Here is a 288,358-nt window from a genome sequence, read left to right as displayed (position 1 = left end):
CTTTCATGTATGGCCTTTATTATGTCAAGATATGATCCTTCTATTCCCAGATTGCTGAGCGTTTTTATCAGAAATGGGTGCTGAATTTTGTCAAATGTTTTTTCAGCTTCTATTGCTATAATCATTTGATTTTTATCTTTCATTTTGTTTATGTGGTGTATCACATTTATTTATTTTAAAATGTTGTACCAGCCTTGCATCCCTGGGATGAATCCCACTTGGGCATGGTGAATAATTTTTTGATATATTGCTGGATCTGATTTGCTACTGTTTTGTTCCAGATTTTGGCGTCTATGTTCAGCAGGGATATTGGCCTGTAGTTTTCTTTCTTTGTAATGTCTTTTTCTGGTTTTGAATTAGAATTATGCTGGCCTCATAAAACAAGTTTGAAAGTTTTTCTTCTTCTTGAATTTTTTGAAATAGTGTGAGGAGAATGGGTATTAGTTCTTCTTTGAACATTTGGTAAAATTCCCCTGTGAAGCCATCCTGGCCTGGGCTTTTGTTTGCTGGGAGAGTCTCGATTACATCTTCAATTTATTCTGTTGTTGTTGGTCTGTTCAAGTTTTCTATCTCTTCCTAGTTCAGTTTGGGGAGATTATTTGTTTCTAGAAATTGTCCATTTCGCTTAGATCATTAAGTTTGTTGCCATATAATTGTTCATATAATTTGTTAACAATCCTTTGTATTTTTGTAGTGTCAGTTATTATTTCTTCTCTTTCATTCTGATTTGGTGTATTTGGGTTCCCTTTCTTTGTTTCTTGGTGAGTCTAGCTAAGGGTCTATCAATCTTGTTTATCTTTTCAAAGAACCTTTTATCTTTTCTTTGTTTCATTGATACTTTGAATTGTTTTTTTGGTCTCCATGTCATTTATTTCAGCTCTGATCTTTACTATTTTTTCCCTTCTACTTGCTCTAGGGTTTTCTCTTTGTTTGCTTTCTACTTATTTAAGTTGTGAGGGTAGATAGTCTATTAGAAATTTTTGTTGCTTCTTCAGGTAGGCCTGTAGTGCTATGAACTTCCCTCTCAGAACTGCTTTCACTGCATCCCATAGATTTTGTGTTGTGTGTTCATTTTCATTGGTTTCCAGAAAGTTTGTCATTTCTTTCTTGATCTTCATGGTAACTCATTCATTGTTGAATAACATGCTAGTTAGCCTTCATGTTTTTTAATGTCTTTGCATGTTCTTGTTGCAGTTGATTTCTAGTTGCATGCCATTGTGAGCTGAGAAGATACTTGATATGATTTCAATCTTCTTCAACGTGTAGAGACTTCGTTTGTGCCTAACATGTGGTCTATCTTTGAGAATGTCTCATGTGCTCTTGAGAAGAATGTGAATTCTGAAGTTTTGGGGTGTAATTCTCTGTAGATATGTAGTAAGTCCATTTGATCTAGCACTTCATTTAGAGTCTGTGTTCCCTTGTTTTGTTTTTTGTCTAGAAGATCCATCTAGTGATGTCAGCAGGGTGTTGACGTCCCTGCTATGATTGTATTGCTGTCAATTTCTCCTTTGAAGTCCTCCAAAAGATTGTTAATATAGGTTGGTGCTCCTATATTGGGTGCATATATGGTTACCAAAGTTATATCTTCCTGTTGGATATATCCTTTCAATATTATGTGGTGGCCTTCTTTGTCTCTAGTTATGGTCTTCATTTTAAAATCTACTTTATCAGATATGAGAATTGCTACCCCAGCTTTTTTTTGCTTTCCGTTTGCTTGAAAGATTTTTTTCCACCCCTTCGCTTTCAACCTATGTGAGTCTTTTGTTGTGAGGTGGGTCTCTTGTGAACAACATATATGTGAGTCATCTTTCTTATCCAGTCAGCTACCCTGTGTCTTTTTACCGGAGCATTCAAACCATTCACATTGAAGGTGATAACTAATATGTACTTATTTATTGCCATTTTTGTTTAGTGTGGTTCTATTCTTTTTCCTATTTCTTCTACTAATTCTAGCAGTACTTTTAGCATATCTTGCAGTGCTGGTTTGATGCTAATGTATTCCCTTAGTTTTTTTTTGTCTGGGAAGCCCTTTATTTGACCTTCTATTTTGAATGATAGCCTTGCTGGATAGAGTAGTCTTGGATTCAGATCCTTGTCTTTCATGACCTTGATTACTTTGTGCCACTCCCTTCTGGCCTGTAGAGTTTCTGTTGAGAAGTCAACTGAGAGCTTTATGGGGTTTCCTTTGTAGGTAACCTGTTGATTATCTCTTGTTCCCTTTAGGATTCTCTCTTTGTCTTTAATTTTTGGCATTTTAATCACTATGTGTCTTGGTGTAGGCCTGTTTGGGTTCCTACTTGGGGCTCTCTGTGCTTCTTGGTCTTGAATGCCTCCTTTCTTCACCAATTTTGGAAAGTTTCTGTCACGATTTCTTCAAATATTCTCTAACCATTGCCCAATTTCTTCATCTTCGGGGATTCCTATGATGTGAATGTTATTATGTTTCCAGTTGTCCCACAGTTCTCTTAAGCTGCCTTCCTGTTTTTTAATTGTTTTTTGCTTTTGGTTTTCTGATTGAGTGATTTTTTTCTACCCTGTCTTCTAATTCACTAATTCGGTTCTCAGCTTCCTCTACTCTGCTCGTTAGTCCTTCCAATGTGTTCTTAATTTCTCCTATGTCATTCTTCATTTCCACTTGGTTGGTTTTCAATATTTCTATATCTTTACTCATGGTTCTGATGTCCTTACTCATGCTGTTGAGCTTCCTCAAGATCATGGCCCTGAACTCTATCTCTGAAATTTTGCTTAATTGCATTTCATTGATCTCATCTTCGATAGAGTTCTCATGTTCTTTCATTTGGGATTTGTTTCTTTGTTTCACCATTTTGGCTCTCTCAGTGGGTACTGGGGCCTGCCAAATGTTTTCTCTTTGTGTTGGTGTTTTGCTATTTGTGGTTCCCTCTACTGGTTTTGGATGAGCCTGGGTGGGGCCACCTTAAACACCACTGTCATGTCTTACTTTCCTGGGTAGATTTGCAAGCCCAGGAAGGTTTCAGTTATCCTCTAGCTTCTTCCTGGTGGCTAGTAGTCTCAGTTACTGCCCTGGAATGTAGCTCTGTTGTTCTGCTGAAGAGGAATCCAGAAGGTGGGATAGATGCTGGTTGTTAATGAGCCTCAATTTGCATTTATTTGCCTCACCTGGGAAAGGCTGAATCTATGAGGAGGGCTGGAGGGCTGCTGCTTTTTCCCACAGCTCTGGAAAGGAGCACATTGGGCACCATCCTTTGTGGCCACAACTCAGCAAAAACTCTGAGTGCCCTCCAAATACCTGGTGTCCCCACAGAGTTCCAGCCCAGTCTGCCCTCCCTCTGCCATAGCCCCCAGGTGAGTGGCTGTGGCTACTTTAGTGCTCTGTCCTGGCTCTCTGCACTGTGGAGGGAGCTTGGTCTTTATTCCCCAAGGGCACTGCTCACAGCTAAGACTGCTGCTGTTTGTGGGCTCCTAGCCCGCCACCCTCTCGCAACTCCTCAGATCCTACCAGTGTCCCTGGTTATATGGTCCTGTCCTGCTGCTTTTCTGTTGCTTTTTTCTGAAGATTTGTCTTTATTTTAGTTGTAATTCCCATTTGGTCCTAGGATATCATCTCTGTAGCTTCTATTCACTCCGCCTCTATGCCTATCTTGTGCGCAGCTGGGCCGCACAGGCCTCTCTGGTGCTTCAGCACCCCACAGGTCCTGTGGGTAATTGGATGGCACAGTCCCTGCTGGGTCGCATGGGTCGCACAGGCTTCACTGGTGCTCCTGCACCCCGCAGTTCCTGGAGGAAACTGGATCGCACAGTCCCTTTGGGGACCTGGCTCTATGTCTATGTTATGGGCTGCTGGGTTGCACAGGCCCCTCTGGTGCTTCAGCATCCCGCAGGTCCCTCGGGATACTTGATGGCACAGTCCCTGCTAGGTAGTGCACACCTCTCTGGTGCTTCAGCACCCCACAGGCCTCATGGGTAACTAAATCATGCAGTCCCTGCTGGGTTACACAGTCCGATCTGGTGCTTCAGCACCCCACAAGTACTGTGGGTAATTGGATGGCACAGTCCCTTCTGGGTCGCATAAGCTTCTCTGGTGCCTCCACACCCTGTAGTTCCCACGGGCAGGCAGCTGGATCATACCAGTCTCTCTAGGGTTCTGGCTTCCCACTGCTCTTATGAGCTGCTATACCACACAGGCCTCTGTAGAGCCCCAGGTCCCACTGCTGGCAGCTGGGGAGTGCTGCTGCTCCATGGGGCTCAACTCCTGCTCAGCCTTTGCTGTAGTTTTTGGGGATGGGTCTCAGCTGCTGGTCTGTGCTTCTGTTGCCTGGGGATGGATGTCTGCTCCCCAGCCTCTGTTGCTGGGCGTATATCTCGACTTGATCAGGCTGCTACTATGGGGGATGGTGCTGGGCTCCTGGCTGTCTGTGGCTTCCAAGACAGGCACCTTGGGAGCTCCACTACTGTGCACTGGTCTGTGTTGACACACAGTGGCTACTGGTCCGATGGTGCCAGGTGCGCTGGTGGGCTCAGGTTATTGGGCCTTAGCCACTCCCACTGCCTCCTCCCAGGGCAAACCCAGGATTGTCCAAAGTGGTGGGACCTCCCAGCGGCACAGGGAGAAGCGCACTGAAGGGCTGCTCACCACGGAAGCCGGCTGCTCCCGTCCACAGCACAGGGACCTTCTGCTCCACAGCTCTGCACTGCTTGGGTTTGGTCATCCACCTTCACGTCCACTCACACTCTCTCACACACTCACTCACTCTCTCACTCACCCTCCCTCAGGTCCTCCCCACTGCCATCTTCCAATTTCCTACATCATTAACACTTTAAATAAATTAATTCCAAAAAGAACGTTTCAATTAAAATTAAAACAATCCAATACATATATTTATATTTACAAAAATAACTGTAAAAATATTTATATAAATTAAACCTTGTGCTTAGGCACAAACCTCATTTATATAAAATAAAGTGTTAAGGCCTGGCCGGTTTGCTCAGTGGTTAGAACATTGGCCTGCTGTCCAGAGAGACCTGGGTTCGGTTCCCACTAAGGGCATGTACCTCAGTTGCAGTTTGTCCCCGACCCCAGTTGGGGCTGTGTGGGTAGCAGCCACTCGATGTGTCTCTCTCACATCGATGTTTCTCTCTCTCTTTCTCTCTCTTCCTCTGTCTCCCTTCCACTCTAACTGAACAAAAAATGGAAAAATGTCCTCAGGTAAGGATTAAAAAAATAATAAAATAAAATGAAATAAAGTGTTAAATATTATATCATTGGGCAATCTGTCCTTTGAAAGAAATCGATGTTATATGTGCACATGCCCATAAAGTAAATTATTTGTATATAAACACTTATATATGTGTTCATATATTTTTCATGAATGATTAAAAATAGTATCCAAATTAACTAGGATATATACAATCTATACATAATCTTACACTGAATAATAAAGTACAGTATTTATGTATTTATGTATACATCCTAGGAACTGTATAGAAGTGACTCTTTTAGGGTCATTTGTATGCCTACTTTAATTTATGTCAAATTTGCTCATAGAAAATGAACATTCTGTATAAAAATATTGTCATTATTGTCCTGGCCAGTTTGGCTTAGCAGTTAGAGTAACGGCCCACAGACGAAGGAGTCTCAGGCTTGATTCTGGTCAAGGACACATACCTCGGTTTCAGTTTGGTCCCCAGCATGCCGGAGGCAACCAATCAATGTTTCTCACATCAATGTTTCTCTCTCTCTCCCTTTCTTTGTCTCCCCCCCGCCCCCAACACACACACACACACACACACGCACACACACTCTATCTGAAGATAAATGAAAAAATATCCTCAGGTGAGAATTAAAAATACACACACACACACACACACACACATACATACATATATAGTCATTATCTTCTGACTTAAACAAATCCTTTGTTTCATTTATTCCAAATTTCTCTGAGGTGTGCAATTTTTACATCCTACAAAATGGTAAGTTTTGTGAGATTAATTTATAGGCAATTTAATCTCCAACTTATGAACACATTATTAAACAAATAAATCTATTTTCCAGACCCAACTGAAAATGATATATTGATGCAAATGTAATGTAAGGTCGGTGGGCTCCAAGGTCCCATGACTGGCAAAATGGATGGCCCGAGAAAAATCGAAACCACCAATCAAGTACCTCCCCTCTTTGCTCCTCAACCCCCGTATAAAACTTTCCTGGGGGCCATAACAGTGCAACTTCCCTGGCCCCCTCCACGTGGACCAGCGAACCTCGCCAGGGAGTGCGTCAGTAAAACTTTTGCCCGCTTTTGCGGCTCCGTTTCTCTTTCTTCCTCAGCGAGACACCTTACAGCACACACATTAGAATATCTGTGTACCTGAAAAAGTCTTGTTTTGGGTTCGTGTCAGCCTTTTACCACATGGGGACCTAAGTGATAGTGTGTTCATGCACAAATATTCACAGTACTTGCCACAGATATGCATAGTTTTTAAATGTGCAATAAGTTTAAATCACAAAAAAAGTAGTTGCTCTTTGAATCAGTTATTCATTTACCTGAGAAGGGGGCCCAGTTTCTCAGCAGACGTACTACACACATCTTACAATTTGCTGCTCAACAGTTCACACAGATTTCCCAGAGCTGCGCTACTCACTGAAACTGTGAACTAAGTCTCATTTGGAGTGTTTCATGCTGGAGTGATTATTTTGTAACTTGATTTATCAGGAAAGATTGCGTCAACTTAAGATAAGCATGCACAATTTAGTAGACAATCTCAAAAGATTTCCAAAACACTTTGGCTGTTGGTGCAGAGATTCACAAGTACGACGTGTGCTCTGTCCCAGCAGCCTTACTGGGTGAAGACCACATCCCCACAGCTTCTGCAGCCCCTGGGGTCAGGCCTGTCCCTCTCACACAGCAACGCCCAGCGAGGCCGAGAGCAAAAGTCTGAACAATTGCTAGGAAATAGCTCCCGAGGTCTGACAGTGTGGACCAGCATTTGACTTCGAAACTAGAGAACAAGAACAAGAATGATGAGCAGCACAGAGAAAGTGCTCTGGCCACTCGTGATGGGCTCACCAGCAGCGGTGTGAAGGAGAGTCACTAGTAAACCCCCTCCCCGTTCTCAGTCATACCATCAGCATGAAGGATCGGGAAGGCACGGGTTCATACGCCAGCTTGGCCAGCAACTGGCTCTGCCTGACATGACAAATTATTTATATGCCTCAGTTTGCTTGTATGTGAAATAGAAAAATATCTAATCACAGGGCTATTTTGAAGGATGAAAAATTTTAAATAATTTTTTTAAAGAGATCACAACACACTTAGGTGTTAAGGTTATATAACACACTTCTCTGATTAATATATTACACATATTACACATAATATACTCATATATAACACACTTCTCTTACTCAGTTTTCTACAAATGTTTATATACTTATGCTACCATTTAGTGACCATAATAGCTCATTCTTATAGGTTTATTGTAACAACTATGTACTCTGGTAAACTACTGAGATCAGAAATCTTTGTGAGTCTTGACAGCATTAACAATGCCTAGGATGGCATCCAGATAAAAATATTCAAAATACATTCAGTGTATCACAAACTTTAAAAATATATTGTCTTGCTGACTTTAAAATTCTTTCCCTTTATAGGCAGTTACCAACAGATGGAATCTCCTCCTGAACATACAGATTTTTCCTAAATAAAATAGAGAAAGAGAACAAAATGTTTAGCTTCCCAAGAATTTTAACCATGGGGCATGTTGAGCATTCGTTTTACTGGATTTTGAAGTGCCCTGGCATGTACCATCTGTTCAAATCGACTCTATAACAAACCCACCCGTGCTCTAAGGTCTCTGAGTTTATTTGATCAAGGTTTTGCTCAATAACACAGTGAGAGAATCTTACTCACATCATTTCTGTTTAAATGTCTATTCTCACGAGAGTAACAACTGAATGACTGATCACGTCTCTGGACTGTGTCCCAGTTGCCAAGCTAAGTGTTGTCTATGTGTTATCTCTTACTTATTTCATTCTTTGCAAAAGTCTGTGAGGCAGAAACTGGTAGTATCCCATTTTACAAATCTGGAAACAGAGTATTAGTGATAATCAATTATTTCCCATGTCTTACAGTCATTGAAATGCACGTCCAGGATTCAAATTCTGGCTGACTCTTCAGCCTGTTGGTTCCGCATCCACTCAAGCAAAGGAAAACATTCCACAGTCGTTTTCTCAGACTTTTTAAATGTCGATGGCTGTTGTAGAAGGAAATCCCTCTCAGTTTAATCAAGCGAATGTTCTTAGCAGAGATGTGGACACCCCACCGTCCTTGCTTGCTGTGAATACTGGCTGGCACACGTGTTTTTAGATATACAATCTATTTTTTCTTTTCTCTGGATGCCTTACTTTTAATTCATCACATTTCACTCTGCAGATGCTCAAAATTCATTTAAATTTAAAAAGAAAATATCCACTTTAAATCCAGGAGGATATGAACCATGTCTTTCTGACCTAAAAGAAAAAAAAAATGGTCCCAGTATTGCATTTTTTGTTGTGATTTAGTCTCAAAGATTCACCTGGCTGTGCTCACAATGCCTAAAGAAGCAGCTAGAGGGGTCACCCAGATGCACATGGCACATGGACCTTGTCCAGTCCTGTCCTGGACACACCCTTACTTTCCAGCTGGTAGGATTATGTGGCTGAGGAGTCAACACAGACCCGGCGGCGTTCTCAGAGCCTGTGACTGGCACGAGGCATTTCCTCCTTCTTGGGGTGCACCTAGTAAGCGCCTTCTGTTTCCTGAACACAGGAGTCTCCTTTCTATCTGTGCAGCAGACAGAACTGGACCTATACTTCGTCCGGTCCAAGTTCACCTTTCTGAAGGTCATATCAGGAATTGAGAACAGTCACTATTGAAGCCCAGGTGACAAATTCTCAGCCCAGCCAAGTTCTGCCTCCCAGTAGGCATCCCTTCCCTCACAGGGTGATGGAGTGGCTGTTATTTCCCTCTTTACCCCATAACTGGCACGGCTCCCCGGGTTCCCCACCGTGATGTTCGTGGAGATACATTCACAACGTCCAATGAGCCACTTGCCGTCTGGTGCATTTTTCCCTAATGGGATCTCACCACTGAGGTGGGACATCTGACTTGAACTTGAATGCAATGTGCTGAGCTGTGCTTTTCCACAAGATGTGAGCAAGAACATTCCTCTCCCTTCCTTATAGCCCGTCTCCCTGCACACGCCCACAAATCACTGCAGTCCGCACCGCCCAGCACACCATAGGCACCATTATCAATCACGGTGTTGTTCTGACATAAAATATGACGCACGTCAAATATCCATTGTGGTGCACTTTCTTCCCGAGAGAACTATTAGTCACATGTTAGCGTTCAGAAAGAAAGCCCGTTCGGCCGTATTGCTCCAGGCTCTTTGTCATTGGGTGGCTGTGGTTCACAACTACACTCGCGAGCTCACCAGTCGCTGTGTCTTTGAAAAACATGCATGTGTGTCCGTACATTGGTACATGGTAGGTCACATACAGGAGAGCTGATGTCCACCTGAGTATTTCCATTAAACGTTATTTTGTTGCATGGTGTTTGCAGTAAACAGAGAACAGATTTATAGGCAACATCCTGGCACAGTGGAAACAAATCCCTAACTTTATTAGGTCCGAGTACAAGACAGGAACGACGGCCCAGCAAACCCGGCTAAAACACAGCTTCGGACCCACCCATCCTGATGCGTTCTCTGCTTTCTGTGACACATCAAATGGTGCATCATTCGCTTTTTTGGATGGGTTAGATATAAAGTGTATATGTGTATCTCCTCACTGCTTTTCAGAGCGTGAACTGCTCCCCATCGTCTGCGTCAGCCAGGGTTTGATTAGAGGAGCAGAACCTCGAGGTGACACGTGGAACACAGGATTGATTATGGGGATTTGAGCTCACATGGAGACACAGTACAAATCTGCCTCATCAGCTCATTGCTCATCGTTTAACTGACCTGGTTTCCATTTTGTCTCTAAACAGCCTCCTAAAAATATTCAGAGAAACTACCGTGTCACTGTGCAAGACACGTTCAAGAGAACAGGGCAGCCCTGACTGGTTTGGCTCAGCGGTTAGAGAGTCATGGGTTCGGTTCCCACTCAGGGCACGTACCTCAGTTGCAGTTTGTCCCCGGCCCTGGTTGGGTCATGTGGGTGGCAACTAGTCGATGTGTCTCTCTCACATGGATGTTTCTCTATCTTCCTTCCTCTCTCCCTCCAGCTCTATCTGAAGATAAATGCAAAAAAAAAAAAAAATGTCCTTGGGTGAGGATAAAAAAAAAGAGAGAGAACAGGGCAACCATATGGTTCAAAATGGTATCCAAACACCAACTCCAGGGTACTTCTTCCAAGCTTTCCGTCAACTAGTCATAAAAATGCCGTCAAAGGCAACAATGTATAATTGCAAACATGAAAAGTGATACACAACATACTAGAATCTGAAAAAAGTCCATACAGTTTTGTATGGAGTGGAATGGATGAGGATCTACCCCTGATGGGTTGGACTGTGCCCCCTCCAAAAAGGATCAGTTTCAGTCTGTGAAAATCATCAGAGAACAACTGAGTTGATCTATGCGGATGAGGTCAGACTTCATGGAGTGGGCAGTCTCCTCTTTGCAGAGTCCCCAGAACCACCGGACAGGGCACGGGGCTGACTGTCCAGAGAAGAAGGCCCTCGGCAACAGGGAAGGGCACCGGGCTCCAGCTGATCGCTGGGGTTGCATATGGGACTTACCTGGAGGAGGAAACCATTGCAGACCTGGCAGTTGGGACTGCCTGGCTGTACCATCTGCGGTCCTGGTCAAGTGCAGCATTTACAGGAACAGAAAGTCATCTCAGTCTCCATTTGCTGAGTGGCATCTTGGCCTAGAAATGTATTGCAGCAAGCCCTAACCCCCAGTACCTCTAAATGGGGCCTTCTCTGTGAGTAGAGTCTTCACAGAGAAAATCAAGTTAAAATGAGGTCATCAGACGGGGCCCTGGTCAATATGACTGGCGCCTTTGTACAAAGGGACATTGGCGGAGGGAAGCTGGTGGCCCTGTGGCTGCAGGGGCCCGCCCACGGGCATGGAACCGCAGGGTGGCGGAAACACGACGCGGGGAGAGGCAAGGAAGCACCCCCACAGCGTCGGAGCCCAGCCCTGCCCACGCCTGATCCGACTTCTGGCCTCCACCGCCAGACCATGGATTTCTGCTGTTTTAGCAGCCTGGTTTGGGGCCCTGGCGTGACTCGGAGTGCGGTCTCCAGCGGCCCTCCGGTGTTCCTCCTCCTGCGCCGCCTCCGCGGGTGGGGTGTGAAGGCGCCGCACTGCCCGTGGGCACCCAGCCGCTGCCTCGCAGACCCCTCGGGCTTGGCCCCCCGGGTGCCCTCACGCACCCCTGCTCAGCGGTTCCACCCGCGCTCTCTTTGTCACACCCAAAATGATCCCCAGCCTCAGTGTGGCCCCTAGTAAGTACCTGGGTTCGGGACTCTCGCCGCGCTCGGCCCTTACGCTTGGGACAAGCACGTGGTATGGCCCGCAGACCGTGCGCAGCCCGGGGGCCCGCGCCCCGCACACCAGGCCCGGACAGCCCCGCAGCGCAGCGGAGCCCTCGGATGGTGTCAGACGAACTTACACTGCTGAGCACCCAACGCGTCTTTCAGATGGTGGTCTTTCTGAAATACGCATTAACTCGTGACAATTACAGCAGGCGCTGCTGAGGAGCTGGTTTAGGTGACGTGAAGAGCACGGGTTATTACCTGCAGCCAGAGACTGGCTTCGGGAGCTTTGAGGTGTGCGATACCGGCCCCACCGAGCGGACTCGCTCCTCCACCTGGGAGAGCACCTTCCCACGGCAACACCTTCACTCTCTGCACTGATCTCTGGCGGCTGCTCCCCCTTCTCATTGGTTCTCCAAAGCAGCACTGACCACGCCAGCAGCCGGGCTGGCCTCGGGGAACTGTATTATGAAGAGGAGATGGAGGCCAGAAACCCTCCAAGGCAGGGCCCGTTGCCTCGGCAACAGGTTTACTCGCAGCCGCAGAGAAAGCTGCCTCTCCCAGGGGAGCTCATGTCCAGTGACTGATACATGCATATGGAGAGAGGTGTATGGACTGTGCACATTGAGAGTGATATCTATATATATGCATGTGTGTGTGTGTGTGTGTGCGAGAGAGAGAGCGAGCGAGAGAGAGATGGTATGTCTCATCATTCCCGGTGGTTGGTTGGTTATTTGAGAAGTGCTTGCTTAAATAGCCTAAGATCTCACTGCAATTCTTGCTGTATTTTATTATAGTTGATGAAACCTATCTTTGCAAAACTTTGTTGTTGTGTGTCTAACCACTTACTAACCACATTGTTTTTCTAAAAATCGCAAAGCCTTGTCTTATAGATTTTGTGCTTTGTTTTTAATTGTTAATAATTTTTATTGTAATTATATAAATGTGTTATTTCTTGATTAAGTAAGAATTAATCTCACTTTTGATTTAACTGACAATTTAATGAAAAGGACCTTCATCACAACAGGACTTTTGTGTCAGGTGCTTCTTGGCAAATTCAGCTGATGTAGATCATTCTTTGTATATCTTACCACTGGTGACTAGGGTTACAGAATGCACCTGTAAGCATGAGAGTGCTTCTTTCTTGGACAGTTAAAGTGAAGTGGATACCAAGAGCCGCTGCCCTCGGCTTAGTGTGTGGTGGCTTCACAGTGGGATGGGGGGGCCATCCCCATCACTGCTCTGTGTTGCAATGCAGACGTTTTGAAATAACCTGCACCATAATTTTTCCTTAGATTGTCAACTGCTCAAAAAAAGAAATCACCTGCTTTTAAAAGTTCTACATAAAATTGAATGTAATTAGGTCTCAAAGTTTCTTCAGCATGATGCTGCTGCTGCTGCTGCTGATGATGATGATGATTGTAAATATTTTGAGAGAGAGACAGGGTTGGGGGAAATGAGTGGGCTGTGTTAGCATCAGTCATCACTAAGAATGGATTAGCAGTACATGAATCATTTAAAAGTCATAAAAAGATCCTTAATGTTATACTATTTTATATTAAATGATATGTATTGAACTGAAATCAAGTCTAAGACATGTTTTGAACCCCTAATTTAGAATGCAACATCTATTTTTAAGTCTTAAAAGCAGGTGCTCTGGGGAAAATATCATAAAGATTCTTGGCTGAACATTGAAAAAGACTGTCAAGCTGAACAGCTGACTGATGATGACCCGGCTGAGATGTCTGTTCTTAGCTGTATTTCCAGAAGCATCAAAGTCACCTGCAGTCTCCTGGCAAACGGGCAGATCTGTCTGGACAGCTCTCGGGTTCTGGTCATATCTGTCTCTTCACAAAAAGTTAAAAAAAAAACTAGCAATAAACTTTGGCCTTTGAGTTTGAGTTCTCATCAAAGAGACGCGGTTGTGCATTTTTCTTTCTAAGAGCATTTGCCCTTTTCATGAGTTGCTTGAATTACACTCTCTACAAAAAAATCAAATTTCAGAATGGGCTGAAAACATGATAGCAGGTATTTGAAACAACGAAGAATTCAGCCAATATACAATTTTAAGTTAAAAGAGATCATTCCCTAAGAATTACAATTTTGAAAGGACTAATTATGGACCAATGGACTTAAGAGGCATTATGGTATGATTGGGCACTAAAATACCTTGAGAATAAAGATGTACCTAAGACATACCTAAGCAAGGATTGATACCGTATGGTGGGGGGAGGATTCCTAGCCCTGATAAGTCATTTTCTTTCCCTCCGTTCAATTCAGGGAGCATTACAGCAGGTGAGTCCCGGAGTGAGGAGCAGGATAGTTATTCAAATCCCTCCCCAGTGAGTGAGGCCGAGGAGCCCAGGAACCTGCAAGACAGGTAGGCCACAGAAGAATGGGGACCCAGACAAGAGAGTCGCCAAGACTCAAGTAAGTCCAAGAGAATTGTTAACCAGGACAAGGCACCAACAGCAAGAAGGGAACCCAGACGAGGAAGGACCTGACTGTGCTGGTCTGTGTGCCTGAACTCCAGCCTGTCGGGACCCGCCCAGACGCTGCATGCTTGCTGGTCCTGTGTCCATGCAACACCGGAAAACACTGATTTCAGGATACCATCGGTGGCTACTGTTGGAATGAAGGAAACGATCTGAGAGTGATAGTTCTGATCACCTCCGAGCGTGAGCTAGAGCCCCGCTAGCCAAGAGGGCCTCTCCTTCGGTGGCATCTCTCCCGGTGTCTGCAACATGCACTCCCGGCCCTGGGAGACAGAGAACCTTCCTCCAGTTCCACGTGGCTTCTTCACTTCGGAGTAAAGGGTGCATTTAAGATGAAGAAGCTATTATTCATTGCTGTTTAGATATGTTCCCAAAGAATCATATAAGGGAAGTATTTCCTAAGCCAAATACTGTATGATTTTTTTCATAGGTGGATACAAACTATATAAACATGAATAAGAGAAAACCACCTGAGTTTTCAGGATAATGTAATTGAATAAAGGAGAAATAGCATCACTCTTTCCATCAATAATCTTGCATCCTACTCATATGTACACCTTTTGAAATCATTGCCACACAACTTCTGTACAGCCAAATGGGGACGCTCAAGGTAGATCCAGTGCTCATGGGTGCTCATCACTGCGTCCTCCGAAGCCCGGTGTATGGCGTCCCCTCCGTTACAGCGGTTCTGTAGGTGATCTGATGCATGAGGTAAAAAATGAGTGGCTGAAATAAGTACAGTCGTCCCTCGCCACTTCACACTTCGACTTTTGTGGCTTCACTCTATTGCAGTTTTTTCAAATATATTCATTGAAAAGTTGATCAAGACTGTGAAAATGACACAGCATGCGCTCGGTTGTCTGAGTCAATTATACACCCCTGTATTGGAATTACAATTAAAATTACTGTATGTATGGACTGTAGGCCTATGTGGTCGAGCACCCCAGGAATCCTTCAATGCCGTGTGCAACCGCTTGACCACTCCTTGTGTGCAGGCAATAACTTTTCCCCAAAAAATCAGGTGTGGTGAAACCAAGCCAATCAGAGCATGCTGTTCACTGATTGGCTATCCTAGCCTCTTCCTATCCTGGCCACTGATTGGCTCAGCCTCATGCAAATTCGTTTCTCTCATACACTCTTCTACATCGCTACGCATTGGAAGCATCTTTGCTCTTGTCAGTGTTTGTGATTTCTGAGAACTTTTATCTAAGCCCCACGATGGCTCCTAAATGTGCTGCTTCTTCTAAGCCTCCTGACGATGAAACTAAGGGCCGGAGGAAGATGCTTACCATCCAGGAGAAGGCGAAACTCTTGGATATGATCAAAGATGGCAAGAAAATAGTGGAGGTTGCACACCACTACAACTTGAATGAGTCTACCATTCACTCCATCCATAAAGATGAAAAGAACATCCGTGCAACGGCTACTGTCTCTTTCAACAAGGAGGCAAAGCGCGGCGTGACAAGTCGTAATAAGTTCATAGTGAAAACAGAGTCTGCCCTAGCCGTGTGGATCAGCGACAGCCGCAAGGATAACATCCCGCTGGATCCGCTGGTCATCCGGGAGAAGGCGAGGCAGCTCTATCAGTGCTTTACAGCGGACGAACCTCAACCAGGACCCTCTTCTGCAATGTTCATGGATTTCATGGCGAGCAAGGGTTGGTCCGAGGAGTTCCAGAAGGGGTGTCATCTGAAGAGTGTCGTTCTCCACGGAGAAGCTGCATCTGCGGACCAGCCTGCAGCAGAGGACTATGTGAACAACACGTTCCAGAAGATCCTTGAGGAGGGTGAGTATTGTCCAGAACAGGTGACCAATATGGATGAAACAGGCCTGTTCTGGAAGAGAATGCCTTCCCAGACATTCATTTTCAAGGATGAGGTCAAGGTCCGTGGCTTCAAGGCATGTAAGGATCGCGTGACTATCGTTATGTGTGGAAATGCTGAGGGATTTCTGCTCAAGCTGCCCTTATCTACAGGGCCAAGAACCCCAGGGCCCTGAAGAGTAAAACAAGAACCTGCTGCCAGGGCACTGGATGCGCGACAAGGGCTGGATCACGAAGCAGCTGTCGTCGGACTGGTTCCACAAGTGCTTCCTCCCCCAAGTCAGCTGTATCTCACGGAGAAGGGACTCGAGTTAATGTCCTTCTCCTCATGGACAGTGCTGGAGGTCATGCGCAAGACCTGTCCTATGACAGTGTGCGGATCGAGCTTCCTCCCAACACCACTTCGCCGATCGTGGATCAAGGTGTTATTCGCGCATTCAAGGCCCTCTACACGCGAAACACCCCGCAGCACCTCGTCAAAGGCAGGACCTTGAGGAGAACTTCTTGCTGAAGGAGTACTGGCGGCAGTATACCATCACGACCTGTCTGAGAACATCTAGGCCGCACTGAAGGACATAAAGACGGAGACCGTGAAGGGCAGCTGGAAGGTGTTGTGGCCTGAAATTGTCCACGACTACAGAGGATTCACCCCAGAGGATATAAGCCACTCGGCAGTGGATAAGGCAGGTAGGCTAGCCCGGATGCTGGGAGGAGAAGGTTTCACGGATATGACCCGTGATGACATGGATGAGCTGCTGGAGACACATTCGGATCCCTTAACTGACAGGTCTGGTGGAGATGACTAAGTCTGCGAGTGAGGAGGAGGAAGAGCAGCCAGAGGTTCCTGGGGGTCAGGAGGAGGAAGTTGGCCTTACACTTGAGCATCTCGCAAGTCGTGAGAACCATGAAGATAGTACAGGACATGACTGGTCGATGGGACCCACAAGTGATGCGTGCATTGTGGCTCCGGAGTGCACTTGATGGAGTGATAGAACCCTGCAAAAGCCTCCTCACACATGAAAAGACAGCGCCAGCAACTGCCTATCACGATGTTCCCCAGCCGCGCACCCAGACACCCACTGCCTGCTCCTAGTGCTCCTTCAGGGAAGAAGACGACGACGCACCTGCTGAAGATACTGCACCACCTGCAGACTCTCCTGCCGAGGTCGTGCCTTCAGAGGAGCAGTAACCTTGCTCCTCTTTGCTGTGCAGGACATCTCTCCATCTTCATCACTTCATCATCAAACAAGCTGCACTATTTTCATAGGTTAGTGGCTGTGTGTAAGAACTATGTGTGTGTAATTAAATGTACAATAATAATAATATGATATTTGTAACATCTAATATGTCTTATTTTCTCTTATTTTGTTTAATATATTGGGTAATACGAGTGTAATGGTGACTAAAGGGTGTTATTTCATGTCTAGAAGATTCTAATAATGTTAAAAAACGTATTTAGAAGGTCATAAACAGGTTTTCCATGCTCTAACTTCAAAAATATCCTATTTATAAATAAAGAATCCTACTTTGCGGAAATTCATTTATCACAGTAGAGTCTGGAACTGATTAACCGTGATAAACAAGGGCCGACTGTATACCTACGGAAGAAGTGTCAGTGAATTTACAACCTCTCGTTACTTTAAAATTAGGAACAAGGCTAGGTCCTTGGGATTGCTGGGTGGGGCGTAGTTGTGAAATTCAGTTGCAGCATAAGTCAGAATAAATGTTCTGACTTATGAGCATTTCTCTTTGACTTGCTTGAATCCTTGGTGCACTTATGAACTTGAGAAAAGCAAGTTCTTCACGAACATGGGCCACGTCTTCAGCCCCACATCAAACACAATGCAGACCACTCGTGAGACTGGCTCAGTCAGAGGAAGCAGAAGGGAATGAGTACAGGCATTTGCCAAAAGGAATTCCAGAGAAATGCACTTGACAGAGGAAGATTTAAGATTTTTAAAAAGTTGTAAATAGCCCTGACCAGGTGGCTCAGTTCACCTGGTTGGAGTGTCATCTGGAACACCAAGAGGCTGCAGGTTCAGTTACTGGTCAGGGCACATACCTAGGGTGCATACAGGAGGCAACTGGTCAATGTTTCTCTCTCACATCTATATGTTCACCTGTCTCTCTCCCTCATTCTCTCTCTAAAAATCAATAAAAACATTTTCTCAGGTGAAGATTGGGGGTAAAAAAAATGTAACTAGGTTATATATTTTATATAATCTGATTTCATTATAAAATGAGAAATAAGAAAACAAGAAGTCATTTATTTGCTAACCCAAGATACAGAAATCCTACCTGTGCAAACTGTTCGGGTCCATGTTCTACTCTTCATCACATGACACAGCCTGAGGAGCACCAAACATGTTTTTAAAGAACTGAGTTGCAGGTAAAATTTTAAAGGCTATTTTGACCAGAAATAAAAAATAGAAAGTTTTATATTAAGTGCTTTCTTCCAGATTCAGAGTTCAAACAGAAGACACTAGCGGAGTGCGGTATGAAGGCAATTGTCTAACGTCCACGACAAATTGGAAGTGTTCACAGAGAAGTATCTGAACAATCTAGCTGAGAGTTGCTTTTCTCTGTCAAACTCTGTGTGTTTCATGCCTCCCGGGGGAAATAAGTAGAAAGGTATCTATACTTCAAAATGGGGAGTTTTCATACCTCCCTTACTCACCAAACGTTTTGGTCAAGGCCAGAGCACACAACTCCTGACATCTCCGCTCTGTTCCTGGCTGGGGTAGGCGCATCCGTCTACACACAGATCCGGGGGCTCCCCCAGCTCTGTTCTCAGTGGCTGGACATTTGTAACTCAGTGACCGTATTTTAGGGAGGACAGCAACACTCTAAGAGCAGCAGTAACAGCCGTCATCCCAACAATAACCACAGTGCTCAGAGGGTTTATACCAGCGTCTCCCATCATTAAGAACATAGCTCTCCGCCATGTCTGATGTGGCTCAGTTGGTTGGAGAGTCATCCTGTGTACCAAAAGGATGAGGGTTCGTCCCCGGTCGGGGCACATACAGGAGGCAAACAATCAGTGTTTCTCTCTCACATAGACGTGTTGTTGTTCTCTCTCTCTCTCAAATCAATAGAAACATATCCTCAGGTGAGGATTTTTTTAAAAAGAACATAGCTTTCCTGTATTCCTAGAGTGAAATACAAAAAATCTGAGACATTTTGGCTGCCTTGTCCCTATGAGCACGGCCCCTTTTACTTCCTTCTTTCCAAATGTGAGCGGGCATATTTAATTACAGTAATGAAAATTAAGCCTTCAACTCTTAGTTACGATATTCTTCTAATCTTTTCATATATCTTGTATACATTTTGTGCACCTGTTCAAATGTACTGCTGAAGCAGTAAGTGATTTGGGCCAAACACGCCTTCATCAGAGATACAATACAGGATGGAGCACAGAAGAAGACAGTGTCGTCCTGGCTGGTGTGGCTCAGTGCAGAGGGCATCAGCCTGAGGTCTCGGGTTCAATTCCCTGGCCAAGGGCATGTACCTGGGTTGCAGGTTTGATCCTGGACCCCGGCTGGGGCATGTGTGAGAGGCAACCAATAGATGTGTCTCTCTCGCATTGGTGTTTCTCTCTTTCTCTCTCTCTCTCTTTCTCTCCCTTCCACTCTCTAAAATCATCAGTGGAAAAAATATCCTCGGGTGAGGATCAACAACAACAACACAAAAAAGTGCAAGGTGTACATACTTATAAAGAGTACCATTAGAGTCCTTGTTTAACCCAAATTGAATAAGGGGGAAGATGGACACTTTCTGACTGCCCGTGAGTGTGCAGGGTGGGGTCATTAGCAAGCATCATGACAATGGCATAGCAATGCGTCAGTCAGTACTTCCTAGTCCCTGCCCCACACCCCAATATCACATGCATTCAGGGCTGAGTCCACAGAATTAACCACACTTCATTTTAAACTTCACCTCCACAGTTCAAGTACGCTAGGCACAAATGCAAAAAGCATGTAACATTGATCATTTAGCTCACTTGATGTCTGAAAGTATGGGACATGTGCCTTCCCAGATTCAAAAAGAAAGAAAAAGAGTATGATATAGTTATGGTTCAAATTCCATCTTGGTCAGAGCGGGTAGTTCCATTTTCTGATTAAGTAAAATTCTGAGTTTCTGCTGGAAACCTGCAGGAATACGAGGGCTTGTTGTGACCTGTTTGCAGAACGCTTGTGGAATGGGGCCAGGGAAATCCCTCAGCTTAAATCCACAGCTCAGCTGTGTGGACTAATAAAAGGGAGAATGAGAATCCTTAACACCACACTTAACTCGAAACGTCAGTATAATCTGTAATTATTCATCAGCCCACTCATCAATTTAGCAACACTCACTGTGTCAGTGACATGCCCACTGTCTGTGATACACCCCTTATGACTAATCAGCTTCGTCCCCTGACCCCTTGCCCTTCCACCTGTACAAATCTATTCCCTCTCTCAACATTGAACACAAGTATCCCCCAGACACTCGGTGCTCAAAACCCCAACAACAAAATGAAGAGCCCGTGCTGTGTCCTTTGAGATACTTCCCTCACTGCACACCGAGCGCTCCTTGGAACAGGGCCCTTGCCGTCCTCATCTGTTATGACTTCACCTTGGATCTGCAAGGCAAAGTCTAGTGCCAGGACGTATTAAACACTCGATAAATGTGCACTGAATGATCCCCTGGCTGGCTGATCAATGGCATGTTAGGAAGTGGGAGTGTAGTCGGTCACTGAGCTGTTTTAAATCATATTTAATCTTTCCCTTGTCCATGTCCAACTCACTGAGATAAATAGCAGGAAAAAATCACTCTTCAACATATCTGAGTAGCAGAATGTTCCTCTAAAGTCTTTCTGTAGGGTTGCTTTACAGGTAAATTAGGTATTTTTGAAGGCTTATTAAATGAGTATTTTCTTCACTTTCATAGAATCTGATTTACTTATTTATTCGCGACTCATGACTATGAATCAATGAGTACAAATACCCTAGCAGGAGGGTTCCAGTCACAGCAACAGAAATGAATTCCCATTTAAACAAGGCAGTCGCTGGGAAGCACGCCAGGAGGAGGCTCGCAGGGTGGCTGCAGACTGAGGACCCGGGGGGTGGCAGGAGCCCGGGCGCCACCGAGGACCCGGCAGCAGGATCCCAACGGCCCCGAGCACCCACACTCGGGGATGGCTCCCGGGCCACTGCCCCTCCTCCCGCTGCAGCATGACTTGCCATGCCTGCATTCTCCAGCGCTCAGCGGACCCAGCGGAGGGTCGGCACCTCCCAGGAGGGGAGGCCCCCCACTTCTGCTTTCACAGGGGACACTGCTGCCAGCACCGCCTCCCACCAAGAGTCCACACGGAGAGGCGAGTCCCCCGCACAGGCAGGGCGACTTAAGAAAGAAAATGGATGTCAGCCAGCCAGAAAAATCACAAACATTTCCCCCTAAATCTGTGCTGGATTTATGCACAAGGCTATCTTTAAAAAACTGGAGGGACGGCAGAGGGGAACAGGTGTGAATCCTGCCAGTTAAGAAACGGTCGCAGAGGAACTAGCTGCTTTGGAATCACACCATCACACTACCCTGGCAAAATGAGGACAGTATATGAGGTTCAACTACACGCAATTGCTAATAGTCAGTCATTTGTTGCTTAGAAAAATGATAATTTCATTCACTCATCTACTGGTATATTTACACAATGGAACACTATGCAGCTGTAAGAAAGAAAGATCTCTTATCCTTTGAGGCGACATGGAGGGACCTGGAGAGTATTATGCTGAGCAAAATAAGCCAGTCAGAGAAAGACAAATACCACATGATCTCACGTATTTTTAGAACATAATAAACAAAATAAACTGTTGACCAAAAGAGTCATGGAAGTAGGGATCAGATTGACAAACCTCAGAGGGATGGGGGTGGGAGGAAGGGAAGACATAAATCAAAGAACTTATACGCATATATGCACATCCATGACACAGGGACACTAGTCTAGGTAAGGCGGGAGGGGGAGGGGAGCAGGAAGAAGGGGGTCAATGGGGAAAAAGGGGGACATCTATAATACTTTCAATAATAAAAAGAAAAGAAAAGAAAAATTGCAATTTTATGTGGTTCCACCTAACACTTAGACTAAGCGGATAATAAACCATTATATTGTCAAGTTCTGAGAGTCACCATGCAGTTTATGTGTACCTCCTCCCCACCCTGCCGGCACCTGGAGTAGTGACGTAAGCCAGGAGGGCTGCGAGTGTGTCAGTGCTGACCTCTGTTCACGCGCGTGCTCACCTTCCTTCTCTGACCCAGGTAACAGGACCTCGGTGGTGTCTGCAGGTCACAGAGCAAAATGAGTCACGGCCTGGTTTGTGTCTGACATTGCTAAGGTGAGTACACTCTAATGGGTGAAAATAAATGAAGAATAGAAAGCAGACCATGTGGTCAGTGGGATTCCGTCCAAGAGAAAAGTCTTCTATGACTACGGTATAAGTAAACTGAATGGCTTCTAAGGCAGTTATAATGCAACATGACTGCTTGATGTTCATGTTAGGGTAAGCTATCCAGATGAGTAAGCGGGAAATAGTTTTCCAGAAAAGTATAGAACTATAAATAGGAAGGGAAAAATAAGACTCCAAATCCAAAGTACTGCCAAAATCTCAAGTACTTGTCTTTGGTTCTTCAGGATCATGGAGAAGGTGGTTACCATGCCAACTTGCTGAAACAATGTTTCCATGCCAACTCAAATGATGAGCGCTAAAAGGGTGTCATTTTCCCAGTTCTCTCCTTGAGGTAGCTCTGGCGACAGTGGGAAGGGAACCTCGTCAAGTGTGGCAAAGTGCTGCTTGGCAATGCCCCCCGCCAATCTCGGCCTCGAGCCCTGAACACAGTGACTCAGAGTGAGTGGGGCGGTGTGGGGGGGGCACGGCTCTCCAGCCGGCCCTGCACTCGGCGGGCTAGGGCCTGCCTGCGGCTTGAAGGAGCTCATGCAGCTCCTCACATACCCAGCTTCTCTGAGACTTGAGGAAGGGGGCAAGGAGGACCCCTGTTTGAGACTTTTATTCATTCATGCATTTGGTTGTGAGTACTTTAGAGCACTCAATTTCTCCTTCTTCAATATTTTAAGGATGGCATTTGGGTCTGTGTCAGCGATCTCCAAGACCAGAGTTAGAATAAAAAATTTACCAGAAAGATCACCACACTCAGAAAAACTGTTAAACTCACACTTCTGGTTTGTTATAGCAAAAAGATTCCAATTGAAACCAGCAACTGAGAGGGCTCGTGAGGCAAACTCCAGGAGGGACCAGACGGGAGTGTCCAGGGGTCTTCTCAGTGGAGCCTGTGGAGGCATGAGTGCTCCCGGCAACCACATGCGACAGCTGCCAACGGCTGCCCGCTGGGGCTCACCTGAGCCTTGAACCCAGAGTGGTTATGGAGGGCACACAGGCTTCCGTGCTTGCTTGCACGGCCGACCTCGGCTACTCGGACTCCAGTCCCTCCCAGAGCAGAAGGTGCTCAGCGTAAAGCGCACTGTCTCCGGGAATCACCTGATCAGACCGGAGCCTCGTGCCTGGGCCTCATGTACAAACACTCTCACTGGGCAGACCCTCCCAAGGGCTCAGAGCTCGGCCCCCAAGAGCTGGCCAAGGGTCCGTCCTGAAGACAAGCCGTTCTTGGGAAGGTGCAGGATTTGACACCCTGGACTGCATGGCAAACTGCTCATTGTTATATAAAATCCATCTTTTTCTTATATGGTAATAATTTTATGTGGGCACATGGCAAAACAATTAGAAATTACACTTCCCAAGAGAAAAAACTCGTGGACACGGACAACAGTGTGGTGGCTGCTGGGGGGAGGGAGTAGCGGAGGAACGGGGCGGGGTGAATGGTGATGGACGGAGACGGACTCAGGGAGGTGGACACAGTACGGTGTACAGATGACGTGCGGTGAGACTGTGCACCTGAGACCTGTGTAATTTTGTTAATCAGTGTCATTCCAATAAATTCAATAAAAAGGAAAAAAGTTACATTTCCCATCCTCCTTTGCAGCAGATCATGACCCTGTGACCAAGCTCTCTCCAACAGATGGTATGAAAATCCCACCACACTGCTTTAGAGAACACTGCTCTCGCTGAGCTGTCTCTGTTTGCTCATTCCTGTGGAAGGATGACGGGTCAGCAGCCCAGCTTCAACCCATGCCCGGAAACCCTGCACCTGATAATATGACCCAAGAACTCACAACGCCCGGACCCACGGGGACACAGGCAGCATCGTCTGGGGCAGTGGTGAGCTGGAGGCAATGCAGCTGCCTGTCGCCAGAAGAGCACACCCACCAGAGGGATGCTGCAAGTACGGAACGTGTCGCATGGCATCAGCCCGTCAGTCCGGATGACCCCAGCCTTGGCGCTGGAGTAGGTTCTTAGAGACCCCCCATTTTCCTCCCCCCAAGAGCTTGGTGTCAACCCTTAGATGCTGGACTGTGGAGAACCAGAGATCTAGTGGAGGAGTCCTCAGGAGACCTGAGCACAGACTATTCACCAACCCTGTGGGGACTTTTCTACATTTTCATGACTCGATGACCACACACGGGCATACCAACTGGAAAACAGCCGGGTACACAGTGTCAGGCATTGGTTAGAATACGTGGACTACATGATCACAGAGCGACATGGATGAAAATGTAAGAAATAAAATGAGATGCACAGCAGGAAACCACTTAAATGAAATATGTTTGTACACCAGCCCCAGCACACACCTGAAAAGAACACAGGAACAACGGGTATACTTTATTTGTACTTACTACACGAACAGAGGGAAATGGCGAAAGGGAACAGGGACGAAGGGAAATAAATAAACAAGGGGTCCTGTGCAGATCGATGATGAGAATGCCCAAATAATCTGTGACAACTGGTTTCTCTGGGTCCAGCCAAATGCAGTCTGTCTGTCCCTGTCAAGTTTCTTGTGTTTATGAACTTATGTAGAAGGAAATAACTGGATCAAAAACAAACTTTTGGCCAGATAACTTGTTTCGACAAAAACAACAAAAGGTTTTCGAAACTCGGTCCACAGCAAGGAGACGACTTACCAAGGAATCTGAGAAAGAAATACAGGGGAGATGGGATTTTCTACGAGCCTTAAATGAGAGAAGATTTCAACCAAGAGTGTAGAGTGGACAGGACTTCTGATGAAAAAACACAGAAGCACAGGTTTGGGAAGCCAGAGGCGAGAGGAAGGGGGAATAAAATGAGAAAGCGGGATACAGCAAGAGAGAAGCAGCGAAAACTGTTGCATCTGAATTGGAAGGTTGTGGGTGCTGGGTAAAGACATTCAGGAGACAAGGAGAAGTAACTAAATGCTGTTGTTGTTGTTACTGCTATTGCTATTACCAGTAGCGTAAATATTAAGTATTCTAGTCTATGCTTTAGGAGGATTAGTCCCAAAGCTCTGCTTAGGGTGAATTAGAGGGGAGGGATTCTAAAGAAGGCGATTACCATAGTTCAGATAAGAGAAAATGAGTTTCCTCTCGGGCTCGAGCTTAAACGGGAGGACAGATACGAGAATATTATCCATAAAAATCTATGGCTGACTGGAAGAGAACTTTGAAGGTAAAGGAATAGAAATGACTCAGTTTTAATGTTGGAAAGACAGAAAACCATTGTTTCACCCAGAAATAAGAAGCCAGTAAAACAGTAATTGTTCCAGTCAGGAAAAAGAGACAAAGAAACAACATTAATGTTAGGTGTTAGAAGGAAAATTCTCAAGGGAAGGAATTTTTAGCTATGCGAAATGTGAGCCTATTTCTGCAGTAAGAGGGGATAATTAAAGATGGGAATTCAAGGCAGCAACATCTTAACATTAGGTCCCAATGAAAAAGCAAGAGCACACCATGTCCTTGGTAAGCAGTTAGGAGATAAATGTCTTCTAGCCTGGCGAGATGAGGACATTAATATGTTCATGCCTGGCCGGTGTGGCTCAGTGGTTGAGCGTCAACCCTGCATCAAGAGGTTACTGATTCGATTCCTGGTCAGGGCACATGCCCAGGTTGTGGGCCCAAACCCCAGTGGGAGGCATGCAGGAGGCAGCCAATCAATGTTCTCTCTCTCTCTCCCTCTTACTTCCTCTCTTTCTAAAACCAATACAGAAAAAAAGAAATATGTTCATTACTTAGTTATGGAAATGTCTATGGTATTTTCACATTTCTTTGTCTCTGTAACCCAGAAACAAAGTCCCCACCAAAACCCGCTATTATTTGCAAATAGCGAATTGTTAGAAGGTTGTGATTTCTGGGACAACCGAGATGGAGTGTTGCCTACTCTTGACGGCTCTGCTGTGCATTGTGCGCACACCCAAGGGTCTGCCGACACTCATTGTATGGAGATGCCCTTTGACTCACCAGGGACTCCTGTACCCCCTCCAGCAATGATTATTTGCTAGCATAATTTCAATCCAGGTAACAGGGACCAAATTCATCACCTCTGAACTGTTAGTTCCTAAGAACCCTGAAATCGTTTTCCACAATACAGTAACGGTTTTGCTGATGAACAACAGTGCAACAATGTCTGTGCAGGGAGGCGTACTCGCTGCTGGCGCCAAGTCTCTATTGATTCCTGAGAATCCAGCACATTTTGCGAGCGTTCAACACCTATAGATAGGCGTCGGAAAAGAGCCTTTGCCATCACTGCAATTCAGGGTGTGGGGCAAAGCTACGCTCCTGTGGTGCTGAGGGAAGAGACATCGACCTCACCAGGAGGGCAGGAGAGCTCACAGAGGATGAGGGGGACGTGTGATCACCATCATGCAGAACCCACGCCAGTACAAGATTCCAGATTGGTTCTTGAACAGACAGAAGGATGTGAAGGATTGAAAATACAGCCAGGTCCTGGCCAATGGTCTAGACAACAAGCTTTGGGAGGACCTGGAGCGGCTAAAGAAAATAAGGGTCCACAGGGGGCTGCGCCACTTCTGGGGTCTTCGTGTTCGAGGCCAGCACACCAAGACCACCAGCCGCCGCAGTCGCACTGTGGGTATGTCCAAGAAGAAATAAATCTGTATGCTTCATCTGTTAATAAATAGTTTACACATCTCTGGGGAAAAAAAATGTGTCTATGCAGACATTATAAGTGAGAAATGAAATGAGCTTGCCATCCTATTCCAGGGCATTTTTCACTTACAAAACAAACAAACACTGTGACCTACCTGGGGGATACGTTCCAGAGAGCTTACCTGGGACCACAGGAAGATTTGCAACTACGACTCTAAGACACACTAAATCTTTTCCTTTCTCCCACGTCCAAAAGCGACTTATCCCAAAGTGATTAGATATTTTAAAAAGTAACTTGCTCAAGCCCTGGCCAGTTTGGCTCAACGGTTAGAGCGTCAGCCCGTGGACCAGAGAGACCCGGGTTTGGTTCCCGCTGGGGGCACGTACCTCGGTTGCAGTTTGTCCCTGGTCCTGGTTGGGGTCATGTGGGTGGCAGCCACTCTATGTGTCTCTCTCACATCAATGTTTCTCTCTCTCTTCCTCCCTCTCTCCCTCATGCTCTATCTGAAGATAAATGGAAAAAAAAAATGTCCTCGGGTGAGGATAAAAAAATAATTTTAAAAAAGTAACTTACTAAAAAATGATTTTAAAGAGAAATTTTGCAAGCAAAATCACAAACTGATTATTTCAGGTCCCTCTCCCTTCCTTCCTTTGGGCACATACAGTGACATTTGAAACACCAATGCTATATACTTGGGATTTCTCTCAGCTTCACCTTGACAGTGTGCTACTCAGGAATAGCTGATGAAACTGTGCAGAATAATGTGTTAGGGTCCTCATGACTCCCGAAAACTATTTCAACATTCATTCTACTTAACAACTATCCCTTTCCTTTGAATTGCCCCAATGCCATAATTTTGAGCCAAATGCGTATTCAGCACGTATTGTTTGTCAGACACATTGTGCTGCAGTAATTAAATAGAAGCCTGTATGGAAGGAATTATAATGATCATCTGATCCAGGGGAGAGTGTTATACCTCATAGGTATGTCTTTCGTCTTCTACTCTAGGCTGTTTCCACACCCCTTCCCCACAATTCAAATGTATCCTTCATGTATCAGTGGAATTCCCAGGACATAAATTCGGTATTTTTTTCATCGCTTAAAACTCATCAGTGACTATCATACAGATTAAATTCAAAACCCATGAGTTGCTTTCCATGTTTATCTACCCCTCTATTTTTTTAAACCTTTTAAAACAATCAGTTCTGAAAGTGGACAGGGCCTTTTGACACCGCCATGCCCTTCCTAACAGTTCCTCCACCCAGGACCTTCCCTCAGCCCTCTCTGTGTCCCTGACCAGCACTTCCTAATGGCCTTATTCTCCCTCCCCCTACTTGGCCTTTGAAGACTCACATCAGGTGTGTCTCATGAACACTTTCTTCTCAGGAAACTCCAACCCCAACCCAACCACTGCCACTCGGATTCTGATATATAACCTCTCTTCACCATTGGTCTCTATATCTCCTGTGTGTATAATGGGATCTCTGACATTCAATCATACTTATTTGTTTTTACATCTATCATTTCTTTAGGAAGAGGAACAATATCTTATGCAGAGGGTTTGGCTTATTGTAAATGTTCAATAAATGTTAAATAAATAAATACTCACTACTAGACCAATCTTACACGCAGTCGTCTGCTCTTTGCAGGGACTACATGTTTAGCTTTGAAAGTAGAATGAATTCCCTTTGATTCCCCTCCCCCACTTCAAGAGCCGTGACATCTTTATCACATAACATGCTATGAACAGAGCCGTAACAATCAGTGATTTAGAGCTGGAGTTCTGCAGTCTGATGAAAATGGATTTGAATCCCAGCTCGGTCATTTTCTGCCTGTAGATTCAACTGGGTATATTTTTAAATGCTTGAAGATTCTGTTTCCCTGTCTCTTAAACAGGATAATGAAAGCATCATCTTCGTGAGGTCACTCTAAAGGTTGAATGAGATGATGCCCCTGAGGCTGGCCACAGAAACCTGAAGAGAGAAACTACTGGTCAGTCTTAGCTATAGTCACACATTAGCGCTACTACCAGAGCGAGGCGAGGGAACCTGACTCGAGCATCCAGCGCTCTCCTGTTCTCCTGGCTGGTTGACTTATGATGAGCACGGAGACTCCTCCTTTTCTTTAACCTCAGTCACTTTCAAACAGGTGCTCTCCACACCCAGAACACTTCCCTCTGAGACCAGTACACGGCGGCACAGCCACCGGACTGCGCACAAGGCCCAGAGTCCCTTCAGCCAACTTGCTCAAGAAACTGGGAATCCTGGGGCCACAGTCATCACGCTGGTAGGGGGCTAGGGGATCCTAGGACACTTCTCCAGCATGGAGGAGAAATGACTGAAATTTTCTAGTTGGGTGGCGTAAAAGGCTTTAGAATCTTCATTTAAAAAATGCTTCTGTGTTAAAAATGGGATGTGATTCAGGAGTCACACTTGTCACGTGTTTCCATTTCCTCTCCTTCCTCTGCTGTGCATGGACTCTGTCCAGCTGCACAACTGGCCGCAGCTGACCCACTGCAAACACCCCTCACTCCTCCGGGGAAGGAGGAGAAAGTGATTTTGTTTTCCTTCACCCACTTCAAAATGCCCTTATATTGGAATTGATCATAGAATTGGTGATAATTATTTTTTAATCAAAAGAGATTCAATTTCAAAATGGATTTTCCTATGAAAATTGAAGGAAGCCAAAGGGTGATTAGAGTTTCTTATTGCATTTCTGTTACAGACTATTTCTGCCTTATGTACCTGGACATAACGCTCTTTAAGAAATGTTCATGTTTATAGGGATATAGTCAAAGTCATAAATGAAAGTAGCCAAGTAATAAATATAATGGTAGGAACCTTATATATGCCAACTGAACATCTAAATTATGACTTAGTGAGGTTCAAGTTTCTCAAAACCATTTCACATTTAGTAGCTCTATAAAGAGAAGTACAGTTCAAAGATGACAAGTGTTCCGTCAACACTTTTCTTTCCACTCAGGGATTCTATACACGGGCAGGGTGCTTTAAGAGGTTAATCATTTCTATTTAATTTTATGTATGTAATTTCTCTCTTTATATGACTGTGTTCAATTATTCCGTGGCAGCATGTAAATATACTTTGGTTCAAGAGACCATCCAAAGGATGACAACATGAGATGGTTTTAATATGAACATTGTATTTTCCCACCCCCTTCCTAGATTCTACACTATAAAAGTTGAAAACTTGATTGTGGAATATAAAAGCATTTTTCCAACTTCAGTGATGGAGAGAACAGCACAAGGTCACAACAGAAATTTAACAAGGGTGTGAACAGTGGATCTACATTTTGAGTGAAAATAACTAAATCCTATGAGTTAACTGCTTGTGACAAATTCTAAAACCACAATTTCAGACAACTTATTCAGCTTGAAAATTCTCCACCGTGAGTCCTACTCTCATCTGCGCGCTGGAGGCAAAACCAGCAGACATGTTCGAGTTCTTTCTGTTTCCTGATGAAAAGGCATGAAAGGACTCTGACTTCAATGATGTGCCAGAGAATTCTACTTCTCTCGGGAACTGTGCAGGGAATAAAGAACACATATAATTTAGCAGCAAATCAGAAGAGAATGGACGAAGGCTGCGGTGAACCGTCATGGCTGCCAAGTTATTTCAAGTCCAATTTTCTGCATTCCCAGGATCCCTTGCACCTAACACACAAACATGTGGACTCAATTTTTCCAACGGAATGCACTGTATGGAGTTGAGTTTTCAATTTAACAGTGTACAACAGAGACTGCACTGGAGAGCTCATCTTTGGGCAAGTGAGGTACAAAGGTATTTGGTAAACTTGAGTAAAGGATGACATGTGTGTACTGTTCACTTGGTCACCTCTGGTAGCAGGTTGTAACACAGCGTCCATAACAGAGCCTCTGGTGTCCAGCCCATTGTCACCTGCAGCGGGCAGCAGCGTCAACCGTGTCTTTGTGCCAGGGCCTGCAGGTGTGGCTGGGCAATCAGGACTACCAGGCTTTCCTCTGTGACTTTCCTAGAGATTCTGTGAGCTCCATGAGCTCCATTAACAAATTCCTGTCCTACCTAATCTGGCCAGAATGCAGGCCACCACTCACAATCATTAGTGCAACTGTGAGATTCTAAATATCAAAAAGCTGTGTATTGTTCTGGCCCTGACACTCACCAGCTGCGTGACTGAAGGAAGTCAGTTACCCTCTGTGGGTGATGTTTCCCTCATCAATGAATTAGTAGTAGGAAGGAAATTCTAGATGTTCAAAGACTTAAACATAAAAAAAATTAAAATTAAAATTAAAAAAAGTCGCTCAAGTTCTACAAAAAATGTAAGTGCCTGTATTTACAACTTTGATAAGAAGATAAGACAAAACCCAAGCACTAAAATATATAAGATTAATCACTTCAAGTAGTGCAAAGTTTTATGACATAAAGTTAGTTTTTAACATTCAAAAGTCTAATATTAATAAGGAGAAAAGATAATATGAACAAATAACTGTGTTCTCTCACCAACAAACACAAATTTTAAAAGGTCAATAAGCTCGGCCGGTGTGGCTCACCACACCATCGGTCATTGACCCTGCACCAAGAGGTCGCTGGTTCAATTCCCAGTCAGGGCACATGCCTAGGTTGTGGGCCTGATCCCTGGTGAGGGGCATGCAGGAAGCGGCCAATCGATGTTCTCTCTCATCGATGTTTCTATCTCTCTATCCCTCTCACTTCCTCTCTCTCTAAAATCAATTAAAAAAAATTTTTTTTAAATAAAAGGCCACTAAGCTCGGGGAAGAATGCTCAGCCTCACTCATACATAAAGAAATTGAAAGCAAAATAACTAGATACTGTTTTTCACCTGTCTGATTGGTAAAAATGTTAGAGTTGATGATACCAAGTACGGACCAGGATGTGGGAACAGGCACTTGCTTTCACTATTGATAAGAGTGTAAATTACCATGGCCTTGAAGATCATGAGCTAAAAAGCACATGTGTTTTGACTGTCCAATTCCATTTCAAAGACTTCACCCCAAGGATAATCTTGCAAAAGTCCATGAACATATCTAAAAGGAGATTCATCACAACATGGTTTTCTACTAGCAAATAAATGGGAATAACCTATAATTCCATGAGTATGACAGTAATTTCAGAAATAACAGTTGATCCATGTAACAGAGTGCCCTGAAACCTTAGAAGGAATGGGTGCAAGCTAGGGTTAACATGGGAGAGACTTCCAAGATTAAATATTGAAGGAAAAGAAGCATAATATACAGCATTATCCCTTTGGTAAGCTATTTAAAGGATGACATGTGAGTGGAACATTGCTTGTCTCTGATGGCAGATTATATTTCAAGTTTTCAGCAATACCTTCCATCCCAATTATTCCTCTGACATGGGGCCCCCTTAGTGACTCGCTGATGATCAGCAGCATGCGATGAACTGACTGTGACTTCAGAGGCTGTCAGGAAAGATCCGGAAGCTTCCACCTGGTCCCTTGGCATCCTTGCTCTCCGGTGATCCCACTCATGATGTTTTCTCTCCGTCTATATCTATAGATATCTATATCTATCTCTATATCTTTCTCTCTATCTCTGTATCTATCACCTGTTTATCTCTCTATTTCTCCATCTTTATAGCTCTATCATCTCTATTTCCATCATCTATGTAGATCTTTTCATATCTCTATATAATCTATCTACCTCTATCTTCTTTTCTCTCTCTCTCTCATATCTGTTTATCTATCTTTCTATCTCTACCTGTATCTGCACCATCTGCCTATTTTCCTGCCTCTATCTCTGTTTCTCTCATCTGTCTCTCTACGAAGATGTGCTCCTATCAGCGGTAGGAAGCAAACGTGGCCCAGACCGCAGCCCGAGCCCTGAAGGTGAGAGGTGAGACCCCCGTGCGGGGCCCACGGCTGCGCAGGGTTTCCGGTCCTGGCACGAGCAGCAGACTGGGGCTGGTTTGGCTCCAAGGACACCGCTGGAATAGAAGACGGCCATGCACTGTGGCGCAGAGGCGACACCGGCAGGTCCCCCGGGAGGCAGACCCCCGAGGACCTGAGTTCTGCACCCACAGGGCGGCCTGGGCCCTGTACAGCTCATCGCCTGCCCGCGCCCTCTGAAGGCCATGCGGATGGAGTGCGGGTCCCCACCTGCGCCGCGGCACCCACGCCCCGGACTCGCCTTCCCCAGCTGAGGGCCCGCCTGAGTGACAGCGCGCCCGCCCCACGGGGCAGGTCTCGCCAGCTCCACGCTCTCCCGACAGGACGGGCTGCAGGGCGCAGGCCCGAGGCCTGAGGACACCCGCCAGCTGTGCCCTGGCCGCAGGCCCCGACCGCAGGGCACCTGCTGAGGAGCCAGTGTGAGGCCCGGGAGGCCGCAGGCGACTTCCGGAAGGTTCATTCTCTTCTTGCTGCCTTGAAACCAGGCGGAGGCTGCTTTCCTTGGTGTGTTCAGGACACAGGCACTGGATTCGTGACGTTTGTGCTGAGGGTGCGTCAACATGGTCACCTGCAGGAGGCACCTCCAGCTTCCAGGTCACAGGAACCCCTCCCGTCCCCGTCACACCTGTTCCACAACTCACACCTGCTCCCCGGGTCACATCTATCACCTGGATAACACCTGCCGCAACCCTGGGTCGCACCTGTCCCGTAGGTCACACCTGTCCCTGGATCACATCTGTCACCCGGGTCACACCTGCCACAACCCTGGGTCATATCTGTCTCCGGTCATGGCTGTCCCCTGGGTCATACCTGTGCCCCTCTCTCTGGTCACACCTGTCCCCCAGATCATACTTGTACACCCCAAGTCACACCTGTTTTTCCAGATCATACCTGTACCCCTAAGCCACACCTGTCCCTTAGGTCACACCTGTCCCACCCTACTCCTCCCCTCAGGGAAATATGCCTCAACTGGTCTTTCCGAGCCTGTCCAACACCTGAGAAAAATTCAGCAAACTGTATTTGTAAGCAGTTCTTACTCTTTTTTACCTCTTCCAAATCAGGACCTTTTTGTTCATTCCTTTCTTCCATTCCCAACAGCCTTTATCTTTTTATTGCGGTATGATTGACATATAAAATGGCATTACTCTCAGGTGCACAACATAATGAACCAGCATTTTTACATATTGCAGGATGATCACAACAGCCCAGTTAACACCCGTCTAGTTACAAGTTTGTTTGTCTTGTGATGAGCCGTTTCGCAATCCACGCTCCGATGTCAACGCAAAGGAGACCTCAAGCTTGTAAAGTTAGGAAAGGGGATTTGATTTGACCACTGTACCCAGATCACACCTGACTCCCTGGGTCACACCTGTCCCCCGGGTCATACCAGTACCCTTGATAATGATGTAAAATGGACAACAGGTACATATAAAGTCACCTTTACACACAGACACACATGCAAACCATTTCTTCTCCATTGTCTTTATTTTTTTATTAATTTATTTATTTTTGTTATAGATGTTTCTCCTTTTTCTCCCATTGATTCCCCCTCACTCCCCACCCTGTCCCCTGCTTTGTTGTCCATGTCCATTACTCATGCACACATGCATATAAGTTCTGTGGTTTATCTCTCCCCCACCACCCCCTCTCCTGGGGATTGTCAGTCTGTACCCCACTTCCACATCTCTGGGACTACCCCATGCCTCAGACTGTTATGTTCATTGTATTCCAAAAATAAGTGAGATCATATGATACTTGTCTTTCTCTGTTTGGCTTCTTTTGCTTAGGATAATACTTTCCAGGTCCCTCCATGTAGTCTCAAAGGATAAGAGATCTTTCTTTCTTACAGCTGCATAGTATTCCATTGTGTACATGTACCACTGCTTTTTTATCCATTCGTCTACTGATGGACATTTGGGCTGTTTCGACATCTTAGCTATTATAAATAGTGCTGCTATGAACATGGGGGTACATATATTCTTTCTGGTTGGTAGTTCAGGCTCTTAGGGTATATTCCTAGAAATAGGATCACTGGATCAAATGGCAGTTCAATTTTTAATTTTTTGAGGTAACACCATATTGTTTTCCATAGTGACTGCAGCAGTCTGCATTCCCACCAGCAGTGTACTAGAGTCCCCTTTTCTCCACACCCTCGCCAACACTTATTGTTTGATGATTTGTTGATGGAGGCCATTCTGACAGGTGTGAGGTGATACCTCATTGTTGTTTTAATTTGCATTTCTCTGATGATTAGTGATGTTGAGCATTTCTTCATATGTCTCTTAGCCATTTGTATTTCCTGTTTGGAGAGGTTTCTATTTAGTTCCTCTACCCATTTTTAATTGGGTTCTTTGTCTTCCTTTTGTTGAGTTGTATGAGCACTCTATATATATTGGAAATTAACCCCTTATCTGATATATCATTGGCAATTATGCTCTCCCATACAGTGGGTGGCAATTCCATTTTGATGATTGTATCTTTTGCTGTGCAGAAGCTTTTGAGTTTGATGTAGTCCCATGTGTTCATTTTCTCCTTTGTTTCTGTAGCCTTAAGTGATGTATCAGTGAAAATTCTGCGTATGAGGTCTAAAATTTTGTTGCCTACATATTCTTCTAGGATTTTTATGGATTCATGAGTCACATTTAAGTCTTTTATCCATTTTGAGTTTATTCTTGTGTATGGTGTAAGTTGATGGTCTAGTTTCATTTTTTTGCATGTAGATGTCCAGCTTTCCCAACACCATTTATTAAAGAGTCTGTCTTTACTCCACTGTATGCTCTAGCCACCTTTGTTAAATATTAATTGAGCACATTGCCTTGGGTTCATTTCTGAATTCTCTGTTCTGTTCCACTGGTCTATATGCCTGTTCTTGTACCAGTACCAGGCTGTTTTGATTGCAGTCACTTTGTAGTATAACCTGATATCTGATAATGTGATCCCTCCTACTTTGTTCTTCTTTTTCAAGATTGCTGTGGCTATTCGAGGTCTATTTTGATTTCATCTGAAATTTTGAAGTATTTGTTCTCGTTCTGTGAAGTATGTCATTGGTATTTTGATGGAGATTGCATTGAATCTATAGATTGCTTTGGGTAGTATGGACATTTTAATGATGTTTGTTCTTCCAATTCATGAACAAGGTATGTGCTTCCACTTTTTTATGTCTTCCTCTATTGCTTTTTCTTTTTTGTTTTTTCTTTTTTTTTTAATCCTCACCCGAGGACATTTTTCCATTTTTTGTTCAGGTAGAGTGGGAGGGAGAGAGAGGAACACAGAGAGAGAGAGAAACATCGATGCGAAAGGAACACATCGAGTGGCTGCCACCCACACAACCGACCAGGGCCGGGGACAAACTGCAACCGAGGTACATGCCCTTAGCGGGAACCGAACCCGGGTCTCTCAGGACCACAGGCCGACGCTCTAACCGCTGAGCCAAACCGGCCAGGGCTCTATTGCTTTTTCAATGACCTGTAGTTTTCTGCGAATAGGTCCTTTATTTCTTTGGTTAAGTTTATTCCTAGGTATCTTAATTATTTGCCAGAATGGTAAATGGGATTGATTTTTAGTTTCTCTTTCTGTGAGTTCATCATTAGTGTATATGAATGTCATCAATTTCTTGACGTTAATAATTTATCCTGCCAAATTCATTTCTAAGTCTAGAACATTTTTGATGGAGTCTTTGGGGTTTTCTACGTATAGTATCATGTCATCTGCGAATGATGACAGTTTCACTTCCTCCTTTCCAATTTGGATCCCCTTTATATTTGCTTCCTGTCTGATTGCTGTGGCTAAGACTTCCAGTACTATGTTAAATAAGAGTGGCGAAAGTGGGCATTCTTGTCTTGTTCCTGTTTTTAAGCGAAATGCTTTTAATTTTTGCCCATTGAGTATGATATTGGCTCTATGTCTTTCATATATGGCCTTTATTATGTCAAGATATGATCCCTCTATTTCTACATTGCTGAGCGTTTTTACCAGAAATGGCTGCTGAATTTTGTCGAAGGCTTTTTCAGCATCTATTGATATGATCATGTGGTTTTTATTCTTGATTTTGTTTATGTAGTGTATCATATTTATTGATTTGTGAATACTGTATGAGCCTTGCATCCCTGGGATGAATCCCACTTGGTCATGGTGAATAATTTTTTTGATGTGTTGCTCGATCTGATTTGCTACTATTTTGTTCCAGATTTTGGCGTCTATGTTCATCAGGGATATTGGACTGTAGTTTTTTTTCTTTGTAATGTCTTTTTCTGGTTTTGGAATTAGAATTATGCTGGCCTTATAAAACAAGTTTGGAAGTCTTCCTTCTTCTTGAATTTTTTGAAATTGTTTGAGGAGAATGGGCGTTAGTTCTTATTTGAATGTTCAGTAAAACTCCCCCATGAAGCCATCAAGGCCTGGGCTTTTGTTTGCTGGGAGAGTCTTGATTACATCTTCAGTTTATTCTGTTGTTATTTGTCTGTTCAAGTTTTCTATCTCTTCCCAGTCCAGTTTTGGGAGACTATGTGTTTCTAGAAATTTGTCCATTTTGCTTAGATTGTCGAATTTGTTTCCATATAATTGTTCATACTAGTTATTAGCGATGTTTTGTATATCTGTGGTGTCATTTGTTACTTCTCCTCTTTCATTTCTGATTTTGTGTATTTGGGTTCTCTCTCTTTGTTTCTTGGTGAGTCTAGCTAATGGTCCATCAATCTTGTTTATTTTTTCAGAGAATCAGCTCTTTGTTTCATTGATCCTTTGAATTGTTCTTTGGGACTCTATGTCATTTATTTCTGCTCTGATCTTTACTATTTCCTTTCTTCTACATGCTCTGGTGTTTTCTTTTGGTTTGCTTTCTAGTTCTTTAAGTTGTGAGGTTATATAGTCTATTAGAAAATTTTCTTGTTTTTTGAGGTAGGCCTGTAGTGCTATGAACTTCCCTCTGAGAACTGCTTTCACTGCATCCCATAGATTTTGTGTTGTTGTGTGTTCATTTTCATTGGTTTCCAGGAAGTTTTAATTTCTTCCTTTATCTCCTTGGTAACCCATTCATTGTATAATAACATGCTATTTAGCCTTCATGTGTTCAAATGTCTTTGCATGTTCTTGTTGCAATTGATATCCAGTTTCATGCCATTGTGATCTGAGAAGATACTTGATATGATTTTAATCTTCTTGAACATATAGAGACTTAGTTTGTGTCCTAACATGTGGTCTATCTTTGAGAATGTCCCATGTGCACTTGAGAAAAATGTAAATTCTCTAGTTTTGCAGTGTAATTCTCTATAGATATCTATTAAATCCATTTGGTCTAGTACTTCATTTAGAGTCTCTGTTTCCTTGCTAATTTTTTGTCCAGAAGCTCTATCCAGTGATGTCAGCAGGGTGTTGAAGTCCCCTGCTATGATTGTATTGCTATCGATTTCTCCTTTGAGGTCCTCCAGAAGATTTTTAATATATTTTGGTGCTCCTATATTGGGTACATATATGCTTGCCAAGGTTAGATCTTCATGTTGAATAGATCCTTTCACTATTATGTAGTGGCCTTCTTTGTCTCTAGTTATGGACTTCATTTTGAAATCTATTTTATCAGATATGAGTATTGCTACCCCAGCTTTTTTTTGCTTTCTGTTTGCTTGGAAGATTTTTTTCTATCCCTTCACTTTTAACCTATGTGAGTCTTTTGCTGTGAGGTGGGTCTCTTGTAAATAACATATATATGAGTCATGCTTTCTTATCCAATCAGCTACTCTGTGTCTTTTTATGGGAGCATTCAATCCATTTACATTTAAGGTGATTGTTGATATGTATTTATTTATTGACATTTTTGTTTAGTGTGGTTCTATTGTTCTTCCTATTTCTCCCTGCTAATTACAGCAGTCCTTTTAACATTTCTTGCAGTGCTGGTTTGATGCTAATGTATTCCCTTAGCCTTTTTTTTGTCTGGGAAGCTCTTTATTTGACCTTCTATTTTGAATGATAGCCTTGCTGGGTAGAGTAGTCTTGGAATCAGATCCTTGTTTTTCATGACCTTGATTACTTCATGCCACTCCCTTCTGGCCTGTAGTGTTTCTGTTGAGAAGTCAACTGAGAGCCATATGGGGTTTACTTTGTAAGTGACCTGTTGCTTATCTCTTACTGCTTTTAGGATTCTCTCTTTTTCTTTAATTTTGGCGTTTTTATTATTATGTTTCTTGGTGTGGGCCTGTTTGGGTTCTTCTTACTTGGGGTTCTCCATGCTTCTTGAACTTGAATGCCTTCTTCCTTCACCAAATTAGGGAAATTTTCTGTCACTATTGCTCATTTTCTGCTTCTTTGGGGACTCCTGTGATGCGAATATTATTATGTTTCTAGTTGTCCCACAGTTCTCTTAAGCTGTCTTCCTGGTTTTTTTTTTTTTTTTTTATGAATTTTTATTTATTTTTTTGTTACAGATATTTTACCTTTTTACCCCATTGGCACCCCCCACCCCACCCCCTCCACCCTGTCCCCGGCTTAGTTGTCCATGTCCATTGGTCATGCATACATGCATATAAGTTCTGTGGTTTATCTCTTCCCACCCCCCCACCCCCCATCCCCTCTTCTGAGGGATGTCAGTCTGTGCCCTACTTCCATGTGTCTGGGTCTACTGTATTCCTCAGACTGTTATGTTCATTATATTCCGTATATAAGTGAGATCATGTGGTATTTGTCTTTTTCTTCCTGGTTTTTAATTGGTTTTTTGTTTTTTTTTCCTTTTGGTTTTCTGATTGGTTGATTTTTTTCTACCCTGTCTTCTAATTCACTGATCCGGTCCTCAGCTTCCTCTACTCTGCTGTTTATACCTTCCAATGTGTTCTTCATTTCTGATATGTCATTCTTCATTTCGTCTTGGTGGTTTTTAATTTACAGCTGGTTGATTTTCAACATTTCTATGTCTTTACTCATGGTGCTCATGTCCTTATACATGCTGTTGAGCTTCCTCAAGATCATGGCTCTGAATTCTAGTTCTGTTAACTTGCTTAACTGCACCTCACTTATCTCATCTTCAGTAGAAGTCTCTTGTTCTTTCATTTGGCATTTGTTTCTTTGTTTTACATTTTGGCTACCTCGGTGGGCTTTGGGTCCTGCCAAATGTTTTCTGTGGGTGTTGGTGTTCTGCTGTTTGTGGCTTCCTCTCCTGGGTTTGGATGAGTGTGGGAGGACCCACATTAAACACCACTGTCAAGTCACCTTCCTGGGCAGAGTTGCAAACCCAGGAATGGTTTAATTATTTTCTATCCTGTTGCCTGGAGGCTATTAGTCGCAGTTACTTGAAGAGCCTTGGCTTCTAAGTTGAATGAAAAACTCCCTCAGGTGTTCAGCATAAGGGGATTTCCCGAGGGTGGGGCAGATGCTGGTTGTTAATGAGCTCAGTTTGCATTTCAATGGTCACCAGGTGGGGTTGAATCTCCATGGGAGGGGTTGCCACCTCTCCCCAGAGCCCTGGGAAGGGGTAAGATGACCATTGTCCCGCGTGGCTGCAACTCAGCAAAAGCTCTGAGCGCCCTCCAAATCCCAATTATCTCCACACAGTTCCAGTCCACTCTGCCCTTCCTCTTCCGGAGCCCAAGGTGAGTGGCTGTGTCTATTTTAGCGTCTGTCCTGGCTCTGCGCTGTGGAGCCGCTTGGGAGTGTATCCCCGAGGGTGCTGCTCACAGCTAAGGCCGCTGCTGTCTGTGGGCTCCCAGCCTCCCTCTCCGCAATCCTACCAGGATTGAATCAGGGTCCCTGGTTATATGGTCCTCCAAGCTGCTTTTCTGTTGCTTTTTCCTGACGATTTGTCCTTACTTTTGTTGTAATTCCAGTGTGGTCCTGGGAAATGGTCTGTGTAGTTCCATTCACTCTGCCGCCATTTTCCCATTCTTTCCATTGTCTCTAAATCCTATGAAATCAAACCTTTCTTAACCCTCCCTTTCTCTCATTTCCTCACCATCATGATCGTGCTCTCACTACTTATACTCTCTCACCCTTTTAAAACTAAAGCCTGCAAGGCTGTGGCTGAGTAGCTCAGTTGGTTAGAGCATCATCCTGATACACCAGGGTTTCAACTTCAGTCCCTGGTTGGGGCACATACAAGGATCAACCAATGAATGCATGAGTAAGTGTAATAACAAGTTGGTGTCACTCTCTCCCTCTCTCTCTCTCTAAAATCAACTTTAAAAATCTAAAGCTAACAGGGTGAGTGACTTTTTGAAGGACACAAAGATACCTATTAGTTAAATACTGCTTTCTTATAAATCAACATCAATATTTCTCACCAGGCACAGCCCACTCAGTTCTCCATGGTGATGTTTATGAGTATTGACATTCAGGTGGGTAGATGATAGACAGACAGACTGATCACCACTTCGATAGCCTACTCTCGTAATATTAGCAGTTTGGGGTGAGAATCCAACTATAGAGGATTGGGCTGGCTACTTCAGGCCAAAACTTAATAATTTGGAATGCTTAGCACAGTGTAATGGAATAAACAACAGTTGAGATCTTTCAGTGCCATGATAGACATTTCAAAGAAATAATGTACCTAAATCAGCCTGTATTTTGTTGAGTAAAACAATTCCTGGCTAAGTAACATATGCCCACTTTAGAATTAAGCATTTCTCTTCCAGGAAGAGCACATCACAAGAAGGTTGTATTGTGCATCTGTGTACAAGTGTTATCTGGGAAAACTGCACATTTACCACTAAAGAGGCAACAACAGAAGCTTATATCCAGTCTCTGGCTCCCAGCAGAAAGAACTGTGCATTGGGAAAAGAGTGATGATCACATAATGTCCACCATAGCTCCCACTTGCCCACATGATGTAGATAATAGAACACCATAGTATCCACTCTCCAACTTCCACTCTCCTCTCCTTATAATCCACCCACTTCCCATACCCCATTATATATACAGACACACATTATATGTGGTTTGGGGATTTTATCATTCATCCACCGTTGTCCATATAATCCTTACATGGAAGTCTTCCTGCTGCTCCTCACCTCAGTGGCAATGACTACGATTTGTGTTGTGTTCATTGGGTGTGATAGGAGAGGATTAACCAATGGAAGGATCAGGTAGCTCCACAAATTGTTTTCTTCTTTCTCTAGCCCTCCCTGTCTTTGCCTGTGGGATGGGATCACAGGACAACAGTATCTATGATGCCTTCTCTCAGATTGTCCTTCTTGCACAGGGTGAGTCCACATTTGCCTAGAAAGCCCGAGTCATTTCTCTTCCGTTGTTTTCCTTGATCATATTCCAGGCTCTACTGCCTAAAAAGAGATAAGTATTCTACTCCATTCCTTGATGCATTATTATACTGAAAAAAATACACTTAAAGTGGTTTATTAGCATGTGCCATAAGCAGTAATGTTTCTATCTAATTGATACTGCAGGGATTTTTCTTTTCCATTCATTTAAAATATAACTTCTTAAACAGAAATATTCTTACTTACTGTGACTCCAGGCAGAAAAACTGTGTTTCTTTATCTTCTGAAGATTATCCAGAGTGTACCTTATTCCCTACCCAAGTCCTTGAAGGAGTCATCTTATTGAGTATTTTTTGTCCCATACAAGTATTTTCCTGTGGTTGGTGATCATGAACTGCTTTCTCACCTGAAGCACCCAAGGCTTCCGCACAGTGCCCTGGAGTCATGCTCAGCTCTGCACAAGCCTAGACCACATGTGAAATGGCTTTAATATGCCGACTAATTAACTTACTCTCGTTCTGACTCCCCACATGTCACTGTTTGCGTCAGGACTCATAAATCCTGCTTTATTTTGGAAAACATGGTTCATATGCAAGTCTCAACTGAGTGAAGAAGAACCAAGTTTATGTGCCATATAGTAGAGAATGGAAAAAGCATGTGATTTGGGTGCATACATTTTTTGATAGTAATAAACTACTACAAATGGATTTTCAAGTTTCAGCGTAATTAACTCCAGTGGCTTATCACTGTGTAAATTAAGACAAGGCCACTGGGAAATAGCTGTTTCAACTGTGCTATGAAATAGCACTCCCTACATTTGAGACCCTGAACATTGTATGTATTAAGTTTTAACTCAGTAGCATTTGCCCATCTTTAACTTTGAAGCCCAGAAAAAACTTTATTTAGCTGAACTGTAGGAAATATGCCCAATCAATAACAAGAAAACCAAAATCACCTAATATATACAGAGCATGTACTACAAGAAAGACACCTTTGTAGAACATCTAATTATGGTCTAGCCAGATGATTAAGACTACCAGGTAATACTTCTCACACGAATAGTCATTATTTCACACTTTGGTTATGATTAGATGCCATCTGTTTGACCCTATTGTGTTTCTATTTCCACAATCCTCTCAATATCTAAAATACTTTTAATAACAGAATAGCTTGAATTAAATCTTTCAAGGTGAGGAGAACATTATCAGTGTCAAGTATAAAAAATTCCAGTGTTGCATTAAGAGAAATCTAAAACAAAGAATTGTAATCCTATGAAAGTGAGGCCACAAGACTAGAGAAAGGAATTTTCAGCACAGGTGTACACGTGTGATAAACTGGACAGGTGTTTAAATGTTACTCGCTTCCCTGAGCAGATGCATCCCTGGCTGTTCTTGTTCAGGAAGTAGGGAACATTATAATGAAATAAACACACATTTGGCAACAAGAGATCATCATTTTTATGAATTAATTTTTTGAAGATGGAAAGATGGAAATTTTAAAGGATTTTAGTACAGTGTATTATTGTACCTGGTATTATTTATAATGTGTCTTTTTTTTTTTCTTTTCAAAATAAACTAAGTAAAGTTTAAATGAGATTAAATGAACTGATAAAAATCTGTTTCTGAATCTTTGAAGTGCTTTGGGCTTTTTTTAATCAAGGCAAATCTGTCTTGTAGCATGTTAATGTAAATTATGGTAGTGAATGTCATCTCTCCATCTGCTCCAACAATCTACTACAGCATACAGTTCTTTTGTAGGGAAAAGAGTTTCTAATCTTTTAGAATATTATCAGTACCTCTTCTGAATAAACTGTGTCTTGGAAAAAAATCTATTCTCCCCCAGTGACCTAATTGCCTACCCTGGCAGAATTTCTTGGTGATATCCGCAGAAGCTTGTACATCCTTCTTCTCTGTTCCTAGAAAGGGTTTTATCAGCTGTCGATAACACCCTCTGTTCCGTGTGCCTTCATCCACATTCGTGGGGCAGGTATTACCCTTAGAAATCACCAAACAAGCTAGAAGTTCTTCACAAGAGAATGTTCATGTTGCAGAAAAAGGGAAGAAGTCAAAGGGGGAAACAGCTTTCAGTCACAGGACCAGTGGACTTGGAGTGTCCTTGGGTTTCAGTTGCCGGGAGCACCTCTCCCTAGAGTCAAATCAGAAGTCTCGGGGGCTCTGCTGCTTTTTCCCAGGGGAGCTGGTGCAAGTCACTTCATGTTGCAGGTCTCATTTTCTGCTTCTCTAGTAGCAACATATAAAGCGCTACATAGATACTACTTACAAAGCGCTACATGGGCATTAGTTAGTCAAGGTGAAACCACCACAGGTTCTCTTGTAAACATTAGAGAATACAAATCTGTGTGTTCATTTCACATGTTGCATTTTAAGCTCTTATTTAAATTTCACAAAATAAATAAAACATAGTTAGTAGCATCTTAGATTATTAAATTGAGGACAGCTTTAAAATCATTTTGTTCAGCTCCCTCGTTTTAAAGGACTTTTGAAATAAGATTATCAGGAAAGTTAAGTGGATTGACACTAATCTTAGTGGAGTCATTATATAAAATTTGGCTAAAAACTGGCTTGTTATAAAACCATATTAAGGTCAGAATGTTTTGCTTTTAGCAAAAGGACACTTCATTATGTATACATGATGTATTTATTGAGACAATGTGTTCGGGGCTGTTCAGGGTAGGAATGACATAGACGACTTTAGGACTGGTATTGCGAAAAATGAACAGTTTCTGTCTTCAAGGTGCTATAATCTATAAGAGGAAGAAAACAAATAAACAAAAAAATTGCAGTTTCTTATTAAACTAAACATACTCTTACCATATGATCCAGCAGTCAAGTTCCTTGGTATTTATTCAAAGGAGGTAAGCTGAAAACTGATGTCCCCACAAAACCTGCACACGGATGTGTATAGTAGCTTCCTTCATAATTGGCAAGATGTGGAAGCCACCAAGATGCTCTTCAGTCGCTGAACAGATAAATGAACGATGGTATACCCAGACAATGGACTGTGATTCGGCATTAAAGAGAAATTAGCTAACAAGCCATGAAAACACATGGAGGACACTTAAAAGCTAATTACTAAGTGAAAGAAGTCAATATGGAGAGGCTACATGCCCTGGCCAGTGTGCTTAGCGGTTGAAGCATCAGCCTCTGGACCGAAGAGTCTCAGGTTCGATTCCGGTCAAGGGCACATGTACCTTGGTTGAGGTTCGGTCCCCATCCCTGGTCGGGGTCATGCAGAAAGCAAACAATCAATGTTTCCCTCTCACATCGATGTTTCTCTCTCTCTCCCCCCTTTCTTCCTCCCCACTCTATCTGAAGATAAATGGAAAAATATACTCAGGTGAGGATTAAAAAACAAATGAATTGTCCTGGCCAGTTTGGCTCAGCAGTTAGAGCACTGGCCCACGGTCCAGAGAGACCCAGGTTTGGTTCCTGCTAAGGGCATGTACCTCGGTTGCAGTTTGTCCCCAGCCCCACTCGGGGTTGTGTAGGAGGCAGCCACTCAATGTGTCCCTTTCACATTGATGTTTCTCTCTCTCTCACTTCCTCTCTCTTCCTCCCACTCTATCTTAACAAAAATGGAAAAATGTCCTCGGGTGAGGATAAAAAACAAAAACAAAAAAACACACGAATAAATGGCTACATACTGTATAATTTCAATTTTATGACCTTCTGTAAAGGGCAAAAATGCAGAGACAGGAAACAGATCAGTGGGTGCCAGGGGTTGGAGCTGCGTGAATAGGAAGAACACAGAGACTTCAGGACAATGAAACCACGATACAGTCCCGGCAGACACAGGCCATGATACATGTGTCCAAACACACGGAACATGCGACACCGAGAGTGAGTCTCAACGTAAACTGTGGACTCGGTGGACTCTGCGGGATAATGATGTCTATGTGGGTTCATCAGTTCTCACAAATGGACCACTGTGGTGGAGGAGGGTGATCACTGGGGAGGCTGTGCACACGGCAGGGGAAGGGGGACAGGGGATATAGTAGAAGTCTCTGTGCCTTCCCCTCAATTTTACTGTGACCTTAAACTGCTCTTAAAAAAATAGTTTTTAAAAAAATTATAAGCCGTGTACAAGCAAGGATCATAATAAATATGCATACTACCATAAAGTTTACAAGAAGAGAAATCAGTCATAGCCCAATCTATTATTTTACACTTAATTATTAATAACTGCTGCTAACCCATTCCTTGTATATTTATGTGGAAGATTCTGTATATTCTCTCTTGTGGACCTAGTTAGCCTTTGAGTCACTTTTTTTTTAAAATTTGTTATTCTTCAATTACAGTTGACATACAACATTATATTAGTTTCAGGTGTATGACATAGTGATTAGACATTTATATACCTTACGAAGTCGCACCCCAATAAGCCTAGTGCCCATCTCACGCCGTGCAGAGTTATTACGATATTATTGACTGTATTCCCGATGCTGTACTTCACATGCTCATGACTTTGCTAACTAGCAATTTGTACTTAATCCCTCCCCGTTTTTCATCTATCCCCCAAATCCTCTCCCATCTGGCAGCCATCAGAGTGTTCTGAGTCCGTGCGTATCTCAGGACCTCACCAGGGCAGGGCAGACGGTTGAGCCAGGCTGAGGAAGACTGAGACTGGGTGCCTCCTGCCAGCTCTCGGGGGAGCCTCATCAAACCGACAGTGGCCTCTGGGAGATCGCCTCACCTCCAGCTCTTGCCCTGAAGCTGGACAAGCCAGCTCCTCCCGTGTCCCTCTGGCCTTTGAGCGCTGTCCCAGCACTGGAGCTCTGAGCCAGGGAGTCCAAGCCTTTAAGAGCAACACATGAGACTCCAGGAGCCCACTCTCTCCCTCGGCCTCAGTCCCTGCTGCATCTTACAGCCACAAGTTATGGGGACTTCTCTTCCTGGGTCTAGAACCTTGGGCAAGGGGGCCTGGAGGAGGACCCCTCGCTCCTCAGGGAGGACCTCTGCAGCCAAGATCTCTCTCCTGAGTTTTATCGGGTACGCCTGGGTGTGGGCCCAGCCTGTTCCCTATCTCTGACCCCCCCACCAGTCTTGAGGTGGCTGCTGCTTTAAATCCCTACTTGTAGGACTTCCAATTCAGCCTGATTTCAGACAGTTCTGAATGATGGTTGCTCTGTAATTTTGTTGTAATTTTTTAAATATGTTTTGGGTTCTTTTTAGAAAGGGCAAAAGAGATCAAAACTGCCTCTTGCACACCCCCTCCTGGGGCTCGAGCCCACAACCCAGGCATGTGCCCTGACTGGAAATCGAACTGGGACCTCTCAGCCCACTGGACCACGCTCAGTCCACTGACCACACTGGCCAGGCAGTCGTAATTTTGATGTGGTTGTGGGAGGATTCGAGTACTGCATTTACCTACTCAGCCATCTCGACCAGAAACAACCTTTGATCCACTTTTAGATGATTATGAATATAAAACTTTTTCAGGACTGACATCCCCAGGTAGAGGTCACTGAGAGCATTCTGGGCATACTGTCTTTACTCTCAGTGTCCGGCGACGCCGGCCTGCCCACGTGTGTTCTGTGCAGGTCCCAGGCTGAGGCCGCCTCCTCCGCGGGGCTCCCTCTGCTGTGGCAGGAGCCCTGACACCGAGAGGCCGAAACGCTCGGGTCGGAGCAGGTGCTTTTGAGTGACAGTGCGGAGCGAAGATCGAAGCATCACCGTCCACAAAGAGGCAAAGCTAGGAACGAAAGGGTTGGAGGTGCCCTGTTGTGGGAAGACGGTTTCCATGGCGTTGGTCCCTGACTACCTCTCCCAGCTCCCAGAGCCCTCAGCATCACAGGCAAGGCCGTCAGCAGGGCACACGCTTGGCGAAGGTGGAACCAGGGAGCCCAGCTTCAAGTCGGAGGGCGGTGACGAGGGCCCACTCCCTGGGGGAGAACTGGACACCTGGGCTGTCTCCCTGGTGACTCAGTGTCAGCGGTGTAACCCCCCAGTAGGTGGCACACCTGCTCATTGATTGCTGCATGCCCACAGAAACTTTCCTTTATTTCTATACCTGTGCCCATTCAACAAGCATTTTTAAAGATCAAAAAATTTAAGAAAAAACTTAAAATACATTTTTTGCACATTTCTTTTAATCAACAATGTTAAAGACGATAATACAAAGCCTTGAAAATATGCATTTTGGGAATGTGTTTACTCTTCATTTTGGGGATATTTTAAAGTCTCTTTTCCTACACACATGCATTGTACTTCAAGAATTAGGGCAACCAGGGAACATCAATCTTGGAGATTTAAAAGAATATATTTTACAAGAAAAATTACAGTTGTTACACATAAGCCACCGGGAGCGGTCACGAGGCCATATAGATGGTTTCGGGTCCCTCCTGAGAGCACGGGTCACTCCAGACCACAGTGCGTCTCCCTGTGCTGCTGAGGACTGTGCGACCCTGAGCTCTGAGACGCCCCAGAGCTTCCTGCACAGCGAGCGCGCATTCCAGGGGGCTTTCTGCAGCGACCGGAAATCCCCTCCTGGAGTCCGGAGTCTGCCGCTGTCAGAAGGTCACTGCCCTTCATCTTCATGCCAAAGAAAGCACCTCTGAGCTCTGCGTCCCTGTACCCACCCAACTTACATATGAAACTCGACTCATTTATAAAAAGCAAAAGGAAACACATTCTTTGAGCTCAGAGAAGATATTACTTCCTTTTTCTAGTTATTTTATGTTGTATATTCTGATATAAACTCAGGAAAATAAATATTAAACTAGGTCATTTAAATATGGTATTTAGAATTTTTTTTAAACTATGTAGCAGGTTCACTGCTCACACTCGAATGCAAACTAAATTTTTTGAAATTCGTTGATGAAAGGCTCAGGAAAAAATTAAAAATAAATAGTAAAACCTGAATCCCAAATAAATAGCAGGATTTTAATCAACCCTGAGTAAATGTCAAAGTGGGAAGAAAAAAAAAGAGAGAGAGAATTTTTGTGTTTCCTCCAGCTCCACAAGCTCCTGAAGGAATATTTAGTGGCGGTCAGAGGACGTTTGCAGGCGCACCTGGCCAGGGACAGCCTGCCTTTCAGTGTCCTGAAATGGGCCTGCTACTGAGCAGGAAATGACCCTCCCTGTTTAGGTACAAATGGGGTGACAGACGAAATTCAGCATAACAAAGCATCCACACCTTGAGCAGACCACCATCAAAAAGTCGAAACACCAAATGAGGGTTAGTTTGACTAACAACAAGTGCTGTTGAAGTTGAGAAGGCCGTGGATCAAGAGCACTCAAAGCAGGTGTGAGTCCGTGGCAGAGTGTGGGGAAGACAGACGGACTCTGGGAAGACAGAGGGGAAGGTCAGCGCACGGATAAGGTGGTCTGAAAGTGGATCTGGATTATATTCCATGGAAATGTTTCTAAATAAGGCGTTGAGTCAAGTTGTACATCAGATGACTCTGATGAACTGAGTGAGTTATAACTGATCATCTACTAGGGGCGGACATTATACAAGACCCCTACTTTTTGCCAAGCACTGTGCTCACCACCCAGGACATAGCTGTGAGAAAAATAGCCAAGTGTCCACCCCTGGCATCATGAAGGCAACAGACTTGAATCAAAAATGCCCACAGATTCACAGGCGACTGAGAAAAATTAACAACCTGTCATACCACTTGTGAACAAATAGACCGCATATTAATTCAGGACGGGATGACCCAGACCTCATGTCTATGTCACAGACAGTGAGGTTTCCTGTGGCAGAGCAAGGAAACATTGGTTCCAAGGGTTTAAGTAGTAGGGACACAAATTTTAGTCCAATGGGTTTCTGTAACAATTACAGCCCAGCCAGTGTGGCTCAGTGGCTGAGCATCGACCCTGCACCAAGAGGTCGCCGGTTTGATTCCCGGTCAGGGCACGTGCCCAGGTTGTGGGCCGGATCCCCAGTGGGGGGCATGCAGGAGGTGGCCAGTCAGTGTTCTCTCTCATCAATGTTTCTCTCTTCCTCTCTCTCTAAAATCAATAAAGAAAAAAAAATGTTTAAAAAAAAAAAACAATTACAAATGCCACAAACTTAGACTGGCCTGCATTTCAGATAGGGTCTTTAATCAAAGACCAAAAGACTGTGTGCCTAGAAGATGGGGAGCAGGATTCCTTCACTCACGTACCCTGCAACTTGAAGAGTCGGTCAGACCAGGCATTCTTCTATGCATAAAAGAATTCCTGAACATGAATTATCCTCAGTAAGCACTGATGGTCCCTAGTCAGAGTTGTGCAATGAAGTTATTTCAAAATGTAAAGATATAACCCTGCTTGAAAATGATTGGGTGTTCACCTAATATCACTGGTCCTTCCATGGATCCTGTTATTTCTAAAGTGTCCGTCCAGTTCTCACCTGAGCTCCTTGGTTTGGTACCCCACGTCAGCCTTTTCAACTCGGGGGACAATCTGAAACATTTGGCTTTCTGCAGCATCCTTGAAGTGCTCCACCGTCTGTATCAAATTAGTATTCAGCATCATTTCTTTACAACTTTAAATTAAGACTTGATTTTAATTACCTCTCAATTACATCTTACACCACTTCTGTGAGTTAGATATTTTAAAGGAAGTAGAGCTGCTGGGAAGAATTCAATTTTAAAATGCAGTATGACAACTTTAGCCTCAACTTCTGTTGCAATTATGAAATGGTTCTTCAAAACAAGGCACCTTTATAAAAAAAATTTTTATTATGTACCTCTCACTTGTCACCTCCAATTTCCACATGTAGCTGTGCCTTTTTCAAAAGCAATAGATAGAAAACAGCAAGGAGTCCCCACAGACCTAGACAAAGTCCAAAGCACAAGTATTCTCTGCATTCTTGTTTGTGCATAGCTGTGAAGACCTTGGAATCATTTTTAAAAGATTCATAAATGTTAACAATTTCGGATTTTATGAATTTATAATTTGATCACCCCCACCCCCGTTAACTGGCTTCAGAAGTTGTTCTCGTGAACAAAGGCTCCTGTTGGTATTTAGACATTTTCTTAATGAAGTAAGTACACATAAACAATGTGAAGATGATGGTGATGACGATGATGGTGGTGATGTGGCGGTGGTGATAACAGTTACGTTTATCAGATACCTACTGTGTTCCAGGCATGGTTATAAGCACTTTATAGTACTCATTAATTTAGTCCCACAGCAACTCTTTGAGAAAGATTCTGGTTTTTTTCCACCATTTTACAGATGACGAAACTGAGGCACATACATTTCATGGCACGTGAGAAATAGGACCCCAATTCTAACCCTGGTAGGTAGTGGGGCCCCAAAACATATGTTTTAAGCCACTGTGTTATTAACAGTATTATTATTTGTCTCTGTCTTAGATATAAACAGAGGGCTCCCCACACCACTTTTACCACTTTGGAAAAAGGACTAACTTTACAGTGTACTGTGCGCCCATGTGGGCGGATGACAGCCATTGATGTCTGCAGAAGGTAAAACAAGACCCATAGAGAACGTGGCATTTCTGACTCTACACAGCGCATGACCGCTTCTCATCTCAGAAATTACCCAAAACAAGAAGGAAAAAAACCCTGAAACACCACCCCTGACATCTCACAGAAGGAGGTGACCAGGCGCTACCGAGGACAGAGCACCCAGGCCGGCTGTGGGCACCCAGAACGGCTGTCACTGAGGGGCAGCTGGGGGCAGACTGTGCTGTCGGGAAGCAGTCTGCAGGGTAGACAGTTGAAGGAGAAGGAAGACGCCATGAGTCACCTGGAGCTGCCAATCTCAGACGACTAGGAGGAGGTGAAGACTATGAAATGCCTTCCTCATGCACCCACTGATGTTATAACAAGAACTGCTACAGCCAAGAAGACTAGCTCCCGGGGTTGGCCCTTCTCTCATCTGAACTCCTGGAGAGACCATAACCAGGGAGCAGCCAGCTCTTTAAACACAGTAAGACGCACGCAGACGTTGTTCGAGGCCCGGCCTGGCGTGCCAGAAGGGAAGGGGGGGAGACAGAGGACAAGGGAAGTGAGTAGCCCAGAAAAAATCCTGATGAGGAGCAAACGAAAATAGGGACCATCCGTGTAACCATGAATTATCTTTAATGTAATGAAAAAATTGTTCCAAAAAAACTAAAACAAAGAGACATGAGCTCTGGAGAGAAATAGGGAAAACAGGCTAAGGTAGAACGTGCTGTGGCTGAATTCAGAAAAGAGGTGGGGGCGGGGTCCACATTGCTGCAGACAAGGTGCAGAGTGTGGAAGGCAGGATGGGGACAGAGAGGCAGAAGGAGATGGAAATAAGCACGTTGAAGGATTGGAGAGAAACTCACACCTATGGAGGAGAAATAAGATGTCAACATATACAAACTTGTTGATAAAAAAGACACTTAACATGATGGTAGGAAAAAAAAAAAAGGAAATGGTTTAAGAAAAATTTCCAGAAAGTTAAAAATATGTAAGTCTGGGTTCATAGGCCACTGGGTGTCTCGGGTAGAAATGCACAGGAAGCGCGCCAAGGCCTTGTCTCGGCTCCTGACTCCACGCCTGGTGCACTGGACGTAGGCACCGAGGAGTCGCTGAAAGCTAACAAACCCAGTACTTACTTGAGGTCTGAAATAAGGAAACGGATAACTATAAGAGCTAAGGAAAGGGGAGCGGGACAAAGGGGAGGGAAGTGGGGGATATCTGCAATAGTGTCAACAATAAAAAAAGTAAATAAAAAATTTAAGAAAAGCTTTACTATTAACTAAAATCTTGTATGGAAATGAAAGATCTAGGTGGGGAAACCTAGAAATATAATTATTTTATTAATGACAGTAACTAATCAATAGACCCTCCATTGAGAAATAATTAATTACATTATATAAATTTAAAGTTAGAAATGCAATCATTAGGGGAAAAAATCACAATAATTACATATACATTACACAAAAGATGAAAACAGCAGAAAAAACTCAAACCATATTGTAAGTTTCAAAAATACAAAAATAGAATCTCTTTTCTCCTTCTCTGAGTCATCCTCTCTCAAAGATAAAATCAAAATATACCACTCGTCATTGAATAGCCTTATCCAGGAATATTAAGTAAGGTTCACACTTTAAAACATATCCCTTAAAATGAACATTTCAAACAGAAATATTTAAAGGTTAGGGACCATTTCTTTGGCACAGAGGAAGAGCTGACATTTGGTTATAAAAGACCTTACAAACCCACACTCATTTCCCTTGCTAAAACTTGCCATCATTTCTGCACAGCACTTATATATTTTAAATTATTCTAAGCCTGTATTCCAAAATATCTTTTATCCTGGGCTAAAAGTATCTTATGTAAATCCACCTCCTCTGTTAGTGCATAGGAAGGAAAATCTGATTCTGTTTACACAAATTCTCTTAGAGTCTTCTCTTTCAAGAAGGGTAACCCTATTTGGAATATACATCTTTTGCCCGCATCCAATGTGAGGTGGGTATGCAAAGCAGTCTAATACTTCCTTGGATGTATTTGCAGTTTTTTTGTTTTGTTTTTTTATCCTCACCTGAGGACACTTTTCCATATTTTGTTCAGATAGAGTGGGAGGGAGAGAGAGAGAGAAACATCGATGTGAAAGGGACACATCAAGTGGTTGCCACCTGCACGACCTAACCAGGGCCGGGACAAACTGCAACTGAGGCACGTGCCCTTAGCGGGAACTGAACTTGGGTCTCTCTGCACCACAGGCCGATGCTCCAACGACTGAGCCAAACCGGCCAGGGCTTGGATGTATTTACATTTTAATTTAGGTTTTCAAATCAACCTCTGGCCCAGGGCGTTGTGCCATGTGTTACAGGTGATTTCTGCTTCCACGTGATTGTCTTAGCAGATGGAGCTGTGCTGGTGAGAACCACCTTTACCCAGGCTCCTTTGTCCAAGCTCCGGCCTAAAGAGTGACATCAAGGTCTTCCCACTATTTCTAAAAACTGCACAAAGGGACATCACTTGCCTTTTCATTTATGACTCTTCAATTATGGAATTGCTTCATCTTCACGAAGAGGCAGAACTCTCTTTTATGTAAAGATGTTCTTTGCTGATGGAAATCTCTAGAAAAGGGTAGCAATCCACTACTCTACCTCTTGGGACTCCTGACAATGACTAGAACTAGTATTTTTTTCCATCTATTCTCCACTTGTTGTACTTCAACCATGAGTGAATTCACTACCAAAACAGTATTTTTTTAATTTAGAATTTAGTTTGTGTCTTTACTTGTTTCTCTCTTTTCTATAGCTCTCTTTCCCCATCTCCTCACTGATGTCCTTTGCAATAGGACAAATTGGTGAGAAGCGATTAAGGCAAATTGCAAAAGGCCACAGACTTTGATTGGTTTCGAGAAAAGTCCGTCATCATCCTTTTTTTCTGTCTTCTTCTCTGAAGGGCACACAGAAATACGAACAATATACCAACGTCCTAGCAGGAGAGAGAGGGCAGGCTCAGAGGGGATCAACAGTCCTCAAGGGGACTCTCTGCAGGGGTGTGAGCGGGTTGCGGAGCCCGGGATCAGCGACAGAAGGAAGCCATTACCCGCCTGGAGGCCCGAGCAGGAGAGGAGTGTGTGTGATCCGTCACCAGAGGACACAGCTGTGGTCCTTGGAGAAGGAAGGGCTACAGAAGCAGAGTATCGGAAGAGGCTGGGGGTTGGGGTCAGCATTCCAGCCTCACTCCTCCTGCTCTTCCCTGCCCTGCGGCAGACCTCGGCCGGACCAAACGAGTTCTGGGGGAAGGAGCTCAGTTTCGTCCGCAGGGATCCCAGATTGGGCAGAAAAGAACGGAGAATCATAGGGAAAGAGGAGAGGGGCCAAATGGATAAATACTAACTTGCACAGATACACACACACCCACACTCCTTCCCAGTCACACCGTTTGTCCATTCAGTTCACAAGTGGCCACAGATCAGTGGATTCCCTGGACAGGCTGGGCATTTGAGGAGAAAGTAGACAGTTCCCGTCGTAGTTTCAAGAGCGTGCTCTCATCGCATTCCGTTGCAGTGGTCTTCGGACCCAGAGATGGAGCAGACCTTCCTTCCTGCACGGATGCTGACTGTGAAAGCTGTTTTTAAACCTCGATGCCACATTGAAGGTTCAGCACCCCAGCGCCCAGGAACCCGGCAGGGCCTCTGGGCTCTTCTTTACACCCTTGTTGTGGCTGCATTAGTAACAACCATTTGTGGATGTGTTCCTAAGGCAGCGTGCTTGCACACGCCGTGGGCTACCTGATACAGCCTCTGCAGCAGCTCTAGGAGGGAGAGACCGGCATTTTTAGGGGTATCTTTAGGAAAAGAGCAGTTAGGAAAGACTGGGCATTCTGAGGTTAACACCTCAAGGCCATTGTGCTGGTTAGTAACAGTGTGGCAGTGGGGTGCGAGTCCCCACCTTTCCGATCCCCAGCCAGCTTGTCTGTGCTGTACTTGCACCGTCTCTCTGCGGACAGCGCAGTGTCCTCTGGGTTTAGGTCTGGATCTAAGAAGTCTAGCACGCAAGCAAAATCCAAAGCTCTGGGGGCCTAGGGCGGGAGGGGCTTCTTCGTAACACTGAAGTTCTTATTCAGAGTGACATTCTTTATGCATTTTACACATACAGTCGTCCCTCGTGTATCGTGGTCAATCCGTCCAGCCATCCAGACTCAAGCGGTCGCACCTGGTGTTGAAGGATTCCTGGGGTGCTCGGATACATAGGCCTGCAGTCCATACATACAGTACTTTTAATTGTAATTGTAATACGGGTGTATAATTAACTCAGACAACCGAGAGCGCACTGTATCATTTTCACTGTCTCGATCAACTTTTTAATGAATATATTTGGAAAGAACGCGACAGAGTGAAGCCGCGAAAGTTGAAGCGTGAAGTGGCGAGGACGACTGTGCTTGTCCACTTACAGAGAAGCATGTCTTCTCAGCTCCCGTTAGCATATTAGCATAACAATCTTTAATTATTTTACTACAGCAGTCATTCACACAGTCACAGTTATTCTTGGCAACTCACATTATTAATGCTACTCATTTTATCTCATTACTGAAAGTCCCATTGGTAGTTATGATAAGTACCATGCACTGGTGTTGATGACAATGATGTACACGTGGAGGGAGGAGGCGCACAGCACGGCAGGGAGGCTGGTTGGAAGTACAGGGTCTGGGTGAGAGGTACTGGACAGAGCAACAGAAGGAGAGGGTGGGTGTGAGCAGGGCTGAGGGGGGTCCGATGAAAATGTGGGGCCACTTCTTCAAAAAGCAGGGGGTTAATCCACTCACGGTACTGGAACTTAAAGTTTTCCTTTCTTCCACGCTTCTCTCTGGGTCTTTCCTAGCGCGTTTTTATTTTCTTTGTGCCCTCATCATGCAAACATTTAACCCCCAAAGTAACTCCACAAGTTCAGTGAAATATTAGTACCGCAATGTTCTAGATTACGGAACAGGTTTTGACTTCTGCAAACGAAACGTCAGCAGCTGTGGTCTGATGCCGAAGCCCATGCTCTTGGCAACTACTGCTTCCAGTAGCCATTGAGAAACTCTGGCCTGTTTCAAGAAAAATTCTCTTTTAAAATATGTTTTCACTATACACTACCACTTACCGCTGTCATCTTTTGAAGGGTCATGGGTTATTTTATTCAAAGTGAAGGTGAGATAGCTTCAAAGTGATTCTAGACCTGCTCAGAGAAGATCAGACAAGTAGGGCAGGGGGTCACACGTATGTATTTTAAATATAAATTTGGATTACTTTGCTTTTCTTCTAATGTGCTTCTTAAACATAAGTGAGAATTCCACAAGTGTGTCTCTTGAGCAGAAATTGAACTAGAAACTCGCGCTTCACGTTGAAGAGCCCAGCTCATCTCGCGGCACATGCTGGAGAGGCCGGTCTGAGTGGAGAGGAACTGTGAAGCCTGTGGGGGCGCCCAGGACAGTCCGAGGGGGCCCCCAGGGCAGCCCCAGGGAGCGCTCAGGGCAGCGCGAGGGGGCGCCCAGGGCAGCCGGAGGGAGCGCTCAGGGCAGCCCCAGGGAGCGCTCAGGGCAGCCCGATGGGGCGCTCAGGGCAGCCCGATGGGGCGCTCAGGGAAGCCCGTGGGAGCGCTCAGGGCAGCCCGATGGGGCGCTCAGGGCAGCCCCAGGGAGCGCTCAGGGCAGCCCGAGGGGGTGCCCAGGGCAGCCCCAGGGAGCACTCAGGGCAGCGCGAGGGGGCGCCCAGGGCAGCCCCAGGGAGCGCTCAGGGCAGCCCCAGGGAGCACTCAGGGCAGCGCGTGGGGGCGCTCAGGGCAGCGCGAGGGGGCGCCCAGGGCAGCCCCAGGGAGCGCCCAGGGCAGCCCCAGGGAGCACTCAGGGCAGCGCGTGGGGGCGCTCCAGGCAGCGCGTGGGAGCGCTCCGGGCAGCCCGAGGGAGCGCTCACGCCGGGCATGAGAACTACCCTAAGTGCAGTCCCTGGGGTATAGACAATCGATTATCAATCACAGGGCACTATGAAGTTTTCTGTGCACATGGTTACAGATTTTGGGCTCCATTGCCAGACTACCGGGGAGAGCACGTTGTTCTTGGATGACTCGTGGATTGGACAGCAGTGATCTCTGAACCGTCTCTAATGAATCATATAGTAACATGCTTCAGCAGGGAGCGGCCCACAGAACAACTGTAATGTATCTCCAGATGTGCCCCAGTCCCGCAGCTGTAACTCAATTCCCACCTAACATCAAAGGCAACCTAAGCCATTCTAAACACCGGATAAAACCAGAAGGATGGGGGAATGGCGGCGGCGTGAATGGAAGCTACGCAGACCATCTCCGGCCTGTGGTGTGCTCCCGTGGTACCCAGTCCCCTTGCCTGTCGCACAGCCTATTTCCAGCCCGTGGTTCCATGGTGCTCTTCACTTGTCCGGTGTCTGCTTCTCCCTCCAATGAAAGCTCCATGAAGACTGGGACGTTCCCTCTTCACTGTATTTCTAGAACTGAGCATACTTCTATTTTAAATTTAATGATAGTTGAGAAACAATATTCTGTTAGTTTGAGGTGTTCGATGTAGTGAATCGATGTTTATGTACCTCACAAAGTGATCCCAAAGTAAGTCTGGTACCCACCCACCACCATGGTTAAGACGACGTTGCTGACTATTCTCTGTGCTGGACGTTACTCCTGTGTGACTGATTTTATACCTTAAAGCATGTCCTTCTTCACCCTCTTCCTGTGCATGCACCTTGATACGTCATAAATGCTTTGCAAATGTTTATTAAATAAATGAATGAACCTGACAGGAAAGTACCTAAGCACAGATGGCCCTTAAACCAAGACGGTGAGCACCCTGCCCATGGATCACCCATACACAAGGTCAAATGCACGAAGTGGACGGATGGCTGGCCAGAGGGGGTTTGAGCCACTTGACTGACTGGCTGAGTATTTATGGGAGAGGTGTCTCTGTAGGACTCTGGGCCACCTCTGCAGGGCCCCAGGGAGGCGTGCTCCTGCCCGGTCCAGTCTTTCCCAAAGCGCAGCGCCATGTCCTTCCCCTCTGCACACTCGTGCCCACAGCCAGTCTCCCTGTTAGGAGCCTCGTGTGCTCATGAGACCCAAACTTTGCAGCCATCACTCACGTGGCTCCATTCAGGAGCAGGATGTAAAGGACAGTCCAGCCCTGGCCACTTTGGCTCAGCGATCAGAGCATCAGCCTGCGGACCAACGAGTCACGGATTCGATTCCAATCAAAGGCATATACCTCAGTTATACTTGGGTCCCCAGCCCTGGTCAGGTCGTGTGGGAGGTAATCGGTCAATGTGTCTCCCTCCCTCCTTCCCTCCCTCCCACTCTATCTGAAAATCAATGGAAAAGTATCCTCAGGTGAGGATTTTAAAAGAAAAGGACAGTCCTAACAGGCTAATAGTATGATTATTGTTATTATTAACAATCAATAATGCATAATTTTGGGCTTTACTTGTGTCTCCAGTTTTTAAAAGAACACAGGTCACACCCCTCACTAATCCTTTGTCACCCCCCTCACACTCTGCAGAGACTGCTGTTTGCCAGACCCACCCCTCCCACACACGTCTGCTCTGTCTCCACCTAGACCACCTCCGTCATGTTCACGGACACCTCCCTATCCTGCCCCTGAAGGCGCGGGGTCAGCACAGGTAAACCCACGCAGTTCCCCTCTGCGAGCCGCCGTGGGAAGGTCCAGCTTCGTCGCCCCGTTTATAGACGGCCGTTTTCCACACGGCAGCCCACCGTCCTTGTGTGTGAGCATGTGCATGACTTCCTGAGTCTGTGAGGAAAGGATATCTTCTCTGGGAAACAAAACGTTTAACTTCTCTGTGTTGATACCTTTGAGATGCGTAAATTGTTCAATAGTGTTATTTCTACAAAAGGAACATTGATTTTCCCTCCAGGATCCGCAGTTGTTCATTTGCCCCATGAAGGTTTACGGTGTGTTGTTTTGGGAACCAGCTTAGGGACAAGCTGAGAAAAAGCATACTTCTGCCGGCGGTTTCAAGGTGCAATCCCAAAAGTATAGTTGCTCCCAAAGCCAATGGAGTCATTGAAAAAATTATTTGCATCTGGCCGGTGTGGCTCAGTGATTGAGCATCGACCCTGCACCAAGAGGTCTCTGGTTTGATTCCTGGTCAGGACACATGCCCAGGTTGTGGGCCTGATCCCCAGGGTGGGGCATGCAGGAGGCGGCCAATCCATGTTCTCTCTCATCGATGTTTCTGTCTCTCTCTCCCTCTCCCTTCCTCTCTCTCTCAAATCAATAAAGAAAAATATTTTAAATAAATATAAAAAATGATTTTCACTCATCATACTTTCCTTTCAAAAAACACTGTCAAGCAAAGGTGGGTTTTTATCAGAGCACAGCCACATCATTTCTTTATTTGCAACCTTGATTCAATGGCCCAAATACTGTGTTCTCCCTGACAGGATATTCTGATGAACAATTTCTCCAACTACTCTTTTTGGCAAAATGACAACTGTATTATGCATATATGAGTTACATCCTCAAATCACCAGATGAGTACATGAATAAACACCCAGGAGGATATTTTTAATTAACAGAATGTAACATAATTGGTCAAAGCAGGGGTAGCAGCAGCGATGGAGAGTTGGATGGGATTGTCTAGGATCCCAGAGCCATTTCCCATCCCCTGCTCCGTGCTCGCTGTGCTGAGGGGCTGGAAGCCTGGCAGCTGCATCCCTCAGTCCTGCCGGCAGACTCAGGTCACACTGCTGCAGCCACGCTGGCTTGAGGTCTGGGAGGCACAGGAGAAGCCAAGCATGCGGTTCTTTCTCTGTTGGAGGCAGACAGCGTGACAGGTTGATGGGCATCAGCGGATGGGGTGCTCTGCCTCTGGGTGTCTTCCTGGGAGTCGCCCAGCGTGGCTCTGGAGGCAGCTGGGGACATCAGAAGTCAGCTCCTATATGCCTGTACTGACCATGCTATTCCTGGAGAGGTCGGCTCACATCTGCCTGTATTGACCGTGCTATTCCTGGAGAAGTCGGCTCACATCTGCCTGTACTTACCGTGTTATTTGTGGAGAGGTCGGCTCACATCTGACTGTACTGACCGTGTTATTTGTGGAGAAGTCAGCTCACATCTGACTGTACTGACCATGTTATCCGTGGAGAAGTCGGTTCAGATCTGACTGTACTGACCATGCTATTCCTGGAGAAGTTGGCTCACATCTGACTGTACTGACCATGCTATTCCTGGAGAAGTCGGCTCACATCTGCCTGTACTGACCGTGCTATTCCTGGAGAAGTCGGCTCACATCTGACTGTACTGACCATGCTATTCCTGGAAAAGTCGGCTCACATCTGCCTGTACTGACCGTGTTATTTGTGGAGAAGTAGGCTCACATCTGACTGTACTGACCATGTTATCCGTGGAGAAGTCAGCTCACATCTGACTGTACTGACCGTGCTATTCCTGGAGAAGTCAGCTCACATCTGACTGTACTGACCGTGCTATTCCTGAAGAAGTCGGTTCACATCTGACTGTACTGACCATGCTATTCCTGGAGAAGTCGGCTCACATCTGACTGTACTGACCGTGTTATTTGTGGAGAAGTGGGCTCACATCTGCCTGTATTGACCATGTTATCTGTGGAGAAGTCAGCTCAGATCTGACTGTACTAACCGTGTTATCCGTGGAGAAGTCGGCTCACATCTGCCTGTACTGACCATGTTATCCGTGGAGAAGTTGTTCACATCTGACTGTACTGACCGTGTTATTTGTGGAGAAGTCAGCTCACATCTGACTGTACTGACCGTGCTATTCCTGGAGAAGTCGGCTCACATCTGCCTGTACTTACCGTGTTATTCATGGAGAAGTCGGCTCACATCCGACTGTACTGACCATGTTATTCATGGAGAAGTCGACTCACATCTGACTATACTGACCATGTTATTCATGGAGAAGTCGACTCACATCTGACTATACTGACCATGTTATTCATGGAGAAGTCAGCTCACATCTGCCTGTACTGACCATGTTATTCATGGAGAAGTCGGCTCACATCTGATTATACTGACCGTGCTATTCCTGGAGAGGTCGGCTCACATCTGACTGTACTGACCATGATATTCATGGAGAAGTCGGCTCACATCTGCCTGTACTGACCGTGTTATTCATGGAGAAGTCGGCTCACATCTGCCTGTACTGACCGTGTTATTCATGGAGAAGTTGGCTCACATCTGCCTGTACTGACCGTGATATTCATGGAGCTCTCTCTCTCTTTCCAGCTGAGCAGCGAAAGTAGGAAACCGTGTGGCCCTGGCCCTGCAGATGCTGGAACCTGGCAGGGAAGTCATGGTGCAATACTAACCAATGCTGACCAAGAGAGGGCGCTGCACCTCCTCTTCACCATCTGTCCCCCTCAGTCATGCTCTGCTGGGAAGGATCCCGGTGACTCTCTCCAGGTGGAGCCTGTCGTGGGGTGGGAGGTTCCTTCAAGGCAAAGTGGAACCAGGGACAGCGCGAGGACCTGAGGAAGGACGGGGACTGAAGAAGGTCAGGAGAGGGACCTGGGCAGAGATCCAGCTCACGGCTGATCTCACTGGCAGAAAAAACCAGATGTGGGGCTTGACATGCTCACCCCTGAAGTCTCAGAAAGTCCAGAGATGGCAAAGTAGCAGCACTGGCATTAAACTGGGGCTGGGGGAGCCGGGCTTCCTCTGTCGTATCTGCTACTGACTTGACTTCCCATCCCTTCACCTCGGAGCTTCATCTCATCATCGGCAAATGGCCGCGTGGGCCTGGGCTCCCTGGAGTCCCTCTCCACTCCCACGCGAGGCGTCAGGACAGAGGCTCACCCAGGCGAGGTCTTCCTGCCCCCTCCCCAGGCTCTGCAGGTGGTTCCGCGGTTCCCAGCACCGGGCAGTGTTCCAGCCTTCTCTCTGTGCGCACACTTCTTTAAAAATGTTTTTCTTCTTTATTGATTTTAGAAAAAGAAGGAGAGAGAGATAGAAACATCCATGAAGGAGAATATGGATTGGCTGCCTCCTACAGGCCCCCCGACTGGGGATCGGGCCCACAACCTGGGTATGTGCCCTGACCAGGAATCAAACCAGTGACCTCTTGGTGCAGGGTCGACGCTCAACCACTGAGCCACAGCAGCCAGACTGTGGGCACACTTTTAATGCCCAGATAGACATATAAATTTGCAGAATTCAGAAATTCAGTATTCAAAGAATCATGTCCAGCCCTGGCTGGTTTGGCTCAGCAGTTAGAGCATCGACCTGTGGTCCATTTGTCCCCGGTCCTGGTTGGGTTGTGTATGTGGCACATACACAATGTGTCCCTTTCACATCGATGTTTCTCTCTCTCTCTCTCTCTCTCTCTCTCTCTCTCTCTCTCTCTCCCCCCCCCCTCCCCTCCCTCCCTCCTTCCCACTCTATCTGAACAAAAAATGGAAAAATATCCTCTGGCAAAGATAAAAAAAAAGAATCATGTCCAATCCAAAGGAATAAAACAAAAATTATTTTCGTGTATCGGAGGCCACAGCATCCTGCTCCCTGCCGGTAACTGTAGGAGCCCCGCCGCAGGGCAGGACGAACCGGGTCTCTGGTGAGAAATGTATGCACACCGTCACCCGCAGCTTTAGATAGACAGCATCTACGCTGGGAGACGTTTCCTCATGAATATTTAAGTAATCAGTAAGTAGTAGTAATCATTCTCATTTGATAAAGCACACGGGTCTCATTTTTAATTGAGGGTGGGTGTTTTTCTCCTCTGTTAGGCAATCACGACGATCCCTGATGAACATGTGCTTTATATGGTGCGAAACCAAAATAAATCACTCTCCTTTGGGGAAAAAAAATAATGGACTAAATCATGCAAAATCTTTTGACTGGAATAACTGAAGTGTATAGTTTTTTTAAACATCCTTGCTATGGCCATGCAAGCCAAAATAGGTGATATTAGCATGCACGCCTGCATGAATTCAATTCAGCACCGAGTGGAAACACGGAATTCCCTTACACGCGTGAAGGAGCCTCCTTCTTGGATTCGAGTCCACCTTCACCTGGACAGCAGTTCCCACTGCCTCCATGGCCTATTTTTAGGCACTATACCTGCAAATTAACAGTCAGATGAATGGACATGCTTTTTATAGGCACCCAAGCTCCACATTGGAGCATTTTTTCATTTTTCACTATTCCAGTTCCACCTGGCACTTGCTGATGCAGTTTCTATAGTGTGAGTTTTAAATAGCTATAGCTGATAAAAGAGCAGGAGTCTCACTGGCCATGTAGAAGGAAGGAGTTTGGCAAAGCGCAGGCAGCATGAGGCTGTGCGGGGCACTTCTGTCTGACAGCGCGGCACATGGCTCCCCGGGAGCCACAGGTCACCACGGGAGAGCCCAGCAGCCGGCTCTCTGCCCAAGGGAAGCCCAGTCTTTTCTTTCTTTGATCTGCAGCAGCCTGGAGGTTACAGGACTTGGTCCACAAAATGCATGTGGATTTCCCTCCTGGTGATTGCTTACTCTAAATATAAAAATATCTGAAGGGAGGAATAAATGATAAAGTATTATACATTCAGTTTGAGGAAATTAAATGTAGTAAATATTACATGGGTTGCCTTTCTGCCTGAATATTGTCCTAAACCTTTTGAAAGACATACTTCCAGAAGGACACATTTCTCATCAATGCATGACCTACCGGTCAAAATTGCCGACATGTCCCAGAACTTCAGGGAGCAAGGCACTGGATAACACAGACGGGAAGAGCGGCTGTAAGAACATGAACCACGCGGCATTTACAGTCTGCACGCTTGCACGTGACCGAACTTGAATTGTCCTGTGCTCAGTGTTCTAAGCCTCTGACGCCTTGGACTCTACCGTAACCCAAACCATTTGAGAATTTACCGAGAAGGATCTGGAGCAAGCGATCCAACAATTCTGGACTCGACTGAATTCATGTCCCTATTTCTCCCCAGTCAAATTACCTTGACCAGGTGTTCAGCCTGGCTCAGACGCTGGGCCACACTGTGGGACTAGCACCTGGCAGCGCCTGGTGGCCGTGCAGACATCAAACGTGAGAAGCCCGGCCAGAGAGCCGCAGAGAAGCCGCGGAGAGAGACCGATGACCACACGGCAGGGACGGTCTTACTGCTGTGTTGAAGCTGAATTCCGAAAGAAGTATTTTCACAAAACGGGATTCCTGGCTCTGAAGACAGGTTTGGTCTGCCTTTCTGAAGCCACCTCCCCAGTTCTGAGCCCTGCTCCTCCCTGTGCAGAGTCCGAGAGCCCTCATCCCCTAAACAGAAGGCAACTTATATCAACTCCACTGCCAGGTTCCCTCTGGACAAAGAGTAGCAAAGCCCAGGACGGGAGAGAGCCTGGTGCTTAAAGTAATGCATGCCGTTAACCTAAAGCACGCTCGTGTTGTTCATATTGTAATATTGCTGAAATTCACACTCACTGCGGGCCAGGGATAGTGAACATACTGTGTGCGTGGTTCACTGAATTCTGTGCGGGGTTGGTCCTGGGAGTGTAATTGTCATTTTAAATGTCTTCAGAATTCGACCGTGGTTCATCATCGAATGAAGTCATTGTGTGTAGAAAGGCTTGAAACCGGCGTGGAGAAGTGACTGGGTCAATCGTCGTTACTGGAGCAATGACCACAAGGTGGAATTCTCACCCGGGAGCCACGGAGCACAGCACAGCAACATGGAGACTGACCTGCAGCAGGCCCAGCTGGGTGCTGGCCACCTTCTCTGATGTCTGCCAGGGAGCTCATTGAACATGGTCCCGAGTCAGGGAGCCTGGCGTGGGGCAGGGGCTCCGCCTTTCTGACGAGGTCCCAGGCCATGCTGTCCCAGGTGCTGAGGAGTCACCTCTCCACACAGGCGATGCACCTGAAGGGGTAAACCTCCAAACAAATGGGGAAATGCAAAGCCACGAGGGGCCGGTGTGACCGGCGCGTGTGCTAGGAACTCCTCCGACTGACCTCAGAGGCCCTGGCCTCCCAGCTGCCTGGGCTCCCTGGAGGAAAAAGCACAAGGATGAGCAGCTGGTCGGGAAGGACCAGCCTCAGACTTTCAAGATGGTGTCAGTAGTGGTTTGGGGGTTTTTGTTTTTTTTTAATGTTTTTTCTTTATTGATTTTATTTTATTTTATTTATTTTTTATCCTCACCCGAGGACATTTTTTCATTTTTTGTTCAGATAAAGTGAGAGGGAGAGAGAGGAAGAAAGAGAAAGAGAGAGAGAGAAACATCCACATGAAAGGGACACATCGAGTGGCTGCCACCCGCATGACCCAACCAGGGCTGGGGACAAACTGCAACCGCGGTACATGCCCTTAGCGGACACTGAACCTGGGTCTAACTGGACCACAGGCCGACGCTCTAACCGCTGAGCCAAACTGGCCAGGGCTTCGTTATTGATTTTAGAGAGAGAGCAAAGGAAAGGGACAGAGAGAGAAACATCGATGAGAGAGAACATCAATTGGCCGCCTCCTGCAAGCCTCGTACTGGGGTCAGGCCCACATCCTGGGCATGTGCCCTGACCAGGAATTGGACTGGTGACCTCTTGGTGCAGGGTGGACTCTCACCACTGAGCACCGCCGGTGGATTTGATGAACCTCCTGGTGACGCGTGTGGAAATCCCTCCTGCCAGTGCTTGGTGAGCATGGTTCAGAAGAAAAGGATGCCACATGTGAAGATATTTCAAAAGCATCTTCATTTTCTTTTTACGTATGGACAGAGATGACGTGGATCTACAAACTTCACGTTGAGGGAGTCTAGGCATGCTCTTTGTGCAAACGTAAAGCAAAGGGATTCCGTGTGGAAGCACTGGGTCCGGCGGCAGGAGTCTCCTTCCTGCTCCAGGACACTGTTTCTCATGACGGCGCCCTCAAGCGACAGAGCCACAGAATGCCACCACACCTCCCCCACTTTCCCCACCCCCACCAGCAGGTGCACACAGAGCATCCCAGTCACTCTTTGAAAATAACATGAGAGCCCAGCCAGTGTGTCTCAGTGGTTGAGCATCAACCCTGCACCAAGAGGTCGCCGGTTTGATTCCTGGTCAGGGCACATGCCCAGGTGGTGGGCCTGATCCCCAGTGGGGGGCATGCAGGAGGCAGCCAATTGATGTTCTCTCTCATCGATGTTTCTCTCTCTCTCTCCCTCTCCCTTTCTTTCTCTCTAAAAATCAATAAAGAGAAAGAAAAGAAAAAGAAAAAAAATAAAATACAGAAAAGCAATTGCAATAAATTATAACGGCTTTCAATAATAATAATAATAAGCCCTAGCCAGTTTGGTTCAGCGGTTAGAGAGTCGGCCTATGGTCCAGAGAGACCCGGGTTCGGTTCCCGCTAAGGGCATGTACCTCGGTTGCAGTTTGTCCCTGGCCCAGGTTGGGTTGTGCTGGTGGCAACCATTCGATGTGTCCCTTTCATGTCGATGTTTCTCTCTCTCCCCCTCCCACTCTATCTGAACAAAATATGGAAAAATGTCCTCGAGTGAGGATAAAAAATAATAATAATAATCACTCCCCCCAAAAAACTATAAACCAGTGACTGGGGAATTTGCTGAATTTCAGATTGTATTCAAGATTAGGATATAACCTCAACAGACACAGGGCTCGTGTTCCCTGTGCTCACAACTGTAAAACCCACCTGTGCCCCACCCTGCATCAGCAGCTAAATGGCGTTGCCTGCACTCGGAGAAAGGGGCAGGAGCAAGGACAGGCAAGGGTCACTAATGAGAAGCATTTTATATACTGATTTAGAAATGAACATCCTGCCCCTCTCACAAACACTCCGCAAGTGAGGACGGATGTAACAAATTTAATTGTCCAATTAATTCCCACTGGCCTGACTCGCTGTGCTCACCTTATAAACTGTCTTCTCTTGTAGTTTTGCTAAGAGGAAATAGAATTCTCTCATACCAGTACAAATAGTCTCCTTTACCTGGGAGTTAGATATTTACAATAACGAGTTAATAAGTCAGAACTCTGGGCAGCACACCGGTCTCTCAGATTCCGATTTGGTAAGAAAGCTCAGAGGACATCACCTAAGGGCAAGCTTGAGAAATTAATTTCTGGGCCTGCAGAGCTGAACCAGACCCAGCCACAGGATGACCTTATCAACTAATGATTCCGACCTCCTGTAAGTCTCCAGCTGGCTTCCCAATTGTGTACTTCCCTGACTGCAACAATCATGACAATTCACATAACAAACCAAAAACAGTCAGAAAAGTAACAGGCAGCTAGATTGCATGACTGCTCTAACGCCTCACTTATTCCCTGCAGGTATTTTCTTAATCAAAAGCTATTGTTTCTTTTGAGGTTTATTAACCAAAACACTGTGGGGCTATTGGTAGATGATAAATTATTCACAGTGTCCCCCAGTCTCAGTCCAGGGGAAGTGCAGCAGGAAGCCTTGCTGGGCGGTCTTCAGTGCCCCCGCCCATGTGCAATGGGAACTCACAAAGAGCGCGGCGGGGCCACAGGGCTGCTGCCCAGGTCCCTGGCATGGCTCTGGGCAGGAAGCCCCACTTTCTCCTCACCATCACGGGCCTTCTCGGAAAAAATGACCCAAGAGAGAGCAAGAGCAAGGTGCAGAGAGGAGCCAGCACCCAGTCTCAGAGGACCTAGGTCTCTCCTGCACACACCAACCCTGGGAAGTGGGGCAGGGTCATCAGGAGGCAGGGCCACAAGGAGCCATCTGGAGGGAGTCTGTCTCAGACATGAGACCATATATTCAAGATGCCCAGCAAATCCCCTGAAAAGAAACCAAGGGTCCCTCCAGCCACCTGGTGACGAAGCTGCAGAATCCCAGCAGGAGAGGTCTTTGAGGCAGACGACCGAGAAGGGGTTTCCACGGAGAAAGCTCCGGAGTGAGGGCAGGTTCTCAGCGCGGCTTTGGGACCAGGGAGAGCAGCCTGCTGAGAGCACACCCGGGAACAGCAGGCCCAGGAAGATTACGACATTTTCAAACAAAGGACAAAGGCCAGGTGGGGGAGAGAATTTGCCTCCAGCAAACTTTCACCAAAGAAACTTCAGTGAATGTACTTCAGGCAAACAAAACTCTGGTGAAAGGTCTAAGATGCAGGGAGAAATGAAGGGCCAAACACGATCAATTATGCATCAAATCAAAAAGAACTTTGACTCTATAAAATAATATGAATGCTGTGTCACGGGACTTTAGCCAGCGGATGAGAAATAAAGTAACAGTAACGCGTCCTGAAGAGAGTCATGGGGGTTAAATCTCTGAGGTCTTCGTCTCGTCTTGGAGAGAGAGGAGCGAAGCTATTGGGTACCCAAGACTGAGAGGCTGAAGGTCAGTGTAGGCCTTTGCAGGGTAACCACACCATTATGGGGGAGGGGTAGGACACAATGGAAAAGTACTGAAGACGTTAAGAAGGTGTACTGGTGCATCAAGGAGGAAGGGGTAATGAGGATAATCAGCCTCTTTAAGTATAAGAGAGGTGCGTCATCTTTACGTAATTAACAGGCAGATTAAAGTTTAGTCTGCTTTTTATTTTCACCATACATTTACAATGCTAAATAATAATCTGCAAATATATACATATACATTTTCCTCACCACAAGAGCAGACTATTCCCATCACTGTGCTTTTCCCTGGCAGAAAAAAAAAGGCAAGACAAACAGAAAGCATAATATAACATGGTACATTTAAACCTAGTCCACTGGTGATTTATATTAAATACAAATGCACTCAATGGTCCAGATAAAAATTTAGATTGGCTAAAATATAATATCCAACCACAGTATATGCTGTTTATAGGCAATACATCTAAAATAAATGATACAGATTCATTGGAAGTATAAGAAAAAAATATATATTATGCAAAATTTTAAAAAGAAAGAAAGCTAGTGTAGCAACATTAATATCAGTCAAAATGTACTTTAAGGCAAAAGATATCATTAGCAAAAGATAGAGAGTAACATAAAGATACTTAATTCACCAAGATATAGTTTTCATGTTTGTAATATTATTAGATCAATATATAAAATAAATTAACAAGCCTAGGATGACTAATAAGTAAATTAACATTCACAATGGGAGATTTTAAATCATTGTTTAAAAAATCAGTAAGGCTATAGACAATTGAACAGGATGATGAACAAATCTGAAATAGATTGTTATAGCCTAGTACACTCAATACTAATATATGGTTACAAGTATATGGTTACACAGAGCATTCCATTCCACTTATATAAAGTAAAAATAAGCAAAGTTGTTATTCAGAACTGCATACAAATGTGGTAAAACTATAAAGACAAGTCGGAAATTTTATGATAAAACTTGCTACAGAATTGGGTGGAAAAGGTGAAGGAATTAAGAAGTACAAATTGGTTGTTAGACGGAGAAACCTCAAAGGGAAGGGGGGAGTTGGGGCAGGAAGAGAGAAGCCAAAGAACTTCTATGCATATGTGCATGACCAGTGCACACAGACACTAGTTTGGGGAAGGCAGGAGGGGGGCAGGATTTGGGAGGAAGGGATCAAGGGGGGGAAAAGGTGGGACATCTATAATACATTCAACAATAAAGATACTTTTAAAAAGAAGAAGAAAAAAGTCATTACATTATTACTTCTGGTGGGCTGGTCTCTGGAATTGCATGTTCTGTTTATTGATCTCATTAGTGATTTTCATTGATGTTTCCTTTTAAATTATTTGTCAGATTAAAATTTTGTTCTACAGCCCAAGTGGCCATCAATAGATGAGTGCAGGCAAAAACTAGAAGCATTCCCGTTAAGAATGGGAACAAGACAGGGATGCACACTTTTGCCACTCTTATTTAACATAGTATTGGAAGTCTTAGCCACAGCAATTAGACATGAAGAAAAAATAAAGGGGATCCAAATTGGAAAGGAGGAAATGAAACTGTCATTATTTGCAGATGACATGATATTGTACATAGAAAACCCTAAAGATTCCATCAAAAATCTACTAGACTTAATAAATGAATTTGGCAAAGTAGCAGACTACAAAATTAATGTCAAGAAATTGACAGCATTCTTATACACCAATGATGAAATCACAGAAAGAGAAACTAAAAAGACAATCCCATTTACCATTACAGCAAAAAAATTAAGATACCAAGGAATAAACTTAACCAAAGAAGTAAAGGACCACTTCACATAAAACTACAGATCATTGAAAAAAGAAATAGAGGAAGATATAAAAAAAAGTGGAAGCATATAGCTTGTTCCTGGATTGGAAAAATTAACATCATTAAAATTTCCATATTACCCAAAGCAATTTATAGATTCAATGCAATCCCTCTCAAAATACCAATGACATACTTTACAGAACTAGAACAAATACATCAAAAGTTTATATGGAACCAAAAAAGACACTGAATAGCCACAGCAATCTTGAAAAAGAAGAACATACTAGGAGGGATTACATTACCAGATTTCAGGTTATACTACAAAGCCACTGTAATCAAAACAACCTGGTACTGGCACAAGAACAGGCAGATAGATCAATAGAACAGAATAGAGAACCCAGAAATGGACCCAAAACAATATGCTCAATTAATGTTTGACAAAGGTGGCAAGAGCATACAGTACAGTCAAGACAGTCTCTTCAATAAATGGTGTTGGGAAAATTGAACAGCTACATGCAAAAAAAATGAAACCAGAACACCAACTTATACCACACGTGAGAATAAACTCAAAATGGATAAAAGACTTAAATGTAACTTGTGAATCCATAAAAATTCTAGAAGAAAATGTAGGCAACAAAATCCCAGACATCATATGCAGCAGAATTTTTACTGATACATCACCTAAGGCAAGAGAAAGAAAGGAAAAAATGAATACATAGGACTACATCAAACTCAAAAGCTTCTGCACAGCAAAAGAAACAATCATCAAAACAGAAAGGGATCCCACTGTATGGGAGACCATAATCGCCAATGATACATCAGATAAGGGGTTAATTTCCAAAATATATAGAGTGCTCATACAACTCAACAAAAGGAAGACAAAGAACCCAATTAAAAAATGGGCAGAGGACCTAAACAAACACCTCTCCTAAAAGGACATACAAATGGCCAAGAGACACATGAAGAAATGCTCAACATCACTAATCATCAGAGAGATGCAAATTAAAACAACCATGAGGTATTACCTCACACCTGTCAGCATGGCCACCATCAACAAATCATCAAACAACAAGTGTTGGCGAGGGTGTGGAGAACAGGGGACTCTGGTACAATGCTGGTGGGAATGCAGACTGGTGCAGCCACTATGGAAAACACTATGGTGTTACCTCAAAAAGTTAAAAATTGAACTGCCATTTGACCCAGTGATCCCACTTCTAGGAATATATCCTAAGAAGCCTCAAACACCAATTAGAAAGAATATATGTATATCTATGTTCATAGAAGCACTATTTACAATAGCTAAGATCTGGAAACAGCCCAAGTGTCCATCAGTAGATGAGTGGATTAAAAAGCAGTGGTACATGTACACAATGGAATACTATGCAGCTGTAAGAAAGAAAGATCTCTTATCTTTTGAGATGGCATGGAAGAACCTGGAGAGTATTATGCTAAGCGAAACAAGCCAAGCAGAGAAAGACAACTATCACATGATCTCACTTATTTGTGGAATATAATGAACTAAACAAACTGGTGAACAAAATTAACCCAGAGACATAGAGGTGGGGTACAGACTGACAAGCCTCAGAGGAGGGGGTGTTTGTGGGGAAAGAGATAAACCACAGAACTTACATGCATGTATGCATGACCAATGAACATAGACAACAAAGCTGGGGATGAGGCAGGGGGGGAGGGGAGGAGGGTGTCAATGGGGGAAAAATGAGAAATGTGTAACAAAAACAAATTAATAAATAGAATATTTTTTAAAAAATAGATGAGTGGATAAAAAAGTTGTGGTACATATACACAATGGAGTATTATGCAGCTGTAAGAAAGAAAGATCTCTTATCCTTTGAGACAACATGAAGAGACCTAGAGAATACTATCCTAAGCTAAACAAGCCAATCAGAGAAAGACAAGTACCACATGATCTCATGTATTTGTGGAATATAATGAACAAAACAAACTGATGAACAAAATAGACCCAGAGACATAGAAGTAGAGTACAAATTGACAAACCTCAGAGGAGGAGGTAGGAGGAGAGATAAACCACAGAACATATGCATGTATGTGTAACCAATGGACTAGACAACAATGCTGGGGACAGGGCAGGGGGCAGGGATCAGGAGGAGGGTGTCAATGGGGTAAAAAGGAGAAACATCTGTAACAAAAATAAATTTAAAAATTATAAATAATAAAATAAAATAAAATATTGTTCTATGCAGTGTTCATATATTGTTAATAGCTGACAATTTAAAAAGATAAGGAAATATTGCCCTAAGAACATATAAGTAATTTGCTAAAGATCAATGCCATTGCCCTTTAAACTAGGGTTATAATCTAAACCAGTGATTTTCAACCTCTATCTCATGGCACTCATGAACTAATTTCTAATATTCTACAGCAATAGATAATTAACTCAGAGATTTGAGCTGTTTTCCTTAATTTGACCAAAAAGCAAAGAGCAAATTTAGTCCCCAAAGAAGCAAATTCTAGAGGATAGAGCAAGCTTCTTATAAATTTAGCGTGATTTCTTACAAGTCATCATCATCTGCCCCTTGCCTGGAACGCTGCCACTCAGCGCGGTGACACCCACTTGTGCTGGGCCCACCTGGCTGCACTTAGCTGGGAGCCACTGTGGGGAGCCTCCTGAAGCATCATGCAGTGAAATACAGACAACAGACTGGAAGGACAGAGCCGGGTGGGAGATGGGCGCAGGGGGGCAAAGTGGGGGAAATGGGGGACATCTGTAATACTCTCAATAATAAAATAAATTTTAAAAAATAAATAAATATTTTACCCTTTGTGTTATGCCTGTATGGTGTTCATATCTTTGCTATACTATTAATATAATTAATGATCCACACTGACTCTCACTCTCCACCTTCACGGAAATGTGACCCTCGCCAGCCCATGACCGTGCCTGATTAATTCAGACGTATGAGGCCCCACAGAAGAAAGCACTCAGGACAGAGACACTGATAGGAGACAGCAAGCCCAGAGCACCTTGCTACTGGATTATAATTCACATATAATAAAATGCATACATATGAAATGTAGACTTCACTAGCGCTGCCCAGTTTTGCTCAGTGGTTAGAGCGTCAGCCCTTGGACCAATGAGTCATGGGTTTGATTCCAGTCAAGGGCATGTACCTCGATTGCAGTTCTTCCCTGGCCCTGGTTGGGGTCGTGAGGGAGGTGGCCAGTTGATGCCTGCTACAAGGTGCTCAGTATGCGCTTATTTGTATGCTTAACCTAGTGTTTATAATTATAATGAAAAGTTCTGTTGTCGTGAATTTTCAAAGTTGTACATCACTCTGACAAACAGAGCATTTAATCAAATCTCAGAGCATTGCACTGTGGGAGGGTGTGATAAAGGAGGCCTCTTACCTTCTTTGAGGAGAGAGCTGTGGCTCCCTCAGTGGAGAGTTCCAGCATCCACACAGTAAGTGCTGGGGCTGGCTCTTCAGTCCATGTCCTCCAATTTCCAATGGCTTTCCTGCTGGGTCAAGTTGCCTCTTTCTAATGACGCACAGGTATGTTTCAACTTTGCTCAAACAAAAAATGCATTAAATACCAACAAGGTAAGATGAGAAAGTGAGCTCACTGCCACAGATTTCCATAATAATACAAACAAGTTTCCTTCGGGGACACCACCTAGGGACAAAGGAATGGACTGGTTGCATTCATAAACCTTATAGTTACAGTTATTCTATGAGATCAGAAATAGGGGTAACAGAAACGTTGCATAACCTGACATCACTGGAATTACATGGCTGGTAGTTCTTTACAGAAATAGAGTGAGGTGGAGAATTTGGGAAGTGTCTTATGAATTAAATGCAATAATTTAACTCAGGTAATATAGAACTCCATAAGAAAATGCACTTAATAATTTAGTAGATACATTTACTAATCATGATTAAAATCTGCTACATTTGTGTAGTTGTGTAGACAGTTTGCAACCACTCATAAAAGCATCAACTGTTTTAAAATTACGGTTTTTCATAAATATTTAATTTATTAATTTTTTTATTACAGATGTCCCTCCTTTTTCCCCTTTGACACCCTCTTCCCCACTACCACCTCCCTTCCCAGCCTTCACCGTACTGTTGTCTGTGTCCATCGATTATTCCTATATGCATGTAAATTCTTCAATTTATCTCTTCCCACCCCCCACATACATTCCCTCTGAGGTTTGTCAGACTGTTCCCTACTTCCATGTCCTGAATCTATTTTGTTCATTATATTCCACAACAAAGTGATATCATATGATGTTTGTTTTTCTCTGATTGACATTTCACTTACCATAATATTCTCCAAGTCTCTCCATGTCATCTCAAAGCATAAGAGATCTTTCTTTCTTACAGCTGCATAATGTTCCATTGTGTAAATATACCACAGCTTTTTTATCCATTCAACTACTGATGGACACTTGGGCTGTTTCCAGATCTTAGCTATTGTAAATAGTGCTGCTATGAACATGAGGGTACATATATTCGTTCTAATTGGTGTTTGAGGCTTCTTAGGGTATATTCCTGGAAGTGGGATCACTGGGTCAAATGGCAATTCACTTTTAATTTTTTGAGGAAACATCTTGTTGTTTTCCACAGTGGCTGCACCAGTCTGCATTCCCACCAGCAGTGTACTAGAGTCCCCTTTTCTCCACACCCTCACCAACACTCGTTGCTTGATGATTTGTTGATGGCGGCAATTCTGACAGGTGTGAGGTGATAACTCATAGTCATTTTAATTTGCATCTCTCTGATGATTAGTGACATTGAGCATTTTTTATGTTTCTTGCTCATTTGTTGTTTTTTTATTATTTTTTATTTTTTATCTTTATTGTTAAATGTATTTCAAATGTTCTTCATTTTTCCCCCCATTGACCCCCTCCTCCCCACTTCCTACCTCCCTCTGGCCTTTTCCCACACTGTTGTCTGTGTCCACTGGTTATGCATATAAGTTCTTTGATTTATTTATTCCCAACCCTCAACCCCCTTCCCTTTGAGGTTTGTCAGTTTAGCAACCAATTTGTTCTTCTTAATCCCTTCACCTTTTTCACCCATTCCCCCAAACCTCCTCCCATCTGGCAACCAACAAAATGTTCTCTGTATCTATGAGAATGTTTCTGTTTTGCCTGTTCATTTTGTTTATAGATTCCATTGTTGATAGATCTGTATTCATTGCCATTTTGTATGTTCATATATTTTATCTTTTTCTTCAAAAAGACCCTTCAACATTTCATATAACAGTTTGGTGGTGATGAGCTCTAACTTTTTCTTGTCTGGGAAACTCTTTATATGGCCATTGATTCTAAATGACAGCTTTTCAGGATAGAGTAATCTTGGTTGTAGGTTCTTGCTTGTCATCAATCTAAATATTTCTTGCCACTCCCTTCTGGCCTGCAAAGTTTCTTTTGAGAAATCAGCTGACAGTCTTATGGGAACTCCCTTGTAAGTGACTAACTGCTTTTCTCTTGCTGCTTTTAAGATTCTTTCTTTGTCTTGAACCTTTTGCATTTTGATGATGATGTGTCTTGGTGTGGGCCTCTTGGGGTTCATCTTGTTTAGGACTCTCTGTGCTTCCTGGACTTGTATGTCTGTTTCCTTCACCAAGTTAGGGAAGTTTTCTGCCATTATTGTTTCAAATAGGTTTTCGACTTTTTGTTCTTTCTCTACTCAGACTCACTCCCTCTAAACCTGGAGAGGAGGCAGCTTGAGGGACGCCAGAGACATACAGGGAAGAACTGAGCTGTTTGGCATTGGAGCGAGGGCTGGAGAGGGGGCTATCTCCAGGACAGACGTGTGTCGGAGGCCTTTGTTCCTTTGGTGAGCTCTTCCCTGGGGCGGCAGACAGCAGCCATATCTGGGACTCAAGCAACCTGGCTCACACTGGTTGCCCCACCCTGGTAATTCCCTGAGGCCCCGCCCCACCCAACTTTCAGGTTCACCCAAGCTGTTGCCAGTTGCTTAACCATAAGATTGGCCTGTCTTGGATCCTGCTTCAGGTTTTCCTAAATTCTTTCAAACAAGCAGCATCTGGTCTCAGCTAGCCCCATACCTCTCGTTAAGTAATGCACAGAAACAAACACACACAGAGAGGCAGCCAAAATGAGGAGACAAAGAAACAGGTCCCAATTGAAAGAACAGAACAAAAGTCCAGGAAAAGAACTAAGCGAAATGGAGATAAGCAACCTAACAGATGCTGAGTTCAAAATACTGCTTATAAGGATGCTCAATGAACTTTGTGAGAACCTCAGCGAACTTAGTGAGGGCCTCAAGAGCATTAAAAAAGACCAGTCAGAAATGAAGGAGGCACATTCAGAAATGAAGGAAGCACTAACTGAAATAAAGAATAATTTACACAGATTCACTATTAGAGGAGGTAAAGCCAAGAAGCAAACCATTGATTTGGAATACAAGGAAGCAAAAAGCACCCAATCAGAATAGCAAAAAAAAAAAAAAAAAAAAAACGGAATCCAAAAAAAATGAGGATAGTGTAAGGAGCCTCTGGGACAACTTCAAGCGTGTTAACATTCACATCCTGGGGGTGCCAGAAAGAGAAGAGCAAGAACAAGAAGTCGAAAACCTATTTCTTGCTCATTTGTATGTTCTGTTTGGAGAAGTGTCTATTCAGGCCTTCTGTCCATTTTAATTGGATTATTTATCTTCCTTTTTGTTGTGTTGTATGACTGCTCTATATTTTTTGGAAATTAGCCTATTATCCAATGTATCATTGGCAAACATGTTCTCCCATAGAGTGTGTTCCCGTTTCATTTTGATGCTGGTTTCTTTTGCCATGCGGAAGCTTTTTAGTTTGATGTAGTCCCATTTATTCTTTTTTTTTTTTTTCCCTTTGTTTCTCTTGCCCTAGGTGATGTATCATTGACATTTCTGCTTTGTGTGATGTCTGAGATTTTGTTGCCTACATTTTCTTCTAGGACTTTTATGGTTTCATGAGTCACATTTAAGTCTTTTATCCATTTTGAGTTTATTCTTGTGTATGGTGTAAGTTGGTGGTCTAGCCTCTTTTTTTTTTTTTTTTTTGCATGTAGCTGTCCGATTTTTCTAACACCATTTACTGAAGAGACTGTCTTTACTCCATTGTATGTTCTTGCCTTCTTTGTCAAATATTAATTGAGCATAATATCCTGGGTTGATTACTGGCTTCTCTGTTCTGTTCCATTGATGTATATGCCTATTCTTGTGCCAATAGCAGGCTGTTTTGATTACAAGGGCTTTGTAGTATAACCTGAAATCCAGGATTGTGATCCCTCCAACTTTGTTCTTTTTTTTCAAGATTGCTGTGGCTATTTGAGGTCTTTTTTGGTTTCATATGAACTTTTGAAGTATTTGTTCTAGTTCCGTGAAGTATGTCGTTGGTATTTTGATGGGGATTGCATTGAATCTATAGATTGCTTTGGGTAGTATGGGCATTTTAATGATGTTAATTCTTCTAATCCATGAACAAGGTATGTGCTTCCACTGTTTTATATCTTCCTCTATTTCTTTTTTCAATGATCTGTAGTTTTCTGCGAATAGGTCCTTTATTTCTTTGGTTAAGTTTATTCCTAGGTATCTTAATTTTTTTGCCAGAATGGTAAATGGGATTCTTTTTTTAGTTTCTCTTTCTATGAGTTCATCATTGGTGTATAAGAATGCCATCAATTTGGCCCTGGCCAGTTTGGCTCAGCGGTTAGAGCATTGGCCTGCAGTCCAGAGAGACCTGGGTTTGGTTCCCGCTAAGGGCACGTACCTCGGTTGCAGTTTGTCCCCGGCCCTGGTTGGGTCGTGTGGGTGGCAACCCCTTGATGTGTCCCTTTCACATCGATGTTTCTCTCTCTCTCCCTCCCACTCTATCTAAACAAAATATCGAAAATTGTCCTTGGGTGAGGATAAAAAAAAAAAAAGAATGCCATCAATTTCATGACATTAATATTGTATCCTGCTACTAAGCCAAATTCATTTATTTAGTCTAGTAGTTTTTTTGGTGGAGTCCTTAGGGTCTTCTATGTACAATATCATGTCATCTGTGAATAATGACAGTTTCACTTCCTTCTTTTTAATTTGGATGCCTTTTATTTTTTCTTTTGTCTGATAGCTGTGGCTAAGACTTCTAGTATTATGTTAAAAAAGAGTTTGGGGTTTTTTGTTTTGTTTTTATGTGATGCATCAGCTTTGCATCTCTGAGATAAATGCCACTTAGTCATGGTGTATAATTTTTTAATATATTGCTGGATCTGATTTGCAAAGATTTTGTTGAGGATTTTGGCATCTAGGTTCATCGGGGATATTGGTCTGTCATTTTCTTTCTTTGTAGTGATGCTACCTGGTTTTGGAATTAGGATTATGCTGGCTTCATAAAAAGAGTTTGGAAGTCTTCCTTCCTCTTGAATATTTTGAAATAGTTTGAGAATAGGTGTTACTTCTTTGAATGCTTAGTAAAACTCCCCTGTGAAGCTCTCTGGACAAGTACTTTTGTTTGCTGGGAATTTATTGATTACTGCTTCTGTTTCCTTAATTGTTATTGATCTGTTCAGGTTTTCTGAGTCTTCCAGTTGAGTTCTGGAAGACTGTATGATTCTAGAAATTTGTCCAGTTTACTTAGGTTGTCAAATTTGTTGGCACATAATTGTGCATAGTATTTTTTAACAATCCTTTGTATTTCTGTGGTGCTGTTGTTACATCACCTCTTTCATTTCTGATTTTATTAATTTGGACCTCTCTCTTTGTTTCTTTGTGAGTCTGGCTAAAGGTTGATCAATCTTGTTTATCTTTTCAAAGGATCAGCTCTTGGTCTCATTGAACTTTTGTATTGTTGTTTAGTCTCTACGTCATTTATTTCTGCTCTGATCTCTATTATTTCCTTCCTTCTACTAACTGTGGGATTTTCTTTATGCTCTCCTTCTAAATCTTAAGTTTCAAGGTTAGATAGTTTGTTAGAATTTTTTCTTGTTTCTTGAGGTAGGCCTGTAGTGCTACAAATTTCTCTCTCAGGACTGCTTTTGCTGTATCCCATAGATTTTGTGTTGTTGTGTGTTCATTTTCATTAGTTTCCAGGAAGTTTGATTTCTTTCTTGATCTCTTTGGTATCCCATTCATTGTTTAATAAGATGTTATTTAACCTCTATGTAGTTGAATTTTTTGAGAGTTTTTATTATAATTGCTTTCTAGTTTCATGCTATTGTGATTCAAGAAGTTGCTTGATATGATTTCAATCTTCTTGAACTTATAGAGACTTAGTTTGTATCCTAACATGTGGTCTATCTTTGAGAATGTCCCATATGCACTTCAGAAGAATGTATATTCTGCAGCTTTGGGGTGAAATGTTCTATAAATATCAATTAAATCCAGCTGATCTATTGCATCATTCAGGGTCTATGTTTCCTTATTGATTCTTTATCTAGAAGATTTATCCAGTGATGTCATTGGGGTGTTAAAATCCCCTACTATGATTTTATTGCTGTCAATCTCTTGAAGTTTTCTAGAAGTTTTTTAAATATATTTTGGTGCTCCTATATTCAGTGCATTTATGTTTACCAGTATTATATCCTCTTGTTGCATCAATCTTTTTAATATTATGTAGTGACCTTCTTTGTCTATTATTATGGCCTTCATTTTGAAGTCCATCATATCAGATATGAGTATTGATACACTAGCTTTTTTCTATTTCCATTTGCATAGAAATTTTCTTCATCCCTTCACTTTCATCCTGTGTGAGTCTTTTGTTCTGCGGGGAGTCTCTTGTAGACAGCATATGTATGGGTCATATTTTCTTATCCAATCTGCTACCCTATGTCTTTTGATTTGAACATTTAAGCCATTTACATTTAAAGTTATTATTGATAGGTGCATATTTGTTGCCATTTTTATTCTTTATGCCTGTGTTCCTCTCTCTCGCTGTTTCTTCTTCTTCTTGCAACAGTCTCTTTAGCATTTCTTGTAGTGCTGGTTTGGTGGTAGTTAATTTCTTTAGCCTTTTTTTTTATCTGCAAAGCTCTTTATTTCACCTTCAATTTTGAATGAAAGCCTTGCTGGATATCTAAATTTACTGTAAGCATAAGAAAACCAGTGTAAGATTTGGACTTGTGTTCTCTGAGAGATGTAATTAAACTTTTTCGGCATATTAAATTGACAAGGATGCATAAAATAGATGCTGTGATCCTATAGAAAGACAGATTTGTGCTTTTTCAAATTGTCAAGATTATGGAGGACAGGACTTATTTCAGAAGAAACTGAAGAGTTATGGCAAATCCATGGCCTAAAGTAAAAAAAGTCAGTCTCTGAGCTGGATGGCAGTGTTGCATCAGTGTTAAGTTCCTGACGTGGAGGTTTGAAGCACTGTGGAGTGATGGGACATCCTGTTCACAGCTTGCTCTCAGATGTTTCAGGAAAAAGATTAATGATGATTAGCATAGACACAGACCATGAGACAAAGAGGGGACAAATGTAGTGAACTGTACAATGTCAGCCAGCCGGGGACTCTTAATGAAGCGGACACTGATTTTCTTGTAGTGTTCTTCTAACTTTTCTGTAAGTTTTAGATTATTTCTTTTTTTTTAATCTTTATTGTTGAATTTATTATAGATGTTCCTCATTTTTTCCCCATTGACCCTCCTCCCCACTCTTGTCCCCCTTCGGCCCCCCTCCCACCTTTTTCCACACTGTTGTCTGTGTCCATTGGTTATGCATATAAGTTCTTTGGTTTATTTCTTCCCACCCCCAACCCCCTTCCCTTTGAGGTTTGTCAGTTTAGCAACCAATTTGTTCTTCTTAATCCCTTCACCTTTTTCACCCATTCCCCCAACCCCCCTCTCATCTGGCAACCAACAAAATGTTCTCTGTATCTATGAGAATGTTTCTGTTCTGCCTGTTTGTTTGTAGATACCATTGTCAATAGATATCTATTCATTGCCATTTTGTTTGTTCATATATTTTAACTTTTTTTTTTATCCTCACCCGAGGACATTTTTCCATTTTTTGTTCAGGTAGAGTGGGGGGGGGGGGGGAAGAGGAACAGAGAGAGAGAGAGAAACATCGATGTGAAAGGAACACATCAAGTGGCTGCTACCCACACAACCGACCAGGGCAGGGGACAAACTGCAACCGAGGTACATGCTCTTAGCGGGAACCGAACCCGGGTCTCTCAGGACCGCAGGCCGACACTCTAACCGCTGAGCCAAACCGGCCAGGGCTTAACTTTTTCTTCAAAAAAGACACTTCATCATTTCATATAATAATGGTTTGGTGGTGATGAACTGCTTTAACTTTTTCTTGTCTGGGAAAGTCTTTATATGGCCATCGATTCTAAATGACAGCTTTGCAGGATAGAGTAATCTTGGTTGTAGATTCTTGTCATCACTCTGAATATTTCACAGTTTTACATTATTTTGAAATAAGTTTTTTAAAATTTCTAACAAGTACATAGGGAAATTCAACATGAGAGAGATTTATAAATCAATTCATAATGTATGTTCAATGAAACGAGTGATTTCTTTGAAATTACAGAAAAATATGGACAACATTATTCATACCAGTGCTCGGGTGGGCTCCTCATTGGCTCCTGTGGGTGGGCTTCCACCTCCCCGCACACACTTGAGCCGGCCATCTGGACTCCGCGTGCATTGGTCACAGCCTGCTCTGGCCAGTCCCGAAGTTAGGGTGACAATAGAGCTCCTAGTGCCCCCCCCCCCACACAGTAGAGATGAGAATGAAGAAGGGAGGACAAGGAGCAGCAGCGGCACAGGGCAGATCAAAGGAACAGGGAACACGTTCATGTAGTACGCATGAGGGAGGAAGTTAAAGGAAGGGTAGTGCCTTAATAAAACAGGAAGTAGGAAGAAACTTCTAGATTGGTGATAAAAAAAAAAAAGAGAGAGAGACATTTATTTTTAAGTAGATTGATTGCAAAGGGATTATAAAACCTTCCGAACTAAACATTCAGCGGATTGTACAAACTGTGCGCTCAAACCCACCAATGAGATGGATCCTGGCTTCTAACTCAGAAACTGATAATCATTCTCAGCAGATTTTCAAATTGCTCGACAACACATGCATCCCTCAGGCCTAAGAGGCCAATAAAGCCTTCACCACTGGTCAGTGTGAGTGTTGAAAACTAACAACATCCTCACATTAGGTCAAGGATTAATCTACTTACTTCACACGCATTGGCTTTTTTATTGAGATAACCAACAACTATTATCATAAGCCAACAACCACTTTCATTAGCAGTTGGATGTATTTTTTGCCAGGACTAAGGACATCCTGGTATAGCTCAGAAATTCCTAAACATTAGGTCCAGATCACTGGTAAATTTAGAATACGGGGGGCGCGGGGAAGATCCGAGGACAATCAGCTTAGCTAGGGATCTGATTGTATATAGACAATTTTCTTTTTTTTTTTTTAATTCTCACCCAAGAATATTTTTTTACTTATCTTCAGATAGAGTGGGAGGGAGGGAGAGAGAGAGAGAGAGAGAGAGAAACATCGATATGAGAGAGACACATCGACTGGTCACCTCCTGCACAACCCAGAGCAGGGCGGGATCGAACTGCAACCATGGCACATGCCCTTGACCAGAATTGAACCCATGACTCTTTGGTCTGCAGGCCGACCCTCTGTCCACTGAGCTAAACCAGCCAGAGCTAGACAATCTTCTTTAAGAAGTGCACTGCTGCCCTGGCCGGTTTGGCTCAGCAGTTAGAGCGTCGGCCTGCAATCCTGAGAGACCCGGGTTCGGTTCCCGCTAAGGGCATGTACCTCGGTTGCAGTTTGTCCCCGGCCCTGGTCGGTCGTGCGGGTGGCAGCCACTCGATGTGTTCCTTTCACATCGATGTTTCTCTCTCTCTCTCCGTTCCTCTCTCTCCCTCCCACTCTATCTGAGCAAAGAATGGAAAAATGTCCTCAGGTGAGGATAAAAAAAAAAAAAAAAAGTGCACTGCTGATCTCCTTACATAACAGTAGATCACAGTGTTCAGTTCACGGAAGTGCTTTCCGTTAGCTCCCTGGATGATACAAGATCAATAAATAAGCAATGACAGTCCATAACTGAAACCAAATACTGAAGCAGGCCTACCAACTTTGTAAAAAAATATAAAAAAGTGAAGAAACTTCCGTCGTTATTACCCATCATATTCACGCAACAAATCCATCACAACCGGATTACTGTTTATAAAATACTAACATAAGGATTTTCTCAAAACATTTATTCTATTAGTCACAGTCTAAGCCAATAGAGCATTCATTAGTCACAGATGCCACTCGTCATTAACCAGCTCCTGAAGGCATTTTTACCCTCCGTATCTGTTACATTCACTGCTCATACATTTTAATTATAAATCAAAAGCAATGCAAACACTGTAATCAGAGAAAGAGAACATTTCTACTCGATGAAATACTATATTTAAAATCACTTTAGTTTCAGAAATTCTTCACGTCAGCTGAGTTGCATTACATCTAGTCACATTACACTCACAGGTGACTAAAAAAAATATCTAAATATTCTAAATTTGTCATCATGTAAAATCACACTGGCAAATATTTCTAAATAGTACAATACAGATTTTATGAAGGGAATGTCTCCTAAGTTGCTATAAATCCGTTTTGTAAGCTCATTAACTATTCAATGTCATCAACTCAAGAAAAATACATGTTTGGAAGTGTTCTTTGGATATTCTCTCTGAATTTAGTGTTTTGCTGGCCCTACACAACTGAAAAGAACATTGGATTTGTGTCTCTGTTTCCTTTTGGACATTATATGGACTATGGTTCATATTTAATGTACAGAATATTGTAGTTGTTTATACATCTTCTCTCTCCAGAATCTCAGTGAGTCACTGAGCATGTGATGGTCATCTGTCTATACCCCCGTAGCAGCTAGCCAAGCACCTAAAATACAGTTAAAACCTCAAATCTTTACTGCTCAGTGACATCATATACTTTCCTAAGCAGGGTATTTTACATTTTGGTGCTCTTTTGAAACACATATTGGTTGAGCAGATCCCTTTTATGTGCTATTGTATTCATCAGCTTGTGTGCCCTTTCCCAAATCCTGAGCAGCTGGTTAGGCTAGTTCTCCAACCGAGGGCCAAGACCTGTGCCCACAGGGCTGGCCCAGGGCTTTTGCCTCTGGTCGTACCTTGGACACTGCTCTTTGTTTATTTATTCAGCACAGCAAACTTTTCAGGACGCGGCCAATGTTCAGGCTAACTCTTAGTTTATCCTCTAAAAGTAGAACTGCCTCCCCTGCCCAGTTTGGCTCAGCAGTTGGAGCATCAGCTTGAGGACCAGAGAGTCCTGGGTTCAATTCCTGTTAGGGACACGTACCCCCCCCCCAAAAAAAAAAATAGAACTGCCCTCAAACCTGGGAGGAAAACAGCTTCTATTTTGATTGAAGCTATGATTTGAAGTTATCTACTGTAAATTCCCTTTATAACTCAGTGTTACGCTTTTCCTATTGAAATACTATTCGAACTGTTTTAATTTCATTCAAAAGGACCTCAAAGAATTATTTAAGTGTTGATTTCTTTAGTAGACATGGGGGGGGGGTATAAAACCTTAGTTGGTTTTATAGTTTGTTTCCAGTAGTCTGCTTGCAAAAAAAAAGAAAATAAAAAAGCTCCAACCCATTGACCTCACTGAGCAGAGGAAACCATGATTCAAGAACTACTAGAACATTCTCTGCATCCAGCATCTCCGTCCAGCGGGATCATGGGAAATCCCGTCACTAAGGATTCTCAGACGTGATTCCCACTAAGTGGAAACTTGACCACGGGCCTCCAGCACTGGCCTGGATAACTGTGTGGGAGCACCATGCGGGCCTGTCCAGCCTGGAACTAGGGTTCAAGCCCACTCATGTGTGTCTTTCTTGTACCTGTACCTGCTTGTGAACTTAAGACTCAACAATCGACGCGGTTGGAGGAAGCAGCCCTGATGTGCCGAACAAGGCTGTGCTGGAGCTCAGGCCGGTCACAGGCCACAGCAGACATGTCCCCCGGGGCGCGCTGGGGACTGTGACTCCTCCCTGTCCTGCTGCGAGAGGGAAGACGAGCTCGTCCTGCAGTGTCATGCACCTCACAGACTCGGGTGCCTTGGTCCTTTTACAGGCTTTGAGTTTTTCAGAAAGCACTGGGTTGACAGTCAGATTGTGGAAGAAATGGTAGGATTTCCTCCGTATCTGGTTGAAATGGCACAGATGCCGCGAGGCACTGCCCCGAGACGGCAGTTCCCCGGGGAGAAGTGGCCCAGCGAAGGGCTCCGAGGCCGAGGGCCTGCTCAGCCGTGTGGGGAGAGGGCCGATGGCGCAGCAGCATTCTGGGTGCCTGCGCTGGAGAAGCCCACACGTTTAAAAGTGCGTGCAATCGGTCCGTCTGAGCTAAAGCAGGTGTATGAGTGAGGACGCGGTTTGGCAGGTCTCTTAAAGGGCTTTCAGATGAATTCTGTTCAGGGGAGGCCTGAGACTCGAGTCTGTTTTATGGGGATGGAATTAGTGACAGGGTGTCCTCCTTCCAGGAGTTTCGCCTTATTGGCTACATGGTGAATCGGGTCAGGGGAAATCCATGCTGGGGGAACAATACATAGATTTTTTTTATATTTTATGAAATGAATAATCCAGTGGAATTATAATTATCTAGACTTCTAAAACTAGGCATCACATAGGTAGCATTTATTATACTTCAGAGATTGTTAAAAAAAATACTTTTCTTCCAACTAAAAGGTCTGACCGGCAGGGGTCACATCCACATGCACGGCCAGTGCAGAGCCAAGTGGCTTTATTGCACACGCTGGGTGCAGGTGGGCTGACTCTTTTACAAACAGCCCAGCATCAAAGTCTCTGTTCTCTGGGTTTTATAGTTACAAACTACAGAAACTAAAAAAACTATATTAAAAAAACCCACACTCCCTTGGCACCGCGTGATTGGTGTCGGGGCTGATACAAGCTGTCTCAGAGGTAAGGAATCTGCTCCAGCAGAGGTCTGGGCCACCATTAATCTCCTTCCTCTTTATGGTCCCGCCGAGTCTCCCAAGGCCACCATTAACCCCTTATCTCCACGGTTCCTCTGGGCGTCAGTCCCAGGGCTTTTAGAAAACTGCTCAGGTGTTTACCTGCAGGAATCTGGTCAGAATGGAGTTTAATTTTGTTAGAACATTATTAACCCTTTCAGCAACATCCTTTTCCTCTGTCCCAAATTTGTTCCCCCCAAATTCTAATCCCCAGGACCTCGGCGAGACCTTTTTAGCGGTAATGAAGTTAAATTGCGGTCACGGGGTGGAACCTAAACCAATACACCCGGTGCCCCACCAGGAGAGGGATGTGGACGCGAACCTGAACAGTGTGGAGACGGTGTGAGGACACGGACAAGAGGGCTCTCCCCACACCGAGGAGCGAGACCTGGAGCAGCCCTCTCCTCGTGGCCACCAGGAGAAGCCAACCCTGCTGACCCTTCACCTCGGCCCCTGCCCCGGGACTGTGAGAGAAGGCATCTCTGCTGTCTGGGTGTCTGGTCTGCTGTCTGGTTAAGCAGCCCCAGCAGCCTGACCCACTCCCTCCCTAATGTAGCCTCAACCTGCAGTGGCAGGTAGGCCACTGGGAACCGGAAGTGATGTCTCATCCCACCACATTTTATAAGAGGGCCATTCATCTAATCAAACAATAAAACACTGATGCCTGGTAAAAAGGAAAAGAACTACCCGGCCGGTGTGGCTCAGTGGTTGAGCGTCGACCCTGCACCAGGAGGTCACGGGTTCGATTCCCAGTCACGACACATGCCCAGGTGGTGGGCCCGATCCCCAGTGGGGGGCATGCAGGAGGCAGCCAATTGATGTTCTCTCTCATTGATGTTTCTATCTCTCTCTTGCTCTCCCTTCCCCTCTCTCTAAAATCAATAAAGAAAAAAAAATTTTTTTTTAAAGAAGAACTGCCAGAAAGGAAAAGGAAACACTAGTGCTTAATGGTGTCAGACTGGAGTCTGGGCCTTTGGGGAATGACCTGTTGCTTTATGATATAGGACTCTATGCACATTTCATGGTTTTAATCATTTGCATATGTCACTTTGATTAAAATGAGATAAATGGAGATGGGTAATTAGAAAGAAAAAATAAACCAATGGGCAATTCAATCACATTTAATTCAAATGAACGATAAAGCTTTGTTTAATCCTCTACTTAGGAACATTCTCGGGCAGGCCTGGTTCTGAAGGCAGTTCAGATAGCCCGAGCAGAGACTGCGGCTCTTAAGCCAAAGCCCTGCCGAGCTAGAGAGCTGCCCCGAGGAATTACCCAGAACGAAATCCTGATTAAGCCACTAATTGGCTTGTCTGCTAACGAAAAGCAAAACAGTACATTTCTCTACCTTGAGACACAGGGTTAGAAAAATAGAGGTATTCAGAACCACATCTGAGAAGATGTTCAAGTCGCTGGCAGTAAAGTTCAACAAGGTGCAGCCCAGAGGAGGGGACGAGGAGAAGAAACAAGGTCCCCGCAGCCAGCCCCGCGGCCAGCCCCAGCGGCCCCGGACACAGGTACGCCCCTTACACTCCTGGTCAGCCTGGTCCCCAGTGCTTCTCGTCAGGTGATGGATTCTGACTGTGACACACAGGACTGCTTCACCCTTCACCCACCACTATCCAGGTCACGTACTGTTTGTCTTTAGGATGTACTCCCATTATTCTGTGCTCAGTGTATCTATTTGCTTTACAACAGAATAGTCAATGTTTAGAAGACTCTATTGGGATTTGATTTTCAGGTCTGCCGCCATCCAAACTGAAAGCATTTCTTTCCTATTAAATTGGCTATATTCTTTAGTTCCGACAAAGAACATCAAGCACCTTGGTCCTACGAAACTACAAGTTCACAGTGATTTCTCCTTTGCCACTTGGAACAATGGGCAGTGTCTGAGGTGGTTGTCACAGCTTAGGTGGAGGTGTTGCTGGCATTCAGTGGGCCAAGGCTAGGGACGCTGCTGAACTTCTAGGATGCACAGGACGGCCCTTCACCACACGAAGTACTCAGTTCGAAAGGTCAGCACTGCCGGGGGGGGGGGGGGGCCTGCCCTAGACAAGCTGGTTGTAAATCCTAAGTCTGCTCATTTGTAAAATGAAGAGATGCAGCTCTGAAGCTTCGTTGTGCAAACTATAGGTGTGGACACAGAGTCGACCATAGGGACTTCCCGGTGGCGATTGTCACTATCACCATTACTATTGATCTATTGTGTTTATATGACAGAGTTAAGCCCAAAGTGATCATGAGATGATCAATATTTACTTACAACTGTCTATAAAACATTTTTACGATTACTCACTAGATTTACCTAAAAGAGCCACATAGGTTTCTGGAACGATCCTTATTTTTCCATCGGAGAGAAGTGGCTGAAAGAGTCAAGTACAAGCCCTGGCTGGTTTGGCTCAGCGGTTAGAGCGTCGGCCTGCGGTCCAGAGAGACCTGGGATCGGTTCCCACTAAGGGCATGTACCTCGGTTGCAGTTTGTCCCCGGCCCTGGTTGGGTCGTGCGGGTGGCAACCACTCAATGTGTCCCTTTCACGTTGATGTTTCTCTCTCTCTCTTCCTCTCTCTCCCTCCCACTCTGTCTGAACAAAAAATGGAAAAATGTCCTCAGGTGAGGATAAAAAAAAAATAACAATAACAACAATAATAATAATAAAAGAGTCGAGTACAAGCAGGGGCTGCAGCAGGACCGGCGTGTCCAGGTCGAATGGCTCGGGTTTAGGAGACTGCAGTGTGGACAACACCAAGCTGACTGGACACTGGCCTTTGGGCTTCCTGTAGTGAATGCCGACTGTGCTTTGGAAAGGACACGTAGAGTGTGTGTTTAGCCTGGCTTCTTGAGAGTGCTGGACTTCCTCCTAATCCCACGCTCTAAAAGTATGTATGTGTCTAAGAGCTCACAGGAAATCACAGGTGTGGAGCTGGGCACGTCCCTCCAGCTCTCCTGCGCGCTAGCCCCGGGATGCCGTACTGGCCTGTGCTGACTGCTTTCCCGCAGAGCAGCGGTAACAGCAGCGCCCTCTGTCGGGCGACGGAAGAGCAGACAGCAGCGGCTGTGCCAGCAGGCGCACTGTGGTATCGCATCCTCCCCATAACCGAGGGTCCTGTTGGGATGTGCTCCTCACACAGCAGCAGCAGCAGGTTGCAGAGCCTGGGCAGGACCTTTCTGTGGGAGGCAGCACCTGAGGTCGGAGCTCGGGGCTGTGCGGTTCCGAACACGAGGAGTTTGGCGAGGAACCAGCCTCTCCAAATGCTGTGCTCATGGGTGAAGCACGTTAGAGAGGAGGCAGAACGAGCATGAACTTTCTATAGAGTTGTCTGTCCTTAGGAACAGCAGTCCTAGGGCACACTTGGACCAGACACAAGGGGCCACTCCCAGGTGGGCCCCCTGCCATCGCGGCCACGGCAGACGGTGCCAGTCACGCTCACCTGGATTCCTGTTGGAGGGACCATGTGCCTCTATTCCTCTCGGCAACGTGTGGAAGAATGGTTTCTCCGCGGTCGCACATGTGTTCCATGTGAACAGAGACAGGCAGTGAAACCCTATTTTCCTCCACAGAAAGTGGCCTTTCAGGCATTGACAAGCACACTCCTGAAGTCCAGACAGATGGGTCGAGGCCTGTAAGAAAGTATCTAGGAATGAGTACATCAGTTTACATTGTACTTGTTTAAAATGTCGTTTAAATACTTACTTCTCAAACCAAAATGTCTTAGGAAATTTAAGTTTACCGACAACAGGTAAGTCAAGAACTGGGAACTCAGGCTAATGGAGACTCTGCCCCAGAACACACAGTGCTCCCACGACATTCACTTGTCCACTCCTGAAGACGTGAGAAATGCTTGTGAGTGAAGCCATAACGTGACCTCACTGAAGCCAGAGGTCTCTAGTCTGTAACATATCCAGGGATCTCCACCTCCCTAGCCACTTAATTTCCTACTCAGTAGCAGAAACAAGCAGAGCTGCCTTGCCTAGCACACATGCTTACGGAGAGGCTGCATGAAACCATGGGGCTGATTTGCTTTCCAGTTGGAAGTGTTTCTGACACCGCATCTGTACAGAGTCAGACCCCACGGCGAGGCTCACAGGACCTGGGTGCTGGACCTTGCCTGCTTCTCTGTTCTCCCCTCCCCACTCCTTCCTGTTCATCCTCCAGTGTGTATGATGACGCCTTGGGGCTCTGCTAACTAGGCCTCTGCCGCCTGGACGATTTTCTGTGCCTCGTCCCGCTGCCAAACAAAAATCGCACGTTCTTGGTAGAAGCAAGAATCACTCCCTTTTCAAGAGTGCGCATCACTTGCTTTCCTTCTCCTGCAGGAGAAGCCAGCGCTCCACGCTACCACCTCTGTCCTGCGCAAACCTGTCTCAGCGCCTGTCCCTTGTTGCAATTCCACGCTTGTGTGTGTTCCTTACCACACTGCGAGCTGCTCGGGAGCCACTTTCCACGTGCCACGGGAACATTCTCGGGTGCAAGCTGTGACACATTGCAGGGGGAGCTCAGACGGTGGGACAGACACGAGGGGGAGGCTCACAAGATCGAGCTGAGAAGAAAGAGCAGAGCATCCAGTAAAGGCACGAATCTGCTCTCTCCTCGCCATTATCTTAGGTTTACACCATAAAGGCCTGGCCCAGGACCCGCCTCGGGCTGTGAGATGTGAGGACCAGAATGGGGAGGAAGGTGTGCGCGGGACAGGTGGCAGCCACCTGAGAGGACAGAGCGAGCGGCGGCCAGCCCGTGGGGAAGCGAGGCTGATCACTGACTCAAGTGCAGATCCGTGCTTTCTGGTGTATCACACACAGAGGATCAACTCTGACGACTGGCTGGATACTGGGATGAAAAACAGCATTATATTTTATTTCTATGTGACTTAGTCATGTACAATCTCTACTTTGCTTCTTCAAGGGAGAAAACAGTGGAAGGACGTCTAGGAAAACCTGCATGACTCCAGGGCCCTGTGAAGAGGCGCATGCGCACCCCCAAGGTCAGAGCCCAGACCCTCAGGGAAGAGCTAGAAGGTGACAAGATATTTCCCCGAGCTGTGTTGCCTGATACAGGGTCACGCCTGAGCCTGTTTGAGGTCTGAATGTTCACAGAAACATTATTTCTTCATTCAGTCACTGATTCCATAGATGCGTTTTTTTTTGGTAATTTATTTATTTTTGTTACAGATGTTTCTCCTTTACCCCCACTGATTCTCCCCTCCCCAGCCCTCCTCACCCTGTCCTCAGCTTTGTTGTCCATGTGCATTGTTCATGCATACATGCATATCAGTTCTGTGGTTTATCTCTCCCCCACCACCCCCTCTTCTGGGGACTGTCAGACTGTACTCACTTCCACATCTCTGAGATTACCCCATTCCTCAGTCTGTTATGTTCATTATATTCCACAAATAATTGAGATCATATGAAACTTGTCTTTCTCTATTTGGCTTGTTTCGCTTAGGATGATACTTTTCAGGTACCTCCATACTGTATCAAAGGATAAAAGATCTTTTGTTCTGACAGCTGCATAGTATTTCACTGTGTATATGTACCACTGCTTTTTTATCCATTCGTTGCCTGATGGACACTGGGGCTGTTTCCAGATCTTAGCTATTGTAAATAGTGCTGCTACAAGCATGGGGGTACATATATTCTTTCTGATTGGTGTTTCAGGCTTCTTAGGGTATATTCCTAGAAGTGGAATCATTAGATCAAATGAAAGTTCAATTTTTAATTTTTTGAGGTAACACCATATTGTTTTCCATAGTGGCTGCACCATCTGCATTCCCACCAGCAGTGTACTAGAGTCCCCTTTTCTCCACACCCTCGCCAACACTTGTTGTTTGATGATTTGTTGATGGCGGCCATTCTGACAGGTGTGAGGTGATACCTCATTGTTGTTTTAATTTGCATCTCTCTGATGATTAGTGATGTTGAGCATTTCTTCATATGTCTCTTAGCCATTTGTATGTCCTGTTTGGAGAGGTGTCTATTTAGTTCCTCTGCACATTTTTAAACTAGGTTCTTTGTTTTTCTTTTGTTGAGTTGTATGAGCACTCTATATATATTGGAAATTAACCCCTTATCTGATGTATCATTGGCAATTATGCTCTCCCATACAGTGGGTTGCCTTTCCATTTTGATGCTTTTGAGTTTGATGTAGTCCCATGTGTTCATTTTCTACTTTGTTTCTGTTGCCTTAGGTGAATGTATCAGTGAAAATTTTGCTGCGTATGATGTCTGAAATTTTGTTGCCTACATTTTCTTCTAGGATTTTTATGGATTCATGACTCACATTTAAGTCTTTTATCCATTTTGAGTTTATTCTTGTGTAGGGTGTAAGTTGGTGGTCTAGTTTCATTTTTTTGCATGTAGCTGTCCAATTTTCCCAACACCATTTATTAAAGAGGCTGTCTTTACTCCACTGTATGCTCTTGCCCCCTTTGTCAAATATTAATTGAGCATATTGTCTTGGGTCCATTTCTGGGTCCTCTATTCTGTTCTATTGATCTATCTGCCTGTTCTTGTGCCAATATCAGGCTGTTTTGATTACAGTGGCTTTGTAGTAAAACCTGAAATCTAGTAATGTGATCCCTCCTACTTTGTTCTTCTTTTTTCAAGATTGCTGTGGCTATTCAAGGTCTTTTTTTGTTTCATCTGAACTTTTGAAATATTTGCTCTAGTTCTGTGAAGTATATTGTTGGTATTTTGATGGGGATTGCATTGAATCTATAGATTGCTTTGGGTAATATGGACATTTTAATGATGTTAATTCTTCCAATCCATGAATAAGGTATGTGCTTCCACTTTTTTATATCTTCCTCTATTTCTTTTTTTCAATGACCTGCAGTTATCTGCAAATAGGTCCTTTATTTCTTTGGTTAAGTTTATTCCTAGGTGTCTTAATATTATTGCTGTAATGGTTAATGGGATTGTTTCTTTAGTTTCACTTTCTGTGAGTTCATCATTGGTGTATAAGAATGCCATCGATTTCTTGACATTAATTTTGTATCCTGCTACTTTGCCCAATTCCTTTATTAAGTCTAGTAAATTTTTGATGGAGTCTTTGGGGTTTTCTATGTATAGTATTATGTCATCTGTGAATAATGACAGTTTCACTTTCTTCTTTTCCATTTGGATCCCTTTTATTTTTTCTTCCTGTCTGATTGCTGTGGCTAAGACTTCCAGTACTATGTTAAATAAGAGTGGCAAAAGTGGGCATCTATGTCTTGTTCCTGTTCTTAAGGGAAATGCTTTTAATGTTTGCCCATTGAGTATGATGTGGGCTGTAGGTCTTTCATATATGGCCTTTATTATGTTGATATATAATCCCTTTATTCCCAGATTATTGAGCATTTTTATCAGAAATGGGTGCTGGATTTTGTCAAATGCATTTTCAGCGTCTATAGATATGATCATATGATTTATATCTTTCATTTTGTTTATGTGGTGTATCACATTTATTGATTTGTGAATATTGTATGAGCCTTGCATCCCTGAGAGGAATCCCACTTGGTCATGGTGAATAATTTTTTGATGTATTGCTGGATTCGATTTGCTAGTATTTTGTTCAGGATTTATGTTCATCAGGGATGTTGGCCTGTAGTTTTCCTTCTTTGTAGTGTCTTTTTCTGGTTTTGGAATTAGAATTATGCTGGCCTCATAAAACAAGTTTGGAAATCTTCCTTCTTCTTGAATTTTTTGAAATAATTAGAGGAGAATGGGTATTAGTTCTTCTTTGAATGTTCAGTAAAATTCCTCCATGAAGCCGTCCAGGCCTGGGCTTTTGTTTGCTGGGAGAGTCTTGATTACGCCTTCAATTTCTTTTGTTGTTATTGATTTGTTCAAGTTTTCTATCTCTTCCCGGTCCAGTTTTGTGAGACTATGTGTTTTTAGAAATTTGTCCATTTTGCTTAGATTGTCGAATTTGTTGCCATATAATTGTTCATAATATTTGTTCGCAATGCTTTGTATTTCTATGGTGTCAGTTATTATTTCTCCTCTTTCATTTCTGATTTTTGTGTATTTGGGTTCTCTCTCTTTGTTTCTTGGTGAGTCTAGCTAACGGTCCATCAATCTTGTTTATCTTTTCAAAGAACCAGCTCTTTGTTTCATTGATCCTTTGAATTGTTTTTTTTTTTTTTTTTTTTTTTTGGTCTCCATGTCATTTATTTCTGCTCTGATCTTTACTATTTCCTTCCTTCATCTTGCTCTGGGTTTTTTTGTTTGTTTGCTTTCTAGTGCTTTAAGTTGTGAGGTTAGATAGCCTATTAGAAATTTTTGTTGCTTCTTGAGGTAGGCCTGTAGTGCTATGAACTTCCTTCTCAAAACTGCTTTGGCTGCATTCCATAGATTTTGTGCTATTGTGTGTACATTTTCATTGGTTTCCAGGAAGTTTTTAATTTCTTCCTTGATCTCCATGATAACCCATTCATTGTTCAGTAACATGCTATTTAGCCTCCATGTTTTCAAATGTCTTTGTATGTACTTGTTGCAATTGATTTCTAGTTGCATGCCATTGTGATCTGAGAAGATGCTTGATATGATTTCAGTCTTCTTGAACTTGTAGAGACTTAGTTTGTGCCCTAACATGTGATCTGTCTTTGAGAATGTCCCATCTGCACTTGAAAAGAATGTGACTTTTGCGGTTTTGATGTGTAATTCTCTGTAGATATCTATTAAATCCATTTGATCTAGCACTTCATTTAAAGTCTGTGTTTGCTTGTTAATTTTTTGTCTAGAAGATCTATCCAGTGATGTCAGCAAGGTGTTGAAGTCCCCTGCTATGATTATATTGCTGTTTATTTCTCCTTTGAAGTCCTCCAGAAAAAATTTTAATACATGTTGGTGCTCCTATATTAGGTGCATATATGTTTACCAAGATTATAGCTTCCTGTGTGATAGATCTTTTCAATACTATGTAGTGGTCTTCTTTGTCTCTAGTTATGGCCTTCATTTTGAAATCTACTTTATCAGATATTGCTACCCCAGCTTTTTTTTTCCTTTCCATTTGTTTGAAAGATTTTTTCCCCATCCCTTTTCTTTCAACCTATGTGAGTCTTTTGTTGTGAGGTGGGTCTCTTGTAAATAACATATAGATGAGTCATGTTTTCTTATCCAGTCAGCTACTCTGTGTCTTTTTATTGGAGCATTCAATCCATTTACATTTAAGGTGATAATTGATATGTACTTATTTATTGCCATTTTTGTTTAGTGTGGTCCTATTTTTCTTCCTGTTTCTTCTACTAATTACAGCAGTCCTTTTAGCATATCTTGCAGTCCTGGTTTAGTGGTAATATATTCTCTTAACCTTTTTTTGTCTGGGAAGCCCTTTATTTGACCTTCTATTTTGAATGATAGCCTTGCTCGGTAGAGTAGTCTTGGAATCAGATCCTCGTTTTTTATGACCTTGATTACTTCATGCCATTCCCTTCTGGCCTATAGTGTTTCTGTTGAGAAGTCAGCTGAGAGCCTTATGAGGTTTCCTTTGTAGGTAACTTGTTGCTTATCTCTTGTTGCCTTTAGGATTCTCTCTTTGTCTTTAATTTTTGGCATTTTAATTACTATGTGTCTTGGTGTGGGCCTGTTTGGGTTCTTCTTACTTGGGGCTCTCTGTGCTTCTTGAACTTGAATGCCTTCTTCCTTCACCAAGTTAGGAAAGTTTTCTGTCACTATTTCTTCAAATATATTCTCTAACCCTTGCCCATTTTCTTCTTCTTTGGGGACTCCTGTGATGCAAATGTTATCATGTTTCCAGCAAAACATGAGTGCCCTCCAAATCACAAGCGTCCCCACGGAGTTCCAGCCCAGTCTGCCCTCCCTCTGCTGTAGCCCCCAGATGAGTGGCTGTGGTTATTTTAGCACTCTCTCCTGGCTCTCTGGGCTGTGGAGCAGGCATGGTCTTTATTCCCCAAGGGCACTGCTCACAGCTAAGTCTGCTGCTGTTGTGGGCTCCCAGCCCACCACCCTCTTGCACCTCAGCAGATCCTACCAGCATCCCTGGTCATGTGGTCCTGTCCTGCTGCGTTACTCTTGTTTTTTCGGAGGATTTGTCTTTATTTTAGTTTTAATTCCCATTTGGTCCTGGGAGATCGTCTGTGTAGCTTCCATTCGCTCCGCCTCCATTTTCATATCCTCTAAGCCTATCTTGTGCACAGGCCTCTCTGGTGCCCCCACACCCTGCAGGTCCCATGGGTAACTGGATCGCACAGTCCTTTTGGGGACCAGGTACTCTGCCTATGTTATGGGCTGCTGGGTCGCACAGGCCTCTATGGTGCTTCAGCACCCCACAGACCCCATGGGTAACTGGATGAGACAGTCCCTGCTGGGTCGCACAGGCTGCACCCTGCAGTTCCCACGGGCTGGCAGCTGGATCACACCAGTCCCTCCTGGGCTCTGGCTTCTCACTGCTCTTGTGAGCTGCTCAACTGCACAAGCCTCTGTGGAGCCCCCAGTCCCGCCGCTGGCAGCTGGGAGTCCTGCTACCCTGTGGGGCTCAGTTCCTGCTCGGTTTTTCCTGTAGTTTTTGTGAGACGGGTCTCAGTTGCTGTCTGTGCTTCTGTTGCCTGGGGATGGATGTCTGCTCTGCAGCCTGTGTTGCTGGGGGTATATGTCGACTCTGATCGAGCTGCTAATATGGGGGATGGTGCTGGGCTCCTGGCTGTCTGCGGCTTCTGTGACTGGCACCTTGGGAGCTCCATTACTGTTCATTGGTCTGTGTTGACACAGAGTGTCCACTGGTCTGATGGTGCCAGGGGCACTGATGGGCTCAGGTTATTGGGCCCTGGCCACTCCCACTGCCTCCTCCCAGGGAAGACCCAGGATCTTCCAAAGTGGTGGGACCTCCCCACTGCGCAGGGAGAAGCACCCTGAAGGGCCGCTCACCGCAGTAGCCAGTTGCTCCGTCCACAGCACAGGGACCTTCTGCTCCGCGGCTCTGCACTGCTCGGGTTTGGTCGTCCACCTTCACGTCCACTCACACTCTCTCACACACTCACTCACTCTCTCACACACTCACCCTCCCTCAGGTCCTGCCCACCGTCATCTTCTGTCACAAGTACCATAGGTACTTTTTGAATTAAGTGGATTAAGGTAGCATTGGTTGATAGCATTATTTTCAGAGTGCACATGCTAAGCCCACATCTGGATGCCCTGCTGCACGCTGCCACCCAACGTCCAGCTCCCCAATGTCGGCGTCTGTGTGCCCACCCCGCTCACCCTCCCTTCTGGCGACTGCCAGGCTGTTGTCTGTGTCTATGGATTTGGTTTTGTTTGTTTATTTAGCTCATTTATTTGTTTGTTTTATATTATATACATAATATAATGTGAAATCATAGTTTTTGTCCTTTTCCATCTGACTTATTTCACTTAGCATAATACTTCAAGATCCATCCATGTTGGCAAAAATGGAAATATTTTATCTTTTTATGGTTGACCCCCTCTTCTTTATCTTTTTTATATGGACCCCCTCTTCTTTATCTAGTCATCTGTCAGTGGGCACTTAGGCTGCTTCCATATCTTGGATGTTGTAAATAATGCTGCAGTGAAAACAGGGTGGGGGGGACGGGGGGGTAGGTACAGCTTTATAAATTTGTGTTTACAGATTTTTACCCAGAAAAAGACTTGCTGGATTATATAATAGTTATAGTCTTTTTTTTTAAATCCTCACCCGAGGACATTTTTCCATTTTTTGTTCAGATAGAGTGGGAGGCGGGGAGAGAGAGAGCGAAACATCTATGTGAAAGAGACACATCAAGTGGCTGCCACCTGCATGACCCAACCAGGGCTGGAGACAAACTGCAACTGAGGTCCGTGCCCCTAGCGGGAACCAAACCCGGTCTCTCCAGACCGCAGGCTGACGCTCCAACCACTGAGCCAAACCGGCCAGGGCTAGTCTTAACTTTTTCAAGGAAACTCCGCACTGTTTTCCATCCTCTCCCCACCATTCGATGCTTTTTATCACCCACCACGTGCCAGGCATTGTCTCTGAGCTGGGGATGCAATGGTAAATAATAAGGGCCAATCTGTGCTAACACAAGCTTGTAACGCACGTATAATTTCAGATAAGGGCTAAGAAACAGTAAAATACATGTGGCCTGTGCCTGTGTGAAGGCTGTGTTCACACCTCTGCTTCTCCCCGCGAACGCTCTCATTAGAAGTCACATCGACCCCTAGGCCAGCCTCGCCCACTTCCAGGTGACCCTGGTCCACCACAGAACAGCTCCTTTCCCAGGCCCTGCGCGGCCTTTCCCAAGCACCGCTGACACACTTTGCTGTTGTGCTGCGTCTCACAGAGGGAGCCCCAAACGAGTCCTTCCCTTCCGCTCCAAATCATCCCCTCGCCTGATTCCTTTCCCTCCTGCTCCTGTCATTTCTTCCGCAGTCTGAGCCTGAAGCCTCATTCATGATTCACCCCCTGCTTAGGTTATCCTGCAAAGGAGATTGGTCACCAAATCTTCTTTCGCCATGACCTCAAACCCGCTTCTTCCCTGTCCAGCTCCGGCAGGCCCATCCTCTGGGGGCACTGGTGTCCACGTGCTCCTGGCTCCCGCGGAGTGGCCTCTCCAGCGGGGACCCGGTTCCACCGGTCTCTTCCCTTTGCAGCCGCCCAAATGCTATGAGCAGATGCTGTCCGCTCGCCACCCCTGTGACCTCGGCTCTGCTCAGAACCTCAGGCGCCCCATGCTGTGTGCGGACAGCTGACCGACGTCACCTGACTGTGGAGGACCCAGTGCAGTCTACCCGCCCGGGAGGAGCAGGGCACTGTGAACAAGACAGTTGCAGAGAGAGAGGGATCACGAGAACAGAATGTGCTGCTGTCAAATACAAAAACATGAGGTTGTTATAAAACCAGGGAAAAGGGTTTTGCTTCTCACCTGTTGGACAAAATCTGCACACGGTTATTTTCCAGGGCTTCTGCTTACTTCAGAAGAAACTTTCGAACTGAATTTTTACCAGGTGAAATTTCTGTCTCTAAGGGGGAAAAAAAATAAGAAATACCTGAGAAGTATAAGCAAGATTGTAAATAAAGAAGCAAACCACAAGAAAGGTTGTAAGTAAGCAAATTCCTGGCAGAAGTATCCCCACAATTAAAAACTGAAGAATGGCCCCATTCTCGTTACACATGACCTTTTATTTCAGAGAAAAGTGAAGGACGCGAGAAGAAAACACCTCCGTGTGACAGAAAGAGGGTCATTAAACCGGAACAGCTGCAGGAAACAATACGTTCCCAGTTGAGAGGATAACATTATAAAGATAGGCTACTTCTCCTAAATTAGTTTATATGTATATATTTTTATGATCTCTATACCTACTTTCAACAATATAGTTTTAGAAACAGAGGCGAGCCCTGGCCGTTGCGGCTCAGTGATCAGAGCGTTGGCCTGCACACTGAAGGGTCATGGGTTCAACTCCCAGTCAAGGGCACACACGTGTGTGGCAGGTTTAATCCCCAGCCCTGGTTGGGGTGCATGCAGGAGGCAACCAGTCGATGTGTCTCTCTCACATCGATGTTTCTCTCTCTTCTCCGCTCTCTCCCTCCTGCTCTATCTGACGATAAATGCAAAAACGTCCTTGGGGTGAGGATAAAAAATAATAATAAATGGAGGAGAATATTCAGTTTGATTAATGGATTTTATTTACCCACTTACTTCGAAGACCACCTGTAGGCTTTATTCAGATCGGAATGCACAGAACACACACTCCCCTGTGGGTCAGCTGCTCTCCCGCTGTCTTCCTCACGCTTCAGCCTAGCCCAGAGGGCCAGGCGGTGTCTCCCAACAGTCGGCCTCCACTGCCCGAGGAGAAGGGAAAAATAACTTTTCTGCAATAAGTTTGCATGAAAGCAATTCAGTATTCCATCCTAGCTGAGAGCAGAACCCAGCTGCTCGGGTCTAGATTCTCCGATGCACGACATTCAGAGCGATGTGCCGAGGAAAGAGGCACATTTGCGCCTCATAAGGCTGCTTCCTGACAGAGGCTCACTCGTGGGAAGCTTACCCAAACAGTGAGATTCAGACACCGAGCGGCTATTGTAAAATATGTGTTCCTGACATTTTTTATCAACGTTGAAAAGCATTATTTAATCACCAAATTTTTCACAACATGAAGAAGATTTTCCGTAGACCCTATGAGAATTTTCCTTTCAGCCCGGCCAGTGTGGCTCAGTGGTTGATCGTTGACCCTGCACCAAGAGGTCACTGGTTCGATTCCCGGTCAGGACACATGCCCAGGTTGTGGCCCCGATCCCCAGTGGGGGGGCGTGCAGGAAGCATCCAGTCGATGTTCTCTCTCATTGATGTTTCCATCTCTCTCTCCCTCTCCCTCTCTCTCTCTAAAAAATCAATAAAGAAAAAAATTTTTTTAAGAAAAGAATTTTCTTGCATACATTGAAATGTGATGGACAAAGGAGACACAGGAAAATGGAGTCCCCTGCAGTACAAGTCCCATCTCTGCAAGCCAAGGGAAGCAAGACAATAAACCAGAAACATGAACTCACAACTGCATTCTGTTTACTGTGAGCTACTTTATAATGCTGAGGGTTTCCACTCTACACTTCCTCTCCCGTCAAAATACAACGCTAAAGGCATGAAACCAAGGATCGCATCTTGGCTCTGACACATTTATTCTTCTCCTTGTTATGCTCTTTTCACAGTCTGTTTGTAAGCTTAGCTGTCCATCACTGGCCATAAAAACTCTCCTGTGTGAGGTTCATTTAGCACAGGAGCTATCTGAGTGACAGAGAAAAAATATTCCATTTTACATCTGCAGACTCAGCATGTCTTCAAAGACTTCCATAGGAATAACAATTTCACCATATTTTGTTTTGAAAAAGCAGAAGCAATCGCAAATACAACAACAGGCTCTGACTGAGAAAATCCCTCAGTTCCCACCTCTTTTGAAAACTTAAGAGAATCTAACGAATGTGGACAGCTGGGTTTCTTTTGTTTATTGTGTGGTTTTTTGTTTTTTTGTTTTGTTTTTATAAAATGCCCTATTTTTTGTAGCTCGCATGATTCAAATACATTTGCACAATTCAACTAGCTCAAACCCTATGCTGTTAGGATTCTTTCTGCCAAAGAACAAAGCTGATTTGCGGGAAATGGCTTTCTGCTTCCTGATCCCTGGGACCCTCTCTGTGAACAGAAGCTCCAGTGTGACCCACCGGGGTTACTGTTGTGCAGATCCAATACAGCGTAGCTTTCTTCACAAAGATAATTCACCCCAGTCTGCCAGCGGAACATTTCGTGTTTATATTGCATTTTTCTTGAGTGAAGTCTTTATCTAATCCTCCCAGAAAGCCCCATGACAAAAGCGTTTCTCATTTTATGGATGAAGAAGTTGTTATGGAAAGTGACTTAGCCAGACTCGCCCAGAGAATTAGTGATGTCAGGATGCTCTCTCTCTGCTCGGAACCAGCACTGGCGACTCACCTTAACACCTGTGCATAAAATGTGTTTTCTAGAGAGATTAACCCCAATAAAAGACTCCCTGAAACCAAGCAAGACATTGAGAGAGGATTATTTTGTTGTTGTTAATCCTCACTCGAGGATATATTTTCCATTGATTTTTAGAGAGTGGAAGGAAGGGAGGGAGGGAGGGAGAGCGAGAGACAGAGAGAGAAAGAAACATCCATGTGAGAGAGACACATTGGTTGGTTGCCTCCCACATGTGCCCAACCAGGACCAGGGAATGAACCCACAACACAACTACATGCCCTTGACTGGGAATCGAACCCAGGACTCTCCCAAAGCCACATGTTTTGCTATTAGACAAGTTTTGTTGTTAGAATAGTTGAGGTTTTGTTTGTTCATTTGTTTTGTGAATCCATTGTTGGATCTTTCTTCTGCCTTCTGGAACATATGGAGTAAATCTACTTCTTTTCTCTGTAATTTGAAATAACTGTCAGGTTACAGTTAGTCTTGTTCAGCTAGTGAACCTCAGTTTCTCACCACGCCCCCTACGGATGACTTCCAGAACTCAGCTGCCCTGTTCCTGTTCCCATGAGCACTTCCTAACACGAGAGTCCGCGTCCGTGCTGACGTCTTAGAGCCCCTCCCCTGGGTGAGGTCTGCTTCCTCCATGTCATCTGACAGTCTGCCAAGGTATCATAAACTTTCAAGTGTGACCATTAAAATCATTCTAAGAACATCATATATTCTGGCAACTATGAAGTTAATCACAAACAGTCGGAAACAAATCTCGGGTGCCAGCAAATACCCATTCCTCACACACTTCTGAAAATGGCGTTATTCGTTATTTTCACCCCAAATGTTCATTAATTAAGGCACAAAGAGTAGCATCATTTATGCACCTGGCCAAAGTGCTCAGATTTAGTCTCTACTAGCTCATAACCGCTAGTTACTCGGTATTGTTGGTGTCTGATACAAGGAGACTTGTTTTTGACACAAAGCCCACAGTACATTTGGTCTTCACGAATTAGAAAGTCAGCCCGGCCAGTGTGGCTCAGTGGTGGAGCACAGACCCATGCACCAGGAGGTCGCGATTCCCGGCCAGGGCAGTGCCCAGGTTGTGGACCCGATCCCCAGTGGGGGGTGTGCAGGAAGCAGCCAATCAATGTTCTCTTTCATTGATGTTTCTATCTCTCTCCCTCTCCCTTCCTCTCTCTCTAAAAATCAATTAAAAAAAAATCTTTTAAAAAAGAATTAGAAAGTCAGCCAGCTATAGCATTGCCCGCCCCAAACATTCCCCCCAGGGAAGCCTTTTCAAGTCTTCTCGTTTTTTAATCCATGTTCCCAAAACGCCAGTTGAAGCAGTGCCTCTCATTCACCACCTTGTCCCCGGATTAGGCTCTCTCTCTGAGTCCCTCCTTCTCCAGCGGTTGCTAGGGCCCCTGCCAGTGTGGCATCGCCGCGTCACTTCCTTCCTCCCTTGATGAGGGAAGCAGGTGTGTCACACCTTCGTGAGGCTCCACGACCCGCTGGGCGCGGGGGCCAGGCCGTTTGGAAGTGGCTCCCAGAGGCCAGGGCGAGAGGCCGGCAGGCCAGAGACGGCATCAGCCAGAAGTGTGCGGGCAGAGGCAGAGCTGGGCTCCCGCCTTCCACCAAAGCAGCGTCTCAGAGCCCTGTGACCCCGGTCCCGCTGGGTGCCATGGGCAAGGCCCCCGGGCACGCTCGCCCCGGGCGGGCGGAGGAGACCTGGCCGCCTACAGCGCGCAGAGAGCACGGTGGCGGGAAGACCCTGCTGGCTGCGGGAGCTGGGGAGGCCGCCAGGGGCCGGAGCCCCGCCCCGAGCAGAGCACGCGGGTCTCAGCTCCCCTCGCCGCGTGGCCCTCTCCCGGCTGCTCCCACAGACAAGGAGCATGCTGCGTGGACAGACACCCACACGGGGCAGCTGACGGAGATCCTGGCTTAAGTCCCCACGGGTATTTCTAAACTGTTTCTGCTGAGTCCAAAAATGGACAAGAACTGGTTTCTCCTCTTGGCAAGTCAGGCTTGAGGATTTGTTTTGTGGTTAAAATGCTCAGCCGCAGCCCTGGCCCGTTTGGCTCAGCGGTTAGAGCGTCGCCGCGGACCAGAGGCGCCCGGTTCGGTTCCGGTAAGGACATGTACCTCTCGGTTGCAATTTGTGTGGGTGGTGACCACTCCATGTGTCTCTCACATTGATGTCTGTCTCCCTCTTCTTCCCTCTCTTCCTCCTGCTCTATGTGAGGATAAATACAAAACATGTCGTTGGGTGAGGATAAAAAATAAAATAAAATAAAATGCTCATCCACAAAGCAGATTCGACTGCAATTAGTTTCTAAACAGTCGGGATGGAGGCAGTGGCGTCTTGGAAGACCTGGGCGCGTCTGGAGAGGACCTGGCAAGGCGCAAGCATCTGTTTAGAGTTATAAGGCCAAATAAAAAGTTCCTTATGAGAATGGAGGAAAGGACTTGCAGAACAGGCAGTCACCTAACTGGTACTAGGATCACTGCGACTAGTCCATGTGCTGTAGCTCACGCAGTTCTGCTTCTTCTGTGTTCACAGCTTTTTATCTGGTCCCTTTACTTATGTTTCCTTCTGTTTCAATCCTAATTTCCTTATGGGGGCAGATGTTCCCAGAAAAAGATATAAACCAGCCCTGGGCAGTGGCTCAGTTGGTTGGTGTGTTGTCCCGTACACCAAAACGTTGTGGGTTTGCGTCCCAGTCAGGGCATGTACCTAGGTTTTGGGTTCAATCCCCAGTTGGGGTGCATAGGGGAAGCATCAAATCCATGTTTCTCTCTCATATCAATGTTTTGCTCTCTTCTCTCTCTCCCCTTCCCTCTCTAAAATTATGAACATATCCTTAGGTGAGGATTTTAAAAAAAAGGAAAATATACAAAGCCAGTGGGCCATGACCCTGTTTTGGTGCAGACTCCTTTGAGGAGCTCATGGGAAGCGAGGGGCCCTGCCTGTGAGACGGGCAGCTCCAGCAGGCAGCCCTGGCAGTCCCGGCCGCCAGTGCCCCTACATCTGCCCAGTGTTAGGGGCTCTGCCCTGACACCTCTCAGTCACGGCCCAGCTTTGCAGATCTGAGAATCGGACTGGGCTGGTGCTTTATTCCGCAGCAGTATGAAGCACATGCCAGAGACCCGAGAATGAGCTTTTTGGTTGGTTAAAAGAAATAAGAAAATATGGCTTAGCTGAACTCAGATGCATATGGAAATGGATCCTTCTCTCTTATTTCTAGCCAGAGCCTCTTAGTACAAAACGACATGTCGCAAGTGCTAGTTTTTACTCTGAAATCCATCCAGTGCTGATACACTCCCTGGTGTACCACAGGTGCTTGTATAAAATGCTCCTAACCTACACCTCTGAGCAGGAGCTCATACAAATGGTGGTGTTTCACCTGCAGCAGGGTCCTCAGACCGGTTACAGTGAGGTGCCTCTGCATCCCTCCTGAATCTGGGTATTTGGGGGCTTTCCATCTATTTTTAATATGTCTTTATTGGTTTTTTAGAGAGAGAAGGGAGAGAGAAAGATCAATGTGAGAGAGAAACATCCATCGGCTGCCTCCTACACGCCCCCTACTGGGGATGAGCCCACACCCTAGGCATGTGCCTGGACTGGGAATCAAACCAGGACCTCTCAGTCCATGGGACGACACTCAATCCACTGAGCCACACTGGCCGGGCACAGGGGCTTTCCATTTAAACATGACCAAAAATACTTATTACTGTGTTTCCTATCTTTCATCAAAAGTTATCATAATTTCAAACTTAAGGTAGATAGGAGATGTTCAATAGAGAAAGCTGTCTTGGAAAATCCGGGCTCTAAGCTTTCTTAGTCATTAACTTTTAAAAACTGTGACTCAATTTTATCATTCCCTTTAATCCTGAAATGTGTTTCTGAAAAGTTTAGTACATTTATTATTTTTTAATTCTCACTCGAGGATATTTTTTCACTAACTTTTATAGAGGGTGGGAGGAAAGGAGAGAAGGAGGGGGGAGAGAGAAACAACAGTGGGAGAGAGACACATCAATTAGTTGCCTCCTTTCTGCATATGCCCCAGTAGGGCCAGGGATAGAACCTGCAACCCAAGTAGGACCCTTGACCGGGAATCAAACCCATGACTCTTTGGTCCAAGGGCTGACGCTCTAACCACTCTGAGCCACATCGGCCAAGGCAGTTTAATACATTTACAGATTTTAGAGGAATCATATAATTTTTCATACTATAGGATTTGTACAATGAAAACTCTTATAAAGGAAGTAATTGCCCCTATCTGTAATTTTTGCAAATCCAGATTTTCAATACTAGATTGGCTTAAATTTTTAAAATTATAATGTATTACCATAAAATAAGAGTTATAATTTAATTTTAATTTTCTAAGCATAGTGCATTCAATTAAAAAGAAATTAGAAACTGGGTAATGAATAACTGTTACATTGTGTTCATTATATTGTTTTGCTTCTCCTATATATTCTTTGTATCTGAAGTAATTTACTTTCATTAAAATTTTCTCTATAATCAAAATATTTACCAGTGTGTTGATTATCCTCTGAGTAAAATACAATTTAAACTATATTAATTGATAATTATATTCATAGGCTTCAAGGGAAAATTTAAATTTTTGGACTGAAATTGAAGCCAACACATATTCTTTTGTGTTGCTTCTTCGGAAAAGATGTCATAGCTGAAGATCAAAACAAAAGGAAAGATTTAGTTGCATTAAAATTTATAATCCAAACTTCTGAAACAGTAGCGGTATCATTTCTGCCTATTTTATTTTCCTGAATTTCATGATGCATCCATTTCAGGCATACATTCTGAGGACTTGAGCAGAACCAAGAATGCTTCTGCATGGTGACTCCTCCCCTTTACTCATTTCAAAAAGAAATCTACTTTGTGAACTTTTTATTGTACAGCACAGTAATTCCAGGTGTACTTTTCACCAGCCCAAGGTGTCCGTCTACCGGTTGACCCCTGAATAAGGTCCTTCGCTGAGCAGGAACCCTAGGGGAGGTGTCACTGAAAAGTCTCCCCTGGGAAACGAACGTGTCTCAGCAGCGAATGTTGTCGAACACAGCTGTGTCTAGAGTGGCAGGTATTCTGCATATATGTTGTTTCCTTCCTGTAGATAAAGTCTCACAGAAAAATATTCTCGGAGATCGGACCACAAACCCCGACTTTCCAAACTCAGCAGAATTGACCGGAACAGCAGCAGAGCAGAAGGACGTGGGGACGGAGAGTGAAGGCCTGGTCAGGTGAGAACTCATACTGCTCAGCCCAAAAACCCACATCCTCCCCCTGCGGTGAGCAAAGGGCAGGAGGAGGACAGTGGTCACGGACCTCAAGGGAACTGGCTGGAACCGAAAGGTGGTCTCTGCCCAGCTCACTGTCCCTGACCAGACACTCATGGCCTCTAGCCAGGGTCTAGGCGGCCAGTGGGCGGCGGACCACATCTCAGTCACAAAAGCAGGGCACTGCGGGTTTGGGTCGCAGGTGGCGGTGGAGGCGGCCCATGGGCTCACTAGGCATGAATTCTGAAAAGAGGGAGTTGGAGAACATGACGATTCTCCTCCCAGTTCACGAAGTAGCTGTTGGAATTCTGTAGATATTTGATTCTCCTTTCATCTGCTAAAAAAGTGTGGCGTCGTAGCCAAGTGTAATTCCGGAAGCGGGTGGTCTGCGCGGGAGGCACACAGTTGTGTGAGTCCCTCCCCAGGGGGACTGGCGAGCTCGCGACGAGAAGGCAGCACCGGGTGAGTCAGCGAACCCACAGGAACGTGCAGTGAGGAGCACCTGTGCGGCCGCTTCTTGGTGTGTCAGCATCGCCTGCTGTTCCCGCTTGAACTGCTGAACTACAGTTAGCATCATTCCATTAGACTCATGGAGCAATGGAAGTGGACTCTTCATACTTAACAGGCGAGAAGAGTTGCATTTTAAAAGAAGTTCCGCCCTGGCCGGTTTGGTTCAGTGGTGAGTGTCAGCTGGCAGAACAGAGAGACCTGGGTTCAGTTCCCTCTAAGGGCACGTACCTTGATTGCAGTTTGTCCCCGGCCCTGGTTGTGGTCCTGTGGGTAGCAACCACTTGATGTGTCTCTCTCACATCGGTGTTTCCCTCTCTCTCTCTTCCTCCCCCTCTCCTCCTGCTTTATCTGAAGATAAAAAAAAAAAAAAAAAAAAAAAGTCCTCAGATGAGGATAAAATAAATAAATAAAAATTTAAAAATAAAAAGAAATGGAAAATACCCATTCCTCCCCCGCCCGGCCCCCTGCCCCTCCACAGCCCTTGTGTTGAACTGTGACGCTGACAATAGGGTCATGGTGAGCACCTGGGACCCTGCAATGCAGACTGAACAGCAGGCATCAGAAAAAGAGCGTTTGGCTGTGTGTGAGGCTACACATGCTCACCCCACGACAGACAGATTCCGCTGAGCAACGGGAAACTTGGCAGAGAGGAGGAGAGCAGGCTCTGAGGTCAAGACTTGGGTCTGCAGCCTCGCGGGTACTTGCTCTGCTGTTCTGCAGCTTGTGGTAATTCGCAGTCCTGTTAGTGGGTCATTATTGCCTTCACAAGTCAGCAGCTGTGGCACAAAGAGGTCCTGGTTTGCCTGGAGTAACCGGGTCGCTAGCCAAGGTCAGACACAAAGGACCCAAATTCCGGAACGGGGCTTATTCCTCTCCCACCAACACACTCAGCAGCAACCCTTCTGAGCCAGCCTCTCCTCCCAGCATTTGTTTTACTGTCTTTGATTGTTTGTAATAACCACTATTGACAGGTGGATTTTAAAGGCCTAGAGGGGAAGCCCTAACTAACCACATAGCATGTTCACTTTTCTGAAATACGAAAGTGGAAACCTTCCCATGGCCCAGGAGGTAGGTGAGGCAGCACACCTGGGGACACAGACGCCCTGACGTGGCCCTCAGGCCCTGCCTGGTCTGTGCCCCCACCCCATTTGCACTTGGTCCTCTCCAGCACACAGCGTGTCCCCCACCTCACCATCTCTGCCCTCGCCCCACGAGCCCCTTTCAGTCTGCGGTACACATGAATTGATTATTCTTTGGAATAATGAATTATTTTTCTGCAATATAGGCAGCAAAGTGGCTTGAGGACTATTGACCAGCTGAGTAGATGCAAGTTAGCTTACAGCTCCCGCTCCCCTGCGAGGGGGCGGGGCTCGGGTCTCCTCATCACTGAGTGCAGACCAGCTGTGTTGAGGGGTCACTGGGCATTCCAGGTCACTTCTGACTCACATGACACTGGAGCCCTCCAGTGCCAGTACCATGTGGAACTTACCAAGCCTTCGTGGTTTCATTGCACGAACACAGTGGTGCCGTAGCTGGAGTCTAGAGGGCAGAGTTTGCATCGCTAGGAAACACCATGGCGAAGTGCTTCCTAGTAGAAGTGTTAGCCCCCAGGGCCCTCAGCGAGCAAAGGTCAGTCTGGCATTTGCAGTTATTAAACGTCAACACCTCCAACCTCGGGCAAGCTCAGGTTTTACAAAGCTCTTTCTCAGAGGAAAACAGTCGGGACATGATTGGTTGTAGGCACTCGGTATAGATGCTACATGAGTGACAGATGCTCACCTCAGTTTTTTTGAATTTTGAAGAAGTTAGATTATTGATAAGTAAAATTTTTAAGTATATTTCTCAGTTTAAATGCATTTACCTTGTCCTCTGGCCTAAGCCCTCTGCTGGGCAGGACTGCATGTCCAACGTATCAGTGTGGGGTCACATTGTGGGTTTTCTGTGTCAGTGTGTGACGTCCAGTGTGGTATTATTGATTACACTTTAGTGCCTGGTATACTCAGAGATGAGCCAAGGTGGACACCAGAAAAACAACAGGATGGTTGGATGAATGGATGGATGGATGGATAGAGAGATAGAGAGATAGAGAGATAGAGAGATAGAGAGATAGAGAGATAGATAGATAGATAGATAGATAGATAGATAGATAGATATGTGATAGATAGATGATAGATAGAGAGATAGATAGATAGATATGTGATAGATAGATGATAGATAGATAGATGATAGATAGATAGATAGAAAGGGATTTATTGCAAGGGCCTGGCTCACATGATTATGGGGCTGAGAAGTCCAAACATCTGCAGTCGGGAGCTCGAGACCCAGAGAGCCGATGACCCAGCTCCACTCCGAGTCTGAGCCTGGAGACCGAGAGGAGACTGCCGTGTGTAATTCCAGTTCAATGCTGGCAGGTTCAAGCCCTAAGCAGAGACGGGGTTTCAGCTCAAGTGAGAAGGCAGGAAGACCCAGTCCCAACTCAGACAGGCAGGCAGACAGAGGTGCCCCTTCCACGTGGGACTCCAGCCTTCCCGCTGCTAAACAAGGACCACCTCCATCAGGGAGGGCAATCTGCTTGATTCCCACGGGAAGCACCTCCACCAGCACCTCCCAGACACACCCAGAGCCCAGTCCAGCTGACACCTACGACGAACCATCACACCATCTGCGTAACTCACATGAGAGAACTGAAGTTGTACCAGCCGGTTTTTCTGACGCTGGAACAGTCTGTCTCACCAGCTCACCCCTCCTCACCTCACCTGCAGGGACACATGCTGGGCTCCCCCAGAAGGCCCTGTGCTGAAGCCCTAACCCTGATGCGATGCTACAGGAGGCAGGGACTCTGGAGGGCAATCCGTTCACGCAGGCGGACCCTTCATGAAAGGGATTAGTGCGCCTACACAAGGGACCCCAGAGAGCTCCCTTGCCCTCTTCCCACTCCATGAGGACACCCAGAAGAGGGCCCTCCCTGGAACCCAGGCACGTGCCTGATGGTTCTGGACGCCCAGCCTCCAGGACTGTGAACAATGATGTCTGTCGTTTGGATGCCTCAGGACTGGGGCATTTTGTCATAGCAGCCTGAACTGGCCGATCCCCTGAAACTCTGTAACTGGACGCTCTGAACTCTCGGGCATGCAGAACAGTGGCCTTGCCTCCCCCGCAGCCGAACGGAAAGTCCGACGTTACTGTTCAGAGCTGAGTGTCCCGTTTGCAGAATGCTCCCTGTGCCTGTCTCAAACACTGTTTTGTAAGGATAGATGAGCGGGGACATATATTTAAGCCAGATCCACATATTATGTCCATTTAGCTATTTATATAAACACAAAAAGGAAAAGTAATGTTTACATTATTCCTATAAAGATGTGATTTTTTTCACCTAACCCTCAGTAAGATTCTAAATGGAGTTGAGAATGAATTTTCTAGCCGCAGGATAATAGTTATCTCAAACACGCCAGCCCAGGAGATGTTCCCCGAGGTGTGCAGGGTTCCCCGTGCACGTTTCATCTGCTAGACCAGCTTTCTTTCTCTACTCTTTCTTTGCATGTCCTTTCAGTTTCTAAACCGGCAATCGAGGAAAGAGAAACTCCTTGCAAATCTTCCCCCCAAAAAGCAACAAATTCCTTATCTTGTCAGGTGAACCCCTCGGCTTCTGAAAGACATGGGTTCACCTGGGGGAGTCGGCTGCTGCCATTTGTCTCCCGCCAAGGAACACGGGTTCTTTCTGGTATTCCAGCAAATTGTTACTTTTTAATACATAGAAAAAGTGTATATCGGCCCTGGCTGGTTTGGCTCAGTGGTAGAGCATCAGCCTGCGGACCAATGAGTCGCGGGTTCAATTCCGGCCAAAGACACATACCTCGGTTGCGGTTCCTCTCCCGCCCTGGTCGGGGCTGTGCAGGAGACAATCAGTCGATGTGTCCCTCTCACATCGATGTTTCTCTCTCTCCCTTTCTCTTTCTCCCTCCCCTTCCCACTCTGTTGGAAGATAAATGGAAAAAATACTTGGGTAAGGATTAAAAAAACCAAAATTTTTAAAAAGGATATTTTGATGGACAATAATAAATAGCAAGCAAAAAGATGTGTTTTGCCTGCAGACGTCAAACAGCTGTGTGTGGAAAGGGAGACATTTCTGGTGGCTGGTGGGTTGAGTGGTTAAATGATGGGCAAGCAAGGGAGTGGCCGCCTGTGCCTCGGCTGGGGCACGGCAGGACCGGCTTCCACCGCGGTGTGCGGGACCTGCCATCACCTCTCCCGCACGTGAAGCCAAGAAGCAAGTGTATTTCTGTGAACCGTCTTCTCGGTCCATACCAGCGATCGGCCGTCATGTCACAGCGGAGCAACGAGCGCAGGAGGGAATCCTGCCCTTCCCGCACTGTAGACACGGCAGCTACTGTCTGGTCTCTAGAAAAAGCAAGAACCGCTGCTGCCCTGGCTGCCTGAGTCCACACAGGACTCGGGTTGAAAAAGAACCGGAATGTCAGCTATCACGTTTACGAATATAAAATACAATTCATACTTCTATAAATTACAAGCTTGTAAAAAGAAATCAGCTACACATTTGCGGATTTTATGGAACCCATAAGAAAAGCGGTGCACTATTACTTTTAGCCCCAAATTAACATTTCCCTCTGTGGTGAGCAATCCTTTTTGAAATAGGCATTGCAGACACTTTTAGCAAAGATTGATGATTTATTTTAAACAATAATTGCTGATTTCTTGTTCTAGCAATATGGCAGAATAAATGTTTATGGAAAACGTATTGGGGAGAATGTGATTTAAAATACTAGATAAAGTATGAAACCTGCACTGAAGGCACACCTACACGAGTGGAAATAAACGATGCTGCTAGAAAGTTCAGGAACTGGCGTTTGCTCTGAGGATGTGTTCCACCTCTTATGGCCTAGATCCAATTTGAAAGGTGTCATCAGCAAGACAAAACCTGACAGTGAGCTGCATGCAGGGACCGGTTAGAGACTCCTCCATAAAGCTAGGGTTCCCAGGGGGACCCACTGGAAGGGACACTACCCCAGATAGAAACAGTGGAACTAATGCTGGTCTTTGCTCTGAGGGGAAAATAAGGGAAGAAATTTGAAGCAGGGGAGAGGAAAGAAGAAAGGTGGGGAGAGGAAGGGAAGAAAAAGAACTAACTATAAACCAATATTCAAATACATATGGAATCAGAATTCCTATGACATCTGTATCCTGAAGAAAAAAATTAAGACTAAAAGAATTATTTTAAATGATTAAATTTGAGCCTTGACCTCTTCCAAAAAAACAACACAATTGGAGGGAAGCAAACTTTAAAACCAGGTCTCAAAGTGTTCCTATAGATAAAGTTTCAATAAACATGAATTTGCAATTAAAAAACTACTGAGCAGATCAGGAAAGAAGTCACTGTGAACAAGGCCACAGGAACCACGAACTGCAGAACCAGACTCTAATATCTGCCAGTGATTAAATGATCAAAAACAGAATCTAAAGTGTGTTAAGTATGTTCAAGGATACAAAGGGGAAGTTTGAAAATCAAACAAATGAACAAGAAATTGCAAAAATTAACAAGGCATTTTGCAAATGAACTAAGAATGTCTACAAATTAAAAATAAAATCTCTAAAATCAGAAAGCTAGACAGCAGATTTGACAGAGTCAAAGGACAGTAAAGTGGATGATGGATGGAGTAAACCACCAGGATCCCACCAGAGAGGAAACAGATGGGAACTGAGAGACGGACAGAGACAGAGAGAGATCACAAAGCGTTGAGGGAAAGTGTGAGAAGGTACAAGTCCGTGTGATCAGAATCCCAGAGATCAGAGATAAAACAGTGGGAGATCAGTATTCGAAGAGATCATACAATTGGATGAAAGACAGTCGTTCTGAGATTCAGTAACCAAATGAATGAAAACTAGCATAAATAACATGAATTGATCCTCAACACATTCTAGTGAAGTTTAAAAGTTCAAAAGACCAAAAAAAAAAAAAATGTCTAAATTCGCTGGAGAGAAAATACAGAGTACCTAAAATAGGGGGAAACTGCTGTTTAACTTCTCAGCCGTCACAGTGGAGACCAGTAAATAGCAGAATGGCATTAACCAAATTCTAAAGTAACAGTCAACCTAGAATTCTATACCTGGCAGAATTACTTTAAAATAGAGGTAAAATATAGACATTTTGGCCAAGCAGTAATGAAGGGAAAGAAAAGTGGGAAGACTAGAGTTGAATTAGGGTTCAATTTGGGGGGGGGGGGAAGTATTTGAATACTTCAAGAAGAAGAAATCCAGTTGTTTAAAAATTGGCATAAGGGTTGAGAGAGCAAAGTTTAAGGCTGGAGACTGCATCCCAGAAATTAGACAGGTGCACAAAGAATTGGCCAGAACACCCCTGCCCCGAGCTCCAGAGCTGGAGACCAGCAGGTGGGTGGAGGCTGAGGCCTCTCCCGATACTTCCCAGACGTATGACTGTCTACTGCCGGCTGGAGGACGAATATGCCTTCCTGTCGGCTTCCAATCTACAGGTGTCTGTCCGAGACAGGGTCTGAATCAGAACCCTTGTAGCACAGAATTCCTAAAAATAAGGTTCCCAGGCCTCCAGCCATCGCAGCAACACGGGAGGGTGCAGGAAGGAGAAGAAACACCGTAGTGCCGGCAAACAGACAGCCCAGCACAGAGGACCAGCACGTCAGCAAAGAAGCAAGCAAGCACGTGGATCAACCGAGGTAAACAGTGACACAGAAAACAATCACAGCGATGTGAAAGGCGAGCTACAACATGCGTGTATGTGTTAATACTTAAGATGATAGACGAGAGAAGAGTGGCGCGGCGTGTGTGCCCTGACCTGGAATCACAGCCACAGCCTTTTGGTTCACAGGATGCTGCTCCGACCAACTGACCCACCTGGCAGGGCGAGGAGGCAGAGTTAAATAAGGGGTGTTGGGTAATGGGAGAGCCACATGGAACCAAAACGAAAACCGGATCTGCCCGAATGCCGCCAAAGGAATCAACTCCCAATGACTCAGACTTCAGTGTAAAATAGTGAAACCACATAAGTACTAGGAAAACACACTAGTGTAACCTGCACACGCACATTAGATCCTAAGATGCAGTATTCAGAACCAATACCTAAAGAGCCTAATACACTTGACTACATTAAAAAAAAAAAACAAAAAGACTCACCCTCCCCTCCCCTCCCCTCCCCTCCCCTCCCCTCCCCTCCCCTCCCCTCCCCTCCCCTCCCCTCCCCTCCCCTCCCCTCCCCTCCCCTCCCCTCCCCTCCCCTCCCTTCCCCTCCCCTCCCCTCCCCTCCCCTGTCTCTCCTCCACTTGTCTTCACATTCTTTCTTTTTTCTTCACCCATAGTAGTTTGATTTAAAAAAAAAAAAAAAAGACTCTGCATGACAAAAAAAGAGTATAAGCAAAAAAAAAAAATCAGGAAAATTCTTATTGGGGATGGAACATTTTATTTTGGGATTGAAGACAGGCATTTAAATTTTGTTTTACTTTAAATACTTTAAGATTGTTAATGACTCCATCAGCTTGGTATCTTTGTAATGTTACTACCACTATTTTGTGTTCCTCTTCGATATGTAATATCAGAAGCACAGTGCTCTTAATTAACAGCATACAGTATCTGTGGCCCCAGGAGCAAAACAATGATCCTGATACTCAATGAGGTGTAATCTGAAGGCTGTCTTTATCTAAAAAAAATAAGTATTACAAGTGTATACAGGGAGGGGCAAAGTAGGTTTACAGTTGCGAGTATGTGAAACAGTTTATTCTTATATTATTATTTATTATCATATTATTTATTTGTATTACACCTGTAAACTTACTTTGGCTCACCTCTGTGTGTGTGTGTATGTTATATGTAATACAATATTTGTGTATTATGAATACATTATTCATATATGTGTATATTTGGTGGTCAATTTCCTGCTGGAGCCTCCACCTGTGCTTCTATTTGTCATGGCCAGTAACTGGATGTGGCATGCCAGGATGAACCAGGCGGGGGGGCCCAGCAGGAGCGCCTGCTGGGGGTGGTCAGACACCACGGTGTGAGTGGCTGAGGGAAGAACCAGCCCACAGGCACAGTTTGTGGTCTCCTTGTAGTCGCTTTGCTATTTATCACGGAGGGAAGACAGATCTGTTGCCTGTTGCCATAGAAAACCAGAGCGGACTGAATCTATTTCCTGTCTTTCGGCACAGAAAGAAGGAAATCAGACAATGTTGCATTGTTTTACTGCGTCTAATGGATGACTTTCAAACCTGGGTCTTCTTGGGTCGCCAGCAGAGCACTGGGACCATGGGCTGACTGGTGGACGACAAAAAGGGTCCCTGCTGTGGCCAGTCCAGCCCTGCTTCCTCCCTCCCATGGGCGTGATCACAGTTGCTCCCCCTCTCCCTCCTGGAAGCACTGTCCTCCCCTCGCTTCCCAGACACCTCTCCCAAAATCACGACAACCTCAGCAGCCACGCTTCCCCACTGTTCCTGATGGCGCCTCATCTCCCAGCCTCTGAGTCGGAGGCCCACGCACAACCTTCAGACCCCTGCTCTGCTCTGCCTACGTTCTCTCAGTGCGTGACTTCATCTCTGCTATGGCTTCCGGCAACACTGACACCGATGCCTCCCCGATGTGTCATTTCCAGTCCAGGTCTCTCTCCGGACCCCAGCTTCAGACACCAGTTGCTGACATAATATCTCCACTGTGAGACATCAACATGTACATGTGCGAAACCATCACTTCCTCCGAATCCACTCCCCCCACCATCTCCCCATACAAGGCCAGCGCCACCCTGTTCCCTCTGTCAGACAGCGCAGTCTGCCAGCAGTTCTGCTGGCCATTCCCTCGGAACAGAGTCACAGAATCATCACATCTCAGGTCTCCACGGCTGCTGCCCTGTCCCGTCTCTGACAGTCGCCAGGCTCCCAGTCTTTGCCCCACTGTGCTCTTTATGCAGGAGAGCAGCCCAGGTGGTCAGATCACCCTCTCTCCTCCCGATTCTCACTGCCTTCCATCCCATGCTGAGACAAACAGAAGTCTTCAGGGTGGCCCACGGGTCCTCCGCCACCTGCCCATGACCTCCCCACTGCTTCTCCAGCCGCAGCTCCACCACGCTCAGCCTCACACTCACCAACCCTCCCTCCCAGAAAGCCTCAGACGTCTACCTAACTTCCTCGTGTCTTCCAGAGTCTCTGCTCACAGGTCCCTTTATTGGAGGGGCCCTCCCTCCACTCTCCAGCTCTTACCCTGGTTCGTTTCTCTCTGTAGGTTCATCACCGCCTGACAGTCTCTCCCTCCTGGGTTCTTGAGGACAGGGCTTCACTGTTTGCTTCTAAACTTCTAAATAAATGCGGAGTGAACGAGCAGGGCCTCCAAGTTACATTATTTTAGAGGGAAGATATGTTTTTCCCATAAATTTGTGACTCCATTCTTAATTTTAATCTATCATCGACTTCATTTCTCTTCATTTTTTTATTTTATTTATTTTTGTAACAGATGTTTCTTCTTTTTCCCTCATTGATACCCCCCTCCTAATCCCCCCAAAGCATTGTTGTCTATGTCCATTGGTTATGCTTATATGCATATAAGTTCTGTGGTTTATCTCTTCCCTCCCCCAGTCCCCTTCTGAGGTTTGTCAGTCTGTAGCCTACCTCTGTGTCTCTGGGACTATTTTTGTTCATCAGCTTCTTTTGTTCATTATATTCCACAAATATGTGAGATCATGTGATATCTGTCTTTCTCTGATTGGCTTGTTTCACTTAGCATAATACTTTCCAGGTCCCTTCATGTTGTCTCAAAGGATAAGAGATCTCTCTTTCTTACAGCTGCATAGTACTCCATTGTGTATATGTACCACTGCTTTTTAATCCTCTCATCTACTGATGGACACTTGGGCTGTTTCCAGATCTTAGCGATTGTAAATAGTGCTGCTATGAACATGGGGGGTACATATATTCTTTCTGATTGGTGTTTCGAGTTTCTTAGGATATATTCCTAGAAGTGGAATCACTGGGTAAATTGGCAGATCAATTTTTAATTTTTTGAGGTAACACCATATTGTTTTCCATAGTGGCTGTACCAGTCTGCATTCCCACCAGCAGTGTACTAGAGTCCCCTTTTCTCCACACCCTCGCCAACACTTGTTGTTTGATGATTTGTTGATGGCAGCCATTCTGGTAGGTGTGAGATGATACCTCATAGTCATTTTAATTTGCATCTCTCTGATGATTAGTGATGTTGAGCATTTTTTCCTATGTCCATTAGCCATTTGTATGTCCTGTTTGGAAAGATGTCTATTTAGGTCCTGTGCCCATCTTTTAACTGGACTCTTTGTCTTCTTTTTGTTGAGTTGCTTGAGTACTCTATATATTTTGGAAATTAACCTATTATTCATTGTATCATTGGTAAATATGTTCTTCCATATAGTGGGTTCCCATTCCATTTTGATGCTTGTTTCTTTTGCTGTGCAGAGGCTTTTTAGTTTGATGAAGTCCTATTTATTCATTTCTTCCTTTGTTTCTTTTGCCTTAGACACTGTATTGGTGAAAATTTTGCTGCTTATCATGTCTGAAATTTTGTTGCCTACATTTTTTTCTAGGTTTTTAAGTATTCATGAGTCACATTTAAGTTTTTATCCATTTTGAGTGTATTCTTATGTATGGTGTAAGTTGGTGGTCTAGTTTCTTTTTTTTTCTTTTCTTTTTTTTTTTTTTTTGCATGTAGCTGTCTAATTTTCCCAACACCATTTATTAAAAAGTCTGTCTTTACTGCATTGTATGCGCTTTCCACCTTTGTCAAATATTAATTGAGCATATTGTCTTCCGTCCATTTCTGGGGTCTCTGTTCTGTTCCATTGATCTATATGCCTGTTCTTGCATCAGTAGCAGGATGTTCTGATTACAATGGCTTTGTAGTATAACCTAAAATCTGGTATTTTGATCCCTTCGACTTTGTTCTTTTTCAAGATTGTTGTGGCTATTCAGGGTCTTTTTTGGTTCCATATGAACTTTTGAAGTATTTGTTCTAGTTCTGTGAAATATGTCATTGGTATTTTAATGGAGATTGCATTGAATCTATAAATTGCTTTGGGTAATACGGACATTTTAATGATGTTAATTCTTTCAATCCATGTAAAAGGTATATGCTTCTACTTTTTTATATCTTCCTGTATTTCTTTTTTCAATGTCCTGTAGTTTCCTGAGAATAGGTCCTTTATTTTTTTGGTTAAGCTTATTCCTAGGTATCCCCATTTTTTTGCTGCGATGGTAAATGGAATTGTTTTATTAGTTTTTCTTTCTGTGAGTTAATTATTGGTGTGTAAGAATGCCGTCAATTTCTAGATGTTAATTTTGTATCCTGCTGCATTGCCAAATTTATTTATTAAATCCAATACATTTGTGATGGAGTATTTAGGATTTGCTGTGTACAATATTGCATCATCTGAAAACAATGACAGTTTCACTTTCTCCTCTCCAATTTGGATCCCCTTTATTTTTTCTTAATGTCTAATTGCTGTGGCTAAGACTTCCAGTACTATGTTAAATAAGAGTGGCAAAAAAGAGCATCCCTGTCTTTTTCCTGCCCATTGAGTATGATATTGGCTGTAGGTTTTTCATATATGGCCTTTATTTTGTCAAGATATGATCCCTGTATTTCCACATTGCTGAGTGATTTTATCAAAAATGGATGCTGGATTATGTAGAATGCTTTTTCAGCATCTATTGATAAGCTCATATGATTTTTATATTTCATTTTGTTTATGTGGTGTATCACACTTATTGATTTCTGAATATTATACCAGCCTTGCATCCCTGAGATGAGTCCCACTTAGTCATGGTGAATAATATTTTTAATGTATTGCCGGATCTGATTTGTTAATATTTTGTTAAAGATTTTGGCATCTATGTTCATAAGGGATATTGGACTGTAGTTTTCTTTCTTTGTAGTGTCTTTATCTGGTTTTGGAATTAGAATTATGCTGGCCTCATAAAACAAGTTTGGAAGTTTTCCTTCTTTTTGAATTTTTTGGAATAGTTTGAGGAGAATGGGTGTTAATTCCTCTTTGAATGTTTGGTAAAACTCCCCTGTGAAGCCTTCCTGGCCCAAGCTTTTGTTCACTGGGAGTTTCTTGAATACATCTTCAATTTCCTTAGTTGTTATTGATTTGTTCAAGTTTTCTGTCTCTTCTCAGTTTAGTTTTGGGAGACTGTGTGATTCTAGGAATTTGTCCATTTCACCTTGATTGTCCAATTTGTTGGTGTATAATTGTGCATAGTATTTTTTAATGATCCTTTGAATTTCTGTGGTGTCAGTTGTTATGTCTCCTCTTTTGTTTCTGATTTTGTTTATTTGGGTCCTCTCTCTTTCTTTCTTGGTGAGTCTGGCTGAGGGTCCATCAATCTTCTTTATCTTTTCAAAGAACCAGCTCTTTAATTCATTGATCTTTTCCATTTTTTTTTTTTTTTTTAAGTTTCTATGTTGTTTATTTCTGCTCTGACCTTTACTATTTGTTTCCTTCTACTTCCTCTGGGTTTTTCTTTTTGTTTACTTTCTAGTTCTTTAAGTTATAGGGCTTGAAAGTCAATTCAGAATTGTTTTTTTCTTGAAGTGGGCCTGTATTGCTATGAACTTCCCTCTCAGGACTGCTTTCACTGCATCCCATAGATTTTGTGTTGTTGTATGTTCATTTTATTGGTTTCCAGGAAGGTTTAATTTCTTCCTTGATCTTCTTGGTAACCCATTCATTGCTTAATAACATAGTATTTAGCCTCCATGTGTTCAAATGTCTTTGTGTGTTTTTTTGTTATAATTGACATGTGGTCTATCTTTGAGAATGTCACATGTGCCCTTGAGAAGAATGTGAAGGCTGCAGTTTTGAGGTGTAATTCCCTGTAGATATCTATTAACTCCATTTGATCTAGGGCACCATTTAGAGCAGCAGTTCTCAACCTGTGGGTCATGACTCCTTTGGGGGTTGACTGACCCTTTCACAGGGGGAGCCTAAGGCCATCAGAAAACACATATTTCCAATGGTCTTAGGAACCGAGACACCGCTCCTCTATCCATCTCCAGGCGGGTCTGCCCACATGCAGATACGCACACATACAACATAAGGAACTGTATAAAAGGGTCACGGCATTAGGAAGGTTGAAAATCACTGATTTAGAGTCTGTGCTTCCTTGTTCGTTTTTTGTCTAGAGGATCTATCTAGTGATGTCAGCGGGGTGTAGAAGTCCCCTACTATGATTGTATTGCTGTCGATTTCTCCTTTGAAGTCCTCCAGAAGTTTATTAATGGGTATATTGTATTTTGGTGCTCCTATATTGGGTGCATATATGTTTACCAAGGTTATATCTTCCTGCTGGATAGATCCTTTCAATATTATGTAGTGGCCTTCTTTGTCTCTAGTTATGGCTTTCATTTTGAAATCTATTTTATCAGCTTTTTTTTCCTTTCCATTTGCTTGGAAACATTTTTCCATCTCTCAACATATGTGAGTCTTTTGTTGTCAGGTGGGTCTCCTGTAAACAACATATATATTAGCCATGCTTTCTTATCCATTCAGCTACTCTGTATCTTTTGAGCAGAGTGTTTAATTCATTTATATTTAAGGTTATTATTGATATGTACTATTTATTGCCATTTTTGTTTATCATGGTTATGTTTCTCTTTCTGTTTCTTCTGCCTATTACAGCAGTCTTTTTAACAGTTCTTGCAGTGCTGGTTTGGCGCTAATATATTTCCTTAGCCTTTTCTGTCTGGGAAGCTCTTTATTTCACCTTCTATTTTGAATGATAGCCTTGCTGAATAGAGTAGTCTTGGATTCAGATCCTTGTTTTTTATAACCTTGCCTACTTCATGTCATTCCCTTCTGACCTGTAGTGTTTCTGTTAAGAAGTCAGCTGATGGCCTTATGGGATTTCCTTTGTAGGTAACCTGTTACTTATCTCTTCCTGGCTTTAGGATTCTCTCTTTGTCTTTAATTTTTGGCATTTCAATTATTACGTGTTTTGGTGTGGGCCTCTTTGGGTTCTTTGTACTTGGGGCTCTCTGTGCTTCTGGAGTGTGTATGCCTTTTTTCTTCACTAAGTTAGGAAAGTTTTCTGTCACTATTTCTTCAAATATATTCTCTAACCCTTGATCTTTGTCTTCTTCTGGAACACCTATGATGCAGATGTTGTTGCATTTCATATTGTCCCACAGTTCTCTTAAGCTCTCTTACTGTTTTTTAATTGTTTTGTTTTGTTTTTGTTTGTTTTTTTCTTTTTGGTTCTCTAATTGGGTAATGTTTTCTACCTTGTCTTCTCATTCACTGATCTTATCCTTGGCTTCTTCTACTCTGCTGGTTCGTCCTTCCAATGTGTTCTTTATTTCTGCTATGTCATTCTTCATTTCCACTTGGTGGTTTTCCATGTGTAATTGATTGATTTTCAATGTTTCTATATCTTTACTCATGCTGTTGATCTCTTTTGCTCATGTTATTGAGCTTCTTCATAATCATTACTCTGAACTCTACTCTGATAACCTGTTTAATTTCATTTTATTTACCTCTTCTTGTGTAGAATTCTCGTTTTTCATTTGGGATTTATTTCTTTGTTTTACCATTTTGGCTGTCTCACCTATCCTCTAGCTTTTGCCTGCAGGCTATTAGTCTTTGTTACTTGATGAGCCTTGAGTTGTAGCCTCCAGGTGAATGAAATATCCCTCAGGTGTACAGGGTAAGAGGTTTTCCAGGGGGTGGGGCAATGCCTTTTTCCCCCCTTTTTCCCTCCTTGCTTGTTGGGAGTCTCTAAGTGTTAATGAACCTCGATTTGCATTTCTCTGGCCTGGTGGTGGTAAATTTCTGAGGAGGCGGGGGGGGGGGGGTGTTGCTTCTCCCTGGGGTTCTAGGAAGGGGCTTTTTGAGTAATACTGCTACTGTCTTATGAGGGAGTGATTCAGCATAAAACTTCCAGTGTCCACGTTCCCAGCTCTCCCTGACTTTGTGCCATGAACCCCCGACTTTGTTCATACAGTTCCAGTCCAGTACCCCCTCCATCTGCCAGAGCCCAAGGTGAGTGGCTGTAGGTGATTTAGTGCTCTGGTCCTTTAGAGAGGTGCCATTTTTCCCTGCACCTCTCTTTATAGGACAAAGCCTCAGCTCTGGTGATCTCAGCCAGGTGATATGTGGGCACCTTTCCTATCCCACCACTACATGCTGGGGAGCTGCCACTCTGTGCTGGGGGTCACCACTCTGTACTGGGGAGCCGCCACTCTATGCTGTGGAGCTGACTTGGGGTTTTAAACCCTGACTTCTCAGAAGGAACTTCTCATAGCTAAAACAGCCCTCAGCTGCTGTCCGTGGACTTCCAATCTGCCCTCTTGAGCCTCCACATTTCCTGCCAGGTTCGATTTGGTGTCCTCTTTCTGTCCCTGGTTATAAGGATTCTTTCAAGCTGCTTTTCAGTTGATTTTTCCTACTGATTTGTCTTTATTTTAGTTGTAATTCCAGTTTCGTCCTGGGAGATGTTCTGTGTAGCTTCCATTCACTCTGCTGCCATTTTTTCCTCCTCTCATTTCTCTTCATTTAGTGCACATCTTCTTTCATGAATATATTTGACTGAGCTCCATGTCTAATTTACAGTATTTTTATCACAAATTACCACTGAGTCTTTTCCACTGGTTCATAGCAACTTCACAGTTTAATGTGGCTTTAAACTATTTGGGGTCAAGAACAAAATTGGACCCTCTGCTTTAAAGGATTTTGCAAGGGTGAGAAGTGTAAGCTCTGCATACTGCTTCCTCTCTACAACCGTTGGCTTCGACCAAAATCATCTCAGTAACACCTGTGATAAGCAGATCAGGAGAGAGCACTGTGATCAGGAGGCGACTGCTGAACTATCCCCTCCAGACTCTGGGAAGGGACATAAGTCTGAGCTGAGTAGGATCGGGCCTCGGAACAAGAGGACCAGGTGGTGGGACAGGGGAACCTCCTCTACAGAGCAGAGCTAACTGGAGAAAGGTCTCGCTCCCTGGGATGGAGATTCAGTGGTGGCCACGTGCAAGAGTGCTCCAGGCCCCTGCACTTTTACCCAGTTGGAGCTCAGTGCAGTGTTTTTTTTGCACTAATGAGCATTTACTCACATGCTTTTAACACAATCAGAGGGCAATTTCTAAAGTAATGAATGTTTTGCTTAAACCATACCAACGTGTGTTTTGAGAGGAGCTGAAAATGTAACATATGGTTCACCTGGACTTAAATAGACCTTGTTCAGACATTAATCAGAGGGGAAGAGGGGCCGTTTGCCTAGTCAGCCCCCTCAGGCCCAGGGATCCTGATTCAATCATCAATCTGTTCTCCTTAGACCAAATATTTAGTTTTAATAAGACCCGGAAAAGTACCTCATTCCCTGCTTTATAAAGACCATTCTAAAGTCATGCACTGAAGAACATAAACCACAGTATGAAAGGAACTTCATGTTCTGATTATTAGTGTCAGTGTGTATAAGCAGCTGCAAATGAGTTGCTCTCCTTAGCTTATTCTTTGCACAGGGCCTGGTTAGGAGCTCAAAGCTCCTCCTCATCAGTGACTGGGTGTAGCAGCACAAACAGCAATCTCCAGGCCGGGTTTCTGTCCCCCACTGTCTGGTTCCCACTCTGGGTCAAAGGCGAGCTTAGCAGGCCTCGCTGCCGGCCAGGCATGCCCACTGAGGACAAGCCTCGGCGCCGCCCCAGATGCTCAGGCCCCCATGCGTCGGAACCCTCCCACCTTCGTATCTGGCGGTTCCCCGATGTTCTGTCCTCCCTCTGCATCTGCAATGGGCACTTTTCCCTAGCTCCTCTCTGCTTGCACCCAGAGACAGATTGGCCCATCCGTATAGCCTCCCCAATCTAAAGTCTGCCCCCTGCCATGTGCCATCACATAGCAGGCTTCCAGGGTGAGAGAGGGGGTTGCAGGGCCCTCTTTTACTTGATTCACACGTGAGGTTCCTTCATTCTGGGATTTAAATGCTCACTGACCCGTTGCATACTGTTGACAGCTAAATTCATTTCAAAGACTGCACAGATCTGAAACAATGGCAGTGAAGCACCCTCAGACCTGAGTGCTCACTGGCCAAGGAGAAAGCAGTTTACTCACTGGTCCTCACACCTGTGAGGACCCTTGGCAAGGTAACACCTCGGCAAAGGACAGCAGAGAAACAGAACTCGGGGGCAGTCCGCTTCTTCCGTTGCTTTCTGAGAGGTGTGGAACGGGTTATCACCTGTGGATGGCTGCAAATGCTTGGACAGGGGCTAGTTTAAATTAGTCCTAGCTCTCATTTTTACTTTCACCTTCCCTTAAGGTACCTGCTAATGGCGCATGTCCAATTCCTGGGTCACTAGTGGCCCTGTCATTTACAGATGACCCTTCACATTCAAAAGAAATGGACAGTGTTTGGAAAGTCACTGGTTGTCTGAAACTCCTAGTGTATTTTTCCATCCTAACAATGTTAAAAAATAACAGCTACGTGCCAAGATAGACCTTCAAAATTCAACTTAGATTAAATGTACTCCAGACCTGTGCTGCTTGAAAGAACTGCAGGCCTAACCTGGGAGAACTCGTACCCGAGTTCCAGTGGGAACCCTCGGGCGGCAGTGCCCCGGCATGCAGCTCCCAGGCTCAGCTCCCAGGGCCCAGCGCCAGGGCCCTGCTGTGCTTCCCAGAGTCCTCAGGGCGGTGTCTGCCAGGAGGGGCACAGCCGCAGGCTTCCCGGGCAAGGCGCTCCGTGGGGCAGAAGTTCCCACCCAGGCAGCCTCAGTAAGCCTGGTTTACAGGCCGGGCATTTCTCTCTTCCTCTCCACCGGACTTCCCACCGGCTCCATCAGTGCTGGGCCCCAAGTGTTCAGCATCCCCAGCTAGCGACATAGGAAAATATGGGTGATGGATTTTCCCTGCCCATCTCTCCTGTGATGAGCACAGCTCCTTCAATTCTTTGAGGTAAGTTCTGACTGCGAGAAATAAGAAATTTTCATCTTAAAGCATTTACTTTTTCTCATGACATATTTTACATATGTCCACTAAAGGAAATTTGACCATTCCCACCAAATAGAAGTAAAAATCACTCATAACTTCAACACAGCTATAGTACCATAGCTACTCACTCTTTATTGAAAAGTATGAATGAATGAAAGGACAGGTTCGTGATGTGAACCCAAAATGAGGCTGTCCTTGGTGGTACAGTCCCCCTGCAGTAGGCAGTGGTCTGCCCGCCGCGCAGTGGCCGCTGAACCAGAGCTGGATGCAGCAGCACGCAGAGGCTCAGCCGCCCCCTCCCAGCAAAGCTCCTGGGGCGCCTGCATCTGCACCAAGAGCGTGCTGACACTGCCCTCTGGCGCCCCCGAGGAGTAACACAGCCGCCGACATTCTGGAATAAGGAAAAACTGAATTGAGATCAAAGCAAAACAATAGCTAAAGGAAGGAAAGGGTTAGAGAAGAAATTAAGTTGTGTGCACTCAGTGAATTCCTATTATGAAAAAATGCATTATCAAAACCCTTATTACTTCTCCTCCTCCCCATCCCATACCCCACACTTTTTTCATCCTGACCAGGTCGGTAAGTAGGAGAAGGCTCCCTGTAGTAAACCTGTGAATAAAGAAAATATATGCTATTATAATACTTGGATGTCTGTGACAGATTAATTAGCCCTGTTTGAAATAAGAGTTTGATTAATAGAGAAAGAATAATACACAAAAGGAAAATAAAGATCACATCAAAAATCACAAGATTATTCAAAGAACTGTTAGGTGCTGAGCATTTTGGAAGAACGGGGACTATATGCAGATCCTCCCTGAAGATCAAGGCACCAGATAAATCTCAGATGCATTAACTTTTTTTAAAAACCAACTTTCAAAAGTTAGGAGAAGATTGAAGTGAATCTTTATGAAATATATGGAGAACTTTCTAAAGCCAGAAGAAATGACCAAGAAAAATGGGGATAATTCCACTATATAAAAATAAAAACTTCTCTCTGTTAAAAAATAACATAGGCCTAGACACAGTAAACAGAGAAAATGTTTGCACATGTATGATGTATGAAGAGCTCATACAGAAAGATAAAAAGAAAATTACTTCAAAACTGGCGGTTAACAAGTAAAAAAAAAGGGGAGACTTTAAGTAAGTGTAAAAGTATTTACCTAGAGAGTAACCGAAAAGTGCTCATTAAAATCACATGCCATTTTGAGCCTATCAAATGAGTAGAGGTGTTTTTAAAAGAATATCCAATGTTGGAGAAGGGAATATGAAATAGACATTCTGAAATGTTATAAATGCCTATAAAAAAAAAACAGCCAGCGTGTATCAGGGTTCTTAGAGACAGTCATACTTGGAAGTACTCAGTGCTACCGTTCTTGAGAATTTATTCTGCAAAAAGTTTAGGGATAACAGAAGTAACACCCATAATCCCTGAGCAGTGGTTAGTGAGCTGACTGCGCACCCCCAACAATTTGTGAACGGGGAGCCCAGGTGTGTTATAAGCCGCTGACTCGGGGAAAACTGACTGTTGATGCTTCACACTGACGGCTGATACTATTTGGATGTTCTTCAACGATAGGAATTGGTCAGCGGTTCTCAGATCAACCTTGGGAAGCACTGAGGTTTTGCTTATGATTTGCAGAGGTGTAAGCAAGAAATGACCCAGGTCAGGCAAGTCTTGCAATATAAGCCAAATCAAGCTTTGCTTATATGGCTAAACTGGTTTTGTCTGCTCAGGGAGTTTTCAAGGTTGGTCTGTTTCTTCTCTTTCAACAAGTCTAAGGAAATATCCTTACCTGTGTGAAAAGTTTTATGGTCAAAGATGATATTGCGACAATATCTTGACTAATAAAAAATGTGTACACCTCTTCACTGTCCAATGACAGAACAATGCAGAAGAGCCTTCGGAAGAATCCCCTACAGTGGGCCCGCCCAGGGCAGCCAGACCGTGAAGGCCACAAGAGAGTCTGAGAGTTGCCTCTGGCCTCACACAGCTTCATCTGTCCACCAATAAGTGTCTTAAAAACAGTCATCTTGTGGATGTCATGATATAAAAAAAAGATTAGGGGAAGTATTTTATAGTGTATACATTAAAACGTTTAAAGGAGCCCAGCCGGTGTGGCTCAGCAGTTAGAGTGTCGGCTCTCGGACTGAAAGGTCTTGGGTTCGATTCTCTGTCAAGGGCACGTACCTGGGTTGCAGGTTTGATCCCCAGCTAGGGTCATGTGGGAATCAACCGATTGATGTGTCTCTCTCACACAGATTGTTTTCTCTCTCTCTCTTCCCCCCTCCCTCCCTTTCTTCCACTCTCTCTCTCTCAAAAAAAAAGACAATGGAAAAATATCCTTGGGTGAGGATTAACAACAACAAGAAAATGTTTAAAAGGAAATTCTACTAAAATGTGGGTTATTAACAGCAAAAAGGAGAATAGAGTTGCATATGTCATCTAATTTCAAATACATTTTCAAACCCATACGTAGAACAAAGACATGAAGAATACACACCTAATAAATGTCAATAATGATTTTATTTTGAGGCGTACACCTAGAACTCATTTTTTTTCCCCTTCCTTCGCTCTTATGTATTTTTCCAAGTCTTCAATAATGGCTACTCACTTCATTTTTTCTTCTCTTTTTTTTAAACGTATCTTTACTGTTGAATGTGTTAGATGTCCCTCCTTCTTCCCCCCCTGACTCCCTTCTCCCCACTCCCAGCACCCTCCTGCCTTTCCCACACTGTGGTCTGTGTCCATTGGTGATGCACATATGCAGAGAAGTTCTTTGGTTTATCTCCTCCTGCTCTCCCCCTCCTTCTCTTTGAGGTTCATCAGTCTAACAACCAATTTGTACTTCTTAATTCCTTCATGTTCTTCACCCAACTCCCCGCCCATCTGGCAACCACCAAAAAGTTCTCTGTATCTGTGAGTCTGTTTCTGTTCTGCTTGCTTGTTTTGTTTGTAGATCCAATTGTTGATAGATATGTATTTACTGCCATTTTATTGTTCATATTTCTGTTCTTCTCCTTCAAGAAGACCCTTCAACTTTTCATATAATACTGGTTTGATGGTGATGAACTCCTTTAGTTTTTTCTTGTCTGGGACTCTTTATATGGCCAAAAAATAATTTTAAAATCTTTAACTGCAAAATCTACCATGAGATGGCGTGACAGTGGTTGCCCAGGACCGAGCTGTGCTCTAGGACATACACTGTTTCACTGTGGCCTTCTGTCTGTCTAGGCGGAGGGGATGCGCAGGTGGTGTTGGGTAGAGGATTTCTGGGGTGTCCTTCAAAGCCTGCCACCCCCACCATTTCACCTCAGTTCTGACTGTTAAGGTTACAGAGCCGCAGGTGTTTCTGGAGCTACTTCAATACTGAATGCAATTTTGTCTCACTAACTCTGTAATGTGACCAATGTTGACCTATTTTGCAATGTTAGATTTAAAAATATAATGTTCTAGTCCAAACTCTCTTTCCTTCTGCCTGCCAAAGAGATTTTTCTACAGCGAGGCCTGTCAGGGTCTAAAAGCAGAGAGGGCCAGCTACTGCGTGCACGGACCTTGTCTGCGTGCACGGACCTTGTCTGGACAATTAGGGGCTCGTAGCTATTGAAACAGAAAAGGTTCATTTTCATAGATTATGAAAGTATATATATATATATATATATATATATATACACATATATATATATATATCATTCTTTCTGGGCTGAGGGGGCAGGGATTTTAAGGAACTAGGATTCAATATTTGCAGTATTGATTAGATTTTAAATTATATTGAACCTGATCATTTTTCAGAATCTAATAACCAGGACTTGGAAATATCCAGAAAGACTCCTTCCCTTTAGTCTGCTGGCCCACTCATGGTGAGGTGTTTGTTCGGACTTATACCATAACCTGAAGGCATTGGGGGGGGGGGGTAGAAATTAGATAATTTTATCTTTTTGCTGTAACTGAGAAACTTTTTGTAAATAGAAAAGAACATAAAAGAAATAAGTCCTACACTAAAAAACATCCAGAATTTTTTACCATCGCTACTATTTAAATGCAGTTAGCTAAAAATATTTACTCGCGGAAATTCTCTGGTGGTACATTTCCCTATGGTCACTTAATGGTGCTGAGGATACAGGGTTTGGAAACAGCAGGCGGCTACTTCACCACTTCCCAGGACAGTATACAGATGCCTTGGACTGAGCTGAGTTAGCAATGGCAGACTTTAACAATGGTTTCGGATATTTATATTAGTTAAGTGAAATAAATCTTTAAAATGCTGCTTCTCACAGGATATTTGGTAGCAACGAAGATGTCTTTCAGCAGGTGAATGGGTAGATACTGTGTACACAATGGATTATTATTCAGTAACAAAATGAGATTCCAGGCACGAGAATACGTGGAGGAAACTTTATGCACGTTGCTGAGTGAAAGAAGCCAGTTGAGGAGGCTGCACCCCGCAGCTTCCAGCAGGCAGTCTGGCCGAGCAGCGCTGCACAGCGAGAAGATCCGCGGTTGCGGGCGCTGGGGAGCGGGGTGAACAGGTGAGCACAGGATTTTTAGGACAGTGACTTCAGTCTGTGTGATGTTGTAATGCTGGATTCATATATTACACATCGGTCAAAACCCAGGGAACTGTAGTGACCACACAGCATATCCTAAAATAAAGCAGGGGTGTGAGTTAATGGTGACAAATCCACATTCGCGGGACCAGGCCGTCGCCAGTGTGTCTCAGAGGGGCGCCGGGGAGCAGAGGAGCTGGAGGGGGACGTGCACAAGGGAAGCCTCTGTGCTCTCTGCCCACTTTTCCTGGAAACCTAAACTGCCCTAAAAGATGCAGCCTTTCTGAACAATCATAATAAAGTCTATGCATTTCAAAAGCTCTTCCCAGTACTGACAGCTGTCCGTAGATGGAGTGGGCTGACCGTGTCTACCTGCCGAAGTTCGGAGAGAGGGAAAGACCACCGGTCCTGAATGAGGCAGAGACTCTCCGTGAGGGGGAGGCCGGGGCTCAGCCCGAGAGCCCTGTCATTCCCTTCAACCCCCTTGGCGACGGTCAAGACACAGCTCCAGCCAACCATGTCCTGCTTCTCACTGCTCCTGAAGCCACAGCAAGGGATTCCCTCAGGTCTCTCCCTAATAACCCCGCAGTGGGAGGGAGGAAAGCCTGTCCGTCACAGAGAAGCCCCTCCCCTTCCAGGCACTTGGCCAACTGCAGCATTTCAGAATGAGAACGGACTTCCTGCCCAGGTACCCAGACACCTGTTTCCACACCTCCTCCATAAACACTCGGTCACTTCTGCTTGGGCCTTAGCACTAGTAATGTAATGTAACATTGTAATATGACAACATTAGTAGCAGTTTGTCACTAACCAAGGAAATGAATGGATGGCAGATTTTTTTAATCAATTGAGTGAAATTCATAAAGCAACAAGTCAACCACTTCAAAGTGAGTGATTCAGTCGCATTCACGATGTTGTGCGCCCACCGCCTCTGTCTAGTTCCAGAACATTTCCATCACTTTAAAGTAAAATATTTACCCATTAAACAGTTTCTCCTCAGCTCTCTTTCTGTCGGTTTCTGGCATTCACCAATCTACGTTCTGTCTCTAAGTGCAGTCTTACAACGTGCCCTTTGGTGTCTGGCTTCTCTCACTTAGCATGTTGCCGAGGCTCATCTGTGGTGTGGCACCAGCACTTTATTCTTGCTGGGGCTGGGTAATAGCACGTTCTCTCCACTGTAATTCCTCCCTGTATCCATTGATGAAATTCGGCTGGCTCCGCCTTCTGCCTATTGTGAATAGGGCTGTTATACATACTGGTGCATGTGCCTAAGTGCCATTATTTGGGCGTATACCAAGAGCAGAACTGTGGGCTCATGATAATTGTATGGTTAACTTTTTAAGGAACTGCCACACTGGTTCCATAGCTGCTGAGCCATCATTGTGGGCCCCCAGTAATGTACAAGGTGCGTGGTTTCTTGTTTCTCTATAAACTCCCTATAAACTTCTATCATAATAACCATCCCACTGAGTGAGAAGCAGGCCCTCTGGATGGTGCATATGGGAACACTGGGCTGTTGTGCACACACCTGTAACACCTGCACAGGTGCATTTACTGTGATGCTAGTGAAGCTATGTTTCAGTGTCCTCAGTGAGGGCTGTGTGTTGAAATTAGAATTCATCATTTTCTATCCTTTTTCTTTAAAGGAATCCTATAAATCATATGTCTGCAGCCCCACAAGTGAGATTTCCCTGCACACAAGCAAATGAGAATGTCTACTGATCATGAGGATACCAGCAACACACCCATCTCCAGCCACAGTGGTTGTTCTTTTGCTTCCAACGGCAGTCACTAAACTTCCTCTTAAAGCCTTTGTGACAAACACGTCATCCCTTGAGTAAGAAATTTAGGGACCTAGTGCTCCCCATGGCCGGGACTGTGCTGGTCCTAGGCTGCTACCACTGTGACTCCCGGAGCTACTGCTCAACATAAATACACATTTCTGGAAGCCTGCAGACATAATTTGCTGACAATCACTTCTTCTCAAATGGGACACTGAAAGGCACAGAGCCACGGGGAGCCAGCAGCTGTTTAAAGCTGTGGCCTCTTTCACGGCACTTTTGCTGTTTGCTTGTGGCCACTAGGATGATGCTGTCGCACTCACGAAGGGAGGGAGCTTTTGTGTGACTGCTGAGCCTGTGTCCATGAAGACCTGTGATCGCTGCAGGGTGTGTTCCAGCTGCAGGCAGACCAGGCAGCAGCCCCACACCGGCCCAGGGCCTCGCCAGCAGGTCCTCCCATGCTGCTCTTCAGAAACCAGCTCATTTGGACGGAATATTCCGTGTCCTACAGCCGGTGCCAGACGACACACGTTATTTGCACATTGTGACCATAAAATTTGATGACTGTTCATCAGAAAAATAGCCTGCCTCTCTGAAAAGCCTTGGAAATTTATGTTCTCAGACCATATGGTGCTCTTGGCTTTCCACGTTTTCCTCTTGAAGATGAAAGTGTTTTCCCATTGTTTATCGTGTTATTCTCCTCTGCAAGATATTGGCTTACCTTACACATGAGAAAACCAAATTTCAGTGACTGTCATTCCATTGTAGCCCATTCACCCAGCAGCACGTGTTGCTCCAGTAGGACCCAAAGGACTGGGCTCTGAGTGCGCTGCACTTGTTAGGCGAAGTAATTCACCATCGGACTAGTCTGGCCTCTTACAATCAAAGTGCTCACCTTTTAAAGGTCAGCCAACATTGAGTTCCAAGTATTTGCATTTTCATCCTATAGCTCTTTTGACCATTGACACCTACTTTCCACGCTTGCCTCTCCCGTAGACAGGCAGGGCCTCGGGTGGTTCGTCTACAAAGGGTACCGTAAGTCCAGCTCCTCGAGTCGGTGAGAATCATGTTGGTATTGACACAGCTAGCTTTCAAGAAAAGTTAGGATTTTTTGCCCTTCTCTCAAGAAGAGAAAAAGGGTATGTGAGCCAGTAATTTTTTAAAAATAATTTTTATTGATTTTTTAGAGGAAGGAAGAGATGGAAACATCAATGTGAGAGAAACACATCAATCGGCCACCTCCTGTACGCCCCGCACTGGGGATAGAGCCCGAAACCTAGGCGTGTGCCCTGACCCAGAATGGAACTAGGACCTCTCACTCCATAGGACAACACTCAATTCACTGAGCCACACCGGCCAGGCCTTGAGTCAGCATTTTACAGATTTCCGCTCACAAGACTATTCCTACGGAACAACGTTGCCCACAGATTATCTGAGGAGCTTGTCAGTGTGCAGCTCTCCGGGGGCGCCAACCCCGCAGGCCACAGAGTAGCAAGGTTCGAGTAGTCATGTTTCTATGTAAAAATACTCAGCGTAACTACACAGGAAGCCTGCCGTCCGGTTAAGGGTGGTGTTTTCTTTTTTTTTTATCCTCATCCGAGGACACTTTTCCATTTTTTGTACAGAGTGGGAGGGAGAGAGAGGAAGAGAGAGAGAGGGCAACATCGATATGAAAGGGACACATCGAGTGGCTGCCACCCGCACGACCAACCAGGGCCGGGGACAAACTGCAACCGAGGTACGTGCCCTTAGCGGGAACCGAACCCGGGTCTCTCCGGACCGCAGGCGGACGCTCTAACCGCTGAGCCAAACCGGCCAGGGCAAGGGTGGTGTTTTCTTTAATTAACTTTTAATGTAGGATAATCATAGATTGACTTGCAGTTGTAGGAAATCACATAGGAAGCTCCCACACACCCTTTACCAGTGGTAACATCTTACGGAACGAGACCCCGATATCACAACCAGGAAGTCAGCGTGGCAGCACTGATCTTAAGACAGCTCAGTTTCCCTTGTGTGTGTGTACGAGGGAGTGCATTTCATTTCATGTCATTTCACTGCATGTGTAAGCTCAAGATACAAAACATTCTGTCAAGGATCTCCGGTCACCCTTTCTCAACCACACGCATCTCCCTCACCCACCCCTCGCCCCCTGACGACCACTTATGTGTTCCCCAGCTCTAGTTTTGTCATTTCAAGAATATTACATGATGAAATTAGTATTTAGCTTTTGGAGGTTGGCTTTCAATGAGCATAATCCCCTAGAGATGAAACTCGTGTGTGTACCAGTGACTTTTCTTTTCCTGGGTCATAGTCCATATACACTGCACCCCAGTTTAACCACTCAGTCATCAAAGTGGCTTCCGGTTTGGGGTCATAAACAAAGTTGCTATCGACGTCCATGCTCAGGTCTCGTGTGAGCAGATGTCTGTTTCTCTGGGATAAATGTCCAAGAGAACAATTCCCGGGTCCTGTGATCGTCGCACGTTTAGTTTTATACGAAACGCCCAAGCTGTTTCCCGGGCGGCTGTTCTGTTTCCACTCCAGCCACTTTCTGCACAGCCTGCCGGATGTGCTGTGTCCCTACTTTGCATGTGGGCCCTTCTGATGGTGCAGTGAGAGCTGGCTGGGGTTCAGGGCCCACTTTCCCCATTCTCCAGCGATGCTGTCTTTGTGGGTGTTCATCTGCGGTCTGTAATCCTCGCCCCCGAAGTGTGTGTTCGTGTCTCTTGCTCGGTTCACAATTGGCTTGTTTTGATTTTTTATGGTAAGTTTTGAGACCCCTTTGTATGTTCTAGACCTTTGTTGGGTGTGTAGCTTGCAAACATTTCCTCTGCTTTATCTTTTCATCTTAACAGGATCTTTCACAGAAAATGTTTATCATATGGGTTAGGTGCAGTTGGCAGTTTTTCCTTTTATGGACATGCCTTTGGTGTCAAATGTGAGAATTCTTCCAGCCCCAGATCCGGAAGATTTTGTGTGTGTATGTGTGTGTGTGTGGCTTCTGGTTTTATTTTTTACACTTACGTTGATGATCCATGCTGGGTTAACTTGGGATCAAGCGTGAGGTGTGGGCTGAAGTCCACTCTTCACCTTGAATGTCCTGCAGGCCGGTCCCCAGTGGCAGGAAACTGACAGCAATGAAGACAATGGCAGTGACCCAGTCGGCACACATTCCTCCGAGGTGATTACTCAGAGAGGGTTTGCTTGCATGTTCGGGATGTCTCACCACGGAGCCGGAACCACACAGTCCCTCATTGACTCTCAAGATTCGGCAGCAACGGGTCTAATTCAATCTCACCCCTTAGTAATCGACTTCTTGCGGCACCGCATTGTGTCCATGAGCAGTGCACGTGCCTGGTCACCTTGACCGCTCCTGCTGGGCTCCAGTGCTCAGCTCCCTCCAGACCTTCTCCGACTCAGGAGGAGGAGGAGAGAAACCATGAATTTAACACTCAGACTCTGTCTCCACCTGGTCCTTCACCTCAACGTCGCACTGGGGGTTCTTTCTCCGTTATTTCTATGTTGGGTGCTGGTGCCGCGCTAGTTGGAGGATCAGGGCTGTGGGTGCTGGTGCCGGTGCTAGTTGGAGGATCAGGGCTGTGCGTGCTTGTGCCGCGCAGGCTGGAGGATCAGGGCTGTAGGTGTTGGTGCCGCGCTGGCTGGAGATCAGGGCTGTGGGTGCTGGTGCCAAGCTAGTTGGAGGATCAGGGCTGTGGGTGCTGGTGCCGCGCTGGCTGGAGATCAGGGCTGTGGGTGCTGGTGCCGCACTAGTTGGGGGATCAGGGCTGTGGGTGCTGGTGCCGCGCTGGCTGGAGGATCAGGGCTGTGGGTGCTGGGGCCGCGCTGGCTGGAGGATCAGGGCTGTGGGTGCTGGGGCCGCGCTGGCTGGAGGATCCGCGCTGTGGGTGCTGGTGCCGCGCTGGCTGGAGATCAGGGCTGTGGGTGCTGGTGCCGCGCTGGCTGGAGGATCCGCGCTGTGGGTGCTGGGGCCGCGCTGGCTGGAGGATCCGCGCTGTGGGTGCTGGTGCCGCGCTGGCTGGAGATCAGGGCTGTGGGTGCTGGTGCCGCGCTGGCTGGAGGACCCGCTCTGTGGGTGCTGGGGCCGCGCTGGCTGGAGGACCCGCGCTGTGGGTGCTGGGGCCGCGCTGGCTGGAGGATCCGCGCTGTGGGTGCTGGGGCCGCGCTGGCTGGAGGATCCGCGCTGTGGGTGCTGGTGCCGCGCTGGCTGGAGATCAGGGCTGTGGGTGCTGGGGCCGCGCTGGCTGGAGATCAGGGCTGTGGGTGCTGGGGCCGCGCTGGCTGGAGATCAGGGCTGTGGGTGCTGGTGCCGCGCTGGCTGGAGGATCCGCGCTGTGGGTGCTTTCAGAGAGGCAGCCACGCACACAGGCTACTGTCAGTGACAAAGATCCCTGCTGAACACAGGCCACAGGCCCAGGCTACTGTGCTGACACTCACCAGGCCTGGGCCCCTGACACACCCTCCTCGTTCAAGTGGGCGGGGCCTGGGCTCCTGAGCTGGCTACAGGCGCACACCCCCCCCCACATGCACCCCACACACAGAGACACACCACAGACACACCCTACACACACTACACACACCCCCCACACACCCCACACGCACACCACACAATACTACACACCCACACACACCACACATACATGCACACGCACACCAAACACGCGCACACACCATGCACACACACACACCACATGCACACACCACACACTACTTACGCACACACCACACACACCATGCACACCACACACGCACACCTTGCACACACACACATGCACACACTACTTACGCACACACCACACATACATGGGCCACCAGAGTGCAGTGTGTTCTGCAGTCCTGGACCTGTGTGCAAAGCTGCAGCCTGACTGCATGTCTGGGGTCAGCAGCTGCCCTCCCCTGGTCTAATTTCTGGTTTCTCAGGGGCTCCCCTGTGATTTTACTTGGAATCAGACAGTCTTGAGTTCCCTCTCCACAAATCGCCTCTCTTCATGTTTAAATTATTGAATTCCTCCAAAGGGAGGCCCACCTCCACATCTGTCTGCACTGGCCTCCCGGCCAGAGCAGCTGACCCGGCATCCTCAGCCTCGCTTCACCTCCGTGCCACAGTCACGCACCTGCTGCCGAGGCACAACAGCTGGCTTCAGGGTCACCGACCTTTGTTTGCGAGAGGGAGAGAGCTGTGTTCCTCTTCTGACAGCTGCCTCTGTGCCCCTTCTCATCCATCCTGTTGCTGATAGTGGAGAAGCACCAGTGTGGTCATCACCACATCCTAGTCAGGGTGGGGCTGCCATGTCTCACAGGCAGGACACCAGGCCCCACCCCTCCTCCAGGGGTTCTCTGCCAGGCAGTCATCCGTCTGTGCATGATTACTTTCCATGGAAGAGTTCTTACCTGAGTGATTCAGGTACTGCTAATTCTGCACATTTGTCTGGTGACGTAGCTTGTGTGATCGCCTGGGGCTCCGCCCCCTTTCCTCCGACTCTGCCTCCGCCTGGGGCTCCGCCCCCTTTCCTCCCGACTCTGCCTCCGCCTGGGGCTCCGCCCCCTTTCCCCCGACTCTGCCTCCGCCTGGGGCTCCGCCCCCTTCCCCCCGCCCCCCCGACTCTGCCTCCGCCTGGGGCTCCGCCCCCTTTCCCCCGACTCTGCCTCCGCCTGGGGCTCCGCCCCCTTTCCCCCGACTCTGCCTCCGCCTGGGGCTCCGCCCCCTTCCCCCCCCCCCCCCCGACTTTGACTCCGCCTGGGGCTCAGCCCCCTTTCCTTCCGACTCTGCCTCCGCCTGGGGCTCCGCCCCCTTTCCTTCCGACTCTGCCTCCGCCTGGGGCTCCGCCCCCTTTCCTTCCGACTCTGCCTCCGCCTGGGGCTCAGCCCCCTTTCCTTCCGACTCTGACTCCGCCTGGGGCTCAGCTCTGCTTCTCTGGTCCTGTCGGTCCCAGGGCCTGTCCTGCAGGCAGGTCCTCCTCCGTCCATCTGAGCAGGTCTGGTGAGAAAGAAGGCAGCATCCCTCCCTACTCTGAATGTGATTCCCATGCCGTTGCCCTGATGGTTGAGGATGTTTTGTTGGCCCCTTGGGCCCCCATGCCTTCCAAGGGCAGACACTTCCAGGCCCCCGTCCCTTGGCAGCAAAGAGCTCCTGTGAGTGTCCGGGCCGAGGTTTTCTTCACTGAAAACAACAAGGGCAGCAATGTCCTAAGCACACCGTGATCCGTGAGCCTGCACGCATGAATGTGAACCCTGGCACTTTCTGTCTTTAAGAAACTTCTCCAATTTCCTGTTTCCCAGCCAGCAATTTCCTGTTTTCTGGCACTGTCAATTTTTTAAGTCAGCTCTTTGTCATTTTGAGAGATTTATGGTGTTCAGCTCATTTTCTTGATCCAGCTTTTCATCTGCTTCATCAAATAGTTTTACCCGTGTTTTCTAGACATGCGGACATGCTGTGACGGTCTTCTCAGGCTGGCCCCCCGAATCCCACAGACCTGGGGCTTCAACACTAGAAATTTACTTTTCACGGTTATGGGGGCCAGAAGTCCAGATCTGAGACCTCTGTTCCCAGCTCACAGGTGGCTGCTCCGGCTGTGGCCTTTCTCCTGTGTGTGCAGAAAGGGGGGCTTGCTGGTGACCCCTCTTCTTAGGACACCAGCCCTGTCAGATTAGGGCTTCACCCTTCAGACCCCATGTAACTGCCAGCCCTGTCTCCCAAGCTACCCACACTGGGGTTAGGGCATCAACCAGGGCTGGGGGTGGGGAGACAGGGCAGTCCTCAGCACACTCAGGTGCATAGGTTTTTAGATAAAGGAAACAGCAGTTCACTTGGGAGAGGCTAGTGAGCAGGAACAAACGCACGAGCACACGTCAGTGTGCTCTGTGTGTTGGGCCCCTGCACAGCTGATCTTACAAGGTAGTCAGAGGTCAGTGGTCAGTGGGCAATCCAGTCCTTGCAGCTGACCAGACTGAGTAAATCCCTCCCATTGACATGCCAAGAGCAATCAAGACTCAATTACAACAGAAAGGTGTACAGTCCACACTAGGGGTGCACCTCGAGGGCCCGGCTGGGTGATCAGGGAGGCTGTGCCACTAGACCCTACAGGACACCTACTACTACAGGCCACCCTAGGAAGCCTAGGAGACATAGCAACTCTACCTAATACATAGAAATAAACACAGGGAAGCAGCCAAAATGAGGAGACAAAGAAACATGTCACAAATGAAAGAACAGAACAAAACTCCAGAAAAAAAAAAAAAAACTAAATGAAATGAAGATAAGCAATCTAACAGATGCAGAATCCAAAACCTGGTTATAAGGACATTCAGTGAACTTAGTGAGAATGTCAAAAAACTTACTGAAGGCCTCAAAATCATATAAAAGGACCAATCAGAAATGAAAGATGCACTAACTGAAATAAAGAATAATTTGTAGGGAATCAATAGCAGAGTAGGTGAAGCAAAGAAGCAAACTATAGATTTGGAATATAAGGAAGCAAAAAACACCCAATCAAAACAGCAAAAAGAAAAAAGAATTAAAAAAAAATGAGAATAGAGTAAGGAGAATATTTGCAGCATGGGGAAACCAAAAGGAGAAGAGAGAGCAAAAAATTGAAAACCTATTTGAAAAAATAATGACAGAAAATTTCCCTAAGCTGATGAAGGAAACAAACATACAAGTCCAGGAAGCACAGAGAGTCCCAAAAAAGATGAACCAAAAGAGGTCCACACCAAGACACATCATCATCAAAATGCAAAAGGTTAGCCCTGGACAGTTTGACTCAGCAGTTAAAGCATCAGCCTGTGGACTGGAGAGTCCCGGGTTCGGTTCCTGCTAAGGGCACGGACCACGGTTGCAGTTTGTCCCTGGCCCTGGTTGGGGTCGTGTGAGTGGCGACCACTTAATGTGTCTCTCTCACATTGATGTTTCTCTCTCTCTCTCTTTCTCCCTCTCTCCCTTTTGCTCTATCTGAAGATGGATGCAAAAGTGTCCTCAGGTAAAGATAAAAAAAAGAATGCAAAAGGTTAAAGACAATGAGATAATCTTGAAAGCAGCAAGAGAAAAGCAGTTAGTTACCTACAGGGGAGTTCCCATAAGACAGCCTATTTATAAAAAAAAAACTTTGCAGAAGGGAGTGGCAAGAAATATGTAAAGTGATGAAAAGCAAGGACCTACAACCAAGATTACTCTATCCTGCAAAGCTATCATTTAGAATCAATGGACATATAAAGAGTTTCCCAGACAAGAAAAAGCTAAAGGAGTTCGTTACCACCAAACCAGCATTATATGAAATGTTGATGGGTCTTCTTAAAGAAGAAGAAGATAGAAAATATGAACAATAAAATGGCAATAAATACATATCTATCAACAATTGAATCTACAAACAAAATGAGCAAGCAGAACAGAAATAGACTCATAGATGCAGAGAACTTTTGGTTGCTTGCCCGATGGGTGGGAAGATGGAAGAAAAAGGTGAAAGAATTAAGAAGTACAAATTGGCCCTGGCCGGTTTGGCTCAGCGGTTAGAGTGTCGGCCTGCGGTCCTGAGAGACCCGGGTTTGGTTCCCGCTAAGGGCACGTACCTCGGTTGCAGTTTGTCCCCGGCCCTGGTTGGGTCATGTGGGTGGCAACCACTTGACGTGTCCCTTTCACGTCGATGTTTCTCTCTCTCTCTCTCTCTCTCTCTCTCTCTCCCCCCCTCCCACACTCTATCTGAACAAAAAATAGAAAAAATGTCCTTGGGTGAGGATAAAAAAAAAAAAAGAAGTACAAATTGGTTAGACTGATGACCTCAAAGGGAAGCGGGGAGGGAGGGCGGGAAGAGATAAACCAAAGAACTTACATGCATATGTACATAACCAATGGACACAGGCAATAGTGTGGGGAAGGCAGGATTGAGGAGGAGGAGGTCAACGGGGGAAAATGGAGGACAACTATAAAACATTCAACAATAAAAATTAGTTTCAAAAGAAATAAAATAAGATGCTCGTTGAAATGAAATGTATTAGTATGATGACTGTTTTGTGTATATATTGGTATTCCCATTCCTTCTCTTTACCATTGGGTTAATACTTGGGAAGGGCTGCTACTCTTATGTGTGTTGATATGTGTGCACCCCTGTGTACATCTGGGTCTCCCAGATTTAAATGTATAATCTATGTTGAGGTCTTTTTATAGCTTTTTTGTTACTTCACTCTAAAAATAGTTGGTAAACTTTTAACAAAGTTAGGCACCACTACATTATGGGGCGTTAGAATGTGACTCAGGAACAATAGAAATACAGTGGACACACCTCGGGCACTCACAGAGGAACAGAAGAAAGGACAGAGAGGAGACTGCTGGGAGGGGAGGACCCACACCTTGGGGCCATGAAAGCATTGCAGCCTGTCTAGACAGACCGAGAGCAGTGCAGGCTGGGAAAGCGAGCCTCTTAACATCCATAGGTACGTCACCGTTTGTACACACCCCTGCGTACAAACACAACCAACACCTCAAACTCTCTCCCTGCTTTTAGAGGCGACTATGAGGAGAGAACGAAGTGAGGGCTGTGGGGTCCTGCTTACGGCCCAGGTTGGCTTCAAATTTGTAGCTTGTGTGAGTTTCCTCTCTCGGAGCGACCTCTCCTCAGTCCTTTCCTTATGCCACTCCTTAAAGGTCAGCGCACCCCGAAGTTTGACCTCCCCGTCTTTTCTTGTTCCATGCAGGCTCCTCCCAGTACCTGACCCTTTGTGTGACCTCCCTCTCCTCAGGACGGCTCAACACCCCCAGCTCAGTCCCTCTCTCCACGTCCACACCCAGAGTTCAAAATGTCTGCTGCATGGATGGGCTGAAAGCACCCCGGTTCTTCCTTCACCCTCAAGTGGAACCTGCACTAAATCGAATACATTTGTACATAGCTAACAACGTACGCCTACCTCTGAGGTGCCCATGTGGTATCACAGTTGCCACCTTGCTCACTGGGTGGTTCGCCGGGGCTGCCATACAAATGACCACAAACTGAGTGGCTGAAGATGACAGAATGCATCCTCTCTCAGTTCTGGAGGCTGCAAGCCTGAGATCGGGTGTCGGCACGGTTGGGCCTTCTGACGGCCAAGGGGGAGTCTGTCCTGTCCTCTCTCCCAGCCGCTGCTGCTGGGCTCCAGCGGTCCTCGGTGCGTCCCGGCTCGTACCTGCGTCACTGCAGCCTCGGCCTCCACTGCTACCTGCCCTCTCTCTGGGTCGCTTCCAGGCCTTCACCAGGCCTTCTTGTAAGGACACCAGTCAACAGATTAAGGGCTGACCCTGCTCCAGTGTGAGCTCCCATAAATGAAACAGTTACATCAGTAAAACCCCTGTGGTCACCTCCTGAGAGTCCAGGTGGACACAAATTTTGACAGGACACGTTCAAGGTAGTACACCTGCCACGCTTGACATTTCCTGCTGTGCCATTACCCCCATATTTTAACTCGCCTGCCCTTTTCTGACATGCTGCCTCCTCACCACAACCAATTACCTTCTTTGTGTTTTCAGTTGATTTTCTGAAGCATAGCCCCTACCGCCGACCTCTGCTTGGACCCCTGCTGTGGGCCCTCTGGGTCTCGCTGACCTTTCAAGCCAAATTCTAGGTGATTTGGGTCCTGTGTCAAAATGTCTGTGCCTTCAGTGTGTCCTGGGCAGCAGCTAACACACCTGTGCTCAGCTGTGCCCTCTGCCTCGAGTGTTCTCTCCCCCAGACCAGAGGGCCATCCGCCCTCCAGCCTCAGCTCAGACAGCCTCAGCTCTGTGAACTCACCCTGACCACCGCTCCCCGTGGCTCCCCATTGGAATCCGTCACCCCTCTGCGCCTTTCTCACGGGCAGTCTGACGCCAAGGACACCGACGCGGGGATAGGAAGCTCCAAACAAACGCAGCGAGCGTCCAAAGAACTGCCTTCCAGGTGCATGCCTTCTGTGTGCTGCTGCTTGACACTGGCTTCCCGCATCACACCACAGACCTCGGTGCGTCCCGGCCACGCCAGTTACAACCATGCTCGGGCCACCCGCCTCCCGGAGGGCAGAGGCTTCCACACCCACCTCCGGGGCTGCGCCACAGGCCTGCGGCTCTGAGTGTCTGCGGTGCTGCTGCGACTCTGCTCTTCTCACCACTGTTCGAAGATGATGTGTCTCTGTACCTTATCGGGAAAACAAGAATAAGCATTATTCTAACAGCTATTAATTCTTTCTTTTTCCATAGGTACATAAACACATGTTTATTTATTTCTTGATTTTTATTTGTTTGTATTCGAGTATATTTACATTTGTGACTTTTGTTCTTATCGAAGAGATGATAAATAAGACTCCAATAGGTACTTTTAGGGTCTTTTGTCCTTTTTACTGAACTTACGGGGTGTCACTGGGTAATAGCGTTTTGAGCATTTTCATGCACAGTCCCACAGCTCACCAATAAACAATCAATGTTTAAATCCTCTTCGATCTCAGTAAGGGTACTCAGTGAGACTTTCCATCTATGTTCATTCATCAAAATGTGTTTATCGTTTACTAAATCCTCTCATCAAGAAATTATGAGGAATAATTCTTTTAAAATATATAATTAGTCATATGAATAAGAAACATCAAGCACAGCTCAAATGAAACGTAGTTCGATAAGGCATACACATCCATTGGCCTCCTCCTTCTACCCTCATTTGATTTTTTGTTTCTCTCATGAAATATGTTTCTTCAACTTTATTTGCCTTTTTCGTTCGACCACAAAATCACCTAAAGAAAAATGCATTCCGAGCTTCTGTATAGTTGTAGGTGGGGGAGAAGATGGGCAAAGATTTCTCCAGAAAAGAAGCTGGGCAAAGGAACAGAGGACACAGACTGACACACGAACGCTCAGCTAACACACACAGGGGACCTCCCAGTAGCGGAGACACAGCTGCATGGCCTCTCATATGATTTCCAGCATTTTAGCCACGAGGTGGGTTTGCACAATACAAAGTGGTGTGATTAAGTGGCAATTATATGCTCAATTGGGGCTTTTCAATAATTCAGCAAAAGAAAAACATTCTCTTTAGGTCTTTGGGCTTAAATTAGATATTTTGACAGTTTGAATATCTGGCTTTACTGTTAATGATCCACCAATCCTAGCGTCACTCTTCATAGATTTTCTCAGTGCACTGAGGCACATCAGATAAGGTCAAACCAAAGTGTAGCTGTAATGGTTTATTTTGTCAATAAACATTTTTCACAGCCTCACTGCCCTAGGTCTTGTGGTGGCTAAAGAAAAGGTACAGCTTGTGATGATGTCATCTACATAGTCCATGATGATGTCATTGACATACAGAGCGTCAAACATTGCAGTCACCGCTGACACCAAGAAGCTGTCCCAGAGCTGTGTTTCCTAAGGCTCTGTGGGTGTCATGGGCAGGGGCCCACACTCAGAATAACTCATTTTCCAGACACCTGTCATCCACCATAAACCAACATCTCCTTTCTGACTCCTATGTAGTCCCATCATCTTCGTGAACCTGGTCTCTTCAAATGGAAACCTAGGCGTTATTCTTGATTCCTTCTTTGGATTTATCCACAGATTCTGAAGTTTCAAATCTTTTGATTTCTGCCTATAGAGTTCTTTATTGCCCTAGCCAGTTTTCTCAGTGGTTAGAGCATCGGCCCAGGGACAATGAGTCTCAGGTTCTATTCCAGGCAAGCACAAACTATCACAAACTTAGTGACTTAAAACAGCCCCATTTAATAGCTCACAGTTCCATGGATCAGAAGGCTGGGCAGGCTTGGCTGGGTTCCCTGCTGAAGGTTGAGGTGTCAGCCAGGCCTGGCCGGGCTGCTCCCTAGAGGCACCGAGAACAATCTGTTCCAAGCTCATCCCACTTATCGGCAGAACGCAGTGGTTGGATTGCAGGACCGGGTCCTGATTCCTTGTCTTCAGCTGGCCGGGCCCCCTCTCAGCTCCTGGAGGCTTTGTGCAGTTTTTATCAGGGTCCCTTTCATCGTCAGAGCCAAAACACAGCCTCTCAGGTGAGATCCCCTTGTGCTCCCCACCTCTGACTGCCTGCTCCACCACATGTACTGGCCCCAGGGCCGTGCAGGACATGTACATGCTGGCCGTCTCAGAATTCTGCCAGCACGCGAGCTACAGCTTTCTGCTTCCAGGGCACAACCCAGTGGCAGCCTCCTGCCGTGGAGAGCCAGCGTGCTCAGGGGTGCCCATCTGCCGTTTCTGGTTTTCCACCAGAGCTGTTTCCACCGAGCTTCATGCTTGGATTTTCTTTTTAGATTGATCTTTATTGTTGACTGTATTACAGATGTGTTTCCTTTTTTCCCCCTAGACCCCCTTTTTCCCCCTTCTATCCCCCTCCTGCCGTCTCCACACTATTGTCTGTGTCCATTGGTTATGCACATATGCATAGAAGTTCTTTGGTTTCTCTCTCCCCACCCGCCCCCTTCCCTTTGAGGTTCATCAGTCTAACAACCACTTTGTACTTCCTAATCCCTTCATCTTTTTCACGCATCTCCCCTCCCATCTGGCAACCACCAAAAAGTTCTCTGTATTTATGAGTCTGTTTTTGTTCTGCTTACTCGTTTTGTTTGTAGATTCAATTGTTGACAGATATGTATTGATTGCCATTTTATTGTTCATATTTTTTATCTTCTTCCTGGAGAAGACCTTTCAACATTTCATATAATACTGGTTTGGTGGTGGTGAACTCCTTTAGCTTTTTCTTGTCTGGGAAACTCTTTATATGTCCATTGATTCTAAATGATAGCTTTGCAGGATAGAGTAATCTTGGTTATAGGTCCATGTTTTTCATCACTTTAAATATTTCTTGCCACTCCTTTCTGGCCTGCAAAGTTTCTTTTTAGAAATCAGCTGACAGTCTTATGGGAGCTCCACTGTAGGTAACTACCTGCTTTTCTCTGGCTGCTTTTATGATTCTCTCTTTGTCTTTAACCTTTGGCATTTTGATGATGATGTGTCTTGGTGTGGACCTCTTTGGGTTCATCTTGTTTGAGACTCTGTGCTTCCTGGACTTGTGTGTCTGTTTCCTTCACCAAGTTAAGAACGTTTTCTGTCATTATTTCTTCAAATAGGTTTTCAATTTCTTGCTCTATCTCTTCTCCTTCTGGCACCCCCATGAATGTTGGCACGCTTGAAGTTGTCCCAGAGGCTCCTTACACTATCCTCATATATTTGGATTCTTTTTTCTTTTTGCTGTTTTTTGCTTTCTTATATTCCAAATTGATGGTTTGCTTCTTGGCTTCACCTACTCTACTATTGATGCCCTGTAAATTATTCTTTATTTCAGTTAGTGCATCCTTCATTTCTGACTGGTACTTGTATATGTTCTTGAGGTCCTCACTAAGTTCCTTGATGTTCTCATGAAGTTTCGTGTCATTCTCAATAAGTTCATTAAGCATCCTTATAACCAGTTATTTGAACTCTGCATCTGTTAGATTGCTTATCTCCATTTTCTTTAGGGTTTTTTTTTTGTTGTTGTTGTTTGTTTGTTTTTTTTCTGGAGTTTTGTTCTGTTCTTTCATTTAGGACATGTTTCTTTGTCTCCTCATTTTGGCTGCCTCCCTGTGTTTGTTTCTAGGTATTAGGTAGAGTTGCTATGTCTCTTAGGCTTCCCAGAGTGGCCTGTTGTAGTAGGTGTCCTATAGGACCCAATGGCACAGACTCCCTGATCACCCCAGCTGGGCCCTCAAGGCGCACCCCTCATGTGGACTTACACCCTTCTGTCATAATTGAGTCTTGACATGCTGTTGGCATGTCAATGGGGATACAGTTACTCAGGCTGATCAGCTGCAAGAACTGACTGTGCCCACTGACCACTGACCTCTGACTGCCCACCACACAGAGCAAGACTTACTTCATCAGGGCTCTAGTACCCACTGATTCCACTCATTGAGTGTGTTGCTTGTGGAGGTGGTTGCGTGGTGGTCCTTCTATGTGGTCTGAAGCTGTCCACTGGGTGTGCTGGCTCTGGGGCAAGGTCAGCCTCTGCCTGTGTTCTACCCGGGACCACCTGGCATAAGCTACAAAGTGATCTGCTGGTGGATGCTTCTTGTGCTGGGCTTGGAAGTGCCCAGGCAAAGCCAAGTTGTGAACCAAGGTTGGCTTCTTCCAGTGCCTGGCCTGGGGCCACTTAGTGAGAGGTATGGGGCTTACTGAGGCCAGATGCTGCTTGTTTGAAAGAATTTAGAAAAATCTGAAGCACGATCCAATACTGGCCAATCCTATGGTAAAGCCACCGGAAACAGCTTGGGTGGGCCTGAAAGTTGGGTGGAGCGGGGCCTCAGGGAATCACGAGGGCGGGGCAAACAGTGTGAACCAGGTTGCTGGAGTCCCAGATATGGTAGCGTCTGCCAGCCCCATGGCCCAACAAAGGCCTCCGACAGCACGTCTGTCCAGGAGAAAGCCGTCTCTCCAGCCCTTATCTTGAAGCCAAACAACTCAGTTCTTCCCCATATGTCTCTGGTGCCCTTCAAGCTGCCTCCCCTATGCTGGAGCCTGGAGGGAGCTGGTCCAAGTAAGTCCGTGCGTGGGCCCTTTAAGAGGAGCTGCCTGGGGCTCCAGCAGCCTCAGCCTCCCTGAGCCTCAGTTCCCACTGGTTTTACAGCCAGAAGTGATGGGGATTTTCTTCCTGGCACTGGAACCTGGGGGCTTGATGTAGGACAGGAACCCCTCACTCCTCAGGGAGGACCTTCCCAGCCAAGGTGTCCTCCTGATTTTTATCTGCCACATGTGGGTGTGGGCCCAGCCCATCTGCCTCCACCCCCTACCAGTTTCCATGTGGTTCTTCTCTAATTTCGTAGTTGTAGGACTTCCATTCAGCTCGATGTCAGACGGTCAATGCTTGGATTTTCTAATTCTTTTATTCAGTTACAGATGGGAATACAGGAAGGAGAAAAGACATCACCTTGTCCCTGTATGTGTCTCCTCATGAATCTCTATTGCCTCTTTTTTCCTCATTTAGTCCGGAAAGCCAACCACTGGAAGCCCCTGTTGTAAACGAGCACACTGACGCCCAGCTTCACGACCTGGTGCAAAGACTGTGTCACAGGACAGCCCTCTTTAAGAGGCAGCTGGCGGAGGAAGACCTGTCCTCCCCTGAATCCAGCTCCCAGGCCGGTGAGCACTGTTCTCAAAGTGCTGGGAGGACATTATGAGGGGACATGCATTTTGCAAATGTCTTAACCTGGGTCCCTCCACACGCAGACCCCGAGACAATGACTTAGGTTCAAATAGTTGATATGCAGGGTGATCCAGGGAGGTGAGAGCAGGCAGGAGACAGGAGACAGGAGCTAAGACAGGAGAGTGTGTTAATGAAAGGGTTACTCTGGGTCACTGGGGAGCAGCCAGCTGAAAACCTGTGGATTGCACAGAAGCCTTACCCTGAGGACATGGAGCTGGGGGCTCAGCCCCAGACTCCTCTGCCCTTGGCTGACGCCAGCACTCCAGGCAGCCAGCTGGGAGGGAGAGACCAGGGTCCTCGCAGGAAGCCTCCGCCCGTGGATGTGCCGACCCACAGCAGCATGGCTGCGGCAAGTTTTACTGAGTGTCCACTAGGAAACCATCATACAGAGCTCTTATTGTAAAACACAGGCCACCACCTTAATACGCCACAGAGCAGGGGACAGTGACAAACTGATCCCCTGAGGGGCAGGACACTGCCAGCATCCCTCACGATTACACACTTGTGCTTATGGAAAGTCAGAGAAGCAATGAAAGGGAGCACCAATGTGACGTGCACCACGACCCGCCTTTGTGACGTCTGTGCACCTGCAGACAGAACCGGGAGGGTGGCTGAGTGGTAACAGTTAGATAAAAGTCAGATTGTTCCTTACAATTTCCTGCAAGGATGGTTGCATTCTATCCTAGTTTCTCCTTAAAGAGAAGAGAATAAAATGCAACGGTCATTATAGTTTGATACATGTACTGAAAAGAACATGTTGAGCTTTATTTATCCATCACTTGCAGGACAAGTGCAGACTAAAGAAGCTGAAACTAAAAGCTGAGGAGTGGTGTGCATTTGTGATGTTTCTTTTCTGCTCAAATCCAAAGCACTGACTTTATTTACGCTCCAAAATCGATGAGAACCAAGCTTGTATGGAGAGTGTCCTTTTGTCACTCCTCTGGGATCATGTATTAGTGGGCTTTAAACCTGCTGTTTATTTCTAAATCCCTGTGTTTTCAGTGCCTGGATATTTTCATGACTGTCACTATTCTAAATGTCATGAAATGCCTCATCTACCTGTATTGAGAGGGGGAGATTCTGGAATATCTTCACTTTAAGAAACCCAAACTTCCTGCTCATTAAGTTAACATAACCTCTTAGGATCATTCTCTCCTTTTTCCCTACAAAGCAAAGCCTATGGCTGTACCGCCAGCACAGGAGAGCACCGCTCAGCATCCGGGGCCCATGGTCTCCTGCACAGGTACCACCCAGTGGGAGGGCTGGCTGTGGCCAGGGGCCCTGACACCCAGGGGCACAGAAGGCTCTGCTTTTCCTACCCACCTGGTCCTGTCTGCCTTTAAAAGGCAGAGCCGGTCTGTCCTGCCCTATGAACTTTGAAAAGGAAGCCGCAGAGCTCTCAGCGGCAGGTGCACTGACACCCCTCCCCCTCCCCCTGAAGTGTCTGTCTGCGTCCCCAGCTTTGCACTGTTAGCTATGGTCCTTGGACAAGTCCCTCGGCTGCCCCACTGGGCAGAGAAAAGCGATGTGTGCAGGGCTTCGGCGGCCTTCTTCCTGGGCTGGCGCTGCCCTCCCCACATCAGCCTGCCCTCGGGGTGAGAGGTGGCCGCTCGCACCTGCCCTGGGGATGCCCTTTCCTGATTCACAGAGCCGTTCCTGTGGGCACGACTCAGTGCCAATTCTCCACCAGACGAGGATGCTCTCTGATATGGGAAGAGCTGAGGAGGTCACTGAACACCCCGCGAAAGCCGGGCCCACTCCCAAGGCAGCCCCGTGCTGACAGTGAACGGAGCCCCTTACAGCACGTGGCTGACCTCCCAGGACCCTGCCCCGCTCCCCTGGACTGATCGGAGGGTGAGTGGATGCCCAGACGCGCCCTGTGGTCACTCCCACTGCCGCTCTCGCAGACCAGGCCTACCTCCTGTGGCTCCTGCTCGTCACGGCCGCCTACAGCTGGAACTGCTGGCTGATCCCCGTGCGCCTCGCCTTTCCGCACCCGGCTCCGGACAACGCGCGCTACTGGCTGGCGGCGGACGTGGCGTGTGACATCATCTACCTGTGCGACGTGCTGTTAGTGCAGCCCAGGCGCCATTTCACACGAGGAGGAGACGTCATAGTGAGTGGGGCCGGGGGAGGGGCCCTGGCGCTTCGCCTAGGCGCCAGTTCGCGTGAGGAGCAGACGCTGTAGTGAGTGGGGCGGGGGGAGGGGCCCTGGCGCTCAGCTCAGTGCCAGTTCGCACGAGGAGCAGACGTTGTAGTGAGTGGGGCAGGGGAGAGGGGTAGTGAGTGGGGCAGGGGGGAGGGGTAGTGAGTGGGGCAGGAGGGAGGGGTAGTGAGTGGGGCAGGGGGGAGGGGAGCAGGCGTCAGGGGAGGCCAGTTCACACGAGGAGCAGACGCTGTAGTGAGTGGGGCGGGGGGAGGGGCTCAGTTCGCACGAGGAGCAGACGCTGTAGTGAGTGGGGCGGGGGGAGGGGCTCAGTTCGCACGAGGAGCAGACGTTGTAGTGAGTGGGGCGGGGGGAGGGGCTCAGTTCGCACGAGGAGCAGACGTTGTAGTGAGTGGGGCGGGGGAAGGGGCTCAGTTCGCACGAGGAGCAGACGTTGTAGTGAGTGGGGCGGGGGGAGGGGAGCAGACGTTGTAGTGCGTGGGGCGGGGGGAGGGGAGCAGACGTTGTAGTGCGTGGGGCGGGGGAAGGGGCTCAGTTCGCACGAGGAGCAGACATTGTAGTGAGTGGGGTGGGGGGGAGGGGTAGTGAGTGGGGTGGAGGGAGGCGCCCTGGCGCTTCGCCCAGGCGCCAGTTCGCTCGAGGAGCAGACGTTGTAGTGAGTGTGGGGGCGGGGCCCTGGCGCGTGCGTAGCATGCTGGACGGCAAGGAGTGATTCACAGCAGCGTTTCCTGTAAGTCTTACACGCCAGCTGCTCACGAGTGCACTTTTAACCACTGGAAACTCCCAGTAGAATAGTGATGGCAGTGAAAATATGAGAAGCCACCACCACCACAACACAGCCACTGAGAGCTCCCTGTGCCTCAGTTCCCTTGTCAGAGAGACGAGAATAGCAATAGCACCTCCATAATGTTGATGGGACACTGACAAATGGGTGCGTGTGAAGTGCCAGGCGCCGAGTGAGTGGGTGTAAGATGTCAGCTGTAACCATGGGCCCGGTTCATCCCTGTGCATGCCTCCCCATGGGGAAGGCGAGGGACCAGCCGCACTCACAGAGGAGGACACCGAGGTTTGCAGAGGGTGGGCCACTGCTCAGGGCTCAGAACGGCAAGGTCAGCTGGGCAGCTCCGCCGGGCTCATTCAGGTGGGCCCCCATTCCAGAATTTGGTAGGACTTAGGGTACAAAGATAGCGCTGGTCTTAAATGTCAAAACCATGTACACACTTTACCTAAATAATGTGAAACTGCAAATTATCCACGCAAAAAGCGGTGATTTAATCTGCGTTCCTCTGGCGCTCCGGCCTCCAGCAGGGAGGGAGGCAGCTGCCTCCGCCCCTTGCAGTCTGCCGTTAGCCTCAGCACTTTTCCTTCCTTCCTTCCTTCCTTCCTTCCTTCCTTCCTTCCTTCCTTCCTTCCTTCCTTCCTTCCTTCCTTCCTTCTTTATTTATTTGTTTTTTTTATTATTATTTATTTTTATTCCTCACCTGAGGATATTTTTCTACTTATTATCAGATAGAGTGGGAGGGGAGGAGAGACAGAGACAGAGAGAAACATTGATGTGACAGAGCCACATCGACTAATTGCTTCCCACACAACCTGACCAGGGCCAGGGCCAGGGCCAAACCATAATTGAGGTACGTGCCCTTGACCAGAATCGAACCCATGACTCATTGGTCTGCAGACCGACACTCTAACCGCTGAGCCAAACCAGCCACGGCTACTTGAGCACGTTTAAAATAAGGTAGGTGCTACTCCATCCGTGTGTCTGCTCCCCAACCAGGAGCCCACCCAGTGGAGCACCAGCACCGTGTGAGCTCTGTGGACAGGCTGTCACTGGACATCACTGTGTGGCCAGCACCCAGCACACGGCCTGCTCGCAGCTCGGAAATCAGGTCCCAGGTGTTAACCCGGACACTGGGGGAAAGCCTGGCTCAGAAAGGACAGGGCAGCTGCCCTGACCCTTCCATCCGTGCAGACCCACCATGCTGTCCAGTGCTTGTTCTAATGTGAATTCGAATTCACTAAGATTAAACAACATTAAAAATTCAGGTTTCTCAGCCATGTTATCCATTCTTCGGTACCCAAAATCCACCTGCAGCCAGGGGCTGCCATGTCACACAGTACAGAGATGCCCACCACTGTGAGACCTACCAGTGCCATCAGGACCAAGAGCAACAGCGTCGAGATCCGCACCAAGAGCCAGAGCTTGGGGAGGAGACCACCCGCCTGCTGATGGCGCATGTCAGTTGTATTTTAATTACTGTGGTATCTTCACGCTTCTCTGTCGGCATCCACCACATCCACTTCTCGTTGTAGCCTCAGGGCCCACTCAGAAACCAGCATGCTTACTCTTGGGAAGTGATCTCCAGACTCACCCCCTGCTGAGGGAATTTCAGAGCCAGTCCTGTTGAGCTGAGATGGAAACAGCAGTTTCCATGAGCACAGACTCATGTCAGCCGCGGACACTGAGGCCTCCCCAGCTTCCTCCCCCACCATCCCTGGTGCTGTCGTCGGCACAGCCCGCCTGGGTGGCCCAGAGCAGCCCCTCCAACATCACCGCAGGGAGAGCGGTGTGGCCAGGGGTGGTACCCTGAGTTCGTCTATATTTTGGGGAGAAGAGAGGTCATTTTCTTTTTTTTTCATCCTCCCCCGAGGATATTTTTTCATTTTTTGTTCAGATAGAGTTGGAGGGAGAGAGAGATAGAAACATCGACATGAAAGGGACACATCGAGTGGCTGCCACCCACACAACCCAACCAGGGTCGGGGACAAACTGCAGCCGAGGTACATGTCCCCAGCGGGAACCGTACCCGGGTGTCTCTGGACCGCAGGCCGACGCTCTAACCACTGAGCCAAACTGGCCAGGGCAAGCGAGAGAGGTCGTTTTCTTAATCTCCTCAGTGTTCTCTTTGGAGTTTCCAGGTGATTTTAAATGATCAAAAAGCTGAAAGGACTTGTCGTAATGATTTTTTTAAATGTTCTTTGCTGTGGAATGCCCCATATATTTGAAATCTTCCCCAGAAAGGAAGTCTAAAGGCCGGAACCAAGGCTGTAGCGAAATCTGTTCCCAGTGCTCCTCGGAAGGACGGCAGAGCCTTGGCTGGGTCGTGAGTGTGCAAGAGCCCAGTGGTAGTGATGGACGATGATGGTGGTGGACAAACACGGAGTGAGCATCACAGAGAAAGAGCTCATTTCAACCTCCATTAGATGCGCAAGGGGGAGAAAATCAATGCTTGACAAACGGAAAATGACAAGATCAGCAAGGGGAGACTTTTATTTTCAATTTCGTATGAGGCCTTTACACACAATAGAGTGTTAAAACCAAGAAAAATAACCAATGAAAACATACTGTGTGGGCTCTATTTAAAATGTGTTATCACCAGCTGCAGGTAGAGGCCAGGAATGAATTGCTTTGTTTGTTCAAAAGAAGTTTGACAGTGTCTTTAATTTATGTACTAGAAACAAACAGACCGGGGTCAAACTGCATCTCTAAATTCTCCTAACAGCATTACTTAAAGAAAATAAATGTAGCCTTTCATTGAACACCATGCGTTTCATCCATAAAATGGGAGTAGTAGGACCTCAGACAGACACACACACATACACACACACACACACACCCTCTTGTGGAGGTCAGGGAAGACAGTGTGCACACCTGTGCCAGGGTCTGGCATTAAATTGTGGAATGATCAGATGGACGAGTGTCCGCACACCTGCTTCTCCCTCTTGTCTCGTTTGTTGCTCTTGTCCTTACCTGATGGGAGTTTCTTGACAGCGGGGACAGTATTCAGTTCCCTCTCTCTTCTGGGAATGCAGAGTCTGCTTAAGAGATGTTGGAGGGGTCTGTAAATGGCCACCTTGGTTCAAGGACTTTCTTCCCTAGAATAATCGTGAGATCTATTCTGATGTTGTTTCCAATGATATTCTTACGATTTAAACACTCCTGTGTGTTCATTGTGAAATTATAGTGTTTTGATGGGTTGTTTAGGAGAAGAGGTAAATGATAATATAATAATACCTGGGTACAGCATCTTCAAAAACAACCTGCTGGGGAAGGATTCAGGCACAATTAGCATACCCTGCCCAAAGTGAGTCTCCCCTGAAGAAATGTTGCTTGTATACTGACGAAGCTTAACACAGAATTAAATAGGGTGACATTTTAAAAATAAGTGCCCCTTGTAACCAGTGAGCATGCTGATCCTCATAAAATGATGCCAGATTTATTTAGGGCTCCAAAGAAAGGGATTCAGAATCATGAGATGGCATTTTCATTCAGTCTAGCAAGTTGTAGCTTCATTGCATTTATCCAATCATAGGATCGTAGACCATCCTGAAAGGAAAGGCCCAGATGTGCTGACCATTCCAACAGGGTCGGGGGTGGGGGGGGGCGGGGCGTGGTAGTCTAACTAAACTTCTTAGCACTTGAAATAAGTCGGTCTGTCCCGTTCAAGCTTTGAAGGTGCTGACAGACTTTACTCAAACTTGGCATGTGATTCAACTTAGACTTCCTCGCATGTCCACCTGCAGCTCAGTCAGCCATTTGTTTCATCATGAAAATACCTAAATGAGCATGTCTCAAAAATTTAGCATGCATACAGGGGTAGAAGTTACAGCCAGAAAGGGAGAGGGCAGGAAACGAGGAGTTGGCTTTCACATCGCTTGGTGGTGCTCACAGCCTCTGAACGTGGACGACCTGGAGGATCACGGAGGCCAGAGACTGCTCATGCACTGGGGTCTGGTGCAGGTGAAATGTGGAATGAGTAGAACAGCTGTGTGTATAGTTGCTTGTACAAGTCAACAGCTTCGGCAAGTGGTATTAGGTGGAGGTAGAGAGCTCATTGCATCCACATACGTGGTGGTCTTTGAAACTCTGAGAGCGGATGAAACGTCCCGGGAAGCAAGGACAAGGAGAAAAGAGAAGATAGCTGAATCTTGGGGAATATCAACTTTTAAATGGCTGGCCCTAGAATTTCAGGACACTGAAAAGTTGGAACTGAAGTACAGTTAACCAAGAACAACATGACAGGTTCTTCAGAAAGAGACAGTTCACGGACATAATTGTCACCCCAGATTGTCAAATGCTTCAGAAAGTTTTAGTCGCCTCTTTATTCCCTCATCCATTCAGCAAATGTGTACTGGATCCTAGTAAATTCTAGCAACTAATTATGTACAGTTGCTAAATGAAATCAACACTGTTCTGAGATAGATGACCATTTAGTGGAATAAACTGATTTTAAATAAATGGGCCAAGAGATCTATGAGTGATTTTAAGACATGGTGGGTACCATAAAAGAATGCTATGTATGCCCTGGCTGGTTTGGCTCAGCGGTTAGAGTATCGGCCCGCAGACCAATGAGTCAAGGGTTCGACTCTGGTCAAGGGAATGTACCTCGGTGACAATCTGTCCTGGCGCTGGTTGGGTTGGGCGGAAGGCAGCCAGTTGATGTGGCTCTATCACATTGATGTTTCTGTCTGTCTGTCTGTCTGTCTGTCTCTCTCTCCTTCCCACTCTATCTGATGATAAATGGAAAAGTATCCTCAGGTGAAGAAAAAAACAAAAAAGAATGCCACAAATGGAAAGGGCTCCCCGGGTGTGATGGCTGGGGTCTCGCCGGCCTCTCACAGGCTGGTCTCAGGAAGGAGCGAGGCATGAGCCAGGTCATGCTGCGCAGCAGCAGTGGGGGAGGGTGAATATGGGGAAGGGTGTGGGTGCAGCCAGGAAGACAGATTTGAGTCTGAGTGTGGCCATGTGGCCGCAGGTCAAAGGCAAAGCAAAGGGCAAGGGTGGGTTGTTTTTGTTTTAAGATACAAGAGGACAGATGCTGTTCATAGGCTGAAGCTGGAAGGAACCAGTAGAAAACATTGCTCTCACTATTTTTAAAATGAGAAAATAATTGATGAAATCAGGTAAAATAAATATAAAACCTCTTTCAGGTGGATCCCGCTGAGCTAGCAAAGCACTATAGGAGTTCTACAAAATTCCAGGTAGGTGGCTTTCAGCCTCGAAACTGTTTAAACAATCCACTGCCCTTTTCATCTTCAGCCCCATCTACAAACTTCTGCAACATCTGCTTGCTTTCCAAACCGCCACCTCTGTAACCAAGTTTGCACAGGTGGCATTTCATTAGACGGGCCAGCCTGAGGGTTTGCTTCTCAGGAGTTATAGGCTGTGCTTCCTGGTGTCTGCACATGTCTCACTAAGCACACGGTCCTCACCAGGCCGAATAAGACGGCAGTACCCACATCGAAATGCCGATTTACGTCAGTAAAAGAGTATGGGTTGTATTTTGTCTTGTCCATACAGAATGCCAGCCTGCAGTTCATGCACCACAATGATGTAAAAGCCTATACTCCCATTTTGTTCTTGTTTATATAAAAAAACAAAAAGCGGAGAGAAACAAGTATTTAAATGACATGACATGGCATCTCCCTTTCCTTACATAGCAATATTATCTTATGTTTTTCATCTGCAATTATTTACAACCGAGTACTTGTTATCCGATTTGTTCTTCCTAACTCTGAGAAATAGGCAGAGATTTGCGGGCTCCCAAAGGCCACCCAGTCTGGAGGAGTGAAGTCCAACCTCCTGTTTCAAGGACATGTTAGTGGTCTCTTTTGTTAAAAAAAAAATACAAATCTGGGTTTTGGTGCCAAATTATCCCAATTGGTGGTCTATGCTGATTAAAATCCCTTTCAATTTGTTTTTTATCTTCAACTAATTTTCTTTGTAAGCCAAGTCCACATGCTCAGACATTGGCAAGAACCCGCACTACTCTGACAAACACGGCCCAAAGGACACTTTTCTTTCTAAGTGCCGTGAGCTTTTCTCAGACTCTTCATCACTTGCTTGAATTTGATGAGGGGAAATTAACTCGTGTTTAACTGGGGTTTACAAACGTACGTTTCTGCACGTATTTAATCGGGCAGTTCTGCTCTGGAATTCCCCGAGGACTTCTGCCTGCATTGCAGCCCTGTGTGGTCCTTGGTGTGCTCAGTTATCCCTGTTAGACTGTTAATTCCCAGGGACAGAAGCGGCATTGTTCTCCCGAGTCGACCCCCAGGCTTCGCAAAGTGCCGTGTACAGAGTACAGTCTGGTCAGGGCCATTTTCTCCAGCTCAACGAGAAGCAAGTCATCCGGACCCACCCAAACCCAGCAAGTGTTAGCATCAAACAAGACTGCCTAGAGACGTCAGCTGGGCAGTTGGAGAGACAGCAGGTGAAAGATTGTTATTCAGACAGATTAGTTCCAACACAGTTATTTTGCAGGTTGAAAAAAGAGTATTATGAGTTGAACCAGCAAACACAAGAGCTGGAGCAGCACTGGTCACGGCGGCTCCGCACATGCCTCTCCTGTGTGAGACGTGGCTTTAGTAACTATTCTGTACACCCCTCAACTGGCTATGAGGCTCTGTCTCTGCGGGGTAAAATGAATGGGGTTGGGTGATATGCTGCAATTTACAAACCAATACTTTTAGTAAGTAATTTTTTTTCTCATAACCAATCCGGTTCACTCAGACCAAAATTCCAGCTGGTTTTCAGTAGCACGAGGCTGATGGTAAATGCTGGTGCACAATTAGTTAATGCTCATTTTGGAATACGGCCTTACAGGAAACTTTGTACTGCCCTTAATTGTCTTCAATAAATGACTGTTTTTTAATGTAGCCTGTTTTTCAATACCATGTAAAAAATAATGCAAATGAATAATTATATTACATAAAGAATTTGTATTGTTATTAACACAATCGGGAAAGTACTTCAGAATGATGTACCAGGGACATAGAAGGCCGGAATAATTTAAATACATGACAGATTTAAATATATATATATTTTTAAGCTGTAATAGCATGTTTAATACTGTCTCCCGTCACAATGCTGATGAACTGTAAGCGGGACTGGATTTTTCCTCTCCTCTCTCAGCCTGGACATCACCGACCGTACTTTCTCAGCAGTTTACTGTTAGCTGTATGATCTGAAGTAGACACCAGCAGAAAGAATGGAGGCATCTAGATGAACCAACAATGTGACCAGTCGTGAACACTGAAGAATTGGCCAAAATATAAAAATGTGTCACAGCAGTGAATGCACAGCGGTTTACAATAAACTTAAGAACAGACTTGATTTTCAGTCCAAGAGCACCATGTTTAAAACACTGTTAAAACGTATTCTGACATTAGCAACAATACTATCTCTGAAATATATGCACCAGTGTGACAAGAATCCTGGAGATCCCAGAGGATGCAGGGCCCTTGGGGAGCTCAGAGGATGCAGGGCCCTTGGGGAGCTCAGAGGATGCAGGTGGAAATGAAACACACTGGAATGGCCTGTGGAATAGCCGTCTTGTTTCCATGTGCTGATATGCTTTCCAATGGCACCGTGCATGTTTAACTGAAGGCATTTTTGTGTTAAGCAATGAAGAATTGGTGGTGGTTACTAGTCAGCTTCTACATGTGTGGTATAAATAAACCTATGTCCAAAAAGCATGTAAATACAACGTAACTGTGCATCTGTTCACTCAACAGTTGGATGTTGCATCCATAATGCCACTGGATGTTTTCTGCCTCTTCTTTGGGTTTAATCCAATATTTAGGACAAACAGGATATTGAAGGTAAGATAACTATATTGTTATTCTTACTTGTGATTGTCTTACTATAATAATGAAAATCTTGAAGTGATTTAAAATATCCTATGAGTATAATGTTATTCATTTTCCCAAATTGCCTTGGGGTTTTTGCCCTTGTTGATGCTACCTGCGAATTTTAAAAACTGAGTGATGGAAAAACATCATCGTATCCACTGTTGGAAGTTGCTCTTGGCTGTTTTTAATTTGTATCTCATAGCAGGTGTTTATTTCATCTAAGACAGAAACGTTTTGGTGCTTCTAAAGAACAAAAATATGAATAATAAAATGGCAATTAATACATATCTATCAACAATTGAATCTACAAACAAAATGAGCAAGCAGAACAGAAACAGACTCACAGATACAGAGAACTTTTTGTTGCTTGCCAGATGGGAGACGGCTGGGGGGATGGGTGCAAAAGATGAAGGGATTAAGAAACACAAATTGGTTGTTAGATTGATGAACCTCAAAGGGAAGTGGGGAGGGAGGGCGGGAAGAGATAAACCAAAGAACTTCTGTGCATATGGGCATAACCAATGGACACAGACAATAGTGTGGGGAAGGCAGTAGGGGGACTGGATTAGGAAGGAGGGAATCAATATGGAAAAAAGCGAACATCTGTAATACATTCACCAATAAAGATAAGTTTTAAAAAATAAAAATACAACTATACTTACAAAAGAGTCTTATATTTTTATTCGTTTCCATTTGCCCTTTTTTACTAGACAGTCACAGAATGCCAGGCATACTGGCTGCAAAAGGAGAGTTAGATCCTACAACCTCTGAGTCATCTTACTCACCTAAAATTCTATGATCCTAGAAAAAATGCAAACAAGCTTCTGCACAACAGAAGGATTTACATACATGGATACAACTCAAATGTCTATTAACGGGGACTAGTTAAATAAATTGTGGTAAATCTATCTAATAAAATACATTTTGCAAAGAAATACATAAAGAGGAAGTTTTCTATGACCTGGAATGAAAAGACTGCCAAGATAAATTGCTAAGTTAAAAAACAAGCTAGTTACAGAATAGCTTATAGAACAATATTGACTTTTATAACAGAAAGAGGGAAATATTCCAATTCTCTCTATTATTTTATTTTTATTTTATTAATAATTTATTTATTTTTGTTACAGACATTTCTCCTTTTTCCCCAAAGACACCCCCCTCTTTATCCTACCCCCTGCAAAGCATTGTTGTTTATGTCCATTGGTTACACATACATGCATATAAGTTCTTTAATTTATCTCATCCCTTCCCCCGCCCCTCTGAGGTTTGTCAGCCTGAATCGTACTCCTTTCTATGTCTCTGGGTCTGTTTTTTCACCAGCTTATTTTGTTCAATATATTCCACAAATAAGTGAGGTCATGTGATATTTGTCTTTCTCTGATTGGCATATTTCACTTAGGATAATATTCTCCAGGTCCCTCCAGGTCATCTCAAAGGGTAAGAGATCTTTCTTTCTTAACAGCTGCATAGTGTTCCATTGTATATATGTACCACAGCTTTTATATCCACTAATCTATTGATGGACACTTGGGCTATTTCCAGATTTTAGCAATAGTAAGTAGTGCTGCTATGAACATAGGGGTGTATATATTCTTTCTGATGTGTGTTTCAGCCTTCTTAGGATATATTCCTAGAAGTGGGAACACTGAGACAAATGGCAGTCCAATTTTTAATTTTTTGAGGAAACACTTTATTGTTTTTCATAGTGGCTGCACAGTCTGCATTTCCACCAGCAGTGTACTAGAGTCCCCTTTTCTCCACACCCTCACCAACACTTGTTGTTTGATGATTTGTTGATGGGGGCCATTCTGACAGGTGTGAGGTGATACCTCATTGTTGTTTTAATTTGCATCTCTCTGATGATTAGTGATGTTGAGCATTTCTTCATATGTCTCTTAGCCATTTGTATGTCCTGTTTGGAGAGGTGTCTGTTTAGTTCCTCTGCCCATTTTTTAATTGGGTTCTTTGTCTTCCTTTTGTTGAGTTGTATGAGCACTCTATATATATTGGAAATGAACCCCTTATCTGATATATCATTGGCAATTATGCTCTCCCATACAGTGGGTAGCCTTTCCGTTTTGATGATTGTATCTTTCACTGTGCAGAAGCTTTTGAGTTTGATGTAGTCCCATGTGTTCATTTTCTTCTTTGTTTCTATTGCCTTAGGTGATGTATCAGTGAAAATTCTGGTGCGTATGATGTCTGAAATTTTGTTCCCTACAGTTTCTTCTAGGATTTTTATGGATTCATGAGTCACATTTAAATCTTTTATCCATTTTGAGTTTATTCTTGTGTAGGGTGTAAGTTGATGGTCTAGTTTCATTTTTCTGCATGTAGCTGTCCAATTTTCCCAGCACCATTTATTAAAGAGGCTGTCCTTACTCCACTGTATGCTCTTGCCACCTTTGTCAAATATTAATTGAGCATATTGCCTTGGGTCCATTTCTGGGTTCTCTGTTCTATTCCACTGGTCTATATGCCTGTTCTTGTGCCAGTACCAGGCTGTTTTGATTATGGTGGCTTTGTAGTATAACCTGAAATCTGGTAATGTGATCCCTCCAACTTTGTTCTTCCTTTTCAAGATTGCTGTGGCTATTTGAGGTCTTTTTTGCTTCCATATGAACTTTTGAAGTACTTGTTCTAATTCGGTGAAGTATGCCGTTGGTGTTTTGATGGGGATTGCGTTGAATATATAGATTGCTTTGGGTAATATGGATATTTTAATGATGTTAATTCTCCCAATCCATGAACAGGGTATGTGCTTCCACATTTTTATATCTTCCTCTATTTTTTTTTTTCAATGACCTGTAGTTTTCTGCGAATAGCTCCTTTATTTCTTTGGTTAAGTTTATTCCTAGGTATCTTAATTTTTTTGCCGCAATGGTAAATGGGATTGTTTTCTTAGTTTCTCTTTCTGTGAGTTCACCCTTGGTGTATAAGAATGCCATCGATTTCTTGACGTTAATTTTGTATCCTCCTACCTTGCCTAATTCATTTATTAAGTCTAGTAAATATTTGATGGACTTGTTGGGGTTTTCTACGTATAGTATCATGTCATCTGCAAATAATGACAGTTTCATTTCCTCCTTTCCAATTTGTATCCCTTTTACTTTTTCTTCCTGTCTGATTGCTATGGCTAAGACTTCCAGTACTATGTTAAATAGGAGTGGTGAAAGTGGGCATCCTTGCCTTGTTCTTGTTCTTAAGGGAAATGCTTTTAATTTTTGCCCATTGAGTATGATGTTGACTGTAGGTCTTTCATATATGGCCTTTATTATGTCTAGATATGATCCTTCTATTCCCACATTGCTGAGCGTTTTTATCAGAAATGGATGTTGGATTTTGTTGGAGGCTTTTTCGGCATCTATTGATATGATCATGTGGTTTTTAGTCTTCATTTTATTTATGTGGTGTATCACGTTTGTTGATTTGCGAATATTCTACCAACCTTGCATCCGTGGGATAATTATTTTGGTGTAATGCTGGAGCCGATTTGATAGTATTTTGTTCAGGATTTTGGCATCTATATTCATCAGGGATATTGGCCTGTAGTTTTCTTTCTTTGTACTGTCTTTTTCTGGTTTTGGAATTAGAATTATGCTGGCTTCATAAAACGAGTTTGGAAGTCTTCCTTCTTCTTGAATTTTTTCAAATAGTTTGAGGAGAATGGGTGTTAGTTCTGCTTTGAATGTTCGGTAAAACTCCCCCATGAAGCCATCCAGGCCTGGGCTTTTGTTTGCTGGGAGAGTCTTGATTACATCTTCAATTTCTTCTGTTGATATTGGTTTGTTCAAGTTTTCTATCTCTTCCTGGCCCAATTTTGGGAGACTGTGTTTCTAAAAATTTGTCCATTTTGCTTAGATTGTCAAATTTGTTGCCATATAATTGTTCATAGTAGTTTTTAACGATCTTTTGTATTTCTGTGGTGTCAGTTGTTACTTCTGCTCTTTCATTTCTGAGTTTGTGTATTTGGGTTCTCCCTCTTTCTTTCTTGGTGAGTCCAGCTAAGGGTCCATCAATCTTGTTTACCTTTTCGAAAAACCAGCTCTTTGTTTTATTGATCCTTTGAATTGTTTTTTTGGTGTCTATGTTGTTTATTTCTACCCTGATCTTTACTATTTCCTTGCTCTGGGGTTTTCTGCTTGCTCTGAGGTTTACTTTTTGTTTGCTCTCTAGTTCTTTAAGTTGTGAGGTTAGATAGTCTATTAGAAATTTTTCTGGTTTTTTGAGGTAGGCCTATAGTGCTATGAACTTCCCTCTCAGAACTGCTTTCGCTGCATCCCATAGATTTTGTGTTTTTGTGTCTTCATTTTCATTGGTTTCCATGAAGTTTTTGATTTCATCCTCGATCTCCTCGGTGACCCATTCATTGTTTAATAACATGCTATTTAGCTTCCATGTGTTCAAATATCTTTGTATGTTTTTCTTGCAATTGATTTTTAGTTTCATGCCACTGTGATCTGAGAAGACGCTTGATGTGATTTCAGTCATCTTGAAATTGTAGAGACTTAGTTTGTGCCCTAACATGTGGTCTATCTTTGAGAATGTCCCATGTGCACTTGAGAAGAATGTGAATTCTGTAGTTTTGGGGTGTAATTATCTCAGATATCTATTAAATCCATTTGGTCTAGTGCTTCATTTAGAGTCTCTGTTTCCTTGCTAATTTTTTGTCTAGAGGCTCTATCCAGTGATGTCAGCGGGGTGTTGAAGTTCCCTGCTATGATTGTATTGCTATCAATTTCTCCTTTGAAGTCCTCCAGATGTTTTTTAATATATTTTGGTGCTCCTATATTGGGTGCATATATGTTAATCAAGGTTATATCTGCCTGTTGGATAGATCCTTTCAATATTATGTAGTGGCCTTCTTTGTCTCTAGTTATGGCCTTCATTTTGAAGTCTATTTTATCAGATATGAGTATTGCTACCCCGGCTTTTTTTTTCTTTCTGTTTGCTTGGAAGATTTTTTTCCATACCTTCACTTTCAATCTATGTGAGTCTTTTGTTGTGAGGTGGGTCTCTTATAAACAACATATAGATGAGTCATGCTTTCTTATCCAATCAGCTACTCTGTGTCTTTTTATGGAAGCATTCAGTCCATTTACATTTAAGGTGATTATTGATATGTACTTATTTATTGCCATTTTTGTTTAGTGTGGTTCTATTTTTCCCATTTCTCCTGCTAATTACAGCAGTCTTTTTAACATTTCTTGCAGTGCTGGTTTGGTGCTAATGTATTCCCTTAGCCTTTTTTTGTCTGAGAAGCTCTTTATTTGACCTTCTATTTTGAATGATAGCCTTGCTGGGGAGAGTAGTCTTGGATTCAGATCCTTGTTTTTCATGACCTTGATGACTACATGCCACTCCCTTCTGTCACTGTTTCTTTGAATATATTCTCTAACCCTTGCTCATTTTCTTCCTCTTCAGGGACTCCTATGTTGCGAAAATTATTACGTTTCCTGTTGTCCCACAGTTCGCTTAAGCTGTCTTCCTGTTTTTTAATCGTTTTTTTCTTTTGGTTTTCTAATTGGTTGATTTTTTTCTACCCTGTCGTCTAATTCACTGATCTGGTCCTCAGCTTCCCCTACTCTGCTTTTTAGACTTTCCAATGTGTTTTTTATTTCTGATATGTAGTTTTTAATTTCCAACTGGTTGATTTTCAACGTTTCTATGTCTTTACTCATGGTGCTCATGTCCTTATACATGCTGTTGAGCTTCCTCAAGATCATGGCTCTGAATTCTAGTTCTGTTAACTTGCTTAACTGCACCTCATTTATCTCATCTTCAGTAGAGGTCTCCTGTTCTTTCATTTGGCTTTTGTTTCTGTTTTTCACCATTTTGGCTATCACAGTGGGCTTTGGAGTCTGCCAAATTTTCCCTGTGGGTGTTGGTGTTCTGCTGTTTGTGGCTCCCTGTCCTGGGTTTGGATGAGGCAGGGAGGACCCACTTTAACCACCACTGTCAAGTCTTAAGTTTCCTCTAGCTTTTATTTGCCAGGAGGCTATTAGTAGAGGTCACCTGAAGAACCTTAGTTTCTGAGTTGCCTGAAAAACTCCCTCAGGTGCTCAGTGTAAGAGGATTTTCCGAGGGTGGGGTAGATGCTGGTTGTTAATGGGCCTCAATTAGCATTTCAATGACCGCCAGGTGGGGTTGAATCTTCGAGGGATGGGCCGCTGCCTCTCCCCAGGGCCCTGGGAAGGAGTAATATGACCCTAGTACTGCGTGGCTGCACTCAGCAAAAGCTCTGAGCACCCTCAAAATCCCAAGTGTCCCCACACAGTTCCAGTCCCGTCTGCCTTCCCTCTGCCGGAGCCCAAGGTGAGTGGCTGCTGCCAATTTAGCTTGTCCAGACTCTGCGTCATGGAGCCGTCTGGGACTTTTAACCCAATGGTGCTGCTCCCAGCTAAGAGCGGCCGAGTCTGCGGCACTAGCCAAGGGTGTATCGCTCAGCCGAGTTCACAGGACTTAGCCGTGGTCGCAGCTGAGGCGGCAGCAGCTTCCCGCCAAATCCTCTGGTCCTAGCCGATTCTGTGCGGCACCAGCCGAGGGCTTAGCACGCAGCCGAGGTGGCAGCAGCTTCCACCTGAGTCCCCTGGTCCCAACTGAGTTCGCTGGTCCCAGCCCAAGCTGCTGTGGACCATGGGCTCCCAGTCCCCTCTCGCGTCCTAGCAAGCCTACCAGGATTGAGTCAGTGTCCCTGGTTATGTGGTCCTCCAGGCTGCCTTTCGGTTGCTCCTTCCTGATGATTTGTCTTTATTTTCGTTGTAAATCTAGTTTGGTCCTGGGAGATGGTCTATGTAGCTCCATTTACTCCGCCGCCTTTTTTCCCCCCAAGGCCCTCATTTTGAAGTCTATCTTTTCCAATACGAGTATTGCTATACCAGCTATTTTTTTATTTTCTATTTGCTTGAAAGATTTTTTCCATTTCTTCACTTTCAACCTATTTGAGTCTTTGGTGTGAGGTGGGTCTCTTGTAAACAACATATATATGAGTCATGCTTTCTTATCCAATCAGCTAGTCTGTGTCTTTTGATTAGAGCATTCAATCCATTTACATTTAAGGTTATTATTGATATGTACTTATTTATTTTCATTTTTGTTTATTGTGGTTATATTTTTCTTTCTATATCTTCTAATTATAGTAGTCCTTTTAACATTTCTTGCAGGGCTGGCTTGGTGCTAATATATTCCTTTAGTGTTTTTTTGTTTGTTTTTTGTCTAGGAAGCTTTTTATTTCACCTTCGATTTTGAATGATAGCGTTGCTGGATAGAGTAGTCTTGGATTCAGATCCTTGTTTTCATTATCTTGATTATATTATGCCATTTCCTTCTGGAATGTAGTGTTTCTATTGAGAAATCAGCTTATAGCCTTATGGGGGTTCCTTTGTAGGTAACCTGTTGCCTATTTCTTGCTGCATTTAGGCTTCTCTCTTTGTCTTTAATTTTTGGCATTTTAATTGTTATGGTGTGGGCCTGTTTGGGTTCTTCTTACTTGGGGCTCTCTGTGCTTCTTGAACTTGTATGCCTTTCTCCTTCACCAAGTTAGGGAAGTTTTTTGTCACTATTTCTTCAAATATATTCTCTAACCCATGCTCATTTTCTTCTTCTTCTAGAACTCCTATGATGCAGATGTTATCCGATCCTCTGCCTCCTCTACTCTGCTGGTTATTCCTTCCAATGTGTTCTTTATTTCTGCTATGTCATTCTTCATTTCCAATTGGTTGGTTTTCAATGATTCTATATCTTTACTCATGCTTTTGAGCTTCTTCATGACGATTACTCTGAACTATTCCTCTGCTATCTTGCTCAATTCCCTTTCATTTATTTCATCTTCTGTTGAATTATCTTGTTCTTTCATTTGAGATTTATTTCTTTGTTTCACCATTTGGCTATCTCAGTGGATTTGGATTTGGAGCCTGCCAAATTTTCCCTGTGGGTGTTGGTGTTATCCTGGTTGTGGAGCCCTCTACTGGGTTGGGATGAGTGTAAGAGACCCACATTAAATGCCACTGTCAAGTCTTACTTCCTGGGTAGATTTGCAAGCCCAAGAAAGGTTCATTTATTTTCTAGCTTGTTGCCTGGAGGCTATTAGTCTCAGTTATTTTATGAGCCTTTGGTTATAGCCCTCAACTGGATGAAAAACTTCCTCAGGTGTTCAGGGTAAAAGGATTTCCAGCAGGTGAGGCAGATGCTTGCTGGCTGTTAATGAACCTCAATTTGCATTTCTCTGGCCTGGCTGCATGGCATTAAATTTTTGAGGGAGGGGCTTTTGCTTTTCTCTGGGGCTCTGGGAAGGGGCTCTTTGCATAATATAGCTGTTGTCCTGTAAGGGAGTGATTCAGCACAGAACTCCCAGTGCCCTCCCAGCCCTCCAAATCCTGAGTCTCTCCACATAGTGTCAGTCCATTCTACCCTCTTTCTGCCAGAGCTCAAGGTGAGTGGCTGTAGTTAATTTAGTGTTCTGTCCTGGCCCTCTGTGCTGTTGAGCTTGCTTGGGATTTTAACCACAAGGGAGCTGATCACAGCTAAAACAGCTGCTGTGCATGGGCTTCCAGCCTGCCCTCTCATGCTTCTACAGTTCCTACCAGGCTTGTGGTTATGTGGGTCCTCTCCAGCTGCTTTTCTGTTGGTTTTTCCCAATGATTTATCCTTAACTTAGTTGTAATTTCTGTTTGGTCTTGGGAGATGGTCTGTATAGCTTCCATTTACTCTGCCGCCGTTTTGGAATCCCCAGTTCTCTGTATTTACATAAGCAGTGGAGGGCCACAGAAATCTGATGAAAGTGGTTAACTAAAGCTGGGAGGGAGGTGAGAGGGAGACTCAGGATGGACAGAGGCCAGAGTCCTGAAGAAATATACTTGTTACTATTTGAACTATATGAGTGTATTACCTGTTCCAGAAGATTCTAAGACATAAATATTTTTTAAGTGATAGCTTCATCAGGTAACTAAAACAAATCTGAAGAGTGTCAGGTTGTGAAATTTTGTATAAAACTTTAGCAATAGCAATGGTAGCTTGTATTTTCAAGGACAGCCTCTTAAAAGACAGGCCACAGGTGCAGTACATGCCGGCAGCCCTCTTGCATCTTTGGGAGGCAGATGGCAGATTCCGATGATAGCAGGACAGCGGCCACAGCAGCAGCTGCATTTGTGAAATTGGTGTTTGGACTATGCTTCGTTAATCTTTATATGCATTGCCTCCCTGGTTCTTCCAAATGATGTCATTTTAGGGACATGGAAAAGGAGAACTAGCAGGGTGAAAAAATCTGCCCAGACATGCTGCTGGTGAGCAGCAGGACCTGGATTCCACCACATTTTCTGACTCCAGACTGCACTGTGATCGGACTGGAGACAGGGCTTTCCTACTATGTCCATAAATTCTCCAGCTGAGAGGGAAAATATTCTCAAACATTAAGGACAACTCTGGATGCTGACTTCTGGTTTGACCATGATTGTAGGGCAGACGTAACATTTTAAGCACCTGATGGGCAAGCCATCAAATTTCTTTTCTCACATGAAAGTATCAGGAAGCTCCTGCTCAGAGATAACACCTTTCAAGCAGACTTTGGTTCCCCTGCATTTGGAGTTTTCCTGGCATTGTAAGAAAAGCTCATAAAATGCCAATGCTTCATGCCCCACCATCTGTCCCTGGGGGTCCAAACCCATCTATATCTAGAAGTCTTTCTCAACACAGGTCCTTCTGAGAAGTGAGCCTTGGTCTTTCTTTTGTAGCCCCATAGTCCAGTCATTTCACATATAAGATTGCTCTAACCTGCAAAGCTCTCATTTAGAATGGATGGACATATAGTTTCCCAGACTAGAAAAAGCTAAAGGAGTTCATCACCACCAAACCAGTATTATAGGAAATGTTAAAGAGTCTTCTTGAAGGAGAAGATTAAAAAAAATATGAACAATAAAATGACAATAAATGCATGTTTATCAACAATTGAATCTACAAACAAAATGAGCAAGCAGAACAGAATCAGACTCATTGATACAGAGAACTTTTTTCACTTGCCAGATGGGACAGGGTTTGGTGAATGGATTAAGAAGTGAATGGATTAAGGTGAATGGATTAAGAAGTACAAATTGGTTGTTAGGCTCTGGCCAGTTTGGTTTAGCAGTTAAAGTGCCTGTCCATGGACCAATGAGTTCCAGTCAAGGGCATATACCTCGGTTGTGATTTGTCCCCGGCCCTGGTTGAGTCATGCAGGAAGCAACCAGTCAGTGTGTTTCTCTCACATTATTTTTCTCTCTTCCTCTTTCTCCCTTCCTCTCACTCTCTCTGATGATAAATAGAAAAATATCCTCAGGTGCGGATTTAAAAAAATGGTTTGTTAGACTGAGGAACCTCAGGGAAGGGGGATGGGGTGCAGGAAGAGATAAACCCAAAAACTTCTATGCATATATGCATAGCCAATGGACACAGACTATTGTGTAGGGAAGGCAGGGAGGGGAAGTGGGGAGGAGAAGATCAATGGGGGAGGGGAAAGAGAGGACATCTGTACTACTTCCAACACTAAAGATAGTTTTTTAAAATATCAAAGTTAAAAAAAAAAAAAGGAAAAAAGTGCTTTTAAGCTTGATCCTCATGAATCGTTCTGACAAGCCTGACCAGAGGGCAAAGGTGACACAAAGCCAGGAGCTCCGCAGCTGGGGTCACGCTAGAAAGTACTGCCTAGGGGAGGGAACACTCAGCCCACCCTAGTTTTTCCTTTTTTCTTTCTATTTTGTTTTTTTTCCCCCATCACCATTTATCCTCTCTATGCTCTCCTGCCCTTCCCCACAGTGAAATAAGCAGTCAGAGAAAGACAAGCACACACGATGCCACTCATATGTGGAATTTCATGAACACACTGAACTACCAAGCAAAACAGAGACAGACTCGTAGACAGAGAGCAGGCTGACAGCTCAGAGGGAGCGGGGTGATGCGGTTGAGCAAAAAAGAGAGAGAACTCATGGACATGGATGACCTTATTTTTTTTAAAGACATGTAAATGGAATTATTTTAAGAAACAAATAAAATCTATCGTATTTCATTTAACTGGATATCTCTAAGACTAACATACTTTGGGATTTCTTCTACTGTTTTCTACATAGTACACATCATTCTTTGAGTTCAACCATCGCCTGGAGTCACTCATGGACAAGGCATATACGTACAGGTACGCTGGCGCCCCATGTACCCTGGGCGGGACAGGAAATGGGTATGTGTTTCAGGTGGAAGAGCGTGACCTCCCTGCCCAAGGGAAGGGATCATCTCAGATTTTTAGTTGTATAAAGTGTAAGGTTATGTTCTAAAACAGACTGGAATATGTTTTGAAGTGAGATGAAAGTGTGAAATCATACTAGGTTCTGGAAGAATACAGGACTAAAAAATAGGCAGAATCACCTCCTCTGGTCAGAACAGGTAGATAGACGTGCTCGGTCATGGGCTGACTCTCTGTCTCTCTCGTGACAATCCAGCCTCAGCCGAATTCCATCCATGAGTTTTCCTGAACCCCAGGCAGAGACCGCCCATCACAGGTCATCACAGCACACAGCCCGAGAGCTGTCCCCGGGCACCCAGCTCAGTCCGTGCAGCGTATTTTATGGGACTCAAGCACACGGGTGGCCCTGGGCACATTTTCTGGGGAGGTGATTTTTAGCATCTGCGACAAGGGAGGAGGGTTTTTCCCACTGCCAGTCCCAGTTGGGACGCTGCAGTCAGAAAACTGCCATGGCTCCATCTGGTCCTGCTGTCCTCATGGGGGTTAGGGCTCCCAGGTCTGTCATGAGGAGAGCTGTGGAGAGGCCACGGGAAGGGAAGGTCGCCGAGCACCCTCTCCTCACAGGGTCCTGCGGACCACAGGCTACCTGCTGTTCGCCCTGCACCTGAACGCCTGTCTCTACTACTGGGCTTCTGACCAGGAAGGCATCGGGACCACCAAGTGGGTGTACAATGGTGAAGGGAACATGTGAGTTTTCATCTGAACGCACATTTATTGAATCTTCTTGACTGTTCGTTTTAGTGGAAGGGTTTTCTGAAGCCACAGTTTCTGAAACTGAGTCACAGCTGGCCAGTGGCAGGGAAACACCGTTGCAGGGTGTTTTCAGAAAGACAGTGAGCAGAGGACAGAACAGGAGAGGTCGTGTCCTGGAGCGGATCCTCGGGAGGGAGCTCCGTCCTGTTTGCAGGGCAGGTCCCGGCTAACTAGTTTACCACTGGAGGGGGTTATGGGTTAGCAGTCAGCCATAGCCGCTCACCAGTGAAACACTTAGAGTAACAAGGATCATAAGTTAAACTTGACCTTTAGACTGTGAATCTCCCAGGAATAAAAGGATCCTGTGAAACTTTAGTGCACGAGATTGAGACTCAGTCATGGAAACGGGGTTATTTCATTGTGAGATTTCCTTCCGGTAGATTCAAGGGCCTGGACAGAGTGGATTCCACTCAAGTTCTGCTCCAGTGAAATGACACTAAGAGCTTAGGCAATGTCCCAGCATGGCTCTGGGGGGCAATCGGGGCACTCTTCGGGGGGAGCAGTGAGAGGAGACAGCAAAGCAAATGAAGACACCTCATAGGTCATACACCACCCCCATGAGCAGGGTGCATGCAAGGCGTTAGAGTGACACTTTTTTTTTTAACCTCGTCCAAGGACATTTTTCCATTTTTTGTTCAGATAGAGTGGGAGGCACAGAGAGCAAGTGAGAGAAACATTGACGTGAAAGGGACACATCAAGTGGTTGCCACCCGCATGATCAAACAAAGCCAGGAACAAACTGCAACCAAGGTACGTACCCTTAGCAGGAACTGAACCCAGGTCTCTTCAGACTACAGACCGACACTCTAACCGATGAGCCAAACTGGCCAGGGCTAGAGCGACACTTTTTAACTGTTAACAAGAACTGATTTAAAAAGTTTAAAGTCAGAGGCCCACTCACTGATGAGGAATACACACACTCACACACACACACACACACACACACACACATACAAACAAAATATTCCTTGAACGTTTACAACCAGATATATGAATAATTTTCTTTGGCACATAAGGAGATACACCATTCATTTTAAATAACTACCTGATATAGAAAACTGCGTTAGGTACCAGCTATGGTACACAAGCCTATAAGAAAATGTTTACTCTGACATCGGTACTGTGGGAGTATTATCACGGTGTTTCTCCATCAGCATACCAGCTGAGCTCCTGCACTAGTGTGATCGCTGTGTTTCTCCATCAGCACACTAGCTGAGTTCATTCAGGAGTGTGATCACTGTGTTTCTACATCTGCAAATTAGCTGATTTCCTGCAGGAGTGAGATCACTGTGTTTCCCGAACAGCCTATTAACTAAGTTCCGGCAGGAGTGTGATTGCTGTGTTTTTTCATCAGCTCAAGACCTGAGTCCTGCGGGAGTGTGATTGCTGTGTTTCTCTATCAGCACCCCAGCTGAGTTTTTGCAGGAATGTGATCTCAGTGTTTCTTCATCAGCACACTGGCTGAGTTTCTGCGGGAAAGTGATCACTGTGTTTCCCGATCAGCACCATAGGAGAGCTCTTGCAGGAATGTGATTCATGTGTCTCTCCATTAGCACGCTGGCTGAGTTATTGTGGTAGTGTGATCATTGTATATTCCCATCAGCACACTAGCTAAATTTTTTCAGGAGTGTGATTGCGGTGTTTACCAATCAGCACTTACCTGAGTTCCAGCTACAGTGTGTTTGCTGTGTTTTTCCATTAGCACACCAGGTAAGTTCCTGCAGCAGTGTGATCGCTGTGTTTCCCTATCAGCACCATAGCTGAGTTACTGCAGGAGTGAGATTGCTGTGTTTTCAATAAGCACATTAGCTGAGTTCCTGTGGGAGTATGATTGCTTTGTTTCTCCATCACCAAGCTAGGTGAGTTCCTGGAGGAGTGTGATCACTGTGTTTCTCAATCAGTGCACTAGCTGAGTTCCTACAGGAGTGTGATTGCTGTGTCTCACCATCAGAACAAGAGCTGAGTCCTGCGAAAGTGTGATCACTGTATTTCTCATCAGCACACAAGTTGAGTTACTGTGGAGTGTGATTGCTGTGTTTCTACATCAGCACAACAGCTGAGTTTTTGGAGGAGTGTCATCTCAGTGTTTCTCCATCACCACACAAGCTGACTTTCTACAGGAGTGTGATTGCTGTGTTTCCCCATCAGCACACCAGCTCAATTCCAGCTGGAGTGTGATTGCTGTTTCTCTGTCAGCACAATAGCTGATTTCTGTCAGAACTGTGATCGCTGTGTTTCAAACGAGCACAATACCTTTATTTCTTCAGGAGAGTTTTCACTGTGTTTCTCCAACAACACAGGAACTGAGCCCTGCGGGAGAGTGATTGCTCTTTCCTGATCATCACCATAGCTGAGTTCCTGCAGGAGTGTGATTGCTGTGTTTCTCTATCAGCACACTAGCTGAGTTCATGCAGGAGTGTGATTGCTGTGTTTCTGAGCAGCATATTAGCTGAGGTATTGCAGGAGTGTGATCAATGTGTTTCACTATTACAACAAGAGCTCAGTCCTGCAGGGGTGTGATTGCTGTGTTTCCCGATCAGCACCATACCTGATTTCCTGCAGGAGTGTGATCTCTATGTTTCTGATCAGCACACCAGCTGAGTTTCTACAGGAGTGTGACAGCAGTGTTTCTCTATCAGCACACCAGCTGAGTTTCTACAGGAGTGTGACAGCAGTGTTTCTCTATCAGCACACCAGCTGAGTTTCTGCGGGAACTTTTTCCTGGTGTTTCTCCATGAGCACACTAAATGAGTTTTTGTGGTGTGATCGTTGTGTTTTCTCATCAACACACTAGATAAGTTTCTGCAGGAGTGTGATCACTTGTTCCTCAATCAATACACCCGCTGAGTTCCTGCCGGAGGGTGATCGTTGTACTTCCCTATGAACACACCAGGTAAATTCCTGCACAAGTGTGGTTGATGTGTTTCTCCATCACCACACTAGGTGAATTCCTGCAGGAGTGTGATTGCTGTGTTTCTTTATCAGCAAACTACCTGAGTTTCATCAGGAGTGTGATCACATGTATCTCAATCACAACACCAGCTGAGTTCCTGCAGAATGATGGCTGTGTTTCCTAATCAGCACCATAGCTGTGTTCCTGCAGGAGTGTGTTGGCTGTGTTTCTTCATCAACATAAGACCTGAGTCCTGTTGGAGTGTGACCCTGAGTTTGTCCATTAGCACACCACCTCATTTTCTGGGAGAGTGTGATCGCTGTGGTTTTCCATCAGCAACCAAGCAGAGTTCCTGCAGGAGTGTGATCCAAGTGTTTCTACATCAGCAGAACATCTCACTTTCTGCAGGAGTGTGATAGCAGTATTTCTTTATCAGGACACCAGCTGTGTTACTGCAGGACTATAATCGCTGTGTTTCCCAATCATCACCATGGCTGAGTTCCTGCAGGAGTGTGATCGCTATGTTTCTCCATCAGCAAACTTCCTGAGTTTCTTCAAAATTGTGATGGCTATGTTTCCAACCACCATTCTACCTGAGTTTCTGCAGAATGTGATCGCCGTGTTTCCCCATCAGCACACCAGCTGCGTTCCTGCTGGAGTGTGATGGCAAGTTTGTCACAACACCATGTGAGTTCCTGCAAGGGTTTGATCGCTATGTATTCCGATCACGACCATAGATGAATTCTTGCAGGGATGCGATTGCTGTGTTTCTCAATCAGCACGCTAGCTGAGTTCCATCAGGAGTGTGATCGCATGTTTCTCAGTCTCAACACCACCTGAGTTCCTGCAAGAGAATGATGGCTGTGTTTCCTAATCAGCACCATAGCTGTGTTCCTGCAGGAGTGTGTTGGCTGTGTTTCTTCGACTAAGAGCTGAGTCCTTTTGGAGTGTGAGCGCTGTGTTTCTCCATTAGCACACCACCTCATTTTCTGGGAGAGTGTGTTCGCTGTGGTTTTCCATCAGCAACCAAGCAGAGTTCTTGCAGGAGTGTGATCCCAGTGTTTCCGCATCAGCAGAACATCTGAGTTTCTGCAGGAGTGTGGGAGCAGTGTTTCTTTATCAGCACACCAGCTGAGTTACTGCAGGACTGTAGTCGCTGTATTTCCCGATCATCACCATAGCTCAGTTCCTGCAGGAGTGTGATCGCTGTGTTTCTTGTTCACCACCATAGCTGACTTCCTGAAGGAGTATGATCGCTGTATTTCTCGATCAGTACCATAGCTGAGTTCCGGAAGGAGTGTGATCGCTGTGTTTCTCCATCAGCACACTTGATGAGTTTCTGCAAGATTGTGATGGCTGTCTTTCCAATCAGGACACTAGCTGAGTGTCTGCAGAATGTGATCGCCGTGTTTCCCCAGCAGCACACTAGCCGAGTTTCTGCTGGAGTGTGATCACATGTTTCTCAATCACAACACCACCTGAGTTCCTGCAGGAGTGTGATCGCTGTGTTTCAAACAAGCACTGCACCTGCATTGCTTCCAGAGTGTTTTCGCTGTGTTTCTGCCTCAGCACAAGAGCTGAGTATGGCGGGAGTGTGATCGCTGTGTTTCCCAATCAGCACCCTAGCGGAGTTCCTGCAGGAGTGTGAGCCCAGTGTTTCTGCGTCAGCATAACATCTGAGTTTCTCCAGGAGTGTGAGAGCAGTATTTCTGTATCAGCACCCCAGCTGAGCTATTGCAGCTATGTGATCGCCGTGTTTCTCGATCAGCACCACCGCGGAGTTCCTGCAGGACGGTAATCGCTGTGTTTCCTGATCAGCACCATGGCTGAGTTCCTGCAGGAGTGTGAACGCTATGTTTCTTCTTCAGCACACCAGTTGAGTTATTGCAGAAGTGTCATCTCAGTGTTTCTCAACCAGCACACCAGCTGAGTTTCTCCAGGTTTGAGAGAGCAGTGTTTTTCTGTCAACACAGCAGCTGAGTTACTGTGGGAATGTTTTCGTGGTATTGCTCCATCAGCACACTTGCTGAGATTTTGTGGTCGTGTGATCATTGTGTTTCCTCATCAACACACTAGGTAAGTTTTTGCAGGAGTGTGATCACTTGTTCCTCCATCAATACACCCGCTGAGTTCCTGCGGAAGGGTGATCGTTGTACCTCCCTACGGACACACTAGGTGAGTTTCTGCAGAAGTGTGGTCGCGGTGTTTCTCCATTTGCACCTTAGGTGAATATCCACTGGAGTGCGATTGCTGTGTTTTTTTATCAGGACACCAGCTGAGTTCCCGCTTGAGTGTGATCGATGTGTTTCACCCTCAGAACATGGGCTCAGTCCTGCGGGAGTGTGATGGCAGTGTTTCCCGATCAGCACCATAGCTGTGTTCCTGCAGGAGTGCGTTGGCTGTGATTCTTCATCAGCCTAAGAGCTGAGTCCTTTTGGAGTGTGAGCGCTGTGTTTCTCCAATAGCACACCACCTAATTGTCTGTGAGTGTGTGTTTGCTGTCGTTTCTCAGCAGCAACCAAGCAGAGTTCTTGCAGGCGTGTGATCCCAGTGTATCTGCGTCAGCATAACCTCAGAGTTTCTGCAGGCGTGTGATAGCAGTATGTCTTTATCAGCACCTCAGCTGAGTTACTGCAGGCCTGTCATCGTTGTGTTTCTCAATGGGCACCGTCGCTGAGTTCCTGAAGGAGTGTGATAGCTGTGTTTCTCCATCAGCAAACTTGCTGAGTTTCTTCAAGATTGTGATGGCTGTGTTTCCAACCACCACTCTAGCTGAGTTTCTGCAGAATGTGATCGCCGTGTTTCCCCATCAGCACACTAGCTGCGTTCTTGCTGGAGTGTGATCGCATGTTTCTCTGTCCCAACACCATGTGAGTTCCTGCAAGAGTTTGATCGCTATGTATTCCGATCACGACCATAGATGAATTCTTGCAGGGATGCGATTGCTGTGTTTCTCAATCAGCACGCTAGCTGAGTTCCATCAGGAGTGTGATCGCATGTTTCTCAGTCTCAACACCACCTGAGTTCCTGCAAGAGAATGATGGCTGTGTTTCCTAATCAGCACCATAGCTGTGTTCCTGCAGGAGTGTGTTGGCTGTGTTTCTTCATCGACTAAGAGCTGAGTCCTTTTGGAGTGTGAGCGCTGTGTTTCTCCATTAGCACACCACCTCATTTTCTGGGAGAGTGTGTTCGCTGTGGTTTTCCATCAGCAACCAAGCAGAGTTCTTGCAGGAGTGTGATCCCAGTGTTTCCGCATCAGCAGAACATCTGAGTTTCTGCAGGAGTGTGGGAGCAGTGTTTCTTTATCAGCACACCAGCGGAGTTACTGCAGGACTGTAGTCGCTGTATTTCCCGATCGTCACCATAGCTGAGTTCCTGCAGGAGTGTGATGGCTGTGTTTCTTGATCAGCACCATAGCTGACTTCCTGAAGGAGTATGATCGCTGTATTTCTCGATCAGTACCATAGCTGAGTTCCTGAAGGAGTGTGATCGCTGTGTTTCTCCATCAGCACACTTGATGAGTTTCTGCAAGATTGTGATGGCTGTCTTTCCAATCAGGACACTAGCTGAGTGTCTGCAGAATGTGATCGCCGTGTTTCCCCAGCAGCACACTAGCCGAGTTTCTGCTGGAGTGTGATCACATGTTTCTCAATCACAACACCCCCAGAGTTCCTGCAGGAGTGTGATCGCTGTGTTTCAAACAAGCACTGCACCTGCATTGCTTCCAGAGTGTTTTCGCTGTGTTTCTGCCTCAGCACAAGAGCTGAGTATGGCGGGAGTGTGATCGCTGTGTTTCCCAATCAGCACCCTAGCGGAGTTCCTGCAGGAGTGTGAGCCCAGTGTTTCTGCGTCAGCATAACATCTGAGTTTCTCCAGGAGTGTGAGAGCAGTATTTCTGTATCAGCACCCCAGCTGAGCTATTGCAGCTATGTGATCGCCGTGTTTCTCGATCAGCACCACCGCGGAGTTCCTGCAGGACGGTAATCGCTGTGTTTCCTGATCAGCACCATAGCTGAGTTCCTGAAGCAGGAGTGTGAACGCTGTGTTTCTTCTTCAGCACACCAGCTGAGTTATTGCAGAAGTGTCATCTCAGTGTTTCTCAACCAGCACACCAGCTGAGTTTCTCCAGGAGTGAGAGAGCAGTGTTTTTCTGTCAGCACAGCAGCTGAGTTACTGTGGGAATGTTTTCGTGGTATTGCTCCATCAGCACACTCGCTGAGATTTTGTGGTCGTGTGATCATTGTGTTTCCTCATCAACACACTAGGTAAGTTTTTGCAGGAGTGTGATCACTTGTTCCTCCATCAATACACCCGCTGAGTTCCTGCGGAAGGGTGATCGTTGTACCTCCCTACGGACACACTAGGTGAGTTTCTGCAGACGTGTGGTCGCGGTGTTTCTCCATTTGCACCTTAGGTGAATATCCACTGGAGTGCGATTGCTGTGTTTTTTTATCAGGACACCAGCTGAGTTCCCGCTTGAGTGTGATCGATGTGTTTCACCCTCAGAACATGGGCTCAGTCCTGCGGGAGTGTGATGGCAGTGTTTCCCGATCAGCACCATAGCTGTGTTCCTGCAGGAGTGCGTTGGCTGTGATTCTTCATCAGCCTAAGAGCTGAGTCCTTTTGGAGTGTGAGCTCTATGTTTCTCCAATAGCACACCACCTAATTGTCTGTGAGTGTGTGTTTGCTGTCGTTTCTCAGCAGCAACCAAGCAGAGTTCTTGCAGGCGTGTGATCCCAGTGTATCTGCGTCAGCATAACCTCAGAGTTTCTGCAGGCGTGTGATAGCAGTATGTCTTTATCAGCACCTCAGCTGAGTTACTGCAGGCCTGTCATCGTTGTGTTTCTCAGTGCGCACCGTCGCTGAGTTCCTGAAGGAGTGTGATAGCTGTGTTTCTCCATCAGCAAACTTGCTGAGTTTCTTCAAGATTGTGATGGCTGTGTTTCCAACCACCACTCTAGCTGAGTTTCTGCAGAATGTGATCGCCGTGTTTCCCCATCAGCACACTAGCTGCGTTCTTGCTGGAGTGTGATCGCATGTTTCTCTGTCCCAACACCATGTGAGTTCCTGCAAGAGTTTGATCGCTATGTATTCCGATCACGACCATAGATGAATTCTTGCAGGGATGCGATTGCTGTGTTTCTCAATCAGCACGCTAGCTGAGTTCCATCAGGAGTGTGATCGCATGTTTCTCAGTCTCAACACCACCTGAGTTCCTGCAAGAGAATGATGGCTGTGTTTCCTAATCAGCACCATAGCTGTGTTCCTGCAGGAGTGTGTTGGCTGTGTTTCTTCATCGACTAAGAGCTGAGTCCTTTTGGAGTGTGAGCGCTGTGTTTCTCCATTAGCACACCACCTCATTTTCTGGGAGAGTGTGTTTGCTGTGGTTTTCCATCAGCAACCAAGCAGAGTTCTTGCAGGAGTGTGATCCCAGTGTTTCCGCATCAGCAGAACATCTGAGTTTCTGCAGGAGTGTGGGAGCAGTGTTTCTTTATCAGCACACCAGCGGAGTTACTGCAGGACTGTAGTCGCTGTATTTCCCGATCGTCACCATAGCTGAGTTCCTGCAGGAGTGTGATGGCTGTGTTTCTTGATCAGCACCATAGCTGACTTCCTGAAGGAGTATGATCGCTGTATTTCTCGATCAGTACCATAGCTGAGTTCCTGAAGGAGTGTGATCGCTGTGTTTCTCCATCAGCACACTTGATGAGTTTCTGCAAGATTGTGATGGCTGTCTTTCCAATCAGGACACTAGCTGAGTGTCTGCAGAATGTGATCGCCGTGTTTCCCCAGCAGCACACTAGCCGAGTTTCTGCTGGAGTGTGATCACATGTTTCTCAATCACAACACCACCTGAGTTCCTGCAGGAGTGTGATCGCTGTGTTTCAAACAAGCACTGCACCTGCATTGCTTCCAGAGTGTTTTCGCTGTGTTTCTGCCTCAGCACAAGAGCTGAGTATGGCGGGAGTGTGATCGCTGTGTTTCCCAATCAGCACCCTAGCGGAGTTCCTGCAGGAGTGTGAGCCCAGTGTTTCTGCGTCAGCATAACATCTGAGTTTCTCCAGGAGTGTGAGAGCAGTATTTCTGTATCAGCACCCCAGCTGAGCTATTGCAGCTATGTGATCGCCGTGTTTCTCGATCAGCACCACCGCGGAGTTCCTGCAGGACGGTAATCGCTGTGTTTCCTGATCATCACCATAGCTGAGTTCCTGAAGCAGGAGTGTGAACGCTGTGTTTCTTCTTCAGCACACCAGCTGAGTTATTGCAGAAGTGTCATCTCAGTGTTTCTCAACCAGCACACCAGCTGAGTTTCTCCAGGAGTGAGAGAGCAGTGTTTTTCTGTCAGCACAGCAGCTGAGTTACTGTGGGAATGTTTTCGTGGTATTGCTCCATCAGCACACTCGCTGAGATTTTGTGGTCGTGTGATCATTGTGTTTCCTCATCAACACACTAGGTAAGTTTTTGCAGGAGTGTGATCACTTGTTCCTCCATCAATACACCCGCTGAGTTCCTGCGGAAGGGTGATCGTTGTACCTCCCTACGGACACACTAGGTGAGTTTCTGCAGAAGTGTGGTCGCGGTGTTTCTCCATTTGCACCTTAGGTGAATATCCACTGGAGTGCGATTGCTGTGTTTTTTATCAGGACACCAGCTGAGTTCCCACTTGAGTGTGATCGATGTGTTTCACCCTCAGAACATGGGCTCAGTCCTGCGGGAGTGTGATGGCAGTGTTTCCCGATCAGCACCATAGCTGTGTTCCTGCAGGAGTGCGTTGGCTGTGATTCTTCATCAGCCTAAGAGCTGAGTCCTTTTGGAGTGTGAGCTCTATGTTTCTCCAATAGCACACCACCTAATTGTCTGTGAGTGTGTGTTTGCTGTCGTTTCTCAGCAGCAACCAAGCAGAGTTCTTGCAGGCGTGTGATCCCAGTGTATCTGCGTCAGCATAACCTCAGAGTTTCTGCAGGCGTGTGATAGCAGTATGTCTTTATCAGCACCTCAGCTGAGTTACTGCAGGCCTGTCATCGTTGTGTTTCTCAATGGGCACCGTCGCTGAGTTCCTGAAGGAGTGTGATAGCTGTGTTTCTCCATCAGCAAACTTGCTGAGTTTCTTCAAGATTGTGATGGATGTGTTTCCAACCACCACTCTAGCTGAGTTTCTGCAGAATGTGATCGCCGTGTTTCCCCATCAGCACACTGGCTGCGTTCTTGCTGGAGTGTGATCGCATGTTTCTCTGTCCCAACACCATGTGAGTTCCTGCAAGAGTTTGATCGCTATGTATTCCGATCACGACCATAGATGAATTCTTGCAGGGATGCGATTGCTGTGTTTCTCAATCAGCACGCTAGCTGAGTTCCATCAGGAGTGTGATCGCATGTTTCTCAGTCTCAACACCACCTGAGTTCCTGCAAGAGAATGATGGCTGTGTTTCCTAATCAGCACCATAGCTGTGTTCCTGCAGGAGTGTGTTGGCTGTGTTTCTTCATCGACTAAGAGCTGAGTCCTTTTGGAGTGTGAGCGCTGTGTTTCTCCATTAGCACACCACCTCATTTTCTGGGAGAGTGTGTTTGCTGTGGTTTTCCATCAGCAACCAAGCAGAGTTCTTGCAGGAGTGTGATCCCAGTGTTTCCGCATCAGCAGAACATCTGAGTTTCTGCAGGAGTGTGGGAGCAGTGTTTCTTTATCAGCACACCAGCGGAGTTACTGCAGGACTGTAGTCGCTGTATTTCCCGATCGTCACCATAGCTGAGTTCCTGCAGGAGTGTGATGGCTGTGTTTCTTGATCAGCACCATAGCTGACTTCCTGAAGGAGTATGATCGCTGTATTTCTCGATCAGTACCATAGCTGAGTTCCTGAAGGAGTGTGATCGCTGTGTTTCTCCATCAGCACACTTGATGAGTTTCTGCAAGATTGTGATGGCTGTCTTTCCAATCAGGACACTAGCTGAGTGTCTGCAGAATGTGATCGCCGTGTTTCCCCAGCAGCACACTAGCCGAGTTTCTGCTGGAGTGTGATCACATGTTTCTCAATCACAACACCACCTGAGTTCCTGCAGGAGTGTGATCGCTGTGTTTCAAACAAGCACTGCACCTGCATTGCTTCCAGAGTGTTTTCGCTGTGTTTCTGCCTCAGCACAAGAGCTGAGTATGGCGGGAGTGTGATCGCTGTGTTTCCCAATCAGCACCCTAGCGGAGTTCCTGCAGGAGTGTGAGCCCAGTGTTTCTGCGTCAGCATAACATCTGAGTTTCTCCAGGAGTGTGAGAGCAGTATTTCTGTATCAGCACCCCAGCTGAGCTATTGCAGCTATGTGATCGCCGTGTTTCTCGATCAGCACCACCGCGGAGTTCCTGCAGGACGGTAATCGCTGTGTTTCCTGATCAGCACCATAGCTGAGTTCCTGAAGCAGGAGTGTGAACGCTGTGTTTCTTCTTCAGCACACCAGCTGAGTTATTGCAGAAGTGTCATCTCAGTGTTTCTCAACCAGCACACCAGCTGAGTTTCTCCAGGAGTGAGAGAGCAGTGTTTTTCTGTCAGCACAGCAGCTGAGTTACTGTGGGAATGTTTTCGTGGTATTGCTCCATCAGCACACTCGCTGAGATTTTGTGGTCGTGTGATCATTGTGTTTCCTCATCAACACACTAGGTAAGTTTTTGCAGGAGTGTGATCACTTGTTCCTCCATCAATACACCCGCTGAGTTCCTGCGGAAGGGTGATCGTTGTACCTCCCTACGGACACACTAGGTGAGTTTCTGCAGAAGTGTGGTCGCGGTGTTTCTCCATTTGCACCTTAGGTGAATATCCACTGGAGTGCGATTGCTGTGTTTTTTTATCAGGACACCAGCTGAGTTCCCGCTTGAGTGTGATCGATGTGTTTCACCCTCAGAACATGGGCTCAGTCCTGCGGGAGTGTGATGGCAGTGTTTCCCGATCAGCACCATAGCTGTGTTCCTGCAGGAGTGCGTTGGCTGTGATTCTTCATCAGCCTAAGAGCTGAGTCCTTTTGGAGTGTGAGCTCTATGTTTCTCCAATAGCACACCACCTAATTGTCTGTGAGTGTGTGTGTGCTGTCGTTTCTCAGCAGCAGCCAAGCAGAGTTCTTGCAGGCGTGTGATCCCAGTGTATCTGCGTCAGCATAACCTCAGAGTTTCTGCAGGCGTGTGATAGCAGTATGTCTTTATCAGCACCTCAGCTGAGTTACTGCAGGCCTGTCATCGTTGTGTTTCTCAATGGGCACCGTCGCTGAGTTCCTGAAGGAGTGTGATAGCTGTGTTTCTCCATCAGCAAACTTGCTGAGTTTCTTCAAGATTGTGATGGCTGTGTTTCCAACCACCACTCTAGCTGAGTTTCTGCAGAATGTGATCGCCGTGTTTCCCCATCAGCACACTAGCTGCGTTCTTGCTGGAGTGTGATCGCATGTTTCTCTGTCCCAACACCATGTGAGTTCCTGCAAGAGTTTGATCGCTATGTATTCCGATCACGACCATAGATGAATTCTTGCAGGGATGCGATTGCTGTGTTTCTCAATCAGCACGCTAGCTGAGTTCCATCAGGAGTGTGATCGCATGTTTCTCAGTCTCAACACCACCTGAGTTCCTGCAAGAGAATGATGGCTGTGTTTCCTAATCAGCACCATAGCTGTGTTCCTGCAGGAGTGTGTTGGCTGTGTTTCTTCATCGACTAAGAGCTGAGTCCTTTTGGAGTGTGAGCGCTGTGTTTCTCCATTAGCACACCACCTCATTTTCTGGGAGAGTGTGTTCGCTGTGGTTTTCCATCAGCAACCAAGCAGAGTTCTTGCAGGAGTGTGATCCCAGTGTTTCCGCATCAGCAGAACATCTGAGTTTCTGCAGGAGTGTGGGAGCAGTGTTTCTTTATCAGCACACCAGCGGAGTTACTGCAGGACTGTAGTCGCTGTATTTCCCGATCGTCACCATAGCTGAGTTCCTGCAGGAGTGTGATGGCTGTGTTTCTTGATCAGCACCATAGCTGACTTCCTGAAGGAGTATGATCGCTGTATTTCTCGATCAGTACCATAGCTGAGTTCCTGAAGGAGTGTGATCGCTGTGTTTCTCCATCAGCACACTTGATGAGTTTCTGCAAGATTGTGATGGCTGTCTTTCCAATCAGGACACTAGCTGAGTGTCTGCAGAATGTGATCGCCGTGTTTCCCCAGCAGCACACTAGCCGAGTTTCTGCTGGAGTGTGATCACATGTTTCTCAATCACAACACCACCTGAGTTCCTGCAGGAGTGTGATCGCTGTGTTTCAAACAAGCACTGCACCTGCATTGCTTCCAGAGTGTTTTCGCTGTGTTTCTGCCTCAGCACAAGAGCTGAGTATGGCGGGAGTGTGATCGCTGTGTTTCCCAATCAGCACCCTAGCGGAGTTCCTGCAGGAGTGTGAGCCCAGTGTTTCTGCGTCAGCATAACATCTGAGTTTCTCCAGGAGTGTGAGAGCAGTATTTCTGTATCAGCACCCCAGCTGAGCTATTGCAGCTATGTGATCGCCGTGTTTCTCGATCAGCACCACCGCGGAGTTCCTGCAGGACGGTAATCGCTGTGTTTCCTGATCAGCACCATAGCTGAGTTCCTGCAGGAGTGTGAACGCTGTGTTTCTTCTTCAGCACACCAGCTGAGTTATTGCAGAAGTGTCAGCTCAGTGTTTCTCAACCAGCACACCAGCTGAGTTTCTCCAGGAGTGAGAGAGCAGTGTTTTTCTGTCAGCACAGCAGCTGAGTTACTGTGGGAATGTTTTCGTGGTATTGCTCCATCAGCACACTCGCTGAGATTTTGTGGTCGTGTGATCATTGTGTTTCCTCATCCACACACTAGGTAAGTTTTTGCAGGAGTGTGATCACTTGTTCCTCCATCAATACACCCGCTGAGTTCCTGCGGAAGGGTGATCGTCGTACCTCCCTACGGACACACTAGGTGAGTTTCTGCAGAAGTGTGGTCGCGGTGTTTCTCCATTTGCACCTTAGGTGAATATCCACTGGAGTGCGATTGCTGTGTTTTTTTATCAGGACACCAGCTGAGTTCCCGCTTGAGTGTGATCGATGTGTTTCACCCTCAGAACATGGGCTCAGTCCTGCGGGAGTGTGATGGCAGTGTTTCCCGATCAGCACCATAGCTGTGTTCCTGCAGGAGTGCGTTGGCTGTGATTCTTCATCAGCCTAAGAGCTGAGTCCTTTTGGAGTGTGAGCTCTATGTTTCTCCAATAGCACACCACCTAATTGTCTGTGAGTGTGTGTTTGCTGTCGTTTCTCAGCAGCAACCAAGCAGAGTTCTTGCAGGCGTGTGATCCCAGTGTATCTGCGTCAGCATAACCTCAGAGTTTCTGCAGGCGTGTGATAGCAGTATGTCTTTATCAGCACCTCAGCTGAGTTACTGCAGGCCTGTCATCGTTGTGTTTCTCAATGGGCACCGTCGCTGAGTTCCTGAAGGAGTGTGATAGCTGTGTTTCTCCATCAGCAAACTTGCTGAGTTTCTTCAAGATTGTGATGGCTGTGTTTCCAACCACCACTCTAGCTGAGTTTCTGCAGAATGTGATCGCCGTGTTTCCCCATCAGCACACTAGCTGCGTTCTTGCTGGAGTGTGATCGCATGTTTCTCTGTCCCAACACCATGTGAGTTCCTGCAAGAGTTTGATCGCTATGTATTCCGATCACGACCATAGATGAATTCTTGCAGGGATGCGATTGCTGTGTTTCTCAATCAGCACGCTAGCTGAGTTCCATCAGGAGTGTGATCGCATGTTTCTCAGTCTCAACACCACCTGAGTTCCTGCAAGAGAATGATGGCTGTGTTTCCTAATCAGCACCATAGCTGTGTTCCTGCAGGAGTGTGTTGGCTGTGTTTCTTCATCGACTAAGAGCTGAGTCCTTTTGGAGTGTGAGCGCTGTGTTTCTCCATTAGCACACCACCTCATTTTCTGGGAGAGTGTGTTCGCTGTGGTTTTCCATCAGCAACCAAGCAGAGTTCTTGCAGGAGTGTGATCCCAGTGTTTCCGCATCAGCAGAACATCTGAGTTTCTGCAGGAGTGTGGGAGCAGTGTTTCTTTATCAGCACACCAGCGGAGTTACTGCAGGACTGTAGTCGCTGTATTTCCCGATCGTCACCATAGCTGAGTTCCTGCAGGAGTGTGATGGCTGTGTTTCTTGATCAGCACCATAGCTGACTTCCTGAAGGAGTATGATCGCTGTATTTCTCGATCAGTACCATAGCTGAGTTCCTGAAGGAGTGTGATCGCTGTGTTTCTCCATCAGCACACTTGATGAGTTTCTGCAAGATTGTGATGGCTGTCTTTCCAATCAGGACACTAGCTGAGTGTCTGCAGAATGTGATCGCCGTGTTTCCCCAGCAGCACACTAGCCGAGTTTCTGCTGGAGTGTGATCACATGTTTCTCAATCACAACACCACCTGAGTTCCTGCAGGAGTGTGATCGCTGTGTTTCAAACAAGCACTGCACCTGCATTGCTTCCAGAGTGTTTTCGCTGTGTTTCTGCCTCAGCACAAGAGCTGAGTATGGCGGGAGTGTGATCGCTGTGTTTCCCAATCAGCACCCTAGCGGAGTTCCTGCAGGAGTGTGAGCCCAGTGTTTCTGCGTCAGCATAACATCTGAGTTTCTCCAGGAGTGTGAGAGCAGTATTTCTGTATCAGCACCCCAGCTGAGCTATTGCAGCTATGTGATCGCCGTGTTTCTCGATCAGCACCACCGCGGAGTTCCTGCAGGACGGTAATCGCTGTGTTTCCTGATCAGCACCATAGCTGAGTTCCTGCAGGAGTGTGAACGCTGTGTTTCTTCTTCAGCACACCAGCTGAGTTATTGCAGAAGTGTCATCTCAGTGTTTCTCAACCAGCACACCAGCTGAGTTTCTCCAGGAGTGAGAGAGCAGTGTTTTTCTGTCAGCACAGCAGCTGAGTTACTGTGGGAATGTTTTCGTGGTATGGCTCCATCAGCACACTCGCTGAGATTTTGTGGTCGTGTGATCATTGTGTTTCCTCATCCACACACTAGGTAAGTTTTTGCAGGAGTGTGATCACTTGTTCCTCCATCAATACACCCGCTGAGTTCCTGCGGAAGGGTGATCGTCGTACCTCCCTACGGACACACTAGGTGAGTTTCTGCAGAAGTGTGGTCGCGGTGTTTCTCCATTTGCACCTTAGGTGAATATCCACTGGAGTGCGATTGCTGTGTTTTTTTATCAGGACACCAGCTGAGTTCCCGCTTGAGTGTGATCGATGTGTTTCACCCTCAGAACATGGGCTCAGTCCTGCGGGAGTGTGATGGCAGTGTTTCCCGATCAGCACCATAGCTGTGTTCCTGCAGGAGTGCGTTGGCTGTGATTCTTCATCAGCCTAAGAGCTGAGTCCTTTTGGAGTGTGAGCTCTATGTTTCTCCAATAGCACACCACCTAATTGTCTGTGAGTGTTTGTGTGCTGTCGTTTCTCAGCAGCAGCCAAGCAGAGTTCTTGCAGGCGTGTGATCCCAGTGTATCTGCGTCAGCATAACCTCAGAGTTTCTGCAGGCGTGTGATAGCAGTATGTCTTTATCAGCACCTCAGCTGAGTTACTGCAGGCCTGTCATCGTTGTGTTTCTCAATGGGCACCGTCGCTGAGTTCCTGAAGGAGTGTGATAGCTGTGTTTCTCCATCAGCAAACTTGCTGAGTTTCTTCAAGATTGTGATGGCTGTGTTTCCAACCACCACTCTAGCTGAGTTTCTGCAGAATGTGATCGCCGTGTTTCCCCATCAGCACACTAGCTGCGTTCTTGCTGGAGTGTGATCGCATGTTTCTCTGTCCCAACACCATGTGAGTTCCTGCAAGAGTTTGATCGCTATGTATTCCGATCACGACCATAGATGAATTCTTGCAGGGATGCGATTGCTGTGTTTCTCAATCAGCACGCTAGCTGAGTTCCATCAGGAGTGTGATCGCATGTTTCTCAGTCTCAACACCACCTGAGTTCCTGCAAGAGAATGATGGCTGTGTTTCCTAATCAGCACCCTAGCTGTGTTCCTGCAGGAGTGTGTTGGCTGTGTTTCTTCATCGACTAAGAGCTGAGTCCTTTTGGAGTGTGAGCGCTGTGTTTCTCCATTAGCACACCACCTCATTTTCTGGGAGAGTGTGTTCGCTGTGGTTTTCCATCAGCAACCAAGCAGAGTTCTTGCAGGAGTGTGATCCCAGTGTTTCCGCATCAGCAGAACATCTGAGTTTCTGTAGGAGTGTGGGAGCAGTGTTTCTTTATCAGCACACCAGCGGAGTTACTGCAGGACTGTAGTCGCTGTATTTCCCGATCGTCACCATAGCTGAGTTCCTGCAGGAGTGTGATGGCTGTGTTTCTTGATCAGCACCATAGCTGACTTCCTGAAGGAGTATGATCGCTGTATTTCTCGATCAGTACCATAGCTGAGTTCCTGAAGGAGTGTGATCGCTGTGTTTCTCCATCAGCACACTTGATGAGTTTCTGCAAGATTGTGATGGCTGTCTTTCCAATCAGGACACTAGCTGAGTGTCTGCAGAATGTGATCGCCGTGTTTCCCCAGCAGCACACTAGCCGAGTTTCTGCTGCAGTGTGATCACATGTTTCTCAATCACAACACCACCTGAGTTCCTGCAGGAGTGTGATCGCTGTGTTTCAAACAAGCACTGCACCTGCATTGCTTCCAGAGTGTTTTCGCTGTGTTTCTGCCTCAGCACAAGAGCTGAGTATGGCGGGAGTGTGATCGCTGTGTTTCCCAATCAGCACCCTAGCAGAGTTCCTGCAGGAGTGTGAGCCCAGTGTTTCTGTGTCAGCATAACATCTGAGTTTCTCCAGGAGTGTGAACGCTGTGTTTCTTCTTCTGCACACCAGGTGAGTTATTGCAGAAGTGTCATCTCAGTGTTTCTCCATCAGCACACCTGCTAGAAACTATATGAGTGTTATAGCAGTATTTCTCTATCAGCACACCAGCCGAGTTTCTCTGGGAATGTTTTTGCATTGTTTCTCCATCAGCACCAGAGCTGAGTTCCTGCGATTGTGTCATTTCTGTGTTTCTCAATCAGCACATTAGCTGAGTTCCATCAGGAGTGTGTGGCATGTTTCTCAGTGACAACATACCTGAGTTCTTGCAAGAGTATGTTGGCTGTGTTTTCTAATCAGCACCATAGCTGTGTTCCTGCAGGCAAGTTGGCTGTGTGTGTTCCTCTGCAAAAAGCTGAGTCCTGTTGGAGTGTGAGCGCTGTGTTTCTCCATTAGCACACCACCTCATTTTCTGCGAGAGTATGTTCGCTGTAGTTTTCCATCAGCAACCAAGCAGAATTCTTGCAGGAGTGTGATGCCAGTGTTTCTGCTCAGCATAACATCTGAGTTTCTGCAGGAGTGTGATAGCAGTATTTCTTTATCAGCACACCAGGTGAGTAACTGAAGGACTGTAATCACTGTGTTTCCTGATCGGCACCATAGCTGAGTTCCTGCAGGATTGTGATCAGTGTGTTTTTTGGAAGCACCATAGCTGAGTTCTTGCAGGAATGTGATTGCCGTGTTTCTCGATCAGTACCATAGCTGAGTTCCTGAAGGAGTGTTATCGCTTTGTTTCTCTATCAGCACTCTTGATGATTTTCTGCAAGATTTTGATTAATGTGTTTCCAATCAGCATACTAGCTGAGTTTTTACAAGAATATGATCATGGTGTTTCCCCATCAGCACACTAGCTGAGTTCTTTCTGAAGTGTGATCGCATATTTCTCAATCACAACACCACCTGAGTTCCTGCAAGAGTGTGATCGCTGTGTTTCAAACAAGCGCAGCAAATGCATTGCTTCCGGAGTGTTTTCGCTGTGTTTCTCTCTCAACACTGGAGCTGAGTCCTGCCAGAGTGTGGTCGCTGTGTTTCCCAATCAGTATCATAGCTGAGTTTTTGCAGGAGTGTGATCACTGTGTTTGTGATCAGCACCATAGCTTAGTTCCTGCTGCAGTGTGATTCCTCTGTTTCTCCATCACCACACTAGCTGAATTCCTGCAGTAGTGTGATTGCTGTGTTTCCAATAAGCACACTAGTAGATTCTTGAGGGAGTGTGATCGCTCTGTTTACCAATCAGCACTGTACCTGTGGTCCTGCAGGCGTGTGTTTTTACTGTTTCTCCATCAGCACACCATCTGAGATTTCACAGGAATGTGATCCAAGTGTTTCTCTATCAGCACACCAGCTAAGTTACTGCAGGAATGTGATCATTGCGTTTCTTTGTCAGCACACTTGCTGAGTTCCTGCATTGTGTCATCGTGTGTTTCACAATCAGCACACTAGCTGAATTCATGCAGGAGAATGATTGCTGTGTTTCCCAATCAGCTCCGTAGCTGTGTTTCTGCAAAAGTGTGTTGGCTGTGTTTCTTCATCAGCATAAGTGCTGAGTCCTGTGGGAGTTCATCACTGTGTTTCTTCCTTAGCACACCACCTAATTTTATGTGGGAGTGTGATGGCTATACTTTCCATCCGCAACCAAGCAGAGTTCTTGCAGGTGTGTGGTCCCAGTGTTTCTGCGTCAGCATAACATCTGAGTTCCTGCAGGAGTGTGATACAGTATTTCTTTATCAGCACACCAGCTGAGTTATTGCAGGTATGTGATCGCAGTGTTTCTCGATCAGCACCATAGAAGAGTTTCTGCAGGACTGTAAATGCTGTGTTTCCCAATCAGCACCATAGCTGATTTCCTGCAGGAGTGTGATCGCTTTGGTTTTTTTCAGTTACTGCAGGAATGTATTCATGGTGTTTCTCTATCAGCACACTAGCTGAGTTTTTGTGGTCGTGTGATCATTGTGTTTCCTCATCAACACACTAGGTAAGTTTTTGCAGGAGTGTGATCACTTGTTCCTCAATCAATACACATATTGTTTACTGCCGTAGGGTGTTTGTTGTATTTCCCTGTGAACACACTAGGTAAGTTCCTGCAGAAGTGTGGTTGCTGTGGTTTTTTTTTCAGCACACTAGGTGAATTTTTGCAGGAGTGTGATCGCTGTGTTTCTCAATCAGCACACTAGCTGAGTTCCATCAAGCGTGTGATCGCATGTTTCTCAATCACAACCCCTTCTGAGTTTCTGCAGGAGAATGATGGCTGTGTTTCCTAATCAGCATCATAGTTGTGTTCCTGCAGGTGTTTGTTGGTGTTTTTCTTCCTCAGCATTAAAGCTGGGACCTGTTGGACTGTGAGCACTGTGTTTCTCCATTAGCACACCATGTAATTTTCTGGGAGAGTGTGTTCGCTGTGGTTTTCTATCAGCAACCAAGCAGAGTTCTTGCAGGAGTGTGATCCCAGTGTTTCCGCATCAGCAGAACATCTGAGTTTCTGCAGGAGTGTGGGAGCAGTGTTTCTTTATCAGCACACCAGCTGAGTTACTGCAGGACTGTAATCGCTGTATTTCCCGATCGTCACCATAGCAGAGTTCCTGCAGGAGTGTGATCACTGTGGTTCCCATCAGCACCATAGCTGAGTTCCAGCAGGAGTGTGATTGCTGTGTTTATCCATCAGCTCTAGAGCTGAGACCTACAAGAGTGTGATTACTGTGTTTCTTCATCAGGACTCCAGCTGAGTTTCAGCGGGAGTGTGATCGCTGTGTTTCCCAATCAGCACCAAAGCTGAGTTCCTGCAGGAATGTAGTCTTTGTTTCCCAAACTGCACCATAGATGAATTCCTGCAGGAATATGATTGCTGTGTTTCTCCTTTAGCACACTTGCTGTGTTCCTGTGGGAGTGTGATCAATGTGTTTCTCCTGCAGCACACCAGTTGAATTTTTGCAGGAGTGTCATCTCAGTGTTTCTCAATCAACATACCAGCTGAGTTTCTACAGGAGTGTGATAGCAGTGTTTCTCTATCAGCACTCCAGCTGAGTTTCTGTGGGAATGTATTCAGGGTGTTTCTTTATCAGCACCAGAGCTGAGTTCCTGCGATAGTGTGATCACTGTGTTTCTCAATCAGCACAGCAGTTGACTTCCATCAGGAGTGTTATCCCAGTGTTTCTCCATCAGTACACTAGCTGACTTTCTGCTGGAATGTAATCATTGTGTTTGCCCATCAGTAAACTAGGTATGTTTCTGCATGAGTGTGTTTGCTGTGTTTTCTCATCAACACACTAGGTGTATTTTTTCAGGAGTGTGATTGGTGTGTTTCTTCATCACCACACCAGCTGAGTGTTTGCCGGAGTGTGATAGCACTGTTACTCTAACAGCACAGCTGCTGATTTACTGCCAGAGTGTCGTCACTGTGTTTATTCATCAGGACACTAGCTGAGTTTTTGTGGAGTGTGATCACTGTTTCTCCATCAGCTCACTAGCTGAGTTTCTTCAGGAGTGTCATTGCTGTGTTTATTCATCAGGACACTGGCTGAGTTCCTGTGGGAGTGTGACTGCTGTGTCTCCATTAGCACACCAGCTGAGTTTCTGCAAATGTGTGATTGATGTGTTTCCCAATCAGCTCTGTAGCTAGTTCCTGCAGGAGTGTGTCTGCTGTGTTTCCTCATCAGCACACCAGTTTAGTTCTGTCGGGAATGTGATCACAGTTTTTGTCCATCAGCACACCAGCTGAGTTCCTGCAGGCATTGGACCACTGTGTTTTCAATCAGCATGCTAGCTGAGTTTTGTGGTAGTGTAATCATTGTGTTTCTACATCAGCATACTAGCTGAGTTTTTGCAGGAGAGTGATCACTGAGCTGCTCCATCAGCATACTATCTGAGTTTCTGCAGGAGTCTGATTGTGTTGTTTGTTCATCAGCACACTAGTTGTGTTTGCGGTAGTGTGATTATTGTGTTTCCCTATCAACACACTAGGTAAGTTTTGCTGTAGTGTGATTGTTGTGTTTCTCCATCAAAACACTCGGTAAGTTTTGCGGTAGTGTGATTGCTGTGTTTCCCATCAGCTCACTAGCTGAGTCTCTTCAAACGTCTTCTGAGAGCTGAGGCTTGCTCACGTTTCAGACGTCTAACCCCTGCTGTACTGGGGACCATGTTCTGAGCCCTCAGATCCCGCTCTTAAAATTCAGCGAGGTCTATTCCTTGTAATGTTTGTTGTCTGTGATTACTTGTTGTAAGATACATTTCTAGTAAGTTACAACCATTTTTCATTATTGCGAGCTTGTAAAAAAGAATCTTCAACGTCTCAAAACCCAACGTGAACACTCAAGCTGGAGCGCTGAGACAGCACTGCGGGCGGGCATGGGACGCCCTCTCCATCCGTGGACAGGAAAAGGGAGGATGAGAAAACTAAGAAAGAAAATTGGTCCAGAAAGAATGGACCAATTTGTCAACCAAAAGAGATTGTCAATATTAGTTAAAAGAAGCAGTAAAACAAAAATAATTTTAGGGATAAAGAATGTCATACCCTGGATGGTTTGGCTCAGCAGTTAGAACATCAGCCCTGAGACAGAAGAGTTGTGGGTTTGATTCTAGTCAAGGGCACGTACCTCAGTTGCATTTTGGTCCCTGGCCCTGGTTGGGGTCGTGCAAAAGGCAACTAATTGATTTGTTTCTCTGACATCGATGTTTCTCTCTCTCTCTCTCCCCCTCTCACCTGAGGAAAATATCCTCAGGTGAGAATAAAAGTAAATAATAAAAAGAATGCCACTATATAATGTTGAAAGTTTCAATTCCTCATTAATATACCCCAATTCTAAAAACTTATAATAAATGAAAGAAATGCATAAAACAAAAATGAATGCAAGGAAGAGAAATTAACAAACACAGCATCAGAGTGTGAAACTACAACACATCACTATTGATTGATCATGCAACCAAAAACAGCTACCAAAGATAGAAAAGATTGGAGAACCCAATTGACGAGTAGTAATGGCTATAAATAGAACCTAGTACCAAAGAATTAGAAACCACCTGTTTTTTTTTTTATTAATACCCACTTGATATTTTTCCATTTTTTTTCTTTTTTATTAATTAATTTTTGTTACAGATGTTTCTCCTTTTCCCCCCACTGATTCCCCCCTCCCCAACCCTCCCTGCCTTGTCCCCAGTTTGTTGTCCATGTCCACTGTTCATGTATACATGCATATAAGTTCTTTGGTTTATCTCTCCCCCACCATCCCCTCTTCTGGGGATTGTCAGTCTGTACCCCACTTCCACATCTCTGGGACTACCCCATTCCTCAGACTGTTTTGTTCATTATATTCCACAAATAAGTGAGATCATGTGATACTTGTCTTTCTCTGTTTGGCTTGTTTCACTTAGGATGATACTTTCCAGGTCCCTCCATGTCGTCTCAAAGGATAAAAGGTCTTTCTTTCTTACAGCTGCGTAGTACTCCATTGGGTATATGTACCACTACTTTTTTATCCATTTGTCTACTGATGGACACTTGGGCTGTTTCCAGATCTTAGCTATTGTAAATAGTGCTGCTACAAACATGGGGGTCCCTATATTCTTTCTGGTTGGTGTTTCAGGCTTCTTAGGGTATATTCCTAGAAGTGGGATCACTGGGTCAAATGGAAGTTCAATTTTTAATTTTTTGAGGTAACACCATACTGTTTTCCATAGTTGCTGCACCAGTCTGCATTCCCACCAGCAGTGCACTAGAGTCCCCTTTTCTCCACACCCTCCCCAACACTTGTTGTTTGATGATTTATTGATGGTGGCCATTCTCCACCTGTTCTTATTTAAATTTTTTTTCTTTATTGATTTTAGAGAGAGAAGGGAGAGAGAGAGAGAGACAGAAACACTGATGAGAGAGAACATCAACTGGCCGCCTCCCCACTGGGGATTGGCCCACAACCTGGGCATGTGCCCTGACCAGGAATTGAACTAGCGACCTCTTGGGCATGGGTTGCCGCTCAACTACTGAGCCACAGCAGCTGGGCCACCTGTTCTTCCTAATGCCTCACAGAAAAATCACAAGTAATCATCTCCTAGGCCAGAGAAGGCTCAGTGTGTTTCTCCGCACTGGCATCTCCCACCCACATCCTGTGAAGGCAAGCCTTACCCCATGGCTCCGATCCTGCCCACTGACACAGGAGAACTCACTCCAAACCAAAGCTTCAGTGCCCGGCTACCAACCTGAGAGGCAGGCCTCCATTTGTACAAAGGTAATGCCATTAAAAACAGCATTTTTGCATATTTCAGGACAGTTTGCACAGGGCAGTTGTTAATATCACCTGCTCCATGTGTTCCTTCATGTTACACTTTGACCTTGTAAGCCAGTGATGGTTTCTGCCAACCTATGAATTGAAGGGTGCCCCTGGACTTGTCAACTTGGCCCCAGTGAGAATCAGGCCGAAACAGGGTGACCTTCATCAGGCATTGTGAACATTTAAAATAGAAGTGCAGTTCATTCCTGCCCGGGAATCTGCACCAGAACAGCATGTGTGCATTGCAGCAGGAGATGATAAGTCGGTTTTGTTTGTGCTGAGAAGCCAGCACCCTTCGTGAGAAGCTTGACAAGGAAGGAAAGGGCTTAGCTCAAAGGAAACATAAGTAGGTCAGTTATCTGGTACCCAGAAATATCCCCATCTACCTTTGTCCATACAGTTTTTAATTTTCTGGCATAAATTCCCCAGTGTGCCCAGACCTCTTGGCGAACCCCAGGCCCCGATCCCCAACACAGATCCTCATGGAAAGGGGGACGAGGAAGGCTGGGGAGGGACCAGGATTCAGGTAGCCCAGAAGGAGACAGAAGGGCTGGACCTGCATAGGGCAGCCTAGGGCACCTCACCCTTTGTCCACACATGAAGATGACGGTAGCCATTGAGGGTCCAAAAATATGCCAGTCTTTACACCAGACACTAGACAGCCTTCTGGTGTAATAAAACACCCAGCAGCACAGAGTTCAGGAGCAGAGAGAGACGAAAGGCGGTGGGTAATTAAGCTAATCCTAGGCAATCAATAAGATACCATCTAATTAAATTACAAATCTCACCTTTGGTGGTGCATTTTTGGGTACAAGACATGACTGAGAAAGAATCCCAAGATAAACCTCCAGGCATCAGGGCAGAAAACTTTCAATCAACACAACACACTATTCCATACACATAAAAATAGCGCAGGGCTGACCCTCAGACTTGGAAGATCCATGCCTAAGCTTCACCTCCAACTGTTATTTAACATCCGTAAACAAGAACACGAGAGAAGTGATTCCCCTGCCATCATCTCTACACTTGCACAGGGCTGGTGCATCGGGAGGGAAGCCAGCCCTTTTCTGCCGCTGGGTGGTGGTTGCCTCAATCAAGGTCCTTCACTTAAAAAGACCCACCTGTCCAGGATTCATGACCAAAGTAAATCAAGTAACAGAAAATTAAAATTTTAAAGTTAAAATGCAGTTCATAACATATATTTGTACTTCTTACAGGTGGTTCTCCTTGACACCAGGTTCACTGTGATATCACTGAATCCCAGGAACCCTGCTAGGAACCCCGGTAGAGTGCCGATTCCTGTGCTCTGTTGGCATTAGTGGTTTCATACTCCACCAGAGACTTTGTTATTTTCCTTTGTCTATATCCCCCAGGTTAAAAAAAAAGAAAAAAGATTCCTATCCTTCAAAAGGATTGAATTCCAAAATGAGTGGTTTCTTTCTAGATCTATTTTCATTTAACTATGGAATTCAACTGCAATTGGATTCTTTCTTTGTAAACTTCAACTTCTTACTACTTGAATATCTTAAAATTGCAAACTATTTTAATAAAAAGAGACCACCCTTGTTCAAAGACTCGTACAGTTAATTAAAGTGCTCGTGATATATGTGCCGCACTCAGAGCAGAAATGACAGCCTGAGAGGGTAGGGTTCCATTACAAGTGCTCCTTTGGCCCGGCCGGTGTGGCTCAGTGGTTGAGCGTCGACCCTGCACAGAGAGGTTGCCGGTTTGATTCCCGGTCAGGACACATGCCCAGGTTGTGGGTCCAATCCCCAGTGGGGGGCATGCAGGAGGCGGCCAATTGATGTCTCTCTCATCGATGTTTCTCTCTCTTCCCCTCTCTCAAATCAATAAAGAAAAATAATTTTTTTTAAAAGTGCTCCTCTTCGGTGTCCCTTCTGATCCTGAAATAGAGAGGCAGGGTGCCTGGGTCCAAGCGCCCCTCGCTGACGCCATCTGGAGGAGCTTCCATAGACGGACACTGTTCTTAGGGAGCCCAGGGGAGGGCCCGACGTAGGCCGCGCTCAGAGCTGTGGGTGCCCCTAGTCGTAAATGACATGCAGACACAGTGGGGTGAGGTAGTAGCTTCCGCTCTCACCCCACGTGGCTCCATGAGACCCTGAGCCGCTGTGGCTGAGGGAGTCTGCCCTGCTCTGCCCCCACCTTGCCTCATCCTCTCTGCTGCCCTCGAGCCCGGGCCTCTTCCTGTCTGGGCTGCAAGGTCCCAGTCACTTCATCTGCAGTAGCTCCTGTCAAGTCCACAACCTTTATCAAGTATGTTTCTGAGCACACCTGGTTGTCTTCAATACTACATTTCCAGGTAAATTACTTATTACACCTGAGAGTCATTTTCCTCTTGAGATGGAGCTTCGTCCCCTCTGTCTCCGCCATGGTTTACATATCAACAGTATACTAACTGTGGACAGGAAAGAGGGAAACTCTACTTTCCACCAGTGGAGACACTGGACTGGACTGTGGGGACTCCCCAGCCCCATCAATGTCCTGGAGCTCCCATCACCTGGGTTCACTCGCATGGTGGTTAACCGTGGTCTCCAGGCCTCTGCTGCTCCTCATGAGAGGAGGATCCAAATGCCCCGTCCTCGAATCTGGACTGGCCTTGGTGACTTGCTGGACAAGATCATGTGTCAGGAGACTGAGACATGGCGGGACTTCTGGACTATAAGGAGCCTCTCGCACCGCCGGGGAAGAGTGGCCCCTGCTAAGAACTCATCTTCCCTGAGACCACCCTGCTGGCAGGAAACCCAGCTGCTCATGTTGGGGCTGAGTGGAAACAGGTACTGAGCCAGCCCCCCGGTTTCCCAGCCATTCCATCCCAGGCTCAGCCATATGAGAGGAAGACACTGGGGGGCTGGAAAAAACAAGCAATTCTCTGCAATACCAGCCGGGTGTCCTGCAACTGAACTGAATTCTGACAGTCTGAGGACAGCCTCAGGTCACACAGATTAGAGGTTCAGTCTTACATGGCTGGCCCCCCTCTCTCTCTCACTCACACACACACACACACACACACACACACACACACACACACACCTCAAACCCAAGGAGCAAGTCCCAGCTGCCATCTATGCTTCTGACAACAGGCTGTCGATCAGAGCTCCCAGCCACCCCTCCTTGAATCCAGTTAATTTGCTAGAGTGACTCAGAACTCAGGGAAACATTCACCGGGCTACCTCAGGGGATCAAGGGTGCAGATGAACAGCAGACGGAGGAGATGCTCGGGGTGAGGTGTGTGGAAAGCACACCGGAGCTCCCAGGCCTCGCCCTGCCCCGTCCCAGCACCTTCACAGCCACCAGCCCAAAGCTCTCCAAACCCTGTACGTTGGGGTTTTATTTGTGTTCCATCACAGAGGCATGGTCCATCATTAACTCCCTTTTCAGCCCTTCTTCCTTTTCAAGAGAATGGGAGACAGGGATGAAAATTGCAAGCTTCACCCTGGCCGGGTAGCTCAGTTGGGTCAAGCATCATCCCAGTACACCAAGGTTGCGGGTTTAATTCCTGGTCAGGGCACATACAAGAATAAACTAATGAATGCGTGAATAAGTAGAACAACAAATCCATGTTTCTCTCTCTCCCTCCCTCGTCTCTCTAAAAATCAATTGATAAAAATAAAATTAAAAGCCTTCAAAAATTTTACAAAGAAAATTACAAGCGACTTACCATGGCTTGGTCCTTCCGGTGACCAGCCCTCCCCCAGGAGCCACCCAGAGTCACCCCATTAGAGCACAGAAACACCCCTACAGCCAGGAACGTGCAAGGCTGTCAGGAGCTCTGTGTCTCCTGTTCTCTCACTGTGTCCCAGCAAACCTTGGATCCCGGCCCCAGACGTCGGCCCGTCGAGTCTTCCCAGCTCTCTCCAGCCACCCCCAGCCGAGGGCCGCTCATCATGAGCACAGAGGATCCCTCTCTGCTTGCTTGTCCTTGGGTAACTTCCTGAGCCACAAAACTATGAGCCTAGCGAGATAGCTGTTGGGTTACAGCATTAAGTTTGGGGGAGATTTGTTCTGCAGCAGGAGAGAAGGGGGACAGCTGGAAGATGCTCTCCTTGGGTGTGTGGAGTCATTTCACAATGTTCATCCAGAAAGGTCCTGGCCGGTCTGGCTCAGCGGTTAGAGCGTCGGCCTGTGGACCAGAGAGTCCCGCGCTTCGGTTCCCGCTAAGGGCATGTACCTCGGTTGCAGTTTGTCCTCGGCCCTGGTTGGGGTTGTGTGAGTGGCAGCCAGTCGATATGTCTCTCTCACATAGATGTTTCTCTCTCCCTCCCTCCCTCTTTCCCTCCAGTTCTATCTGAAGATGAATGCAAAATTGTCCTCTGGTGAGGATAAAAAAAAAGAAGAAGAAGAAGCTGGCACTAGGTCCGGCTTATGGGGCTCAGTGGTTGAGCATTGACCCATGAACCGGGAGATTCTGGTTCGATTCCCGGTCAGGACACATGCCCAGGTTGTGAGCCCAAGTCGCAGTGGGGAACATGCAGGAGGTGGCCAAGTGATGTTCCCATTCATTGATGTTTCTCTCCCTCTCTCCCTCTCACTTCCTCTCTACCTAAAATCAATACAGAAAAACAGAAAGAGAAGCTGGCCCCAGAACACGTGGTGTGTCCCAGCGCTGCCTACGGAAGGCCTGGCCAGGGGGACATGTTCTTCTTGGAGGGAATCCCTGCTCCAAGCACAGTGTGATTTTAGTGTCACAGGAAAATACACAATGTCTGTCTTCTCTTTTCACAGGTACCTGCGATGTTATTACTTTGCTGTTCGCAGTTTGATTACCATCGGGGGCCTTCCAGAACCACAGACTTTGTTTGAAATTGTTTTTCAACTGCTGAACTTCTTCCTGGGCGTGTTTGTGTTCTCCAGCGCGATTGGCCAGGTAAACTGCGAGGTGATGAGCAGGTGCACAGCGCTGCCACGAGCAGGTCTGTCAGCATCGCAGAGGGGCCGCAAACCCTGCTGCACTTTCCTCAGAGTGACTGCGTCGTCGGAGGCCTGCGCACAGTGAGCGTCGGGCTAGACTCACGGCAAAGGCCCGTTTCTGAAGTAACTTCCTTCCTAGAGCTTCTAAAAACCTTTACAAGCTCCCAAATGTAATTAAACTTCAAATAGTGTCATAAAATCCCTGGGTTAGAACCCACTTCAGAGGGTCCTGCAGTGCAGAGGTGAGCAGATGCCCCTGAATTAACTGAATGAAGATACCATGGCTTCATAAATATTTGTTATGGAATCAGTGTCGAAGGAAAAGAAAGCAGGTGCATAAGTAACCACTGCAAGGTGGTTGGCATTTGCAAGAGACAGAGCCCAGTGCCTGTGAAATCCCGGATTCACAAGAACCAGACGCTGGGTGTCAGAACACCCTTGAAGTCCCACAGCACGAAGGTCCTCCACGTGCTGACGTCTGCGAGGGGAGAGGCCACGTTGAGACCCATGCATTAGAGTCAGACAAAACCGCAGAGAGGATCTCCCCACTAGATGAGCAGCGGGTCCGCTCACCAAGCCAGCGTGTGAATAAAAGCCATGCTTAATGAAGTTTAGCGATGCCCACCTGCTTGATAGCACCTGAGCAGGACCACACAGTCAAAACTCAACACCTACCGCTGTGAGTGGCAAGGATCCGTCCCACAGGAACCAGAGGAGAGAGAACTGTGTGAGCTCCCAGGAAGTTCCTTGGAAGAGCATGCATTTGAAACATCTTTTGAAAAGCAGATAAGGTTCGGTACTAATAGATGGGTGGCTCCCCCACCAGAGACGGCAGGGATGAGGAACAGACGTGTCGCAGGAAGTGGAATGAGCACCAGAAGACCGGGAGTGAAGGCGCTTGTAAGCCGGACAGGACGCTTAGGGGCTCGGTGGTAAAGATACTTACTTTACCCTAAAAGCCGTGAGAAGTCAGCCAGGGGAGGCTTTTGAACAAAGAAGAGATTCAAGAAAGATTAACCAAAATAGAATATAAACTGCAGGGGTGGTACTTTTTTAAAATGGAGGTTCTGTTATTGCTTAGGTGTGGCGAGGCCGACAGGCCAGGATGCAATTGGCATCAAAACCACAGATTGTTTTACGAATAGATCCAAGAAGGTGGGTCACATCACACCAAAGGGGCCACCGGAAGAAGCACCGGGAGCAATAGGTGAGCAGGGCAGGCGGGGTTAGGACCAGGAGTTCAGGTGGTGGTGCGGGCTCTGGGGTGTGGGAGCGATCTCTGGTGCTGTGGTGCTGGCCCTGCGTGGCCAGGGCCGGCTGAGCAGGACCAGGACCGACTGTGAGAGCCCAGGAAAGAAGGCTCCGTGTGGGTCATTTGCATATGAAAGGTGCAATCTCAGGAGTAAACTAGCGGAAGGGGAGGTCCCAGACAGCAAAACACAGAAAACAAAAATCGTGGTTAACTCAATTACACAGGGCTAAGGCAACTCCAGCCTGAGCATGGTGAGAGAGAGGAGAGGTTGTGAAAACAACTCAATCTAGAAAATACTCAGGTTTGAGAAGAGACACCAAGCAGTTAAAATCTGTAAGTATAAAATATAATCTTAATGGCTGGGGAGATGCATTCATGGTGATTGAAACTAGCTGGTCTAGAAAAATGCGGTTCGAGTTCACATGTGTCGTTACACTGCTATAAGCTAGAGCCACAGAATATAATGTTGGTACTAGTAGCAAAACCCAGAATGTATTTAGCACTTCCTGTGTCCAAGGCAATGTTTACAAGATCGAAAACTATATCTTGCTCCATTTCAATAGTCTTGCTCCTCAAAGTGTGGTCTTCAGACCTGCAGCAGTGTCTCTGGGGAAGTCAGAACCAGGACAGACCCAGTTCAAAGGAGCTGACATCTTCATTTCGCAAGCTCCTCAGGGGGCCCACGCACCCAGGGAGTCTGAGAAGCGATGTCTTACACACCACCCCGCACCTGCCTTTCTGTTGGATTTGAGATTCCAACAGGAATGGGAAGAAATACCAAGCTACTGAAAGGCAGAAGCATGGAGTCCAAGAGAAAGACTGTGGCAAGAGGTGAAGATCTGTGCCTTAAAATCTCACAGCAAGTCACGATGATGCAGAGAGCAATCAGGACCGTACGTAAGAGGGCTGTGCCTTAAAATCTCACAGCGAGTCAGATGATGCAGAGAGCAATCAGGAACGTACGTAAGAGGGCTGTGCCTTAAAATCTCACAGCGAGTCAGATGATGCAGAGGGCAATCAGGAACGTACGTAAGAGGGCTGTGCCTTAAAATCTCACAGCGAGTCAAGGTGATGCAGAGAGCAATCAGGAACGTACGTAAGAGGGCTGTGCCTTAAAATCTCACAGCGAGTCAAGGTGATGCAGCGAGCAATCAGGAACGTACGTAAGAGGGCTGTGCCTTAAAATCTCACAGCGAGTCAAGGTGATGCAGCGAGCAATCAGGAACGTACGTAAGAGGTCCTGGGACAAAAGCACAGCTCTTTCAAAATCCCCACCTGTATCCAACCAAGAACCACACCGGACCTGCTCATCACATTTTAACTGAGGCCCTCTGTTCTCCGATTCAATTCAGAGACGGACATTCTCTCCCTCTCAAACCCTCACATTCTCCCCTAACCCGGAGCACACGGATTCGCCTCAAGTCTGCACCTCCAAAGCCAGCACAGCCCACTCAGACTCCTGTCACTGCAAGCTCTGGGCCTCCAACACGGATCAGTCATGCTTTTAATGGTCCTTGGTGACCAATTTTAAACTCAATTAGATTTCACTGCCCAGCCCCTGAAGTCAGGTTCCCATGGCCTTAGATGACTGGGTCAGGTCCACCATTTGTCAAGAACAGCAAGGAGGAAGGGGACATAGGAGTCGAGGTCGCCAGAGAATAGTCCCCACGGAGTAAGTCAGAGGCTGACACCCAGGTGTCAGTGTGACTGCCCACAGAACTGCTCGCAGCACTCGGGCAAGCAGAGAGCCTGTGGCCCCGCGGTGGACACCGAGCAGGCGTCCTGGTGGGAGCCGTCTGAGCGGCGCCTTGGACGAGCTGCTTCTCCCCGCTGGCGAGGCTCAGCTGCGGGACGGACAAGCAGTCTGCCAGCGGGGAAGTGGGGCCCTGCTCTTCCTCCCCTTGATCAGCCCGCAGTCGAAGCACGTGCACAACCACTTGCTTCCCTGTGTCTGAGAGGAAGAGTCAAGCCGTCCATCTTTTCTGCGCTGAGACCTTAAAACTCAGCTTTTAACTGAGAGTGGGGTTTATGTCTGAGTCACAAATATACGGACCTGAACCCCGGCAGTGCCTCAGTATGGTCACAGGAGTAGATGAAGCTTCGGTGATCTCTACACGTCTCAGCTTCTACTGAATGCTGTGCCTGAAGCATGATGACGCTCGATGTGATCAGTCCACACAGCACAACGGAAGTACACAGGGAACAATTTGTGATGAATGGAGTCTACACACCAGCACACTAGATAATCTATGAAGGAGGCTTTCAGAGTGAGACCCACCCAAATAGACCAGCCACGGCCAGGGAATGGCTTGACTTTCTTTGCACATTCCTTACAAAAGCCTGTGCCAGGTAATTTTTTTAAATCTCAGCTAACATCTTTGCGGTAATGCAACATGTTCAGAGAATTGTGTGTAGTCATACGCGTTATGTGGCTGAATCCTCCCACAACCCTCACTGCTGTTTGCATTGGGTCAGAGTCAGCCCAGTATTTTATGTCAGTGGTGGAAATCAGGACCCAAGATCAGAGTGTTAAAAATCAAGCTGTCGGAGACAGAGTGGAATATATGCCCTGACCCTGTTCCTGGTTTCAGATGCTCGATGTCATCGGGGCAGCCACAGCCGCTCGGAACAGCTTCCGTGTCTGTGTGGATCGCACCGTCGCCTACATGAACACTTACTCCATTCCCAAGAGTGTGCAGAGCCGGGTCCGGACCTGGTATGAGTACACGTGGGATTCGCAGAGGATGCTGGGTAAGCAGGGCAAATCCCTACATCCCTGGGGCTACATCATGGGAGGGACATTCAGGAAGGCAGATGCCAGACCCATTGGATTTGAGCAGGAGGTTGAGAAACAGCTATATGAAATCCGAAGCATGAATGATCTACTATGGGCTTTTGTTTATTTTTCTTAAATACCCAGCATAGCATACTGGTTATGCAAACCCTGGAAGAGCAAACACTAAATTTTATTCAGTACCTGCCAGGGGGCAGGTATTATACACATTGCCTCACAGAACTGGGAAAACTGGGTGTCTTTAACCCCTTTTAGGAGGCCAGGGAATGGAGGCCCCTCACTGAAAACGCTGGCCAAGGGCTCAGAGCTGGCAGACACCTAAGTCTCAGACCCGCCTCTGCTCTCTGCGAAAGCCTGGCTCTCCCTGCAGCACCGCCGTCTTACACAGAGCACAGCACTCCCAGCAGGCTGCAGACCACCAGTCTCCCCCAGAGCCCTCCGTAGTCCACGGTGGCGACTCTCAGGGCCATGATGCTGCAGTTAAAGTCCTTTCCACTCTATGCTATAAAGCAAAAGATAATGCTGACAATGATAAGATCCAACCTTAGTTCGTCCTTTCCGTATAAAAAGAGGGATTTACTGCCACTCCGAAGCCAAAGGAGCATCCAGAGTGCAGACCACAAGGCGATTCTCAAATCACAAGGTGCTTGAGAGCCGATGAGAAGCCCTGGTTGGCGACGGGACCTTTCCTCCACCTTCCCGCCTCACCCAGGAGACTCAGCCGCAGGTAGAGCCTCTTCCTAAATCCGAAAGACTGAGACAACCGGCCTCGCTCCAGACCGGAGTGGAGAACCCCACGGCCAGCGCGTCTCCCCTCGAGGCAAGGCTCACCGCCCACGGGCGCAACAGACACAAACCACCCCACAGCACGGACCTGTGCTTTTATAGAAACGATCGTCCTATTTGGATCCACTGTTTGAATCAAAATTATGTTATAATATAGTAATTTGCCTATTCTTTTTTTTTTTTTTATCCTCACCCGAGGACATTTTTCCATTTTTTGTACAGATAGAGTGGGAGGGAGAGAGAGGAAGAGAGAGAGAGAGAAACATCGATGTGAAAGGGACACATCGAGTGGCTGCCACCCGCACGACCAACCAGGGCCGGGGACAAACTGCAACCGAAGTACGTGCCCTTAGCGAGAACCGAACCCAGGTCTCTCCTGACCGCAGGTGGACGCTCTAACCGCTGAGCCAAACCGGCCAGGGCTAATTTGCCTATTCTAAGTGAACATAAGAAAACATCAAAAATGATCAACTCTTAGAACTGGGATCATACTAGACACTGAGAATGGGCAGCTCTGTCTGCAGAACATTCACAGGTAGAAAAATCTGATCTCCACATTCTTCACCGAGTGGATAAGCAAGTAAATAATCATTTAAATTTGCTCAACACATTTCTTCTTTAGATGCCATCCCAGCGGGGCCGCCCACCGACAGTGCACAACTGGGCGGGCCTCCGAGCACTGGTGTTTAATGTTTCTTTTCTTCTTTCTTCTTTCTGCAAAGCAGGGACAAGAAACTTACCTTTAGGGTTGTTGCAGGGGTCACATAGACAGTGACAGAGCCTGGGGCTTTCTGATGCCGCCATCCCTAGGCTGCCAGGGCTGGAATCCACAGGTTCAGAAGTCAGGAACTGGGTCTTTTCCTGTCCCCATCTGTCACTAGCCTTTGTCCTGTGGCCATTAAACCATATCCAAGGTCTGCGCAAACACACGTTCTGGTGTGCTCAGGACTGTCACGCCGTCAGCAGCTGAGGGCCCCTCTTCTGGGATGGGCACCTGGGGCCACCAGGGGCCACCAGGGGCCGTGGGCCTAAAATTGGGTGCAGCTGGTTACTTATAAAAAGAGTGGACATTTTGTTCATTTTTTTGTTTTTTCTCCTACTTGGGTAATGTTTTTCATTAATTATTCCACCCGGTGGGTGGATGTGTTCCCCTTTATGAAGATGAGTCGGAGCTGCTCAAGACCCTGCCCCACGCGATGCGGTCAGCCCTCGCCTTGGACATGAACCTCAGCATCCTCAGCAACGTCGAGCTGTTCAAGGCAAGTGCTCGCGAGGGGCGGAGACCCCTCGGCCCTTTCTCTGTAAGGTCTGAGCGCTTGCTGCACACAGCATTTATGGTGTTTTCCTTCTGTTTTGACAAAATCAGAATGACCTGGAGAATTCACGTGGAACTAGAGTCAAACCATGGGTCTCCCTTCAGCAGATGACATGTTCTTTAGAAGTCTCTCTCTCCTGGTGGGTCAAAGAGAAAGACTTCTTCGGGCTTGTCCTACGTTGATTTAAATATCATTGGACTCTGCAGTCTGTCTCTGCTGCTGCGTCTTCCTTCCCATCCTTCAGTGTGTGCCTGTGCCTGTGCCTGTGCCTGTGCCTGTGCGGGACAGGCGGCCGGCTCCCTCTGGGTGGCTGACTATCAGGACTCCAGCTCCGCCTCCTGCTGCAGAGGTCAGGAGGCCACCTGTAGGTGTCCCAGTTCTAATCTAGAGGCTTTTTTTTAATGCATAGCAAAGGAAGTGTTAACTCTTTGAATCTTTTTAATTCTAGTACCCTCTTCTTGAACTTGGACATAAGTTTTCTTGCATGACAGTTGATTCTGTGTGGGACCCACCTGTTTCATTCATTCATTCACAGATATTTATTAAGTTCCTACTGTGTTTTAGGCATCATCTCCACCACTGAGACTGTACAAGATTTTAAAGCAAATACTGGCTTTATTCCAAAGGAGGAGAAAGAAAAATAAACATATGAGGTGTGGCGGGGATAATGCCATGAACAAAAGGAAACGGATTGAGGAGGAGGAGGAGGGTGGCGCTGGTCATGATGAAGCACACTGAGCACCTGAGCTGAGGCATTGCAGCCCAGGGAGCGGGAGGAGCCTGCAGACTCTGGAGAGAGGAGGGAGGGAAGGGCGGTGGTCCCAGGAGGAGGGGCGCCGGAAGCCCTGCCCTGGAGATGGAGCAAAGGCAGAGAAGAGGGGAGGCTGCCAAGGGCGGGTGGCCTGGGCCCTGGGGGCTGCGCCGCAGACTCTGAGTGGACTGGGCGAGGAGACCGCTGCAGCTCTCGAGTAGAAGGGGACCTACTTGAGATCAGTTTGCAAAAGGTCATTCTTCCTGTTAGGTGGGGAAAGACCAGAAGAAGGGCCAGTAGGAGTCACCGTAACCATCTGTGCAGGAGGTAACAGTGACCAGACCCAGGTAGTACGAGCCGAACTATTAAGAAAGGTCCAACCCTGGCCAGTTTGGCTCCGCTATTAGAGCGTCGGCCTGCAGTCCAGAGAGACCCGGGTTCGGTTCCCACTAAGGGCACGTACCTCGGTTGCAGTTTGTCCCCGGCCCTGGTCGGTCATAAGGGTGGTAGTCGCTCAATGTGTCCCTTTCACATCGATGTTTCTTTTCTATCTCTCTCTTTCTTCCTCTCCCTCCCTCCCAGTCTATCTGAACAAAAAATGGAAAAATGTCCTTGGGTGAGGATAAAGAAAAGAAAAGAAAAGAAATCTGCCCTGGCCGATTTGGCTCAGCAGTTGGAGCTTCGGCCTGCGGACCAGAGAGTCCCAGGTTTGGTTCCCGCTAGGGGCACATACCAAAAAAAGAAATGTCCAAATGCTGGATGGATCTGGAAGGGAGAGCCCAGGTGTTTGCTGCTGGATTGTATGAAGGGAGGGAGAGAGAAAGCAGTCCAGGGCGACACCAAGAATCTGAGCCTGAGGAGCAAGAGGGATAAGAACGTCATTTGCAGAACAGGACACTGTAGAGTGAGCAGGGTGAGCAGGGTGGAGACTCTGTGTGTGAGTGTTAGTCTGAGGCGAGAGTTAGCCTCCCGGATGGAATGTCCTGGCGGCAGTTTGATAAATAAATCTGGGTTCAGGACAGGGGTTCAAGCAGGAGCAATAAATTTGGGCATGTCGACATATTGATGTGTTGTAAGCTGTGAGACTGGATGTCATCCCCTCGGATAGAAGTGTGGACAGAAGAGAAGAAATAATCCAGACAGAAGGACACAGGACAAGCTGAAGAAGCAGCAGGTGGACGGCAGGTGTGAGGCAGAGTCTCCCATGTCGGGTCAAACTGAGATCCGCAGGACATGAGCGTGGGGTCAGTCTCCCAGGACCCTTTTCTCCATCTATCCTGATACTCATTTCCATCAGGATTTCGATGAAGATATAAACCATGTGATTTAAAATTAGCAAATCACCCAACACAAAAATGAATAGTTTAAAATATGTTAGATTACAAAACTTAAAATTAACTGAATATTTTGAACTTTGAGCAAAGCCAACATTAATTTCAGCAAGCACAAAAGTAAAGTTCTGGACTTAGTCCAAAATCAAAATATTGCAAATATCAAGAGAGCAACGATCTGTTTTATACCTGTGTGTTTAGACCTGGGAGTTTTCGTCGACCTCAGACTCCTTAGGAGTCAGCAGATAAGATATCACCTTAAATTTTAATATAGAACTGACTTTTCTTGATTGTTTCAACTACTTCTAGGTTAACAAATCACATTGCAGATAATAATTTTTAAAGACTTTGACAAATGGCAGAATCTTCCAGCCAAGGGGATCAGAGGTAGGGTTGAGCAGGGGACCAAGGTCGGAGATGGTCGAAGGATGGTCTTAGAAGTAAATAGGTCATTCTGTGATGATTCAGATAAGATCATGGTTTCTTCTGGTGGGGGTGGGGACGGAGATGCTGGCCAGGGAGAGAGCAGAGGACCTTTGCAGGTGATAGATTTCTTTTGTCTTACTAGGGAAGTTACACAGAATATGTATTTGTCAAAATTGGTCCAAATGTCCCTTAAAATTTACTTTGTAATTTTTTTCTTTATTGATTTTAAAGAAAGAGGAAGGGAGAGGGAGAGAGAAATAGAAACACCGATGAGAGAACATCAGTTGGCCGCCTCCTGCATGCCCCCCACTGGGGATCGGGCCCTCAACCTGGTCATGTGCCCTGACCGGGAATTGAACTGGTGACCTCTTGGTGCAGGATCAGTGCTCAACCATTGAGTCACACTGACTAGGCATGTCCCTTAAAATTTATATATTTCACTGAATATAAATTATTCTTCAATTGAAAAAAAAAAGAATGGTCTCAAAAGAGAATGTGGAGATGTTGTGGATGTTCAGGGGGACTCTAGTGAATGTGCAGTTTTCTGATCTGGGGGGGCAGCCTGCAGGGGGAGCATGAATTTAGTCAAGTAAGGGGGTCCTAACCAGCATATCAAATGGGAGAGAAAACCACAGGCTCCTCACACACGAGGAAGGCAGGCATCATCTTATAACATATTTGCTTCTGTTTGTTTTAAATGCACACATTTATGTGCTGGCACAGTGTAAATAGCTATTCCTGTAGGTTAGGGTGAAAAAGAAGGTATGAAAGACACGAGGCTAAGTCATGGTAACAGTATTTTTATTTTATTTGAATGTATTGGGGTGACATTGGTTAATAACATTATGTAGGTTTCAGGTGTACAGTTCTACAATGCGTCATCTGTACACTGTACTGTGTGTTCACCACCCCAAGTCAAGTCCCCTCCCATCACCATTTACCCCCCCTCACCCTCTGCTTTCTCCCCCACCCCTTCCCCTGGTAATCACCACACTTGAACAGTATTTTTTAAATGTTATAAAACTCTTTATACCTTAATGACTAGCTTAATTGAGAATAAGTGACTACAGTTGGCTCTTTTTTAAAGAAAAAAAAACTTTACATTTGAAACCAATGACTTATGGGACTATGTCTGATTTGGGAAGTTATCGATTTTCAGCCTCAGAGCCCCCTTGTTTTCACGTGTGTTTGGAACTCCATAAAATCAGCAACATCTGACTGAGAGAAAGGGTGAATCTTAACATCTCGCGAACATTGTACATAAAGTTAAATTCGTCCTTCCCTGACATTTCTGTGAAAGATGCAGTTCCTCCAGAAAGAACCCATTTCTAGTCATATGTTTGTTAATGGGAAAAGTGTTTTATTTGACATCCAAATGAAGCAGAAAATATGCAGGTATGACATCTTTCTAATCTTGTACAGTCTTAGTAGTTTATACACATTTGTTATTTTCTTAGGGAGGAAGTAGGCTGAGCAGTGATCCTACACCCTCATCTCATAAATTACACCCCGCTGACCATCGTGTTGCCTCTGAGTGAGTCTCGGTGTTCACAGCGAACCCCGTGTGCTCTGCCGAGTGCACAGAGCGGACAGTTCCAGAGCGGGCCAGACGGGGCTGGGGTCCGCAGGGGCTGGGATGCTCCGGGTGGCTCACAGCAGTTCTCTAAACCAGGGCGTGGCCATCACCAGCCGTGGGCGGGGCTGCCCCCCCCCCCAGCCGGCTGTGGGCGTGGCCGATGCTGTAGGCCCAGGCAGGGGTGAAAGGGGACAGACTGGCAGCACAGAATCCCACTCACAGCGACAGGAAATGGGCCAGATTATCCAGGGACCACAGAGGAGGGTGACTGTCCACAGGGGAAAACCTCCGCGTCTTGAATTCTCCCTGAAAATGAATCTTCGGTACCTTTACAGGGTGGGCAGGAGGCGAGAGAGGGAGCAGGACTGGAGTCTGGCACCCACGCTCCGTGTCTTTCCCCTCCTCGGGGTCAGACCAAACCGAGCTGTCTGACCACTGTCACGTAACTCACAAACACCTGTACCAGGATGCCCTGGGGGACACTGCAGGTTTACCCCTTGGGCCTTAGTCTGAGATCGCAGCAGGATTCGTCCACTTCATAAACTTGAGCAGGGGGCGCGGGGGCGGGGGCGGTGCTGTTTGCAGTGCAGCAGAAAGACTGAGTCTCCCCCAAACCCTCAGTTTCTCCAAAAGGCACATCAATGGCTTTAATTCTCTGTTCTATTCAAGTTCCTAAGGGCTCAGACGCAAGGACGCGCTTGCCTCCCTTCCCGGACGCCCGGTGGACTGTGTCCATGTCGCAGTGGGCACGAACAGCAAGGGGCACGATGCCTTGGCAAAGGTCATGTAAGGAAAGCAGAGTGCCACGCATTGTCCTGGGGACACTGCCACGTGAGGGCTGTCTATACTGTCCCCGACCCTCCGGTCCCAGCCACAGAGTCACCATAGGCCTGGGTGCCTAGTCCCAGGTGGCCCTGAGTGAGCGCATGCGCATGTAGGGAGAAGGTTGTCTATTCGCGATGCCCCCCCCCCCCCCCCGTCACGCTGGACCGCAGATGCGGGCAGAGAGGCTGCTGCAGCTTGCGTCCAGGGGCAGAACTCCTGTTCCTCACAGAGGTCCAGCTTTTATGTCTTAAGGCCTCTAACTGATTGAATGAGAGCCACCCACGTCATGGAGTGGACTCTGCTTTAAATCATCAGAGTAACGCATTAAATGCATCGAAGGATACGTCCGCAGTGGCGCTGAGAAGGGGGGTCACAGAGAGCGGAGTACCGGGGCCTCCCCAGGTTGACACAAAGCTACCACGGCAGCCTCCAAGCGCTCTCAGACCTGCGTGGGCTGTAACCCATCAGAGGTAGCGAGCCAAACTGATGCTGTCTCCAGGTTTCAAAATGGATCCATGTATCTCAAAACATACTCACAGCTGCTGTTTGTGGAGTTCCGACTATGTGCTACAATATAGCTGCTCTAATTGCTTCATTCCCTTCTCACGAGTAACTCTCACAAGCCTCTGATGGCTACATTGTCCCATGTCAGAGAATGCAGTCACTGGGCTGCGACTGCAGAGCTGGGGCGTGGGGGGGTGTGGGCACAGCCCACCCACTTGCCTCAGTGGTGCCCCTGCCAGCCTGCGCAACCAACAGGTAAGTATAAGGTGCTGAGCCCTGGCAGGTTTCCCTGGAGTCACGGCAGTGGACCTCCAGCCGTTCCTCTGATTCCACAGGCTAGACTCGGCCCATCCGTTCATTTCACACCCAGACACCTAACTCACATGTACTTCTCGACTTTCCCACTGGGAAAAACCCCTCAAGCTCATGTAGGTTTTTTTCCTTCTTAATCAAAGAAGGTAGAATTAGAGACAGATTTTTTTTCTAGAATTTTGCTTCAATCAATTTTGGCTAATTAGTAAAATTTGCTGCTTGTACATGGAGTTATCAGAGTTCCTAAAGAGCTTAGAGATGAATAGTCAAATCATAATATTTTTCAGGTTTGTTTTTTTTTCCATAAAAATGGCCCTCTTCCTTACAGATTGCACGTAATTCCAACCAAAAGCTCAAGTATTAAGCTAATAAGGTGTAATTAAGTTTTATGAGGCTGGCCAATTCCCCTCCTCTTTGATGATTTATTATTTGAATCTTGATTTTTAAATATATTCTATCAAATTAAGTGCTAGGGAAATCCCATTTTGCCTCTACCACAAAATTGCCAGAAGTGACAGAAAATGTAATGAACGGCCTGTTGCGCCACCTGGTGGTGGAATAAAGACCGCAGTCTTTAAACTGAAAAGGCTCAACAGGAGCCGGGTGACCAGAAGCCACTAGATCAGGAGTTTGCTACTGGACTCATCACAGAGAACTGGTGACTGTGAGGGGAATGGGAACCTATCACAAATGGGGGCAGGCCCTCTGCTTCTCCTTCCTCTGCTCCCGATCGTGATCAGCTTTCTGCAAAATAATAATTCCCTAAGGGATGGGCAGGACCAACCACAAGAAGAAAGCTGCTATGTGTAGGCAGCTCTGGGAGAAAAAATTAAAATATTTGGTATTGCCTGGTCGATGTGGCTCAGTGGTTGAGCGTCGACCCTGCACCAAGAGGTCGCCAGTTCAATTCCCGGTCAGGACACATGCCCAGGTTGTGGGCCCGATCCCCAGTGGGGGGCATGCAGGAGGCGGCCAGTTGATGTTCTCTCTCATCGATGTTTCTGTCTCTCTCTCCCTCTCCCTTCCTCTCTCTCTAAAATCAATAAAGAAAAAAAAATGTGTTTTGCCCTGGCCGGTTTGGCTCAGCGGTTAGAGCGTCGGCCTGCGGTCCGGAGAGACCTGGGTTCGGTTCCCGCTAAGGGCACGTACTTCGGTTGCAGTTTGTCCCCGACCCTGGTTGGTCGTGCGGTGGCAGCCACTCGATGTGTCCCTTTCGCATCGATGTTTCTCTCTCTCTCTATTTCTTCCTGTCTCTCCCTCCCACTCTATCTGTACAAAAAATGGAAAAATATCCTCGGGTGAGAATAAAAAAATAAATAAAATAAAATAAAATAAATGTGTTTTTAATTTGGTGAAAGCAAAAGATTTGAAACTACTACATAAATGAATATTTGGAAGCATCTAGATTTTTATTTAGCCATTCATATGCATTATAATTAGGTGGACAGAACACAATTATAAACACATGTTCTAACAAATCAAATCTGTGTCTTACATTATTTATTTATTTATTTTTTTAATCCTCACCCTAGGACATTTTTCCATTTTTTGTTCAGGTAGAGTGGGAGGGAGAGAGAGGAACAGAGAGAGAGAGAGAAACATCGATGTGAAAGGAACACATCGAGTGGCTGCCACTGGCACGACCCAACCAGAGCCGGGTACAAACTGCAACCGAGGTACATGCCCTTAGCGGGAACCAAACTGGGTCTCTCAGGACCGCAGGCCGACGCTCTAACCGCTGAGCCAAACCGGCCAGGGCTACATTATTAAAGTGGATATGAGCAGTCATCCCTCAGCAGATAATTGATTTTATAGCTATTATCCTACCTTTAAGAAGATGATGATTGAGTTAGAGAAGAAAGACATCAAGCTTAAAACATTAAATAATAACATCTAACACTGGCCGGTGTGGCTCAGTGGTTGAGTGTTGACCCTGCACCAAGAGGTCACTGGTTCAATCCCGGTCAGGGCACATGCCCAGGTTGTGGGCCTGATCCCCAGTGGGGGGCGTGCAGGAGGCAAGCACTCAATGTTCTCTCTCATCGATGTTTCTATCTCTCTTTTCCTCTCCCTTCCTCTCTCTCTAATATCAATAAAGAAAAAAATATATAAAATAGCATAAAACATGTTCTAAGAAAAAGGTATCAGCCAAGATTTTGATATGTAAGTCTTAATATATTGATAATTATTGTTATATTATCACACTCATTAATAGCTATTATCAATTAAGCATTAAGTTTGCAGGAGTAAAATTTCACCATCGTGAGGTTAGTACTGTGTTTACCTTCATTCCACAGACTACGGGAGTGGGGCAAGAGAGGCTACATAGCTGCACATCCTGCAGGCAGGGTTGAGACCCTGTCCTCCAACCAGGACCCAAGCTCTTGCTAGACTCTAGCTTTGGGGGTTGTTTCTTCCTAAACTGTGGGTCAAGACAAGTCCATGTCCATTGGCAACTAATATTTTAGTGTTCAACACAGACAGCATCATCTACTGCTCTGTTTTTCCATTGCATTTTAACATCATTTGGAATATTGGTCTTCTAGCCTTGTCTACAGGAATTACTTTTCTCTCTTGTTTTTCTCTGCAGGGCTGTGACACGCAGATGCTCTGTGACATGCTGCTCAGGTTGAAATCCACCATCTATTTGCCTGGAGATTTCATTTGCAAAGAGGCGAGTGTACTATTTCTCAAGGGCACAAGTTTAGACAGACGTGAGCAGGGCGAATTCCATAGCACAGCCGCACTGGGACAGGCAGCCTGCACACAGCAAGGCACTCGGGCTCGGTGCGCAGCAAGGCGCCTGGGCTTCGTCGCTTACAGGACGTGAGTGGCGGTCTGCAAAGGTGCTTTCACAGACGGAAGTCACCAAGCATCACAGCCCATTCGTTCCAAATTTTTTTTTCTTTATTGATTTGAGAAAGAGAGGAAGGGAGAGGGAGAGAGAGATAGAAACATGAATGAGAATGAACATCGACTGGCCACCTCCTGCATGCCCCCCACTGGGGATCGGGCCCCCAACCTGGGCATGTGCCCTGTCCGGGAATCAAACCGGCGACCTCTTGGTACATGGATTGATGCTCAACCACTGAGCCACAGCAGCTGGGCAGTGCCACATTTTTTAAATTTTACTGTGCTTTTTATGATTACAAAAGTAATCCATGTTCATTATTTTTAAAAGCACAAGGACAAAAATTCCACCCGCCGGACACAGCCATTATTGCTATGTGGTGGCCTTTCTTTGTGCACCGCATGATGGACAGTTTCACACAATTGGCCTCATCCTGTACATAGGCTTTGGAACTTGTTCTGTTGTGTACACGCTCTACAAACATTATCCATATTGTTAAGTAATCTTCTATGGCCTCCATTTAAAGCTGCATCACATTTCCATCTATGAATATCATCATCAATTTCCAAATGTTTGCCAGTATATGACGCTAAAGTGAACATTTTTCTACATCTCTGATGAGCAACACGAGGGAAGAATGATGTCTTGAGAGATGAAATCAATAGTCAAGCCCGGCCGGTGTGGCTCAGTGGTTGAGCGTTGACCCTGCACCAAGAAGTCGCTGTTTTGATTCCTGGTCAGGGCCCATGCCCAGGTTGAGGGCCTGATCCCCAGTGGGGGGCGTGCAGGAGGCGGCCAATTGATATTCTGCCTCATCGATGTTCCTATCTCTCTCTCCCTCTCCTTTCCTCTCTCTCTAAAAATCAATAAAGAAAAAAAAATCAATAAATCATTAGTCAAGTCAATAACCAAAATGAAAAGTAGAGGAAGATGAGCAATTCAGAGGACTGAGAGCCGATCCCATCCCGAACCCCGAGACTCCACAGGCTCGTGCAGGTCCAGAGTCGCCTGTGGGAGCTGTGGTGGGCCATGGACGGAGGACCCTCATCCCGATGGGCACTGGCAGCACGTCCTGGAGAACAAGCCAAGTGTGGGAGGAGGAACTGGCGGGAACCAGGGAGAAACCGGCACTCAGGACAAGGAAAGGAAGAGGGTCCGCCAAGGCAGAAGCAAGGAGAAGTGTGTGCTAGGCTGGGCCAGAATGACAGTCAGTCCCCAGTTAAAAACCTTGGTAGTGTTTACTCAATGAAACTCAATCAGTGTTTTGAACACTACGGGCAGGCCCTGTGCTGGGTCCTGGGTATAATCAGTAGTGAGGGGGAAACAAGGTGTTCTTGTCCTCCAGGGACTCGGAGTTCAATTTCAGGCTCTTTAGTTCACAGTGATATCAGACTGTCTTGAATCTAGGAGTCTGGGTCCATCCCCAGCAAGTCAGCTGGTGTGGCGGAGCCCACATATCCATGTTTTCAAAGCTTCCAGATGACTGTAAATTACAGCCAAAGCTGAGACTCACTGCCTGCTGGAAGACAGGAATGATAAGCAAATGAAATGAAATAAATGCATACTTCCCAAATGCGCTAACTCTGTGAAGGGGAAATGCAGCGGCCAGGACAGTGCAGAGGAGGAGGGGAAGACCGTCGGGTTATCGGCACAGCCTTCAAAAAGTCTGCCGCAAAAGCCTCCTTTAGCAAGGACACGGAGGTACTGCCCTGGGTGGGAAGACGAGGCAGCACAGTGCTCAGCTGGGCTGATGGGGACAGGCAGCGTCCAGCGGAGCTTGGGCACATCAGCATCTGGGTGGACACGTGCGGAACCAGTCCCGTCCAGCAGAGGATGGAACCGGAGGTCAGTCTTTGGGAACCAACCGGCACGGAAGCTGACTTCATGAGAAGCCCCAGGGAAGGTCGGAGAAGAGGACCAAGGTCACAGAGAAGCACCCACTGTTTGTGGAGGTTAAGGAGGAACTGGAGCAGCTGTCGGGTCGTGATGTGATGGAAACCAAGCACATACAGTTCCACATAGATCAGTCCCAAGAAGCAGGCAGACTCGTGAGCGGAGTGCCTTGCATTAAAGGGAATACAAACCACAGCTCGGTTCCAAGCCCCCCGGCAGTGGTGCCCTTGGGAGGACATGGCCTGGCTGCACCTCGATGTCCTTCCCACGGGCTTCCCAGTGGCAGGGCCGCACAGAGATAGGCAAACCATGCTGATCTGCTTAACAAGGCGCAGGTGCAGAGACACAGCCTCCGCACAGCCTCCTCTGCTCGCGCCACGTCGTCAGCAATTCTAAAGGCAGGTCGGGGACATGAGGAGGGGAGACGGGCTGAGCAAGGGGAGCGAAAGTGAGGACACAGGAGACGACAAGCACATTCCTTGTCTTCATTCTGAAGAGGGGAGTTCAGTCATAGTCGATGTTGACAGAGATGGAAGCTTGTTACTTGGCCTAATTTTAGACATCTGAATTAAGCTTAGTTTTTGCTCTTCATTTCTGCAAACCCCTGCAGCAAAAGGGAAGAAAAAAACCCCATGTTCTTTGGAGGTTGCCTGAATGACTAAAGAAATGTCAGTGGTCAGAGTTTGCTCCCCTGCCTCATCCTTGGGGTGGCCCCTACACTCACCGACTGGGGAGCTCGGGCAGCCTCGAAGAGTTCATGGAAATTGTTCCAGGAACAAGTTGCAGGAATTATTTTGGGTGTCGCAAGGCCCCCACCAGCCTGAAAATAGCTTCTACTCAGGAACCTGAAAAGGTGAAATGCTCACTGTCTACGCTTCCTCCTAATTAGCACACAAACTGCCCCCGGAGCTGGGCTGACCCGTACGCTGTCAGCCCTCGTGCCGAGGGACCCGCTGGAGCGCTGATTAAAGCAGGAGAGGCTTCAGTTCGACCAGAAATATGCAAGAAGCGGTGCAAGTTTGGGTTCGCTGATTATGCCAGATCTCCTTGGAAAATTATTGAAATGATCATTAAGAAATAATTAAAGTGCTGAACTCTATTTAAGCCTCCATTATGCACTGCGACCTCCAGTCGGTTGTAATAACTGCCTTTGGAAAATCCTTCCAGTTCCTTGAGAATTACTTCATGCGGAGAATGAGGAATAGGACCTGCTCCTGGAGTATCTCTTGGATAAACCAATTTTCAGATCTTTTCCTTTATTCTGAATGTAACTTGAAGCTATTTTATTGGCCTCTCAGATGCCCGTCTCAGTGTCGGAGCTGTTAGGTGGGGTCTGTCTGCAGGTCCTGTGCAGAGCCCGTGCTCGGCGCTGCTCTGAGGCTGTCTACCCCGGCCCTGGACCCCGCGCAGCACGCACCTGTCCACACCTCGCCGCCAGTTCTGAACAGTGCTAGCGACCTCCCTCCTGCTTGCCTCCCTGGGATCCCTGCAAGCACTAAATGAGTCAGAGGGTCGAGGGAGACAAGTGGTGAAGAAGGAGACTCGACTTGGGGTGGTGAGCGCACAGCACAACGCACAGATGGTATGCAGTAGAATTGTGAACCTGAAACCTGTATACGTTTGCTGACCAGTGTCACCCCAATAAATTCAATAAAAAAAGGGAAAAAATAAATAAATGAGTTAGTATCTATGAAAATACTTTGTAATTATAAAGTAGAATGTTCTTTTGCCCTGGCCAGTTTGGCTCAGCTGTTAGAGGGTCAGCCCGCAGACCAGAGAGACCGGGTTTGGTTCCCGCTAGGGGCAGGTACCTCGGTTGCAGTTTGTCCCCAGCCCTGGTTGGGGTCGTGTGGGTGGCAACCACTCGATGTGTCTCTCTCACATCGATATTTCTCTCTCTCTCTCCCTCCCACTCTATCTGAAGATAAATGCAAAACTGTCCTTGGGTGAGGATAAAAAAAAAACAGTGCTGATGGGCCAGCAAGTCTGGACTGTGGCTCACACATGGAATGAGACACAGTTGGCGGCCATGTGAGCATCCCCGGCTTGGACAAGGCCGCTGTCCTGCTCCTGGAGTCCGGGAGCTGAGCAAGAATGAAGAAGACAGCCTGCCGCAGTCACAGGTCCCCTTTGTGCCAAGCAAGAACACAGCCCTTAGACCCTGATTTCTGAAACCGGAGCTTGACGCTGTCGGCAGGAGGGTCGGGCTCGCCTTCTCACGGTGGCAGCCCATGTGCTGTGGGCCAGCCAGGCGCCTGCTTCAAAGCAAAGCCCTGCTCGCCAAAGCTGGAGTGCCCACGCTTCCCATCAGTCATTTCCTCTGCCCACGTCCACTCCTGGGGCCGCGTGCTGACCCAGGTGTCTCCACGTGTCCCGCAGCGCCATTCAGGGTGCCCGGGCCCAGTGTCCTCCCTTCACAGGACGGTGCACCCAGTGTCCGCACTGACCTCAGGTCTTCCGGTGGCTGTTTTTACACTGGTGTTCTCCCCCTCCTCCGTGTATTCCTCTGGGAGAGTTTCTGTCTCTTCATTTGGGGATCAGTGTCATGAATGAAGTTCCTCTTGTGTTTGGCCTATAGGGAGAGATCGGCAAGGAAATGTACGTTGTGAAGCAAGGAGAAGTCCAGGTTCTTGGAGGCACCGATGGCGCTCAAGTTCTGGCCACTCTGAAAGCCGGGACCGTGTTTGGAGAAATCAGGTATCAGAAAGACACCCCGTAAACGCAGAAGTCTGTCATTTGTCATAAAGAGATCTTAGGTCATAAAACGAGTAAGATTCCTGTTCCGAATTCTTAAAGGTCTGTTTGCACTGAGAGCATCGGTAAAACAAGGGTTTTCACATTTCCCCGTGTCCCTCCCTCCCCCAAACACCTGGCTCTGTCAGCTCCTTGGTCCTGAGACAGGACATGCTCGGAAGGCAGAGGCTGAACATACGCTGGATGGAGGAGGCGTGACGGGCTGAGAGTGAGCCCCTCTGCGGGGAGCCTGCGGCGCCAGCCCAGGACATGGAGGCTAGCTAGGCGAGGGATGCGGCAGCTGCGGGACCCAGGTGGAGAGTCCAAACTGCAGACCATCACTTCCTGGCTTCGTCCTCTGCCTCTTGACCTCTCGATTCCTCAGTTTCCTCATCTTAATAGCGATGATCATAATAGTGCATATCTTAGAGGGCTGACGACGAGTATTCATTATTAGAATGGCATCCAGCACCTATTAAGAGCTCAATAACTATTAACTATTGTTATTATGATTTACTATTGGCCAGGAGACATTTATCCTACAAGTAAGTCCCCAAGAGTAAGAATGCGCACTGAACACCTGGCCCATGCTAGGCTGCCAGGTGTTGCTCTGAGCTCTGGAATATACTGTGGAAATGGTAGATGTTCCCCTCACAGAGCTCACAGTCATGTGGGGGGAAACTGACAATAAACAAACAGCTGGAGGAGATCAACCCACAGCGATCACTGCAGTCCTGGTCACAAAGGTCAGGAAGTGACGGGCGATGCCACTTTAAGAAGGGTGCTCAGGGACCACTATGGACAGGTAAGCTTTGAACTGAGGTTTGAGAGAGGAAGGGAGCAGCCCCCGATGATGGAGGCAGTGCAGGGCCTGGGTGCCACGGCTTGTCTGGGAAGACACAGCCCAGTGAACGGAGGCTGTGTGGAAATGAGGCCAAAGAGGTGAGCAGGGGCCAGATGCCCCAGTGCCTTTGGAGAAGGAAGTAGTATTTTATTCTCATTACAAATGGATGCCAGTGGAGGGTGCAGACAAGAGAATAATGCAATCAGAATTGTGATTTCAAAGACACCCCCAGCCCCAAGGAGAAGACACTGGAGGAGCCGGAGGCCAGGGGAGGTCAGCCAAGGGCCCAGTGCAGGGTGAAGAGCGTGTGGTCAGCCGTTAGGAAGCTGAGGCTCTAGGCGCCACGGTCCTGCCCACGTAACAGCCAACCAGGTGAGAGGGCCGCGCTCCAGCCGAGCTCCGTGAGCAGGACAGGCCTCGGTCCAGCCCTGACTTACAGCTGCTGAGGCGTCATCTCCAGGCCGCAGAGAGACGGAGGATTTCAGGTGACTTCATATTAGCATAATGAGGGTTTTCTTAGAATGTGGACGCATGTTCTTTCTCTGCTGATAATGTGGCTTTTCTTTTATTCTCCTCCTTGCTGAAAGCCAGGTGGGCACTCCTGCGAGTGTCTGCTCGGGGCCAGTGGCGGAAACCCTTCTCAGAAGCTCCGAGGTCTGAGTCCTTTGCCAGTTCTCTGTTATTTTCCCACAGGGAGTCCTTGAGAAGGTGATTTAAGGTTTTAGTGACTTAATAATCATAGTAATCTACAAGGTCCAATCTGAAACATGGCAGAAATTAATCCACTGCGTCTCCCGAGGGCTGAGGAGTCGGTTGCTGACATCATCACAGGAGGACAGGGTCCAGGGTACAACCCAGAGCTGCCGGGTTGCAGTTGAAAGGAATCTTGACAGCAGCGTCTCCGATAAATCCCCTCTTGCCCACTGTTTCTGAGGCCAGATGGGAGCAGATGACCAGACAGCTCGCTGGAGCAGAAGGGCGCTTTCCGCCTGGACTGTCTTTCCAGCGGTGGCGAGGGGCTGTGGGTGGGAGCACATCCCCCCCCCCCCGACCACGGGCGCCACAGCCCACAGCTGCCACGGGCCCCAGGGGCCAGGAGCCTGTGCCCGAGAGGCAGGCGAGCCTGCCAACAGCCAGACACCGGAACGATCTAACAATCGTGTTTGCAACTCAAAAGTGCCTCGACCTTAGTTAAGATGAGCCAGACCCAACACAACTGTGAAGCGTTTTAAAGAGGGTTTTTTTTTTCCTTAGGAAAAAAACATAATAAAATAACTGAGAGTTTTCAAGGATGTTATATATGAATCCAAGAGAGCAGAGCCCTGGCTAAAATATAGATTTACAACCTGCGGTGGAGAAAACCCAGACCACATTTCCAGTTAACATCTGCCCCGTGCAGACACCCCCTGTTCTCCTGACACACGCATCTCGTGCCCAGTTCTACTCGCCCATCCGTGTGTCTGACCACTTCCCACCTCCCGCACCTGTCAGAATCTCTCCTTTCTCGGAACAGAGGAATCTTTCCCTTTGGTCTTGCTGTTATGGTCTCAATAGGGTTCCCTCCTGGTTCCTCGCTTTTTGGAATGTCTTCCCCGGGAAAATGCTGACTCCTCTTTCAAAACTCAGATCAAAGACCACCTCTCTGAAGCCACCTCCGAGCACCCCAAAACGATGACTGAGCCCCTGTTCCCATCACACTCATGATTTTAACCAGTCATTACCGCTGATGTACAATCATCTCGTTCAGCTGGATGCTGTCCACAGACTGAGCTATTAAAACACGAGGACTTTCCATCTGTATGTCGCCTCAGCGCAGAGACCATACAGTCAGTGCTCATTTTTGTGACTCTCTGGACTCCGTTAAAAAACGGCTTGCAGGAGCTCTTCCACAATTTTTAATTAATTCAATAGTTTGTTGTGATTTGATAAAAGCAGCCGAAAGTTGTATTTGGGGAGTGTGTGGCGCGGTGAGCAGGCGACCATCACTGACCGGAGGGACACCCAAGCAGTGAGTCAGGAGGTTTCCGGCAGCAGGCAAAACGCATGGACTGTTTCCACGTGCCATGTCGCCCTGACAGGGAAGTGGGCTGTGCAGCAGCCGCAGAAGGGACGGCGTCCACTGTGTCCACACGCGAGGTGTCACGCAGGACCCGCACGCCCCTTGGATGTGGCCATCTCTTCAGGATCTTTGAGAGCTAAAGGCAGTGCCCTTCCGTGGCTGCCCTCCCGCGCCCTCTGGGGCGTATGAAGGACCAGTCAGCAATGCTCATCACAGGTGGGATGCCATCCATGCCCTGACCCCTGCGACCTGTGAGCATGGCCTAATTTGGGGAGATAAAAAGATCTTTGCAGAAGTGACTAAGTCAAGGATCTAGAGACGAGCCCATTCTGGGTTACTGGAGGGCCCTCCACGCAACAAGTGCCCTCCCACGAGACGGCGGAGGAGACACGGACACGGGAGCAGGGCCCATGTGAAGACTGAGGTGAGACTGGAGGGTGTGCCCCCGCCAGGAGTCCCGGAGCCCCGGGAGGAGGCAGGAAGGCCTGTCCCCCAGAGCCCTTGGTGGAGCATGGCCCCGGGACAGCCTGGACCTCTGGCCTCCAGACGAGAGGATGAACTTCTGTTGTACGTCACTGGTTTCCAGGTGATTTGTAAAGCAGCCCTAGGAAGCTAATATCATGCTGAGCTCTTCAAACTGCTAACTTCCGAAATTAAAAAAAAATAGGCACACAGGATGGCCCGTCACCGGCAAGGCCTGCCGCGGTCCCTCCTGCTGTGTCTGCGTCAGTGCAGGGACCTGCTCGTGCCCCTGGACAGCCGCACTCCAGGCCTCCCCTCCAGCCACCGTGGCCCCTGCCGCAGGCCGCCGGCCACCAGAGGGATCTTCAGGAAACAGACACAATCACATCTTAAAACCATGCGGTGCTTTCGCGATGTTCTTAGGAACCAGGTCAGAGTTCTTGTCCTGACCAACCAGACCGAGCGAGCCCAGCCCTGCCTGCCTGTCGGCCTCGCCCGCACCCTGCTGTCTTCGCCCAGGCCACAGTCCCCCCGCGCCAGCGCCTGGCCACCGCGGGGAGCTTCTGCGCGGGGCTGCCTCTGCCCGGTGCCCCGGCCCCGCCCCATCTCGGCTCTTTGGGGCCTCCTTCGCTCAGCGCTGAGGGACCCCCAGTCCTTGCGCCATGCTCTGCGGGAGCATGTTCCTTCCTTTCAGAGAACGCGTCTGGGTGACCAGGCACCTCCAGGCGCGGTCACTTCTCCAGTCTTTCTTCCTCACTGAATGACCGGCGGCGGACCGCGCGGGTGCGAGGCGAGGGCTGGGCCCATGTTGTGCCGCCCTGTGCAGCCGCTCTGGACTTTGCAAAAGGGGACAGTTTTGTGGTTGAGCAGGGACCCCTGTACCAAGAGTTCACTGGTTCGATTCCCAGTGAGGGCACAGGCCCAGGATGTGGACCAAACCCCCAGTGGGGGGCATGCAGGAGGCGGCCAATCGATGTTCTCTCTCATCAGTGTTTCGATCTCTCTCTCTCTCTAAAAAAGAAATCAATAAAGAAAAAATAAAAAGGGGGACAGTTTTCTTGACAGCTTTGCACCCCCAGGACTGCATGTGCCCAGAGAAGCTATGTTTTTCTCTTCTGCACAGACATGGCTCCCAGGAGCCCTGGCACACACGCCTGGCTCATCTGGCATGAGATACCAGCCCTTGGGGCAGTGCCCGGCCCACTTGGTGCCCGATAAATAGTTACTGAATGAAGAAGTGAATGTGAGATCTTCCCACCTCCGCAGATGCACTGAGCACATCCGCTTTGTGGTAAACATGCGCACGCGGCCTCGTGCCCCTCAGTTTTCACCTTCGAGAACAGTGCCCTTGCGTGTATCTCTGCAAAGTTACTCTGCTTCTCTTCTTTTTCTTTGAGGCTCAGTCCCAGAGTGAAATAACTAGGTCAAAAGGTAGAACATTTCGATAACTCCTGTAATGTATGGGCAGATTATTTTCCAGAAAAATTGAACCAGTTTACAATACAGCCTGTAGCGTAGACCTGGTTTTCCCCAGCGCCCGGATATGACTTCATTATTCCCGCTGGTTCTGCAGGTTAATACGTAGTTTGCATGTGCATGTCTCGCGATAATGCTCAGAAAAAAATAGGTCCTCCATAAATATGTGCTAAATGAATTCGTTTTCTATAGGCCTATTTATTTTCATAAATACAATCACTTACTCTCTGATTTTCTTCCTTGGTTAGCACCCTTTTTTCATAATGTAGAGCGAGTTATTGAGCGGCGTTTGGGCATGGATATGTCCTTACATATTTTCAGATGGTCTGGTTTTCATTGAAAATATTTAAGTTCTGACTTTTCACTAGTTCTGTGGGTCCAATCACCCATTCTGTGGACTTCTAAATGTTTACTGTATATCATTGTGAAAAGGCCAAATGTCTTGAAAAATCATTTTAAACCACTTTTTCCCTCCAGATGATGTTTTCCTGTTTGTCCTTGACACTCAGCTTTAAAACAAGAGTGCCAAGGGAGACGTGTGTTTCTTGGGGCAGTTTTAATTCCAGAGCCTTACCCTGCGTCAGAATAACGCTGCTGCTCCTGCCCACCCTGCCTTTCCCGAGAGACGGAAGAGTAGATGCGCTGGAAGTGGGCCAGGAGGCGGGTTAGTCCGGAGGGAGAACACTTCTCATCTGCATTTTTTCCTGTTTCACACCTGTGAACACTGTCTGTATTTAAAATATGGTTTGTAGCCCTGGCCAGTTTGGCTCAGCGGTTAGAGTGTTGACCCTTGAACCAGAGAGACCCGGGTTCAGTTCCCGCTAAGGACACGTACCTCGGTCGCAGTTTGTCCCCAGCCCCGGTTGGGGTCGTGTGGGTGGCAATCAGTCGATGTTTCTCTCTCTCTCTTCCTCCCTTTCTCCCTCCCGTTCTATCTCAAAATAAATGCAAAAAAAAAAAAAAAAATGTCCTCAGTTGAGGATAAAAAATAAAATATGGTTTGTAGTTTGGCCAGTGTGGCTCAGTTGTTGAGCATTGACCCTGCATCAAGAGGTCGCTGGTTCGATTCCTAGTCAGGGCACATGCCTAAGTTGTGGGCCCGATCCCCAGTGGAGGGCATGCAGGACGCAGCTGATCGATGTTTCTATCTCTCTCTCCCTCTCACTTCTCCAGTATCTAAAATCGATATAGGAAAAATAAATTTTTTTAAAATAAAATATAGTTTGTATGTTCACTGCATGCTCTGGCCACGGCCTTGTCGCCAAGAGCAAAAACCAAAGTGCTCCTAAGTTTCACCGGATTTCTGTGAACAACTCTGTTGCCAGTACCAGTGTTTAAAGGTGTATTCTCAGGACTCCTCCTAAAGTAACTTTCCCAGTGTCTCTATTTCTGTGATCAGTGAGGCTCCCTCCCACCGTCTGGGAGAGCAGAAAGCACCCGACGGTGCTGCCAGTCAGCCCACAGCCAGCCTGGCTGCCCCCTCCGCCCCCCACCCCACCCATGCCTGTCGTCTACGGCAAGTCTGCGCTGTTCGAACCGTAGCAGACGGCAGCAGCGACAGTCGGGTTACGAGTCAGGGCATGAAGAAGAGATGCTTGGACTGGAAGTCAGCTCTGGTCCTGGGTTCTAATTCCAATGGCAAGACTGGTGGGTATTTCTCTCAAATAAGTCGCTTACTGATTCTGGACCTCAGTGTCCATGTCAGAAAGTATAGGTGAGAACCCATCTGTCCAGTTGTCTTGGTCATGAATGTAGGACATTGCCAGCTATGTCCACTCCCAACAAACAGCCACGCTCGGCTATTAGCTTGTCTGGCGCGGCATCCTCTGGTCAGTGTGCAAGCAGAGTACCCTCCTGGGCTCCCGAAGGGTGGACATGAACAGGACGCAGGCAGGGCAACGGACAGGCCGATCTTTATTCTTTCTCCTTCCTTAGAATTTTCACCGAGTCTTCCTTGTCCATCCACTTTCTCTGAGGCCAATTCAACTCTGAGATCAAGCCCTTTGCGGGGGGGGGGGGGGGGGGGGGGCTGCATGCTTTGCGTCTGAGAAATCTAAGCTCTAACTCGGACCCAAATCCAGGCCTGGAGATTTTCCTCAGATAAACAAAGAAAGAAATGCCAGGTGAACATGTGTTTGCCTTGCAGTCATTTCATGAACGCGCGCGCGCACACTCTCCACATACAGAGCTTTGCACACACAGGGCCTCACACTGCTGGCCCTTCTCTCTCGGACACCCGCACGCCGCTTCAATGCACTGGCCCACCTGCGCCCCGCGCGGCCAGGCTGGGAGCCACGCCGGGAAAGCCTGGCTTCTGGCTGTGGCCGTGAGGGCGCTGGGGAGAGCTGAGCATCTGGGTCTGCAGACTGAGTGGGGATGGCCCTCCCCCGTGCAAACGGGGTCCTGCACCTGCTGAGGCCTGAGCAGAACAGAGGGCAGAGGAAGGTCGAGTGCACACTCACTGCCTGAGCTGAGATGTCCCCTCCTCCTCCCTCAGACATCAGACCCCAGCACGCCTGGTTCTTGGGCTTTTGGACCCAGACCTGGACTTGTACCTTCAGCTCCCCTGCCTGCGTTCCGGCCTCTGACTCGGGCTGTTACCGCACCTGCTTTCCTAGGTCCCTGCCCTCCCTGACCATGTGAGCCAGTGTACATTGCTGTAAGCCTACACCCCCTCCTGTCCAAAGTCAGTATGCCTGTTGGTTGTTGCAGTTACGTCGCACAGATCCAGGTCAGAGCTTCTCGGCTGGAAATGTTGACCTCATTGCACTTTTCATCATTGATATCAGAAGCCCATAAACACTCTTCCTGTCTAAGCATGTCAGACACCTGTAGCAGGTATTAGAAGGCGGCCCTGCTCCTAAAGGAGAAATCGAGTCACTGCTGAGACGTGCCCTTAGTGGGCGGTGCCGTCACTCACTCCAAAGCTCGCGCGCTCCGCAGGACTGTGCGGCCAAATCCATCCCCCTCTGGCCCAGTTTCACTTCCCTGTGCTGGGCGCATGGCGGGCACCTAGTGACCATGTGATTAGAGGGACGATCCTCAAGGTCCTGAAGCACCTTCCCCGGGTCTCGGCAGAGGAGGAACAGGACTGAGCCAAGCCCATGCTCCTGACTAACCTTCACCTCGCCTGGCTGTCCTCCGCACGTGCTGTGGCGGGAGTATTTGGGGATCTTCTCACTGAGCTATTTAATGAGTGAAACTTTCCGATCGTGGACTGCTAGGGACGCATTCTGTGGACGGGGGCTGGGGTGCTGTTTTAAACACTGCTGAGAGTCTGGGCAGCACCCATCTGGCAGGCGGTTTCTTCCACTCAGACCCATCAGGCACTGCACACATGCAGCCTGTAGGCAAGTGTCATTAAAGCTCGAGAATCCCAAAATAACCTAACATTTAAATACGTTATTTCCGTTCTGCTCTTGGTCTGACAGCACATTCCCAGGTCCAGGTTCGGCTCCCCCTGCGTCTGCCTCTGCCTGGCCCCTGGGTGAGCCCCTGTCCAAGGCGGCAGGATGTGAATAAAACACATTCATCCAACCATCGGGTCTTCAAGCATCCGTTTCCTAGAGAAATAGGCAGGAGACAGACAGGAAGTGTGGTACATGACTAAAGAGATGATGGTGGTGACAGATAGATCATAGAAAGATTGATTGATGGGATGATAGGTACGTAGATAATAATGATAGGTAGATAGATAATAGAAATAGATAAATAGTTAATATAAAGATAGATTGATGGATGGATGCTAGATAAGTAGAAAATAGATAAAGATGAATAGATAAATACATAGCTAAAATGTTTGCTTCCTTAAAAAACGGGTGAAAGCAGAACCTGTCTTGGCGAGAACCTCAGGAAAGGACTTCGGAGTCAATGTTCTCTGCCAGGGAGCGACACATTTCAAACGTGAGATCACGGAGGAAAAAAGTAGCATTAGCATGGTCAACATCTACAGCTTCCCAGTATCCGCTCTCTGTGTTGGAGGAGTAACTCTGTTCTAAGTGGCCCGATAGTCCTGGACCCAAGTTCAATGTGCAGACAAGAGCCCTGTGTGGCGCCTCCAGCTGGCCTTACATTAGATCCCCCTCGTCTGCCTTCTCTCTTTTTATTTTTTTTAAATATGTTTTTATTGATTTTTTTAGAGAGAAAGGAAGGGAGAAGGAGAGAGAAACATCAATGAGAAAGAAATATGGATCAGCCGCCTCCTGCATGCCCCCCACTGGGGATCGGGTCCACAACCTGGGCATGTGCCCTGACCGGGAATTGAACCGGTGACCTCTTGGTGCAGGGTCGATGCTCAACCACTGAGCCACACTGGCCGGGCTTTCTTCACTGGTTTCAATGGAGCATTTTATATGATTCCATCTTCTCTTCTCTCTTAGCATATCAATTATACTTCTTTTCAAAAACATTTAGTGTGGCCCTAGAGTTCACAATACACATTTCAGACTAAGTCAGGTCAATCTCCACGTGACACTGCATCATGTCATGTGTGCAGGGACCTGTGACAGCTCCCAGTTCTTCCCTACCGGCCTCAGGACATTGGTGTCATTCATCTCTCTCACCCCTTGGCTGTGGTCACCCAACACATCACCGCTTTATTTTTAAAGTTACCTTTTAGATCAATTAAGATTAAGACACAAAATATTTTAACATTATTCTAGCTCTGTTTGCTCTTCTCCAATGTTCTCCTTCTTTACATACACTTACATCTCTAACCAACATCACTTTCCTTCTTCGTGAAAACTTCATTCAACATTCCTTAGAGTAGTTCCGCTCATGTTCATGTTCCTCCCTTTTGGTTTCCCTGACAAAATCTCCGTGTCCCCTTCGCTTTTGAAGGATAACTTCACTGCACTTAGAATTCTAGGAGGGTGGTCATTCCACTCTTCTTTTTCGAGGAACCTCTTAACTGTTTTAAGTAAGAACAATACAATAACTAGAAAAAGGTCAGTGCCTCAGGGACTTTAAACCACATCAATTTCAGTATTGTTTTTCAAAATAATGATCAGTTATATCTTGCTTCTGTGACAAGAGTGCAATAGAGTATCCTTTCCTGAATAAGGAGCTGAAGTTTATTCAAGTGGAAGCTTTAAATAAGGTAGATTGTTGCCAACTACATATCAATCTTGCATGTGATGTAAAATATATCAGGAAAGCTTAAACTGCCTTGTAAGTCTACATTCAGCTAAGGCCTCACATAAGCAGCAATGGAAATAAACAGATATTCAATATAAAGCACTTTTCAAAACAACTCCAAAAAACAAATGACAAAATGTGGTTAAGAACAACTGAACACCTGTTGTGTGTACCAGATGTAAAAGAAGAATGGACCCCATGGCTACTTGCACTGCTTGAATTACGTGAAGGTAAAGTTAAGACTTAGTCCACTTCCATCTCTCCAGAAGACTTAGTATGCGGTGAGCTGTCTTCTGTGGTATCGGATTTAGTTTCGGTCCCACTCTGCCCATCCATCTGTCCACTGTGTTCACTATTACCTTTTGCATTGTCTTCTGCAATCTCTACTTTGGGTTTGGGTTTGTATATGATGGGGTTACAGAAATTATCCAGTTCCTTCGACTTTGCAACTATTTCTGAAACTTTCACCACAGGATCTTGAGTGAGACTTAATTTATTTTGTGCATTCATCTTACTGTCCAGCCAATTCATGGCGTCACTGAGGTGTTTTTCCACTTTTTCCATGTCAGCAGGATCCAAATGATCATCTTCATCTTTGTTTCTGTGGGCTTCTGTCTCTTTCATGACAAGCTGGGTCTTCCTTCCCAGGTCGGTTAAAGCTTCTGGTCTCTCTTCATGTTCCATGTATCTCATTTGAACAGACTGACCATATTACTTTAGTTCTTGAAGCTTGTCCACATAAATTTATTTATGTTGGTCTTCTCCTTCTTCATAAAGCCAATTTTCTGTGTCTCCCAGTACTGCAGACAGTTTATTCAAGTCTTCTTGAGTGATGAATTTTTCATAGACAGTGCCCAGCTTGTCTCTAAAAATCATATACTTCAATATATATATACACATATACATATACATATATACATATAATTATTCTTCGCCACTTGTCCACTTCTTAAAACAATGTATGCTTTTTACTACCATCATTGCTGCAAGAACAGTAGCAGCAAGTGCAAACAGAGCTCCTGCTGCTGTTACTAAGGGGACCATGAAGCCTGTTTTCAAGGGCATACTGAGAAACGGTGGTGCACGGGATTGCTCTCACTCCGGTCTTTCCACGTGGAGCCACAGCTCTGCTCCCTTCAGAAGCGCACGGAGAAACAAGCTCTGCCGAGGCCGCGCCAGGGACCCCTTCCACTCTCCCTACATGCACAGTTTCTGATGAAAAGTCCACTGTCATTACTCCTTTTTCCTCCAGCTCTTTTCAAAATTTTCTCTTCGTTTTTGGTTTATTACCATTTGAATATGACAAGTCTAGGAATAGAGTTTCTGGGTATGTTTTGTGCTTGGTAACCCGTGAGTTTTCTGGATCCGTGGTTCAGTGCATGTCATTAAGTTTGGAAATGTCTTTGCCATCATTACTTTATTTCTTCTAGCGTTAGAGAATGGTGTTTGCTTATATATAGACCATGTATGGAAAGGTCCCACAGTCCTTGGTGTTAGTTTTCCACAGTTGACAGCTGGTGGGGATGTTCCCTTTTCTGCAGCGACAGTGGGAGCACACCTTGTGTGTAAACCCTTGGGCTGGGCCCACCGCTCCTCCATCCCATCCCCCCAGCGGGGCTCTGTGAGCACAAACACTCCTATTGCTGACCTTTCCCTGCCCCACCCCCCCAGAGACTGTGTTTTTTTTTTAAATGTTTTTTATTGATTTTTTTTTAGAGAGAGAGAGAAACATCAATCAGCTGTCTCCTGCACGCCCCTCACTGGGAACCAAGCCCGCACCATGGGCATGCGCCCTGACAGGGACTCAAACCAGGGACTCGGTCCACGGGTCTGCACTCAATCCCCTGAGCCACGCTGGCCAGGTGAGACTGTGCTTTTATTAACATGATCGTTTTTCTCTCACTGCTTGGCTCCGAGGCGTTTAGTCCGAGGTGCGGTCTCCTCCCCGTGCAGCCAGAGGTGTTTTAAACACGGGAGAGGTGTTTTTCCGTGCCTTGGCCTCAACGCCCTGTTTTCAGATTGCTGGTGAACGCGGGCAGTTCTGTCCACAGGTTGTAGTCAGGATTCACTGTGTGTTGGTCGCTTCCCAAGGGCAAAGCGCGCGCCCAGCTATGCTTCTGAAGAGTAGAAAGCTCAGAGTTCTGTGACCTCCGAGTGAGAAGTCGCATGTGAGTGACTCGGCTGCTGAGAAGCTCGTGATGCTGAGAAACAACGATCGAGGAGGTCAGTGGGCAGAGATTGGGTTCGCCTGGTGTGATCGGAGCTGCGCGGGAGACAGGAGTGCGGTGCCCTGGGGCCAGGTGACCAGGACGACTTTAGTAAAGGAAGATGGACAGGAGTGAGGGGACACGTAAGAGCCACCTCCATGCTGGGCTGGTCCGGCGAGGCGGGCACGTTACCAGGACCCGGAGAGCTGTGGCGGCTGTATTGTTAGTACCGGGCTGCGTGCCGGGAGCTGTGGACGCCGGGAGGAGCAGCCCTTGCTAACCTGAGTCCTGGCAGGGTGAGGACGTGGAAATAAGTACCGCAGCCTCGCTGTCCTCCGCTGTCCGACTTCCGCTGGTGGTTCCCACCGGCTGAACCCAGATGGATGTTGGAGGGCACGTGGCATAGTACAGCCTCCTGGCAGCAAAGGGTGAGGAACAAACAGAGGACACTCAGGCCAAAGAGAGTCTGCACGTGTGGAGTCTGGGGGAGTCCCCGGGCACTGAGACTCCTGGTCCCTGGTGGGAGGGGGAGGCGGGAGCAGACGTGGAGCCTGTCGCCGCCCCGTCTCGACTCGGCACCCTCACCTGAGCTCTCGCCAACGGGGAGCAATCTCGGAAGCAGAGGAATGGTCATAGTTTATGTTTATATTTTTAAGATTTGGGTGGGAGAAGAGGGAGACAGGCAACTCTTCTCTCTCACAGCCTCCTGGCAGCGACAGGAGGAAACCGCCGGACCGCCACCGTGGTGGCCCACGGCTTCGCCAACCTTCTGAGTCTGGACAGGAAGGCCCTCCGAGAAACCCTGGTGCATTACCCAGATTCGGAACAGCTGCTGGTGAGGAAAGCCAGGTACAGCCTCTAGAACCCCTCAGAGAGAAGTCGGTGTGGCTTTGTGACACCCAAGGGGAAACCGGTACGGGACCGCAGTGATCTGCCCTGTCCACGGCTCACAGGTACACGCGCGGGGCAGCTGTGCGTGGAGACCACAGAGCAGAAGAAACGCCGGTTCCAGTAGGTGTGCCCGCAGCCTCCGTGCTCACACCGCCTCTCTCTGCCAACAGAGCGCTCCTCCACAAGAAGGCGCCAGCCACAGGGCACCCTTTCCAACAGGAAGGCTCGCCTTCCTCTTCCCAAAACCAGAGACACCACGCTGCTCCCAGCTCCCCTGGGAGGCGCAGCTGCTGAGGGTGAGGAGGGAGCAGAGCGCTCAGGTGAGCAGGGGCACGAGGCGGGGACGGGAGGGCGCGGGGCCAGCGCCTCCAGACAACTCCCACTCCCCCCAGCTCCGACACTGGGAGCACGCCTTTGTATACAGCAGTGGTGACTACTGAAACCCGTAGGTCATCCTGTTTCATCTTCGCAGGTTTAGCACGGTGGTCTCAATGCAGATGTAAATGTAGTCGACCACAATTATTTGTGGGTTGTGTACTTGCAAATCTGCCTACTCAGTAATATTTACTTGTAACCACGCTGAGACTCACGGTGTGTCCGTGGTCCTTTGCAGACAACACGTCCAGGGAGCAAACACCTCCACTGCCCTGTGCACCGGCTTCTAGCCAACCCCACTGCAGCTGACCCTACACAGGGCACATCAGGGCTATTCGAGTGCCGACTGCCATCTGTGCTCCTAGGGCGGAGAGGCTTGGGTGTGCCTGGGGGAACCGGTGTGCTCACTGAGCCTCACGCAGGCACGCGTGTGGTGCTGTTGGCCATGGCTTCCCTGGGACGGCTCCGCAGCTCTATTAACTCAGAGCCTCTGAACAGAAATGCCCCAAACAAGGCTCTGTGTTGACCCGGTGACCAAACTGTTATGTCCAGAGGCTCCAGGAAGCGAATCCCGGTCCCCCGGGCAGGGGGTCGGTGTTTGTGAATTCAGTGCCCCGGGCGGCGCTGGGACACCACCCCGCGGACAGTGAGAATCAGCAGCATGGGCCCCACACGCCTGTGACCAGCCCGCCTTCCGCAGCAGGCTGGGGCGGGATCACAGGAGCCTTCGGTTAGTGGCACAGGGCCGAAGCCTGCGACACCGCCCGGTTCCCGCGGACTCTCCCTCGGAGCCAGACCCTGTCCTAGCGATGCCGAGAAAGTCGGTGTCGCTGCTGTTCTGTCCCCCTATTTCTCTGATTCCCATAATAAGTCTCGGGGGGCAGCTGCTGGTGAGCACAGGGCCGTTCCAGGGTGTCTGAGCCTCACGTCATCTTATTTCCGTAACTGGAGGGCGGGTCCGTGTGGCTGTTCCAGAAAACAGGGAGCGCACACTCCCCCCCTCCACCGGCCCACTGTGGTGAGGAGTCGGGGTTCAGGGTAACCCCAACGCCTCATTTAATCAGCATAATGCAACGTTTGTATAAGGACTCACGGGTGAGCCACATGTAAGATACTGTGTAAGTGGGATTCATATGGCACCTTTCCGCCTGGCACAGGCGGGCACCGCACCACACGGGGGCACAGTAGGTTTTCACGTGAAGTTTCTACAACAGCTTTTAACGCCGCAGCTCAGGCTCCCAGCGTGGCGGAGGGGGCCGGGGCTCGGGCTCCGTGGGACGGGCGGAGGGGGCCGGGGCTCGGGCTCCGTGGGACGGGCGGAGGGGGCCGGGGCTCGGGCTCGTGGGACGGGCGGAGGGGGCCGGGGCTCGGGCTCCGTGGGACGGGCGGAGGGGGCCGGGGCTCGGGCTCCGTGGGACGGGCGGAGGGGGCTGGGGCTCGGGCTCCGTGGGACGGGCGGAGGGGGCCGGGGCTCGGGCTCCGTGGGACGGGCGGAGGGGGCCGGGGCTCGGGCTCGTGGGACGGGCGGAGGGGGCCGGGGCTCGGGCTCCGTGGGACGGGCGAGGGGGCCGGGGCTCGGGCTCCGTGGGACGGGCGGAGGGGGCCGGGGCTCGGGCTCCGTGGGACGGGCGGAGGGGGCCGGGGCTCGGGCTCCGTGGGACGGGCGGAGGGGGCCGGGGCTCGGGCTCCGTGGGACGGGCGGAGGGACGGTAGAGGGAGAGATGAGCTTCCCCTGGGGCTCTCCCATGAGGTCACACAAGGGAAAACCACATTTTCTGTAAGTACGTTTCTAGTATTCAGCTAATACTTTTTATTTAAAAATATTTATCTTCATAAAATAAGTAATTTTAAAGCGAAGCACGGAGTCCTTGGCCCCTACTTGAGAGAGAGCGCGGTCCACCCAGAAGGGCGCCCTTGGGGACGGACACGCAGCCGCCCGCGCACGGTCGGCACCAGCTCAGCCTAGTGGCACGTGTGCGGGCGGACACACCCCTTATCAACTGCATCCAGACTCCGCCTGATGGCCTTCCTCCGCCTTGCAGGGGTCGTCCATGGGCCCCAGCGTGTTTGGTTGGGGTTTCATGCTGATCCTTCGCCGCTGCTTCTTCCAGGAGAACCGTGAGGACACGGTGGAGGACACGGCTGGGAAGAAGCCGCAAGAGGCCGGGCAGGGAGACCGCCGGGCAGGCCCGGCCTCGACACAGGACCCGTCCCAGCAGAGGAAAGGCCCGTGTGGGTCAGCAGGGCAGCCTTACCCAGGGGAGCAGCCCCCCCCCGCCCAGTCAGCGTGGCTCCTGCGGAGGCCGAGGTGCTGACGGGAAGTCAGGCAGAAGGCTCTGCAGGGAGTGTCCGAGGACCTTGATGTGAGCTAGCTAGTTCCCGAAGACATGTCCCCAGGATGATGGCTCCGTTCCCAGGGGGTGACCCCGCACCGTGAGAGGCCGCAGGCAGTTTCTAGGACTCTCGGAGCATGTGATCATACACAGTGGGAACAAGATTAGTAAGAAGCTGTCGCCCTGGCCGGTTTGGCTCTGCAGTTGGAGCGTGGGCCTCGGAGTAGCAGGTCGATCCCGGCCAAGGGCAGTACCTCGGCTGTGGTTCGTCCGGCCCTGGTCGGTGTCCTGCAGGTGGCGGCCAGTGGATGGGTCTCTCTCAGGTCACTCTCCCTCCCTCTCTCCCTCCCTCCTTCCCTCCCTCCCTTCCACTCTATCTAAAGATAAATGGAAAAAGTTATCCTCCGGTGAGGATTAAAAAAAAGAAAGAAAGAAACGGTCCCTATTCTCTGATGTCATGACCTGTACACTGTTGGTGTTTCTCCTAATTGCATGTAGTAGGTTTTTCTCTCTTCTTGACGTTTCTTCCTGTCACCTGATTAGCTTGGTCTTGGCTCTGACCCACTTACCACACAGCTGCATCCAACATACCAGCTAGACCATCACCATGACACAATGTAGCACTTGGTAGAGTCACTGTGCTTTAGTGTTCCAGAACCCTAAAACATGGTAAGTTTTTACCAAAGGGCTTAAGGGAAAGTACAGAAATTAAGTAGTACTTACCTGATAAAAGGGAGTTTTGTGTAGAAAGAATAACGAAAACACAGAAAGAAAAGATGAAAATAGGGCCTGCAAAGAGTCTAATAATAGGGGGAAAAAAAGGAAAAAATCTTGAATTGTGAATCTATGCCATCTCCTTACACCCTGTAAAGAAATTGAAACAGAATACCGTTGCAGCCCTGGCTGGTTTTTCTCAGCGGTTAGAGTGTCGGCCCGTGGACCAGAGAGTCCCAGGTTCAGTTCCCGCTAAGGGCACGTACTTCGGTTGCAGTTTGTCCCCGGCCCTGGTTGGGGTCGTGTGGGTGGCAACCACTCGATGTGTCTCTCTCACATCGATGTTTCTCTCTCTCTCTCTCTCTCTCTCTTCCTCCTTTTCTCCTTCCTGCTCTATCTGAAGATAAATGCAAAAATGTTCTCAGGTGAGGATAAAAAAAAAAGAATACCATTAAAATTTATGCTATTTCTGTCACTCATTTCTCCTCCCAAACCAGCCTGCGTCAACACTGTGGTCTCTGTTTCCAGTCTCTCCTGAGGATCGGTACCTCTTCCTTGGTTTGCATGGTGTCCCCAAGTCCTTCCTTCTTAGAGCTTTCTGATTACCCTCTATTTCACTTCTAATGCTGACACCTCACTGCGTATTTTCTGTCCGAGCACACCTTCACTGTTCACCTACAGTCTGCACTCATCACTGGTCAAACTGCTCAACCCCTTTGCCACGGGAAAACTGATCTTCCTACACCACCACTGTCTGTGTCTGTCGGAGCTGCTGCGGCTCACAAACAACAGGCCTGGGCTTCTCGCAGCTCCGGAGGCTGGAACCCGGGATCATGGCCCAGCGTGGTGGGGGGCTCCCCCTAGTTCCCAGCAGGCCCTGCTCGTCAGTCTCACATGCCGGTCGGGCCAGGGATCCCTCTGGAGTGGCTTCTGAAAGGGCACTGACCCCATTCATGAGGGCAGAGCACCTCCTGCCGGGGGTCGTGGCAGCGCAATGAGCTACAAGCAGCCAGGGCTTGGGCTTGGGGTTGGCATGAGAGCAGCTGCTCCTGGTCTCTGGATGCAGCCCGAGTTATCTTCTTAGCAGTTCCCTAATGACACTGTGTTTAGGTCATCATGTCCTTGAGATCACGGCTCTGCTGACCTTTCCGCCAAGCCCAGTGTTCTTCCTGTTCCAGCTGCACCTGGCTGTTCAGCCGGGATTAACACACACTCACTCCTTGGGCGGTATTGCAGCCCCACCCCCTTGTTTCTCACACACTTTGTCCTCGGAGAGCCAGGCCGTGAGAACGCGTACCTCAAGGCTACATTTTGTTCATCCACCGAACCCCCAGCCCTACAACCTCCCAAGACTCTCATTTTAACACATGGATTTGGGGAGGAGGCGCCAACATTCCAACCATATCAATCCCTGGACCATGTCACTTATTGGCTCTGGGGCCAGTACGTGCCTCCTACTGACTAAATCTTATTTATTCACATTCAATCGCCACTCCCCCAACCAGACCTTCCATGGAAGCTGGTCTTGCTTTTCTGGCATAACCGGGACGTCTTCTCTCCTCTATCACTTGCCTCTTTCTGTTCTGAACCTCACCTGCTCCTCTGCAAACATTCTTCTGCGACGTCCAAACTCAGGGCTGTCTCTACATGTGAGGAAGAAACACCCAGCCCAGCAGCCGCTGCCCCCTGCCTTCGGCTTTACTGTAAGTTACCACAAGGCGAAGAGGAGCTCATATGCTTCATCTGCATAAAGACAGAATGCCCGCGTGTTGTTGTTGTTGTTGTTGTTGTTGTTTTGGTTTTAAAAAATTTTTTTCTCTACTAATTTTTTTGAGAGGGAGAGGAAGGGAGAGGAAGGGAGAGGGAGAGATAGAAACATCGATGAGAGAGAACATCGACTGGCCGCCTCCTGCACGCCCCGCACTGGGGATCAGGCCCACAATCTGGAAACCTGTCCTGACCAGGAATCGAACCGGAAACCCGTTGGTGCAGGGCCGATGCTCAACCACGGAGCCACACCGGCCAGAATGCCCATGTGTTTTTAAAGGGAGAGAGAATATTGACAGGCAGTTCACGGGAGCAAAACGAATAGGTGTTTACGCAGAAAGTTGGTTGACTTCCTGTGCTCATGGAAACCACTCTGGACGGAAATGGACTGCCGCCTGGAGCCATCAGACGGGAAATACTAGAAAGCAGGCGACGATGCCAAGTGCTGCGAGCGTGTACACTGGGGGCGCCATCCTGGCAGTTCTTAGCCGAATCTGGGCGGGACACCTCCAAACTCAGGTGCTACCTCAGACACGTCTCCCAGAAATTCCCCAGCAGGTGCCGGAGGGGAAGGGCTAAGCGGCCTGCTTTGTAGCACAAAGGACGAGAGGCAACTCTGCCGTCTGCACCAGGAGGGACACCAGGGCTGCGTAGATAAAGAGGCACATGGGACCCATGAGGGGAAGGTGCCTGCCAGACAAGGCGAGAGGCCTCGGAGCGCCCCTGGGGCGTGCGGATATCCCGTGAGCCCCCAGCAGGCGACAACAGACCGCTGCGGCTCACCCCGGGCTCCACGCAGCCCGACGCTGGGCCGGCCTCGTGAACGCGCGGGGGGCCGCTGTCGCTGGAGAGAGGACAGAGGGACAGGAAGACGGCGAGGCAGGCCATGGAAAAAGGCAGTGCTAAGGTGGGTCTGGGAGCAACTGAGTGACAGGCTGAGTCTCAGCCTTACCTGCTGCCCGCTCATCTGCTGGGTGCTCACCAACGGGGTCCGGGCAGCTTCCCTTGGGGAAGAACAGTGGTTGAAATGAGATCTGTAACCTCCACAGATGCTGACCACACTGCTCCCAACAAATCTTTTTTTTTTTTTTTTTTTTAATCCTCACCCGAGGACATTCTTCCATTTTTTGTTCAGATAGAGTGGGAGGGAGAGAGAGGAAGAGAGAGAGAGAGAAACATCGACGTGAAAGAGACACATTGAGTGGCTGCCACCCGCACAACCAACCAGGGCCGGGGACAAACCGCAACCGAGGTACATGCCCTTAGCGGGAACCGAACCCGGGTCTCTCTGGACTGCAGGCCGACGCTCCAACCGCTGAGCCAAACCAGCCAGGGCACAAATCTTAATAAATTCATTCTTCTTCTTTTTTTTTTTTTTTATCCTCACCCGAGGACATATTTTTTTGCATTTATCTTCAGATAGAGTGGCAGGGAGAGAGGGAGGAGGAGAGAGAAACATGGATGTGAGAGAGACACATCGAGTGGCTGCCACCCGCACGACCCTAACCGGGGCCGGGGAACCGCAACCGAGGTACGTGCCTCAGCGGGAACTGAACCCGGGGCTCTCTGGTTCGCCAGCCGATGCTGTAACTGCTGAGCCAAACCGGCCAGGGCTCATTCCTCTTTACAAATCCCGGGGTCTTACCATCTCCTAGTTTCTAACAGACCCCAGGCCCAGAACCCACTCTTGATCATATAAATTCCAACTTTGTTTGAAGGTAGGAAGTATGTGAGGGGGTAGGAACATAGTAAAACATGGATGGGAAAACATTTTTTTCTACTAATTTCAAAAACATAAATAACCATCTGTGTCCAGTGAAAAGTCCCCGGGTGAGCGGAATCTCCAACTGAAATGTGGACAAGTCCTGGGACCACCTCTGCCTGCCAGGCTCAGGCTCGCTGCTGAGGTTTTCGCTCAAATCATCTGGCTTGACAATGTCTCCTCCTCCACACACTCTCCTGTCGCCTCAGCGGAGGGGCGGGGACCCCCAGGAGGTGCTCACACTCCGCTTCCGCAGGACGCAGAGCTGAGGCTCCGGTGGGGTCTTACACTTGGGACCACGTCAGCTGACCACCCAGTGAGGACACTAGGAAACCTTCAGTGGAGAAGCGGACTCCAGGGGTCATCAGCACTCAGCACTTTAACACCGCGTCATAGATCCCCCACCCTTACCTTGGCCAAGATTTAAAACCCAGAGGTCCAGGGGTCCCAGAGAGAGAGCCTGCGCTCCCTACTTTTCTTTTCTCCACCACTGTTAACCGCACACCTCTCTTCTCTGGACCCTCCCCCAGTCCAGGGTCACCAGTCACATGACTAGTTACACGGTCCTGTGGACGGTACTCGGACCTGGGAAGCTCTTCCCCACCCCGCCTGGGTCTGACTCAGAGCTGCACCCGGAGCTGTTGTGCGCCCCGGGCTGGCTGGAAGGGAGGTGCCCTGAGCAGGTCTCCACTGGGAAGGAGGAAGCCAGGGGCCATTCAGCTGAGGCTCCACTCTCCACAGGGAGCAAAACTTCGTCTCTTCACAGAAGTGAATTTTTCCGAGCGCCTGAGTGTTTATTCACCGAGCAATGCCCTCTGAATCCATGCAGCCATCCCCAAGTGCTCTGTTCACAACTGATTACAATCACTGTTCTGTCACATTCATCTGCGGCCTTCAAAACTCAGCCTGACCTTTAAGCTGTCTCTACTCTGCTTTCCACTGTTAGACGGTGTCAGCCAGCCTTTGGGGACCAGAACTCAGTGACTTAAAATCACAGCCAAGTCTGTGGGTTGCCAGCTGCGGCTGGGCTCAGCTGGCGGTTCTTCTGGTCTTAGCTAATGCTGCTCTAGACTCAGAGGCTGGATTGGCGGGGGGCTGGGGGTCGAGGACTGCTCAGATGTGGTCTCTCCTCCTCCAAAAGCTGGCCAAGAGGGGAGGCTGCTCGGGGCTCCCAGAGCGCACAAGCAGGAATGAGCAAGGCCCTCACAGTCTGGCTCAGAATTGGCGCATTGTGATTCCACCTCATTCTCTTAGCAAAGTGAGAGCTAGGACCATCCCAGGTTCAAGGGTGGGGAAATGAGACCCACCTCCTGCTGGAAGGGGTGAAAAGTCCACTTGCAAAAAGGGCAGACACAGAGAGGGGAGGGTGTGCCCACTTTCACAGTCTGCCGCCCAGACAGGGTTTCCATATGAAGCGCAGGCGCCAGGGAATGAGCACCTTTTTAGCACAGATGCCCAAGGCCATGTTTGGTACCTGCCTATGCCAAAACATCATCCACTGTTCATCTGAATTCAACTTTAACCTGACGTCCTGTATTTTTATTTGATAAATCTAGCAATCCTACATGTAGACCTTTATCTAAAAGAGACAACTTTGAACTTGAAATTACTTTTAAAGTGTATGATTATACCAAATGTGGTATTAGAAAGAGCTACAGAGTGCTAAGTATAGCCCTGGCTGGTTGGGCTCAACGGCTAGGGCGGCAGCTCACGGGCCAATGAGTCTTGGGTTTGATTCCAGCCAAGAACACGTACCTCAGTTGCAGTCCCCGCCCCCCCCCACTCCGGCCCTGCTCGGGGTCGTGCGAGAGGCAACCAGTCAATGTGTCTCCCTTGCACTGATGTTTCTCTCTCACCCTCTCTCCCACTCTATCTGACCAAAATTGGAAAAATATCCTCAGGTGAACATTTTAAAAAATGCACTAAGTACAACCACAGGAAAGGAGGGACTTGGCCCCGCTCCCTGTGCTGGAAACTGTCCTTGGCTGAACGCTGGATGGATAACCATGAACTGCTACCCAGTAGCCTTGTCCATTTCCCTCGGGCACAGTGGAAACCGCCCTGCGGGAGACCCACAGCAGAGCCTCGTTCCTGTCATTGGCCTCGTCTCTGGAATTGTTTACCTTCCTATGTGGAATTTTAAAAATCTTAGGGAGGTTAAGCACTACGCTGCTCTGGAATTTATTATGTTGAATCAGACCAAAGGTACTTGACATTCATCTCTGTACACTGAAGTAAAATCGGATGTTTTCCTCCATGACTTTTACGACTTTTCCTACTGTAACATCTGTGAGTAGAAGTGATGATGCAGAGGTCAAATAAATGCGCACTGTTAAGCAACACAACCTGACATGTCTAGACTACGCTCCTTCGGGTGAGGGCAGGGAGGCACCCCAAAAGCTCACAGCCTCTCACTGCCACTCGGCACACAGTGACTAGAGGTACCGGGACCCTGGGTGCTGCCGAACTCACACGTGGGGCTTGCTGAGGCCCATTAGCCAGATCCTGAAGCGGATTCTTCCTTCCAGCTTCAAACAACTGGGTGTCTGTTCTTCATACCAGAATCTCAGGCTTGAAAGGAAGTTCAAAGAGCCCCACTCCGAGCCCCATGACTCAGTCACCGAACAGAACCCTGTGTCCGGGCTTCCTGCAGAGGATGGCAGAGCCCAGGCACAGGGCACCGCTCTCTGTCACACATGGACACCTGGGCACATGTAATGAAATCACACCCACTTGAAGAAGCGTTTTCAAATCACACCTTTCCCAGGATCTCCTGGGCAAATGCCAGTCAGGTCTGCCGTGTTAGTGCGGATTTACAGTCCAGCTCGAGAGGAAAGTGTCAGATTGGCTTGTCCTGCAGAAAGGGACTCGCCCCGAGTTCCCTGAGCTAGCCACGTTTAGGGTTAGTGCAGGTGCAATCCTGCTGCCCAGGGCGTCAGGTGAGTCGTATTCAGTGCACTTGTCGGGGATATGGCCGGCCCGCCCTCACTCCGATTCCAAGCCACTGACATCCATTTCTTTGTCTGGGGTTCCTCTGCTCCCTCAGAGAGCCCTTCGCAACGTCAGTCTGTGTCTGCCGGGGGAGCCGACGGAATGCTGTTCTCTAGGCTCCAGGGATGCAGCAGGGAACAAAAAACCCCAAACCTCTGGTTGCTTGACACTTACATGTGATGAGTAAAGAGGAAAATAAGCCGGCTGGTGTGGCTCAGTGGTTGAGCATCGACCCTGCACCAAGGGGTCGCCGGTTCGATTCCTGGTCAGGGCACATGCCCAGGTTGTGGGCCTGATCCCCAGTGGGGGGCATGCAGGAGGCAGCCAGTCAATGTTCTCTCTCATCGATGTTTCTCTCTCTCCCTCTCTTCCATTCTCTCTAAAAATCAATCAATTAAAAAAAATTTTTTTTTAAAAAGAGGAAAACAAACCAGTGAGTAAACCCCAAACAGGGAAGAGGGGTAGACGGTAGTGGGCACAGAGGGACAGTTTTCAGTAGGGTGGCCATGACACTGGAGACCTGCGGGAGTGTGGCAGTGGGGGGGGGGGGTAGGAGTGCACCTGGCACTTCCCCACGGAGCCCGCACAGATGGCAGGAGGAAGCTGGAGGGGAAGCGTGGGGAAGACGGCAGGATTCGCGGGGAAAGGCTGGTGGAGAACCATTGGCAGGAGCTGCTGTGAACTGGAGGGAGGGAGCTGGAAAGTAGGTGGTTAGTGGGAGACTGAGCACTTGAAGTTGAGGTTCAAGGGGTGTGTTACAGATGACAGGAGGTCCAGGGCACAACGCAGGGTGGGGAGGGGGTGCAGAACAAGAATCACCAAGGAATTCCCAAAGGGCGGCAGAGGGAATGGCGCTACACAGACCGTCCCCCAGGACCAAACTGGAATTACAATGAAAATAAAGACAAATCATTAGGAAAAAGCAACAGAAAAGCAGCCTGGAGGACCATATAACCAGGGGCACTGACTCGATCCTGATAGGCTTGCAGAGGTGCGAGAGGGGAGCTGGGAGCCCACAGACAGCAGTGGTCTGAGCTGTGAGCAGCACCCTCGCGTTAAACTCCCAAGTGGCTCCACAGCGCAGAGCCGGGACAGACACTAAAATAGCCACAGCCACTCACCTTGGGCTCCGGCAGAGGGAGGGCAGACGGGACTGAAACTGTGTGGGGCCACTCGGGATTTGGAGGGTGCTCAGAGCTTTTGCTGAGTGCAGCCACGCAGGACTGTGGTCATCTTGCTCCTTCCCAGGGCTCTGGGGAGAGGCAGTGGCCCCTCCCTCGGAGATTCAACCCCACCCTGTGGCCATTGAAATGCAAATAGAGGCCCATTAACAACCAGCATCTGCCTCACCCTTGGGGAAATCCCCTTATGCTGAACACCTGAGGGAGTTTTTCATTCAACTTAGAAGCCAAAGGTCTTCAAGTAACCACTACTGATAGCCTCCAAGCAAAAAGCTACAGGATAACTACCATTCCTGGGCTAGCAACTCACACCAGGAAAGTTAGACTTGACAGTAGTGTTTAACGTGGGTCCTCCCTCCCTCATCCAAACCCAGGAGAGGGAGCCACAAACAGCAGAACACCAACACCCACAGGGAAAATTTGGCAGCCTCCAAAGCCCACTATGATATCCAAAATGGTGAAACACATAAACAAAAGCCAAATGAAAGAACAAGCGCCCTCTACCGAAGATGAGATAAATGAGGTGCAGTTAAGCAAGTTAACAGAACTAGAATTCAGAGCTATGATCTTGAGGACACTCAACAGCATGTGCAAGAACATGAGCACCATGAGTAAAGACATAGAAATGTTAAAACTCAACCAGTTGGAAGTTAAAAACCACCAAGAAGAAATGAAGAATGACATATCAGAAATAAAGAACACATTGGAAGGTCTAAACAGCAGAGTAGAGGAAGCTGAGGACTGGATCAATGAATTAGAAGATAGGGTAGAAAAAAATCAACCAATCAGGAAAACAAAACAAAAAACAAAAAAAAAAAAACCAGGAAGACAGCTTAAGAGAACTGTGGGACAACTGGAAACGTAATAATATTCACATCACAGGAGTCCCCCAAAAAGAAGAAAATGAAAACTTCCCTAACTAGGTGAAGGAAGAAGGCATTCAAGTTCAAGAAGCACAGAGAGCCCCAAGTAAGAAGGACCCAAACAGGCCCACACCAAGACACAGAGTAATCAAAATGCCAAAAATTAAAGACAGAGATAATCCTAAAAGCAGCAAGAGATAAGCAACAGGTTACCTACAAAGGAACCCCCTAAGGCTCTCAGCTAACTTCTCAACAGAAACACTACAGGCCAGAAGGGAGTGGCATGAAGTAATCAAGGTCATGAAAAACAAGGATCTGATTCTAAGACTACTCTACCCAGCAAGGCTATCATTCAAAATAGAAGGTCAAATAAAGAGCTTCCCAAACAAAAAAAGGCTAAGGGAATACATTAGCACAAAACCAGCACTGCAAGAAATGTTAAAAGGACTGCTGTAATTAGTAGGAGAAATAGGACAAAAAATATAACCACATTAAACAAAAATGGCAATAAATAAGAACATATCAATAATCACCTTAAGTGTAAATGGATTGAATGCTCCCATAAAAAGACACAGAGTAGCTGATTGGATAAGAAAGCATGACTCATCTACATGTTCTTTACAAGAGACCCACCTCACAACAAAAGACTCACATAGGTTGAAAGTGAAGGGATGGAAAAAAATCTTCCAAGCAAATAGAAAGGAAAAAAAAAAAAAAAAAAGCTGGGGTAGCAATACTCATACTGATAAAAAGATTTCAAAATAAAGGCCATAACTAGAGACAAAGGAGGCCACTACATAATATTGAAAGGTTCTATCCAACAGGAAGATATAACCTTGGTAAACATATATGCACCCAATATAGGAGCACCAAAATATATTAAAAATCTTTTGGAAAACTTCAAAAGAGAAATCAATAGCAATACAATCATAGCAGGGGACTTCAACACCCTGCTGACATCACTGGATAGATCCTCTAGGCAAAAAATTAGCAAGGAAACAGAGACGCTAAATGAAGCACTAGACCAAATGGATTTGATAGATATCTACAAAGAATTACACCGCAAAACTACAGAATTCACATTCTTCTCAAGTGCACATGGGACATTCTCAAAGACAGACCACATGTTTGGGCATAAACTAAGTCTCTACAAGTTCAAGAAGAATGAAATCATATCAAGAATCTTCTCAGATCACAATGGCATGAAACTAGAAATCAATTGCAACAAGAACATGCAAAGACATTTGAAAACATGGAGGCTAAATAGCATGTTATTAAACAACGAATGGGTTACCAAGGAGATCAAGGAAGAAATTAAAAACTTCCTGGAAACCAATGAAAATGAACACACAACACAAAATCTATGGGATGCAGCAAAAGCAGTTCTGAGAGGGAAGTTCATAGCACTACAGGCCTACCTCAAGAAGCAAGAAAAATTTCTTATAGACTATCTAACCTCACAACTTAAAGAACTAGAACTCAAAAAGAAATTAAACCCCAGAGCAAGTAGAAGGAAGGAAATAGTAAAGATCAGAGCAGAAATAAATGACATAGAGTCCAAAAAAAACAATTCAAAGGGTCAATGAAATAAAGAGCTGGTTTTTCGAAAAGATAAACAAGATTGATGGACCCTTAGCTAGACTCACCAAGAAACAAAGAGAACCCAAATACACAAAATCAGAAATGAAAGAGGAGAAGTAACAACTGACACCACAGAAATACAAAAGATCGTTAACAACTACTATGATCAATTATATGGCAACAAATTCGACAACCTAAGCAAAATGGAAAAATTTCTAGAAACACATAGTCTCACAAAACTGGACCAGAAGAGATAGAAAACTTGAACAGACCAGTAACAACTGAGGAAATTGAACACGTAATCAAGACTCTCCCAGCAAACAAAAGCCCAGACCTGGACGGCTTCACAGGGGAATTTTACCGAACATTCAAAGAAGAACTAATACCAATTCTCCTCTATTTCAAAAAATTCAAGAATAAGAAAAACCTCCAAACTTGTTTTATGAGGCCAGCATAATTCTAATTCCAAAACCAGAAAAAGACATTACAAAGAAAGAAAACTACAGGCCAAAATCCCTGATGAACATAGATGTCAAAATCCTGAAGAAAATACTAGCATACCGGATCCAGCTATACATCAAAAAAATTATTCACCATGACCAAGTGGGATTCACCCCAGGGATACAAGGCTGGTACAATATTCGCAAATCAATAAATGGGATACACCACATAAACAAAATGAAGAATAAAAACCACACGAGCATATCAACAGATGCCAAAAAAGCCTTCGACAAAATCCAGCATCCATTTCTGATAAAAACGCTGAGCAAAATGAGAATAGAGGGATCATATCTCGACATAATAAAGGCCATATATGAAAGACCTACAGCCAACATCATACTCATTGGGCAAAAACTAAAAGCATTTCCCTTAAGAACAGCAACAAGACAAGGATGCCTACTTTCACCACTCTTGTTATCATTTAGTACTGGAAGTCGTAGCCACAGCAATTAGACATGAAGAAAAAAAATAAAAGGGATCCAAAGTGGAAAGGAGGAAGTGAAACTGTCATTATTCGCAGATGACATGATACTATACACAGAAAACCCCAAAAATTCCATCAAAAATTTACTAGACTTAATAAATGAATTTGGCAAAGTGGCAGGATACAAAATCATCATCAAGAAATCGATGGCATTCTTATACACCAATGATGAACTCACAGAAAGAGAAACTAAGAAAACAACCCCATTTACCATTGCAGCAAAAAAATTAAGATACCTAGGAATAAACTTAACCAAAGAAATAAAGAACCTATTTGCAGAAAACTACAGGACATTGAAAAAAGAAATGGAGGAAAATATAAAAAAGTGGAAGCACATACCTTGTTCATGAATTGGAAGAATTAACATCATTAAAATGTCCTTATTACCCAAAGCAATCTATAGATTCAATGCAATCCCCATCAAAATACCAACAACATACTTCACAGAACTAGAACAAATACTTCAAAAGTTCTATGAAACAAAAAAAAACTCGAATAGCCACAGCAATCTTAAAAAAGAAGAACAAAGTAGGAGGGATCACATTACCAGATTTCAGGTTATACTACAAAGCCACTGTAATCAAAACAGCCTGGTACTGGCACAAGAACAGGCATATAGACCAGTGGAACAGAACAGAGAACCCAGAAATGGACCCAAGGTAATATGCTCAATTAATATTTGACAAAGGTGGCAAGAGCATACAGTGGAGTATGCTCTTTAATAAATGCCTCTTTAATAAATGGTGTTGGAAAAATTGGACAGATACGTGCAAATAAAAAAAAAAAAAATGAAACTAGACCATCAATTTACACCATATACAAGAATAAACTCAAAATGGATAAAAGACCTAAATGTGACTCATGAATCCATAAAAATCCTGAAGAAACTGTAGGCAACAAAATTTCGGACATCATAAGCAGCAGAATTTTCACTGATACATCATCTAAGGCAACAGAAACAAAGAAGAAAATGAACATATGAGACTACATCAAACTCAAAAGCTTCTGCACAGCAAAAGAAATAACCACCAAAATGGAAAGGCCACCCACTGTATGGGAGAGCATAATTGCCAATGATATATCAGATAAGGGGTTAATTTCCAATATATATAGAGTGCTCATACAGCTCAACAAAAGGAAGACAAAGAACCCAATTAAAAAATGGGCAGAGGCCCTGGCCAGTTTGGCTCAGCAGTTATAGTGTCAGCCTGCGGTCGAGAGAGACCCGGGTTCGGTTCCTGCTAAGGGCACATAGCTCGGTTGCAGTTTGTCCCCAGCCCTGGCTGGGTAGTGCAGGAGGCAGCCACTCGATGTGTCCCTTTCACATCGATGTCTCTCTCTCTTTTCCTCTCTCTCCCTTCCCTCTCCCTCCCACTCTATCTGAACAAAAAATGGAAAAATGTCCTCAGGTGAGGATAAAATAAATGAATGAATGAATGAATGAATGAATGAATGAATGAATGAATGAATATTGGGCAGAGAAACTAAATAGACACCTCTCCAAACAGAACAAATGGCTAAGAGACATAGAAGAAATGTTCAACATCACTAATCATCAGAGAGATGCAAATTAAAACAAAATGAGGTATCACCTCACACCTGTCAGAATGGCCGCCATCAACAAACAACAAGTGTTGGGGAGGGTGTGGAGAAAAGGGGACTCTAGTACACTGCTGGTGGGAATGCAGACTGGTGCAGCCACTATGGAAAACAATATGGTGTTTCCTAAAAATTGAACTGCCATTTGACCCAGTGATCCCACTTCTAGGAATATATCCTAAGCATGAAACATCAATCAGAAAGAATATATGTACCCCCATGTTTGTAGCAGTACTATTTACAATAGCTAAGATCTGCAAACAGGCCAAGTGTCCTTCAGTAGACAAATGGATAAAAAAGCAGTGGTACATATACACAATGGAGTACTATGCAGCTGTAAGAAAGAAAGATCGCTATCCTTTGAGACGATGTGGAGGAACCTACAGTATCATCCTAAGCGAAACAAGCCAAACAGAGAAAGACAAGTATCATATGATCTCACTTATTTGTGGAATATAATGAACACAACAGTCTGAGGAATGGGGTAGTCCCAAAGACGTGGAAGTGGGGTACAGACTGACAATCACCAGAAGAAGGGGTCGTGGGGGAGAGATAAACCACAGAACTTACACGCATGTGTGCAAGAACAATGGACATGGACAAAAAACTTGGGGACAGCTTAAATCAATGGGGAAAAAGAAACATCTGTAACAAAAATAAATATATTAATTAAATTTAAAAAAAAGATGATCACCAGGAGGTACAGAGCGTGAGCTGAGCTGATGGCTGGAGTCCAAGACGGAGTCTGCAGTGGCAAATCTGCCTGGCAGCAGGTGGGGGCACTCACCTGCCTCCACGCCCTGTGGGAAGTCAGGAAGAGAAGCCTGCTTGATGGGCTGCAGTGAGCCCGGGCAGGAGAGCCAGGGTTAATTAGAAGAGACCACGAGAAAGCTCGAGGGACGGCGTGTGCTCAAGCCTGGTGCCGCTCCAGGGCAGAGAAGGCTCAGGGACTCCAGCAGTGGGATGGGCATGGGGTCAGAGAGGGCGCTCAGGGTGGTGCTCCCAAGGACTGACCATTTGGGGTCGCTGGGCAGTGGACAGCAGTGGGTGCTGGGAGGAGGGGAGCAGCAGTGTTCAGGGGTGCCCTCTGCAGTCATGACCACGACGCCTGGAGGCGGAGGAAGGGACATGTCACTCTGAGCCCAAAGACTGCCCGCCTCTGCTCCCGGTTGTCTCACTGTCACATGCTGTGTCCTTCTCCACGTGAGGTCATAAGCTCTGTGGAGTCAGTGAGCATTTCACTCATTGTGACTTCACCTGTTGACGGGGGTACTCACCCCTACTCCTGAAACCTGAGCCCAGGCCTGGAGACGTGCTGGTAACACCTGGCGGCTGCGGTGTCCGCCTGTGAGGATGCAGGGCTACTCTGGCTCTTTAACTTGGTGAATATGAAGCACAGGCCACCTAATTAATGTACTACATTCACTTTATTTCCAGCATTCCCACTGGCTTGGACAACAGAGAAGAGACTGAACACGAGGCACCATCACAGCACATTGAGAAGTGGGTTCACCAGCAGTTCGAGTGGGAGACACACCGACATCGGTTTATGTTTGTCATTGTGAACTTATCGTCAAAGATGACACCAAAAACCACAAAACAGTTTTCGAAACCAAGCCAACTTCTCGCTATGCGAAACCCCTGTGACTGTTGACTATGCAGGTGACAGGTTGACTGAATCCGGCTTTCCAGGGAACAGCAGATGAAGGAGGTGGGACCATCGACTGGATCACTGTTTCTTTAAATGCATGCACTCTGAGAACCAATGGCACGTGAACGCGGGGAGGCGGGGGAACGCGGGGAGGCGGGGGAACGCGGGGAGGCGGGGGAACGCGGGGAGGCGGGGGAACGCGGGGTGGCACAATGAACAAAGGGACCATTTTAATATAAAGCACTATTAAATCACATGCAACGAGGTGAAATGTAGGAATTTTAAGGACTTTGCCAAGTAATTTAGAAATTATAACTGCTTTTATTCAAAACTAAAAAGGTATCCATTACCCTAATTTGCTGGAATTGTAGTTCTTATGAGAAACAGTATCTACTGAGAAAACTGGTCCAAAATTAATAATAAAAAAATAACTTTAAAAAGGAAAAAAATCTGGTTAAAACCAGAATATAAAATTGTGAAGACAAGATCAGCTGGATAGTGGTGTCAGGAGTACTGTGATCCGGGCAGTGAGTGCTACTGCTCATGGCCAGCGGTCCCAGCGCCCCCTGCAGGCGATGCCGGTGCTGCAGGAGCTGGCTAGGGTCAGGGATTGAAAGGGAAGCCCAGGAGTGTGTTTAAAAAAGAAAACTCTGACAACCACAGCAACATCTACGTGCTGCTTCCAAGCACACAGAGAACTGAAATTAAACACGAGACAAGGGCTCCAAATGTTGGGAGAATATGTTCCTTCCGACACGCCAGAGAATGGGACACGAGCTGGGTTTCAGGACTGAGCGGCCTGCCACTGAGGACTCGTGATCCACATGCGGTCTTAACACTGATTCTTAAGAATGACTGACCAATGCGTGGATATGCGTGGTCTTGGCACACAGGTCCTCGATACGACACTGCTGAATCCACTCTATGGTACAGTTTTGCTAAGTAATATGTTCTAAAGGGTAAAATTGGGAAAAATTCTACTCAAAAAAGCATGTAAAGTCCACTGTCTTAAGGGAGAAGTTGGATTTTTTTTTTAGGTTAGAACAGGTTTTATGCTAATACAGTACATTCTGGGCTTAGGAAATAGCACATTTGTAAAATGGAAAATGTGATTTTGATTCATAGATAAATCAAACTGAAAATGTTACTAAAAAAAGGAGAAAACGCCTAAATGAGTATGCATAAGCAGCAAGCCCAGCAGACGGTGAGCAGACGGTGTGCAGACGGTGAGCAGACGGTGTGCAGACGGTGAGCAGACGGTGAGCAGACGGTGAGCAGACGGTGAGCAGACGGTGAGCAGCCAGCAAGCGGCGCGCTGGTGAACGACGTGGAATGCCGGTGTGGTCCCCACTTTCCTGGGCAAAGCGGTCTCAGTCACCTCGACAATCTCCAGTGAAACGCTCTGATGATGGAGACCCAGGCGAGGCTATGGCCTGCGCACGCAGACCCGGGCTCACAGACAGCGCCCCACGTGCACGGAGGGGTCTGGGCGGCACGCAGGGACGGCTGCTCCTGCGAGGCTCCGGTCTGACGGCGTGAGGACCGGTGTGTGCCTTGTTCAGCACTCTCAGGACTGTTAACCCCTGGGACGCATGAACCATTACAGGAACAAACCCAATGTCTCCTTCGAGCAGCCCTGTTACCGAGACGGACTTGGGCTTATTATACAAAGCACAGCAACCTGAAATCACACCATCCCAACAGGTTTCATTCTTTCTTTTGACAAACATTTGAAATGGCATTTCCATCCTATGAAGTAAACAGTCACGACGAAACCCACTTCCCTCGTGAGTGTCTAGCCTAGACAGCCTCACTGCAACCACTGGGGATACCAGGCGACCATTGAACTGATTGAGCAAAGATTCACTTAGGGCTTTCCCCGCGGAAAGTGTAAGAAGAATGCTTGAAGTAGAAGGGTCTGTAGAGCACTAGGGCTGCACCAGGAATGCTGGGGTGAATGGGTGGCACGGCGGCCCGTGGCCCCCGCTGCGGCAGGGTGCCCTCACTGGGCGGTGGCCAGGTTCTTGGGAGGAAGGAGCTTGTAAGTGTTGAAGTAGCCCACCAGCTGCTGGGGGATCTCAGCCAGGACACACTGAGCCAGCGCCTCCTTGGGGGCCTGTGAAAACAATCAGCGACTCATCAGCAACCACACCTCCCCTGCAGGCCCCAGCCCTGGGCTGCATCTTGTCCTGGGAACAGTCCGAGGAGAACAGGGCTGAGCTGAGAACACCGCCATCCTGCCAACACTGGCGGGTTCTTTTCTGGCGCAGGTGATGGTTTCTTGTTGTTGTCCTTCAACTTTAAATGTGGGTCTTTCACTCACTAGGTACTAATTTTTTGATTGCTTATTCTGAAACACTTGCAGATTGGTAGGAAGGAGGGAAAGATGAGCCGTACTTGAGGGCAGTCCCAACAGCACCGGCCTGCGGCCCATCGCACACACTGCCAGAGGTGTGCGGGCCGCAGCCTGCAGCACACCCACCCCACCACCACGGCTCCGCCAACGGGCGGTTCCCGCGGCTGCCCCGCCCCTGCGCAGACACCTGTCTGGACTAGAGGAGCGGTACTCACATTCTGGAACTGTCTGAAAGGCACGAACTGCACGATGTCCCTGACAGCTGCCTCGCCTGATGGGGAGCGCAGGGCCCCGCCATCGCCGTCCAGAAACTCCATGGCGCTGAAGTCGGCACCTCCCACTCCCACGATGATGATGGACATGGGCAGCTTGGCGGCGTTGACGATCGCCTGCCTGGTCTCGTCCAGGTCTGTGATCACGCCGTCAGTGATGATCAGGAGCACAAAGTACTGCTGCCGGAGGGGAGGGCACAGCAGTGAGCAGTGTGAGCTCCCGCCGGGAAGGTCACAGCGCAACACCTGCAGCTCAGGAGGCTCAGTCTCTCCTCCCTCACTTTCCTCACAGGCTCCGCCCAGGACACCATCTGCTTCAGAGAGTCTGAGATCTCTGATGACAAGGGATTTTACTCATGAAAACGTGGCAGGCTCATTAAAAGTACAACAGACCACAAGCCAGGGCGGGCATAAACCCACAGGAGCAAGACATGGAAATGCCAGACTAAACTCCCAGTGGGCACAGGAATAAGTCCTCTGAGTTAACTGAGGAAGGAAGTCTGTCCGAATATCAGCCAAGGGAGCAAGTACAACTCCGGCAGAAGAGAGAGGATTGTTTCTCAAACCAAAACACACTTTAAAAAAATGAATACGGACTTCCGGTCAAGGTAAACGTGGTCTCGCCTCCTCCCACAACCACATCAAAGTTACAACTAAACTACAGAACAACCATCATTCAGAACCACCTGAAATCGAGCTGAATGGAAGTCCTACAGCTACGAGATTAAAAAGAAGCCACGTGAAGACTGGTAGAAGGGGTGGAGGCAACCAGGCTGGTCCCACACCCATGTGTGGCAGATAAAAATCAGGAGGGCTGTGTTGATTGGGAAGGTCCTTCCTGAGGACTGAGGGGTCCCCATCCCACACCAGGCTCCCAGCTCAGGGTTCCAGTGCCAGGAAGAGAGTCCCCATCACTTCTGGCTAGAAAACCAGCAGGAACTGAGGCTGAGGGAGGCTGAGGCTGCTGGAGCCCCAGGCAGCTTCTCTTAAAGGGCCCACGCACAGACTTGCTCGGACTCAGTCCTTCTGGGCTCCACTGTTGGGGAGGCAGCTTGAAAGGCACCAAAGACATACGAGGAAGAATTGAGTTGTCTGGCATTGGGGAGGAGCATCTTTCTCCTGAACAGACGTGATGGCGGAAGCTGTTGCTCCTTGGGTGAGCCCTTCCCCGACAGGGCAGGCAGATAGTCACTACATGTGGGACCCCAGCAACCTGGCTCACACTGTTTGCCCCGCCCTGGTGATTCCCTGAGGCCCTGCCCCCCCACCCAACTTTCAGGCCCATCCAAGCTGTTTCCAAAGACTTTACCATAGGATTGGCCTGTCTTGGATCCTGCTTCAGAGTTTCCTAAAATCTCTCAAACAAGCAGCATCTGGTCTCAGCGAGCCCCATACCTCTCACTAAGTGGCCCCAGGCCTGGCACTAGAAGCAGCCAGGCTTGGTTCACAACTTGGCATTTCCTGGGCACCTCTAAGCCCAGCATAAGAAGCAGCCATCGGTAGATCAGTTTGTAGCTTATGCCTGGTGGCCCCGGGTAGAACATAGGCAGAGGCTGACCTTGCCCCAGAGCCAGCACACCCAGTGGACAGCTTCAGACCACATAGAAGCACCACCACCCAAGCACCTCCACAAGTGACACACTCAAGGGGTGGACTCAGTGGGTACCAGAGCCCTGCTGAAGTAAGTCTTGCTCTGTGCGGTGGCCCCTGCACAGCTGATCCTCCAAGGTGGTCAGAGGGCACAGCCAGTCCTTGCAGCTGATCAGCCTGAGTAAGTCCTTCCCATCGATGTGCCAAGAGCAATCAAGACTCAATTACAAACAGAAGGGTGTACAGTCCACACTAAGGGTGCACCTCAAGGGCCCAGCTGGGTGATCAGGGAGGCTGTGCCACTGGACCCTACAGGACACCTACAACTACAGGCCACTCTACGAAGCCTAGGAGACATAGCAACTCTACCTAATACATAGAAACAAACACAGCGAAGCAGCCAAAATGAGAAGTCAAAGAAACATGTTCCAAATGAAGGACCAAAACAAAACTCCAGGAAAAGAACTAAACAAAACAGGGATAAGCAATCTAACAGATGCAGAGTTCAAAATACTGGTTATAAGGAAGCTCCAGGAACTTAGTGAGAATGTCAAGAGCATATAAAAGGACCAGTCAGAAATGAAGGATGCACTAACTGAAGTAAAAAATAATGTACAAGGAATCAATAGTAGAGTAGGTGAAGGCAAGAAGCAAACCATCAATTTGGAACATAAGGAAGCAAAAAAACACCCAATCAGAACAGCAAAAAGAAAAAAGAATCCAAAAAAATGAGGACAGTGTATAAAGCCTCTGGGACAACTTCAAGTGTACCAACATTTGCATCATGGGGGTGCCAGAAGGGGAAGAGAGCGAGCAAGACATTCAAAACCTACTTGAAGAAATAATGACAGAAAACTTCTCTACTTGCTGAAGGAAACAGACATACAAGTCCAGGAAGCACAGAGAGTCCCAAACAAGATGAACCCAAATAGGTCCACACCAAGCCACATCACCACAAAATGCCAAAGGTTAAAGATAAAGAGAAAATCTTAAAAGCAGCAAGAAAAAAGCAGTCCGTTATCTACAAAGGAGCTCCCATAACACTGTTAGCTGATTTCTCAACAGAAACTTTGCAGGCCAGAAGGGAGTGGCAAGAGATATTCAAAGTGATGAAAAGCAAAGACCTACAACCACGATTACTTCCTGCAAAGCTATCATTTAGAATCAATGGCCATATAGTTTCCCAGACAAAAAAAATAAAGGAGTTCATTACCACCAAACCAGTATTATATGAAACGTTGAGGGGGTCTTCTTGAAGGAGAACAACAAAAATATGAACAATAAAATGACAATAAATACAAATCTATCAACAATTGAATCTAAAAAAATGAGCAAGCAGAATAGAAAGAGACTGATGGATACAGAGGACTTTTTGTTGACTGCCAGATGGGAGGAGGCTGGGGGGATGGGTGAAAAAGATGAAGGAATTAAGAAGTACAAATTGGTTGTTAGACTGATGAACCTCAAAGGGAAGTGGGGAGGTGGGGCAGGAAGAGAGAAACCAAAGAACTTCTATGCATATGTGCATGACCAGTGGACATAGACAATAGTGTGAGGAAGGCAGGAGGGAGGGGGGATTGGGGACGAGGGGGTCAATGAGGGGAAAAGTGGGGACATCTGTAATACATTCAACAATAAAGATAAGTTAAAAAATGGATATGGTTCAAAGGGGGTGAGCTCTCTCAACTGTCATCTCTGATAAACATTTTAGGGAACTGGAAAATGTCATATAAAGTTGTGACTCTATCTTTTGGGTCATTCGAGTCTAGACTGGGAGTAAGTTTTGTGACAGCAGCTAACGTGCTGAGTTCACTGTGGCCCAGGCCCTGCGCACTTGACATGAATCATCTCATTTCACTATTTCAACAACTGTCTGAGCAGTCACTGTGCCTTGCCCCTGAGACACTGAAGCTAGGAGAGTCGAGGTATCCAAGGTCTCACAGATAAGGGCTGTCTAATCCAGACCTTTTTAGTACAGTGAGTAATTCTGCAACAGCACCTCAAGTGGTAAGTCTCAAGCTTTCATATGTTGGGTCTACCTTCATTGTGGGGTGGGAGGGTGGTTAAAACTGATCAAAATAATTCCAATGACACAGAAGAGACTCAGGTGGAAGGGTTGTTTTGTTCTTGTCTTGTTTCTAATGATCACTAGTTAAACAGCAGATGTTGCCCCGGCACCAAGGATGACTGTGCCCTGGCTTCACGCTCTGCCTTTACCTCAACAGTCACATCACAAACAGGCCTGGGAACAGGTCGGCCCGCATCTCCCCGTCCCCGTAACGGAGGACTTACAGAAGCCGTCTGCTGCTGTGTGGCTGCAGCAGCAAACCTGGCCACGTGGTTGATGATCGGGGAGAAATTCGTCGGTCCGTAGAGTTTTATCTGCGGCAGGCAGGCCCGGTATGCCTCCACGATGCCCTGGATCCCTGGACAGAAAGAGCGGTACGGAGGACGCTCAGGCACCGTATGACTGCTCGTTATTCACCATCTGGGTAACTAAAGCACATACACGTTTCGACACCCAGTGCTGCAAGTAGTCTGGTCTACAGCCAGGAGTTCCTCTCAGTTTGCTGTATCGCACACCTCCCTAGCTTCGCTCCGTCACAAAGGAGAAGGCATTTCTTCTCATCTCGGCAAAATTATTCACTAGTCGGCAGTCGGACTGTTCGAGTGCCTAATTTCAATGTTTTAGGAATGAGACTCTGATGGAAAGAGGAGCTGTCGTACAACCGGCGTTGGTGAGAAAATGACCGGAGAGAGGGCAAACGGCTGCGTGCGGTCAGAGGCCACAGACAGGCCGGCTGGCTGCGCCCTGTGGGAACTGCAGCCCTCGCAGACCTAGCGCAGCGCTTCTCGCCGGCGCGCAGCGACACTTCCAAACATGCAATACCTGACCTTGGGTCAAGGTGCCGGCCTCTTTTCTACCGCCTCACCCCCACCCCGAAGCCTGTCCGTGTCCACGCGAGTGCACGCTGGACCTTCCTGTAGCCAGTGCCCGCTCCTCCAAGAGGAGCTGCAGACCGTGGACTGACTACTCATCTCACCGAGGGCTTACTTTAAAATCAATTTGTATGTGAAAGGAATATGAATCTATTTATTGACCAAATCTCAAGATGGAGAGCTCTTTTGTTCCATGAACCCTCTCAAGGCAGAAGAATGTGGCCTGCGAACTTCACCATCATAGCGATGTCACCTCTCTCCCCACCCACTGGGTGCCGTTCCTCCACTTTATGACGGAAAGGCAAGTATGTCACAGAAATCTGGAGAGGGGAGTGAGGAGATTTAAATCACCAGAAAAAAACCAACCACCACCGGGCTCTCTGGAGACACTGCCCAAGCGTGCTCACTCACCACTGCAGTAGGGGTTGGACGGATTGAAGTTCATGGGAAATTCATGCGAAACCTGAAAGATGGAAAGGGGCCGATGAGGCTGGGTTGCTTCCCTAGGAGGCAAATCCTGGGGACGGGGTCCCTCTTACCTGCCACTGAGGAGGTATCTGAGCTCCAAACCCAAATGCTGGGAACATTTTATCACTACAAAGAAAATTTGAAAAAGTAAGACTTTTTGTTTTTTTTCAAAATACAGTTTTATCTTTACTTATACTAAGAACAACATGAGCTAATTTTTAAAAAATGTTTAAATCTTAAAAAAATATATAGATAAAAGAAAGATTACCCATAATAAACACAGAAAAATGTTACTGTATGGTAATTCTCATTCTAAGCATTTGTATGTGCTCTGAGGGAAAAAACTGTCTCTATACATATGTTTATAAAAGTGGAGTTTATATTCCTATTTTATATTTTTTCTAATTCCATACTGTGTATTTCATTCAATAAATAAGAAGAGAAATCCATAAAGCCCCCCAAAACCACAACTCTTTTCATTTGTTTATGGCAAACTTATCTGGCAGTCCGATGTGAGTCCAACCGACACGAGGCTATTTTTAGCCATATTATGTAAATATTCAAAAATGGCCACAGAAACACAGTGCAAATGCCACATAAAAACTCAGGTTCTGCAGCAAAGTGTATGACTATTTGGCCCCAGCAGTGTAGGAGAGCCGGAAACCTGAACCTACAGGCCCTGTGGAAGGGCGGTGTGGCCCCGTGTGGGCTCCTCCCAGGGCCTGCCCCAGACCCTGGAATAAATGTGCTCATTTCCTACTAGGGACGTTCTTCTCCACGTACAGGGGTAACGGCTCTTCTCGCATTGAGCACAGAACTGTGTCACACACATCAAATCCTTTCCCCAGCTTTAACCCTTGTCACATGCTGAGTTACATACACACACTTGGGGCTATGGCTTCGGTCCATGGGTCATTTCTAGTCCCTAATCCAATTCACATGCCTTTAAAATGTTCCACTATCTGCTTGGACAACCGTTTCTCTTCTCCTCCTGAAAAATTTCTTGGCTATTCTGATTCATTTTACCTTCTAGAAAATTGTAAGGATTATTTTGTCAGGATTCCATTGCAATATTGATTAAAATATATTAATTTAGGGAAACAGTTTTATATTTTACAACATTTTGACATCTGTCTCTCTAGAATCACGGCTTATCTTAAACAAGTTTCTATCTTTATCCTTCAGTACAATTTTGTAGTTTTCCCTCAGTAAAGATCCTATACCTTTGACTAAATTTATTCTCAATTTTTTTTTAAAAAAGTTTTTATTGATTTTTTTTTTTTTTAGAGAGAAAGAGAAACGTTGACGTGAGAGAAAAACAGGGATCGGCTGGCTGCCCCCTGCGTGTCCCCTACTGGAGATCGAGCCCAAAACCCAGGCATGTGCTCTGACCAGGAATAGAACCAGGACCTCTCAGTCCATGGGACAACATTCAGTCCACTAAGCCACACAAGCCGGTTCATTATCAATTTTTATTACATTCTGAATTGTGATCTATTATCTACCATAACTTTTTTTTAAATCACCTTAACCATTTTTTAATTTAATTAATTTATTTTCATTACAGATGTTTCTCATTTTCCCCCACTGACACCTTCCTCCCTGCCCCCAGCCCCACTTCACTGTGGTCTATGTCCACTGGTTATGCATATAAGTTCTTTGGTTTATCACCCACAGACACACCGAGGTTTGTCAGTCTGAACTCTACTTCTATGTCTCTGGGTCTACTTTGTTCATCAGCTTATTTTGTTCATTATATTCCACAAATAAGTGAGACCAAATACTTGACTTTCTCTGACTGGCTTGTTTCACTTAGCATCAATGCTCTCCAGGTCCCTCCATGTTGTCTCAAAGGATGAGAGATCTTTCTTTCTTACAGCTGCATAGTACTCCATTGTGTATATGTACCACTGCTTTTTTATCCACTCATCTACTGATGGGCACTTGGGCTGTATCCAGATCTTAGCAATTGTAAATAGTGCTGCTATGAACATGGGGGTACATATATTCTTTCTCATTGGTGTTTCAGGCTTCTTAGGATATATTGCTAGAAGTAGGATCACTGGGTCAAATGGCAGATCAATTTTTAATTTTTTGAGGAAACACCATATTGTTTTCCATAGTGGCTGCACCAGTCTGCACTCCCACCAGCAGTGTACTAGAGTCCCCTTTTCTCCACACCCTCGCCAACACTTGTTGTTTGATGATTTGTTGATGGTAGCCATTCTGACAGGTGTGAGGTGATTCCTCATTGTTGTTTTAATTTGCATCGCTCTAATGATTAGTGATATTGAGCATTTTTTCATATGTCTCTTGGCCATTTGTATGTCCTGTTTGGAGAGGTGTCTATTTAGGTCCTCTGCACATATTTAATTGGACTCTTTGTCTTCCTTTTGTTGCGTTGTATGAGCACTCTATTTATTTTGGAAATTACCCCTTTATCTAATGTATCATTGGCAATTATGTTTTTCTATACAGTGGGTTACCTTTCCATTTTGATTCCTGTTTCTTTTGCTGTGTAGAAGCTTTTTAGTTTGATGTATCCACAGATGTGTCCATTTATTCATTTTTTCCTTTGTTTCTGTTGCCCAAGGCATTGTTATCAGTGAAAATTCTGCTGTGTGTGATGTCTGAGATTTCGTTGCCTACATTTTCTTCTAGGATTTTTATGAATTCACAAGTCACATTTCAGTCTTTTATCCAGTCTGACTTTATTCTTGTTCATGGTGTAAGTTAATGGTCTAGTTTCTTTCTTTTTTTTTTTTTGCATGTAGCTGTCCAATTTTTCCAACACCATTAAAGAGGCTGTCTTGACTCCATTGTATGCTCTTGCCACCTTTGTCAGATATTAATTGATCATAATGTCTTGGGTCAATTTCCAGGTTCTCTGTTCAATTCCATTGATCTATATGCCTGTTCTTGTGCCAGTACCAAGCTGTTTTGATTACAATGGCTTTATAGTATAACCTGATATCTGGTAATGTGATCCTTCCTACTTTGTCCTTCTTTTTCAAGATTGCTGTTGCTATTCGGGGTCTTTTTTGGTTCCATATAAACTTCTGAAGTATTTGTTCTAGTTCTGTGAAATATGTTGTTGGTATTTTAAAGGGGATTGCACTGAATCTATAGATTGCTTTGGGTTGTGTAAACATTTTTAATGATGTTAATTCTTCCAATCCATGAACAAGGTATGTGCTTCCACTTTTTTATATCTTCCTTTATTTCTTTTTCAATGTCCTGCAGCTTTCTGTGAACAGGCCCTTTACTTCTTTGGTTAAGTTTATTCCTAGGTATCTTACTTTTTTTGTTGCAATGGTAAATGGGATTGTATTTTTAGTTTCTCTTTCTGTGTATTCATTATTGGTGTATAAAAATGCCAACAATTTCTTGATGCTGATTTTGGTATCCTGCTACTTTGCTGAATTCATTTATTAAATCTACTAGTTTTTTGATGGAGTCTTTAGGGTTTTCTATGTACAATATCATGTTATTCAAATAATGACCGCTCTACTTCTTCCTTTCCAATTTGGATCCCCTTTATTTTTTCTTCTTGTCTGATTGCTGTGGATAAGACTTCCAGTACCATGTTGAATAAGAACGCTGAAAGTGGGCATCCCTGTCTTGTTCCTGTTAAAGGAAATGTTTTGTTTTTGCCCGTTGAGTATGATATTGGCTCTAGGTTTGTCATAAATAGCCTTTATTATGTTGAGGTATGATCCCTCTATTCCCACTTTGCTGAGAGTATCATAACTTCTTGAATTGATTATTGCTGGTTAGGGAGAAATTGCTGACATTTTACGTTGTCTCGGACCACCTCGGAACTCTCACTCCTTCCTGTTTCCGCTGGCCCCGAGCAGTGAGTGTGCTCCTCCAGGGCTGCTGAAGGTGGTGTCGGCCTGTCCTGGGCTGCGGCCTGCGGAGCGGCTGCCTGCTCCGCTCATGCCTCCTGCTCCACTGCGCTCTCGGCCTCTGTGAGCCAACTCAGTAAGTTAAAGCTTCCTGAACGTGTCATCCTTCAATCCAGATTTTCCAATGTAACACAGAGAGTTTCAGTGTCAACGTATAATTTTTAATGTTTTTGTCTCAATTTATGCCTATAATCTCTGTCTCGTTACTAATATTCTGATGATGTTTTCTCTTTCATGGGGGTCACTACTGCCAAAGATCTGCCTCAAACCTCCCAAGTCCTTACTCCACGTCAGATGAGGAAGTTAGTGCAGCTGGATGGGTGTGTCTCTGGAGCTGAATCTGCAACCCAGGTACGTGCCCCTGACCAGGAATTGAATCCAAGACCCTTCGGTCTGAGGGCCGACACTCTAACTGCTGAGCCAAACCGGCCGCGGCTTCCTTCCTATTCTTTTATTTTATTGAAAAGTAGTTCACTGATTTGTAACTCTTGTTTGAAAATGAAAGCACGCAAAGCAGAACCGACAGGGAGAAGCAGCACGCAGCCCTCTCATGTCCCCCTGCTTCCCGAGGCCTGAGCGCTCTCGTCGTCCCTTCCATCCGAGCCAGCCGCGCACGTCCTCGCTTCCTCGTGCTGAGGTCTGTGCGGTCATCCCGGCGGTCTGAGAGTGCCCTGCCAACACCTACTCTTTACACGTGCCCCGTTGTGACTGCTACTTTGAAGTTTTTAGTATACTTCTAGCTACTTTCAATGGAGATGCTTTGAGACTCTGTTACTAAACATGCCCATGGTTATAATTTCGCTTTGGATTATATAACCAGGTGTTCCATAAGTAATCTTTTACTGTTTTTATGGGTTCTGCCTTAAATTTGAGGCTGGTCCTAGGGCTACCACCCTTGCTTGCAGTCTGTTTGCATTTTCCCGAAAAAGTCGAATCTTTAAACATCGTGACAGGCTAATGGAAAGCCACATCAGTAAGTAAGGGCTTTTATCGTAAAGAAATAGGTAAAAATGAGCGAAATTTTATCCTGCACCCTAACAGATAAAGAACGAAAAATTACGAATGCACATTTTCTTCCCTATTGTTTAGCAAACCTCTAAAAGGACCTATTTAAATATATTTAAAATCTATCCATTGAGAATCCATTCAGAATATTTTATAGCAATCAGGTCACATTATCCTTCAACACTTGTTCAAAGTCACCAGAAGATGAGTTCACGATGACCGCCCAGGAAAGAGCTGGAATTAGTGTGAGTGTTTATAGGATGTGCCGTCTGGACTTCAACGCAGACACCCTCTCCCTGACCAGTCAGCCCCACGGAACGGGGTCTGAGAAACAAGAGCCTGCCGACTGCAGTCAGCTGTCACACAAGCACGGGTCCAGAGTACGTTGGCAATGACCACTAACCGGGGTCTGCGCCAAGGTAAACACTGGGACTGTCCGAAGGAGAAAGACAGCAGCCTGTCCCCAGCTCAGCAGGGAACAAGCTCAGGAGACAAACGGCCCCCCGGGAGTGAGGGAGACACGCAATACTCACGCATCGTAGTCTTGAATGACCTGCCCTACGGACCAGATGGCGGTCAGGTACTCGTTCACACCGTTGGGGCTGATGTGATGAAGGGAGTCAGGGGACCGTGGGTCCCCGTTGGAGCCGGTGAAGTCCACCCCCACCTGCAGGTGACAATAGCAGCCCTTACTCAAGAAGCAGGACCCCCACATGCATGCCCAGGAAAGTGGCCAGAGGACACAGCCTGCACCCTACAGCCTGCCTGGCAGTGCCCACAGGGCCTGAGACCACAGATGTGTCCAGTAGCACCCGGGCCTCATGCAAAGCGGCCTGCGCTCCATCCGCGAGATGCTTAATTGTGAACTGTCACACCATGAGCTCAGACGAAGGGCCTGCTTTCCTAAGTCTGACTGATGTTGTTACTGAAATCACTACAGGCAATCACTGCTCTGGACATGTCTGCTTTCTGCAGGGGCAGGACCAGATCTCAGGCAGAGAGCAGCTCCAGGCTGCACCAGGCCACCTGTCCAAGGACACCACGCAGAGTGCACATTTCATCACCAAGTCAGTCCTGTAGGAGGAAGGCCACAGGCCATGGAAGTGTTCTTCTGGCAAAATGGACTCGGAAACATGCAGCGAGGTACTCACGGTGAAGTTCAGCTGACAGCCGCCCATGATATAGTCCAGGAAGGTACATTCCACCATAATCTACGAGCAGACAGCGGCGGTTAGAGCTGACCCACCACTGCCCTGCAGACAGCGCTCCCTGCAGACCTGTTAACACTGCGTGACAGAACACGGCACAAACACGCAGACACCACCCTGCACTGTGTCTGAGGCCCCGCCCCACACGTCAGAGTCTGAAGATTTTAATAATTACAGCAACGTTCAGATTAAAAGAATGGCCAAAGGTGAAATACATTCACTTTATGTTTTAAGAAACTAAGAATAAATCTAATATGTTGAGAGTTTTAATAAGCATAATAATCGAGAATTTTTAAAAGCCCATTTGTTAGTTGTAAGAAACCCCTTGGATTTTCCCCCAACTCATAGCGTCATCACCGCCGACGCAGTGGGACTGCCGGGGGCTCGGGTCTCCTTCGGCAACGAGAACGCTGAACATCCCTGTGCTGCTCTGAAACGCTGTCAAACCCTGGAGGCAAAGTTACTTGAAACACTTTACTATTCCCACTCCTTCCTTTCCCTTGTGCCTAGACGCTGGTGGGATTCCAGCCGCCCCGAATCCGGGCGTGTGTGACATCCACCACACTGGCAGGAGAGCCGGGTGTGACCGCAGGCCTGGGGCGGCCGGGGCCAGCTGACCTCGCACTGCTTCACGCTGACGACGCCTGAGTTCTTGTAGCTCTTCTTCTTCTGCCTCTTCTTCTCATTCACGCACTCAAATTCCACCTGCAGGGGAAGAGAGAATGTCCGTCCTCACTAGCGACACTAGCAAGTCAGTGAGAATATAAAGGAATGACTGTCTTCTCCTGGAACCAAGCCACCTGCTGACGCAGGTCTACTGCAAAACATGGCCCTGAAACCCGACATAATACACTCGGTACGTGACAGTCTTCGGTGAGATTTCCAAAGCCACTCCCAAAAGTATATGCCTTTTAAATAGTTTATAAATATACACTTCCTTGCAAACCTCTAAGTAATAATCTTTGCTCTCTACGAGAATCACTCCCGGTTGTTGGCGCCCACAAAGAGCAGACACGTGCTGCTTAGGGAAGATGCCTGCCACCAGGAGCAGCTCATGGCCAAGCTCAGCATCTCTCCCCGCGACCAAGTCAGAAGCAGATCTAATGCCGCCCTCACACACTTCCCTCCCCAGACCGTCTGCTTCCCGCGTCCTGTCCACCTGTCTGTCTGAAGGTGTGGCTCACGTCCTCCTCTGTGACATCCGCGGCTGTCCTGGTGTTCTCCGACCCGCACCCATCTCCTAAACTTCTGCAGCCACACAGAATGGACTTCATACTTCGTATTGTCCTCAAGTGTTTCCTCCCACTCACTCTTTTCACAGCTAGGGTGTGACAACTCCCACGACACCTTCAATTCTCAGTGTCTCGCCTAACAACAGAACACAGGGACCCCAGCGCACACTGGATGAGTCGTCTTCTGGCTAACAAAGCCACTTCTGCACCCCAAAGTCATTACTGATTTTCTAAGAACCGAACACCGAAAGCACGTTTGACACGATGACATAAAACAAAACTACGCTCAACTTCTTGAGGGGTCAGGATCCTGCCAGAGTCTCCCATCACCATAAACACCAGTCGCTGAGTATCTGGGTGCGGAAATGTTCCGAGCAGAACTCTCATGGTGAAAGGCCACGTCACTCTGCCTCCTTGCCCTCTCGGCCCGAGAACAGACAAGGCTGCCCTGCCTGACCACCAGGAGGGAGCAGGCCTGTCACCATGGCAACAGTGAAAGCGTCATCTGTCACAGGTTGGCTGAAGTCAGGAAAACTTTACATGGTGCACTAAGGGCTGTACAGGTAGCTGTTAGCTCATTATTTTCTAAAAGCAGATCATTTACTGATTCTGGAAACAAACTAAAACCAGCAAAACAGCAATCCAGACCATCCTCATAATGAGTTCCCCGGGGAGGCCTATTTTATTTCAAGTGTTCAGGTTTGCACGTTTTCCATTAGTTCTGCCTTAGAAAAACAATCTCTAAGTAGACTATCTGCAGCCGACTTTTGCTCCTGTTTTAATTCGAAGTCTGTTAACCAAAGCAGGTCAATGTCTGCATTCAACCCACGGGTGGGATCTGAGAAGCCCCTCCACCTCGCTGGCATCTCAGTCCTGCCGTGAGTTCTAGGTTCTGTGACCAGGAAGAGGAACAGACTGTGACCCACTGAAAATTCCAGGCCCGCTTTGTTTAAAACTCAATTCTCCAATCAGTTAAACCTAATGGCTGATGGTTGTACTGATAATGTCATTGAGTTCAGATGTGCTAACTCGAAGTTCCATAGCCATGCTTCCAGCCTTCCCGTGGGTAAGGCAAGTCCGAGGGAAGAGCCAGAGGCCGGCTGTAAGAGTGCCCACAGTTCAAACCCAGGCACGTGTCTAGTGCTGTGGGCAGTAATTACTGGGACCAATGAGATGCCAAACGCTTAAAAACAAGATTTTCAATCCAACTATATATGTTGTCTGTAGCCAAGGAAAGCAAACCCTGCATGTTAATGTAACTCAAACTCCAGGATGAATTCTGGGTCACCTGGTTGAGGGTCCACGGTCTCGGAGCGTGTCATAGCACAGTGAACATGCGGTGGACGGCACTGTGCCGGGAGGAAGCGGAACGACACCTGTATGGCCACGTGGCTGAGTGTTCTCAGACGACAGAGACTTGACTTACAGGCGAGCTCCTGGAGGCCTCCTTCAGTTTTGTCATGGTGGTCTGGAACATCCCGATGAGATCGTGCGACCCATCGTTGTCATAGTCATAGCACTCCACCTGAAATCAAGCACAACGGAAATGTATACAAACCAACAGAACCGTTGGAGAAGGATTGGCGGCAACCAGGGACTTACCAGGAAGCGCCCTCATCATCCAAGTCAGTGAGATGTTTAGTGCAGTCTCCTTGGACAGCAGGGACTGGCTTCCCAGAGGGGCAGTGCCGAACCCTTCCGAACCCTCGCTATCCGTGGGACGGGTTCCGGGATCACAGGCAGATGAAAAACAAGACTCTTCAAACACCACATGAAGCAGTTTCCAGTTCCCCTAGCATGTCCTTCATAAGTGCTAATAAAATCCAAATGAAATTACACCTCCTCCTCACCCACCTCTTAACCTTGTTATCCCTGACCCATGGCTCACAGCATCATCTGGAGGAAGGAAGGAGCCGGTGTCTGGGCGGCTGAAGCCACACAATGCAATTCTAGATGATTCAGTCATGGAAACAGCGTGTCATCCTGCCATCTGACAGGCTAGGCTCGAGTGAGGATTAGGCATGAAGTCAGAGCACAGCCCACTGAGGGTCACAGCTCCTACAGTGAGGAGGAACTTCTGGGGAAAGGGTTGAACCCTCGCAAAGTCTCCGCTCCCACGTCCAGCCTCAGCGACAGCCGCTCGCTCTGCCTCAGAGCCGAGCGCACGGCTGAGTGTGTGGTCCGCCGGCAGCTGGAGGCGGGAGGCGATGGAGTGCAGAGAACAGTCACGACCCCTGGACACTCGCTGCACCCAGACCAAGGCGGTGGGAGCTGTCCGCAGGCAGAGGTGTCCATGGTGAGCCCTGCGTAACCACGTCCCTCCGTGCCCTGAGCTCCAGGGCAGACCAGCGCATCTCTGCAAACACGCATGTGCACTGCACACAGTCTTGGAAGACAGCGTGTCCCATGTGGGGCCCAACATCGTTCCAGGAGAGCCGTGCCGAGGACACTGGAATCCGCCCAGAGCCGTGACTGAGACACACGCCTCTGCCGCCCACTCCCCTCCTGTGCAGTGTGCCCCTCTCCGAGCATCTCACAGCGTGACCTTCACGAGGTCATCAGCTTCCCATACATTTCAGGGTCTGCCCCTCTCACCTGGCAGTGTTTTCCTCTCTAGGAGAAGTGAGTTGGGTGCTTATGGTATTTCGTTCCTTACTTTATTTCCATTTCATCCAGGAAGACTAAACATCGGTCCAGTAACAAACTGGGCTAGAAGTGCAGTTCTCTGACCGCCGGAGCTGTGCCCTGCTGCGAGCACTCTGCCCGCTGCCCAGCCCGCGGCGGGACTGCTGTCCTGTGCGCACGGTGCTCAGTTGTTAAGCCCAGAGCCTTCATCTGACTCTTTCAAGTGTCAGGGTTAAAAAGTAATGACTTTAATAATGTTTCCAAATGAACTAAAATGAAAATCAAGTCAAAAACAATCTTAATATTTTAGTAATGCCATTTTGATAGGTTTTTTTTAAATTAGGGTCAACAGAACTTTGCATTTTAGATTTGCATTCTAGAAACTACAATTTACATCTAAGGCAAAATCAAGCTTTGATAATGCCAAGACTTCATTTAAACGATTTATGAAGAGTTAACACTGTTCACATGTTTAGTCTTCCTTAAACTTCAACTGTAATCCCTGATAACTCACTATACTGCCCTGGCAGGCACAGGTGTGGTGCATTTATCATGCTGGCATGTGCTCAGCTATAGTCTGAGAGAAGATGAACTAATGACAGTCATTTTAGTTTCTCTTCTCAAGAATTCAAAAGCTAGGACTACTGTCTGCTTTAAACAGCAGTGCCAGTGGCATTTGTGAAACTGGAACATGCATATGTACACATCTGAACACACGAACGTGGAGAATGCACACACCACGCGCACCGCACTCGTGAGGCATTCCCGTTTAGGGCAGGGCAGCATGCGGGATGATGTCCCCATTTGCCGGATGCTATGGAAACAGTAACACGTGCTGGAGTGACCACACCGCACATCCATCCTGCAGCAAAGACTGCTGATGACTAGCTGCACCCCTGCCCTACGGCTCCCTTCCCCTCGGTCACTTCAAACACCAGGAGAATCAGATGGATGACTTTCTGACACCGCGGAGAAACACAGACAGCAACAATGTAGAAAAGCAAATTGCGGGTCATTGAAACAAACTAAGAAACTTTGAAGAATGGAAGGCATTCGTCAGTGAGCTCAGGAAGTCGGCTTACTTACTCTAACAGCACAGCCCTGCGCAGCCACTGTGTGCAGAAGTGTGAAAACATGGTTTCGTTGTTAACACGGTGCAAACAACCAGGTCGTTTTGATTTAGGCCTGTTTTTCAGCCTCTTTTGCTTTTCAGATCTAATGAAGCTTCAACTTACTACATTAATGTGAAAAGCAAAAGCTCTAGATTTAGAATAACAATGAAAAGTAAAAATTTTTTTGAATTTTTATAGGAGTTTGTTTGAGCCAAACCTATGACCTACACCAGGGAGCAAGGTCTCAAATGCTCTCGAAGTAATGTCAAAGCCGCGTCCCTGCCGCACGTAGCCCTGGAGGCCTCCACGCTGCAGACCGCTGTGGGCCAAAGGCAACTGCGCCCCAAGAGCTCGAGACACTTCTGCTCCACCCGTAACTACTGAGGGGTTAAATTAGGAGCCAGTGTACGTGGCAGGGCAAGCTCACAGCACTCAACATGTGCTCTCCCAGCATGACCTCCTGAGCCCCCAGGGTCTGACGTGGTCCCTGCTCAGTGTCCTCTAGGGCTGTTCCCCTCTGTGTCTCACAATCGCTCCTGTAGGAGAGTTTCCTGATGTATGAACATAGCTAACTGTGGCCCGTTCCCTGGCTAGTTTGTCCTGTGTCTAAGTGAATGGCAGGCGAGTGAAAGAACCTTGGGGGTGAGGAAAGCTGGTCGCCCGCAGAGCCTGCGCCTCCCGCTGCTGGAAACCCCACGCAGCTCCAGCGCCCGAGCTCGGAGAGTCCTCTGCAAACTGAGGACACACTGACGGAGCTAGGAAATGAAGCGGTTTCAGAAACAGCATCATGCTGTGTTTCAGTTTATGACTTCTGTTTTCGCTCATTTAACCCTCACTTTTTTTGTAGCACAGACATTATTTTCTCTATCCTGTAAGTGAAGACGACCGATGACCTGCCCAAGACAGGGAGCTGCTTAACGGGCGGAGTCAAGACTTGGCCTGTGATGCGTCCTAGCCCCAGGCCGGCTCCAGGCCACCCCTCCGGCTTTCCTGCACTGCCTGCAACAGCAGGATGGGTGTCTCCCCACCATCGGGACGGGGACTGGCTTCTAGCTGGACTCTGATGTCAACAAGGGACTCTGGTATAAAAATGTCTTTAAAGTAATATGTGTTTTTTGATAAGTCATTACAAATAAGAACATTTAAAAACCCTCAGACATCTGCTGCAGCTCCCTGTCCCACTCGGCTCTCCCGGCCTCGCAGCGGGAGCATCGGCAGTTTCCGTGACGAGCACTCTGCTCAGACGAGGGTGGACAGGCCACCACGCTCCCTCCTCTGCCGGCCGGGGCGGGCGCTGAGCTCCTAGTTACAGCAGCACCCGCTTTTACTCGCAAGGGACACACCACAGGCAAAGAGGGGAGTTCGAGGCTCCTATTCACAGAGCACAGGGATCTTTTTAAAAAGAAGAAAAATTTAAAGTGACATTTTACTTTAAAAAATAAAGAGTAGCCCTGGCCGGTTTGGCTCAGCGGTTAGAGCGTCAGCCTGTGGTCCAGAGAGACCCGGGTTTGGTTCCCACTAAGGGCATGTACTTCGGTTGCGGTCTGTCCCCGGCCCTGGTTGGGCCGTGTGGGTGGCAGCCACTCGATGTGTCCCTTTCACGTCGATGTTTCTCTCTCTCTCCCTCCCACTCTATCTGAACAAAATATCAAAAAAATATCCTCGGGTGAGGATAAAAAAAATTAAAAAATAAATAAATAAATAAATAAAGAGTAAAATAAAAATCACGATGTTTGACTCAGCATTAGTCAACCATCAGTCAACGTGCCGATCCTTCAAAGTCTTCACCCCCTCAGAGACACCCCCATCTTGTCCCGAGCAACAGAGTCCTGCAGGTCCCTGTCACATCACTTGCTTTAAACACTACCTAACCAATTACGCTGATAAAGAGGCGAGTCGACCTGTACACAAGTTGAAATTACCTTGATCGTCTTGTCCATGTCTCCGTAGCACAGGGAGTTGAGAGAGATTTTGAAAGGCCTCCAGACAGGGTTCAGGTTGTTTTTGATGACCTGTGAAGATGGAGACGCAGAGATGAGTCAGGAGAGCCTGTGTCCCTCCAAGTCCGCGCGCCTCCCTGGTTCCTGCTGTGCCCCGGCCAGTCCGCCACCCATGGAAAGCCAGCGAGGACTGCACAACCGCTACATGACACACGGTGGACCGTCCAGTGTGACGTGCCAAGAGAAAGACAGACTTGGGAAGCGTGTCCACGCACCGCAATGCACCCTCAGAAACCAGACTGCTGAGGGCTGGGAACCAGGGTTTCTAATGCAGGCCCAGAGGACTCAGACTGGAGTCCGAGAGTCTGCGAAAGAGCCGTGCTGGGCTGGGTCTGAAGTTCATTCTCAAATCTTACACCACAGCCAGGTCTGAGCAAATGTGCATGTCTCCCCGCCCTGCCCACTGGAAAGGCCTCGGGCAGCGATACCCCGCAGCAGGCGCAGCCAGCCTCAGGAGGCCAGGGTCGCTGCAGAAAAGCAGGTTGGTGCGCAGCTGGCTCAGGACAAGCATGGGGAGAACTGAGGCTGTGTCAGACAATGAGAGAACCCCTGCCCTGGCGGTGTGGCTCAGCAGCTAGAGCGTCGGACCGAGGACCAAAGAGTCTCGGGTTCAATTCTGGTCAGGGGCACGTACTGTGGTTGTGATTTGGTCCCCAGCCCTGGTTGGGGTCATGAGGGAGGCAGCCAGTTGATGTGTCTCTCTCACATTGATGTTTCTCTCTCACTCTCCCTCCCTCCTGCTCTATCTGAACATAAATGAAAAAATGTTGCCTGGCGAGTGTGACTCAGTGGTTGAGCGTCGACCCTGCCCCAGGGGGTTGCTGGTTCGATTCCCAGTCAGGGCACATGCCCCGGTTGTGGGCCCAATCCCCAGCGTTGGGGCACGCAGGAGGCGGCCAATCGATGTTCTCTCTCATCGATGTTTCTCTCTCTCCCTCTCAATTCCTCTGTCTAAAATCAATTTTTTAAAAAATGTCCTCAGGTGAGGATTTAAAAAATAAAAATAAAAATGAGAGAACGTTTACAGACTTAGACTGGGGCTCGTGCTAACAGGCCAGGAGTCACTGAAGGTCCACTCCCTGTCACTGTGGACAAATCTGAGTGGCAGAAAGGGCGACAGTAACAAACTGTAAACACTGTGTTATAACCACCCATTAATCCACAATGACAGCGAGTATGAAAAAGGAGAACGTGACAGTGGAGCACCTGCTAATGCGCATGAAGGGATGAGAGATTTAGAAAAGAATCATGAAGTTATAGCCCCAGTGATAACTGATGGTCAGGCACAGAGCATCACTAGGCGTTAAACAGTGGGTCACCTTCAGGAGAACAGTCTCAAAGCACACCACAGACCACCAACTCATGCCCAAGGGGAAACAGGACTGATCTGAGTAGGGTGGCACCCAGCATGGGCAGCCTGACGCCGTGGGTCCTGCTGACACAGAGCAAAGCCCGCACAGGATGGGCCGGTCCTGTTGCCGCATCTGAGCTGGATCTGTCTGTGAGGACACGGACTCAAGTGTGGACATGCTGGTCCTGAGTATTCCAGAGAGTCGATGGCAGGAAGGTGCAGGGAGGCAGGAAGAGTCATGTGGGAACATAGTAGCCAAATGCAGAATGTAAGCCTATTTGATCCCAACTAAACAAAACTAGGCTTATAAACACGCAGGACAGCCGGGGAAGTTATAAAGCACGCTCTTCCAGGTGCAGCCAGCGGGGAGAGCACTCGTCTTCGAGAGATCCCTGCTCCACTGCTTCAAGGAGGTCATGCCTGCAGCCCGCACCCAGGCGGCTCTGCCAAAGAGAAGTACCTGTGCAGGTGTGCGAGTCTGTGTGTGCGCGTGCGATCACATGTGCACAGGCCAAATGTGCAAATGTACAGGGTACGCATTTCAGTATTCTTTAAAGGGTTTTAAATTTCTCAAAATACATACTTCACAAACAATTAAGCAGGGTAGTACCTCCTCATTAAAAGAAAAAAAAGCAGCATGTTGACCTTGTATCTCTGGCTATATGTGTCTAAACTCAGACTGATATTTTTATAGAAACATTAATTTAAAAAAACTCAGATTACTACAATCCCAAAGGAAACCTTTACTTTTCAAATTCAGATGTTCACCTCTGTTCGATGAACCATGAGCCAGTTTCCATCAGAGGTCTGCTTGTGGAATTCCAGGTACGGGTCTGACTTTCCAAATAGATCCTACGTGAAAGGAAAAAGCGGTTATTCTCCTCTAAGCCAGTTTATGCCTGTTACATGTTAACGACTCCAGAGTCTGTCCCCCGGGTCCAGATACACCGGGGACAGTGTGCCTGTTACATGTTAACGACTCCAGAGTCTGTCCCCCGGGTACAGATACACCGGGGACAGTGTGCCTGTTACATGTTAACGACCTCCGGAGTCTCCCCCGGGTACAGATACACCGGGGACAGTGTGCCTGTTACATGTTAACGACCTCCGGAGTCTCCCCTGGGTACAGATACACCGGGGACAGTGTGCCTGTTACATGTTAACGACCTCCGGAGTCTCCCCCGGGTACAGATACACCAGTGACAGTGTGCCTGTCACATGTTAACGACCTCCGGAGTCTGTCCCCCGGGTACAGATACACCGGGGACAGTGTCACTGTAAACACAAGCCCATTCCCTCCTCACAAACTGGCTGGCACCTCCCAGGAGAACTGTGATGGCATCTGATCTACGCTTCTGTCCCTGTGTATCACATCCTTACTCTCACAAACAGGATGGCTTTAGAGAGATCAATACAACCCATCATCAGTAAAATATGTTCTGGGCAGTTTTCATTATTGACGTTCACTCGCCCAGCCCTGGGTAGTGTCATGGAAGCCATGTCCCAAACACGTGGCATGCTCACTCTGTGAGGGGCCAGCGATGAAATGGACCCAGAGGAGTTAAAGATTTGCTAAGATCACATAAGTATTGTTGTGGATCTGAGTCTTGACTCCCTATCTGATCTTCCACGTCAGTCCCACACACAGGGAAGCAGAGGTGAGTGTGTGGCGTGAGCCCAGAACTACATCAGGGCACAGAGGGCGTCTTCCTCTGTGATTCTCCACAGCACTCCCTCGGTGCTCGGCACTGTGCTCCAGACCGCCTTCCTGCCACCCCACTCAGCACATGCACGCAGACACAGACACACAAACATGCATGCACACAAACACACCAACACACATATAGGCACACACAGACACACCGACATGCATACAGACACACCAACATACATACACACACACAGACACACCAACATGCATATAGACACACCGACATGCATAGACACACCGACATACATACAGACACACACAGACACACCGACATGCATATAGACACACCGACATGCATACAGACACACAGACACACCGACATACATACACACAGACATGCATACAGACACACAGACACATCGACATGCATATACACAGACACACCAACACACATACAGACACACAGAGACACACCGACATGCATACACACAGACACACCAACATGCATATAGACACACCGACATGCATACAGACACACACAGACACACCGACATACATACACACAGACATGCATACAGACACACCGACACACATACACACACACATACACACCGACATGCATGCAGACACACCGACACACATACACACACAGACACATCGACATGCATATACACAGACACACCAACACACATACAGACACACAGAGACACACCGACATGCATACACACAGACACACCAACATGCATATAGACACACTGACATGCATAGACACACCGACATACATACAGACACACACAGACACACCGACATGCATACAGACACACCGACATACATACACACACACAGACACACCAACATGCATATAGACACACCAACATGCATACAGACACACACAGACACACCGATATACATACACAGACATGCATACAGACACACCGACACACATACACACCGACATGCATGCAGACACACCGACACATACACACACACAGACACGAATACAGACACACAGACACACCGACAATGCATAGACACAGACATATCGACATGCATACAGACACACATAGACATACCGACATGCATACAGACACACCGACATATATACTTACACACTGACAAACACACATACACTGAGACAAACACACACAGACACACTGATACACATATACTCATAGACATACACGCACACTCACACACAAATATACACAGACATACAGATACACTGACACATACTCACACACACAGACACTCAGATGCCCGCTCATATTAACCGCATCATTCCTTTCTCAGATGGAATCAGTGGCAGGCAGACAGGAAGCCCCGTTGCGATCGTTCACCGACCCACCTTGTTGTCCAGTTTCCTGGCTTCCATTTCAAACAAGACCACCCTGTTATCCTTCACCTCTTCAGCCGAGATCTGCGAACACACACAGTGAGGGAAGAAGCGCATTTTAGAGTCTAATACACTCAGGAAGTCCAGGTGCTCTGTTACTAACAGTATAGAAATCTGCATTCATATACATGAATTCTAATGTGCTTAATAACTGGATGGTGCAATTGAGAGACTCATCATTATAGCTTTCCTATGCATGCAATAAATATTTTCCCAAAATCCGCTAAATCTACGTTACGCACTTTACTTTTCAGGTTATTATTTTTTTTTTTCATCCTCACCCGAGGATATTTTTGCATTTTTATCTACAGATAGAGAGGGAGGGAGAGAGGGGGGAAGAGAGAGAGACAACATTGATTGGTTGCCACCCGCACAACCTCAACCGGGGCCGGGGACGAATGGCAACTGAGGTACGTGCCCTTAGCGGGAATCGAACCCAGGACTCCCCAGTCCACAGGCCCGATGCTCTCTAACTGCTGAGCCAACCTAGCCAGGGCTATTTTTTATTTTTTAAAATAGGTTTTGATTGATATTTTAGAGAGAGAGGAAGGGAGAGACAGATAGAAACATCGATGTGAGAGAGAAACATCAATCGGCTGCCTCCTGCACGCCCCCACTGGGGATGGAGCCTGCAACCTGGGCATGTGCCCTGACCAGGAATCAAACTGGGATCCCTCAGTCCATGAGACGATGCTTAATCCACTGAGCCACACCAGCCGGGCTCCTTTTCAGGGTGAATCTGCATCGTGCACCTTGCTTGCTAGATGCCGCTGCCCCAGTGGGATCCCATCCCGGTGAGAAACCGAAGCCCTGGAGAACATGCAGTGCCAGTTACAGCCCTCCAAACCCCAGACATGAGTGAGTCACACTGGGAAAAAAACACTCCATCAAAATCAGTTTCTCATCCAATGCCACTGAATTTCCTGTTAAACCAACCCCAGGCTGTCAAGGCCCCAGAGCAATGACAGTAACTACCAACAGTGTCTCTGTGCCAGGAACATCAGCTCCCCCGGGGGATGCTCGTGCTTTAGGAAATTTAAACTGGAGCGAACCAGCTGCTTGGGAAAACGACCTTCCCGTGGCAGCGACCCTCCCGGGAGGCGCTCAGGGAGCCAGCCCTCCACCGCAGCTGGGCAGAAACTCCCGCTCCGGGACACCTTGCCCGGACCCGAGCTCCAGGAGGCGAGATGGTGACAAGCCTGGCATTATGTCATTTGGGAGCTATGGCGGAATGAGCCTACATTCGTGTCCCAGGCCGACAGCAGTGGAAGTCCAGCTGGAGGGCGGGCCGCGGAGGGCAGCACAAAAACATGAGGTCCCAGCCGTGTCCTGGTGAGACCCACCCATCCTGGAAAGTGTCTGTCGCACTCTGCAGAGAGCCCGCAGACAATGAAGCAGTTTCCCTTTAGGTGGGGACAGACACTTCCACGGGGGCCGAGGAGGTAGCACCAAGGGCCCTGATGCTGTGGACGACTTAGCAACGCAAAGGAATTCTGTGCGCTCCTCTCTTCTGCGCAGGCACGTCCCCGTGCACGTCCCACAGCTGCGCTCCTGCAGGGCGGATGCGGCCCGGCTGCGGGACCTGCCTGCAGCCTGCTGCCCTCTACCCAGCCCTCTGGGGGACGCAGGTCTCGTTACCGTGATGCTGCCCTTCCCTGCGGGCTGGCCGTTCCTGAGCACCAGTGGTCGGGTCAGCTTCTTACTGGAAACAATCTGTTAGAAGCAGAAAGTGATACAAATTGCTTTTCAACTCCCTCTTGTGAATTCTTAAACTGAACAGTTTTAGAAAAAGGCTGAGTGCAAGTTCACTTAAAAAGTCAGTAAAAACGGAAACACTGTCCACTCTGTAAGGACGTAGTGACTCTAAAATGCGTGGGCCCATTCAGAACCCCTGGGACCGCTTCCAAGGAGCCCATCCTGGAAGATGCAACCGCCTCGCACCCGGCCCGTGGGCTTCTGTCTCAACTACTTCCAAGTAGGAAGAGGCCCGGATCTCATCGCTCACAGACCAGGGAGCTGAGACCTGCCACTTTGCTGACAGGCAGGCCAGGCCTCAGAACGCTCAACACGTGGGATCCAGAGTCTGAACTGGCACCTCACTTTAATATGTACCCCACAAAATGCCATCATTTGAGTAAAACCCACATTATTTGATTAAAATAATACAGCAGACCTAGGTACTCTCAGTCAGCTGTAACTTCTCAAATCCGTTTTAATGTTAGCTATATTGGCGTTTTTCCAAAAAAATTAATACTTTAACTTCCCTTTGATACTACTGATAACGTTTTAGAAAACTGATCAGCTCCATACTGTCCTTGAGACACAGGAAACGCCGTGATCTCCAAACAATTCGACACTGAACAACGAATGCTCGAAGGACAATCAGCAATAAATGTCACCCACTGGAAAAGCGACGCTCCCCCAGGAAGTTCCCCGGCCTGTGCAAACGCCGGACCTCTCCCGCCAGCTCCAGCTCTGAGCCCCAGACACACCCTGCCTGACCAGACTGGTCCTGCCCCGGAAAGACATAACTAGGCAACTAGAATAAACAAGGCGAAGGCTCAGGGAACGGCGGGAGAGAGCCCCAGTGGGCACAGGGGGGCCCGCGGATCTAGGTGTACAGGGATGAACCCAGCTGAGGAGCAGGGGCCAGGGAGGTGTGTGGGCCCGGGACCAGCCCTGCCCGCTGGTGCCCAGAAGCTGCTGTCACCAGGATGGCACTGATGGCCAGACTCAGGCCTGGGCTGTGCTGACGCCTGGGAGCCACCGCCCAGCGGCTGCAGCAGTGCTTCTGTCCCTGACAGGTCCAGTGAGCACCATTCCGAGGGTCAATAGGCTTTGCAAACACATGGCCCCTGCCGCAGGCAAGCAACTCTGCAGCGCTGAAGCAACCACAGCAGCGTCTGAATTCTGTGAAGCGGTTACGTGGTTTCCAGCTTTAAGTTAAACTAAGGCGCACGTCTGAAAAGGCCCAGCTCTCCGGGGACAGAGTGTAGCACCAGGATTGCCGTCGTTAATATCGTGATGACGATGTAGGGGCTGGTGGGTACAGCAGACAGGAGGACCGCTTTGCAAAGTGTGGCTATCTAACCACCACACTGCACACCTGAAGCCCATACAAACTAACGCTGACAGTCAACTGTCATTAAAAAATGGTTTTAAAGGCCCAGCTCTCTGGTGACCACCAGACCCAGCGCAGCACGGCGGCACAGGCTCACCTGTCCGAGGGTGCATTCGTGCTCCCCCAGGAAGTCATCGTCACTCAGCTCGATGGTTGTGTTGTCGATGTCATAAACCCCAAACTTCAGCTTCTGAACCACTTCGAAGTAGTAATCAATGACAAACGTCTTGGAAAATCTGGGGTTCAGGCAGTTCTTAATCCTCTCTGTGCGCTCCACCTGCACCCACCCAAAACAGAAGTCTTCAGATCAGAGGTGGACTCGCGTTTCCACACCTGGGAGCCACGTGGAGCTCAGGGGCCCGACAGCTGCGGAAGTTCCCGTGTGTGAGAACAGCTGGAGGACACACTGCCCACGTGGCACTGACAGATGCACTGCTCTTATGATTTGTAACATTTTAAACCCTTCACATTGTCAAAGAACAGTTCAGCTTTCACCCCATTAGCAACTTTACCTCATACCACTGCTGGCCACTTGTGTTCAGAAACAACACGCACAGAGGGTCCGACTTCGATCCGATGTCTTTGTCCAGAAGGTTGTCGCAGGAGACATTCAGCTCCACCTTCGTCACGCACTGGGCAGCCATCTCTGGAGCTTCAAGAGAACCAGAGGTGAGAAACGACGCTGCTGCGGCGAGGCCGGAGGCAGCACGCCGTCCCCGCGAAGCAGCACTCTCGGGACCACTGCCGGGATGGGACCAGGGAGCACGCTGCCTGCAGCAAGACTAGCCCTCTGGCAAGCCGAGGGCCCTGGCACCGCTCCTCTCTAGCGGGATGGAGCCCCCGGACTGAGAGGCGGACACGTGGTCTCCAAGGTGGCAACCAGGACGTGTTAACTGCCCTTCCACTCCACCATGCTCCACTCAGAACACGTCCATACAGCATGTAGCTATGACACAAAACACATTAGACGATTACCTTAATTTTATTTTTACTTGTTTAGCAAGATACTAAATGAGATATTTTGTTTTCAAAGAATTTCAGCTAAAACTCAAACCTGGGGAATAAAAGACCCCCAATACACCCTCCCTTTCCTGTGCACCCTTCCAAATTTAAAGGGGCGCTTCTCAACCTCAGCTGCTTGCTGGAAGCACCTGGGAGTTTCCGCAACCAGACGCCAGAGTCCCCCATGCAGAGGTCAGCGTGACTGGTTCAGAGCCCGCCTGGCCTCGGCTCCCTGGGGTTCTCATGCAGACAAGGTGGACTGAGCCATGTTCTACAGAGCGCCCCACAAACAGGCTCCACACCCTCCAAACCCACCAGAAACGGCAGTAGTGGCATCAGCCTCAAGTGGAGGTGTGAAGAGGGCTGGGAGAGGCGGAGCCCTGGGAGGCTGGACTGAGGGTGAGTTGCTTTCCTTCCTGAATCCAGGAAAAGAAAGGGGTTGCAGGTGTCACCAAGAAGAGGAGACAGCCCAGGCAGTGTGGCTCAATGGTTGAGCGTCGACCCTGCACCAGGAGGTCGCCAGTTTGTTTCCATCAGGGCATATGCCCAGGTTGTGGGCCTGATCCCCACTGGAGGGTGTGCAGGAGGAGGCCAATAAATGTTCTCTCTCATCAATGTTTCTATCTCTCTCTCCCTCTCCCTTCCTCTCTCTCTCTCAAATCAATAAAGGAAAATTATTTTTTTTAAAAAGGAAGAGGAGACAGGCCTTGCACCCTCCTCCCGCAGGCCACTCCGGGGGCACCCAGTGCGAAGCCGGTGGGCAGCGGAGCAAATCCTGGAGGGAGGGCCGTGCCTCCTGCCTGGAGGCACCCTCGGACGTGAGGTCTTTGACGCCTTTGCTCTCCGCTTTGAGCTCCGGCTGAGATTCTGGACCATAGGAACACATGCACTCTCACCCTGGTCCGTGAACAGGGTGTCTGTGCTGGACAGAACGCTGCAGGTCTGAAACCGTCCGGGTGACGAGAGGAGACAAGCTCTTCGTCCGCGTCAAAGTCACCACGTGCGCAGGAAGCAGCACCAGCACTGGGTCTCAGAGCACACAGCACGCGGGGACAGGGCCTGTCGCTGTAAGGGCTAGACATGCCCTTGGAAAGCAGTGCTGGGGTGTGTGCCTTCACCAGGAACATAACCATTCCTGATACGAAACAAAACCCACAAATCCCGTGTGCCCCTCAGCCCCTCCCCTGAACGGCCAGGGAGCCAGAACCTGCTGTGGCCTCTTCCACTTTCCAAGCCAGCAAAGTACCAACAAGGCGCGACCCTGACACTCAGGCCGGGGGGACCCACGACGCCGAGGACTGTGGAGGGAGACACTGTGGGAGCTGGCCACGTTGGGCTGGCTCAGGAGCAGGTGAAGAGGGGCCTGCACAGGGACAGGGGATCCCGACACGAAAGGGCAGTGCGGACAGAAGTGAGCACCCAGGTTGGGGAGCCACGTTGGGCAGGACAGGCAGGTCCAGCGTCCTGAGAGCCAGGCTGGAGACTGCTGGGGGCAGCACACGTGGGTGGGGGACGTGCCACCGCATGTTCTCAGCGCCACGGTCAGGCCACTGACAGGGTGCCAGCAAGGTCTCTGGATCCAGCAAGACACGCATTTAGCACCAAAACAAGCACATGTTCACACCACCCAGCTCTGAAGGTGAGCTGTCCGCAATACTAGACAACAGTGTGACCACACCATCCTTCCTGCTCCCACTTATGCAAAAGGAAAAGTGCCACAAAGATGGTCAGAGGCACGAAGAGACGGGCAGGGGGGAGACGCCAGAAAACGCAGACGCAGAAACCTGACAGCCCTTTCTCTGAGACGCAGCTAACCCCAGAAACCCCAAACAAGCCAACTCTCCCAGTCACCCCAACCTTCCTGAATCAACATTACATGACTGAGATGATGCAAAGCAATTGAAAACTAAGAGCTACTATCTAAAGGAGGTTCGATGTGTGAACTTTGGGTCCACGGTCGCTCCCAGGCCCCCATTGAAAACCTGAAGCCAGATCTGTCCCCCCCCGACCCCCACCCCGGCCCCGCTCCCGTGGGCCCAGTGCTCCGATCAGCTCAGTAAAGCTGTTGGGAGACTCTGCCACCCCTGCTCCCACGCTTTCAAATGTGGAGGTACAGAGTCTGGACCCACAGCCAGCTCCACTGCGGGCCTCCTGCGTGGCTCCCAAGGTATTCCCACTGCCACCCTCACCACTTTATCACCTCCGATCCAAACGACATCCCTGGCTGCCCCAGGGCCTGCCCTGATCTAACGCTCTTCCTGGAATTCCTGGCTCTACCCACACCTGCCCAGCCCACCTGGGCCAGCAGCTCCCTCTGCCCATCCAGGGTCTTTCAGATCCACTCCGAGTGACAGCTCCTCCCTAAGCCACGCCACCCCCCTGCAGCAGGGCTGAGTCCTACCTTCTGTCCACTGCCAGGAGCTGAGCACAGGGACCAGGCTGCCCCGCCCCCACCCGGCTCGGCTGTGTGGCAGAGAGGGATAACTTCAGTCAGTACGCTTCGTTCATATTTCTCCCCGTGCCGGGCTGTCCACCTGAACTTCAGTCTGTACGAGGGTTACAGGAACTGCCGACGGTGGGTGGTTTGCAGCACTCAGCATACATCATGCACGACTCCATGAAGTATAGCAGTTCTTATTCCATTAACTACTCAAATATTTAACGGACGGCCTCGGCGTTGATGCCTTAGTAAGGAGTAAGACACAAAGCACCTTCTCATCCTTGTTTACGAAGAGCTTCTTGGAATATTAATAAAAGAATCTCTGGGATTCATCCAAAATTAATTTGCCCAAGTAGGCAGCCTTGACGACAGACTGGTGCTAATTTCCCTAAAGCCTCTCAGAAGAGCTTGCTTCTCTGCGCTACTGCCAGGCTGGGGCCCGGGGCCAGGGCGGGGCCCTTATGTGCCCCAAAACACAGGAGGGGCGTCAGTGCCTGCCTGCCAAACAGGAACTGGATGGTTGCTTTTCACCTCACTGCAGTTCAAGACAGCCCATCAGGCTGCCGGTTACTCGGGGCACAGAAAGCACCTCCTCCTTGCCGGGCCTCACCTGTGATCTCCACAGGGCCCTGGCACCTCGGGCTTCCTCCAGCTGCTGGGCCATCCCGGGGCAGCCCACACGGCTCTGAGAGGGGAGAACTTCCAGGAAAGGAGTCGACACCAAGCTCGTCCTGGATGTCGTGAGAGAGCAGTGCCCACCTCGAACATCCCTGCCCTGGACACTGGGAACGAGGTCGAGCAAACGGGCAAAAGGATATGACTTCTCTCCAGTGTGAAGATGGGACCAGGAGGAGGGTCACTGGACTGAAATCAGAACAAGCGGCCTGTAGTTCTGTGCCAGGCTCACTGCCTGTGGGCAGGTGGCCTCAGGTCTCACCTGGAAATCTGAGTACCAGTCACTTTCGGTAACTTCCAAGGTCTCTCACAGGGAAGGCGCTAGGACTCTCATTTATGACAGTTATTTTGGAAGGTATTTAGAAAGTGGTACTAAAAGAGCAGGAATATTTTTTAAAGTAGAGAAATATCAGAAAATTTATTAGAACCAAAAAGAAAAAGAAAAGGATAAGGTTTTCCAAATTCAGCCTCCATCTCCCATGATCGAAAAAAAGTGTATCTGAAAAAAGTATATATTAAGGTACTTCCCCACTAGTTAGGTACCTTTCTTGAAATTGTTATTAAATTCCCTGTCCTGAGATGACTGGAAAATAATGCTCCTCAACACACTGACCAGGTCCACGCAGCAGGCCCGGGGGCCCGGGAGGCCCGGTCTGCAGCCACGCATGGGGTCACTTAGCAGCAGCCCTCGGTGCAGCAAGAGGGATCAGCTTCTGCCCACCATGTTGCTATTTAAAAAAAATTTTTTTTCCCTTTTTTGATTTTAGAGAGAGAGAGGAAGGGGGAGCGAGAGAGAGACAGAAACATCGATGAGAGAGAACATCGACTGGCCGCCTCCTGCATGCCCCCCACCAGGAATCAGGCCCACAACCTGGGCATGTGTCCTGACCAGGAATCAAACCAGCGACCTCTTGGTGCAGGGTCGACGCTCAACCACTGAGCCACACTGGCTGGACCTGGCCACCATTTTAAAAAAATAAAATAAATTTCCAGATTCTTGGGCTATCCTGAATAAAATCTAAAGAGTAATACTATTGCTGCTACCCAAACACAGCAGGAGTTACTACAAAAGTGTTGACACTTGATCACACTCGATTTTAAAACTGAGAAGTAGGTGCAGTCTCACCCTGTCCTTATTTGCTAGAAAGTGAGCAATGAACTGAGGCCCCTTTGTTGATTTCTCTGGACAACCCCTATAATACAGGGACGTGTCCTGATTCACAACGGGCCACAGAGTTCACTCAACATGTGTTTCAGGTTACACCACTTTCCTAATCCCTTGGCTATGGGGAACAGAAATGTCACAGTTCTACTGCCCAGCTGAATGCAGAGCTCACCACAGAGGTGCTGAGTGAGGTGTTCATACAGGTTAGGTGCAGTGACAGCATCTCAGTATTGCTTCATTTTTTTTCTTTAACAAATTACATTTATTTTATTTTTCTTTATTGATTTTAGAGAGAGAAGAAGAAAGAGGGAGAGATAGAAACATCGATGAGAGAGAACATCGATTGGCCGCCTCCTGCATGCCCCCCACTGGGGATTGGGTCCATAACCTGGGCATATGCCCTGACCGGGAATTGAACCGGTGACCTCTTGGAGCAGGGCCAATGCTCAACCCCTGAGCTACACTGGCCGGGCCAGTACTGCTTCACTTTATCACCACTCGTGTTGGCAAAGTTAACAACAAAGGACCCATCTACCAAGTGAATCATCTGTTACCAGAAACTGCCTTGATAAACATCAAAGCTGCATCCCCCAGTAGAAAATTCCAGCTGTTCAGCTGAAGAATTTTAAGACAACAAAGGTCTCTGCAAAGCTGCTGTCCAGCTGTGCCACAGGCAGGCTGGGCGTCATACGAAGTCCGGTCCACCTGAGACTGAAGTCCCTTGGGCTCCACATTCCTGTCCCAGCACTTTAAGAACTTTCCACCTTCTGGAATCTCCCAGGTGTCGGACCAGAAAGCAGAACATCTCACTTGCCTGTTACCCGGCTCTGCCCGACTCCAGCACCTGGCTCCCCCCTCTTGGAGGGCATGTGCATTTAACTGGGCAAGACCAGCACTTCACATGGGCACCTCAGCTCCTCTGCACTCTGGATAAGCACCCATACAAACATTCTCTCACATGCAAGCTGTGGCAACTACACACCTGTGTTCTCAAGGCGTGAAAGTGTCTACGTTAAGCGAGATGTTTATACATTTCCCGATTTTAAGAATATTCCTTGTATGGTCGCTTAGCTGTTTGCAGCTCTCGGGCAAACCCCTGCTGACTTCCCAATCGGGAACAGCCAGCTAGGACCTGTCATCCCCTCGGCACCATCACCCACACTCACAGATGGCCTGCTGTGTCAGACACTGCTGAGGTGCTGCGGGACCAGCAGCCACACAAACACCCTTGCCCTCGTGTGGTTACACTGGAGGGAGACAGCAAGTAAATGGAGTATGCAGGTGGTAGGACGTGCCAAAGAGAAAAATAAAGCATGGAAGGGGAGCAAGGAGTCTCGAAGGGTGATGGGAAATTTCAGGTATTTTATAAACTTACTTTGACAACACCATCAGGAAACACTTGTTTTGAATTTCACTTCCTGATCCCTCAAGAGATGAAAATGTGGATGCTCAAGTTCCTCTTTACAGTTGCAGGAATCTATTTTAACTCGCTATGGATCACCAGTCTAGAGCAGGGTCCACTAACCTCAGAAAACCAAAGGAGCCTGACCACAATGCATGTTACAGCCATGCTGTAATATTTTCACAAGCACCAAACATAACACATCCGCTCGGTAAGATGACATTTCAAAATTATTTCCTAAAATGAATGCAGTATTTCCTTCTATTTTTCATGGGGAAACTGCAGTAATATGATATCCAGCTAAATTATATTGGTAATTTTGACCACTATGCTAATTTTAATGTCTTTTTTTTTTTCATTTTTTAAAATATTTTTTCTTTATTGATTTGAGAGAGAGAGAGAGAGAGAGAGAGAAACATCGATGAGAGAGAACATCGATGGGCCGCCTCCTGCATGCCCCACACTGGGGATTAGGTCGACAACCTGGGCATGTTGCCCTGGCTAGGAATCAAACTGGTGACCTCTGGTGCACAGGTCAACGCTCAACCAGTGAGCCACATCAGCCGGGCTAATGTCTTTTTAAATTATGAATTCATACTGGTAAGCTGCTATGTGTTGAAGGAATCAACAGCCTCTCAGCCTCTCCAGGAGAATCCCAAAACCACCCTCCACTCGACAGCCTCTTCAAATACATTTAGGCCAGCACAATCATTATCAGAATGTTATCAAAATGTATACAAAAATGGTCTGCTTTTGATGATCAACTCAGAAACTTAAATAATGTAGTTAAATAGAATCTATGATGCTTTACTTTTAGGTGCTTATTTAAACCTCCTTCTCAGCCAATTTTTCAACAAATCTTCCAGCAAGTATCTTGGGACTTTAACCTGATTAGCGATTCTTCCAAGACATGTGAGAAGGTGAAGGGAAAACAGTGTTGGGCAGGAAACTAGCCTGCAGGGTGGAGGTAACAGTGGGCACAGTAAAGGAATGCTCAGGTTTGGACTCCTCAGACTTGAGAGTGGCACTGACCCTCACGCAGAGATCTACCGAAGTTTCCATGAGCAGTGGTGGCTCATTACAAACCCGTGAAGGTCAAAATGCTATTTAATCATATTTTACACCCAAATGCTAACCTTCTTAGTTTTGCTGACTTTACAGCATACTTTCTAGCATAATACATCAATGACTGAAGAAAGTTTTGCAACAGAAAACTCTAACAGTAGTAGAAAAAAGTGCAGCTCTGTCTAAAGGTATAGGGCCAAGAACTCATAGGCACTGGGGTCAGCAGGAACTGGTATCAAGACAGACTCCACGGAGGAAATGTTCAGGACAGTAGTGCTGGTGTTGCAGAGCCTATGTGAAACCTGCAGGTTGCTTAAAGTTATGTGGAAATGAAGGTCGTTCTACAAAATGTTCACAGTGATATAAAATTAGATGTATCCAGTCACAGAGCAACCCTTAAAAGGCAAAGCCCTCCTGCCCTGGCCGGTTGCTCAATGGTTAGAGCGCCCGCCCACAGACCAAAGGGTCAAGGGTTTAATTCCGGTCAGGGGCATGTACCTGGGTTGCAGGTTCAATTCCCAGCCCTGGTCTGGGTCATGTGGGAGGCAAAAAATTGATGTGCTTCTCTCACATCGATTTGATTTTTCTCTCTCCCTCCCTTTCCCTTCCTATCTAAAAAAAAAAAAAAGGCAAAGCTCCCTCTTGCCAGTTCTGATGCCTCCTGTCCCTCTCCATTCTTAGGGACTAGATCTGAGAGGAAATCCTGAAAGAGCAGGCAGGCCCCCTCACGCCCCAGAGCCTCAGCCTGTCCAGTACAGAGACTGGCCCCTGGATTATTCCATACAGGAGTGAAAAGTATTTTTCCACTTCAGCAGTCGAAGGGAACTGCCTTTTAAAAAATTCTCACAAAGGCAAAAAACGTGGTCCTGGTGTGACTATAATTGCCTTTATTCTCTTGTCCGCCTGCATCCCTCCCTGTACCTGAGCTCCGCCCGCACGCGCACTGAGGGCTGGAGTGTGCTGACCCCAGTAAGGGGCTGTGCAGAGCTTACCTAACTAGGAGGCAGGCACTTGGCTGTATTGCAAGTATCATCTTATTTAATCTTCCGGACAACCCTATGACATAGGGGGTATTTGATCCCCACTTTACAAACGCAGAAACAGGCCCTAAGAGGTTGCCGATCTGCCCAAGGTCACACAGGCAACACCTCAAAGCACAGACCTGCGCCCTCCATACCTGTCTTGTCCCAAAGAGGAAATGTGATATCTGAAGCCCCAAAGCCTGTGCTCTGAAATCCTCCAGACCCGCATTCCGGCCCTAAAGGTGAATTACTGAACCCGCCTTCCTCCAGCGTGGAACGGAGCAACAACAGCACGTGCGTCGGCGAACGCGGCAGCGGGGACCCGCTCCCCCGGTCCACGGCGCCGGGGCCTCCGAGTCGCCACGCAGGTCCACCCCGCCCGCCCGATTCCGTCGGTCAGTGCACAGGCCGCCGCGCGGGAAACGGCTCACGCGGTGGGTCGAGGTCCGGCGCGCGGTAGCGCTGCGGGCTCGGTGGCTGGTGCCGCGCTTCCTCCTGGTCCGGCGCAGGCCCCACCGTACGGCCCCGCGTCCCCGCGTCCCCACGCGCCAACCCGGGCGTCCCCCGCCGCGCGGCCCGGGCCGTCCCAGCGCGGGGCCGACTGCCCTCCGGCCCTCCCTTCAGGGCTGCCGCATCGCCGACCGCGCCGGCCGCGCTCACCTCCACTCCCCGCGGCGCACAACACCCAGCAAATCCGTAGTTGGCCGGGCCGTGGAGTCACCGGAACCAGGCAAGTCAGGCCGGGCCGGGCGGGGCGGGGCAGGGCAGGCGGGGGGGCGGAGCCGACAGAGCAGAGGGCGGGGAGACGGGCGGGGTTTAACTGAGCGGCGGGCGGGGCAGGGCCTAGTGCTCGGGGTGGGGTGGGGTGGGGCGCAGAGATGGGCGGGGCTTAACCAATAGCCGTGCGGGAGCGGCGGGTCGAGCGCTCGGGGGCGGGGCGCAGTTGCGGGCGTGGCCCACACGCAGCCCCGCCCGCCGCGAGCATAGCCGGCCCAACCCCCTTGCAGGTCAATCTGTTCCTGTTAGTGGGTTTCTTCCAGGGGCTTGCTCACCGGAAGCCCCGAGTTCACTTTCGGCGTTAAAATAAGTTGTTTGGTGCACCAAAATTAATTCCTAAGGGGTAAAAGAATTAAAATATGTGAGAAAACCATACCACTGCCTGAACCAGGAAGAATCGGCATGGCCATTCTCACTCAGAGCACTCTGAGTGTG

The 288,358-nt window shown here is 47.0% G+C and overlaps 2 protein-coding genes across 2 annotated transcripts; one reads left to right on the top strand and one right to left on the bottom strand.

The window, feature by feature from the left end:
• Positions 1-91,410: 91,410 nt before the first annotated feature.
• On the top strand, positions 91,411-232,635 carry CNGB3 (cyclic nucleotide gated channel subunit beta 3). The gene is made up of 16 exons (XM_036264453.1): positions 91,411-91,459; positions 107,023-107,149; positions 147,961-148,115; positions 149,351-149,422; positions 150,087-150,295; positions 156,278-156,328; positions 158,864-158,950; positions 170,077-170,141; positions 170,811-170,933; positions 199,731-199,872; positions 203,760-203,919; positions 205,910-206,007; positions 214,380-214,463; positions 219,112-219,230; positions 232,153-232,299; positions 232,512-232,635. The coding sequence occupies exons 1-16, from the start codon at positions 91,417-91,419 to the stop codon at positions 232,633-232,635; spliced, it is 1,806 nt and encodes a 601-aa protein (XP_036120346.1). The 5' UTR covers positions 91,411-91,416.
• A 17,720-nt stretch (positions 232,636-250,355) lies between these two features.
• CPNE3 (copine 3) lies at positions 250,356-287,886 on the bottom strand. The gene is made up of 16 exons (XM_036264032.1): positions 287,807-287,886; positions 278,888-279,027; positions 278,473-278,652; positions 276,893-276,967; positions 275,207-275,278; positions 272,979-273,062; positions 270,782-270,871; positions 266,549-266,647; positions 264,509-264,595; positions 263,834-263,893; positions 263,216-263,349; positions 257,841-257,895; positions 257,713-257,764; positions 256,654-256,787; positions 252,715-252,951; positions 250,356-252,259 (listed from the first exon to the last, which is right to left on the bottom strand). Exons 2-16 carry the CDS (start codon positions 279,017-279,019, stop codon positions 252,146-252,148), a joined length of 1,605 nt encoding a protein of 534 aa, XP_036119925.1. The 5' UTR covers positions 279,020-279,027; positions 287,807-287,886; the 3' UTR covers positions 250,356-252,145.
• Between the last annotated feature and the right edge of the window lie 472 nt (positions 287,887-288,358).

This window comes from Molossus molossus, unplaced genomic scaffold, assembly GCF_014108415.1.
Source record: "Molossus molossus isolate mMolMol1 unplaced genomic scaffold, mMolMol1.p scaffold_m16_p_16, whole genome shotgun sequence".
Taxonomy (NCBI): Eukaryota; Metazoa; Chordata; class Mammalia; order Chiroptera; family Molossidae; genus Molossus; species Molossus molossus.
This window is presented reverse-complemented; position numbering and strand designations above follow the sequence as displayed.

Bases quoted from the DNA above. Each gene is read 5' to 3' on its own strand.
- CNGB3 (XM_036264453.1), top strand. From the start codon at position 91,417: ATGACTCCAGGGCCCTGTGAAGAGGCGCATGCGCACCCCCAAG. The intron at 148,116-149,350 runs GTGAGCACTGTT...TTCCCTACAAAG, and splicing joins TGAATCCAGCTCCCAGGCCG to CAAAGCCTATGGCTGTACCG. The intron at 156,329-158,863 runs GTAGGTGGCTTT...TTCACTCAACAG, and splicing joins GGAGTTCTACAAAATTCCAG to TTGGATGTTGCATCCATAAT.
- CPNE3 (XM_036264032.1), bottom strand. From the start codon at position 279,019: ATGGCTGCCCAGTGCGTGACGAAGGTGGAGCTGAATGTCTCCTGCGAC. The intron at 276,968-278,472 runs GTGAGCCTGTGC...TGCTTCTAACAG, and splicing joins ACGAATGCACCCTCGGACAG to ATTGTTTCCAGTAAGAAGCT. The intron at 252,260-252,714 runs GTGAGTACCGCT...TTGTTTTCACAG, and splicing joins CTTTCAGACAGTTCCAGAAT to GCCCCCAAGGAGGCGCTGGC.